Source organism: Sphaerodactylus townsendi, linkage group LG02, assembly GCF_021028975.2.
Source record: "Sphaerodactylus townsendi isolate TG3544 linkage group LG02, MPM_Stown_v2.3, whole genome shotgun sequence".
In the NCBI taxonomy this organism is placed as follows: Eukaryota; Metazoa; Chordata; class Lepidosauria; order Squamata; family Sphaerodactylidae; genus Sphaerodactylus; species Sphaerodactylus townsendi.
The window spans coordinates 176,405,932-176,647,318 of record NC_059426.1 but is presented as its reverse complement, the minus strand read 5'-3'; the positions used below and the strand labels follow the sequence as shown (position 1 = coordinate 176,647,318).

Below are 241,387 nucleotides of genomic sequence, written 5' to 3'. Positions count from 1 at the left end.
GGGGTGGGGGGGGGGGGGGGTGGGGGGGGGGGGGGGTGGGGGGGGGGGGGGGTGGGGGGGGGGGGGGGTGGGGGGGGGGGGGGGTGGGGGGGGGGGGGGGTGGGGGGGGGGGGGGGTGGGGGGGGGGGGGGGTGGGGGGGGGGGGGGGTGGGGGGGGGGGGGGGTGGGGGGGGGGGGGGGTGGGGGGGGGGGGGGGTGGGGGGGGGGGGGGGTGGGGGGGGGGGGGGGTGGGGGGGGGGGGGGGTGGGGGGGGGGGGGGGTGGGGGGGGGGGGGGGTGGGGGGGGGGGGGGGTGGGGGGGGGGGGGGGTGGGGGGGGGGGGGGGTGGGGGGGGGGGGGGGTGGGGGGGGGGGGGGGTGGGGGGGGGGGGGGGTGGGGGGGGGGGGGGGTGGGGGGGGGGGGGGGTGGGGGGGGGGGGGGGTGGGGGGGGGGGGGGGTGGGGGGGGGGGGGGGTGGGGGGGGGGGGGGGTGGGGGGGGGGGGGGGTGGGGGGGGGGGGGGGTGGGGGGGGGGGGGGGTGGGGGGGGGGGGGGGTGGGGGGGGGGGGGGGTGGGGGGGGGGGGGGGTGGGGGGGGGGGGGGGTGGGGGGGGGGGGGGGTGGGGGGGGGGGGGGGTGGGGGGGGGGGGGGGTGGGGGGGGGGGGGGGTGGGGGGGGGGGGGGGTGGGGGGGGGGGGGGGTGGGGGGGGGGGGGGGTGGGGGGGGGGGGGGGTGGGGGGGGGGGGGGGTGGGGGGGGGGGGGGGTGGGGGGGGGGGGGGGTGGGGGGGGGGGGGGGTGGGGGGGGGGGGGGGTGGGGGGGGGGGGGGGTGGGGGGGGGGGGGGGTGGGGGGGGGGGGGGGTGGGGGGGGGGGGGGGTGGGGGGGGGGGGGGGTGGGGGGGGGGGGGGGTGGGGGGGGGGGGGGGTGGGGGGGGGGGGGGGTGGGGGGGGGGGGGGGTGGGGGGGGGGGGGGGTGGGGGGGGGGGGGGGTGGGGGGGGGGGGGGGTGGGGGGGGGGGGGGGTGGGGGGGGGGGGGGGTGGGGGGGGGGGGGGGTGGGGGGGGGGGGGGGTGGGGGGGGGGGGTGGTGGGGGGGGGGGGGGCTGGGGGGGGGGGGGCCAGGCCCTGGGGGGGGGGGGGGGTGTGGGGGAAGGGGGGAGGTGGGGGGGGGGGGGGTGGGGAAGGGGGGGAGGGTGGGGGGGGGGGGGGGTGGAGGGGGGGGGGGGTGCGGGGGGGGGGGGGGGGTGCGTCGGGGGGGGGGGGGGGGGGGGGGGCGGGGGCGGGGGGGGGAGGGGGGGGGGGGGCCGTGGGGGGGGGGGGGGGCCCCTGCCAGCATTATGCTGGCAGGGGATGATGGGAGCTGTAGTCCATAACATCTGGAGGGCCGCGAGTTTGACACCTGTGTATATGATGGATCAGTTTCAGTTTTTTCAGTCTGAGGATGTGGACAGATTGCTTGTAGGGATGCGGCCTACCATTTGCCTCCTGGACCCGTGCCCATCTTGGCTGATTAGATCAAGCTGAGGGGGACTGGCTGAGTGGATCCAGGGTGTTGTCAATGCCTCATTGAGGGTGGGGGTGGTGCCGCTGGCTCTTAAGGAGGCAGTTTTTCGTGCCCTCCTGAAGAGGCGCTCCCTGGATCCTACAGTTCTGGACAATTGCCGTCCAGTTGCTAGTGTCCCCTTTTGAATCCAAACTCTTCTTCTTTTTCTGAGACAGCGCCTTCTCCTTGAGGATGCCTTTCCTTTTGTAGCCAGCTCATCTCTTTTGGAGTTCGGGGAGGCGGGGGGTGGGGGCGCTTGGCCCTTCTCTGTCCTTGCTGGTAATGGTGCATCTGGGTGCTCTCTCTCAAACAGGCAAGTGTGCCTCTTCCTGAAACGAGGCGCCAATCAGCACGCCACCGACGAGGAAGGAAAAGACCCCCTGAGCGTCGCAGTCGAAGCGGCCAATGCAGACATCGTGACGCTGTAAGTGCCACGCTTGATCTTGTGCGGTTTGCTCTGGCCATTCAAAACCCACCTCCTCTTGGAATTCCCGTCCAGTGACCTCTGCCCCTTGAACCGGATCCTTTTCGTAATGTGAATGGGAGGGTCAGATGAGGTTTCCCTGCTCACCAAGGCGGCCTGCTGAGAGCTGGGAAGCTGAACAAAATGGTCTGCTCCAGTACTTCTGGTTTCTTGGTTCTGATGCATCCAGCAGGTAAAAGGACCCACAACAACCAGGTGGTTTCAGGCCAGAATCACCTGGCTGTTGGGGTTTTTCCAGGCTGTGTGGCTATGGTCTGGAGGCTGGCATCTTCCGAGGCACGTAACAGCAAGATGTGGTTCTCTCCGTGGCACAGCGTGGAGTGGTTTACGTGGGTATCTGTTTTGTCCTCCTCTGAGTTGCATTTGTCTATGTCCTGGTGGGCGAGGTCCATTTTCAAGTTCCTGGCAACTGCAAATGAACTCCAACTGGGATAACATTGATACCCAACGATACAAAACTCTCCACACTGTGCTGCAGAGAGAAACGCATCTTACCGTGGTACATCTCTCTGAAGATGCCAACTGCCAATGTGGGCAAAGCCTTAGGAGCGAAAACCGCCAGATCACAACCGCACAGCCTGGAAAATGCACAACAGCCAAAATGATCTGTGGTGCACTTTGCTTCATGCTTGGGATGTAAACTCACTTTAGGCTTAACACAAGGATATTCTCCTCAGGCGGAATAAGTCAGAGGGCAGTCCGTGCCCGTTTCTTTTCATGGAGGTCAGAGGAACAGCTGGGGAATATTTTTTTCTTCCATCAAAGGATTCTTCACTCCCCAATTTGATAGGATGCCTCTGTGGGACTCCTGTGTCCCTTCTGCGCTGCCCTTTGCAGCTTAGCGTGACTCAATTTGTGTGGCTGGAACAAACGCCGAAAAGAATTTCTTAGACGCATAGAGTTGGAAGAGACCTCAAGGGATATCAAGTCCAGTGTCTGCAATGCAGAAACACACAATCAAAGCATTCCTGACAGACAGCCATCCAGCCTCTCTTTAAAAACCTCCAAAAGAGACTCCACCACACTCTGAGGCTGGGAATTCCGATGTCGAACAGCCCTGACGGTCAGGAAGTTTTTCCTGATGTTTAGGTAGAATCTCTTTTCCTTCACCCTGAACCCATTACTCCTGGTCCTAGTCTCTGGAGATGCAGAAAACAAGCTTGCTCCCTCACCAACATGACATCCCTTCAAATATTTAAATATGGCTATCATGTCACCCCTTAACCTTCTTTTCACCAATCCCCAGCTCCCTCAGTCTCTCCTCGTGGGACTCTTTAGTTTGGAGAGGAGACGTCTGAGGGGGGATATGATTGAAGTCTATAAAATTATGCATGGGGTAGAAAATGTTGACAGAGAGACATTTTTTTCTCTCTTTCTCACAATACTAGAACCAGGGGGCATCCATTGAAAATGCTGGGGGGAAGAATTAGGACTGATAAAAGGAAACACTTCTTCACACAACGTGTGATTGGTGTTTGGAATATACTGCCATAGGAGGTGGTGATGGCCACTAACCTGGATAGCTTTAAAAGGGGCTTGGACAGATTTATGGAGGAGAAGTCGATTTATGGCTACCAATCTTGATCCTCTTTGATCTGAGATTGCAAATGCCTTAACAGTCCAGGTGCTCGGGAGCAACAGCCGCAGAAGGCCATTGCATTCACCTCCTGCAGGTGAGCTCCCAAAGGCACCTGGTGGGCCACTGCAAGTAGCAGAGAGCTGGACTAGATGGACTCTGGTCTGATCCAGCTGGCTTGTTCTTATGTTCTTATGGATTCCAGACCTTTTAACATTTTGGTTGCCCTCCTCTGGACCTGTTCCAGCTTGTCAACATCCTTCTTATTGGATACAATAAAATATTTCCAAGCGTGGGTTTTGTTTTTAGGTGTACTTCAGTATATTTATAGCGCTGGTTTTTCCACAGTTTTAACTTGCTTGTATTTATGTTGTGAATTGCTCTGAGCCCTGCTATGCAGGGAGAGGGCAGGGTATAAGTGTAAATAATAAATTAAAATAAATAGAAGGCAATAGGCCAGGCTGCAGAGACCGTGGCTTTTGTTGAACAGCTTTCCTTCTGGGAATATGCTGCCACAGGAGGTGGTGATGGCCACTAACCTAGAGAGCTTTAAAAAGGGCTTGGACAGATTTATGGAGGAGAAGTCGATCTCTGGCTACCAATCTTGATCCTCCTTGATCTCAGATTGCAATGCCTTAGCAGACCAGGTGCTCAGGAGCAGCAGCAGCAGCAGAAGGCCCTTGCTTTCACCTCCTGCAGGTGAGCTCCCAAAGGCACCTGGTGGGCCACTGCGAGTAGCAGAGTGCTGGACTAGATGGACTCTGGTCTGATCCAGCAGGCTAGTTCTTATGTTCTTATGAAGCTCATGAAATAGAGGGTGTGTTGGGTTTGCAGGTGCTTGAGAGAGCCAAATAATTGGATCCTGCTTTTGATTCTCCTGTTCTCTCCAACCTTCTGCTCTTAGGTTGCGCTTAGCAAGGATGAACGAAGAGATGCGGGAATCGGAAGGACTCTACGGCCAGCCAGGTCAACCTCCTAGTGACAACCACACTGAGATGCAGTATAGGAAATGTATTCAGGAATTCATCAGCTTGCAGCTAGATGAGGCATAGTCCTTTGAGCCATGGAGGACTTCTCCTTACTGCTGGCAGGTCACGGGGGCCGTCTGGAACTGACCGAGGGCAGATCCAGCAGGGCTGCGGGCAGGAGTTCTTGGCAGCCAGCCGGGAAGGGCTGGATCCCCTTGCCCACCCCAGTCCCCAAGGAGCGACCTCTGCAGAAGCAGACGGGCGCGCCCCATTCCGTGTTTCCTCTGCTGGGGCTCTGCCAGTTTCCTCTGCTGGGGCTCTGCCAGTTTGCAGTTCTGTGCAGGGCCCTGAAGCACAAACTAGGGGCACCAGGTGCTGGTTCAGTATGTCGAAACGGTACTTGCGCCCTGAGGTGTACGTGGGGATACCCCTCTTCTTCCGGGGAGGGAGGCGGCGTCCACGAGGGTGTTCCAGATATAAGAAATAGGTTAGCAGTAGAACGAGCATTCTGCTCTTCGAAAGGAGCTCAGGAATGCCTCTAACCCCCTTTGCATAATCCTTCTGCATTGGCACTGAAGTCCCATCCCCTTGGAAATGGCACTGTTCTTCCGCACCATGCCCGTAGGCTGTTTCTAAGAAGTGCCAGCGAGGGGCTTCTTTTCTGGGCACTCCTGGCACGCTGTCTAAGAGGACTGTTGGTAGAGATGGTGGCACCCTCCGTGGACCTCAGCAGAGTGTTGGAGATCTGGGTTGGTGCTTCCAGTCCAAGGCAGAGAGACAATCAGTCTTCCAGGCAAAAGGGAATGGAACCGTCCACTCCTCCTACCTCAAACTGCTCCCCACGCAGATGGTGTAAGCCAGTGATGGCGAACCTATGGCACGGGTGCCAGAGGTGGCACTCAGAGCCCTCTCTGTGGGCATGCGCAAACAGAGTCACCCCCCCCCACACACACACACATCTAGACTGGCCTGGGCCATTGGGCTCCATTATTAGCATTAAACCTAAGACCTAGTTTTGGGGAAGCAGTGTAGGTAACCCTGTTAAGTGCTGTTAAACCTCACTGATTTTCACGCCAAGAACTAAAACGCAGTCCTTTACCTGGGAGTAAGCTCGGTTGCTGGCAATGGGGCTTGCTTCTGAGTAAACCCTCCTAGGGTCGCGATCCACCCATTGGAAAAGTTGCATGGTTGCTTCAAAGCAAAGCCACCGACTACCACCAAGCTTACTCCTGAGTAACGCACGCCTCGGAGCCAACCGTTTTTCTAAACTGAAACCTCATTATTCAGGTTAAATTGCTGCGTTGGCCCTTTGCAGTACATAAATGGGTTTTGGGTTGCAATTTAGGCACTCGGTCTCGAAAAGGTTCGCCATCACTGGTGTAAGCAGATTGGGACACGTCTGTTGAGGGCTCCTACTAAAAGTCCCAGGGCTTAGGCGGGCAGGGTGGGATGTGTGTCCCTGGGAACGACTCTGTTGTGTTGCTGGGCAGACAGACAAAGCTGATCCTGGATCCTCGGAGGAGGGGTTGGTTCACAACAGGGTTAGAAAATAGGCAGGGCCAGGTGGGCATTTGCCATCCCGGGCTTCCAACTGGCCCCTGAAAATTTGATTCGCTGTGCAGATTTTTTTAACGCATCACTTCGGCGGCAGCTGCCACCACAGCCCAAGGATCTCCATTGTGGCCACCATTTTGTGGCTGAACCACCCTCCTTGAGCTGGCATCCATTTTGTGAGATCTAAGGTGTACCGCTTTACTCACCTGCCGGGCACAAGCCATGCTGGCGAGGGTGTGGGGAGTGTGCCGCCTTTCCTTGGAACTTCTTGAAAAGGCGTCTTCCCTAACGGGTCTGTATTCGAAAGATGGCTGCCAGCGCGTCTTTCCTCTCTTACTTTCCGCTGGGTTCCAAATTAGTTCAGGCTGTTCTGGGAGCTTCATGCAGTCTGTCTCCATTTCTTTTTTTTCTGCTGTGTTATTTCGCTGGTGAGCTTTTTCAATTTTGGGAAGGGAAGGCATTTGGAAGGAAATCTGACCCAAGCAAGTACGTGAAGCGCTGCAGGCCTCTAAATGTGGGAGTTGCAATATCCGGTCGAAGGCTGCTTTCTTTGACTCCCTTCTCTTTCTAAGGATTCTGCTTAATACCTTCAACAGCATAAAGAAATGCTTCTCTGGTTGTGCATTCTCCTCTTGCTTACAAGGTGAATAGCAGCTCACAGCTGGCACAAGGGCTTAACGCTGGTTGGCTTGCCTGTGTTACTAATTCACCAAGAAGAGACTGACTTTCCGCGTGTCTGAGAGAAAATGCAGCCCCCAGGGGAGATTTCGGAGAGGCAGCTTGGGCCCTCGGTCGCCACATTAACTGATTTGCTGCTTCTGGGGTTTCTCTTCCTCCGAATTTAACGTAGCACCAATGCCAAGATGAGACGATGTTGTCTGGTCTCGGGGGTTGGACCAGATGGCCTATATGGGGCCTTCCGACCCTGATTCTATTCTATTCTTTCCTCTCCCAGTTTGTAGCAATTGCAGAAGAGATAACAGCAGAGGCGCACCATGGGTAAATGGCGCCCGGAGACAAATTGTCTCCAGGATGCCCCCCCAGGCTCTGCCCCACTGCCACCCCGGCTCCGCCCCCTGATGCCCCCAGGCTCCACCCCCCACTGACCTTGACTCCGCCCATGTCACCATGGACATGGGCAAGGTCTAGGGTGCCCACCTCCCCTCCCCCTGCCAGCTGGGCTCCCAGCCGGCAGCCTGCAGTCTCTTCTGACTGGGGAGGGGAGGAAGGAAGGGATGGGGAGTCCAGGGGGTGGGGGTTTGAGGGTGCTCATCGTTTTTCCTAACGTTACCTCGACTGATAGGTTGAGACGCGCCACTTGCTGGTGCAACTGAGGGCTTCACTGTCCACGTGGGGGGCCAATTTTGCACTCCCCACGTGACCAGAAGAGTGGCACCCGGGGACAAGGGGTACCCCTTGTCCCTAGGTAGATACGCCACTGGATAACAGCCATGTGCCTGATCTTTGGAGGGCTCCAGCAGCCCCTTGGAAACCTGGGCGGGGGGGCTCCCGGAATCGGCAGTGGTACCTGGGAGGGGCTCCACCTGTTAGCTGGGAGGGCAGGCCGGTCTTTCCTGTCCCACGTTCCACCTCCCCCTAAAGCCTTCTCTCGCCCTCTCCTGCCCCTCGCCACCCTCTGGCTGCTGTGTTTTGATAACCACGTCTTCGTTCTTGCTTTGACGTTCTGCCACCTGTTTCTAACTTTGAACTTTCCCCTCCGTGGCTGCGCTCGAGGCCATCTCTTCAGGTAGAGTCGGGCTCTGTTTTCGCAATGCATGCGTGCCACTCAGGGCGCCTCTGGGTTGCAAAGGAAGCGCATGCATGCAGATAGGTGTGTCCCTTGCACCCTCCCCTTTATGGGAGCCACACACCTTCCTTTATCGCAAGGGTTTTATATTTGGGCATGGTTCAGGGGGGATTGCAGAGGGAGAAACTCGCAGGATTCAAGGGCTGATATAAGAAACATTTGGGGCCGGGGGGGTCAGAGCGGGGAGGAGGCTGCCCAACGGGTACATTGAGGGAATTGCTGAGTACCGCATAGAATCGACCCCCACAGCAGTTACATTGTAGTTTCTATTAACTTTCTATGAAATAGTTTTACCTTGTTAACCACTCTGAGCCAACCCTGGTCAAGAAAGGGTGGGATAAAAGTCTAATAATATTTTTTTAACAAATAAAAAGTTCACCGGGGGGGGGGGGGGGGGGGAGGATAGCATGCATCTTGTCATGTTGGTGCGTGCCAGTCCTTAGAGGATGCTGCTGCTCGTGCCTGATTCAAAGAGAAAGTGCTGTTGCTAATGGAGGCTCTACCTGGGCTGTGTGGTGTTAATTTGCCAGCAACAAAGTGCTCCCTTTTTAAAGGCTGTGAGGGAATACAGCCGCCTCTTCGGTGTGTGAATGCTCCATTCCACGGGGGAAAGAAAGTGTGGGAAAGAGTTTTTGCCAGTAACTAGCGTAGATCCATTTTGCTAGCCTGCGTGGGTACGGGGCTCGGTCTCGGCCGCTGGAATCGCCTTTCCTCAACGTATTCTCTTCTCCCGCAGGAGATGAAACCTACCAGGACATATTCCGTGACTTTTCACAAATGGCGTCCAATAATCCTGAGAAGCTGAACCGCTTCCAGCCGCCAGATGTGCAGAAGCCCTGAAGGGTCAAAGGGCAGGCTAGAACGAGCAGTGACCCTACAGCCACCCTTCGCCCCCCGAATTGCCGATCTGTACTTCTCCCCCCTGCCCTTTTCTCTTTTTTTATACATAAAAAGGCTTTGGATACACATTTGTCTTGCTACCGGTTTCGTTGTCCGAGAAGCGCAATTGGTGTAGCCGAAGGCAACTTTTTTTTGGGGGGGGGGGGGTATCCTCTGAGCTGGGAGGGGTCCCCTGTGGGTTTATGACCAGAGGTGGGATCCAGCAGGTTCTCACCAGTTCCCGAGAGTGGGTTACTTATTATTTGTGTGTGTGCGAGGGGGTTACCTAAGGTGGGTCTGCCTTTTCCATTTAGAAATTCCATTGGGTCCAAAAATCATCAGAATCCTATTGTTTCCTATGTGGCTGGTTAAGCGAAGGTAGAAGCCGGGATAAAATTCTCCCTGTTGGGCTGTTTTAAAAACATGCTTTAGAAATATGGTAAAGTTCCTTGTTTAAGGAAAGTCTCCTTCTTTTGATTTCTAGAAACAAAATTAAGTATTTGAAAGTATTAAGTATTTGACAGGCAGTCAATTGGAGTTAGAACATATTTCTGTCGGCTGATAAGAGGCGATAGGACTTGCTATAATGAGTTTAAATTATGGACAGAAAGATACCAGCTGGAAATTAGGAACTGTTTTTTTTACAGTAAGAGTTTTTTACAGTAACAGAGAAATTATTAATGCCCTGCCCCCAGAATGCCCGGCCACGCCCCTGTTGTGCCCCGCCCAGCCCCATTGGCGCTACGCCACTGTTTGAATCCCATCACCATGGGAACCTGTTACTAAAATTTCTGGATCCCACCACTGTTTATGACTCTTTTCCTGCCCAAATCTTCCCACATGCCTGTTCTTCACATACCTCCTTCTCGACTGGTTGCGTCGCTCGCAGGAAGCAGCCGTGGCCCTGTGTTTCCCCTGCTGAGAATTGGGGCTGTTCAGAGACCCCCAACTGCTGTGACTTGTGGCCAAGCCACCATGGGCAGCGGAAGGTCCCGGGAGCGTGGCTGTTGCTGTAGAGCGGCCTCTTTCCTGGAGCACTTTGAGGGCCCTGCGGGTGCCTCCCTCGGTTGTTGGGGCACATAGTCTGAGGAGGCTCAGCCGACAGCTGGAGACTTTACCATGACTACCCTGGATTTGACTGCTAGGCCGTTCCCCTGGCCTTGGGCTGCGTTCCTCTCATCTGGTTTTGACCACATCACTGGCAGCAGGTGAAATGAGTCTATAAGCCATTGCTTTCACATCCTGCATGTGAGCTCCCAAAGGCACCTGGTGGGCCACTGCGAGGAGCAGAGAGCTGGACTAGATGGCTAGATGGTCTGATCCAGCTGGCTTGTTCTTATGTTCATGGTGCAAAACAGTTCCTCCCTGGCCCGTCCCTTCCATGGAGCTGATGTTCTCTGTTAGACTTCTGGTCTGACCTCATGCCTTTCAGAGCCTCGTTTTGGCCACCTTGTGGACTGGACACATTACCTGGTGCATTTCATAGAAACCAGAGGGCACATGTGCTGGAACAATAGCACAGGTATGGGTGGAGGTAATTACATAGGGGTAGCCATGGTAGCCTATTGTAGCCAGTGGGCCCGTAAAGACTTCTATCCAGTTCAGTATGAACTGTTGCAAGTCACAGCTCACTTTTTCGAATAGAAGGAACAATGAAATAAACTGTTTTAGTCTTTAAGCTGCCCCAGGATTCCTGTTTTATTTTGCAGGGGGACGGGTAACAGGCACGCGATCTCCACGTGCACGAATTCCATAGTAGATTTTGCCCTGCCTTCTCCAGACGAAGCGGAGGATGAATTCTTTTCCTCCCCCAGCCCCTGCATTTTCATTCTTCCTGATTATAGTGATGGAGCGGCAGCCATGTGCCTTATGATCCTTATGAAGGAGAGTTTGGATTTATACAGCCTTTCTCTCCTGTATGGAGTCTCAAAGGGGCTGACAAACTCCCTTTCCCTTCTCCCCACTTTGTGAGATAGGTGGGCTGAGAGAGTTCGGAGAGACCTGTGACTAGCCCAGGGTCACCCAGAATGGTTTCATGCAGGGGAGCTGGGACTCAAACCCAGTTGTCCAGATTAGAGCCTGCCACTCTCAACCACTACACTGCCTCTCATCTGTTGCAGGTCGGTGGTGGTGGTGGCTCCCCTTCATTACTACATGAGATTTTGGCTGGGTGCTAGCTACACAGACAAAAGTCACATTCATTTCAGGTTTGCTTCTCTGCCCAATTGTTCCAGGCTTCCGGCAGCTGGGGGTGAATGGTTTTTGTGAGCCAAACAGCACCTTTGTTTATATTTTATTTATTTATTATTTATTTATTTATTGTTCCACTTATATACCGCCCTCCCCCGGAGGGCTCAGGGCGGTTTACAACAATAGCGAGACAAGTGGAAAACAAAATACATAAAAAGTTAAAATGCAGCGCTCAATTATCATAAACCAATTAAAAACATAGATGGCACCCGGCTATTAAAACTCCTCTTAAGAGGGGAACAGTGGGCCTTAGATTGTGCTCGGGCACACATATCAGCAGCTGGTCTCCCCAAAAGGCCCGGTGGAATAACTCAGTCTTGCAGGCCCTGTGGAACTCATTGAGGTCCCGCAGGGCCCGGACAGCTGGAGGGAGAGCATTCCACCAGGCAGGGGCCAGGGCCGTAAAAGCCCTGGCCCTAGTGGAAAACCAACCGCATCACATAGAAGTGAGGGATCACCAGCAAATTATGGGGCGATAGGACGCCATATGGGGGGCCAGATGAAGTTACCGTAGGTACGAGGGTCCTAGACCGCGTAAGGCCTTAAAGGTTAACACCAATACCTTGAAGACGATCCGGAAGTCATTTAAAAACCAGAAGAAAAGCCTCACTCTAGCTTTTATGAGTACCAACTGGTTTGCCACACAGAACAGCACGTCTGCTCCCAAGTTCTGTGGGCGTCTTCATCGCACTCAACATTCTCAACATAAACAGTGCACAGGGGGAAGGATGGTTCTGGGAGAAGCGCATCCAAAAGACTGCATAAGAGTGCAGATTTGAAATGGTGATGCTACTGGGGTTGGGGGGTGGGGGGGGAGGTGGGAACCTAGACATTCCAGGAGGGAGACATAAGAAAAGGACTCTTTGCATTGCAAAGACACTCATAAGCTTGTGATGGGACATGTTTGTCATGTAATGTGGCTTTGATCTTGGACGCCATTAACGCATCATAGCTGTAAAAAAGCAAACGAATCCACTTTTCCAGCACAAGTTATTTGGCCGAGAGAAAAACAGGATCAAATTAGAAAATCATGAAACCCACATGGCTGTAATTCATGACCTACTAAAAGTAATCTGCAAAGTGCAATTTAATAAAATGCTCAGTAAATTTCGTTGTGCGTGCACAATGACAATAAAATGCTTATGCTTATGAAAAGTACACGGCATTTTAATAACACAGACTACAAGCATACTAGATCCATATAGGTATGGTGCTTTTCTAATTTGATTTTGCTATACTGTATCCTATCAGTTGAGTTCAAGAGAAAAACAGGGCCCAGCTTGGGTTTGATGTAAAAGACACGAAACTGGCGTCCTGACTGCAGCTCTTCCACATTATTCAAATGGTGGCAGGGCAGCTGCCCCCAATCAAGACCACACAAATCAACACAGGTCTCTTGCCCACAGAAGTGTTGTTACTCACAAAACGTCCTCTTCTATTTTTGAATGCCTCTTGAACATGCAGTGAAAGTAGAGCAGAAAGTCCAGGTTCAAATGCCCGCTGTGGCGGAGTAGCTCGCTGTATCGCCCTGTGCCAGTCATGGGGGTTGCCAGGCTCCCCAGTGGCAGGGGATGGAGGGGGAGCGGTTCAGGCTGCCAAGTCCAGGTTGGGAAACCCCTGGAGCTTTGGGGGTGCAGCCTGGAGAGGACTGGGACCCCAGTGGGGTGCCAGGCGATGCATTCCCCATTTTCTCTAATGGAGCTGATTCCCGCAGTCTGGGGGTGAGCTCTAATTCCAGGGGCTGCCCAAATCTCACCTGGAAACTGGCAACCCTTAGATGAGGCCTTTCTCCTTTTTAATTCTTTTGGGACACCACCTTGTGGGGTTGCCAGGCCCCTAGCTATACCGTGTGCGTAGAGGGCAGTGGGGCTGCCAGGCCCCCTTAGCTATACTGTGTGCGTGGAGGGCAGTGGGGCTGCGTGTGGGGAGGGCAATGGGGCTGCCAGGCCCCCCTAGCTATACCGTGTGCGTGGAGGGCAATGGGGCTGCCAGGCCCCCCTAGCTATACTGTGTGCGTGGAGGGCAGTGGGGAGCTGCATTGTGCAGGGGAGGGCAGTGGGCTGCCAGGCCCCTAGCTATACATTGATGCGTGAGGGCAATGGGGGCTGCCAGGCCCCGTGGCATTGATGAGAGGGCAGTGGGGGCTGCCAGGCCTGTACTCTGAGTGTGGGTAAGGAGGGCAGTGGGGCTGCCAGGCCCCCTAGCTACCGTGTCGTGGAGAATTAGAGACATGAGCCCCTAACTATACTGTGGCGTGGAGGCAGTGGGGGCTGGAGTGTGGGGAGGGCAATGGGGCTGCCCGGCCCCCCTAGCTGCTGGCCAATGCGTGGAGGGCAATGGGGCTGCAGGCCCCCTATGCTACTGTGTGTGGTAAGGAGGGCGAGGGAGTGGGGCTGGGTGTGGGGAGGGCAGTGGGGCTGCCAGAGCCCTATATAGCACTACTGCATTATTAGCGTGGAGGGCAATGGGGCTGCCCAATTCATATACTGTGTGCGTGGAGGGCAGTGGGGCTGCCAGGCCCCCCTAGCTATACCGTGTGCGTGGAGGGCAGTGGGGCTGCCAGGCCCCCCTAGCTATACCGTGTGCGTGGAGGGCAGTGGGGCTGCATGTGGGAGCAATGGGCTGCCAAGGCCCCCCAGCGCTATACTGTGTGTGTGGAGGCAGTGGGGCTGCGTGTGGGAGGCAGTAGGAGCTGCCAAGGCCCCTAGCTATACACGTGTGGTGGAGGCAGTGGGGGGCTGCACGTGTGGGGAGAGCAGTGGGCTGCCAGGCTAAGCTACAGGTATTAGTGGAGGGCAATGGGGCTGCCAGGCCCCCCCTAGCTATACCGTGTGCGTGGAGGGCAGTGGGGCTGCCAGGCCCCCCTAGCTGCTGCATTGTGCGTGGAGGCAGTGGGAGGCTACCAGAGCCCCACCTAGCTACTGTGTGCGTGATGGGAGGGCAGTGAGAGACTCTGGAGTATTAGGAGGGAGGAGCAATGGGGCTGTAGGCCCCTAGCTACCGATGAAGTGGAGGGCAGTGGGGCTGCCAGGCCCCACTAACTATACCTGCAGGTGTGGAAGTGGAGGCAGTGGGCTGCCAGGCCCCCCTAGCTATACTGGAAGTGGAGGGCAGTGGGGCTGCGTGTGGGGAGGGCAATGGGGCCGCAGGCCCTGCTTCTCTGTGTGCGTGGAGGGCAGTGGGGCTAGGTGGCCAGAGGGAGGGCAGTGGGGACTGCCAGGCCCTATAGCACTATACAGTGTGCGTGGAGGGCAGTGAGAGGGCTGCGTGTGGGGAGGGCAGTGGGGCTGCCAGGCCCCTGCTTGCTATACATTGATAGGTAAAGGAGGCAATGGGGCTGCCAGGCCCCCTGTAGCTATACACACATTAAGTGTGGAGGCAGTGGGGGCTGCCAGGCTATATACATTGATAGTGGAGGGCAGTGGGGCTGCAGGGCCCCCCTAGCTATACCGTGTGCGTGGAGGGCAGTGGGGCTGCCAGACCCCCCTAGCTATACTGTGTGCGTGGAGGCAGTGGGGGCTGCGTGTGAGAGGGAGAGCAATGGGAGCTGCCAAGAGGCCCCTAGCTATACTGTGTGCGTGGAGGGCAATGGGGCTGCCAGGCCCCTAAGCTGCCTGTGTGTGCGTGGAGGGCAGTGGGGCTGCGTGTGGGGAGGGCAGTGGGGCTGCCAGGCCCCCCTAGCTATACCGTGTGCGTGGAGGGCAATGGGGCTGCCAGGCCCCCCCTAGCTATACCGTGTGCGTGGAGGGCAGTGGGGCTGCCAGGCCCCCCTAGCTATACCGTGTGCGTGGAGGGCAGTGGGGCTGCCAGGCCCCCCCTAGCTATACTGTGTGCGTGGAGGGCAGTGGGGCTGCGTGTGGGGAGGGCAATGGGGCTGCCAGGCCCAATGCCTACTGTGCGTGGAGGGCAGTGGGGGGCTGCGTGTGGGAGGCAGTGGGGCTGCCAGAGCCCCAACTATACAGGTATTAGTGGAGGCAGTGGGGCTGGAGTGTGGGGAGGGCAGTGGGGGCTGCCAGGCCCCTGCTATACGTGTGTGTGGAGGCAATGGGGCTGCCAGGCCCCCTATGCCATTGTGTGGAGGGCAGTGGGGCCAGGCCCCCTGCCACTCAGTGTGCGTGGAGGGCAGTGGGGCTGCCAGGCCCCCCTAGCTATACTGTGTGCGTGGAGGGCAGTGGGGCTGCGTGTGGGGAGGGCAGTGGGGCTGCCAGGCCCCCCTAGCTATACCGTGTGCGTGGAGGGCAGTGGGGCTGCGTGTGGGGAGGGCAGTGGGGCTGCCAGGCTAAAGCGCTAATACCGATGATAAGTGGAGGGCAGTAGGATGCCAGGCCCCTGGCTTGCAGGTGATAGTGGAGGGCAGTGGGGCTGCCAGGCCCCCCTAGCTATACCGTGTGCGTGGAGGGCAGTGGGGCTGCCAGGCCCCCCCTAGCTATACTGTGTGCGTGGAGGGCAGTGGGGCTGCGTGTGGGGAGGGCAATGGGGCTGCCAGGCCCCCCTAGCTATACTGTGTGCGTGGAGGGCAATGGGGCTGCCAGGCCCCCCCTAGCTATACTGTGTGCGTGGAGGGCAGTGGGGCTGCGTGTGGGGAGGGCAATGGGGCTGCCAGGCCCCCCTAGCTATACTGTGTGCGTGGAGGGCAGTGGGGCTGCGTGTGGGGAGGGCAGTGGGGCTGCCAGGCCCCCCTAGTTATATTGTGTGCATGGAGGGCAGTGAGGCTGCCAGACCCCCCCCTAGTTATATTGCGTGTGGGGAGGGCAGCAGGACTTCCAGCTCTAGGTTGGAGATTTGGGGCTGGGACCTCAAGTGGGGTGCAACGCCCTGGAGCCCCCCCTCCAAAGCAGCCATTTTTCTCCAGGGGAGCTGATCTTTTATGTTTACACCACCTTGTTATGAACTGGTTTTTAACGTTTGTACTCAGCACTGCTTTTATCACTTTTTATATATATACATACATACATACATACATACATACATACACACGCACACACTATACACACACACTCTCTCTCTATATATATGGTTTTTAACCAGTTCATATATATATACAGACACACACACACATATATATACACACACACTCTCTCTCTCTCTCTCTATATATATATATAATTTTATTAAACTTATAGGCCGCCTTATCCCCGAAGGGCTCAAGGCGGCTCACAACATGGCACACATACACACGCACACACTATATATATACACACACACACTATATATATACTCTCTCTCTCTCTCTCTCTCTCTCTCTCTCTCTCTCTCTATATATATATATATATATATATATAATTTTATTAAACTTATCGGCCCTTACTTATCCCGAAAGACCTCAAAGGCTGACTCTATATAACACAGATACACACGCACACACTATATATATACACACACACACACACTATATATATATATATACACATACACACACACGCACACACCCCTACTTCATAATATGATAAAAAGTGTGTGATATAGTGACAAAAAGTGTGTGTGAGAGAGAGAGAGAGAGCGAGCCGCCTCGAGTCCCCCTCACTCTGCGCCGCTCTCCCCTGAGGCGAAAAGGGAGGCCGGGAGAGCGCGACGTCGCCCGGGCAGAAGCGCCTCGGCCTCTCCCGCGAGGGAGGCCCCACCGGGCCGCAAAGCGAGGCGGCGTCGTTCCTTCCCTCGGGCCCGCGCACCGCCCGGCCGGGAGAGGCTCCCCCGCGCGCGCCGCTGCGAGGCCGGCCTGCGCCTGAGGGAGGCGGCCGACGTTCCCTCAGCCGGCGCGCGCGGGGCGAGGCGGCTGGACGCGAGGCCGCCGGAGATGGGCCGCCGGGCTCCGGGCCGCGCTCAGCCGTGGGCCCTGGTGGCGGCGGCGGCGGCGCTGGCCGTGTGCGCCTTCTACTACGCCGGCTCGGGCGGCGAGGCCTTCTCCAGCGCCACGCGGCGCCTCAAGGGGACCCGCCTCGGCCCAGCCACCACCCCGCCGCCGCCGCCGCCGCCGGTGCCGGAGGAGGAGGAGGAGGCCGCGGGGCTGGCCGAGGCCAAGGGCAAGGAGGCCGAGCGGCGCCTGGGGGAGGCGGCGGCGGCGGCCGAGGAGGAGCTGCACCTGCTGCTGGTGCTGGCCAAGGCCGAGCGCAACGCCGCGCTGCGCGACAAGGCCGAGGCGGCGCTGCGCTCCCTGGTGCGCCTCGGGAAGCTCGGCCCCCGCCAGGCCCTGGCCCTCCACCTGCTCTGCGACGCGCCCAGCAAGGCCGTGGGCAAGGCCCTGCTCCGGGACGCCCTGCGGGACGCCCCCTTCAAGTACAAGGTAGGCCCCGGCGCGCGCGCGCGGGGGGGGGGGGGATGGCTGGGCTCGTTCGCGGACTACAATTCCCATCAGCCCCCGCCTGCGCGTACAGGCAAGGGCTGATGGGAATTGTAGTCTGTGAACAGCCGGCGCCTCCCAGCTCCTCCAGTTGGCCTCTGCTTGGCCGGGCCAAGGCAGTGCAGGAGGGGGTTGGGTCCCGATCCTTACATCAATAAACAGGCTCTGGATTTTTGATCCGTAGCGTTGCAAGGAGCCAGTTCTGACGCATCTGGCTTTTGCCCCCTCCTTTATTCAGAAGCAATCCCCTCCCCCCTCCCCCCCACTCGTTTTCCCACCCAGGGTCTGCAACCTGCGGCTCTCCAGATGTTCATGGACTACAAATCCCATCAGCCCCTGCCAGCATGGCCAATAGTCACTGTGGGCCGCATCAGGCATGTCTGACTGTCCTGTGCGGGTGCGAAGAAAGGTTGATGGTGCCCCACAGGCTTGCAGGAGTTCTTGAACGCGGTCGATGCCATGGGCTTGCTTGAGAAATCTACGCACGAGGCGCTCGGAGCAGCCGGTTCCCAGGGAAATTTAGCAGTTCAGGTTTCAATATTGTCCGCAAGATGTCCATGATGTTAGCGCAAGAAGTCAGGTGCGCCATTTAGGGGAGGTTATCGTGCTGCACATCGACTGTGGATGAACACCCTGCATTTTTGCATTGTCGAAGGGTTTCACGGCAGGAATCAACTGGCTATTGTGGGTTTTCTGGGCTGTGTGGCTGCGATCCGGTAGTTTTTGCTCCTAATGTTTAACCTGCATCTATGGCTGGCATCTTTAGAAGCATGTTGAGGTGAGATGTGTCTGTGGCATGGTGAGAGAAACTGTGGCATGGCATGGCATGGTAAATGAAACTGTGCTGTGGAGAGAAACACTCACTGTGCCATGGAGAGACATTTTACATGACATGCCTCTCACAATACCAACCATAGATGCAGGTGAAACGTTCGGAGCTAAAGATACCAGATCATGACTACACATCCTGGAAACCCCACAGCAACCAGCTTGTATTTACATTACTGTAAATACATTACATTACTGATTACGAGGAAAACCTGGCCTTATAGACTTCCAGACCTTTTACCATTTTGGTCGCCCTCCTCTGGACCCATTCCAACTTTTCAATATCCTTCCTGAACTGGGGTGCCCAGAACTGGACATAGTGTTCCAGATTGAGGTTTGACTGATACAAAACAGAAAGGTACTATTACATCCCTTGATTTGGGCACTATACTTGCTGTCTGTTTCAGACAGGGCTGGCCAAGAGCGTGTCCCTCCCCACCACTGACGCTCCTTCTTCCTCCGTCTCCCCCAGGTGATCTTCCATGATGTGAACGTTCTGACGGAAAAGCTGCTGCCCATCGTGGAGGCCATGCAGAAGCTGTTCAGCGCGGGTACCGGCACCTACTACAGTGACTCTATCTTCTTCCTCTCGGTTGCTATGCACCAGGTCATGCCCAGAGGTGAGTGGATCTCTGCAGCCACAGCGGAGCTGGCTGGCTGGCGAGCATGCCAAGATGCACCTGGTGTCTTCAATGCCCTCCGTATCTGACTGGCTGAGTGTGAGTTGAGGCCTGATGCTTAGAGGAGCTGGGAGATCATAGCAGTGGCGTAGGAGGTTAAGAGCTCGTGTATCTAATCTGGAGGAACCGGGTTTGATTCTCCACTCTGCCGCCTGAGCTGTGGAGGCTTATCTGGGGAATTCAGATTAGCTTGTGCACTCCCACACACGGCCAGCTGGGTGACCTTGGGCTAGTCACAGCTTCTTGGAGCTCTCTCAGCCCCACCCACCTCACAGGGTGTTTGTTGTGAGGGGAAGGCGTTATGAAGCCTGGAAGGAGTCTCCTGCAGGAGGGGGGATATAGAGTAAGCTCTTCTCTTCTTTTTCTTCTTCTTCTTCTTCTTCTTCTTCTTCTTCTTTTTCTTCTTCTTTTTCTTCTTCTTCTTCTTTTTCTTTTTCTTTTTCTTTTTCTTCTTTTTCTTCTTCTTTTTCTTCTTCTTCTTCTTTTTCTTCTTTTTCTTCTTTTTCTTTTTCTTCTTCTTTTTCTTCTTTTTCTTCTTTTTCTTCTTTTTCTTCTTTTTCTTTTCTTTTTCTTCTTTTTCTTCTTCTTTTTCTTCTTCTTCTTCTTCTTCTTCTTCTTCTTCTTCTTCTTCTTCTTCTTCTTCTTCTTCTTCTTCTTCTTCTTCTTCTTCTTCTTCTTCTTCTTCTTCTTCTTCGTGTTCCAGAGATCTCACGGATTATTCAGGTGGATCTGGATGTGGAGTACCGGACAAATATCCGGGAACTGTTTGAAGAATTTGACAACTTCCCTGAAGGAGCTGTGGTCGGCATAGCTCGAGAGATGCAGCCTGTCTACCGGTATGTTTTCTCCCAGGGAAGTGGGGAGGGGAGTGAGATAGGACGGGCATCATGGTCTTCGGCAGGGCATCTGAAGATGAGGGCAAAAGCCCCCAAAGAAGAAAAAATTGCAATTTTATAGAGAAGTTTGCCTTTCTGCAGATTCTGGAAATTGCCCAGATAGTAAAATCTCATTCATCGTTGCTAGCAGTGGTTCCATTACTACAACTGCAAAAGCTTTATAGTAGATAGCTGGCAAATCCATCTGGTCCTGGACGTTTGTTTAATTTCACTTGTTTTATGGCTTCTACGAACTCCATTGTTGAAATTGGGTTATTCAATATTTCTTTTTGTTCTTCTGCCGTTCTTGGCAACTTTTGCTTTACTAAATATTCTTCTATCTCTTCTTCCTTCTTCACCTTCTCTTAACCACTACTACACCATGCTGGCTCACAAGAAGAACGTGAGCAGGGAAATTTTCCCCTCTTCCAGCTTCTTAGTTCACTGTAGTCTTACAGCAACGGAGACAGCATGTCGTTTCGGCCAGTGAGAGAAGCAGGGAGCAACTCTGCCGTCCTGTTCCCCCCCAAGCCCTTTTATTGACAGTTTACAAGAGGAAAAACAAACAAGGCAGGCAGGCAGGCAGGGGAAACACAATACAATGGACGGGGCAAAGAGCACGGGTTAGAGCAGAGGATTTGGTATTTGCACGTACACACATTGGAGCCAGAGAGTCTGCAATGTCAGCAGTTTTCTCCGAAACCACATTTGGGAAGGAAAGGTCAGTTGTACATGGGAGGCCCTTTTCCAAGTAGTGTATTGCCGTACTCAGCCCCCCCCCCCCCCCCCCGGGCGTTGGAAGACCCTTTTCCAATCAGTGTGCTGCTATACTCGGGAGCCTCCCGGGCGCTGTGCCCCCCAACAGTTCACCATCTCTCTCTTTCTCTCTGTTCCCCCTTTGCCAGGCATATCTTTTGGCAGTACCGCCAAGAGCACCCTGGGACCAAAGTGGGGGAACCTCCCCCAGATGGACTGCCAGGCTTCAACAGTGGTGTCTTGCTGCTCAACTTGGACGCCATGCGCCAGTCTGCGCTCTACAACCGCCTGCTGGAGCCAGAGGCCGTGCGGCGCTTGGCAGAGAAATTCCATTTCAAGGGCCACCTCGGAGACCAGGACTTCTTCACGCTGGCTGGCATGGAGCACCCCGAATTGTTCCATGTGCTAGACTGCACCTGGAACCGGCAGCTCTGCTCCTGGTGGCGGGACCACGGCTACAGCGATGTCTTCGACCGCTACTTCCAGTGCGACGGCCATGTCAGGATCTATCACGGCAATTGCAACACGCCAATCCCGGCAGAGTAGCTGCCTGGACTGCTGCTGCTGCAGGGCGCTTCGGGGTGCAGGGACCAAGCTGTGGGGGAGTGGCAACGAGAGTCGGGCAGGCAGAGTAGGCCACGTTGTGCAAACATGGGAACACGGCAGCTTTTCTAAACACATTCCAGTGCCCCCAGCTTGACTCAGCAGGCAGGTGTCTGGCATCTGTGAGGGGCTTTTATCCAGGATTGTGAAGACAGAGGCAGGATGGGCACAGCTGTGTGGAACAGCTGGCCTAACTTGGACCCACAATGCTTTGCGGTGGCAGAACACAGACTGTGAAGTCATGGTGCTAACGGGACAGGTGTATTTTGCAGTAGAAGAAGAAGAAGAGTTTGGATTTATATCTCCCCTTTCTCTCTTGCAGGAGACTCAAAGGGGTTTACAATCTCCTTGCCCTTCCCCCCTCACAACAAACACCCTGTGAGGTAGGTGGGGCTGAGAGAGCTCCGAGAAGCTGTGACTAGCCCAAGGTCACCCAGATGGCGTGTGTGGGAGTGCCCAGGCTGATCTGAATCCCCCACATAAGCCTCCACAGCTCAGGTGGCAGAGCGGAGAATCAAACCCGGTTCCTCCAGATTAGATACACGAGCTCTTAACCTCCTATGCCACTGCTGCTCCTGTAGGAGCAGCCAACCAGTTCCCCCCACCTACTGTTGCGTGCGTGGCTGCTCCTAATACACTAGTCAAGGAAAACGACACCCTTATTTCAACAATGCAGGAATGGTTGGTGGTGGCCCAAGCGTGCAGCCAAAAAAAAATCTTGTAAACTTTTGTGACTCCTGGGATGCAGGTGCCTTTTTAGGTGGACTGAATGAAAGCCTTGTGGGTTTCTTGCCTCAAAGATTGGGGAGGCCAGCAGTCTTCCATCTGACAGGTGCGGGCTATGTGCAGGAGGAGAGCCCTCTGGACGCCGCATGGAAGCCACGAAAAGTGGAATAAAAACTCTTCGAGGCTAAATGTGAGCCGGCAGTGCTTGGGTGCCAGTGGGTGGGGGTGCTGGGTGCTTAGTATTCTGTCCCTTGGGCAATGTTCAAAAGAACATCCTGAAAGGAGGGAGGTGCGCTAAGGGGGTGAGCTCCTTTGCAAGGGGGAAAGCCTTGGATTGGTCCCTGCTATGTCTAGGTCAGTGATGGTGAACCTTTTTGAGACCGAGTGCCCAAATTGCAACCCAAATCCCACTTATTTATCACAAAGTGCCAACACGGCAATTTAACCTGAATACTGAGCTTTTAGTTCAGAAGAAACTGGTTGGCTCCCTCTTCCTCTGCCCCACCCACTCGAGCCTCCAGCAAGTCCCACACGGACTGCTCTGTTCCTCTCTAGCATATCTGCCTCCTCTGCACCCCCCCTCCCCGGGCAGCAGCCACCCAGAGCACAGGCACCGGGCCTGCCAGATGTGTGTGTGTGTGGGGGGGGTGATTTTCCACCCAACACATGATGAACTCTGTGTGCGCGTGCCCACAGAGAGGGCTCCGAGTGCTACCTCTGGCACCCGTGCCATAGGTTCGCCATCACTGGTCTAGGTCCATTCCTGCACAACACATTTTCAATTCCTCCCCCCCGCCCTTTGCCACAGTTTATGTCCACACATACCTCCTCCAAACTATTCCTGCCTGCCATTTTGTGGTTTTCACCTAAATTTTCAATACGTTGCCAATTGCAACCATTCCTGGCTTCTACGCTTCACAGCTTTGTGGTGGGATTCTCTGTGCCTTCTGTAACCCATCAGTCGAGGATTACCCCCACACCCCCACCCCATGGAAAACAAGCAGCTAAATGCTGCAAATAAACAGGCCAGGGGGAACTGAGTGAGCTCAGAAAATGGCGTCGAGGAGGAAGTTGAGGGAAGCAGAGAAGCCTGGGAATCGTCGTCGACAGAACTGATGTTTTCAAAACAATGTCTTCTGAAGACGTTTTCAAAACGTTTCGGTTAGAAAATCGCTTTAAAATGGGATTCATTTAAAACGTTTTGAGGCTGCAAATAAAACATTAGGGGTTAACAACAATAAAAAAACTCCATGGAGGAAATGTTTTATTTTCTGCCTCAAAACGTTTTAAAGTTCCTCTGTGGAAAATACCTGGGCCAGCTTCCGGATGCAGGCGTTTGCGCCCGGCCCCTGCTGGACATCTTGCCGGTTCCGTGGGAGGCGTCTTGGGTTGGATGAGCTGAGGGAGGGACCACACGAAAAGGGCTCTCATTTAAGAACAACAAGGTGGAAGAACTGGTCCCTTGAGGGTGGGCTGGTTGACTCTTCAGCATAACTGTGCTCTGTGCTCATCCGCTGGCACCAGGCACCCAAACCATCCAAGTTGCTAGGTTGGGCTAGAAAGCAGAAGTTACGTAAACCATTTTTTAAAAATGCAGCCACCATAATCCAGGCGAGCTCACTGGAAACTTCTGGCCCGGTGTGCTGAAATCCACCTCTCAAGGACCCCAACGTGGCCAGCCTTGCATGAGGGCCATCATCTGTGGCCTCTCAGAAGCTTCTTGATGGACTGAAAAACCAATGCAATTCTCAGATTGCGAATGCCTTAGCAGACCCGGTGCTCGGGAGCAGCAGCAGCAGCAGAAGGCCATTGCTTTCACCTCCTGCACGTGAGCTCCCAAAGGCACCCGGTGGGCCACTGTGAGTAGCAGAGTGCTGGACTAGATGGACTCTGGTCTGATCCAGCAGGCTAGTTCTTATGTTCTTAGTAGGAGTGAAATGTCTAGATCGAGGGATGTAACTGTTAGATTCTGCGTTGGTTAGAACTCACCTGGAATATTGTGTACAGTTCTGGCCACCGCAATTCAGGAAGGATAGTGACAAGCTGGAACGGGTCCAGAGGAGGGCAACCAAAATGGTAAAAGGTCTGAATCCATGCCCTACGAGGAGAGACTTAGGGAGCTGGGGATGTTTAGTTTGGAGAAGAGAAGATGAAGAGGTGACTTGATAGCCATGTTTAGATATTTGAGGGGATGTCATGTTGGGGAGGGAGCAAGCTTGTTTTCTGCTGCTCCAGAGACTAGGACCAGGAGTAATAGACTCAAGGTGAAGGAAAAGAGATTCCACCTAAACATTAGGAAGAACTTTCTGACTGTCAGGGCTGTTCGACAGTGGAATTCACTGCCTCGGAGAGTTGTAGAATCTCCTGCTTTGGAGGTTTTTAAACAGGCTGGATGAACATATGTCGGGAGTGCTTTGATTGTGTGTTCCTGCATTGCAGGGGGTTGGACTGGATGGCCCTTGGGGTCTCTTCCAACTCTAGGAATCTATGAGGCGTTTTTAATACCCCATTATCTGTCCTGCAAAGAGACTCAAAGGTGCTTACAAACTCCCTTCCCTTTCTCCAGAACAGACACCTTGTGAGGCAGGTAGGGCTGAGAGAGTTGGAGAGAACATCTAGCCCAAACATTGAAGTTGGTTTATTTGATGTAGTTATTTTTAAATTATTTCTATTAAAGGTATAGTGTTAATGGTGTTCTTTGAGCGAGACAGGGCTTTTTTTCTGCAGTATCCATACTGTTTCCGGTTCATCTTGTATACTGGTCCAAAGTCACCCAGCAGGCTTCATGTGTGGGGATGGGGAAACAAATCCAGTTCACCAGATAAAAGTCTGCCACTCATGTGGAGGAGCAGGGCATCAAACCTGGTTCTCCAGATTAAAGTCCGCCTGCTCTTAACCACCACATCACTCTGGCTCTCAAATACACAAAACAACAAGACTAGGCTTGAGTTGGTATTTCTATTACTCCTAATGGTGAAAAATGTAATACACACAGGTAAACATTCCCAACACATAAAGTTGGAATGTTTGTATTTATTATATTTTTGCTCGCATGTATGGCTGGCATCTTCGGAGGCATGTCACGGCAAGATGTGTTTGTCTAACTCTAAAGCCTTCAACAGAATCTGAATAACCAGTTTTATGTACCATTAGATGGCAGCAGAGCCCTTCTTCGTTTCCTGTAGTCCTGAGCCTAAGAAGAATTTATAATAATATGCATGTGCAAATCCAGCCCTGCATAGGATACAGGCTTGAAATCTACCCTCAGTTGGCTCATTAAGAACTAGGCTCATCCGGTGCAACCCTGGGTAAGTTTTAAGGCAGTGATGGCAAACCTTTTTGAGACCGAATGCCCAAATTGCAACCCAAAACCCACTTATTTATTGCAAAGTGCCAACATTGCAATTTAACCTGAATACTGAGGTTTTAGTTTAGAAAAACCGGTTGGCTCTGAGGCATGCGTTACTTGGGAGTAAGCTTGGTGGTAGTTGTTGACTTTGCTTTGAAGCAACCATGCAACTCTTCCAACGGGTGAATCATGACCCTAGGAGGGTTTACTCAGAAGCAAGCCCCATTGCCAGCAACCGAGCTTACTCCCAGGTACAGGATCACGCTTTAGTTCTTCACATGAAAATCAGTGGGGTTTAACAGCGCTTAACAGGGTTACCTACACTGCTTCCCCAAAACTAGGTCTTAGGTTTAATCCTAATAATCAAGCCCAGCGACTCAGGCCAGCCTAGATTGGGGGGGGGGGGGGGCTCTGTTTGCTTGTGCCCACAGAGAGGGCTCTGAGTGCCACCTCTGGCACCTGTGACATAGGTTCGCCACCACTGTTTTACGGAAAGTCAGTCATTGTCCCCTGACTGAAAATGGCTGCGGAACCTAAGACCCCTTCCGCACCTGCAGAATAACGCACTTTCAATCCACTTTCACCATTGTTTGCAAGTGGATTTTGCTATTCTGCACAGTCAAATCCAGCTGCAAAGTGCTTTGAAAGTGGACAGAGAGTGCATTATAGTACATGTGCGGAAGGCGCATCAGAGAAGCATCAGTACCCTGTGTTTTCCTGAAAGGCTTGGAAATTCATGTCCAGTTTATTGAAATATAACTCAGGAATTAGTAGGGATGACTGGGAAATCCCTGGGCTCATTCCGCACATGCAGAATAATGCACTTTCAAACTGCTTTCAGTGCTCTTTGAAGCTGTGCGGAATAGCAAAATCCACTTGCAAACAGTTGTGAAAGTGGTTTGAAAACGCATTATTTTGCGTGTGCGGAAGGGGCCCTGGAGATTTGAGGGTGGCACCTGGGAATGAACTTCAGCTGGGTATAATGTCATAGAGCCCAGCCTGCAACAGGCACTCCGTGTAATTCTGTAATTGTAATTCTGAGAACTCTCCAGACCCCACCTGGAGGTTGGCAACTCTAGATGAGCCATTGGAGACCCAGAACTGCTTCCAAGGGATGCCCCTTGTGATGGAAATCCTAAAACTTGCCGAGGCTCAGGAGTGCCCCCTAGAACATCTGGATTGCATTACAGTAAAAGTATTCAGTTTCGTTCCACATTGAACCATCCTGGCAAACTTAATTCCTTTTGAACTGAGGATAATCTGGACCAGCTATTGGTTGTGGAGGTTTAGAACCATTGGCAGGTGCTTCATGGAGGTGGGACATGGGCTCTGATTGGTAAAAATAGCCTTTGACATCAGAGATGGGGATTAGTGTGGGATTGGAGAAATCAGTTTGTCAGTCTTATAAAGGAGACTGGTTTAGGTCCAGCTCCCTTTTAGCTAAATATATATCTTATATATACCTTTATCTTAAGTTGGGTAGGGGTTGACTCCTTCAGCGGGAACTGGTAACATGTTTACCTTCATTTGTGCAACTGTATTGCTTTTCATTTGAATATTTCTGCGTTGCTGTTGCTGCGTGTTTACCCTGCATTTCTGTTGTGCTTTTCCCCCACCACTTTTTGCATTCAACCACCATCTCCCCTCTTTTTCCCAATAAACCTTTTTATAAATAATTTTTTTTTTGGCTTCACTTTGTAAATTTCTTTGGCAGGTTTCTCTTAATTTCTTCCCCTTATGCTAGATGGCCCAGGTGCTACCAAGTTGGTTCTAAGTTAATTTGTTCTTACTCTGGAATTGCCCTGGACAACAACTTCTCAGCAGGTCAGTCAGCAGTTTTCAGGAGGTCTTGAATGGTGGTGGTGGGTGGCCAAGATGCTTTCCAGGGAACCCTTAGTCTAAGAGAGTTTTCCAGCAAGGAAAAAAGAAGAGTTTGGATTTATATCCTGCTTTTCCCAAATGTAAGGGGTCTCAAAGCAGCTTCAAAACTCCTTTCCCCTTCTTCTCCTTACATTCAGAGGTGGGATCCAGCAGGTTCTCACAGGTTCCCAAGAGTAGGTTACTAATTATTTGTGTGTGCCGAGAGGGGGTTACTAATGGGTGATTTTTGCCCCGTGATTTTGGCCTTAGTTACGCCCCTCCTCTCAGCAGTAGCGCGCAGAACTTGAAGCAGTCTAGCAGCAGGTGCACCGGCGTGCGTGGCAGCCTGCGCCTGCATGCATTCGTTTCCCGCCCAAGGACTGGCGCAGCGGCTGCGTCCTTGCTACAGCCCCACCCAGGAATGCCCCGCCCCCAGAATGCCCAGCCGCGCCCCAGTCGTGCCCCATTGGTACTGTGCCACAGTTTGAATCCCACCACCATGGGAACCTGTTACTAAAATTTTTGGATCCCACCACTGCTTACATCAGACACCTTGTGAGGTTGGTGGGGCTGACAGAGTTCTGAGAGAACTGGGACTAACCCAAGGACACCCAGCAGGCTTCATGTGGAGGAGGAAAGAAATAAACCCTGGTTCACCCAGGGTTAGCCACGGGCACCTTTTCATAAAGCTATTCCCTTGCCCCAGGAGGTCAGGGACCTCAGTGGATTATAATGGCATCCAGTCCACCCTCCAAACCAGCCATTTTCTCCTAGGGAGCTGATCTCTGTAGGCTGGATAATTCCAGGGGATCCCCAGGTCCCTCCTGGAGGTTGGCATCCCTGAAACATGTGGAATCGCCACCCACATGCTGAGTTTAGGTCTTCAGTCAGATGGGAGTGCAGAGAAAGGAGGAAAATCTTTCTCAAAACTGCATCCTAGATAAAAGCTTATTTGGCTGGAAGAGGAATACTCACAATACTAGAACCAGGGGGCATCCATTGAAAATGCTGGGGGGAAGAATTAGGACTACCGTGTTTCCCCGAAAATAAGACAGTGTCTTATATTAATTTTTGCTCCCAAAGATGTGCTATGTTTTATTTTCAGGGGATGTCTTATTTTTCTGTGTTCTGTTCGTCGGGCATGCTTCCAAACAAAAACTTGGCTACGTCTTACTTTTGGGGGATGCCTTATATTTCGCACTTCAGCAAAACCTCTACTATGTCTTATTTTCAGGGGATGTCTTATATTCGGGGATACAGGGTAATAAAAGGAAACACTTCTTCACGCAACGTGTGATTGGTGTTTGGAATATGCTGCCGCAGGAGGTGGTGATGGCCACTAACCTGGATAGCTTTAAAAGGGGCTTGGACAGATTGATGGAGGAGAAGTCGATCTATGGCTACCAATCTTGATCCTCCTTGATCTCAGATTGCAAATGCCTGAGCAGACCAGGTGCTCGGGAGCAACAGCCGCAGAAGGCCATTGCTTTCACCTCCTGCATGTGAGCTCCCAAAGGCACCTGGTGGGCCACTCCGAGTAGCAGAGAGCTGGACTAGATGGACTCTGGTCTGATCCAGCTGGCTTGTTCTTATGTTCTTAAGGGGGATACACATGGTTTAAAATCATCCTCTCAAACTAGGCTGTGCACATAATGTTGTGGGGAGTCTACAGTGTACCCAGCATCTGCTTTCTGTGGCTGTGGGGACAGACCTGGAGAAAGGACACTGAGATGGGCGTGGCCCGTTCCCGCCTCCCAGACACCAAACACCACCACAGATGGGATGCGAGGAATCAATTTTGCTCTGCGTGAAATCGGTGCCAGGGGAAAACCAAGTGGAGGGAAGCAGCCCCTGTAACCCTGGGCAGACAAGAAAGGGCAGCCAGACCGAAAGTGGGATGGGCGTAGGCTAAGTGCCAGCCAGCAGGACTCTTGACAAGGGGGGCGGGGGAGAAACTGCAGTTTGGGGGCCAGATGGCTTCCTGGATTCTGTCCCCAGTTGCACCTGGACACCTGCTTGGGTTACAGGTCTCACCTGCTTCTTTGTTCCAAGACTTTCCTTTGGCACAGATGTCGCCCTCCCCAGTACCCACACAGGGCCAGGGCTATAAGGCTGTAAGGCAAGAACCCTCAGTTCCAGCATATATGGGGCATTTGGGTGGGCGGTTCTTCATTACAGCAGGAACTAGAGCAGTGATGGCGAACCTTTTCGAGACCGAGTGCCCAAACTGCAACTTAAAACCCACTTATTTCTCGCAAAGTGCCAACCCGGCAATTTAACCTGAATGCTGACGTTTTATAGAAAAAAACAGTGGTTATAGTACCAAGGGGCCAGCCGCAACTTACTCCCACCCCCCCAAAAAAGATAACACCCCCTGTCTGAACCACCCTGAATAAAAGGTCCAATGTGAAAGGTCCAACGACCTCACGAGAAGTTGTCAAAATAACAACAATGGAAGGAAGAATTGTGTAAACCACCACGGGCTCTGGAGGAGACAGGGCACTAAGGTCCCTTGGGTTTCTGCTTCCAAGGAGAGAAGAGGGCCCCTACCTACCCCACAAATCCCATGTGCCTGGGGAACTAGCCAGAGTCCCTTGAGACCTATAAGAAGAGTTTGGATTTATGCCCCACCTTCCTCTCCTTTAAGGAGTCTCAAGTAGGTGACGTTAAAAGGTCCCAGAGAGAGAGACTGCCAAGCTAGGAAGACAATATTTACTTCAGTGGACTGAGGGTGTGATTCTGTATAAGGCAGCTTCATATTTCACTGTCTGTCTGTGGATGGGTCATGGCCCAGCGTGCTTGGGGTGCAAAAGGCCCCAGGTTTGATCCTCAGCATCTAATTAAGAACATAAGAACTAGCCTGCTGGATCAGACCAGAGTCCGTCTAGTCCAGCTCTCTGCTACTCGCAGTGGCCCACCAGGTGCCTTTGGGAGCTCACCTGCAGGAGGTGAAAGCAATGGCCTTCTGCTGCTGCTGCTGCTCATAAGAACTAGCCTGCTGGATCAGACCAGAGTCCATCTAGTCCAGCTCTCTGCTACTCACAGTGGCCCACCAGGTGCCTTTGGGAGCTCACGTGCAGGAGGTGAAAGCAATGGCCTTCTGCTGCTGCTGCTCCTGAGCACCTGGTCTGCTAAGGCATTTGCAATCTGAGATCAAGGAGGATCAAGATTGGTAGCCATAAATCGACTTCTCCTCCATCAATCTGCCCAAGCCCTTTTTAAAGCTATCCAGGTTAGTGGCCATCACCACCTCCTGTGGCAGCATATTCCAAACATTAAAGGGACCAGGCAGGAGGGGGTGTGACAGACCTTTCTCTGCCTGGTGAGCAGACGTGGAAAGCGGCTGCCAGTCTGAGCAGACAATGCTGACTTTGACGAACCTGGAATTCAATTCAGTAGTTGGCAGCTTCACGTGTCCCTGCATGATATTTGGGCTGCAGAATTACAAAAATACAGCTCAAATGTTTGAGCAAATCAGAATCTGTGGCCTGCTTAAGATTCCTGAAAAAAATTCCTTGAAAGGGCATGATGGTTCACATCCATTTGTTATTGGTCAAACAGCCCTGACTGTCAGGAAGTTTTTCCTAATATTTAGGTGGAATCTCTTTTCCTTCACCTTGAACCCATCACTCCTGGTCCCAGTCTCTGGAGCAGCAGAAAACAAGCTTGCTCCCTCACCAACATGACATCCCTTCAAATATCTAAACATGGTTATCAAGTCACCTCTTAACCTTCTCTTCTCCAAACTAAACTATTGCTTTTATTTGGTTAAATTTCCTGGCAGAACAAACCACTTTTCGGTTTCTCTTCTTGATGATAGTCCTATCGAAACGACCTAGCAAACATTTTTGCCACGGCATGAGAAATTAGGCAAGAGAAAGTGGTTCATTTTAAACTAATTTGTTATTTTATTTTAATACATATGTTATGTGGATTAATGGTTTATGGATCATACGTCCTATAAGATTGTAGTGTGATGCCATCTTTGGTGTGTTTGCTGATCTTGGGTTGTCGTAAATTGAACTGAATTGAGCCAGGTCAAGTCTGACGGAGTTTGGTGACGTAGGAGATGGGGAAAACTTCTCTAATTGGAAAGGGGTAATGTTCTGCCCCCCCAAGCGAATCTATTTGAGGTGCCCTGTACTTGGCTAGGACAGAGTGGGGGAGACACAAGCCAGGTTCAACAGTTCTTACAATAGGTTTATTGCTTGACAGAAACAAGACCCTAACTCCTCCCTTGGGTCTATCTAAGTCAGAGTACTTGCTTGTCTTGAGCAGGTTTGAAGTTGTAGACTGTGTCTTCTCTTGGTTGCTTTCAAGAAAGTCCACTGTGTCTTGCTTCCTTTCGGGTCTTTCAGTCTTTGTCTAGATCTAATTACTGTTAAACTTAACTTGTGCTGTAAGGACCACCATATAATAATATGGACGTCACGAATATTCCAGTCTCCAACTACCCTTAGCACCTCACTCTGGCTAGAACTAAAACAGGGGATTGCTGGGTAAAGAAAGGAAACTGCCTATTGGGAAATGTCTTATAGGGACAGGGGCTAACTAAAATATCCTCCCATAGAAGACTTAACAATGACAGGGGTCTGCAACCTGCGGCTCTCCAGATGTTCATGAACTACAATTCCCATCAGCCCCTGCCAGCACGGCCAATTGGCCATGCTGGCAGGGCTGATGGGAATTGTAGTTCATGAACATCTGGAGAGCCGCAGGTTGCAGACCCCTGACTTAAACCATGCTAACTACGGGGAAACTAAAGCTTAATGGGAAAATAACAAAAGCCTGTGGGGGGCATGACAGGTAACAAAATATTTGGAAGCATCTTTAGGCTTGGAGCGCGATTCTGCACTAGAGGAAGCAAAGCATGGGATAAATGCTCTCCCCCTGTGCACATCTGGCCTGCTGGATCTTAAAAACACTACTGCTAGCACTGAATTCCCCAGCCGAGGGGCCTCAGGCCAAAAACATTTAAAGAACAGGGACGGAGCAGGAAATGGTGAGTCAGAATTTGTGCATTCTCCAAAACTGCCCAAGAGAAGAAAACAGGGATACTTTAGTGTCAGCATTAATCCTTGAATGCCAGGGGCTTCCCAGACCTGCTCCTTTTCCCCTTCCTCCTGAGTATTCCCAGGGAAAAGAAGAAGGGCTTGCATACATAAAAATGGCTGTGGGAACCTAAATTCCACCTCGAGAAACACGACTTGCTCAGAACATCTGTGGGTTTGGAACCCGCCCCACACCAAGGCTTGGCAGGGTCAAATAGCTGGCTGACATAGGTGTCATTCCCCCCCCCCCCCCCAGTGTGGAGTGAGGGAGTAGTTGGCCCAGAAAACAGATCTCAAGACTCAGCCCAAGAACAAGACTAGGATCTCCCTGCAGGTCCCTTTTCTCTTCCCCCAGCATTTCAACTAGCGTCAGTCCAGGACTGGAAAGGTGTACACTGCGGCTGGTTACATCCTTTCTCAGCCTGCACATTTCCTATGATAACTCTGCAACGAAAAGAGCTAGAGACATTTATAAAAATAAACAAACCAGGCAATGAGTCAAGGGCAACATCAGACCGCTGCATGTTATCGTGTTATGGAGAACTGTCAATTACTGATTAAAAATAAAAATACCTCAAAAATGAGAATGGTGGAACAAGTCAAGGGCAGAGAAAACTGCCATGTAAAGTATTCCCAAGCCAATGGGAATCTCTCTGCATTTGCAGTGTCAACAAAAGCTACAGGCAGAATTCTCACTGTGGGAAAACAGCCCAGATGAGAGTTACTAGGGTGTTGCGGGTTTTCCAGGTTGTATGGCTATGTTCCAGTAGCATTTTCTCCTGACATTTCGCCTGCATCTGTGGCTGGTATCTTCAGAGGATTTGATGGTAGTAAAGCAAGCATGCTTAGTTTACTACCATCAGATCCTCTGAAGATGCCAGCCCCAGATTCAGGCGAAATGTCAGTACAAAATGCTACTGGAACATGGCCATACAACCTGGAAAACCCACCACACCTTTGTGATTCCAGCAGTGAAAGCCTTTGACAATACAAAGAAGAGAGTTCTTTTTGCCCTTTGGAAAACCAGCTTTTTCTTCTACGCACGTGAGGAGGGGTTGTGGCTTAAGTGTTAGAGCTTGTGATGGCATGCAGAAGTTTGTAGATTCAATCTGTGACACCTCCAGTTAAAGGGATCCAGTGAGAAGTGACGTGAAAGACCTTCCCTAAAAATGTAGGGAGATGCTGCCAGCCTGGGCTGGAAATACTGAGCTTGATGAACCAAAGGTCTGATTCATGAAGCTGTATGTATACACTGCCTCACAGGATTCCAATTGAGCAGGTAAGCATAATAGCCCATGTCCTACATAGGGTGGGCTGAGAGATTGTACTTAAGAACAAAAGAACAAGCCAGCTGGATCAGACCAGAGTCCATCTAGTCCAGCTCTCTGCTACTCGCAGTGGCCCACCAGGTGCCTTTGGGAGCTCACGTGCAGGAGGTGAAAGCAATGGCCTGCTGCTGCTGCTGCTGCTCATAAGAACATAAGAACTAGCCTGCTGGATCAGACCAGAGTCCATCTAGTCCAGCTCTCTGCTACTCGCAGAGGCACCAGGTGCCTTTGGGAGCTCACATGCAGGAGGTGAAAGCAATGGCCTTCTGCTGCTGCTGCTCCTGAGCACCTGGTCTGCTAAGGCATTTGCAACCTCAGATCAAGATTGGTAGCCATAGATCGACTTCTCCTCCATCAATCTGTCCAAGCCCCTTTTAAAGCTATCCAGGTTAGTGGCCATCACCACCTCCTGCGGCAGCATATTCCAAACACCAATCACACGTTGCGTGAAGAAGTGTTTCCTTTTATTAGTCCTAATTCTTCCCCCCCAGCATTTTCAATGGATGCCCCCTGGTTATAGTATTGCTTGTTAGCTCATGGGAAATTTGGAATCAGGGATTTCCTCAAGCTCCTAACTGCGGTGTGTGAGCATCAGAAAGTGATTATTCTGAAAGACTAGCACTCCATTTGCCTGTAGTTGGGCCCAGTTCACTGCTAGCCCCATAGGCCTATCTGGACCACGGTTCTGCCTCCACGGCTGCCCTCTCGCCTCCCGTGGCCTGCCGCACTGCGATCATTTGTCCCTGCTTTTGAGTTTGCTGACTCCCAGGATCAAGCTGTTGAAAGGGAGGCAGGGGAGAAAAAGAAACCCGCAGAGGCGGTCATGATGTAAACTGTGACTTTTATTGTAAATTTCTTTGAACTGTACCACGAAAGGCACGCCACAAACTTTCAGAGTAACAACACAAAACCGGACTTTACGGCACCCGCTCGATCTCTCTGGCGCAACCAACACCGCCTTGACGGGAAGAGCCTTTCACAGAAAGGATTTAAAAGTTGGGAGTGTGCCGCGGCAATGCTCGGTGGCGGAAGGTGGGCCGGTGCCGCAAGAGAAAGTCTGAGGTGCCCCGGACCTGCTTGACGAGTTCCAAGAAATTAAAAAAAGGAGAATACTTCAAGGAAAGCAAAAGGCTTAATTTACACACCGCCCGCCTGCGTAAGATCTGTAAGACAAAGAGCATGCTTCTTTGACATCCTTATAACACACACCTAGCATTGATTACCTGCGGGTGATCAATACAGGGTTGCTTTTGGCACCCTCGGGACCCACAGGGTGCACCAAATGCACCAAATGCCCCTTACAAACAGAAAGCAGCTCTTCAACCCGTAAACACACCCCTGGGTGACAAAGAATTTCAGAAATGCACTCCGTCCATAAAAGGATGCCGAATGGCAACGGCCTGCCAGGGTGGTTCGTGGAGGTGCCACGCGCTGCGGAAACACAACATATTCTTCTATCCGAATCAAGCTGCAGGTTTAAAAACGACAACTCTCCTTCGCGAGACAGCGATTCTCGGCCACGCGGCCCCACGGATCGGCCCCTTTCACCACCACGAGAAAATAAAGGAAGCATGAAAAAGCTCAGGCCTCTGTATAAAAATACCCTTTCTGCTTTCGGCTTTATAAAATAATAATATATATATATATTTTAAGAAAGTCTCCAGTTAGAAAAGCAGGCGTTATCAAAATATGGCAACGTTATGGCTGTAAGTACAAAACACCTCAAAAATAGTTTTCCTGTTTTTTGTTTTTTTTAAAGGCATTGTGCTGTGAATCTTGGGGTTTTTTTTTCATAAATGCTTTCCAGTCCACAAATTGGCTGTCATGCTACTGTAGAGATTTCTTCGAGGAGGTGATCCCGACCCTTTTAAACCAAACGCGGCTGCTATCCTCCGAGTGGGAAACTCGAGAGTAGCCTCCCTCAAGTCCCGGTGAGGGGAGGGATGCCTCCACGACAGAATCCCCCCTGCGTAATCTTGCATTCGGCCCAGGAAGTCGGACATCGAGGAGGCCGGCTGGATGCGTAAGGCGGTAGGTTGCTCTAAGCAATACTACAGCAGCCAGATGCTTGTGCTCTTACATCCGCAAAGCAGCGTTCTGCAGGACGTACCTGGATCAGGCCCAGTTGAGAGGGAGAAGCTAGCAAAGCAAAAGAGCCCCGCCCGTTGGAGACTCGCGCTCGTGGAAACCGTGCTGGACAGCAGCCCAATTTTCAACGAAATGCCCCGCAAATGGGAACGCTCCAATAGGGACGTGCGTTTTTTCGCCTTGCCGGCCCACACCCTATAAATAAATACCTTTGTGATACAAATAGGCATACCATTGGCGCATGCACGCAGTACGATAAGGCTATGTAAAATATTTTACGTGCGTTATGTTTTTTAAAACATATATACCATGAGCAAGGGTGCCCTAAAGCCCAGCTTGCGGGGAGGGGAGGGTCGGCGTCCGCAGCCCTTTGGGCACGCCCGGTACCCTGAGACTGAAAACCCCAAACTGGCATGCTGTTTGTCCTGGAAAGGAAGAGGGCAATTGGGAGGAAAGAATCTGGCCATACAGTGCCCCACAGTTGCTAGGAGATGGCAAATCCGACAAGCTACTTTTCCCCACTAAGTGCGACCATAAACGCCCCTTGGAGCTCTGACGTGCCGTCTGTCTCCCACTGCATAGGAACAATGATGAAAACTGTGAGGCAACTGCTCCCCCATAGGACAGACTGCTCAGGGTGGGTGATTGTACCCATTCCTATTCCACCCACCCACCCACCCCCAGCAACTCTGAGCTCTTGAATTAGAGGGGGTGGCATGAACTGAAAACTGTAGCTCAGCCTGCCCAAGCAAAGATTCCCATGGGAAGACCCTCTTAAAACTGTCCCAGAACAGTAGCTAAAGAGAACTTCGCCAGATTGCAACTGAGAAAGAGGATCGCGGCCGTGGCCTGGAAAAACCAAACGACTCCCCGTTTCCGTCGGCTCGCAAGAGAACTTCTCAAGAGAAACAGATCCAGATCTGCGGAAGCCCCCGTTGAGAAAGAAAGAAACCAAGACGTCAGATTGCAAGACTGGTGGGAAACTTACACCTTACGAGCGCTTCCCCTACTCAACGGCAAAAGAGAGACTTTCTTGCATCTTGCATAAGGTTAGTGCTTATACGATTGTCTATATACACATCACGAAGGAAAGGCAGAATTAACTCTTCTTAAAAAGTATTAAAAACAGAAAAGGCAAAATTAAGCATAAAGGGGGGCAGGTCTATACGTTCCAACCATACATAAAACATATACTTCTCTCTATAAACTTCTATATGTATTTTTTTTAATATAATCTCTGTCTCTCGTTCTCTGTAACTTAAGGTACTTTGGTCAGCAAATCTTATTGCTACATCTTTAAAGATCATTTGTTCTTTTGTTTCTTTTTACAAGAAGCTTCCTGAAGCTTTGCAAATCCCTCTCTCTCTCTCTCTCTCTCTCTCTCTCTTTTTCTTTGCAACACAAATTTTCCTGTAAACTTTACACAAAACAATCTGACAAAAGGGTTTTACTTGGAGCAAAGCCCAAGTATCGCATGTTTTTTGGCAGAACAGAAAAGGCGAGGTGAACTGATCATAGCATAATCTTCGGTTGTCCCCAACCGCCGTAACGCACCCTTTCATTCAGTTATCCCTCGCTCTTTCGTGACTTTGTCCATTTGGGACGTCGGCAGTTTCTTTGGCTTGACACAATACAGAAGAGGGAGCCCTTCAAAAATAATCGGGACATTGTTATTTGTACCCTCTGCACCCCGCCGGCAGAAATCAAAGCACAAAAACAAAAAAAACTTGCGCGGCGAGGCCAGGCGCGAGAACATCCGAAGCGCGGGAAGCATCGAGGGCTTCGATGAGGCGTAAAGCGAAAACGTAAAGCGTTGGTCGCGCTGCGCACCTTTTTTTTTTGTTGAAAACAAGGGAACGGCAAACGTTCTGTGCGAGCCACGTTCAAAGGAAGAGACCCTCCCTTCCGAATCCAACCTGTTTAAACTTGGGTAAAATTCTGCCACGTGGCACAAAGAGTGGCACAGGGTGTCCATGAGAGCGCCACAACAGACAAGAACTTGACATTTAAGTATCCAAGAGAAAAAGACGTGGGAGGGGGGAGAAACCCCTCCATGGCACCAAAGATAAAGGGCCTGAGGAAACCACCACCGGCTCCGAAGCGGCTCTTTGGAAGGGATGGCGTCAGACGACAAACTCGGGCACTTCTTCGTGGGCAAGGTCCAGAGAGAAGTACTTGCTGGTTCTTTTGACTGGGAAGGCATCTTGGATGTTGACGCACTGCCGAGCCAGGCAGCCGTTGCAGTAGAGGCCTTCTTCCGCCAGTCCGTGGCCGCAGCCGAACGTGTAGCTCTGGGCCGTCTCCTGGCAGAGAGTCGCCAGACGCAGGAAGTCCTTTTGGTACAGCCGGATGTCGTCCAGGCTCAAGCTGTGCCGGTCGGTGGAAGTCTTTGGCTTTCGGCAGACCGTCTGCGGGAAGGGAAGAGAGTTCGGCAAATACTTCATAGACACAGTTAAAGTTACCGTAGCTGGAACGTCATTGTTACCGTAGCTGGAACGCATCACCCCATACATCCCTGCACGGCCTCTCCGTTCGGTGGGGGCCAATCTACTAGTGGTCCCTGGCCCCTCAATGATGCGGCTGGCCTCCACGCGGGCCAGGGCCTTTACGGCTCTGGCCCCGGCCTGGTGGAACGCTCTCCCTCCGGCTGTCCGGGCCCTGCGGGACCTTCGCGAGTTCCGCAGGGCCTGTAAGATGGAGTTGTTCCGCCTTTGGAGGGACCAGCTGCTGAAGGTGCTCCCCCCCCGCCCCCGGTTGGCTCTTTACATCTGGGCCTTTTCTATCTAATGGGACTCGCCGTCCCTCCCTCTTGGGGAGGATTTTTAAAAATGGGGTTTGTTGGACGCCTCTTATTATTCTTATTGCTGTTTTAAAGGTTTTAGCAACTTTATTTATAACTGTATTTTATGTTGTACACTGCCCAGAGCCCCTTGGGGATGGGGCGGTATAAAAGTCCAATTAATTAATTAATTAATTAATTGTGCCGTTAGACAGCACTGCCTTTGATGATGTGAGCATCATATCCAAAACTTTGAGATGCTTTAACCCATTCCATTCTCACCTAGAAGATGCTACTGTGTCGGAAATGACAAGAATTGCCTGTCTGCTGCGTACTGAAGGGGAGGCATAGCATTCGCAGAGTCTCTAAGCCTTGGTTAGGGCTGGATTGCCACAGACTACCAGTTTTCAGATCTGTGTGACTCATCCTAGCATCTAAACCCAACAATATGCATTTCAGGGGAAGGAGGAGGAGAAGCATTTGGATTTATATCCCCCCCTTTCTCTCCTGTAAGGAGACTCAAAGGGGCTCACAATCTCCTTTCCCTTCCCCACTCACAACAGACACCCTGTGAAGCAGGTGGGGCTGAGAGAGTTCAGATCCTTGATTCTTTATTATGAGCCCTGTATTAGGACTAATTAATTATGATGCGGCTGGCCTCCACTCGGGCCAGGACCTTTACGGCTCTGGCCCCTGCCTGGTGGAACACTCTCCCTCCAGCTGTCCGGGCCCTGCGGGACCTTGGCGATTTCCGCAGGGCCTGTAAGACTGAGTTGTTCCACCGGGCCTTTGGAGAAACTAGCCGCTGAGTGCCCCCCCCCCCCAATTCATGGGTCCCCAATATCATCGGGACCCATCACTGGGACTTATGGGTCCTTAATACCATCAGGACCCATTACCTCTCCTTCCTTCTTCTAGGAGGATTAGGTTTAGGTGGGATGCCATCTTAGGTCACAACTGCTGTTTTTATTATAATTATGGAAGTCTGATTATGATGATTTTATATACGGTTTATGTTGTACACCGCCCAGAGCCCTTCAGGGATGGGGCGGTATATTAAATTTAATAATAATAATAATAATAATAATAATAATAATAATAATAATAATAATAATAATAATAATAATAATAATAATAATAATAATAATTTTTTCATGATGTTTTGTGAGTATCATGTTCGGGCAATTTTTGCTTGCTAATAGTTGAATAACTTAGACTCACATTTAAAAGCTTCAGTGAATCTATTTAAAGATACAGATACTGGTGTACCGGGAATCATCAAAGTGCCTGTGGATGCATATATATTTGACTGATAAGTTGGAAACGAAGAAGGGCTGGTAGTTAGAAGGGAGATCACCATGGAAGGCTATGCAGAGGTAGGCAACAGCAAACCTCCTCTGCTTCTTACTTGCCTTGAAAGCTCCTTGTTTGGATCACCGTAAGTTGGAAGCTAAGCAAGGCGAGTACTTGAAAGGGAGCCCACCAAGGAAGGCTCCGCAGAGGAAGGTAATAGCAAACTATCTCTGCCATTCACTTGCCTTGAAAGCCCTTGCTGGGACATTGTAAGCTGGAAGCTAAGCAGGCTCAGTACTTCGAAGGGAGACCACCAAGGAAGGCTCTGCAGAGGAAGGCAATGGCAAACTGCTTCTCTCTTGCCTAAAATCGCCACAAGCCGTAAGCTAGGCAGGGTTGGTACTTGGAAGGGAGACCATCAAGGACAGCTAAGCAGGGCCAGTACTCGGACGGGAGGCCACCAAGGAGGACTCTGTGTCTCACTTGCCCTAGAAGCCCCTTTTGGGGTTGCCATAACTTTGTCGCTTGTGTACGTAACGTGACTAAATTAGCACACCCCAGCGCACACACCTGTGGCAACGAATCGATGCTTTGGCCACGAAGCTTCACAACTGTCTCCGATGAGCTGGAAGTCGAAGAGCTGACTTCTTTCACGATCAGTCCTGAATTAGATGACATGGAAGAAAAGCAGAGAGGTGAGGTCCCTCGTTACATGCCGGCGCGGCATTTATTACCGGCACTATTACTGCACGCATCCAGTTACGCATACAATTTTATGCCTCCCCAGGGTGTTTACCTGAGTGCCCGTTAAACTTTCTGGCCAGCAGCATATCCTCCGTAATGTAAATGCAGACGTCGGGGCTAACGTCGTCCAGAGAGGTTTCACTTGCTGGTTCGAGGTCCCGGGGGTCATCAACCAACATTTCGATTTCTGAAAGAGAGTCAAGGAGGGCTTTGACTTATAAGCAAGAGTGTTTGGGGTAAAATAAGGCAAAATCCCATTTACATGAACATAAGAACATAAGAACAAGCCAGCTGGATCAGACCAGAGTCCATCTAGTCCAGCTCTCTGCTACTCACAGTGGCCCACCAGGTGCCTTTGGGAGCTCACGTGCAGGAGGTGAAAGCAAGGGCCTTCTGCTGCTGCTGCTCCCGAGCACCTGGACTGTTAAGGCATTTGCTATCTCAGATCAAGGAGGATCAAGATTGGGAGCCATAGATCGACTTCTCCTCCATAAATCTGTCCAAGCCCCTCTTAAAGCTATCCAGGTGAGTGGCCATCACCACCTCCTGTGGCAGCAGATTCCAAACACCAATCGCACGTTGCGTGAAGAAGTGTTTCCTTTTATTAGTCCTAATTCTTCCCCCCCAGCATTTTCAATGGATGCCCCCTGGTTCTAGTATGGTGAGAAAGAGAGAAAAATTGATTCTATAAAAGCCATAACAGCCGTGGGAAACGAAGGCCGCTTGATTGGAAAAATATGCTCTTTCTGCACAAACCTTTTAAAACATTCCGAGGCAGGAAATAAAAATATTTCCTCCATGGAGTTCCGCATTGTTGCCCCCCCCCCCCCCCCCCCCACTTGTGTTCCGAAAACGTTTTATTTTCAGCCTGGAAACGTTTTATCTGAAAACCCTTTTACAATGATTTTGTGTGCGTGAAACATTTTCAAAACATCTTTCCTCACTGTGGGCATATTTAAAATGTTTTATCTTTCTCGTTGCGATTTCCACGCCTCTGTGCTACCCTGAACTTTGCCCTTGGTGGCATTTTATCGCATCCTTGAGCTCACTCCATTCTCCCTCGCCTCTTTGTTTTCAGGGGATGCCTTATATTTAGCACTTCAGCAAAACCTCTACTAAGTCTTATTTTCAGGGGATGTCTTATTTTCGGGGAAACAGGGTAATAGCGCCGTCGGGGGATTACCGTCATCTTGCAAGTCTTCCTCTAGTCGCTCCTTCTCCCCGCTCTCCACGCCGGACGTGTGGGAGCTGCCGTGGCTGGCCATGGAGCTGCAGGTCCTCAGCCTGCGGTGGATGGCGGCTGGCAGGAAGTCGTCCTCTGCCCCGCGGTCCCGGAGCTTGGGGTCGGCCTCGATCCCCGATGTGTGGGAGCTGGAGTGGCTGGCGCTGGAGTGGCGGGAGAGGCGCTTGTGTTTCACGCTGCCGGAGCTGCTCCCGCTGGCTCGGGACCGCTTCTCCAGCTGGTCCATATCGAGGTCCAGGGCATCACTGATGTAGGACTCCCGATACTGCTTCTTCTCTAAAAGGGAGGAACATGAAGCGGGAAGAGATTGGATCTGACAGCCTTGCATGCAGCAGCCACGGAGTTGGGGGAGAGCTCAGTGAGCGTTCCAAAAGTGACTGTTGAAGACACACAGTTTTATGTATTGTCTGGCTGGGCTTCCACTGCCAGATTCATTGAGGTGCTAGAGGTTTCCGGGTTGGAGGAGTGTGTTCTAGCAGCATTCTCTCCTGACGTTTCACCTGCATCTGTGGCTGGCATCTTCAGAGGATCTTGCTTTCCCAACATCCTCTGAAGATGCCAGCCACAGATGCAGGCGAAACGTCAGGAGAGAATGCTGCTAGAACACGGCCATACAGCCCGGAAACCACACAGCACCCCACTCAGTTTTATGTTAACTAAAGCTATGTAAAAGCCCCTAAAAGTTTAATACTGTAAACTATGCTTGTTATTGGTAACCAAATGATGAACTGCAAATGTATCGACATATAAGTGTTTCTTTGTTTACACATATATTTTTCTCTCAATATAACAAAAGTTCTTTTGTTTATGATTTCAAAGTGGCACACAAGCTACATTCTGCTCGTTGTTCCGCTTACAGGATTATATATATATACACACCTGTTGACCCCTACATGACGCAGAAAATTCACAAGTACCTCCCTACTCTGCAGGACCCCCTGTTCTATGCCAACTGGGAGGTCAAAAACATCCCAGATCCCTGGTCAATCTGGCCTGGAGGAAAATTCCTTCCTGACCCCAAAATGGTGACTGGTATCAAGCTGGGTATTTAAGAAAGGGCCACAAGAGCCGAGCGCTGACTCGTTCTTTCCTGCCCACCCTCTCACTCCAATGGCTCCTCCAAGCAGTCTCTGGCGCTGTGCGCAAGTCTGAAAATGCGCATGGGACTGAGACGCCTGGCAGAGCTGCTCATGCTCTGCAGCCGCTTATCTACGTGGTGGCACCAGTATGGCAGCCGCCCACTTGCGCCGCTTACAGGGAACATTGATTGTGATTCTTCTGCAAAGCAGACGGGTATCCCAACACCTGGATCCAAATTCTAGTGTGGGGTTTTTTGATCAACGCAGGGGCTATACACCAGTGATGGCGAACCTTTTCGAGACCGAGTGCCCAAATTGCAACCCAAACCCCGCTTATTTATCGCAAAGTGCCAACGCGCCAATTTAACCAGAATACTGGAGGTTTTAGTTTAGAAAAACGGTTGGCACCCTCTTTCCTCTGCCCCACCACAACAGGCCAGCCTGCTCTAGCCTTCCAGCAAGTCCCGCGCGCAAGACCGCTCTCCAGCCTCTCTAGCATCTCTGCCTCCTCTGCACCCCCCCCCCCCCCCCGGCAACAGCCACCCAGAGCACAGGCACCAGGCCCGCCAGCCAAGTCCTCCCTGCTCACCGCAGTGTGCGCACATCATGCTCAGTGGCCCAGGCCAGCTTAGATGTGTGTGCATGTGTGGGGTGATTTTCCGCCCCCCACATGACGAACTCTGTGCACATGCCCACAGAGAGGGCTCCAAGTGCCACCTCTGGCACCCATGCCACAGGTTCGCCATCACTGCTATACACAGTAATAAATTATTTTCTCTGCATTTCTCTCTCTATTGCATCCAGGTTCAGTCAAGACTGGCCAAAATTTCTGGTAGGGGTGGGGGATCCCCTGCCCCCAGTCCCATTGTGGCAGAAAAACAAATAGATGCACCCTTAACTGGAAGTGACAATAGGTAAGTCTAGGAATCTCCAGAAATTCTATGGTTTTACCTCAGAGTTTCTGGTGAGTCCTAGAGCTGCCTTTTGCCACTTCTGGTAAGGACACAAGGCTGCTTTACAAAAATATTTTTTCCTTCTGCCATATGGCCTGCATCTTCTTGCTGGGACTGTCCGGCAATGCCAAGGTCAAGGTGACCAGACGTCTCGCTTTTGGCGGGACAGTGCCGCTTTTGAGCAATTTGTCCCATTAGTTAATTCTCCCAATTTTTGGAAGGCTGCCGCACTGCCTTCTGGGGCACTCCTGTTTCCCACCCTGTGATAGGGCGGGAAACCGAGGAGCGCCCCAAAAAGCAGTGCGTTCCTGTGGTCGTGCGCGCATGCGCGCGTCCCATGTTTAAAAGGTGAAAATCTGGTCACCTTAGCCAAGCTGAACACGCATTTTTGTGAGCTGGCAATTTATTTGTGAAGACTCATTTGCAGAGTAATCAGAAGATGCTGGAAGCAGGGAAAAGAAAGAGTTGGGAGAAAGGGTGTATGGCTGCTACCTTCGTTCTCCTCCAGCTTCCGGATCTGCCGCAGGATGGGCTGCAGGTTCATGTAGAGGCGGTGGCTGTTGCTGAGAAGCTGCAGGAGGTGACGAGAACGCGTCGGGCAGCCTGTGTAATAGGTGAGCTTGCGGGCTGAGGGCAAGCCGTCGGGAAGGATCTCAAACCTCTTGCCCTGTGAAGGCAAGCAAGACGCAATTAACTTGCGGAACTCATTACCACTAACTCCTACATATGTACAGTATGGTGTAATGGTTAACGCAGTGTCCACAGCCATTTTTGAGCCTGCGGGAACCTTTGGAATTTGGACACAGTATGGCAGGAAAAGGGTTGCCACAAAATGGCTCCCAGAAGAGGCGGAGCCTGCCACGGAATGGATCCCGCAGCTTACTTTCAATTGCACAAGAAAGTACCTCATCTGTGGTGGCAGAAGTCCATAAAAGCAGCATTAAGGAAAATTGTGCTGCGGGAGGAATATTTTTCAATTGCTGGAGTATGAGACACTGGTCAATGGTAGATTGGGCTTCTCCAAAGCCAGCTTGCTCTTCATCAAGTATGCTTTCTTGCTCTAGCCAGACCTGGAGTTTCCATGGTAAATGCTTTGCGTACACTTCACGAATTGTTTTAAGAAGGCTAAAATTATGTTTGACCTCACCTTTTGTGGTTACCTCTACCTCTCGAAGCAGCCATTTTGTAGCTGGCTCCGCCTCTTGAAGCAGCCATTTTGTGGTTGCCACAGCTCACTTTCAGTCACCCAGTGAAAATCCTTGGGCTGTGATGGCAGCTGCTGTTGAAGCAACGTTTTAAAAACACTGCACAGCCAATCAAATCAGAAGCCTGGCTGGACAATAGCTTCATCTGGCCCTGGCCATTTTCTATAAAAACTTGACGGGTGTCAGAAAAGGTGAAGGCAGGTACCCATAATGCCCACAGGCAGCGTGATGGGAAACCCTAGGATATAGGACTGCACTAGGAGAAGGAAAAGCTAGTTTTAAATCTTTTCTTAAGAACATAAGAACAAGCCAGCTGGATCAGACCAGAGTCCATCTAGTCCAGCACTCTGCTACTCGCAGTGGCCCACCAGGTGCCATTGGGAGCTCACATGCAGGAGGTGAAAGCAATGGCCTTCTGTGGCTGTTGCTCCCGAGCACCTGGTCTGTTAAGGCATTTGCAATCTCAGATCAAAGAGGATCAAGATTGGGAGCCATAGATCGACTTCTCCTCCATCAATCTGTCCAAGCCCTTTTTAAAGCTATCCAGGTGAGTGGCCATCACCACCTCCTGTGGCAGCATATTCCAAACACCAATCACACGTTGTGTGAAGAAGTGTTTCCTTTTATTAGTCCTAATTCTTCCCCCCAGCATTTTCAATGGATGCCCCCTGGTTCTAGTATGGTGAGAAAGAGAGAAACATTTCTCTCTGTCCACATTTTCTACCCCCTGCATAATTTTATAGACTTCAATCATATCCCCCTTCAGACATCTCCTCTCCAAACTAAAGAGTCCCAAACGCTGTAGCCTCTCCTCATAAGGAAGGTGTTCCAATCCTTCAATCATCCTCGTTGCCCTTCTTGCTCCTGAAGTGGTCAGTTGCATACCTTAAGAGGGTTTTGCAAAAATAAAGCTAGAAAAGGGGTAACGAGATATGCTTAGAAGAAAAAGCATGAGTCTTTAATGAGTCTCAAAGTGGCTTACGAACTTCCTCCCTTCCACTCCCCACAACAGGCCCCTTGTGAGGCAAGTGGGGCTGAGAGAGTTCTGAGAGAACTGGGACTAACTAAGGTAATCGGCAGGCTTCATGTGGAGGAGCAGGGAAACAAACCCAGTCCACCAGATTAGAGTCCGCTGCTCATATGGAGGAGTGGGAAATCGAACCCAAATTAGAGTCTGCCATCCTTAACCATCACACCGTACTGGGGAATCAAACCTGGCTCTCCAATGTCCAGTAAAGAAGTGGTAGGTAATAGGCAAGACGTTTAACGCTTTCCCTACTCATTCTTCTCTCGCCAGCTGTCTCCCTGCCCAAATTCCAGGCCTGCATTTACAAACATAGCTAATATGTTTTCATCCCTCTTTTCCTCTGAGGAGCTCAAAGAAGTGCACGCTGCTCTCTGGTCCCGTTGCGTGCTCACACAAACTCTCTGCGCAACCTCAGGATGAGTCCACGCAACTGGCTGACAGTCACTCAGCAAGCCTTCCATGGCACTTGGGAGCATCTGAACCCGGGTCTCCCAGATCGTAGCTCGTCCCCCTAGCCACGATGCCATACTGGCTGATTGAAGAAGAAGAGTTTGGATTTACACCCCCCTTTCTCTCCTTTAAGGAGATTCAAAGGGGCTGACAATCTCTCCCCCCCGCCCCGCCCAACAAACACCCTATGAGTGGGGCTGAGAGAGCTCCGGAGAACTATGACTAGCCCAAGGTCACCCAGCTGGCATGTGTTGGAGTGCACAAACTAATCTGGTTCACCAGATAAGCCTCCACAGCTCAAGTGGCAGAGCGGGGTATCAAACCCAGTTCTCCAGATTAGAGTGCACCCGCTCTTAATCACTACACCACTGCTGGCTCTAGGGACCCGGAGCTATATTAAAATTAAGCAGTCTTTGCCATTTGTTATGAGGTGAAGGACCACGTTGTGGAATTCAGAGGCAGGATGCACAGTTCCTCGGAAAGAGAGGCTGGATCGGGTTGGCTCCATACTCACCACAAAGACGAGCTTGCCGACGTTCGTCCAAGGGAAGTCGAAAAGCAGTTGCTTTTCACTGTTTGCGTTCTGAGAGAGAGGGAGAAAGAAAAGTCTGAACCAAGGGGAATGGTAGTAGCGGTTGTCTGAAAGCCTCACAAGATCCACCAAACAGAGCACATTCTCACCACAGAACTAGCTGAAGGATTTTGAGATGAAGGCTGATAGACCTGTCACCTCCAGGGGGCACTGGCATAGCCCGTATACAGTGAAATTTGGTTGTGCACAGCCCTGACTGGCTAGTTCCCATACAGTCATAGGCAGTGGTAGGAATTCAAATCATTTAACAACTGGTTCTGAATGGACTCAGTGGCGGATTACAACCAGTTCTCTGAACTAGACAAAAAATTTAGCTACCGGTTTCTGCCGAATAGGTGCGAATAGGCTGACTCCCACCACTGGTCATAGGGTTGAATAGTGTGCAAAATCTCCACTGAGAGAAGGGATTTCTGGCATCAGAGTGGAACTATTCCTGCCTCCTCCTGCCACTGCTTGCAACTGTGCCAGTATGCATGCTGGTTTTGATCAATGCCAAGAAAGGAAAATGGGTTTGTTTTTTTCAACACAAAATTACATATTTACCTTGCAGGGCAAAACAACAGGGGGTTGTTTTTGGAGGGGCAGGCTGGCCAAAATGGAGAAATGGCAACATCTTTCCTTAAAAAATTCCCATTTACCCATTCCCCAGTGGCGGCGAACCTTTGGCACTCCAGATGTTATGGACTACAATTCCCATCAGCCCCTGCCAGGATGGCAAATTAGCCATGCTGGTAGGGGCTGATGGGAATTGCAGTCCATAACATCTGGAGTGCCAAAGGTTCGCCACCACAGCTTTACCATCTCTATGGTTTGGTCCCAAGTCACATACCTGAAATATCTGTATTCCTCGTGTGGTTAGCCCAAGGGTCAAAGAGGCCTCAATTTCTTTCTTGTCCTACAAAAAAGGAATGATAGATTGAACTCACTTTCCTTAGAAATATAGCCGTTTGCACAAGCAGCTTTCACGGCAACACTGGATGACTGAGGATAAGAACATAAGAACAAACCAGCTGGATCAGACCAGAGTCCATCTAGTCCAGCTCTCTGCTATTCGCAGTGGCCCACCAGGTGCCTTTGGGAGCTCACATGCAGGAGGTGAAAGCAACGGCCTTCTGCGGTTGTTGCTCCCGAGCACCTGGACTGTTCAGGCCTTTGCAATCTCAGATCAAAGAGGATCAAGGATGGGAGAATTCACACATGAAAAACACAGACAGCGGTATTTGCTTCTTCCTTACATGAGAACAAGACTGCACAGATAAAAATTGAGCTTTGCAGCTACCCTGTTTCCCTGAATATAAGACATCCCCTGAAAATAAGACGTAGTAGAGGTTTTTGCTGACGTGCAAAATATAAGGCATCCCCCAAAAGTAAGACGTAGCAAAGTTTTTGTTTGGAGGCACACCTGATGAACAGAACACAGAAATATAAGACATCCCCTGAAAATAAGACAGCGCATCTTTGGAAGCAAAAATTAATATAAGACACTGTCTTACTTTCGGGGAAACACGGTATGTCGAATTTCAGTACACAGAGTGGAGTTCTTGTGACAGGCGGTCAGAAGTATACCATTACCAGAGGAGGGGGTAATTTAGAGTATAGAAAACCTCCTCCCCAGAAAACTGAAGGTGATTTGAAACAAAAATGGCTAGTTGAGGTGATTTCTCAGCCCATTGGCACTACTGGAATTCTGACTCAGCATGGTGGGTAAAGGCACAAAATGGCTGCCACAGGAAGCAGAACCAGGTACAAAATGGCTGCCTAAGCTGACCACTCACACAGTGAAGACCTTTCCGTTGTGGCAGCTGCTTCCAAAGCAACATTTAAAAAAAATTTGCACAGCCAATCAAACCTCTAATGGGGTGTTTGGGTTTTCTGGGTTGTATGGTCGGTTGTATGTATTTCCTCCTGACGTTTTGCCTGCATCTGTGGCTGGCATCTTCTGAAGTTGCCAGCCACAGAAGCAGGCGAAACGTTAGGAGAAAATGCTACTGGAACGCGGCCATACAACCTGGAAAACCCACAACGCCCTAGTGATTTCAGCTGTGAAAGCCTTCGACAATACATTATTATTATTATTATTATACACATTACAGCACAGCACAAGTGTCTGGAATTCATCTCTGAATATCGAGTCCTTCCCAAGGACCTAGGATATTAGAGGTATTTGCGTAGAATATGTGCAGTTCCTAGAAGTGCTGCTTTCTGCAGCATGTGGACTGATGTTCTGTCTAAGTTTAGGCTTTCCAGATGTTTTTCAAGATTTCTTGGGATTCCTCCTAGAGCACCGACTACTAGTGGGATTACTGTTGTTCTTTTTTGCCACAGTCGTTCGACTTCAATTTGTAGGTCCTTGTATTTTGTGATCTTTTCCAGCTCTTTGTCCTCTACCCTGCTGTCAACTGGCACAGCAACATCTATGATCCAAACATGTTTTTTCTCTATCACTGTTATGTCTGGGGTGTTGTGTGCCAGGAGTCTGTCTGTCTGTATTCTAAAGTCCCAGAGTATTTTTGCTTCTTCATTTTCTGTGGTCTTCTCTGGCTTGTGCTCGTACCAGGTCTTGCTACAGGGCAGGCCGTACTTTTTGCAAAGGTTCCAGTGCACCATTGCTGCTAGCCTATTGTGACGTTCGAGATAGTCAGTTTGGGCTATTTTCTTACAACAGCAGATGATGTGCTCCACGGTTTCATCACCCTCTTTGCAGAGACGGCACTTTGGGTCATTGTAGGACTTTTCAATTCGTGTCTTTATTGCATTTGTCCTTAATGCTTGCTCCTGGGCAGCAAAAATCAGGCCTTCAGTTTCCTTCTTTAGAGTTCCCCTTCTGAGCCACTCCCATGTTTTCTTGCTGTCAACCTTCCCTTCAATGTTCTTAAAGTACTGCCCATGGAGTGGCTTGTTTAGCCACTGCTCCTTTCGTGTTTTAAACTGTTGGACTCTATACTCTTTTGATTCTTTGGCTTTCAGCATCTCAGCCTTGTGGACTTCTTTCAATGCTGGCTCTTGACTTTCTTGGATGTATTCTGTCAGGCCTCTTTTCTCTTCCTCTACTGATTGCTTGATGTGGAGCAGTCCTCTTCCTCCTTCTGACCTTGCTAGGTAGAGTCTGTCTACATCACTTCTTGGATGCAGTGCTCGATTGATGGTCATAATTTTCCTTGTTTTTCTGTCCAGGATGTCCAATTCGGCTTGTGTCCAGTTAATTATGCCAGCAGTGTAGCGTACTACAGGCACCGCCCAAGTATTAATTGCCTTTATTGTATTTCCTCCATTTAACTTTGATTTCAAAATTTTTCTTACCCTTCTAAGATATTCCTTCCTAATTGCGCCTTTGACTTCTGCATGCTTGATGTTCTCTGCTTGCAGTATCCCCAAGTATTTGTAGCTTTCATTCACTGGTAAGCTCTTTATTTCTATGGCATTTGGCATATTCACACCCTCGCATGTTGCAAGTTTACCTTTACTTTATTATTATTATTATTATTATTATTATTATTATTATTATTATTATTAGATTTATAGGCCACCTCACCCCCAAAGGGCTTGAGGCAGTTCACAATACAGCTGTTCCAATAACAGCACATAAAATACATAACTAAAACTAACCACGTTAAAACTAATTTCCACAGCAGCAATATCTTAAAATTTAAATAACAAAGTTAAGAGCAAGCAAAATTAAAGACAGGTGCCCAATCAAAAAACCTCTAATGGCCAGTCAGAAGACGCCTTGCTGGGCAAAAGCTCCATTTGGCCACACATGCTTTCTCAAACCACTTGGCGGGTTTTCAAAGATGGCTTGGCGTCCGTGGGCACCGTGTTGGGGACTCCTGTTTTAAATAGTTAATGCTGATTGATCTAGTCAGAATCAGTTGCCTGTGCCACTCAGAATTAACTATTAAAAATGCTGGCAGCTCCCAGCAAAGGATTCCCAACATTCATTCAGTTAGAGTCAGACCCTGATCCTTTCTGCATTTTCTGGGGCCCTGAGAATAAGAACATAAGAACATAAGAACAAGCCAGCTGGATCAGACCAGAGTCCATCTAGTCCAGCTCTCTGCTACTCGCAGTGGCCCACCAGGTGCCTTTGGGAGCTCACGGGCAGGATGTGAAAGCAATGGCCTTCTGCGGCTGTTGCTCCCGAGCACCTGGACTGTTAAGGCATTTGCAACCTCAGATCAAAGAGGATCAAGATTGGTAGCCATAAAGCGACTTCTCCTCCATAAATCTGTCCAAGCCCTTTTTAAAGCTATCCAGGTTAGTGGCCATCACCACCTCCTGTGGCAGCATATTCCAAACCCCAATCACCCGTTGCGTGAAGAAGTGTGTCCTTTTATTAGTCCTAATTCTTCCCCCCAGCATTTTCAACAAATGCCCCCTGGTTCTAGTATTGTGAGAAAGAGAGAAAGATTTCTCTCTGTCCACATTTTCTACCCCATGCATAATTTTATAGACTTCAATCCTATCCCCCCTCAGCCATCTCCTCTCCAAACTAAAGAGTCCCAAACGCTGCAGCCTCTCCTCATAAGGAAGGTGCTCCAGTCCCTCAACCATCCTCGTTGCCCTTCTCCGCACTTTTTGAGATGCGGCGACCAGAACTGAACACAGTACTCCAAGTGCGGTCGCACCACTGCTTTATATAAGGGCATGACAATCTTTGCAGTTTTCGTATCAATTCCTTTTCTAATGAATGGCCAGCTATAGTCCCAATCCTACAAAAAAACTTTCCCAGGAGGAAATCATGTTGAATAAAATGGACCCTGCTCCCGAGCAGAAGTCCACATATGCCTTTGCTACTCAACTGCACAACCCAACCCTACCCAAACGCCGTTGCGGCTGATCTGCCGTGTGCCAGCTCCCGAAAGAAGCCATCTCTTCGCCTCTGTTTGGGAGAGCAATTTCAAGAAACCGCCCATAAAGAAAGCATTTAAGCCTGCGACAGAAGCGGCACGAGGCTGCATAATGTTTCCCCAAATCTAAGCTGACAGGCAGCATTTATCTCCCAGGTTTAGAGCTTGCTTACGTCTCATTTTTATGTTTGTTTCTGCAGAGGTGGGGAGAAACCCAATTTGCCTGACAAGGCACTACACCTGCCTCTAAAGCGGCTTGGGATAACAGTTCAGTTGCTTCTTCGATTTATGTCTTCCCTAAAAGAGGCTAAAAAACATCCTTGAGAATGTTACGAAACTAGAATAGCTAGTAAAGGAATAAAGAAGTACCTTCATTTTGTATAATTATATATCAGATAAGGGAAGAATCAGGGGGAAGCCCAAACCAAGCACAAAAGGGGTAGGTGAAATATTTAGGGAAAACCAAGCACAAAAGGGGTAGGTGGAATATTAAGAGAAAATCAATAATAGTACAAGTATAAACAAAGGATAAGTTAGAATAAGAACATAAGAGTGAAATAAAGGGAATTATACTAGGGGTAAAGGACTAGGGCAGTGATGGCGAACCTTTTCGAGACCGAGTGCCCAAACTGCAACCCAAAACCCGCTTATTTATCGCAAAGTGCCAACACGGCAATTTAACCCGAATACTGAGGTTTTCGTTTAGAAAAAAAGGGTTGGCTCCGAGGCGCGCGTTACTCAGGAGTAAGCTTGGTGGTAGTCAGTGGCTTTGCTTTGAAGCAACCGCGCAACTCTTCCAACGGGTGAATCACGACCCTAGGAGGGTTTTCTCAGAAGCAAGCCCCATTGCCAGCAACTGAGCTTACTCCCAGGTAAAGGATCGTGCTTTAGTTCTTTGCATGAAAATCAGCGTTTAACAGCGTTTAACAGGGTTACCTACACTGCTTCCTCAAAACTAGGTCTTAGGTTTAATGCTAATAATCAAGCCCAGCAACCCAGGCCAGCCTAAATGTGTGTGTGTGTGTGGGGGGGGCACTCTGTTTGCGCGTGCCCACAGAGAGGGCTCTGAGTGCCACCTCTGGCACCCGTGCCATAGGTTCGCCACCACTGGACTAGGGAAATAAGGAAGGGGATTAGTGATAAGAGATTAAATGTTATAGAAAATAGGCTATAGAATTGGTAAGGGTGGAGAGAAGGTATAGATGATAAGGGGGATAGGGTATATTTTAAGAGGGGGTAATTTCGAATGTCCACGGTGATTTATTGTCGAATTAGTAGGGTGTAATGTATAATGTGCAATGTGATATGTGATTTGTTTGTGTTTGAATGTTTATTATTAGAATGTCTAATATGTAATGTTTAATGCAATAATGTAATAATAAAACTTTTTGTTAAAAAAAAACATCCTTGAAGAGGGGTCCACCTTGCTCAACTTGGAGAATAGAAATAGGTTGCAAATAAAATGAGGTTTAATTGTGACAAGGGGAAAGGATTACACTTGGGTAATCAAAATCAGTTGTGTATATATTGGATGGGTCAAACCTGGAAGGCTAGTACCACCTGTGAAAAGGATGGTGGTGGTGGGGGGGGGGGGGGGGGCTTCTAGTGAACCATACGAGCCAGCAGTGTGATGCAGCATTAAAAAAGGCGAATACAATTGTAGACTTTTAATAGAAGTACAGTGGAAGGTTTTGGTGCCACTGCACACTGGTTTGTTTAGACCGCCCCTGGAGTACTCTGTTCTGTTAGGGGCACCGCAGATTAGGAAGGATGTCAATAAGGTGGAAAGAGTCCAGCATCTGGCAATGTAGCTGGTGAGAGATGTCCTACAAGGAGAGGCTGAAGGATCTTTACACTGGAGAAAAGATGCTTGTGAAGGATGCCTTGTGGAGCACCGGGCAGGCAAGTTTGCGATCATGTTGGAAGACAAGACCCAGACAGTGGTGGGATCCAAAAATTTTAGTCACAGGTTCCCACGGTGGTGGGATTCAAACTGTGGCGTAGCGCCAATGGGGCACAAATGGGCGAGAACTCTGGCCGAGTGTGGCAGGGCATTCCGAGGCCCGGGGCATTCCTGGGAGGGGCTGCGCCGGTCCTTGGGCGGGAAACGAAGGCACGCAGGCGCAGGCTGCCACGCACGCCGGTGCACCTCCTGCCAGACTGCTTCCAGTTCTGCGCGCTACTGCTGAGAGGAGGGGCGTCACTAAGGCCAAAATCACGTGGCAAAATCACCAATTAGTAACCCCCTCTCAGCACACGCAAATAATTAGTAACCTACTCTCGGGAACCTGTGAGAACCTGCTGGATCCCACCTCTGGACCTAGACTAAGGGATATGAATTATGGCAAAGAGGGTTTGAGAAAGAACTTCTTGACGGCGCAGCATGTTTGATGCTGTAACAGTCTCTCTTGTGAGGGGGAGAATTCTTTGCCTTAAAAGGCTTTAAATACCACGCATTTACGGTTTTATAGAAACACAGAGCTGGATGGACCCCAAACGCCCTCTTTTCCAAGCCTCTCGACAATGCAAATTTGCAGTAACCTCTCCTGCCACTCCACAGTGACCTCTGCACCATGGCTCATTCCGCACATGCAAAATAATGCACTTTCAAACTGCTTTCAGTGCTCTTTGAAGCTGTGTGGAATGGCAAAATCCACTTGCAAACAATTGTGAAAGTGGTTTGAAAACGCATTATTTTGCGTGTGCGGAAGGGGCCCATGTTAACTGGGAGGCACAAAACCTCCAGGATTCCTGGTCAGTCTGGCTTGGCAGAAAATCCCTTCTAGATCCCAAAGTGACAATTGGGATTACTCTGGGCATGCACGAAAGGACCCCAAGAGGCAAGTATTGGCTCATCCCTTCCTGTCCCTTTTCTCACGGCGAGTTAGAATCATCCTTGCTGACAGATGAAGAAGAGTTTGGATTTATATCCCCCCTTTCTCTCCTGCAGGAGACTCAAAGGGGCTGACAATCTCCTCGCCCTTCCCCCCTCACAACAAACACTCTGTGAGATAGGTGGGGCTGAGAGAGCTCCGAGAAGCTGTGGCTAGCCCAAGGTCACCCAGCTGGCGTGTGTGGGAGTGCCCAGGCTAATCTGAATCCCCCAGATAAGCCTCCACAGCTCAGGCGGCAGAGCTGGGAATCAAACCCGGTTCCTCCAGATCAGAGTGCACCTGCTCTTAGCCACTGCGCCACTGCTGCAGGTCATCTACCTTCTGGTTGGGGAGATTATAGTTGAAGTTACTGCACTGACTAGAGGATCTCAGGAAGTCCCTTCCCACTCTGAAACTAAATACCTTGTACAGTCTATAGTAATGCACGGCCACGTCGTCCAGCCGCACGGCCTCTTTGATGTACTTCAGGTGGGCTTCGGAGGCGCTCAGCGCGCACTGGTCCTTGTGCATAATGGGAATGTGCTTCAGGATATACTCCTTGCCTCGCTTCGCAACCACCTGCCCAGAGACAAAAGACACACAACAGGTTAGGGGTGTGGGGCTGATGTACCCATTACTTAGACTGTCAACGAGTCCCTTATTTATTTGTGAGTAGGAAGAAAAAGTGACAGTAATTGGGCCAGTGTTTAATTCCAAAATAAATGATGCTGACAGTCGGAAGCAATTTCTCTTAGCTTCACTCTGCACTTTCCAAACGAGACCTTGGGAATGTCATCCCCACACTAGTGACCTTCGTGTTAGACTACTGCAACAGGTTTTACTCAGGACCAACCCTTGGAAGCAGTCTGAAAAATGCAGCTGGTGACCTGCCTTTTGGCACGAAGAAGGTCACAACAGAGCGCACCATTTGTGTGGCAGACTACTTCTTCACCTCTGGGCCCAGTTCAAAGAGCTGGGTCTAAAAAGTCTCTACCCAGTGTGGGTAGAGGGCTTCCCTCCTGCCCCCGAATCCAGCTCCTAAGGACTTGGATGGTCAGGTCTTTACTGAGGAAGAAGAAGAGAAGAAAAGTTTGGATTTATATCCCCCCTTCTCTCCTGCAGGAGACTCAAAGGGGCTGACAATCTCCTTGCCCTTCCCCCCTCACAACAAACACCCTGTGAGGTAGGTGGGACTGAGAGAGCTCCGAGAAGCTGTGACTAGCCCAAGGTCACCCAGCTGGCGTGTGTGGGAGTGCACAGGCTAATCTGAATTCCCCAGAGAAGCCTCCACAGCTCAGGCGGCAGAGCTGGGAATCAAACCCGGTTCCTCCAGATTAGATAGACGAGCTCTTAACCTCCTACGCCACTGCTGCTCTTTGGCTACTGAAGCCAAAACTCAAGAAGAAACAGAGCAAACTTTTTATCAGAGCTCGGAGGGCTGAGAAGTACACCCGTCTCGATCGTTTCTGCTGCTTAATCATAGACTTTTTATTTAGGAAAACTCCCCCCCCCCTTTTTTTTAGAAAGAAGACCGCTAGGAGAGTTAAGCTAGGTTTTATACATCCATTATATTGCTTCTAGCCTTCTCCGCACTGCAGGCTTTAAATGCCAGTGTTATTTTTTAAAACAAATATGCCATTTCAGCTCGGTTTTATTGGGCATTGCTTTGGGTGTTTTTTTTTTTAAAACAGAGAACGATTGTGTAATCTTTATAAGGAAATAAATGCTGGCAGTTCTCTGCATCTCTAACAAGCTGCGCAAAGCAATGTGCCCGCGTTCCCAAGCCCACACCCCACACACAGGACTCAGATCCTTACCTCACTGTAGGGGTGATCAATCTATGGTGCTCCAGATGTTCATGGACTACAATTCCCATCAGCCCCTGCCAGCATGGTCATGCCGGCAGGGGCTGATGAAGAGAAGTAATATTATAATGAACATCTGGGCTTTGCTCATGAACTAACCACCCCTGCCTTACTGTTTATTTAATTCTTTACTTTATTTATACCCCGCCTTTCTCGCCAATGGGAATCCAAAGCAGCCTTCACCATTCTGCTCTTCTCCATTTTATCCTCACAACAACATTGTGAGGTAGGTAAGGCTGAGAGTGTGCGACTGCCCCTTGTCACCCAGCAAACTTCCATGGCATAAAGGGGGATTCGAACCGGGGACTCCAATACTTTAACCACTACACTACACTGGCTCCACCGTTAGGAAAGAACATCATACGCAACCTTTTCCAGTTCCTTCTGGTGCATACCATACAGGCCACTGTTGGGGTTGCTCATAGAATCATAGAGTTAGAAGAGACCCTAAAGGCCATCCAGTCCAACCCTGTGCCAAGCAGGAACACACAACCAAAGCACTCCTGCCAGATGGCCATCGAGCCTCTCTTTAAAAACCTCCAAAGAAGGAGACTCCACCACACTCCGAGGTAGTGAATTCCACTGTCAAACAGCCCTGACAGTCAGAAATTCTTCCTGATGTTTTAGGTGGAATCTCTTTTCCTTCACCTTGAACCCATCACTCCTGGTCCTAGTCTCTGGAGCAGCAGAAAACAAGCTTGCTCCCTCGCCAACATGACATCTCTTCAAATATCTAAAAATGGCTATCATGTCACCTCTTAACCTTCTCTTCACCAAACTAAACATCCCCAGCTCCCTAAGTCTCTCCTCGTAGGTCATGGATTCCAGACCTTTGACAATTTTGGTTGCCCTCCTCTGGACCTGTTCCAGCTGGTCAATATCCTTCTTGAGTTGCGGTGCCCAGAACTGACACAACATTCCAGGTGAGGTCTAACCCATGCAGAATAGAGAGGTACAATCACATCCCTCAATCTAGACACTAGACTCTGATTGACACAGCCCAGAATCGCATTGGTTTGACTGTATTCAAAGTCAACCATCCAGAACTGGCTGCGTCTGGGCTTAGCATTTGCTAGCTTCGCTTTCCTGCTACTTTGAGACAAAAATGATGGGGCAGATATGATGGGGCAGATACCCCATATGTCCCTGCACGGCCTCTCCGTTCGGCAGAGGCCAATTTACTGGTGGTTCCCAGCCCCTCAATGACACAGCTGGCCTCCACCTGGGCCAGGGCTTTTACGGCCCTGGCCCCTGCCTGGTGGAACACTCTTCCTCCAACTGTCTGGGCCCTGCGGGATCTTGAAGAGTTCCGCAGGGCCTGTAAGACCGAGTTGTTCCACCGGGCTTTTGGGGAGGCCAGCCGCTGATGGTGAGCCCCCTCTTTGTCTCTCCCTTTTAACATCCTGGGAGCTGTGACACCTAGATCTACCGTCCCCCTCTCTGGGAGGGTTTTGTTGAGAGTTTTAATACTGGACGCCAAGTGGAACGCTGTAATTTTATGTTTTAATGATGCTATATATTTATATTAATTATTTGTTGTTACTACTGTTTATATTAATTATTTGTTGTTACTACTGTTTATGTAACATTATTTTGTTGTTCACCGCCCAGAGCCCTCAGGGGATGGGGCGGTATATAAATATGATAATAAATAAATAAATAAATAAATAAGATATCTGCCACCACGCGCCTCGCACTCTGCAATGCTGCCGGTTTTTCGGAGGTCCGTGTCACCCTGTTATTGCGTTCACTGCCTGAAGCATAAAACATTTCTCCAACTTTTTTTTTAAAGGTTTACAATACTCCCGGGACAAGGGGCTTAAAATGGAAACGGTGACTCACCCTGCTAAGGAGACACCTATTTTATCGAGTTTGCAGCGAAGGTGAAGGTGATCGGGGGAGTCAGCTGAACTGAAAGCAGAAACTGGAAAGAGGTCGCTCAGATCTGCAAGCAGACTCAAGACAGACTCTCCTTCCTTTCCAGTGACTGCTGAAAGCGGGCCTTGAACACGCACCCCCGCGAGGAGCCCCATCAAGACTAACCGTGCGACTCGTGACGGTAAAAGCATCTGGTTGCGAGTTTGGCTTTGTGAGGTCTTGAGGGCAAGGAAGGACCCTTCAAACGTGAACGATGCCCTGCACAGAATTAAGCATTTCAGGAGGGAAACCATGTTCGTCTGCAGAAGTAGAGGTAGATTAGAGTCCGGGAGAACCAGAGAGACCAATAAAAGCATCAAAGCTCCCTTGGTCAGACTTGTTGGGCAGGCAAAAGGGAATAGCTCTTCACTCAAAGAGAGATTTGGCTTGTGTGGTTCCATGGCCCCTTCCGCACATGCAGAGGGCTTGGACAGATTTATGGAGGAGAAGTCGATCTATGGCTACCAGTCTTGATCCTCCTTGATCTGAGATTGCAAATGCCTTAGCAGACCAGGTGCTCAGGAGCAGCAGCAGCAGCAGGCCCTTGCTTTCACATCCTGCACGTGAGCTCCCAAAGGCACCTGGTGGGCCACTGCGAGCAGCAGAGGGCTGGACTAGATTGGACTCTGGTCTGATCCAGCAGGCTAGTTCTTATGTTCTTAGAGTAATGTACTTTCAATCCACTTCCACAAATGTTTGCAAGTGGATTTCGCTATTCCGCACTGTCAAATCCAGTTGCAAAGTGCATTGAAAGTAGCAGAAGAAGAAGAGTTTGGATTTATATCCCTCCTTTCTCTCCTGTTAGGAGACTCAAAGGCACTTACAATCTCCATTCACTTCCCCCACCCCACCCCACACACACAACAAACACCCTGTGAGGAAATTGTAAGCCCCTTTGAGTCTCCTATAGGAGGCTGATTCCGCATGGGCCAAAAACAGCGGTGTGAAAATGGTGTAAACCCTTTTACACCATTTTAAGCCCTTTTACACTGTTTTCACACCACTGCTTTTGGCCCATGCGGAATCAGCCGGAGAGAAAGGGGGGATATGAATCCAAACTCTCCTTCTGCGGAGGAGCATCTGCTTGGCGTATTCACATCTCCTGCTCTGTGACGGCAAGGAGGCTACAGTAAAGAACATCTGTGCAGGAACCAGAGGGCCAAAGCGTTGCTCATCGTGACCGCTCAGGGGATGTGCCGTTGAAAGACACCAAACGGGTGCGGTCCGGCAGCCAACTTTATAAAAAAACCCTGTTTCTGCATTCCTGCCTTGGGTGGCAGAAGGGTTAACAGCCCTCTTCTCTCCGCCCCGGACAATGTTTCCGAGATTCAAGGCCCCAGGAATGAATGCCTCAGTTATGTGCTCCCTCTGACATCACCCTCTGTTTATAACAGTTCTATTCTGGGGGATGCCCACAGCTGCTACCGCGCATTAGTAATCGGTGAGTGAAGCCCCGGCAGGCACAAAGGCAATAGCACAACATGCGCACACACACCCTAAAGTGCGGAAGAGGCCAGCCCTAAAGTCTCCAGCCAGCAAGGATTCTTGGGGGGCAAGCACCACTTATTATTTATTTATTTATTTATTATTTAGATTTTTTTTATACCGCCCCATCCCCAAGGGGCTCTGGGTGGTGTGCAACATAAAATCTCAGTGAAGTTTTAAATATAATTGTTAAAACCTTTAAAAACAGCAATAAGAACAGTAAAGAGGCGTCCCACAAAACCCCATGTTTAAAAACCTCCCCAAGAGGGAGGGACGGCGAGTCCCATTAGATGAGGAAGGGCCCAGATGTAAAGAGCCAAAAGAGGGGGGGGGGCCTTCAGCGGCTGGTCCCTCCAAAGGCCCAGCAGAACAACTCCGTCTTACAGGCCCTGCGGAACTCACCAAGATCCCGCAGGGCCCAGACAGCTGGAGGGAGAGCGTTCCACCAGGCCGGGGCCAGAGCCGTAAAGGCCCTGGCCCGTGTGGAGGCCAGCCGCATCATTAAGAATATAAGAATATAAGAACAAGCCAGCTGGATCAGACCAAAGTCCATCTAGTCCAGCTCTCTGCTACTCGCAGTGGCCCACCAGGTGCCTTTGGGAGGTCACATGTAGGATGTCAACGCAATGGCCTTCTGCGGCTGTTGCTCCCGATCACCTGGTCTGTTAAGGCATTTGCAATCTCAGATCAAAGAGGATCAAGATTGGTAGCCATAAATCAACTTCTCCTCCATAAATCTGTCCAAGCCCCTTTTAAAGCTATCCAGGTTAGTGGCCATCACCACCTCCTGTGGCAGCATATTCCAAACACCAATCACACGTTGCGTGAAGAAGTGTTTCCTTTTATTAGTCCTAATTCTTCCCCCCAGCATTTTCAATGAATGTCCCCTGGTTCTAGTATTGTGAGAAAGAGAGAAAAATGTCTCTCTGTCAACATTTTCTACCCCATGCATAATTTTGTAGACTTCAATCATATCCCCCCTCAGCCGCCTCCTCTCCAAACTAAAGAGTCCCAAACGCTGCAGCCTCTCCTCATAGGGAAGGTGCTCCAGTCCCTCAATCATCCTTGTTGCCCTTCTCACCACTTTTTTCTATCCTCCTCAATATCCTGTTTGAGATGCAGCTGACCAGAACTGGACACAGTGCTCCCAGTCTTGATGCATACCACTGCGCTATATGAGGGCATGACAATCTTTGCAGTTTTATTCTCAGATTCCTTTTCCTAATGATCCCACAGCATAGAGTTTGCCTTTTCTTTAGCTGCCATGCATTGAGTTGGCAGCATTCCCATGGAACTATCAACTAAGGCGCCTAAATCCCTTTCCTGGTCTGCTTGACTGATAGCACTTTTGGCCCATAAGCGTCTTAATATGTGAAGTTTGGATTTTTTGCCCCTATGTGCATCACTTTACATTTTGCTACGTTGGGCAGAGCCCACTCATCTAGATTTATCAGAGTCAGCAGATCGCCAGCAATCCTTTGTGGTTCTCACCCACCTACATAATTTTGGTATCATCTGCTGCGACTTAGCCACCACGCTTCCCACCACCTGCTTCCAGGTCATTTATGAATGGGTTAAAAGAGCACTGGAAGCGGATCCTTAGGGGACACCACTCCCATCTGTCCATGGTGAGAACTTCCCATTTACATAACGTTTCCTGTTTCTCAACCAGTTTTTAATCCATAGGAGGACTCCTCTTATTCCTTCATTGCTGAGTTTTCTCAACAGTCTCTGGTGAGGAACTTTGTCAAAAGCCTTTTGGAAATCCAAGTAGACAATGTCCACCGGTTCACCCCTGTCCACATGCCTGTTTACACCCTCAAAGAACTCTAGTAAGTTTGTAAGACAGGATTTGCCTCTGCAAAAGCCATGCTGAGGGGCCGGGGACCACCAGTAGATTGGCCTCAACCGAACGGAGAGGCCGTGCAGGGACATACGGGGGTGACACGGTCTCGAAGATACGAGGGTCCCAGCCCGCGTAAGGCCTTAAAGGTCAGCACCATGTGGCGTCCCAGAGGACAATATTTAATTCCCATGCTCACATCTCTTCGGCTTGACATTCCAAGTCTGATTTCTTTTCTTTTCTTTGAACTTTTAAAAAGAAATTGTGTATATTTATGGTATTAAAAGATAAAGCATGAGGGAGCGAGCTTGTTTTCTGCAGCTCCAGAGACTAGGACCAGGAGTAATAGGTTCAAGGTGAAGGAAAAGAGATTCCACCTAAACATTAGGAAAAACTTCCTGACCGTCCAGGCTGTTCGACAGTGGAATTCACTACCTCGGAGAGTGATGGAGTCTCCTTCTTTGGAGGTTTTTAAACAGAGGCTGGATGGCCATCTGTCGGGAGTGCTTTGATTGTGTGTTCCTGCATGGCAGGGGGTTGGACTTGATGGCCCTTGAGGTCTCTTTCAACTCTATGATTCTACGTTGGCATTATACACATATATTTTATGCATTTCTGAGTTTCCAAACGTTTTCTGTGTTGTCTGCCGGCCTTTGTGTGTTGCCTGCGGCTTCCGCAATACGCCCCCGAAATCCTCATAAAATTTCTTAGGGCAACCCGCAATGTATTGAAATCGTGATGGAGGAAGTTGCAGTGTAGAAGGGATACATGTAAATGAAGTAAAATAAATAAAACTATTTTAAATGAAAATAACGACTTGTGCACAAGCGTGTTGCCTAGAACAGTAGCCCCGGGGTCTGCAGACTGACGCTTGAGGGATTCTTGAGGTCTCTCCAAGTCAAACTAGGCCTGCTCGTCTCCACGGGTCAGACCTGTGGGGGTTATCACACCCTGTGTGGCGTAGAAGAAGAAGAAGAAGAGTTTGGATTTATATCCCTCCCTTTCTCTCCTGCAGGAGACTCAAAGGGGCTGACAATCTCCTTGCCCTTCCCCCCTCACAACAAACACCCTGTGAGGTGGGTGGGGCTGAGAGAGCTCCGAAAAGCTGTGAGCTGCTTAAAGGTCACCCAGCTGGCGTGTGTGGGAGTGCACAGGCTAATCTGAATTCCCCAGATAAGCCTCCACAGCTCAGGCGGCAGAGCTGGGAATCAAACCCGGTTCCTCCAGATTAGATACACGAGCTCTTAGCCTCCTACGCCACTGCTGCTCGTAGTGGTTAAGAGCAATGGACTCTAACCTGGAGAACTGGGTTTGATTCCCCACTTCTCCCCAGGATCAGTGGCCTCTAATCTAATCTGGAGAGCCAGGCTCAATTTCCCACTTCTCCACACTGCTGGGTGACTGTGAGCCAGTCACGGTTCTCTCTCTCTCAGCCCCACCTACCACGCTAGGGGCCTGTTGTGGGGAGACGAAGGGAAGGAGTTTGTAAGTTGAGAAAAGCAGAGTACAAAAATCAACTCTTTCTCTTCAGATGAATCTCCTGGAAAGGGAGCTGCCCCACCTGCCACCGACTCTCACTCGCTTCCCTCCAGGATGCAGGTTAAGAAGGGAGTGACCTGTGCTCTGAGCAAGCACCCTTAAAGAATTTCCCACAAGACACTGCAATGAGGGGAGGGAAGGGAGGGGAGCAGTGGTGACATCCAAAAATTTTAGTAACAGGTTCCCATGGTGGTGGGATTCAAACAGTGGCATAGCGCCAATGGGGCTGGGCGTGGCACGACGGGGGCATGGCCGGGCATTCCGGGGGCGGGGCATTAATAATTTCTCTGTTACTGTAAAAAACTCTTAATGTAAAAAAAAAGTTCCTAATTTCCAGCTGGTCTCTTTCTGTCCATAATTTAAACTCATTGTAGCAAGTCCTGTCGTCTACTGCCAACAGAAACAACTACTTCTCCTCTAATTGACGGCCTGTCAAATACTTAATACTTTCAAATACTTAATTTTGTTTCTAGAAATCAAAAGGAGGATACTTTCCTTAAACAAGGAACTTTACCATATTGCTAAAGCATGTTTTTAAAACAGCCCAACAGGGAGAATTATCCCGTTTTCTACCTTCACTAACCAGCCACATAGGAAACAACAGGACTGTATGATTTTTGGACCTCATGGAATTTCTAACGGAAAAGCAGACCCAATTAGGAACCCCCTCTCGGCACACACAAATAATTAGTAACCCACTCTCGGGAACTGGTGAGAACCTGCTGGATCCCACCTCTGGAGGGGAGGACCAAAGCCTTGCAAAATGGCCCCCTGATGCTAGAAAAACAGCAAAACCACCTCCCAAGCAGGGGCTTTGGCTATCCCGCCGGCCACTGCAATGTTTGACTTCATCTCTGCACCAGCCAGCCAGCCGGACGCCTTTCTCGTCTGATGCACTGCAGTCTCCCAGCAACATTATGGAAGGGTTCCCCACTTCACGGAATCCCACGTGGACACAAAAGGAACCCACAAACTGATCAACGGACACAATCCCTATCATGTAAGAGTGGGTGGGAAACCCTGTGCAGTCAACACTCAAATTAACCCACTTTCAGCCAAGTTGGAACTCCCCTTCATTTTTCAATGAAGTATGGGCTGAACTCATTGACTCAACTTACCTTGAGCAAACGCCACCATTCAAAATGGGGCACAATGGTTACAGCCAAGATTGGGCAACTGGGTTATGACAGTGACTCCTTCAATATGCTAACCTTTACTGAAACTTTTGCCCTCATTAAAGAGAGGCTGTTAGCAATGGACTATCAACAACTGCAGAGCTTGGCAAATAAATCTTGTTCGCCATCAAATATGTCAATTCCTTTCATGCAGGGATACCCAGCCTATTATATTACAGCGCTCACAAACCCCATACACAGGAGAGCCTATATGCTGGCTAGATTTAACATCATGCCATCTCCGCTACACAGAGGAAGACTTAAAGGTCTTCCAAGTGATACAAGGTTCTGTCCCTGTAGCATAGGACAGCTGGATTCCATCCCATACATTCTCCTGAACTGCTTATTATACCAAGAACTCCGATCCAGTTTGTTATCCCAAGTTATAGACTCCATGATTGATTATACTGAATTAGATAAAGTAGTCATGCTTTTAAATTGTCAGGATTTTCATTGTTGCCTTATAGTGGCAAAGTTTTTGTCAGAAGTTTGTAAACTGAATGTATGACAAACGCGAAGTCTTTTACTTTTCACTTTTTGACTGGAATTGTATTTTATACTATCGTGTTATATGCCAATAAAGGCTTATTGAAATTGACATGGGCTGAACCATTCAACAAAACGTATTTAATTTAAAATGTTAGGTAAACAACTATTTTCTCTTCTGTCTACTATACTTTGTAGTTTATATAAGAAACAATAACTTTGTTTTCTCTCTGAAAATGTTAACTATTACTGGAAAGAAAAAAATGTTAATAACTCTTTTTTACTTTCCGGGCTGCGTGGCCGTGATCTGGTGGATCTTGTTCCTGGAACAGGATCCACCAGACCACGGCCACACAGCCCGGAAAACCCACCACAACCAGCTGAATCCGGCTGTGAAAGCCTTCGACAATACTTTCTTACTTTGATTATTTTCTCCTCTCTGAATATCTCTGATTCCCTTAATTTATTTTTCCTTATTGAAAATAGATTGCTATCATAAGAAAATTAGAAAATAAGTAAAATATAGCTTATTTATTATAAATAAGTAAAATATACGTAAAATATAAGATTCGAAAAATTAGAAATAAGTAAAATATAGCTTATTTATTATAAATAAGTAAAATTTAAGTAAAATATAAGATTAGAAAATTAGAAATAAGTAAAATATAGCTTATTTGTTATAAAACTAACGTTTAGAATTATAATTATTTTCTTCAAAAATATGTTTTTTCTATTATGTACAAATATTACATATTGAATTCAAATGTTATGATATTGATAAAAATATTTAAAACAACCCGCCCCAAAAAGCAGGACCCCAAACAAGCCGATAACCCCTACCCAAGCAGGGAAGTACGATTCCGGCTCGAAATATTTCCCGAAATGCTTGTTCCTTTTGAAGTTGCCCAGGTCGGCCTGCAGTGCGAAAGCCGCCAACAGGAAGTAGGCCTCCTCGCGCAGCACGCACTGGGAACGCAGGACCTGCTTCCTTAGGTGCCAGTAATAATAGTAGCGGGCCGTTCTGTCGCTGGAAAGAGGAGAGGGAAGAAAAGAAACCATGAAGGCCAAAAGCAAAGCAGCCAAGAAATCAGAGGCCCCAGGAAGAACTCTTGCCTACAGTGGAGGTTAACTGCCTCTGACTGGGCAGTCCACATGGCTGGTAGCTGCAAATCAACCTCCCTTCCGTGAATCAGGGTGGGATTCCTGCTGGTATAGGGCACTATTTGGAAACTGCTGTCAAGTACAGGGGCGTAATGCCCATTGGGCAAGGTGGGCAGCTGCCCAGGGCACCACCTTGCGGGGGGCATCAAAATGCAGGGTTCGTTTTTGGGTATTTTTAGTGGTTTTCCATTTTTGGCCTGCAGGGGGCGCAGGTTATAGGCTAGCGGCACCAAAATTTCCGCGTATCCTCAGGAGACTGTCCTTATGCTACCCCCTCCCCCCCCCCCCCCCAGGTTTGGTAAGGTTTGGTTCAGGGAGTCCAAAGTTATGGACTCCCAAAGGGGGTGTTCCCATCCCCCATTGTTTCCCATGGGAGTTAATAGGAGATGGGGGCTACAGTTTTGAGGGTCCATCACTTTGGCCCCCCCAAACCAAACTGCACCAAACCTGGGGAGTAGCATAAGGACAGTCTCCTGATGATATGCTGAAATTGTGGTGCCGGTATGTCTAAAAATGCACCCCCTGCAGGCACCAATGTCCTGGTGCAAAAAAATGTTTGGTCGTGATGGAGTGCCGCCCATTTGGGGGGGGGGGGGCATCCAGCTCAGGTTTTGCCCAGGGCTACAGTTTGCCTCGTTACACCCCTGGTCAAGTAGAGCAGTTTTAAGCATGGCCGAACCAGGCATCCTCTGACCCATTCCAGCCTAAACACTGATCTCGGATAGGTTCCTGCTCCCCTTGTCTACAGATCTGGGATTTTCCAGCTCTCATGCCTTCATGCTGTGGCATACCGTCCACAGGGACATGGGAATCACACGTCCCCAGGTGCACGCCATTTGGTCATGTGGGGGGGCGTGCCGGGTGGGGAGGGCAGGAGCTTGCGGCCGGGGTGCCCACCTGAGCAGCCTACTGCTGAGCCCAGCCAGGAGCAGGCTGCGGGCCTGCCAGGCACCCCTTGGCCCAGCCCCACCAGCTGCCAGGGACCGCCACTGCCCTCCTCAGCCAGTGGCTGCTGTTAAGTGGGTCATGGGCGGGGGCTCTTGAGCAGGTGTTGTCCCAGCCGCCATTTTCTCCCAGTACGCCTCTGCCTTCCTGTGTCATCTCCCGCTTCCTGACTAAGTCAGGGTAGGGTAGGCTGACCAGACGTCCCGCTTTTGGTGGGACAGTCCCGCCTTGAAACAACTTGTCCCGCGTCCCGCGGGTTTTTTCAAATGTCCCGGGTTTTCGAAGGCTGCCCACTGCCTTCTGGGGCGCAAGGCAGTGCAGCAGCCTTGTGCATGGCCTTCTGGGGCGCTGCCGTAAACAGGAGCACCCCAGAAGGCAGTGCGCTCCTGCGGCTGCACGTGCATGCGCGGCCACCCCCACCCCCACCCCCCCGCCCATCCCGGTTTGCGAAGGTGACCATCTGGCCACCTTAGGGTAGGGCAGTGGTGGGATTCAGCAGGTTCACACCACTTCGGCAGAACCGGATGTTAAAATGGTGATTGTATACAACCAGTTGTTAAATTATTTGAATCCCACCACCAGAACCGGTTGTTAAATTATTTAAATCCCACCACTGGGGTAGGGCATGGCAAAGTTCACACCATAGCCCACTTTTGTGGGTGATCTGGCTTCAATTTAAGCAACTGGATTGAAAATCAGATTCATGGGGAACCGTCGGACCTGCCGCTGGCTACAGAATCTTTTGGGGGGAAAACCCCCAAACAAACTGAGCCGCCTCCCTGTTATTTGGGTTAAACCTTCCTCTTCCCGCTCTGCTTACCTGATCAGCCTGCCGTTTTCCACATAATATTGCACGCAGAAGTGGATGATCATCGGGGGCCCAAACTGGTCAATGCCCTGTGAACCACAGACACAAGAAAAGGTGGGTAAGGTAGGCACGGCCCATTCTGGAGGTGGCATCAGGAGAGCCTTCCTTCCTGCTCTTAATATGTTGTTTTCCTGCTTTTGGCATTCCACACAAGAGAAGCAGTAAAAAGCAGAGACCCAGAAAGCATTTTGGCTGGGAAGCAAAAGCCACTCCAGGCAGCAAAAGGCAGCCATTTTGGGCATAAGAAAAGCTACTGGAGACCCACGTTAGAGGCCCCTTCCGCACATGCAGAATAACACACTTTCAATCCAGCTGGCCTCCACTCGGGCCAGGGCTTTTACAGTTATTGGATTAAGAAGAGTAGAAGAAGAAGAGTTTGGATTTATATCCCCCCCTTTCTCTCCTGCAGGAGACTCAAAGGGGCTTGCAATCTCCTTTCCATTCCTCCCCCACAACAAACACCCTGTGAGGTAGGTGGGGCTGAGAGAGCTCCGAAAAGCTGTGACTAGCCCAAGGTCACCCAGCTGGCGTGTGTGGGAGTGCACAGGCTAATCTGAATTCCCCAGATAAGCCTCCACAACTCAAGCGGCAGAGCTGGGAATCAAACCCGGTTCTTCCAGATTAGATACATGAGCTCTTAACCTCCTATGCCACTAAAAGTGGGAGTTAACGTTTGGATAGTAAGGTAGCTGGAAGTCACCATATATGTGTGCAGCTGTTTGCGTATGTTTTTTTTTCTTTTCTTTTCATTATTATTATAGGGGAAAGAGGGCTAGGGATCTTTTCTATGTATGTGTTATCCAGATGTGTAAAATAAATAAAAGTTCTCACATAAGACTGCTTACCGCCAGAAGGAAGAAAATCATTTTGGAATCTACCTTGCTTGCCTTAATAATAATATTGTAATAGTAATAGTAATAATATCAGGAGAGCCCTGCTGGATCAGACTCAGCCTCCCATCCTTCCGAGATCGGTAAAATGAGTAGGCAACCGGGGAAGGCAATGGCAAACCACCCCATAAACATAATCTTCCTAATAAAAGTCATGATGTGACCTCACCCCATGAGTCAGGAATGTTTGCACAGGGGAATGATTGCACACCTTTACCTATTTTTTTTCCAAAAACAGGTAAAGGTGTTCAAGCATTGGGGACCCCCTGCTCTAGACTCATGGGACAACCATCAGTAGTGCCACTACTGTCAGACTCTCGAACGTGGAAATTACAGAGACCGTAGGAAAGTCCTAAAGCAGTTTATTTCTTGCAACGCGTAGAGTAACTATACAAAGCAGGATCTGAGCTAGAGAGCTCAGATCCAGGACCTATATCCTTCAACCCCCCACCCCCCCACCCCCCGTTTCGCCCCACACCAAATGTCCCTTACAGTTTCTACAACATTTGCACTACAGAGCTTCAAAGAACCTGGGAACCGTTCACACCTTCTTGCAGATGAGCTGGCGCTAGGAGGTTGCCAGGAAGGGGAGAGGGAAACAGGAAAGCATTTACAGGAAAACATTTGCAATTCCCACACAGCAAGACATCCAGGCACTGACAGGCATGGTCCTGACAACTACAAAAGCCTGAATCCCACCAGCACATCCATTGAGTGCAGTCTCTACACATCAGGTCTTCAGTTTACGGGTCAGGACTATCAGGTAGGCCACAGGGTAGGCCTGCTGGGTCCTTATGCCCTGTTCTTCCCAGAATGCCCTCCTGCTTTCATGCTTGTGCAGAGAGCGTGGGTGCTGCACTTCCTGCCTCTCTTTCTATCCTCTATGACCCAGATAGAAGAAGCTCAAGTCCCAACCCAGTGGGCCCCTCCTACCTTGCTCGCTTCCTTCTTCCATTCTTTCGGACAGTATTTGTAGAGCTTCTGCGACAGCTCCATGTACACGTGCTCGTTGTCTGCAACCAAAAGAAACAGGAGGAATCGATTAGGATGAAGTTGGGGCTCCCGGCGATACCAGGAAAAGGAGACCCACGCCGGGCCCGATTCCAATTTGAAACCGCACTTGCGAACCTCAGAGTCCCACTTGAGACAGCTTCCGATTAAAACGGCGGTGCAAGACGTGGGTCGGGGGGCACCTTAAGGACTGGCAAGGTTTCCAGGGTCTAGGTTTCCGAGAGTCAAAGCTCCTATATCTCAGAAAGGGAGCGCTGCCTCTTGACATCTGATACTTGGAAAATGTGACTGGTCTTTAAGGTGCGAGTGGACTCGAATCTTGCTCATCTATCCTAGTCCAAAATGAATGCATACCTAAAATTAAGTTAACTCAAAAGCAACTAGCTATTAAAGGCTTCAGAGGTAAGAACCAGCGCTTTGAATCGTACCTGGAAATAGATAAATAGCTGCCCCTCTCCAGGAACAAAAAAGGCTGAGAAGTCTAATTAATTAAGAAACTACATTCATATCCAAAAACATGTGGAATATCACAATAGCACAAAATATATCACAAACAATGGAGGGGGGTGGAGTCTCCTTCTTTGGAGGTTTTTAAAGAGAGGCTGGATGGCAGGGGGTTGGACTGGATGGCCCTTGGGGTCTCTTCCAACTCTGTGATTCTGTGAACCAAAAAGCCTCAACTGAAGATCAAGTACATAATATCTCAGAATGTGACCCAAAAAAAGAACTTAAAAGACTTGAAGCATTTTGATCCCACCGGATCTTGTTCAAAGGCTGATAAACAATCCACACACACATAGTACTATCAATCCATGCAATCTTGTTTACAGCCCAATATGTTCTTTATGTCCTACAAAAACCCCCAACAAATATTGTGATATTGTATCTGTTTTCGGATACGATAGTATATTTTGTATTGAGATTTTTTATGTATGGTGTTTAATTGTTAAGAAGATAGCACAGTGCGATAAAATAAATAATTTAAATATATATTAATGTACAGTTTATAGATTCTCAACCTTTTTGGCGCCTAACTTGTTTTTCAGGTTGGGTTTGGATCTTTTTTCCCTTCCTTTAGCTGCTTTTAGCTGTCGGTCTCCCTCAGACTCATCAGCCTCACAGAATTGTTGTGTGGATAAAATGGAAGGGGGGAGGGAATTATGCGCAGCGCCTTGAATTGCTTGGGGAAGTGTGAGATTTAACAAAAAGAATGCACCAATAAAACAATAAATTCTCTGATGGGGGATTTCAATGCCAAGCTATTGCAGAATAAATGAAATACATCCAGCAATGGTTCCCACAGAAAGGCAGAAGTAATTAGAAGAAGAAGAATTAGAATTAGAAGAAGAAGAAGAGGAGGAGGAGGAGGAGGAGTAGGAGGAGGAGTTTGGATTTATATCCCCCCTTTCTCTCCTGCAGGAGACTCAAAGGGGCTGACAATCTCCTTGCCCTTCCCCCCTCACAACAAACACCCTGTGAGGTGGAACAGGGCCAGAGAGCTCAAGAAGCTGTGACTAGTATTGAGTCCCACCCAGCTACAGGCGTGTGTGGGAGTGCACAGGCGAATCTGAATTCCCCAGATAAGCCTCCACAGCTCAGGCGGCAGAGCGGAGAATCAAACCCGGTTCCTCCAGATTAGATACACGAGCTCTTAACCTCCTACACCACTGCTGCTCCTTTTCTCCTTTTAGGAGAAAAGAGTTGGCTTTTATATCCTTCTTTTCTCTACCTTTAAAAAATCTCACAGCAGCTCACAATCACCTTCCCTTCCTCTCCCTACAACAGTCCCCAGAGAGTTCTGAGAGAACTGGAACTGGCCCAAGGTCATCCAGCAGGCTTCATGTGGAGGAGGGGGCGATTGAATCTGGTTCTGGAGTCCACCATTCATGTAGCATAGCAGGGAATCAACCCCGGTTCTCTAGATTAGAGTCCACTGCTCTTAACGACTACACCGCTACTTAACCACTCTTAATCACCACTCTTGCCGGTGTGAACAGATGCAAGTAGAGACATGGGTGGGGAGCAAACCCAAACGGGAATGGCCCTGCTCAAAAACGAAAGAAACCGTCTTACTCTGTATGACGCTGAGTCCAAAAAGGTGGCAGTCTTTCAGTCGGAGCAGGTCGCACACCTGAACGAGCAATTCGTGGCACAGAATTTTAACCTGCAGAGGGGTGAAAAAAAAGGTGAAAGAAACTAGCAGTGTTTTCCCAGGACTGCTTCAGGGTGCCCTGACCTGAACGGCTCAGGTTAGTTCAATCTCATCGGAGCTCAGAAAGTCTGAAAAGAACAGAAGAACATAAGAAAGAGCCAGCTGGATCAGACCAGAGTCCATCTAGTCCAGCTCTCTGCTACTCGCAGTGGCCCACCAGGTGCCTTTGGGAGCTCACCTGCAGGATGTGGAAGCAATGGCCTTCTGCTGCTGCTGCTGCTCATAAGAACATAAGGAGCCAGCTGGATCAGACCAGAGTCCATCTAGTCCAGCTCTCTGCTGCACTTAGAGCCCACTTGGGTGCCTTGGGAGCTCACCTGCAGATATGGAAGCAGTAGCCTTCTGCTGCTGCTTGCTGCTCATGGGAACATAAGGAGCCAGCTGGGATGGATGGAGTCCATTAGTCAGCTCTCTGCTACTGCAGTAGCCACAGGGTGCAACAGGAATCCATTGGGAGATGCTTAGAGCTTAGTAGCCTTCTGCTGCTGCTCTAGGCACCTGGTCTGCTAAGGCACTTGCAGCCTCAGATCAAGGGAGAGGATTCAAGATTGGGAGCCAGAGATGCGGCTTCTCCTCCATAAATCTGTCCAAGCCCTTTTTTAAACTATCCAGTGTATGAGTGGCATTGCCTCCTGTGGCAGCATATTCCAAACACCAATCACACGTTGCGTGAAGAAGTGTTTCCTTTGATTAGTCCTAATTCTTCCCACCAGCATTTTCAATGAATGCCAGCCCTGCTTGGCATCTTCTCCCCACTCCAAGGCTCCGTGCCTATTCTGGACAAGCTATGCTAATGACATGCAAAGAAGACATGCAAATCCACCACGACTGTCTTAACGCTCAGAGGTGGCTCTTGGTGTCGAGAAGTGTCATGCTTTGTCACAAAGATGCCGAGCCAGACTCAAAAGAAAGGAAACAGCTGCATCAGCGACTCTTAAGCAAATCCAGCTGCTCAGAGGAGGAGGAGATAAATGGGCTCGGCCAAAGAGACAATGGGAAGGAGATGCTCTAAAATATTGTCACCAGGGGCTGCTTAATGGGCTACTGACCCGCAAGAGAGAAGGGAGGGAAGCGCTCGATGTGGCATTCGACAGCCGATCTGTTACCTTTAATGTCCGTGGTTTCAAATAGCAAATTCCCTCCCAACACCTGAGAGAAAATGCTTTGCAAGAGGCAGGAGGGTAACTGCTAATGGCTAAGCAATTTTCACAGAACAGGTCCAAGAGTTGACCTGTGGCCACATTCTGACTATTTTGACACAGTGTGCCAGACATTGGTTTGTTGCTGAAGAGGCTGTTTTTGACCTTAAAGCTCATAACGGGTTCCCATCTTCTCAGGAAGTCTAAAGATGTCATTATCAGCCATGGAAAGCATTCGGTCATGTAATATCTTTCACAGATACTAGACCAGAGGTCCCCAATAAATCTAAATAATGAATAAATAAACATATCCAGGCTTCCAAAAGAAAAGAAGAAGAGTTTGGATTTATATTCCCCCTTTCTCTCCTGCAGGAGACTCAAAGGGGCTGACAATCTCCCTGCCCTTCCCCCCTCACAACAAACACCCTGTCAGGTAGGTGGGGCTAAGAGAGCTCCGAGAAGCTGTGACTAGCCCAAGGTCACCCACCTGGCGTGTGTGGGAGTGCACAGGCTAATCTGAATTCCCCAGATAAGCCTCCACAGCTCAGGCGGCAGAGCTGGGAATCAAACCCGGTTCCTCCAGATTAGATTCACGAGCTATTAACCTCCTACGCTACTGCTGCTCTGCTTTCCACAGGGCTTCCGCAGGAGAAAGTACGTAGAAGAAGATGAATCCGTGTCCTAATCCAGCTCTTAAGCGGCTCTTTATATCGGTCCCTTCCTCACTGAGAAGAGTTTAGATTTATACCCCATCTTTCTCTCTTGCAAGGAGACTCAAGGTGGCTTACAAGCTCCTTTCCCTTCCTCCCCCAGCACCCTTGTGAGGTAGGTGGGGCTGAGAGAGTTCAGAGAGAACTGTGACTAGCCCAAGGTGACCCAGCAGGAATGTAGAAGTGCGGAAACGCATCTGGTTCACCAGATAAGCCTCTGCCACTCAGGTGGAGGAGTGGGGAATCAAACCCGGTTCTCCAGATCAGAATCCACCTGCTCTTAACCACTATACCATGCAGGCTCTTGGGAAAAAATCAGAGGTGGGGAGCCCCAAAGGAAAATCCGCACCAGTCCACTTACATTGATGATGATATTGAGGGAGTCGTCGTTGGGGAGGAAAATACAGATGCTACGGCGGTCTTGCATGATTCTGTTATTGTGGAAGTTCAGTTTGTTCATCGTGTTCCGGGCCTTCCCCCGTGCGTCGTTCAGTGAGCCGTTCCGCAGCTGGGTGGAAACCTCAGGATCGAAGCGCTACGTGGTCGGCAGGCTCTCTTCATCACTCGCATCCCAGGAAGCTGGGCATCTTGGCATCTCCCCCCACGGGCACCATCACTGGGAAAAGACGAGAAGGACAGAGGAACGTTAGTCAACGTGTATCGAGAACGCTGCCCAGTAGCGCCAAATCCGTGCAAAAAGAGATGGTGACTCGGCCGCAGGAGGGAATCTGTGACCCCCATGGACACCCCAGGTCGAGGGCTGTATTCTCCACCCCCCCCCCCACACACACACACATTGTGCCAGCTCTGCAACCAGAATAAATGACGTGCATATCCATTTGCCGACTTATTCTTGCTTCTGTACAGAGTTCTCGTACCCCCCACATTTCGAGTCTTGTATCACGCAGAAACTCGGGGGATGGATGTTTAAATTTGTAAATATCTGTCCGGGGAATTTAGTCCCCCCTTTATCCGCTCCCTACTTTTTCACCCCGAGGTTTTGGGACCGGGACAGCTCTCTCTCTCTGCAGCTCTGGCCCCTTCCGCACAGGCAGAATAATGCACTTCCAATCCACTTTCGCAATTGTTCGCAAGAGGATTCTGCTATTCCGCACAGTAAAATCCAGCTGCAAGGTGCACTGAAAGTGGATTGGAAGCGCATTATTCTGCATGCGCGGAAAAGGCCTCTGCTTTCCACAGGGCTCCCGCAGGAGAAAGAACGTTGAAGAAGATGAATCCGTGTCCTAATCCAGCTCTTTATATCGGTCCCTTCCTCACTGAGCTCTCTTCCCCCCATGACCTCACTCAGACCAAGCTGGGATGGAATTAAGGGCTAATCCAAGCCTATCTATTTATCATCACCTTGAGATCTCAGTTAATCTTTTATTTGTACTGGGCTAACAGAAAGCAACAGAAGGTCTTAGAAAGTTAACTTTCCATTCTTTGTTCACTTTAATCAAACAATACTTGGTTGTGGGGGGGGGGGTGGAAGGGAAAGGAATAAATATTAAATATTAGACCTCAAAGACGTTGATGGGCAGGAGATACAGGACAGACCAAAGAAAATACTGATTTATACAATACCTATTCAAATAATGTGACTAAAATGTGCCAGAAACATAGATGGCTTTAAAAAGAAGTTAGACACTTCCACGGAGATCTACTGACTGCTATGGGCCATGGTGACTGAGGGAACCTCCGTATTCAGTGGCAGTCAAACTCTGAATGCCAGTATGAGGCAACGTCTGGAGCATGTCCTGTTGATGGCCCTCCAGAGGAGCTGGTTGGCCACTGCGTGAGGAAGGATGCTGGACTAGATAGACCACCGGTCTGATCCAGTAGGGCTCTTCTGATGTTCTAATGAAGACCTTGGCCTCCATGCCCTGTTGTTGGACCTCCAGAGGTTGGCCACTGTATAAAACAGGATGCCGGACTAGATGGACCATCGGTCTGATCCAGTAGGGCTCTTCTGATGTTCTTATGAAGGCCTCAGCCACTATGCCCTGTTGTTGGACCTCCAGAGGTTGGCCACTGTATAAAACAGGATGCCGGACTAAATGGACTACTGGTCCAATCCAGCAGGGCTCTTCTGATGTTCTTATGAAGGCCTCGGCCACTATGCCCTGTTGTTGGACCTCCAGAGGTTGGCCACTGTATAAGACAGGATGCCAGACTAAATGGACTACTGGTCCAATCCAGCAGGGCTCTTCTGATGTTCTTATGAAGGCCTCAGCCACTATGCCCTGTTGCTGGACCTCTGGAGGAGTGATTGTCAACTGGGTGAGACAAGATGGCAGACTAGGTGGACCTTTACTGGTCAGATCCAGCAGGGCTCTTCTGATATTCTTATTTCCGAAAACTGCCTGCCTCCAGACCCCCCCCCCCCCCCCAGCCAGCCCAACAAGGGTGCTGCTGAACAATACCAGGCCTATTCTTCATGGACCAGCTGCCAAGACGCCTCACGGCTAAAAGGAGATGCTGGTGAAGGCCTCCAACATGACCTCATCCCTGGTTTATTTTGGGGCTGCCTCAGACCAGTCGATGCCCCTTTCTTCCAAAACAAGACAAAGTGGCCCATCCGGCGTACATTCCTGAGGCGTTAAGGGAGCCACCGTCACACTGAGGGCTCTTTGTGTTCAGGGTGCTTGTAAATAGACAGAATGAACTAATGGTCGAGGTGAAGCCTACGCAGAGATAGAGGATGGCAAAAAACAGACCCGACTGCTTCAGTCTGTGAGAAGGTGGCGCCGGCTTTCAGTGCTCACCCACGCAAACACTCCCCGCAAGCAGAAATCTAGCATATTTTTTTATCCTACTCTTCTCCCAAAGAGCTCAGAGAAATACACAAGACACTTCCGTTCCTTGTTTTGTCCTCACAACTGGCCTGTGCCGTTGCTTAGGTTGAGAGAGTGGCCGGCCCAAAGGTTACAGCCTTGAGCTGTTTTATCTGTTTTAATAAAACAGGAGCAGCAGTGGCATAGGAGGTTAAGAGCTCATGTATCTAATCTGGAGGAACCGGGTTTGATTCTCCACTCTGCCGCCTGAGCTGTGGAGGCTTCTCTGGGGAATTCAGATTCGCCTGTACACTCCCACACACGCCAGCTGGGTGACCTTGGGCTAGTCACAGCTTCTCGGAGCTCTCTCAGCCCCACCTACCTCACAGGGTGCTTGTTGTGAGGGGGGAAGGGCAAGGAGATTGTAAGCCCCTTTGAGTCTCCTGCAGGAGAGAAAGGGGGGTTATAACTCCAAACTCTTACTATTATTATTATTATTAGTTCATACCCCAATGGGAACTCAAGTTGGCTTACGTAATTCTCCTCTCCTCCCTTTTACGCTCACAACAACCCTGTGAGGTTGGCTAGTGTGAGAACATGTGACTGGCTCAAGGTCACCCAGCCAGGTTCCATGGCAGAGTGAGGATTCGAACTGGCTTTTGCCACATTCAGACCTGGTTGTGGCCCATCTGTGGAGGGGCAGCATAACCATCTTCTCAATAAATAAAAAAGATCCAGTGAGAATCGGGCCACAGCTGGGATTTGAACCCGGCTCTCCAGATACTCAACCTGGTACCCCACAATGGCTCTCCTGTTACGAAAAGGTTCCCTCCCACTCTTCCCAGGTTTCTACCTGCAGGATTTTCAAAAAGGAGTGATTTGCAACCTGCCGTTTGAAATGGTATAGTCCACACTGTCAGGTCAGGGCTCTACCACTTCATTCCACGGCATGCGAGAAGCACGGCGGAACTGCCCGTTCAGCGCCTGACCTCGTTTTCCAAACAGCTGTGAAATAATGTGTATGCGTTAGTCCAGTGGTGGCGAACCTTTGGCACTCCAGATGTTATGGACTACAATTCCCATCAGCCCCTGCCAGCATGGCCAATTGGCCGTGCTGGCAGGGGCTGATGGGAATTGCAGTCCATAACATCTGGAGTGCCAAAGGTTCGCCACCACTGGGTTAGTCTGACGGAGGTGTTGCGGGGCGGAAATTTGCAGAGGTAAAGCCACAAACAGGAGGAGGATTTAACCCTTCCCTCACCACGCCAGCTCTGCCTAGCGGCTTTCACCCCACGTCTGGCCTGGGTTATAGGGGCATATAAAAACTGCATCAAAATTATGGGGAAGATTTAAAGACCAAAGGCCCTTCTCCTCCCTCTTTTCCTTTTCCCCTTCCCTTTCAGTGTGCGGCATGAACGTTTCCGATTTTACGGGGGATTACTGTTTATAGCTTTAATTTTCGACGGTATTTGATTCCCCGTGGGCTGAGGTTAACGGCCCTGGGACGTGGATGAGCGCGTTCTCTTTATCGATTGTACTGTTTTGTCTAATTGGCTGTTGAAAGCCAACCTGAGCTAGTATGAGGAACAGGTGGGGATGGGGGGGGGCATACATTAAATAAAATCCTACAACCCGCTCTGCTACTTCAAGCGATGCCTCCTCCAATCCTCCGAAGCTGTTCCAAAAAGTCCTGAATGTTGTGCTCAACACTTTTGCTCCAGATGTTCCCATCTTTACACATATCAGGGGCGATTCCAGGTTCGGGGGGGGGGGGCGCTCTCCTCCTCTACCCGTCCACCACATCCCATGCTTATACCCTTCATCTCCCTCGCCCACCAGCATGCCACCCACCTGCCGATGTGCCCACCCACCGTATGCCCTCGAGACTTTCTATTGCCCACAGTTTCCCAGAATTACCGCTCACTTCCAGACTGCAGAGAACAGAGTCCCTGTACAAAATGGATGCCTGGGGGTGGGGGACGACTCTGTGGCATTTGTAACCCTGCCCCCCACCCCGACACTCCATAAACTTAAGAAGAAGAAGAAGAGTTTGGATTTATATCCCCCCTTTCTCTCCTGCAGGAGACTCAAAGGGGCTGACAATCTCCTTGCCCTTCCCCCCTCACAACAAACACCCTGTCAGGTAGGTGGGGCTGAGAGAGCTCCGAGAAGCTGTGACTAGCCCAAGGTCACCCAGCTGGCGTGTGTGGGAGTGCACAGGCTAATCTGAATTCCCCAGACAAGCCTCCACAGCTCAGGCGGCAGAGCTGGGACCCTTTACAACCCGCCACCTTGACCCCACACGGGACCACTTTTTAAACAGAATAATTTCACAATTTCAAAAACATTTTGTCGACCTCCATTTTGTCAGCCGCTTGTGGGACAATTCTTCGCAGGTCTACTCAGAAAAAAGTCCCACGGGGCTTACTGCTGGATAAGCCAGTACAGAACTTAACCATTCTTGCGTGCTCGCCTATGTGCCTCTAATGCAATCAGGAGTCTTGAGCAACTTCAAGACTAGTGACGCTTCCGCTTTCCTTGGCTGGAGCCTGTGAGATGTTGATTCATTTGCCTGCATGTTTCGCAACAAAAAAGAAAAGAAAGGAAATATTTTGCTACTGTTCCCAGAACACAAAAATACGATTCAGACTGGCGGCTGAAAGCGCTGGCCAAGGAGTTAATAGCATTGCTAACATAACAAGAAAGAACACGGCATTAAAAATAATAATAAAGACAACATTGTGAATGATATCCGGCCCCCAATCCCATTTTTTAGGATGATGCACCCAGGAATTCCTTGATCTCCTGCAGAAAATCGAGGCTGTATGTCTGTAAAAGAACCCTGCGGCCTGTCTACCTTGGAGTTCCCTCTCTGCCCCCACCGCTGGAAATCAAAACAGGGCAAAAGAAGAAGAAAACGGCTTTGCTTCTGAATTTGGGCCAGTCTTGATTTTCCCACACCCTCCATTCTGGGCCTCCCCTCTGTAGAACAGTAATATAGCCTTTCTACACACTTCAGCAGTGGCCTAGCGGTTAAGAGCAGGTGCACTCTAATCTGGAGAACCGGGTTTGATTCCCCACTCTGCCACTTGAGCTGTGGAGGCTTATCTGGGGAGCCACATTAGCTTGTGCACTCCTGCAAATGTCAGCTGAGTGACCTTGGGCTAGTCACAGTTCTTTGGAGCTCTCTCAGCCCCACCCACCTCACAGAATTTGTTGTTGGGGAGGGGGGAGGGAAAGGAGATTGTAAGCTGCTTTGAATCTCCTTACAGGAGAGAAAGGGGGGATATAAATCCAAACTCCTCCTCCTCCTCGTAAGTTGAGCAGGTCGGGGCCTTTCCAGTCCTGGCACCCCATTTACGGAACTCCCCCTTCAAACAAATTCCTCAAGGCAGCCGTGTTAATCTCAGGCCCTTTCCGCATGGGCCATTTACAGCATCCTAGGGACGGCAAAAACGCCGCTCCTAGGGAGCTGTTCGCAGGGGGGCCGCAGCTGCATCTCAGTCTTGCCGCCCTCGCTCCTCCCCCAGTGGCGCGAAGCCGCCATTTTCCCGTTTTGGAAAACAGCGGCTGGAAGGCGCCATCCCCCCCCTTTCCCGATCGACATATCTTCCCTGCGATCTTCCGGTGCGTCGCCCGGGCCTGGGGACACCCCCCCCCCCGCGACACCAGAGCGGTTGCACAGGGCAGGGGGGCTTGTCCCCTGACCTGGGCGACGTGCCGGAAGGTCGCAGGGAAGATACGTAGATCGGGCGACGGCGCAGCGCTGCGCCGTCTTCCCTGCCTTTACCGGGACTGTTCGTGCGAACGGTCCCAGGGGTGTGTGTGTGTGTGTGTGTGTGTGGGCGTCGTATACGTCAACGCACCCCCCAGTGTGGCCGTGCGGAAGCGGCCTCAGATAGCTAAGACTTTAAACAGTTTCTATTCTAGCATAAGTTTTCCGTGGACTAGTAGTGACTTCATCAGATGCCTGCAGTGGATGATTTCTAGGTAGATGTTGTGTCTCTCTCTGCATTTACATGTTTGTCCCTCTCTGAATTTATATTTTTCTGTCTATTTAGAGAGTGGGAAGAGACAAAAAAGAAAAGTAAAAATCCGGGTCCAAGGACCATGCGATGCAGGAAACACAGGATCAAATGGAAGTATGCGTTGTGTAAAGGGTGGGAAGGAGACCGCCAGATCTCAGAAGCTAAGCAGAGTCAATACTTGGAAGAGAGACCACCAAGGAAGGCTCTGCAGAGGAAGGTGATGGCAAACCACCTCTGCTTCTCACTTGCCTTCAAAGCCCCTTGTCGGGGTCACCATATTAGGCGGCACTTTACACACGGGGAGGGCACATATCAGCAGAGTCAAGTTAAGCGTTTTCCACATTTTTGGCCCACAGAGCGCAAAAGGTTTGTCATCGCTAGGCTATGTTGCTTTTCAAGAAATGAAAAGAGGAAACTACCGAATACTAAAAAAACATGCAAGTGTACTATCGAAAGCTTGTACAGCTGGAATCCATGGGCAGTTGTGGGTTTTCAGGGCTCTGTGACCGTGGCCTGGTAGTTTTCGCTCCTAACATTCTGCCCTCATCTACAACAGGCATCTCCACCCATACGTGCGCAAATGTGCCTCGCCGCCCTGTGAAGTGGACAAAACATACACCCTGCCACACAATCATTCCACGCTGTGTCATGGAAACAGACACATTTTTCCATGACCGGCCTTTGAAGATACCAGCATAGATGCAGGTGGAACATTAGGAACAAAAACTACCAGACCATGGCCACGCAGCCTGAAAAACCCACAATAGCCGACACGCATGTGCCAAATTGCAGGATACACAGCCAGCCAGAATGCCAACCTCCAGGTGAGTCCTGGAAATCTCCTAATATCACAGCTGAGCTCCAGACTACAGAGAACAATTTCCCTGCAGAAAACGGCTGCTTTGGAGCGTGGGTGCTACGGCGGGATATAGGTTTTTGGTTGAAATCCCATCCCAAATTCCGCTTCCAAAGCCCCCCTCCTCTCAAATCTCCAAGAATTCTTTTTCTGTATACTGTTAGGGTAGGTAGGTTGGTCAGGTGTAGCCAGTTCCCTTGTTGGAGAAATTAGGAATATTTTTTAGGTTATCCTTGCAGTAGCCATAATTACAGTAGTTTTAGTTTAATGTTGTGCACTGATCTATTGTTATGCATTGATATATTAAGAACATAAGAACTAGCCTGCTGGATCAGACCAGAGTCCATCTAGTCCAGCTCTCTGCTACTCGCAGTGGCCCACCAGGTGCCTTTGGGAGCTCACCTGCAGGAGGTGAAAGCAATGGCCTTCTGCTGCTGCTGCTCCCGAGCACCTGGTCCGCTAAGGCATTTGCAATCTCAGATCAAGGAGGATCAAGATTGGTAGCCATAGATCGACTTCTCCTCCATAAATCTGTCCAAGCCCTTTTTAAAGCTATCCAGGTTAGTGGCCATCACCACCTCCTGTGGCAGCAGATTCCAAACACCAATCACACGTTGCGTGAAGAAGTGTTTCCTTTTATTAGTCCTAATTCTTCCCCCCAGCATTTTCAATGAATGCCCCCTGGTTCTAGTATTGTGAGATATTGACATATTGTTGTAAATGTATTGATACTGATTTATTGTTAATGTTTTGATATGGCCCATTTTGATTTGTCCGTGCTCTGTTAACGTATTGTTGATTTATTGCTATCGTACGGATTTAGTATGGATAGGTGTGGAATTGTTCTTAGTTGCTGCTGCTACTGGTTTAGCAAATTGTCAGGCTTGAGATGTTTACTATGCTGCTTCTTGTTGTTGAGATGTTATTGCTCTTTTGCTGTTATGTCTTGAAATATTGTTTACGTTTGATATGTTACGATCGATGCTGTTTGCTGTCTGATTCGTCTGTTGTTAAGCCGCCCGGAGCCCTTCGGGGGAGGGTGGGGTATAAACCAAATAAATGAAATGAAATTTTCCACGCCAGCGTTGCTACTCCTAGCTGAAGCCACATCCACTGAGCAGGGACTCGGCTCCCTCCTCTGCGAGGAAAGCAAGTATGTGAAAAATCCTGCGTCGGTTTTAGGCTCCGTGCCCAGAGAATCGGTAATGGAGAGGGCTCCCTTTACCCCCTTGCAAAGTTCCCCATGGCAGCGTGTTCCCGATAAAAGCGTTACAGCTGTCCTCGGAGACTGGAGCAGAGAACACACGATTGCATTTCACAGGCAAACGCAGTTTGACAAGAATGCCTTCGTCCAGCGCACTTCGCACACCAAAGCAAAGGAGTTTTTGATAAATTCCACTTGAAGGAGATGCCGGGAGAAGAGGAGGTGATTCATCCCCGGCAAACGGCCCTGAAGCCAAAGGAGTCTTTCCGCTTGGCAGTGCCCCAGCGAGCAACCCACAAGAAGCCTGATTGTTTGACATTAGGATAATGCAGTTCTCAAAAGTGACAGTTGCGCTTACACAGTGTTTGTTTTGCGCGTTTGCGAGCGTTTAGGGGGCACTGGTCGCATGTGCCATCAATCCTTTCCACACAACGCAAAGAATACGTGATCAGGCAAGGAATAAAACATTTTCTCCGTGTCGTTTCACCTGGGTTTTTAGCCCAGGATGTTTTATTTCTAGCCTGATTTTTTTTTATTTGCATGCCGTTTCCGAGCAATTCTGTTTGCAAAAATGTCCTGAAAACGTTTTCATTTGCTGTGCGATCGCTTTAAAACGTTTTCCGTGCCTCGTTGCGTTTGTTGGCGTCATTTCTTGAACATGCACCAGCTGCCATGCTCCATTTCTGTCAGTTTTTTTTTAAATTTCAGGGGGTCGTGTCTACGTAATTACATAGACATGACCCCTAAAGAATCACAGCACGATTCTCTGAACTTTTGTAGCTATGAATTGAAGAAGAAGTTTAAGAAAACGGAACCACCACAAAATGGCAGCCGGGAAGCGTTTTCAAAGGGGTGAGTGTGGACAGACGGAGTTTTTTTTGAAAAAGTTTGCAAAACATTTTCAGGGATTTGCACAGATAGGGTCCTTGTTAGATTCACGTTCAACAGTAAGGGATCGACAAGATTTTGCGGGTATAAGCTGTCTCATGCCAAAGCTCCCTTCTCCGGATATCATGCCCTTTAGCCGTTCTCGAGAAAGACTGCCTTCAGTTCCTCTGGATAACTCCTTCCCTTCCTCTCCCCACAACAGACACCTTGTGAGGTAGGTGGGACTCAGAGAGTTCAGAGAGAACTGTGACTGGCCCAAGGTCCCCCAACAGGCTTCACGCGGAGGAGCCGGGAATCAAACCTGAACCCTCAACCTATCAATGTCAGTCAGTGTAGTAGAGGAAGAAGAAGAGTTGGATTCATATCCCCCTTTCTCTCCTGTAAGCCCCTTTGCTTACAAACTCCTCTCCCTTCCCCTCTCACAACAAACACCCTGTGAGGTAGGTGCGGCTGAGAAAGCTCCAAAGAACTGTGACTAGCCCAAGCTCACCCAGCTGGCACGTGCCCAAGCTAATCTGGTTCACCAGATAAGCCTCCACAGCTCAAGTGGCAGAGCGGGGAATCAAACCCGGTTCTCCAGATTAGAGTGCACCTGCTCTTAACTATTCCAAGCTGGCTCTTAAAGGTTATTACCAAAACTTTGAAAACGATCCAGAACTCAACCGGTAACCAGTGAAGCTGGTTGAATACCATCTTATGTGTTCTCTCACTAGAGTCCCAGCGAGTACTCTCGCAGCCACATTCTGGGCCAGCGGAAATTTCCAGAGCAATCTCAAGGGTGGGTCCACAGTGTAGAGAAAGTTGCCTGTTACAACTTGAGGAATCCCCCCAGTGACAAGAAGGGCTTCCCTCACTGGGTCAGTCATGGCAGTCTCTAGCCACGACGCCACATGCTCCCACAGTCTCCGAATGGCTTTAGTTTCAAACTGGCAGTTCCATTGTGCATCAACACCGTGCAATGTCAACTCTGCACCAGGCATGAGGGCTTTGAAAGGCATGGGCTGCCAAGGGTTGGATCCACACCTCAGATCTGACCGAAGTTGCGGTGTGGAGTGAAGGAAGCATGGCAAAGCAGCTGCGTTCTGCTTCGAGACTTGGTCGAGGGGAGGGGGTGGAGGGAAAGAGCCATCAACCGGGTCCACCGAATACCTGCAGCTGTAGCACCTCAGGGCGGCGTTCCTGTCGTGTCTGATCAGCTTAAGCCGGCCTTCAATTTGAGCAAGTTAAAAATAGAGGCAGCCGCAGGAGAAGCAGGTGAGAGACAGCAGGCAGGTTTGCGGAGCTGAGAGGAAAAACTGGAGCCGAACCAAATTAGCAGAAGGAATTAAGGCTCCGGATTAATAGGAACGGAGTGTCACAAGCAATGGAAGACTGAGCCCCGGGGCCGCTGGAATTGCAGCAGGGGTCACTAGCACAGCCGTGGCAAACACAGGCATTGTGACACCTCTCTCCTGCCCAGTGGCCTGCTCTGATACAGTGGTCTACTCTGATTCAAGCCAATTTAGACCGTGAGAGGACGATTAGAGGAAACCTGATTGTTGCTGCCATCACTAGAACCTGGATCCAAGACATGCAGCCATTTGGGGGTTGCTCTCTCCAAAGAGGGCTACTTTGCTCTGCTCTACTTTGCTTTGCTCAGCAGTGGCGTAGGAGGTTAAGAGCTCGTGTATCTAATCTGGAGGAACCGGGTTTGATTCCCAGCTCTGCCGCCTGAGCTGTGGAGGCTTATCTGGGGAATTCAGATTAGCCTGTGCACTCCCACACACGCCAGCTGGGTGACCTTGGGCTAGTCACAGCTTCTCGGAGCTCTCTCAGCCCCACCCACCTCACAGGGTGTTTGTTGTGAGGGGGGAAGGGCAAGGAGATTGTAAGCCCCTTTGAGTCTCCTGCAGGAGAGAAAGGGGGGATATAAATCCAAACTCTTCTTCTTCTTCTTATCCTGGGGCCATTTGAGTATCTCAATAAGCCATTGATTTCTTCACGCCTTTGGGAACTCGCCGTACTATTCTGGAATGGCAGAACATCCACTACAACACAAAATACACAATCCCTTTCTATCTAATACACAGTCACCCCACCCTTCCTCTATCAGGCTTCAGGCTGGAATACGTGCCCCCCCCCCCCCCCAATATGCATTTCATCATCACAACAAGCTTACAAAGTAGGCCAGGCTGATAGACGCAACCGGACCAAAGTCACCCTGCAAGTTTCACAGCGGCATGAGGACCTGGAACCAGATCTCCCTAATTCTACATCATGCTGTCCTTTTTGCTATCCCAATCAAAATCTCCTCCAGAAAGGGAGCTGCAAACTCACTACCCTGTTTCCCCGAATATAAGACATCCCCTGAAAATAAGACGTAGCAGAGGTTTTGCTGAAGTGCGAAATATAAGGCATCCCCCGAAAGTAAGACGTAGCAAAGTTTTTGTTTGGAAGCATGCCTGACGAACAGAACACAGAAAAATAAGACATCCCCTGAAAATAAGACATAGCGCATCTTTGGGAGCAAAAATTAATATAAGACACTGTCTTATTTTCGGGGAAACACGGTAGGAAACAGACATGCATTGAAGCACTTTACATGTTATAGTCTCACTGCTATTTGCTGCGATCTGTTGGCCAGGAGCAGACAAATAGCACCACATACTTCTAGAGAGGTGCCTCTGAGTTCAGGGGGCTGCGTGATTGCTAATGCTGCATCTATACAGCCAAAGGCCTTGTAGAATAATAGAATCATAGAGTTGGAAGAGACCAGAAGGGCCATCCAGTCCAACCCCCTGCCATGCAGGAACACACAATCAAAGCACTCCTGACAGATGTTCATCCAGTCTCTGTTTAAAAACTTCCAAAGAAGGAGACTCCACCACTCTCAGAGGCAGTGAATTCCACTGCCCTGAAGTCAGAAAGTTCTTCCTAATGTATAGGTGGAATCTCTTTTCTTGCACCTTGGATCCATTACTCTGTGTCCTAGTCTCTGAGGTAGCAGAAAACAAGCTTGCTCCCGCTTCGACATGACAATCTCTTCACATATCTGGTACATACCTAACTCATCCTAAACTACAGACCCCAAAACAGTCCTGGATTAAATGTAAAGAACAATAAGCGTGGCGGCGCTTCAGTACAGAATATCACTGCTAACTCTGAGTTTTCTTTGGAGTGGCGTAGGACGTTAAGAGCTCGTGTATCTAATCTGGAGGAACCGGGTTTGATTCCCAGCTCTGCCGCCTGAGCTGTGGAGGCTTATCTGGGGAATTCAGATTAGCCTGGGCACTCCCACACACGCCAGCTGGGTGACCTTGGGCTAGTCACAGCTTCTCGGAGCTCTCTCAGCCCCACCCACCTCACAGGGTGTTTGTTGTGAGGGGGGAAGGGCAAGGAGATTGTAAGCCCCTTTGAGTCTCCTGCAGGAGAGAAAGGGGGGATATAAATCCAAACTACTCCTCCTCCTCCTCCTCCTCCTCTTCTTCTTATGACACGGGGCTTTAAAATAAGTACAGGATTACGGAACCAAGGGAGAAGGGGGCACCCCAGAATGTGAGAAAGGGGCACCACCCCCACAAAAAAGTTAGGTCGATTTCAGGTGAACTTTGGTCCTACAAAAAAGGCCTCTGTCATATACGTGTATTTTACAGGTAGAAACACAGCCAATCCCCTGAACTAAAATGAATATAGATCGACATGACTCCATCCCATCTTGGACCCCTTCTGCACATGCAGAATAATGCACTTTCAATGCACTGGATTTTACTGTGTGGAACAGCAAAATTCACTTGCAAACAATTGTGAAAGTGGATTGAAAGTGCATTATTCTGCATGTGCGGAAGGGGCCTTAGTGTCGCCACTTGGGGAATGTGAATGCTGACCACTAAAGTTACTGACTATAAGCACACACGCTGATATCGTAGCAGCAACTGGGAGTAGCCAGTTTAACTTGTATATACATATTATCACAGTATCAGTATGGCTATATAGGCTGGCATGCACCTATGGAAGCTAGATCTAGTAGACTATCAGTAGACTGTAGGCCTATATACCCAGTAAAAATTTACATACATACACTAAGGTGACCAGATGGTCACCTTTGTGAACTGAGACGGGGGGTAGGCGGCCGCCTGCGCGCGTGCATGCCTTGTGCCCCAGAAGGCAGTGCTGCAGCCTCCCAAAAATTGGGACAATTGAATTAACCTGCGGGACGCGGGACAAATTGTTCGAAGGCAGGACTGTCCCACCAAAAGCGGGACGTCTGGTCAGCCTGACATACACATATATATATACATACACTCATTCATTGTACCTTTACTGGCATATTAGAGGATTATCACAAGAGCATAAACGTATGAAGGTCATTTAAAAGAAAGGTTTTTTAAAAAGTCCAAATACTGAACTTAAAAGTTTAAAATATTTTCTAAATACTTGGCTACTGCTAAAGTAATCTGTGAATTGCAGTCACTTAGCAAAAAGCGAGTAGCCTGAAAACTGGATTGAGTGGTCCTTGTGGTTAGCAGAGGATGAATCAGGGATACGCGTAGACTGTTGAGAAGGTTGCATTCCAAGAGTATGTGGGATATAGTATCTGGGGATTTGCATCCGCAATGACATAGTCTTTGTTGTTTAGGTATTTGGAGATATCTTCCAGAGGAGACAGCTGATGGAAAGCTATTAAACGTGCTAGCATAGGAGCTCGATGTCGTTATATGCATACATACACATGTACTCCCATTTCCTACTGATCAACAATTTCAGCAAGCTTTTATCTATATATATATAAAAAGGGAACCGTGAGTTTGTTACTCACGACCTAATGCCGAAACGCCTGGACCGAATCCTTCAAATAATTTCCCATGATGTCCCTTCCCGTGTTGGGCATGTTTTCAGACCTTCGCCGGGCTCCTGGGACACACTGGAGGCCGGGAAATTGCACGTTTCCCCCAACCTGCGGCGGCCCAATGAGGGGCCGCCGTACTGGGGCGGCATGGCTTGCCTGCCTTTGCTGCAGCTTGTGCGTTCACACCGCGCACAACCGCCTGCAGCCGGAAACAGGAAGAGGACAGAGGAGCGCTGCAACCGAGGCTGCAGGGAAAAGACGGTATGCCTCTCCCCTTCCTCCTCCCTTCCGTTTCTAACCCCCTCTCCACGGTAAGCCACAGCGAAGCGTGGCCGGGCCCGCTAGTGTTTATATGTATCTGTATTTTGCATTTTTACCCCGCCAATCTCCCAAGGGACTTGAGGCTTACATATATAAACATAAAATACAATAGTATAAAAACAATACAAAAATACAAACATTAAGCATAAACATTAAAATCAGCTAATAACAGGATGGCACAACAGCCTATCTGACAGGGTAAAGGAGTTTCAGTAATGTCATTTTTTCGTTGTTGTTTTGAAACTTCAGAACGAACACCCCAAAATGAAGCGTGCTCAATTAAGGGGTGCATGAAAAAGAAAACAGGCAAAAGAGAATGAAGGAAACGGAAGGGCCCGATGGCATCAGTCAGATCCAATCCGGCACTGCTCTAGAAGACCTGCGGTTGTGTAGTCCCAAAGGCACCTTTGCTGGGCGAATGGCACAGCTGCACAAAACAGGGCACCTCGGCCTCGGGCGCCTTTCTGCATGTTACACAGAACTGAAAAGTCAGCTCGGCCGCCGAAACTGCGTGCAACGGACTGGGTTTGTTTAAATGAAGTGCTTCTCTGTGCTACCACGGGAAGCGAGGAGAGAAGGATAGAATTAGTAGGTCTTGGAAACGGCTACACCCTCGAGGCAACGGGAAGTTTTGCGGCGGTTCCGTAGCATATCTGAGATTCAGAACGTGCGGGATTCCCTCCGGTCCTGAAATGACTCTATAAGTGGCCGCAGGTCAGTTTAAGTGCCCGGACAGGGCCAAAAAGGTTTTTCCTCCAAGTCGTCTGATGTATTTCTATAGTTGTGCCTACTGAATTTGGGAAGGGGGGGTGGGAAGGAGGGGAAAAGTGCTGGAGTCAGGGGAAATTCTTTTCAACCATCTGTTTCTCATTTCCACAATGAGATCTTTGATTCCTTCCACACAACGCACACACAGAATGACGCTGCCAAGTTCCTTCCCTCCAGCCTCTGCTAAATGCTAGAAAGTGACTTTGCTGCAAAAACTCCTTTGTGGACTGAGCACCGAGAAAAGGAACCTGCAAGTTGAACTCCTAAATTGGCGAGTCACATCAGAGAAGGGAGCCCAGCTTTTTTGTCAATTGCTCTCGAGATAAGCTAAATTAAAGGATAGCCAACCAGCAATCCACAAGGGGGGAGAAAGCCCACCAGTGATCCACAAGGGTGGGTCAAGTCAACCAGCGATCCACAAGGGGGGCACAAGCCAACCAGCAATCCACTAGAGGGGGTCAAGCCAACCAGCAATCCACAAGGGTGGGTCAAGCCAACCAGCAATCCACAAGGGTGAGTCAAGCCAACCAGCGATCCACTAGAGGGGGTCAAGCCAACCAGCGATCCACAAGGGTGGGTCAAGCCAACCAGAGATCCACTAGAGTGGGGAACAAGTCAAGTTGGTTATGCCACAGGCTTAGTTTGGCTCAGCTCACTCCTGCGCATCCCAGCCCGCTAAGGAGTCTAACAGCAAGCGAAGGGGCTCCCGCCTCCTGTTCTAGTTACAGCTGATACCAGACAAAAGCTTCCTTCCCGCTTCCCCTTCCAACAACAGAACATTGAGCCGTGCGGTGTAGCGGTTAGAGTGCTGAACTAGGAGACTCAGGTTCGAATGGAAGCTCGCTGGGTGACCTCAGGCCTGACCCTGTTTCTCTTCAGCCTTGATCACAGTGAGGATAAAAGGAAGAAAGGAGGACGACGTCAGTTCCTTTGAGTGCCACTGGGAAGGAAAACGGTGTATAACAGAACCAAATAAAGAACCATTCCAGGAATTATCTATATTGACAGCCAGGCGAAGGGCTCTTTTGCCCTTTTTTCCCCTGGTGCGAAGAGCAACAGGGGCAGAATTGTGCAGTGGTCAGAGTGCTGGGCTGGGATCTGAGTGAGGCAGGCTCAAATCTCCACTTGGCCGTGCGGCTTGCATGGGCGATACCGGGCTCTTTCATGGGCGAGCCCACCTTGCAGGGTTGTTGTAAGGTTAAAAACTTCAGGGTCCTGTTGGAGAACATAAGAACAAGCCAGCTGGATCAGACCAGAGTCCATCTAGTCCAGCACTCTGCTACTCGCAGTGGCCCACCAGGGGCCTTTGGGAGCTCACCTGCAGGATGTGAAAGCAAGGGCCTTCTGCGGCTGCTGCTCCCGAGCACCTGGTCTGCTAAGGCATTTGCAATCTCAGATCAAAGAGGATCAAGATTGGTAGCCATAAATCGACTTCTCCTCCATCAATCTGTCCAGGCCCCTTTTAAAGCTATCCAGGTGAGTGGCCATCACCACCTCCTGTGGCAGCATATTCCAAACACCAATCACACGTTGCGTGAAGAAGTGTTTCCTTTTATTAGTCCTAATTCTTCCCCCCAGCATTTTCAATGGATGCCCCCTGGTTCTAGAAAGGTGGGGGTATAAATGAAATACATAAATAGGAGCAGTCCCAGTATCCTGAGATGAGAGAACGACTGGAAAACGGGCAGAGCTGCTGCGGAGCCTTTCTGTCTTACTGCCTTTTTTTGGTTCGTCTCAGGATGGGAGAATCATGCACACCCCCCCCCCCTTGAGCTTCTTAGAGAAAGTCGGGGGGGGGGGGAATAAAAATGCAACAGAATTTAAGGCAGTGAGACCGAAAGGCTCCACGGCGGCTCTGCCCGTTTTCCAATCCCCAAGTGGAGATTTGAACCTCTCAGATCCCTGCCCAGCACTCTAACCACGGCACGACACTGTCCCTGTTGCTCTTCGCATGAGGGAAAACAGGGCAAAAGAGCCCTTTGCCTGGCTCTCAAGGCAAGGGATGCTTATGGCGCCCGACCGCCAACCCGTCACCGCATTCAAAGGCCTGCGAACTCACTCCCAGCTGAGCTCTGCAGCTAGCAAGCATCGTATCTCATGCAAGAACCTCGGCAGGGGGCCGGCGGCTCGCTGCAAACAGAACACAAATCGAAACTAATGGGAACTGGCACCGTGAGCCGCTGCTCGGAGAGGCTGAATTTCCCGGCCTTGACTAGGACATCGAAAGCTACAGATAAGGCAGTGGACAACTGGGGGGGTGGTGAGCGCTCCTGGGAAATACACGCTCGGCGCACCAGAAACCCGACGAGGCTCCCGTGGGGCAAAACATGTCACCTTGGCCCTTATCGCCGAACAAACAGACGGGAGGTTGAACAACTAGCCTCGTGGTGCCACTGGAACAATCTAGAACTGAACACACTTAAAACCGTAGAAATGGTGGTAGATTTCAGGAGAAACCCTCCCATCCTACCTCCTCTCACAATACTAGACAACACAGTATCAACAGTAGAGACCTTTAGATTTCTAGGCTCCATCATATCTCATGACCTAAAATGGTCACCTAACATCAAAAATGTCATCAAAAAAGCACAACAAAGAATGTTCTTTCTGCGCCAACTCAGGAAGCTCAAACTGCCCAAGGAGCTGCTGATACAGTTCTACAGAGGAATCATTGAGTCTGTCATCTGCACCTCTATAACTGTGTGGTTTGGTTCTGCAACCCAACAAGATCGACACAGACTTCAGAGAATAATCAGAACTGCAGAAAAAACAATTGCTGCTAACCTGCCTTCCATTGAGGACCTGTATACTGCACGGGTCAAAAAAAGGGCTGTGAAAATATTTACTGACCCCTCGCATCCTGGACATAAACTGTTTCAACTCTTACCCTCTAAACGTCGCTACAGAGCACTGCACACCAAGACAACTAGACATAAGAACAGTTTTTTCCCGAATGCCATCACTCTGCTAAACAAATAATTCCCTCAATAATGTCAAACTATTTATTATATATTTATTATATAATTACTGCACTACTTTTTCATCATTCCTATTACCCATCTCCTCCCAATTATGACTGTATGACTATAGCCTGTGCTGACATTTCATTTTATTTTATGATTTTACATTTTATGTTTTTATTACTATTGATTGTTTCCTGATTGCTTACTAGACCTATATGACAATCATTAAGTGCTGTACCTTATGATTCTTGACAAATGTATTTTCTTTTATGTACACTGAGAGCATATGCACCGGAGACAAATTCCTTGTGTGTCCAATCACACTTGGCCAATAAAGATTCTATTCTATTCTATTCTATTCTATTCAAACGGCAGGTTCAGAAGCCGCACGGGAACAAACATTTAAAACGGAGCACGTTATTTTTAACTCTGGCGGCTCGACAGCCGTTCGAGATCCAACGGCTCGCGTTTCAAGGCAGGTAGGCAGAAACAAAGGAGCTGGCCGCCCCAGAGCAGATTTCCAGGAGAGGGTGGCGGGGGTGGAGAGGCGGAATGGGGGGCCCCCACACTCTTAGCAGACCAGGTGCTCGGGAGCAGCAGCAGCAGCAGAAGGCCATTGCTTTCACCTCCTGCCTGTGAGCTCCCAAAGGCACCTGGTGGGCCACTGCGAGGAGCAGAGTGATGGACTAGATGGACTCTGGTCTGATCCAGCAGGCTCGTTCTTATGTTCTTATGTTCAGAGCTGACATACCCAAAACAGGCAGTGAGACACAAAGGCCCCTTGATGATGTCTTCTAGGCAGGAGAATTGTACTGCTCCTGTTCATTTCATTTATACTCCAACTTTCTCCTGAATGGAAACCCAACGCTGCATACAGAATTCTCCTTCCTTCCATTTTATCCACACACCCACCCTGTGAGGGCGGTCAGGCTTGGACAGTGTGACTCGCCCAATGAGCTCCCATGGCACGAACAGGTATTGGAACCTAAGTCTCCCAGATTGTAGCCCGACACTATTAACTAAACAACAAACAAAGAACCTTTATTGGCATAACAACATTATATACACAGATCCACTTAACCAAGTAGAGGGAAGCTAAAATAAATGGACAGAAAGAGAAGGCTGATGTTCAGGATTTGCTCCTAAAGCGTTGTTTTATATACAGGTCCAAAAATTTGGTGACTGCATCGTTTACATCACTACTGGAGCTGTCCAACAGAAAGGTGATCTTTTGCAAGTCAGATGCATACTCTTTTTTGAGTAGCAGAGGTGACAGGTGTTTGACTCTAGGTCCTGTGTAAAGTGGACAATAAAGTAGAATATGATCTATAGAGTCTACACAGTTCCCATTGCATATGCATAGCCTTAGGTGGTAAGGGGTTTTAATGTATCTCCCTGTCGATACGGCTGATGGAAGGGCACTGCAACGGGCCAGCATCATTGCTCTACGGAGCCTGGGCACGGTTATCTGGTGCAGGTATTGAGCCCCCTTATTACCAGTGTAGGTCATGCCTAGAGCTAAAGGAGAGCAAGTCCTGGAAGCCTTTTCGAGTAGGGTCTGACGTTCCTGGTCAAACAACCTTCTCCTCAGAAGCTGGAAAGTCTCTTTAGAAGGTAGCATGGCCAGATAATCCAAAGAATAGCCTAATTTGTTAATTTTTGTTTCTATAATGCCCCACCATTCCGAGTGGCAAGAAGTCTTGAGGGCTTTATATGACAAGGAGGCTGCATCACGGTTGAAACAGATGCGCAGCCAATATTTGAGCGTGGCGAGCCACGCTCTTGTCTCTAAGAGATGTTGCCCGGTTTCGAGGCACAGGGTGGCGTAAGGCACGCAGTGAGGCATGCCCAAAAGTTTAAATAAGAAGCGAGATTGTACTCGCTCAGCTGTGTTGGACCAGGAGCCTATCCAAAGTGGGACTCCATATAATAGTTGCTGGACCACCTTGGTGTTAAAGACTTTTAATGCTGCAGGCACAAATTGATGGCCCTTGTTATAGAAAAAACGTAGGATTGCTGATACACTGACCATGGAGTTTGTGACACTATTAACTACTATGCTACACTACCAAGAGCCAGCATGCTGTAGAGGTTAGGACTGTAATGGGTGGCCTCCACCCCAGAATGGGGAGCAGGCACAAGTTCCACACACCCGGTTAAAACCACGGGCCTTCTTAGCAGCCTCGAACTTTTACTGGGGACAAAGAGGACAGACAGTGTCAAGAGCACTAAATTCGGCAAAGCCAGTTCTGACAAACCTAGCTTTTGCCACCCGCTTTATTCCCTGCAGATCCCCCCCTCCCGAATTCCCAAGAAATGGTGAAAAACAGTCTGCAGAGCTGAGGCACCCCAAGGTCGGCAGCAGATGGTAAGAAGAAGCCACCTGGCTTCCTGCCCCACGAGATAACGGATGTGGCTCCGATTCCCATGGGACCAGGGTGTCGGGGAAAGCCTAGTTATCTACAAAGCATGTGAAGCCATAAAGTGAAGATCAAGGAAAGAATGCCCCAAATGGCATTGGTGGCGTATAGCAGGCTGGTTATTTTAGCTGCATTGATTTGTAGTATGAAGTGGTTACAGTGAGGCAGGAATGCATCTCAATCACCTAGACCAGGGGTCTGCAGCCCGCGGCTCTTTCAGCCTTATACTGCGGCTCCACATGGCCTGGGTAGCGTGGGCGTGTCCCCCCAGAGCAGCCACCATCCCTCTTCTGCCATCCCTGCAGCCACCATCCCCTCCGCTGCCCCATGGAACAGGTGGCTGCCTGCTCTGTCGGGCAGAGGGGGTTTCCCTGCCCGGCACCTCCACCTCCCAGCGCTGGAAGGAAAGGTGAGTGGAGGGGCCGAACCGGAGGCGGCTCTGTACGGAGCCACCTCTCTGGCTCAGTAGACCTTCGGGGTCGTGGAAAACCGGTCCAAATGTCTCTTTGGGTGGTAAAGGTTGCCGACCCCTGACCTAGACGCCATCCCTCCTGACAACAGGCAGGCAACGGCAAACCACCTCTGATGTGACCTGGACGGCCCAGGATGGCTTCCTGTAAGCTTAGCAAGGTCAGTCCTGGTTAGTACTTGGATGGGAGACCGCAAAGGACGTCCAGTGTCGCTGAAGCAGGCAGTGACAAACCACCTCTGCGTCTTTGGTCTTGGAAGCCCTATGAGGTCATCATAAGTTGCAAAGGAGGTCTCTGTGCTCAAGGCACGTGCTCGCCTTCTAGCTTGACACCGTGGGGTTCTGAGCACTAAGAAGTGGTTTAGGGTCCGGTATTGCCGTGACCAGAGGCGTATCTAGGGAAAATGGAGCCTGGTGCAAAATCTGAGCGCCCCCCCCCCCCAATTGGACAGCTGCCTGCCCCCACCACGACTAAATAATATTTTTTGCACCAGGTCTTGAAATCAGTATATGGGGGAGGAGGGGGGGGCAATTTTCCGTGCCCCCCCCATGTGACTAAATGGCCTCAGCCCAGGGACATTTGACCCCGTATGTCCCCCTGAGCAGTATGCCCCTGTCATGACAGCACTTTATATACCCAAGGCACAGCTTTCTTGTTCTAGTTCAGGGGTAGGGAACCTGCGGCTCTCCAGATGTTCAGGAACTACAATTCCCGTCAGCCTCTGTCAGCATGGCCAATTGGCCATGCTGGTAGGGGCTGACGGGAATTGTAGTTCCTGAACATCTGGAGAGCCGCAGGTTCCCTAACCCTGTTCTAGTTGCAGATTTGGAGAGAAGGTGTAACGGGGGCTGCGTGCCGTATTTAATCAAAACACCTTGGGAAGCTGCTGCCAGCCAGAGCGAGCAGGCAGGCAGGCAGGCAGGCATAAGAACATAAGAAGTAGCCTGCTGGATCAGACCAGAGTTCATCTAGTCCAGCACTCTGCTACTCGCAGTGGCCCACCAGGTGCCTTTGGGAGCTCACCTGCAGGATGTGAAAGCAATGGCCTTCTGCTGCTGCTGCTCCTGAGCACCTGGTCTGCTAAGGCATTTGCAATCTGAGATCAAGGAGATCAAGGGGCTTACAATCTCCTCACAGGGTGTTTGGTGTGTGTGCGGGAGTGAATGGAGATTGTGAGTCTCCTAACAGGAGAGAAAGAGGGGACATAAATCCACACTCTTCTTCTTCTGCTACTTTCAATGCACTTTGCAGCTGGATTTGACTGTGCGGAATAGCAAAATCCACTTGCAAACAGTTGTGAAAGTGGATTGAAAGTATATTACTCTAAGAACATAAGAACTAGCCTGCTGGATCAGACCAGAGTCCATCTAGTCCAGCTCTCTGCTACTCGCAGTGGCCCACCAGGTGCCTTTGGGAGCTCACGTGCAGGATGTGAAAGCAAGGGCCTTCTGCTGCTGCTGCTGCTGCTCCCGAGCACCTGGTCTGCTAAGGCATTTGCAATCTCAGATCAAGGAGGATCAAGATTGGTAGCCATAGATCGACTTCTCCTCCATAAATCTGTCCAAGCCCTTTTTAAAGCTATCCAGGTTAGTGGCCATCACTCTGCTGAGTCTTACTTTGCAACAGAAAGGAAGGGATTTCCTTTCCCCACGGGTCCGTAGAGGTCCTTCTCTTATGACGCCCCTCACCCCTCCAGCAGACAGCGAGACACCTTTCGGGAGTTTTTAACTGCTCTTCACCACTTGCTCCAGTCTGGTTCCAGCAACAAATGCCGCAAGACGCTGTCGCAAACTCTTCCCCCCGCACAGCAAAGCACCGAACCCTGCATCTAGCAGTCTTGCGGCGCAGGCGAGTGACTCCCAATTTATTCAGCTGGGGGGAAAGCTGGGCATCTCTGCCACACGCGGCCACAAACCCGCCACGCCCTCCCTGGAAAAAAACCTCCGTCCGATCCCTTGGGATTGCAGGAATCGAGAGTTCAGAATTTCCAGTCGCGGAGGCAACGGACTGCTGAGGCAGGCATTCCTGGGCCAAGGGCTGTTCTCCGCTTCCTGTTAGAGGCTAAATTTAGGACCCCGAGGATTTAAAATAGGTGTCGCTGCAAGGCCGCGAGCACGCACCGCCCCAGATGTATTCGAAACTGGCACGTTCCGGCGGGCCAGGGCCCTGCAGCCCACCAGCCTCGGCAGACCCTTTGCAACACCGAACCCTAAACCCAGCAGTGGGATCCAAAAATTTTAGTAACAGGTTCCCATGGTGGTGGGATTCAAACTGTGGCGGGGCACCAATGGGGCTGGGCGTTAGGAGCACTGATCGGGGGGCGTGGCTGGGCATTCGAGGCGGGGGCATTTCCCTGGAGTGGAGCTGTGGCAAAGGCACTTGGCCGCTGTCATGCCAGATCCTTAGGCAAGGGAAAGCTTGAATGCACACAGGCTGCCACGCACGCCGGTGACCTCCTGCTAGACTGCTTCAAGTTCTGCGCGCTACTGCTGAGAGGAGGGGCGTAACTCAGGCAAAAATCACGGGGCAAAATCACCCATTAGTGACCCCCTCTCGGCACACGGAAATAATGAGTAACCTACTCTCAGGGACCTGTGAGAACCTGCTGGATCCCACCTCTGCCTAAACCATTTCTTAGTGCCCAGAACCCCACGGCGTCAAGCTAGAAGGCGAGCGCAGAGACCTCCTTTGCAAATTCAGCTACTCAAAGGTCAGGTGGGTTTAGCGGGCTGGATGGGGACCCAAGCCCAAATGAATCGTAGAGTTGGAAGAGACCCCCAAGGGCCATCCAGTCCAGCCCCCTGCCATTGCAGAAAGACACAATCCAAGCACTCTTGACAGATGGCCACCCAGCTTCTGTTGAAAAACCTCCAAAGAAGGAGACTCCACCACTGCCAGAGGCAGCGGATTCCGCTGTCGAACAGCCCTGACTGTCGGGAAGTTCTTCCTAATGTTTAGGTGGAATCTCATTTCCTTCACCTTGAATCCATTACTCCTGGTCCCGGTCTCTGGAGCAGCAGAAAACAAGCTTGCTCCCTCTTCGACATGACATCCCTTCAAATATTTCAACATGGCTATCATGTCCCCTCTTAACCTTCTCTTCCCCAGACTAAACATGCCCAGCTCCCTAAGTCTCTCCTCGTAGGGCATGGATCCCAGACCTTTGGCCATTTTGGTCGCCCTCCTCTTATGCTCACTTAGCTCCGAAACTAACCAGGTGACCTTTGGCCAATCGTTCTCCATGCTTCGCCTACCTCACAGGTCAGAACCACTGAGAACAAGTCAGAACCACTGAGGTCGATTCTGCACTTGCGTTATCGACCTAAGTTTGAGCTGCATTCGAGCTAAGTGCTCCTCACAACCACTGGGATCGACGTGGTTTTGTACCAGCATCGCCCCGTGTAATGGTCAAATTTCCAACTCCAGTTGGGAACTACTACTTTTTCAGGGAACCACGCTTGAACTCAGCTCGATTCCAGTAAAGTGCGGAATCTCTGGTGCCAGGAGTCCCCCATTCAGCCAATCACAGCTGAGTGTTTCGGGCATGCGTATAGCTGGCCAATAAAAAAAGCATGCTGCTCGTCCCTCCATTCCTGTGGCAGTTTTCTTATAGCGGTGTGAGGATAAAGCCGGAACATGGCCATTAGAACAGTAGCCAATCAGGCGAACATGGCGAGAGCACAGGATGATTCCGCCCTCCGAGCTGGGATCAAGCTGGTTGCAGTGGGGAACAACAATGGCTTCGACCTAGGTCAGTACCGTTCTCAGGGAACTGGATCGAACCTATTTTACCCATGTGCGGAATCGCCCCGAGAGTCAGGTCAGAACCACTGAGAGTCGGCGCGGCGTAGTGGATAGAGCAGTGGACTAGGAGCTGGGTTTGAATCCCCACTTCTAACCACGAAGACAATGAAGCTGCTTTATTCTGAATCAGCTCATTGGCCCGGCAGTGGCTCGCCAGGTTTTCAGGCAGAGATCTTTGACAGCGTCTCCTGCTTAGTCCTTTTTAATTGGAAATGCCGGGGTTTGAACCCAGGATCTACTCCACGCAAAACAGATACTTTGTCACTGAGCCACAGCCTCTACCCTGGAAGCTTGCTGGGCGACCTTGGGTCTGTCACGAGCTCTCGACCAGCCCACATCGCAGGGTTGTCGTTATTATGAGAAAATAAAGGAGGAGAGAATGGTGTTCCAAGACGTTTTGACTGCAGGTTGAAAAGCGACACGTAAATAAATAAATGCACGTAAATGCAAATCAATACTGAAGTCACCCTGAGATTCCAGGTGGGATAAAAATGCTGTAGGTGGACCGGGCTGGGTGGGTTTCCGGCCGGGGTCTCGGAGAGCCTCTGACAAGCAGAGCAGAGAGCAGTGGGGCAAGAGGGACCAATGGTCAGATTCTGCGGATTCTGAGGGGGTCAAACTCAAATCTTTCACTTTCTCAGCAACCAAGAGAAGGAGCAGATTGCCGGCCAGCCTCTCAGGAAGGATTCCTGCAAGATCACGCAGATAAGATCACGGGCCCCAGAAGATTCTGCCTGCTACCTTTTCAAATTGTGACATCGAGCCGGAAAAGCACTCTGACGAACTTGAAAGCTTGCAGAGTTTTGGGCTCATTTGGTCGGCCTAATCAAAGCTGTTGTCCAGAAAGTTGTCCTTCTTTTAAAGACGGGTCTCCCAGATTCCAGTCTGACATTCTAGCCAATATACCACGCTGCCTCTCTCTTTTTATATTGGCATTTTTGATTGTAAAATTCCCAACAAGGCAAGCCGTTTTCAAATAAAGTGGCTACAAATTGTATTTTGCCAACCAGCCACAATGCTAGCTCTCTCTCGTGTTCCTTTAACACTGTGCAGTTAAACGTGCAGTAAGCGATTTGGTGTCACATAGTGGTTAGAGCAGGGGGGGTTTCCTCAACCTTTTAAAGCCTGTGGGCAGAGGTGGGATCCAACCAGTTCTCACCACTTCTCTAGAAGTCGTTACTGATTTTTTTCTGAGTGCCGAGAAGGGGTTACTAAAGCAACCTCCCTGCCCAATAGGGACTGGAGGCGCGTGTGTGCGGCGGCCCCACTGTTTGAATCCCATCACCATCGTAACCTGTTACTAAAATTTTTGGATCCCACCACTGCCTGTGGGGCACCTTTGGAATTCTGACACTGCATGGTGGGCGCCACCACAAAATGGCTGCCGTGAGAGGCGGAGCCAATCGCAAAATTGCAGGGACTACAACATTTCAGACAAAAACGAACACACACTAACTGAATCTCCAATGGCCAGTCAGAAGCGTTCTGGACAAAAAAAAAATCAGCTGCCCCTCCCACTTTCTATAAATGTATTTATTTATTTCTATTTCATTGGATTTATTAGGTCAGTCCTCCCTTTTCGGGCTTGGGGGGTGGGCTCACAGCTTACATTTAAAAACAGCCAACCAACATTAAAACATCTTGGGGGGCCTTGGATTAGAGAAGGGCTACAAAAACCAAACTTTAAATATACAGAGACCTAGCTTTAAACATACACAGGGCTATGAAACTCTCGGGGTGTCTTCAGGCCAGGCACTCACTCTCAGTCTAGCCTACCTCGCAGGACTGTTGTTAGGGAGAAGCGGACATCTTTATAATCAGGGATGGATAAAAATGCAAATAAATATTTTTCATTTTTGCAAAAACTAGCACGCGGGCTCCGGCCAAGGCAGCATTGGGGACCTTCAGAACTGGTCCTGGCATTGGGGGCGAGGGGGGGAACGCCTATTTCCTTAAGTAAAAGAGCCCCACGTTGCCTTCAGAGTACACGGCCTTCCTGAGAAAAAAGCTACACGTTACACTTCGAAGGACGTGACCGGAGCAGAACTACAGATGCGTCCCAATACAGTATTTATAAAAACCGAGTTGGGGGAGGAGGGGGGGAGAAAAAAAATCCAACCCGAGGAGGAGACATCTGGGTTGTAAATGTCAGTGGAAAAAAAAACCACACACAGCTATGCTGCGAAGGAATTTGGCTCCACGTCCCTGGGAACGTTGTTTAGAAAAGAATCTTTCTGAAGGCGATTGTTTGAAGCCAGAAAGATTGTTGACTGCGCTTTGAAACCCAAATGCTCCCCATTTGATGGTTTTCTTTCATATTTTTAAAAGAACTTCAAATCCAGAGAGGGGTATTTCAGCCTGATCGTTTTCACATGCAAAGGACAAACGCTCCCCCTTCATCTCCTAGCCCTGCGGGTTTCTCTAAGCCCCAAAGCCAGACCAGGGAAGGGAAGGGAGTGAAGATGCACAGGAATCTTCTCTGGCATTTGGGGTTCTACAGTTACCTCCAGACGGTTCTGGAAAGCTGCCGGGATTACGACTAATCTTCAGGCCAGAGAGATTGGTTCCTTTGGGAAAATAGCTCCTTTGGAAGATGGACTTTATGCAGTGGTGGGATCCAAAAATTTTAGTAACAGGTTCCCATGGTGGTGGGATTCAAACTGTGGCGTAGCGCCAATGGGACTGGGCGGGGCACGACGGGGGCATGGCCAGGCATTCCGGGGCGGGGCATTCCTGGGCGGGGCTGTGGCAAGGACGCAGCCGCTGCGCCGGTCCTTGGGCAGCAAACGAATGCACGCAGGCGCAGGCTGCCACGCACGCCGGTGTACTTCCTGCTAGACTGCTTCAAGTTCTGCGCGCTACTGCTGAGAGGAGGGGCGTCACTAAGGCCAAAATCACGTGGCAAAATCACCAATTAGTAACCCCCTCTCGGCACACACAAATAATTAGTAACCTACTCTCGGGAACCTGTGAGAACCTGCTGGATCCCACCTCTGACTTTATGGCTTCATGATGCACTCTCTACCTTCCGTCTCCCAACCCCCTGGTTTCTCCCAACCCTGCCTCTCTCCAGCCTATCCTCCTCTCTCTAGCATCTGGAGCTCCTCTGGGCTCTCTGCCACAAACCAAAGAAAAGGGGACTTGACTTCCCCCTCCAGAGGAATCTTGTTGCTAGAGGAATCCACCAAGGGGGTCACAGACACAGCCCCGCCCCACCAAAAGTTACACAAATCAGAGAAGTGGAGGAGCATCACCCCCTCTAAGAAGTAAAGAAATTGCATAAACCATCAAATCATCCGAGTTGGAAGAGACCCCCAAGGGCCATCTGGTCCAACCCCCTGCCATGCAGGAACACACAATCAAAGCGCTCCTGACAGATGGCCATCCAGCCTCTCTTTTAAAACCTCCAAAGAAGGAGACTCCACCACATTCCCAGGCAGGGAATCCCACTGTCAAACAGCCCTGACTGTCAGGAAGTTCTTCCTAATGTTTAGGTGGAATCTCTTTTCCTGCACCTTGAACCCATTGCTTCTGGTCCCAGTCTCTGAGGCAGCAGAAAACAAGCTTGCTCCCTCACCAACATGACATCCCTTCAAATACTTAAACATGGCTATCATGTTCTGCCCGGGACATTTTTACCTTGCCCTTCTGTCAAAGAGCACAGAGATTTGCGTATGGGTCTCTCTTCTCCTCCTAGCTTCATAACCCTGTAAGGTAGGTTAGAGAACGAGATTACCCCAAGGTTGCCTTACAACAGTGGTTCTCAACCTGGGGGTCGGGACCCCTTTGGGGGTCGAACGACCCTTTCACAGGGGTCGCCTAAGACTCTCTGCATCAGTGTTCTCCTATCTGTAAAATGGATAAATGTAAGGGTTGGGGGTCACCACAACATGAGGTACTGTATTAAAGGGTCGCGTCATTAGGAAGGTTGAGAACCACTGCCTTACAAGCTCGTTGGCAGACCTGAACTTGGCTCTCAGCTTGTGTAATGCTCTAACCACTATGCAGGAGGGAAATGCAGGAGGAAGAGTCTTCCTTTCTTTGTTTGCTTCGTTATCTGGCTAAGTGAGAATTTAAATATGGGTCTCTCAGATCCTAGAAGAAGAAGAAGAAGAGTTTGGATTTCTATCCCCCCTTTCTCTCCTGCAGGAGACTCAAAGGGGCTTACAATCTCCTTGCCCTTCCCCCCTCACAACAAACACCCTGTGAGGTAGGTGGGGCTGAGAGAGCTCCGAGAAGCTGTGACTAGCCCAAGGTCACCCAGCCGGCATGTGTGGGAGTGTACAGGCTAAATCTGAATTCCCCAGATAAGCCTCCACAGCTCAGGCGGCAGAGCTGGGAATCAAACCCGGTTCCTCCAGATTAGATACACGAGCTCTTAACCTCCTACGCCACTGCTGCTCCTAGTCTGACATTTGAACCAGGGGCCTACTATGGGGCTGGAAAGGGGGTCACAGCCTGTTCTCTGTGTCAGGCTCAGAAAGAAGGCAGGGAAAACCCTGGCATTCCCCTTGGCCAAGTGGTTTCAAAACCCCACTCCTACTAGGGAAACACGCCGGCGATCTTAGGTTCATTACAAACTTTCAGCTTGGCCTACCTCAAAGGGCGGTTGGAAGGAAATGGAGAAGGGGAGAGTGCTGTTAGCTGTTGTGGGTTTTCTGGGCTGGATAGCTGTGGTCTGGTCGTTTTTGCTCCTAACATTTCGCCTGCATCTACGGATGGCATCTTCAAAGGCACGTCACAGTAAGATGTCTTTCTTTCTGTGACTCAGTATGGGATGATTGTGTGGTGGGGTATTTCCCTCGGAAGTGACATCACGCTGCATGATATCTTGAAGAAGAAGAAGGAGGAGGAGGAGGAGGAGGATTTATAGCCCCCTTTTCTCTCCTGTAAGAAGACTCAAAGGGGCTTACAATCTCCTTTCCCTTCCTTCCCACAATGAACACCCTGTGAGGTGGGTGAGGTTGAGAGAGCTCCGAAGAACTATGACTAGCCCAAGGTAACCCAGCTGGCCTCATGTGTTGGAGTGCACAAGCTAATCTGGTTCACCAGATAAGCCTCCACAGCTCAAGTGGGAGGAAGAAAGGGTTGCCAGCAGGACATTGCCCACCATAGTGAGAGACATGGCAACCCTACACACCTAACAGAACCCACACACACACACACGATGCTGCTTTGTACTACACAGACTGACAGTGGCTCTCCAGGGTCACGCGTAGCTCTTCACATTACCTATGCCCTGATCTTTTATTTTAACTACAGATGCCAGCAACTGAACTTGGAATATTTTCCATGCCAAGGGGGGACTTCATCACTGCATTTGCATGTGTCTGGGTGGAGTTCATTTGCAGCTGCACTTGAATGTCTCTGGTTTGTGGTTTTGGTGCTTTTTAGTGCTGGTAGCCAGGTTTTGATTTTCAGACTCTCTTTTTGTTGAAACTGTCTCAGTGTTTGTGGAGTTCAAAGGCTTCCCTGTGTAGTCTGACACAGTAGCTGTCCGAGACGTCGCAAATGATACTCTAAGCCACTTTGAATCCCAACCGCGGAGAAAAGCGGGATGTAAACAAATGCATGCAAAAATGCGCACATTGCAGAATGCATTGCACAAATACAGCCCAAGTCACTTATTTGCACTATGAATCTATAGCAGAGTCACAACCATAAAGCTGTCCTGAATCCCCTCTGGGAATCCTGGAAATTGTCGTTTAGAAAGAACATTAAGAATTCTCTGTCAGAGATCCCATGCCCCTTCATGGAAGGAGAACTTTGGGTCAGTGGCAGAGCACAGCTTGACTCTGAGAAAGGCCCGGGATCAACCCTTGGGTGACACCTGGCTTGAAAACACTACGTGCGAAAGGGATCTGGGAGTCTTAGCAGACCACAAACAGAACGTGAGCCAGCAGTGCGATGCGGCGGCTGAGAAAGCCAATGCGATTCTGGGCTGTATCAATAGGAGTATAGTGTCCAGATCGAGGGATGTAATTGTACCTCTCTATTCTGCATTGGTTAGACCTCACCTGGAATATTGTGTACAGTTCTGGGGGCCGCAATTGAGGAAGGATATTGACAAGCGGGAACGGGTCTAGAGGAGAGCAACCAAAAATGGTAAAAGGTCTGGCATCCCTGCCATACGACGAGAGAATCAGAGAGCTGGGTACGCTTAGTTTGGTAAACAGAAAGTTACGAGGTGACATGCTAGCCATGTTTAGATGTTTGAAGGGATGTCATGTTGGTGAGGGAGCAAGCTTGTTTTCTGCTGCTCCAGAGATGAGAACCAGGAGTCATGGGTTCAAAGTGAAGGAAAAGAGATTCCACCTAAACATCAGGAAGAACTTCCTGACTGTCAGGGCTGTTCGACAGTGGAATGCACTGCCTCGGAGTGTGGTGGAGTCTCCTTCTCTGGAGGTTTTCAAAGAGAGGCTGGGTGGCCATCTGTCAGGAGTACTTTGATCGTGTGTTCCTGCACGGCAGGGGGTTGGACTTGATGGCCCCTGGGGGTCTCTTCCAGCTCTATGATTGTAACCTCCAGTTTCAAAAAAGGACCAGATTGTAGGTGACATGAAAGATCTCCACTTGAGACCCCAGAAACCTGATGCCAGTCTAAGTAGACAATATTGACTTTGATGGCCCAAGTATAAGGCAGTTTTGTGTGTTTTATGAGAAACCGGGATCCCTGGGGGAAGGGAGTGACCCACAGAAGAATCTGAGCTTGTGGTATAGCATCCCACCCAGCAAAGGGCTGTGGTTTCTGCCCCAGCTGCACACGCCAGCTCAGTACGGCAAAACCCGCTGGTGGCTGAAATCACAACATGACGAAGGCGCACGTGTTCAGCTGTGAGGTCATGGGGCAGAAATACGACTAACGCAATTAATTAGAAACCCTTTGCCTGCTAGCAAGTGGCGTTGAGGGGGGGAGAAGGATTAAATGGGATGACTCACATTTCCCTGGAGTGAAATTTTCACCCGAAACGTTCCTTTTGGTGTCCAGCTGGCCCAGAGGACCACACTGTCAAGCCAACCCCACACGGTTGCCCAGACAACTACGCAAAACCTCCACATTAGGCAAAACCTCCACATTAGTGGTTCGTGTTTCTTTTAAGGAGGTCGAAACGGCAAGGTTGACTTCCAGCCATACCGGGCCCCGTTTCTTTCTCACAAGAGTGCATGAAGTCGCAATGCAGAAGAGAACATATCTGTGGGGAAGGAATGGCTCCCTATCCTTACCCCCAAAGGAATGAAACCGGAGAGGTCTGGTTTCTTCCAGACAGACATGCGGCAAAAACAGGAAGAGCGATGTAAGATATCTACCCTAAACTGGGTACATGGAAACAAAAAAAATAAATAAATCAGGAATATAGCTGAACTTCAGAAGGCAAAAGAAAAATGGCAAATGAGGAATTGCACAGTGTATTGTCGAAGGCTTTCACGGCCGGAATCACTGGGGTGCTGTGTGGTTTCCGGGCTGTATGGCCATGTTCTAGCAGCATTCTCTCCTGACGTTTCGCCTGCATCTGTGGTTGGCATCTTCAGAGGATCTGATGCCTCTGAAGATCCTCTGAAGATGCCAGCCACAGATCCTCTGAAGATGCCAGCCACAGATGCAGGCGAAACGTCAGGAGAGAATGCTGCTAGAACACAGCCATACAGCCCGGAAACCACACAGCACGTGAGGAATCGCACAGCTTTTAAGGTTGACAATGAAGACACTGAGGTTCCTTCCGCACGTGCAGAATAACGCACTTTCAATCCACTTTTCACAATTGTTTACAAGTGGATTTTGCTATTCTGCACAGTAAAATCCAGCTGCAAAGTGGATTGAAAGTGCATTATTCCACGTGTGTGGAAGGGGCCTTAAATGGTTCGGGATTTTCTATTCCTTGGCTCCACTGTCAACCAAGGCGGCAACCAAAAAAATCAGAAGGAGATTGAGACTGGGAAGGACAGCTGTGAAGAATGAAGAAAGCCGACGGAGAAAGAAAACAATTCCATCGAAATGTGGTGTCGGAGGAGAAGGTTACGGATACTGCCCAAAAACCAAACCAGGTGGTTCTAGATCAGGGGTCGGCAACCTTTACCACCCAAAGAGCCATTTGGACCCGGTTTCCACGGCCCTGAAGATCTATTGAGCCGAAGAGGCAGCTCCACACGGAGCCGCCTCTGGTTCAGCCCCTCCACTCGCCTTTCCTTCCAGCGCTGCTCTGGAGGGCTGGAAGGACACGCCCACACTAACCTCCGACCTCCAGGACACGCGGAGCCGCAGTATAAGACTGAAAGAGCCGCATGCGGCTCCCGAGCAGCAGGTTGCAGACCCCTGTTCTAGATCAAACCATGCCTGAACTCTCCCTAGAAGTTAAAAGGACTAAATTGAGGATAACGTGCTTTGGTCAAATGACAAGAAGAATCACTGGAAAGGATAATACTGCTGGGAAACGTGGAAAACAATAGAAAAGAGGAAGAATCAGCATGAGATAGATTGACTTCAGCTGCTCTCCAGTTAGAGGTCTTTCCCATCACCGGCTTTCTGGTCCTTTTAACTGGAGATGCCTGGGATTGAACCTGTGGCCTTCTGCATGCCGACCAGATGCTCTCCCACTGAGCCACAGCCCCTTCCAGTCTCTGTAACCTTGAGCCCAACACTCTCTGCCCATCTAACCTACCTCACAGGGCGTTGTAAGGATCAAATGGAGGACAGACCTAATCGACCATCAAAGAGCCTATGTTCCACCCTTGGCTTCTGGCCATGATCAACAACCTTGCCCCTCACTTAGAGATACACTGCTCTTAAACATGGATGCTCCCATGGCAAAATCCCAATGATATTTTCGAACGAGACCCAGGCTCTGTGGTACTTAACTCAGTTCTGCAGGGCTTGTAAAACGGAGCCGTTGGGCCGATGGCTGAAGACGGCAACGGCATTTTCCAACATAAATGTCCTCCCTATTGCTGTCATTTTTCCTTTCCTTCCTTTCCCCTTTAATCCCCTTCCCTTCTTATTTTCTGTCATTCCTTAAGAACATAAGAACATAAGAACTAGCCTGCTGGATCAGACCAGAGTCCATCTAGTCCAGCACTCTGCTACTCGCAGTGGCCCACCAGGTGCCTTTGGGAGCTCACATGCAGGAGGTGAAAGCCAACGGCCTTCTGCGGCTGCTGCTGCTCCTGACCACCTGGTCTGCTGAGGCATTTGCAATCCGAGATCAAGGAGGATCAAGATTGGTAGCCATAGTTAAAATCTTAGTTAAAATCGATTTTAGGGTGATTATTGAGAAACTGACCAGCTGTACTTGGGATTTTAAATCGGATTTTTTTTCTGTAAGCCACCTTGAGTCCACCACGCGGAAGTCAAATAATAAAACTATAGGGAATCCAATAATAAATATAAATAAATAAATTCGCCAGCTGCCCTCTTTACAAAAAGGGCCCGCTCAGAGGTGGGATCCAACCAGTTCTCACCACTTCTCCAGAAGTGGTTACTAATTTTTTTCTGAGTGCCGAGAAGGAGTTACTAAAGCAACCTCCCTGCCCAATAGGGACTGGAGGTGTGTGTGTGTTTGAATCCCACCACCATCGGAACCTGTTATTAAAATTTTTGGATCCCACCACTGGGCCCGCTCCTACCTACAGGGGTCATTTATGACCTAAAAGGGGGAAAAAAGATGCAAATTTAATAAGAATCTTGCCCTATTGGTTACAGGTCTTCGCTGTCCTTTCTCTAAACTAAAAAGAGGCTCAATTCTCAAAGTCTCCTCTTGTGGGGCGGAGGGCCATGCTCTGACCCCTTGGCTGCTCTGTGTGCCCTTCCCTGAGGGCCCCCCCCCCCCCGTTCCTCTTGTCCCGTTTCGCAGCTCCAGACTGGGGCCGCCTCCCATTCATTCCCCCCCTCGAAACCCTGAAAGCGAATGTGATGCTTTCCTGCTGGGGAACTAGGGTGGTCCATGAATTTGTAATGCGGTCTCTTCCCCTTCCCAAATAACGGCCACGGTGCTCTGGGGGTTTTCCCCCCACCCATTTAAGATGCTTTCTCCAGTCCACTTCAGTTTCTCTTGACATCTTTAAGCCTCTGCGGCCTTTTCCCTTTCTTCTAAATTTCAGTGCCCCGAGAGTTGGGCAACCCCGGACTTTCTTTTACTGCTCACTCTCCTCCCATTTCTCTCTCTCTCTCTCTGCCGGACTTCACCCAACTGGAGCCAAGCATGCCCCACGCTCTGCAGTGCACACAAATGTCGTCACGTCCAGCGGGATTTGGTGTTTACAGAGTTCATTTGACCCAAACAAAGAGAGATTTAAAGCCTTCCGGTGTTCACGAGGGGTAGCCAAAAACAGCCGCCTTCCCTGCCCGTCTCTTTGCACCGCTGGATTCACTACTCACTAAGGGATAAATGTCTCCATTTTGACCTGCTCAAATTTTAAGTAAGAGCTGTGGGGCGCAGACCTGCCCTTTTCGAGAACGAAACGCAAAGCACCCCGTGCGATGACAATATCTTTCGTTGCCATCAAGGGACAGGTGACTTAGAATCATAGAATCGTAGAGTTGGAAGGGACCCCCAAGGGCCATCAAGTCCAACCCCCTGCAATGCAGGAACACGCAACCAAAGCACTCCTGATGAACGGCCATCCAGCCTCTCTTTAGAAATCTCCCCAAGAAGGAGAGAAGAATTCCGCACAGGGTAGAATTTATGGCATACCACGGATTCTATGGGAAATCTCTCCCCAAGTTCCGCCTCTAAAGACGCCACCCTGAATTTCCATGAAATTCCCGAGCTGGAGTCGGCAACTCAAAAGCGGCACAACAGGCAGTCCTCTTTTACGAGATACTTCCTGTTTCCCCGTGACGGCTGCCCGTAATGGGAACAGCCCGGAAGCACTCCCAAGTAGGTCCCTGTTGAATTGAATTGTCAGGGGGGGAAAGAAACCTATTAACTGGCACCAGCTGGAAGAAACATAACCCGACAAGTTTGCCAATTTGCAGATCTGAGACTCATACAATTGCACTGGGAGGGTATGAGCGACAGCATAGGGTCGGTAGTCTGGTAAGGTGCCTATAGCCCAAGAACTATCAACTCTGCAGGAACTATTAACTCCCTAGAGGCTCTCCTACATGTCAAGACAGAAGCCAAAGTTTCTAATCTCTGCTAAGGGCTCACATGATAACCCTGGGTCACTGCAACAATACTATGTTGGGTTTCCTCTTCTTTGAAATTTATTAGTTTAGGTAGTGTGTTATTGTAAATACTACCGTGTTAGCATTGGGTGTTGTTAGTTTTGTTTGGGCTTAGTTTAGTGATAAGATATTGTATTTTTAGATTATTCATTGGCCTAGGCTTTTGCCGTTAACACAGCTGAAGTCTGTTAGGGGTAAGTTCCTAGGTCAGTGGTGGCGAACCTATGGCACTCCAGATGTTCATGGACTACAATTCCCATCAGCCCCGGCCAGCATGGCCATAAGTTGATGGCAATTGTAGTCCATGAACATCTGGAGTGCCATAGGTTCGCCACCACCGTCCTAGGTCATTATAGGGGAAAGTCAGTGGCGTAGGAGGTTAAGAGCTTGTGTATCTAATCTGGAGGAACCGGGTTTGATTCCCTGCTCTGCCGCCTGAGCTGTGGAGGCTTATCTGGGGAATTCAGATTAGCCTGGGCACTCCCACGCACGCCAGTTGGGTGACCTTGGGCTAGTCACAGCTTCTTGGAGCTCTCTCAGCCCCACCTACCTCATAGGTTGTTTGTTGTGAGGGGGGAAGGGCAAGGAGATTGTAAGCCCCTTTGAGTCTCCTGCAGGAGAGAAAGGGGGGATATAAATCCAAACTCTTCTTCTTCTATGCTCATTACTACCTAGTTATGTTGATTATGTATGTTGCTGTGACTATTGTTGATTCATAGTTTATGATATTATAGCTACTGATGCTTGTTTATCATGCTAGGTTTATTGTGTTCATAATGTTATGTTTTATGACTCTATGCATATTGTTATTTATAATGTTATACTTATGATGTTATGTTTTGATGTTATGATGTTATGCCTATGATGTTGTGATGTTGTTTCCTGACCCTTGTTTATTAATATGATGTTCCTGATGTTTGTAGTATGATGTTTTGATTGCTGATATTGTTATTATCCTGTTGTGCACCGCCCTGAACCTTTTGGGGGAGGGCAGTATATAAATTAAACATACCCTACCAATACAAAGTGTTTAGATAACCACGCACCAGCCAAAATCAGAGCTGGCCCACTAAACCTTAGGCCAGAACCAAATAGCTCTCATTTTTGCCACTTATACAACGCCAAAAGCACCTTTTTGCACATTGTTCCAATAACTCTTACAACGGCCCTGTGAGGTAGGCCAGCAACGACACCCTTTTTGCGGGAGATGTGCAGACGGGAAGCAGCCTAGCGAAGCTCACAGCCAAAGTACAGATCTTCCCAACCGTGAGACTCTAGAACCCTTCTGGCAAATCAGTCGCGGTTGAATCTTAGGATGTTTCTAAACCCTAATATCTCTCCTCCGCCAGTCGTGGCCACAGCAGAGAATGTCTCCAGAATGGTTTTTCAGGTTAGAATTTACATGTTCTCCAGGATAAAGCAGGATTGTTGCCTTATCATCCCCTGCCAGCATCATGCTGGCAGGGGATGATGGGAACTGTAGTCCATAACATCTGGAGGGCCGCGAGTTTGACACCTGTGCTCTAAGGGCTTTCAGATCCACTGTTGCGCATTTCGCAACGGCCTGTCTGAGACGAGGCGCACAAAGGCCCATTATGCTTGAAGAGCTCGCATTCCTAACCCTGCAGTGCCTTCCCAGTGGGGGTCTCCAAAAGATTTCCACTGCTCAAGCCCCCTCGGTTGGCACACTTCTGCCTCGCCCCTCACTTCCAGGTTTCGCTCGTTGCCCCGTCACAAAGCCAAGAGCAAAGCCTTTTAAGGTTTTAAATGTGATACCAATATTCCTTATATTGATATTTCGTAAGCTGCTTTGGTACGTTTAAGGAAATGCCGTACATCAATCCCTGCGAGGGGCGGCCTCCCGTTCCTCACAGTGAATTAAATGGTTTCGCAGTGATCCCTGGCCGACATTTCCCTACACACATAAAAGTAATAGAAGCAACCTGCACAATATTGACAGTAGGAATATCGATATCACATTTAAAGGGCGTTAAAACCAAAAAAAAAGGCAGCTTTTGCTCTTGGCTTTAGACGGAGAAGCAACTTGGAAGGAGCGGAGCCCCCCCAAAACATCGGGGTTTCCCCGCTTTTGCTAACTGCGGGGCTTCCAAGGTCTTCGGCCCCACAACTTGGATGCCGTCAGTACAGAAATCTCTGCCCCGCAGGTACCATGCCGTCGCTCCAGGGTACAATTGTCCAAAGGGTGAGAGGCAGCAAGTTAGCATCCTCACAAACAGGTTTACCTGAAAGTAGGGTAGCCAGACCTGACCTAGGTCACCCAGGCTAGCCAATCTCATCAGATCTTGGAAGCTAAGTAGGGTCAGCCCTGGTTAGCCCTGGGATGGGAGCAGAGGTGGGATCCAGCAGGTTCTCACCAGTTCCCGAGAGTGGGTTACTAATTATTTGTGTGTGCCGAGAGGGGGTTACTAATTGGGTCTGCTTTTCCCTTAGAAATCTTATTAGGTCCAAAAAATCATAAAGTCCTGTTGTTTCCTATGTATTGGCCATTAGCTTAAGGTAGAAAACGGGATAATTCTCCCTACAAGTGCATTGCTTTTCAAAAAACATGTTTTTAGGAAATATGGTAAAAATTCTTCGTTTAAGGAAAGTATCCTTCTTTTGATTTCTAGAAACAAAATTAAGTGCTCTGAAAGTATTGGCATTTGACAGGCAGTCAATTTGGAGGGAGCAGAAGTTGTTTCTGTTAAGGCAGACGAGGATATATAGGGTGGCGAATTTGAGACTTCCAGATGTTATGGACTACAATTACCAATTGGCCATGCTGGAAGGGGCTGATGGGAATTGTAGTCCATAACATCTGGAGTGGCCAAAAGGTTCGGCCACCAACGCTGCGATAGGGACTTGCATATAATGAGTTTTAAATTCACGGACAGAAAAGATACCAGCTGGAAATTAGGAAACTTTTTTTTTTACAGTAAGAGTTTTACAGTAACAGAGAAATTATTAAATGCCTCGCCTCAGGAATTCCCTCGCCACGCCTCATCGTGTTCTCAAGGCTTCCAGCCTGTTCCCCATTGGCGCTACACCACTGTTTGAATCCTACCACCATGGGAGCCTAAAATTTTTGGATCCCACCACTGGATGGGAGATCGCCAAGGAATAACAAGGTTGCTATGCAGGCAAGAGGAACCCTGTAGTGGTCAGCTGCAGTTCCGCAGTCAAAGCTCTGCTCGCAACTTGAGTTCGGTCCCAACAGAAGTCAGTTTCGGGTAGATAGCTCATGGTTGGCTCAGCTTTCCGCCCTTCCGAGGTTGGTAAAAGAAGTACCCAACGTGCTGGGGGTAAAGTGTAGACGGCTGGGGAAGGGAATGGCAAACCATCTTGTAAACACAACCTGCCTAGTAAATGTCGTGCTGTGGTGCCACCCCATGGCTCAATAGTGACCTAGTGCTTGCACATCTTTAATGCAGAGAAAGGCAATGGCAAACCACCTCTCTTAAGCACTCGCCTTGGAAAACCTGCAGGGCTTGACACATTCTCCATCATCACTGCCAGCAGAGTGGAACACCTATAGACAAGGAACGTATCCACTGGGGTACCTGCAGGCCATCCCCTAGGATGCTGCCAGGTGAGCTAACCCACTTCTGACCAGATGCCTACTTGCCCATAACAACACTGGGAAGTGAGTAGAGACCTATCAGTGGCTACTAGCCATGGCGACTAAAAGGAACCTCCGGAGGAACTGGTTGGCCACTGTGTGAGATGGGATGCTAGACTCAGTGGGTCACTGGTCTAATCCAGCAGTGGTCTTCTGATGTTCTTATTAAGACCTTGGCATCTATGTCCTGTGGTTGAACCTCCAGAGGAACTGGTTGGCCACTATGTGAGAGAGGATGCTGGAGTAGATGGACCACTGGTCTGATCCAGCAGGGCTCTTCTGATGTTCTAATGAAGGCCTCACCCTCTGTGTCCTACTGTTGGCCCTCCAGAGGAGCTGCTCAACCACCGTATGAGATGGGACGCTAGACTAGATCCAGCAGGGTTCTTCTTAAGTTAGTGGCTTATCTTAGGGATACCATCTACAAAAGAGAAGTCCTTTTTCTGATAACCTCGCCCACATCTTGAGAAAACAACTCACACTTTATATGGATAGTACTGTACAACAACACACATACACAAACACATTACAACAAGGAGACAGAGGAGGAGGGTTCAGGAAGCACGCAGCTCTGAGCCCCAACATACCGGCACCGAAATAGCTTTCCAGTAAATTCGGGTCAGGGTTCTGGTCGAACACACAGTACGGCTCCGTAGTGTTTCGCTCCAAGAGACACACACTGTGCTGCAGTTCTGAAATATCCCTCGCTGAATTATTTAAGGCCCGTTTCTACATCCACAAAAGCGCACACCCTCCCAGAGTAAGCGACAGACGGATTCGCTTTTCGGCAGCTGCAAATCTTACCTCCAGACAAGAGCAGAAAACGACAAGCTCGATGCTTCAAACAATATCGAAAGGCTGAAGTTCCCCCAGGAGGAAGGAAAGGAATTAGAGAGGAAAAGAAATCGCTTGCTGTCGCAAACCCTTCGCCTCTTTCCAAAAAGGATACAGGACCCCCGTTTAGCATCCAAAGAGGAATTCGACCCTTCTCAGAATTCGTGGAGCCCCGTCCGGTTTCCAGCCCATTTGGAAAATGGAGGAGGAGGAGAAAGAGTTGAGATCATCTGAAATTTGGAATTCACATTCATTTCTGCATCTGGTCTGAATTATGCTTTTCGTAGCTGCGCTTTCCATGTAATAGGATAATTGCTTACAGATTCTGCGTTTTCTCCCCCCTTGTTCTTCAATGCTTTCTCTCAAAAACAGGAGTTTCAAGGGGGGAAAATGCACCACTGAGTTCTCTTCCTATAGGAGGGGGGGAGACCGAATCACAAAACCGACATTTTCCTGCCAAACAAAATCCGACCGAGTTCGCATGAGTTTTAAAGATGTTCTCCTAAAGGTCAAACGAGGGGAAGAAAAGACAAAGGGGCAGATTTCGACAGAGCAAAGTCAACTTGTGGGTTACAACCACCAAAGCAAGATCGTAAAGGGATGGGATATTTGGCTAGTAGACCATGCATTTTGGGAGGGGGGAACGAAATAGAAACCTGGCCCGCAGCAAGATCTGTGGGGTTGGACTCGAGAAGTTCCAGCAAGAAACATGTTAAAATGTTTCTCTGCTGGAACGGAACGGCAGGGCTGTTTTTAAACAGAAATCTGAAACAACTCCTCTCCAACCTACCCCCTTTTCCGCAAGAAGGGGGTCCCAATCCGGAGCGCATTAAGTGTGGAAGGTGCTCGCCAGTCCAATTAAGCGCCCCCCTAATGAATTCATTTCCACCTCCTGAACATTTGGCTGGCCGGCTGCCGATGAGGCTCCCTGCCGGTAAAATAACCAGACGTTAATTCTTCTCCGCGGGAACCCTTTTATTTCGATTAATTTTCATCAAAGGCTGTTTCCCCAGGATCTATTAATCCTATTAAACGACAACCTGGAAGCGGCTTGCTCTGGAGTAGACCCGGTGACATTTACAGCAGCTGCAAGAACGGCCAATCAATTGGCCCTGCTTTTGCTAGACTCTTCCATTTGAGTTAGATATTGCCAGGAATGATCTGTTTGGAAGCCGCAGCAACCTTCTTTACTAATTTAACGTAATTGCTTCTTCTACACGCCAACTTTAATCCCAAATGGGAACCCAAAGAAGCTCCCATTATTCTCCTTTCTTCTACTTTATCTCCACAACAACCCTAGCAGGTCGGTTAGGTTGAGAATGTGTTGCTATTTTTTTATTATTTACTTCATTCATATCCCACCTTCCTCCTCAATAGGGGCGCAAAGCGGCTCATATCACTCACCAACTCTCTGCTTTTATCCGCACAACAACTTAAGAACATAAGAACTAGCCTGCTGGATCAGACCAGAGTCCATCTAGTCCAGCTCTCTGCTACTCGCAGTGGCCCACCAGGTGCCTTTGGGAGCTCACGTGCAGGAGGTGAAAGCAATGGCCTTCTGCTGCTGCTGCTGCTGAGCACCTGGTCTGCTAAGGCATTTGCAATCTGAGATCAAGGAGGATCAAGATTGGTAGCCATAAATCGACTTCTCCTCCATAAATCTGTCCAAGCCCTTTTTAAAGCTATCCAGGTTAGTGGCCATACATGGCGCAGAGTAGCCGTTTCAGAGACTCTGGTTCAAAATCTCTGTGCCCGCTTTATGCCACACTGGCCCTGGCATACTCACATCTTGCAACACAATTTCCCTCAAACCTGTTTTTTCAGATTCACACCTTCGACTCATATGCTTGAATCCGCCGCGAACGTCATCCCTCTCTTCCACCGCCTGAGATGCCAAGAGTCTTTGTCCTTTGGGCAAAAGGGAAACTTGGAAAACGAAAACACAACCGCCCACCCAGCTGCAAGTTAGAATAATAGAATCATAGAGTTGGAAGAGACCCCAACGGTCATCCAGTCCAACCCCCTGCCATGCAGGAACACACAATCAAAGCAATCCTGACAAATGGCCATTCAGCCTCTGTTTAAAAGCCTCCCAAGAAGGAGATTCCCCAACTCTCAAGTATCCTCCGGCCACTTCTGGCCAACGCACGATGTGCGGGCAATGAGGCGGTGAATCCACCCCCGCTTGACAATTTCACTTCTAGAGTCCCCGGAGGCGGCCGAAGATAGAAAGGGATTCTCCTCTCCTATGTATCGACTTCTGGAATGCACCTTGGCATAACTTCCCTCCCTCCCTGCATGTGGAAAAGCAGCAAAAGAATCTTTTCCCTTACTGACTAGTTTTTTACTTGCAAGGAGTTTTCATTTTAAAGCCCAACCAAAGACGTAGGCGTGCACATGATCACCCCGGTTGTCTGTGTATAGGTCTTATAGGCTATGGGTCTAAGCAAGATGGGTGAATGTATGGGGTGGAACAAGACAGCAAAGGAAACATCTCGGTGAGCCACCAGTGATTTGTGGTGAGGATCCCAGAACTACCCATCAATCTTTCTTGGTTACCAGCCTTAACAGTCCATGGGGATGCAGACACAGAGAGAGGTTTTTCTAAATCAACCACATACAAGCGAGGAGCATAGCAATGTGATAAGTGATAGTGTCTACAAAAGGCTAGAGGGCAAAACACATTACAAATCCCAGGTTAGGGGATTACAGAGACAGAGGTATACAAGTGCGTCTCTATGCTAATAGTAGAAGCATTCACCCTAAAATGGGGAGCTGGAGTACAGAGTTTCGAAGGAGGACATTGATATAGTGGGCACTCACAGAGACATGGTGGAATGAGGAGAACCAGTGGGATGCTGTTATCCCAGGTTACAGGCTCTACAGGAAGGATAGGACAGGGCTTATTGGGGGTGGGGTGGCCCTCTACATCAAAGAAGAGAGCATAGTGTCACACATAAAATAGACAATGTAGGGGAAGCTGGATTCCTCTACAGAAGCACTAATTCGTGGATACTCAATACCAGGGTGAAGCAAAGTTTAACATTAGGGAATATATTATCGCCCCCCCCCGACCAAAGTGCACAAGAGGATTCTGGAGATGGAAAAAGAAATTAGAGAGGCCAACAAAAGCAAAAAATGTCGCGGTAATGGGCCATCTTTTAACTATCCCCACATAAACTGGAAAAAATGCATGTCTCAGGTCATAGTAGTAAGGAGAGAACATTCCTGGATATAGCTAAATCGACTGTGGCTTTAGGAGCAGATGGTTGTAGTGAACGCAACCAGGGAGTATGTGATCCTAGATCTAATTCTATGTGGGACCCAGGACCTGAAAAGCGGGAAGTCAGTGTTGTTGGGAGTCGATAGGGGAACAGCTTACCACAATGCTGTCAGATTCAGTATCTCTGCATGCTTAACAAGTGGACAACTACTAATGTAGTTAAGCATTTGCCTTCAGAAAGGGAAATTTCTCAAAGATGAGGGGGGATAGTGCGAGGAAGCTTGAAAAGGGAAAATCAAGAGAGTCAAAAATGTCCAAGGTGCTTGGGAGGGTTATTTAAAAACACAGCACAGTCTTAAAAGCTCAGCTGGAATGTGTTCCTGCGAGGTTAGGAAAGGCAGCTTCCAGTCCAAAAGAAAGTTTCACCATGGTTAGCACAAGGAGGTTGAGGTAATTATTATAGGAAAAAAAGATGTCTTTAGAAAAATGGAAGTCCAACTTAACTGGATGAAGAATACCAGAGAGAATCACCAAATGGTGGCAAAAAGAGAAGCAAGTTAGCTGTAAGCGTGAGGCAAAAAGGATTGATGAGGAACGCATGGCTGCGTAACATCAAGCATTGAAGCAACAAACAGTTCTTCTCAAGTACATCAAAAAAGCAGGGAAGCCAGCTAGGAAGCCGGACCGCTACCGTTACCGCGGATGATGAAGGAACAAAAGGTGCGCTAAAAGATGACAGGGAGACTGCAGAGAAGCTGGAATGAATTCTGTGCATCTGTCTTCACCCAAAGGCAGGTGAGGAAAGTGCCTGCACCTGATCCAAGCTTCTTAGGAGGTGGAATCCGAGGAACTAGCGGGTTAGTGTGTGGTAGACAAGGAAGAAGTTCCTGGCAGCCATTGATAAACTAAATGCTACCAAATCCCCTGGCCCAGATTGCATTCATCCAAGAGTTCTTAAAGAGCTCAAGCATGAAATTGCGGATGTTCTCACATTAATATGCAACTTATCCCTGAAATCAGGCTCCATCCCTGAAGACTGGAAGATGGCCAATGGCACACGAATCTTTAAGAAAGGGTCTAGGGGGACCCGAAATTACAGGCCAGTCAGTTTGACATCTGTTCCTGGTAAATTAGTAGAATCTATCATTAAAGATAAAATTATTAAACATGTAGAAAGCAAGACCTGCTGAGGAAGAGTCAGCATGGCTTTTGTAGAGGCAAGTCCTGTCTTACAAACTTACTAGAGTTCTTTGAGGGTGTAAACAGACATGTGGATAAGGGGGAACCAGTGGACATTGTCTGCTTGGATTTCCAAAAGGCTTTTGACAAAGTTCCTCACCAGAGACTGTTGAGAAAACTCAGCAATGAAGGAATAAGAGGGGAAGTCCTCCTATGGATTAAAAACTGGTTGAGGAACAGGAAACAAAGGGTGGGTATAAATGGGAAGTTCTCACAATGGAGAGATGTAGGGAGTAGGTGTCCCCGAACTGGATCCGTTTTGGGACCAGTGCTCTTTAACTTCTATTTATAAAATCGACCTGGAAGTAGGGAGTAAAGGGTAGTGTGGTGGCCAAGTTTGCAGGATGATACCAAATTAATGTAGGGTGGTGAGAACCACAAAGGATATGCTAAGAGCTCCAAGCGGACCTTGATAAATTAGGGTGATGTGGGCTAAGAAATGGCAAAATGCAGTTCAATGTAGCTTAAATGTAAAGTGATGCACGTAGGGGCAAAAAATCCAAACTTCACATACACGCTACAGAAGGGTCCAGTGCTTATCAGTCACAGACCAGGAAAGGGATTTGGAAACGCCTTTAGTTGATAGTTCCATGGGAATGTCAACTCAATGCATGGCAGCTGTGAAAAAGGCAAACTCTATGCTGGGGATAATTTTAGGAAAGGAATTGGAGGAAAAATAAAACTGCAAAGATTGTCAGTGCCCTCTTATATAAAGCAGTGGATGCGACCGCGACTTTGAGTACTTGTGTTTCAGTTCTTGGTCGCCACATCTCAAAAAAGGATAATATCAAGAGAGATAGAAAAAGTGCAGAGAAGGGCAACGAGGATGATTGAAGGATTGGAGCACCTTCCTTATGAGGAGAGGCTGCAGCCGTTTGGGACTCTTTAGTTTGGAGTAGTGAGACGCTCGAGGGGGGGGGATATGATTGAAGTCTATAAAATTATGCATGGGGTAGAAAATGTTGACAGAGAGAAATTTTTCTCTCTCTTCTCACAATACTAGAACCAGGGGCATTCATTAGAAAATGCTGGGGAAGAATTAGGACTAATAAAAAGAAAGGAAAACACACTTCTTCTCACGCAACGTGGTGATTGGTGTTTGGAATATGCTGCCACAGGAGGTGGTGATGGCCACTAACCTGGATAGCTTTAAAAAGGGCTTGGACAGATTTATGGAGGAGAAGTCAATCTATGGCTACCAATCTTGATCCTCCTTGATCTCAGATTGCTAATGCCTTAGCAGACCAGGTGCTCAGGAGCAGCAGCAGCAGAAGGCCATTGCTTTCACATCCTGCATGTGAGCTCCCAAAGGTACCTGGTGGGCCACTGCGAGTAGCAGAATGCTGGACTAGATGGACTCTGGTCTGATCCAGCAGGCTAGTTCTTATGTTCTTATGTTCTTATGTTCTTAACAGTTAAGAGACCACGATGCTTTTCTGAGTGAAAAACCTCCAATACAGATTTACAGACCCAACTCCTTCCCTTGATTCCAAAGCAAGCCTGGCGTCAGAAGCAAGTTTCGCACACATTCCCCACCCACACATTTTCCAAAAGCCTATGAGGGTGTCCAGACTCGGAATCTCTCTTTCTTCGGGATTTGTGGTAGGCTGCATTATTGTAAGGCCCTCACTTACGCAACTGCTTCGGTTCAGAAAAGATGTAGATTTATTAGATTTACTATGCCGTCGCCCCCCCTCCTCTTGTGGGCTCAGGATGGTGTCCAACCCCCATAATACAGACGAATTGACAAAAAAAAATAAACATCTAGTAAAAACATACCAATTACTACCCTGTTTCTCCGAAAATAAGACATCCCCTGAGAATAAGACACAGTAGACGATACAGGTCTATCAAAACTAGGACAAAGAGGCTTAGAGACAGCTTCTACTCTAGAGCTGTGGCTATGCTGAACTCCGCGGCTTCGTGTTGATGTGTTTGGGGCTGTGTAGGGATGGGTGGAGGAAGGGGAAAGTGAGGATGGGGTGTGAGTCTGAAATTGTGTGCATCGAGGAATGCAGCTGTAAATTTCGTTGTGCGTGCACAATGACAATAAAATGCTTATGCTTATGCTTAGAGGTTTTGCTGAAGTGCTAAATATAAAACATCCCCCAAAAGTAAGACGTAGCAAAGTTTTTGTTTGGAAGCATGCCCGTCGAACAAAACACCAGAGCATGTAGCTGTGGAGCAGAAAAATAAGACATCCTCTGAAAATAAGACATAGCGCATCTTTGGGAGCAAAAATTAATATAAGACGCTGTCTTATTTTCGGAGAAACACGGTAAGATGATGTTTGTATTTTGGGCCCTTTACGACAACAAGACACACCATGCCAAGGGGATCTTCACGAATGTTAATGCGGGACGAATGACTAGATTATGGGGGATGAATGACTACGCAGTGGCGTAGGAGGTTAAGAGCTCGTGTATCTAATCTGGAGGAACCGGGTTTGATTCCCAGCTCTGCCGACTGAGCTGTGGAGGCTTATCTGGGGAATTCAGATTAGCCTGGGCACTCCCACACACGCCAGCTGGGTGTCCTTGGGCTAGTCACAGCTTCTCGGAGCTCTCTCAGCCCCACCTACCTCACAGGGTGCTTGTTGTGAGGGGGGGAAGGGCAAGGAGATTGTAAGCCCCTTTGAGTCTCCTGCAGGAGAGAAAGGGGGGATATAAATCCAAACTCTTCTTCTTCTAGGATCAGGGGGAGTAGGAACCTGCGGCTCTCAGATGTTCCAGGAACTGAAAATTCACTATCAGCCCCTACCAGCATGGCCAATTGGCCATGCTGACAGAGGCTGATGGGAATTGTAGTTCCTGAACATCTGGAGAGCCGCAGGTTCCCTACCCCTGTTCTAGATGAATGAATGCGAAAGAAGGCCCCAGACCTGAAGAGAGGGCCACCGAAATTCAGAAGAGTCTAGATTTATATCCCACTTTTCTCAGCCATAAGAGGTGTCAGAGTGGCTTACAAACTCCTTTCCCTTCCCCTGGCAGACACCTTGTGAGGCTGGTGAGGCTTGGAGAGTTCTGAGAGAACTGTGACCGGCCCAAGATCGCCCAGCAGGCTTCATGTGTAGTAGCGAGGAAAGAAATCTGGTGCACCACATTTGAGTCCGCTGCTCATGTCGAGGAGTGGGGAATCAAATGTGACTCTCCACACGACAGCCCACTGCTTTTAACCACTACAGCACACTGGCTCTTTAGCCAAGTTACATATACATGCACAAACAGCTGACTTCTACTGAATCAGACTCCGGTCCAGCAAGGTCTGTATTGTCTACACTGACTGGCAGCCGCTCCCCAGGAACTCAGAAAGCGGTCTTTCAGTTCACTTATTGCCTAGTCTTTCAGCTGGAGACGTCGGGGATTGAACCCGGGGCCTTCCGCATGCCAAACAGATGCTCTACCACTCAACCACGGCCCTTCCTCAAGAAGTTGCCTTATACTGAAGCAGATCCTGGTCTACCAGGGGGAAGGGCTTTGGCTCAGAGGGGAAGCACCCACTTCGGACCCAGAGGACTCCAGGCTCGATCCCCGGCCTCTCCAGGTAGTAAGTGGCAGGAGAAAGCTCTGCCTGAAACCCTGGAGAGCAGCTGCCGGCCTGAGTAGACAGCAAATGCTCTCTCCCACTGAGCGACAGATTCTACCCCAAGAAAGAAGGGCACACAGAGCTAGTTTGAGTGTGTTTAAGTTGGAGGCAAGGATCAGAGGTGGGATCCAGCAGGTTCTCACAGGTTCCTGAGAGTAGGTTACTCATTATTTGTGTGTGCCGAGAGGGGGTTACTGTGATTTTGCCACGTGATTTTGGTGATCACTAATTGGTGATTTTGCCACGTGGCGTAGGAGGTTAAGAGCTCGTGTATCTAGTCTGAAGGAACCGGGTTTGATTCCCAGCTCTGCCGCCTGAGCTGTGGAGGCTTATCTGGGGAATTCAGATTAGCCTGTACACTCCCACACACGCCAGCTGGGTGACCTTGGGCTAGTCACAGCTTCTCGGAGCTCTCCCAGCCCCACCTACCTCACAGGGTGTTTGTTGTGAGGGGGGAAGGGCAAGGAGATTGTAAGTCCCTTTGAGTCTCCTGCAGGAGAGAAAGGGGGGATATAAATCCAAACTCTTCTTCTTCAAACTCTTCTTAGTCATGTCCCTCCTCTCAGCAGTAGCGTGCAGAACTTGAAGCAGTCTAGCAGGAGGTGCACCAGCATGCACGGCAGCCTGCGCCTGCGTGCATTCGTTTCCCGCCCAAGGAGCAGCGCAGCGGCTGTGTCCTTGCCACAACCCCGCCCTGGAATGCCCGGCCATGCCCCCGTCATGCCCCACCCAGCCCCATTGGCGCTACGCCACTGTTTGAATCCCACCACCATGGGAACCTGTTACTAAAATTTTTGGATCCCACCACTGGCAAGGATAGAGGAACAGGATCAGAGGTGCCAGGAGCGGCAAAGCAGAATGGACTGAGTCAGGAATGGGAAATTTTTGCGGAGCCGACGGGGCATCCAGGTGGAGACATAAACAGTAGGGCTTGTGGCTCAGTGGCAGAGCGTCCGCTTTGAACGCACAAGCCCCCGAGTTCGATCTCTGGCGTCTCCAGCTAAAAGGGTCTGGCATCAGGTGGTTTGGAAGACCCCGGAGAACGGCTGCCGGCCTGAGAAGGCAATGCCCGCCTTGATAGACTCAGCGGAAGGCAACTTCAGAAAAAAGATGGGCTTGATGGAGTCTTCTTTAAGGTATCGGGCAGTGCTGAAGCTCTCTTTCAAGCGTCTGATGCCATTTGTGAACCAGGGCAGCGGCGCCCAGTAAGACCACTTCTAGACCAGTGGTTCTCAACCTGTGGGTCGCGACCCCTTTGGGGGTCGAACGACCTTTTCACAGGGGTCGCCTAAGACCATCGGGAAACACATATTTCCGATGGTCTTAGGAACCGAGACACAAATAATTTTATGGTTGGGGGTCACCACAACACGAGGAACTGTATTAAAGGGCCGCGGCATTAGGAAGGTTGAGAACCACTGTTCTAGACCAATACCAACGTATGTCACCGGATACCTCCGGTGACGAACTGCCAGTTCTCCAGGCAAGACCCCCAAAACATTGTTTTGTTTCAGGAAATCTGATCTTATGAGTGACTCTTCTTTTGCCCTGTTGCGTGCGGCGATGGATCAACTCTAGCGGGCCCCGCGGGAACGGAAGACTGGCAGACCTCTCCCCGCGAAAGCCTAGATCTCCACTGTTCAACCCAGATTTAGGAATGGGTGCAAAACAGGGTTTGTGCCGGTGGAAAAGGACTGTGAATGCGGACTGCAGGTCTACCTTGTCTGGGCGTCGTTGATGGTAAAATGGAGGAAGTGGGCAAGGTCCCCAGAGGAAGGACAGGCTAAAAAGGGGACAAGCAAACAAGCAACCAGAATTGGGGAGAAGGGAAAATGGCCTGAAATTAAACTCCCACGCCACTAATCACCACTTCAAAACAAACAGCAGCATGGCTCCTATAAAAACCGGGGCCTCAGATCTGCACAGCATATTTATTGCCAACATTATTTTACATTTAAACAAAAAAAAGAAATTCTTGAAAATGTTGTGTATGCCACCAGTATGCATAGCATTCATCTGATGCTGCAGACTGTCTCGAGCATGTGCAAAGAGCTGTTAAGTTGCACACGACCTAGGACTACCCTGTAGTAGCAGCAGTGGCGTAGGAGGTTAAGAGCTCGTGTATCTAATCTGGAGGAACTGGGTTTGATTCCCAGCTCTGCCACCTGAGCTGTGGAGGCTTATCTGGGGAATTCAGATTAGCCTGTACACTCCGACAACACGCCAGCTGGGTGACCTTGGGCTAGTCACAGCTTCTTGGAGCTCTCTCAGCCCCACCTACCTCACAGGGTGTTTGTTGTGAGGGGGGGAGGGCAAGGAGATTGTAAGGAGATTCTTCTTCTTCTTCTTGGGCAGTGATGGCGAACCTTTTCGAGACCGAGTGCCCAAATTGCAACCCAAAACCCACTTATTTATTGCAAAGTGCCAACATGGCCATTTAACCTGAATAATGAGGTTTTAGCTTAGAAAAAACGGTTGGCTCCAAAGTGCACGTTACTCAGGAGTAAGCTTGGCAGTAGTCGGTGGCTTTGCTTTGAAGCAACCGTGCAACTCTTCCGACGGGTGACTCACGACCCTAGGAGGGTTTACTCAGAAGCAAGTCCCATTGCCAGCAACCGAGCTTACTCCCAGGTAAAGGATCGCGCTTTTGTTCTTCGCATGAAAATCAGTGGGTTTAATAGCGCTTAACAGGGTTACCCTACACTGCTTCCCCAAAACTAGGTCTTAGGTTTAATGCTAATAATCAAGCCCAGCGGCCCAGGCCAGCCTAGATGTGTGGGGGTGGCACTCTGTGTGTGCCCACAGAGAGGCCTCTGAGTGCCACTTCTGGCACCCGTGCCATAGGTTCGCCACCACTGCTGCAGGGTTTGCAAGGCAGGAGACGAGCAGAGGTGGTTTGCCTTAACTTGCGACCCTGGACTTCTTGGGTGGTTTCCCATCCAAGGACCAACCAGGGCCAGCCCTGCATAGCTTCTGATATCTGATGAGACAAGGATTGCCTGCCCCATCTTTCCATTCAATCAGGATCCCCACGGCAGCGACATACGCAACATAAACCCTAAATTCAACAACTTCTTCCCTCGAGCATAATCATCCACAGCCACCATTTCATTCATTTCTTTATTTCATTTCACACCCCACCTTTCTCCTCCAAGGGGACCGATATTTCTCTGGTCCACCATATTTATCCTCACACCAACCCTTTGAGGTAGGCTAGGCCGAGTGCATATGCGACCAGACTCAACTCCTGAAGCCAACTTCTACGGCAGAGTGGGGATGGTGAACCCAAGCCCTCGCCATGTCGGCTTGCATTTCTGTTCAGCGGGACAACCAAGAGTAAAAAACATTTATTCATCTTGGGTGTTAATCAGCAAAAGATGCTCCAAACTCAGTCAAGACCACTGGGCCAGGTGTTCGAATCTGGCCCCGTCTGCCTAGCTCTGCTGCCAAAGAACTACTCCCCTGAGTAATTTTTGCATCATTTCATGTGTCACGTTCTGACTGATGCTTCGCTTCTGTTTTCCAGATTTCTGGTTGTTGCTGCGACCTTAATTCCTATGGCCTTATCTACTGAATGTCCCATTCTGTGTCTTGTGCCTCCAGCCCCCCCTACGAACGGCTGCTGATTATTAAAATACATCCAGCCGCTTCACGGCGCAATCCCAAAAAGAGTTAGGCCAGTTGAAATACATCACAGAGTATTCTAGTTCTGCTGGTCGAAATACACCAAAGTGCTCCACAGGGCAATCCTAAAGGGAGTTAAGCCAGCCTAAATACCACCAGCGTGTTCAGAGCAATCCTAAAGAGGGTTACACCAGTCTAAATGCAGCACAGGGTAATCCTAAAGAGAGTTAAGACAGCCTAAATACACCACAGGGCAACCCTAAAGAGTTAAGCCAGTCTAAATACAACACAGGGCCATCCTCAAGAGAGTTCAGCCGGTTTAAACACACCAAAGGGCTTCACAGTGCAATCCCAAACAGAGTTATGGCGGTCTCAGTAGCCCAACGTGGTGCACAGCGCAATCCTAAAGAGAATTAGGGTGGGCGAACCCTTTCATCCCAATGGGCTCGGACCGGAGAAACTCAAGAGCAGGATCGCAGCCATAACAGCCGCAGGATCCGAGGCTCCGCCTAAGCCCCGTTCCCAGCAAAGGGTCTCGCGCGGGACCAAGGCCCGGGGGTAACGTGGGAATCCTCCTCCGTGTACTGCAGGCTGCAGCCCGAACTTCTCGCCCCCGACCCCGCGGGGACCATGCGGCAAGCGCATCCCGCACCACCACCACCACCACCACCCCGTACCAGGGGGCAACGACCCATTCACACCGTCCGCAGGGAACCCGTGTTCAGCCTCTAAGCGGGGCTGCAACGCTGAGGTCTGGGGAAAGGGCTCCCCCAGCCTCTGAGCGTGCACAGAGCGTCCCGCCGCGGAGTCAACCATGGCTGCGGGGGGGAGGTTTTTAATCGAGAAGCTGCCGGGACAAGGAGACCCCCCTTCTCCGGCCCCCGCAGGGCTCTCCCCGCCTCGGGGGCTGCATTCCGGCTCCGCACCCCCCGGGAACGGCTCTTACCCGCCGCCTCTGCTGCCTCCGCGCCGCCCGGAGCCGACTGGAGCCCCGCGCGCCACGCATGGCCAGAGCCCAGCCGGGGGCCGGACCAAGTGCCGCCTGCGGGGGGGGGGGACGCCAGCCCTCCGCCCGAGCCCCGCCCCTGGCCGAGCCCCCCCACCCCCGCGGCCCCCTTCCAATCCGGCCCTGAAGCGGCTGGAGAGGGCCGTACCAATGAGGCAAGGGGGGGAGGAGGAGAAAGGCAGCTCCCGCCTTTCTCTCTCCCCCCCCCTTGCTGCATTGGTACGGTCCCCTCCCGCCGCTTGGAATGAGCAGCGCGTCGCCCGCGCTTGAGGCTGTTTGTAAACCTGGGAGTCGGGGTGCCAAGCTCCAGGCGGCCCCTGGAGGTGTCCCCCCTCCCCCCGCGGAATTACAGCTGCGGAGGTCAGCTCCCCTGGAGAAAATGGGTGCCTCGGAGTGGGGCCTTGCACCCCAGCGAGGTCTCTGCCCTCCCCAGGCGCCATCCCCAAATTTCTGAAGAGTTTCTCAACCTGGTTCTAGAAACACACACACACACACACACACACACACACACACACACACACACACACACACACACCCCCACCCTGCCGGTGGGACCAGGGAAACCTACTGCACCCTCAAACCTCCAGTATTTCCCGACCTGGGATTGGCAAGGAGGGATGCCAGCCTGCAGGATCCCCTGGAATTACAGCTCATCTTCCAACTGCAGAGAAAAGGGATGCTTTGGAGAATGGACTCTCTAGGGCCTTGTGCCCCACTGAGACCCCCTGTCCTCTCCAGGTTCCACCCATAAATCGCCAGGAGTTTCCCAATCTGCATCTGGCAACCCAATCACCCACCCCCCGCCGCCCCATCTACCACCGGTGGTGACAAACAGATGGATTAGATAGATGCAGACAGACAGACTGATTTGATAGACAGCTAGATGGATGGACTAGATCAGGGACAGAGACAGATGGATTATTAGATAAATGGATAAATAGATAGATGAATTTGATAGACAGATAGATGGATGGATTAGATCAGCCATTCTCAACCAGGGTTCCGTGGTACCCTTGGGGTGCCGTGAGCATGTCCCAGGGGTACCGTGGCAACACTACTGCCCCCCCCCCTCATTTTTGTGGTGTCTCCCACCGGCGCCAGCAAGGAGATGGAGCTGGCCCATGGGGCAGGGTCTGCCACAAGGTCAGCACCCACCACCACCCACAGTGCTTACCCTTCACCCTGGGAGGGGAAGGTGGGGGTGTGGCAAGCAGGGGCAATGGGAGGGGAAGGTGGAGGGTGGCGGCAGGGGTACCGTGAGATATGAAGAGTGAGGTCAAGGGTACCCTGACCTCGAAAAGGTTGGAAAACACTGGATTAGACAGACAGACGGATTAGACGGATGGATGGACGGATTAGATAGATTGATAGATTTGAGATATAGATATAGATATATATCTCCAGTGATTGTATCTAGTTGATTGAGATGCATTCCTACCTCAATGTAATCACTACAAGATATATGTAACCAGCCTGCTATATGTTACCACTGCTGTAATGGGAGATTCTTTCCTTGATCTTTACTTTATGGCTTCACATGCTGAGTAGGTAACTAGGCTCACCCCTGACATTTCTTGTCTCATGGGAAATAGGATGTTTCTGTTGTCCTGGGGGAGTAGGAGGCCAGGTGGCTTCATCTCTATCTGTCGCCGACCTTAGGGTGCCTCAGCTGCGAAATAACTCTTTTTCACATTCTTTGGGGAAATGGGAGGGGAGACTAATTCTGAATAAAGCAAAAGCCAGGTTCGCCAGAACTGGCGCTAACAGGCTGGGTGTCCCGTTGCCTGCCAATAAATGCCGCTGACCCTTCTGGGCTTCCTTCCTTCCTTATTTTGTCTGCAGCTGCATTTCAGCCAGAGTAGAAAATCACAGCTGTCAACCTCCAGGTGGAGCCCAAAGATTCCCTGGAATTACGACTGATCTCCGGACTACAGAGATCAGTTTGCCAGGAAACTAAACGGCTGCTTTGAAGGGGAGACCATACACCACCATACTTCACTGAGGTCCCCAAAAAACCACATCTAACCCATCCTCGGCCTGACAGCCAAATATGTTTGCAGCACAGCATCTCTAAAGCAAACCAGTGGGAATAGGTGACGCGTCAAAGACCCGGAACACCCCTCTCCCCAAATTAATCACTGCTCCGTTGCAAATCACTTCCATCCAAACCATTACTCCCCTCTGGGGTGTCACAAACACGCACTTTGGAAATTCCGCAACATTTTATTCCGAAGCCATTTTGAACCGGGGAATAGTAAAATAAAAAAATCACTCGTAAGCCCATGAAACTGTCTTCTCCTGCATTAAACTCTTGGTCCATTAAACATTGTCCACTCAGACTGGCAGCCGCTCTCCAGAGTCTCAGCCAGAGGTCTTCCACATAAGAAGAAGAAGAAGAAGAAGAAGAAGAAGAAGAAGAAGAAGAAGAAGAAGAAGAAGAAGAAGAAGAAGAAGAAGAAGAAGAAGGAGGAGGAGTTTGGATTTATATCCCCATTTATATCCCCCCTTTCTCTCCTGCAGGGGAGACTCAAAGGGCTGGACAATCATCCTTTGCCCTTCCCCTCTCACAACAAACACCCTGTGAGGTGGGTGCAGGGCTGGAGAGGAGCTCCAAGAAACTGTGACTAGCCCCAGGTCACCCAGCTGGCGTGTGTGGGAGTGCCCAGGCTAATCTGAATTCCCCAGATAAGCCTCCACAGCTCAGGCGGCAGAGCTGGGAATCAAACCCAGTTCCTCCAGATTAGATACACCAGCTCTTAACCTCCTACGCCACTGCTGCTCCTACTTTCTACCTGGTCTGTTTTATTTATTTATTTATTTATTTTATTAGACTTTTATACCGCCCCATCCCCGAAGGGCTCTGGAAATGCCAGGGATTGAACCCCGGGACCTCCTGCATGCCAAACAGGCGCTCTTTTGCTGAGCCACGAGTCCTCTGGAAGCAGCTTCTCATTTCATTTCTAGGCAGATGGTAGTTTGGACCTGCAGTGTGGTCTGTTGGTTGCTAGATATACAAATAGGCCTGAGCTGAATGCAGGCGAATCATGGCCCAAAGGCGCAGAGGGGTCTGCACAGGAGGAGAAAGCAGTAATATTTCCCCATGCAGCTCCCTGGGGGTGGGGTGGGGGCTGCATTCAGGAGAGTATCTGGGTAAAGGTTTACAGGTTTGCCAAACACACGATTGCCTTTCCCCTCCATTTCTGCATACAAACGGGCCTTCTCTTGCTCAAGATGACAGGCGGGCGGGATGTCGTGGCTTGTCGTAGACAGGGCCCCTCAGGAATCGAAGATAGTCTAGAGACAGTTCTAAGAAGGTTCAATCATTTCATGCATAGAGCCTGGAACCTTCAAGACAAGACTCAAAACAGTGACCTGCAAACTGAACCACAACAGTGGTGCCACAAGCTAGAACAGCTGCAACCTCTCTTGTATAGCCAGCCTCCCATTCACTAGTGCAATATATATCTATCTATCTATCTATCTATCTATCTATCTATCTATCTCACTCCTCTATCCTATCCACGATCTATCCTCATCTGACGATCTATCTATCTATCCATCTATTAATACCCATCTATCCATCTATCTATCTATCTATTCTATCTCTATCTATCTATCTATTTATGTTTATTTGTTCGATTTGATAAACCGCCCCTACCCCGAGAAGGGGCTCAGGGGCAGTGTACAACAGCAAATAACAAGACAATAAAACAAATCGAATAGCCCCAATTAAAACAATACAAAACCTTAAAACTATGAAAACTGTAGCAGAAGTAACCTACAAAAAAATGAATGATAATAATAAAAGTGGCGTGCCTGTGGATCAAACCCCAGTGGGACAATAGCCTCCTGGGCGGGAGGAGGGTAGGCAGATGGTCAGATATAGTAGCCAGTGCGCTGAGCAACAAAGAGGGGCGGGCTAACCAGCGTACTTCCCCTTCAAGTACCCGGTGGGACAATAACATTAGCCAGTTTTGCAGGCCCCTGGCAGGGAACTCTCCGAGGTTCCCGCGAGGAGCCCCAACTGCTGGAGGAAGAGCGTTCCACCAGGCGGGGGCCAGGGCAGTAAATGGCCTGGCCCGCGTGGAGGCCAGCCGCATCATGGAGGGGCCGGGGACCACCAACAGATTCGCCTCCGCTGATCAGAGGACGTGACTCGGGACATATGGGGTGAGACGGTCCCGTAGATAACCTCTTGCAGCTGGTTTACTTTAGTTTGGCTCCTACCTCTTGCAGCTGGGTTGCTTTAGTTTGGCTCCTACAAAGACTTTGCATCTAATCCAGCTCGCCCCATAGCTGGTAACCTGCTTCTGAGTCTCCCTTGCTGTAAACTAGCACATAGTCTTCTCCTGCATTGCTCCTGGAGCTCTGGAGATGGGTGGGTGGGTGACGGAGCTGGCAGGGTCCCGTCTGGCTTAGTATCCAAAGACTGAAGAGTCTCAGAGCGAGACCCTGGCTGGGAAATCTCAGAGCTTGGACCTGGCTGTGGATCCCAGCTCGAATGCTCTGTCTGAGCCTCTGGATTTGGTCCTGCAAGAACTACGGACTGTTCAGGCTCTGCGTTTATGTAACCCCCATGCCCAGAATGGGTTGGCCCAGAATGGGTTGACCCAGTAAGGGGTGGAGACTCGGAGCAGCAGAGAGGCTGAAAGAGCTCTTTTGGTAAAGAACAGCTACCAGACTCGACCTGATTTATAAGCCCTTAACACCTTGTTGGGTTGCACTCAATATTGCTGGGAACTACTGGGAAGGAAGCTGTTGTTTTGCTGTGTTGCAAATGTTGGAGCTTATTTGTTCTTGTGGGTTTCTTTTGTGGTTGTAATGGGTGAGAGTTCTCCTGGAGACCTTCATCGTTGTGTGTCCCGTTCATCGCCTTGAGTCTCTTTGTGAGCCAGCCAACTTGCAAAGAAGATTTGGACTTGGCAATATCAGTAGACTGTAAATAGAAGGACTTGAAATGCAACCTGAACAGGACCTTGAATTGTAACGTTAAATGTTGATGTTTTAAAAGTGTTAATTGTAAAGAAAAGTAAACCATTTTGTTGTTTAAATTTGGTTCTTTGCAACTCCTTCCAAGTACTGCCCCACAGAACCCACAAGCTGAGGTTACATTTACAGGCAGTGCCCGGGAATTTGGAACCAAAACTGTCTCCTCCTCTCCGTCTAAGGCTTCCTTCCAGGGGTGCCCACCCAGACCAGGCTGAGCCATAACATGAAGGCAAAGTTACTAATAGCTATGTTTAAATATTTGAAGGGATGCCATGTCGAAGAGGGAGCAAGCTTGTTTTCTGCTGCTCCAGAGACTGGGATCAGGAGTAATGGGTTCAAGGTGCAGGAAAAGAGATTCCACCGTCTTACCCCATATGTCCCGAATCGGTCTCTGCACTCAGCAGAGGCCAATTTACTGGTGATCCCTGGCCCCTCAGCAGCATGATGCTGCTAGCATTCTCATACCCGGCCAGACAGCCTTTAACCAGCTCTGCACTCCTGCGATTCGCCGCTGGTGGAAACCGCACAGCCGTCCGACCCTGAAAGCATTAGGAAGAACTTCCTGACCATCCAGGCTGTTTGACAGTAGAATTCATGGTCTTGGAGAGTGGTGGAGTCTCCTTCTTTGGGGTTTTTAAAACAGAGGCTGGATTAACATATGTCAGGAAATGCTTGGATTGTGTGTTCCTGCATAGCAGGGGGTTGGACTTGATGGCCCTTGGGGTCTCTTCCAACTCTATGGTTCTATGATTCTAAGAGCACACATGTAGGTGGTTGGGAAAAGCCACGCTTCCCAGCATTTAGGCCGGGGCAGCTGCAAAGGACGGAGTGGATCAAAGCGGATAGCAGGGGAGAGATTCTCTTGGGAAAGGTGGGGGCGACTGTTCAACCAACAAAGCAGAATTTTGCTGGATAGATGCCCAGGAGGGGCCTCCGAACAGCCTTCCTGTCTTCCAGCGCGGGGAAAGGCAAACAACAACCAAGGGAGTGTTATATTTTATTTTTTGATCTCACAGTGCCGCTGGGGGGCTTGGTCGCACCATGATTTAGGGGGGCACTTTGCTGAGCTCAGCTGACTCCATTAGGTAAACCCCCGGGAGTGTTAAAAATAGCCAGAAGTCTGGCGCTAATTCCTTGAGAATGCTTTTAGGCGAAACGCGCTGTCAAACTGCAACCGAATTATGGCGAATATTCCAGCCCGAAAGGAACATCTCTTTGGGATGTGTGTTCGGCAAAAATGTTACACACGTCTTCAGCTCGGGTTTATTAATTTTTAAAAAATTAACAGGGTCTCCACGCGCATTTCGATAATTTACATTTCTGCTAGGACGCGGCAACAGTTAATACTCCGAGCTGAGAAATGTATAAAATGCCGGGAAAAATAGAATGAATCAGCACGCCCCTCTGTTCCGAGAATTACAAAAGGGAAATAAACTTTTTCGCTAGCTTTTATACAACCCAACTTGGAGAGGCAATTACGGGCCATAAAGAAAATTAATACAGAGGAGGAGGAGGAGGAGGAGTTTGGATTTATATCCCCCTTTCTCTCTTGTAAGGAGATCCAAAGGGGTTTACAATCTCCTTTCCCTTCCCTCCCCCAACAACAAACACCCTGTGAGATGGGTGGGGCTGAGAGAGCGCTGAAGAACTGTGACTATTCTAAGGTCACCCATGTGTTGGAGTGCACAAGCTAATCTGGTTCACCAGATAAGCCTCCACAGCTCAAGTGGCAGAGCGGGGAATCAAACCCGGTTCTCCAGATTAGAGGGCACCTGCTCTTTACCACTACACCATGCTGCTCTTGACCACTACATCAACTACAGATGACAACTCCCATCGTGCTTTGTCTTAAAGGGAGAATACGACTTTTCCTTGCCTTAACATCCTATCACGGATATGTGTATTCGCTATGCCTAGAAATAACTGCAGCCCCTGAGGGGTCAGCACAGTGACCCTTTACGGATTACTCAAGGCAAGGGACAAGCAGAGGTTGTTGCCATTGATCCTTAGGATCCCTAACACTCATATCTCTGAATCTGGTCTCGAATCACATATGAAACGCCCTCGTCCTGAGCCACAGGTCTGCCAGATGGAGTCTGGCAAACTGGAAGAACTGGAGGGTAGAGACATGGCCGAGTGCTAATGACGTTTGCAACTTTGCCACTCCTGAGTGGATCCAGAAGTAACAATGGGTAGCTCTAGGAATCACTGCAAACTCTACAGTAAAACTACTGAGGTTTCCAGAGATTCCTAGAGCGACACATGGCCACTTCTGGTTGTGTTTGTATACTTATTTTTCTATCACCATGACTCCTACCACAGTGGAAGAGAAGAGGAGTACAGATTTATACTGCACTTTCCAAAACCATAAGCAGTCTCAAAGTGGTCCACAACCCTCTGTCTTCCTGACCCCATAACAGGCACCTGTGAGGCAGGTGGGGCTGAGAGAGTTCACAGAGAACTGTGACTGACCCAAGGTCACCCGGTGGACTTTATGTGGAGGAGCAGCAGAACAAATCCAGTTCAACCGATCAGAGTCCGCTGCTCATGTGGAGGAGCGGGGAATCGAACCCAGTTCTCCAGATAAGAGTCCATCTGCTCTTAACCACTACGTAGTCACATCCCTGATGCATAAAGGCCACTCTTGTTTACTCAGACTGGCAAGGTGCCAATTCTGTTGGAAGTGAAGGACTTTGTGCTGTCCCCTGCCTCAGTGACTGATCAGTGAATCAGATAGCTAGAGGGGTCAAGACACTGGGCGTCTTTTCTCTACTGCTCTGATACTCTCCCTTTGATATGTAGATTGATACTGAAACTCTCTTCCTTCCTGCTTCGCCTCCACACACCACCATTCTAGCGCACACCTCTCCACATCTTGCCTCATGCATGCAGAGAGATGCAGACAGCATCCTTCGCCATCCAGCTAGTTAGGCTCTGTTCCCTTCCGTTCCTAGAATGGAGTTCCTTAATGAAGCCTCCTTATACTAGTCTGAAACTTTGAACTGGCTCTGAATTTCTTTTCTTTCAGCACACACGTAAGCTCTGGGTAAGCTCTGTGGTATATTCTGCCTCTGCACACTCCCCTGTAATGAAAAGTTATCTCTTACCAGAGAGAAATAGCAACAGATTAAAGGTCTTTCACGCCACCTCCCATCTGGTCCTTTTTAATGGGAGATGCTGGGGTCTGAAATGTGGGACCTTCCGCATTCCAAGAAGATGCAGCGTACTTATGGAACCGACTCTTCCACCTAACGTAAGGTGACCAGATTTTCACCTTTTTTAACTGTCACCGAGAGCTCACCAGAAGGCAGTGCGGCAGCGTGGGAGGCTGCCGCACTGCCTTCTGGGGTGCTCCCCTGTTTCCCGCTCTGTGACAGGGTGGAAAAGGGGAGCGCCCCAGAAGGCAGTGCAGCCTTCCAAAAATCGGGAGATTTAAAAAAACCCACAGGACGTGGGACAAATTGCTTAAAAGGGGGACTGTCCTGCCAAAAGCGGGACGTCTGGTCACTATGACCTAACAGCAGGGCCCTGCGGGATTTGATGCAATTCCGCAGGGCCGGTAAGGCACAGTTGTTCTGCCAGGCTTTTGGCTGAGGCCCGAAACTGAAATAATTATTCTTAATTGCACGGCTGCCGGCCCTAAATCCTTAATCCCCTATTTGCTTTATATGGAATCTGTTGCCAGTCTATTTTAACTCCGATTTGAAGTTTTTAAGTTCTTTAGTTGATTTTTAAATGTTAAATGTGTTTTGCATAGATTAGATTGGATTTTAATAATTAAAATTGTTTTAATTGTTTATTTAATTGAATTCTATATGTTACCTACTGTTGTAAGCCGCTTAGCATGCTCTTGGGGTTTGCTTTTGGTGTTTTTAAGTACTGGTAGCCAAGCTTTGTTAATTCTCGGAGTCTCTTCTTTCCTGTTGAAGTTGTCTTGGTGTTTGTGAATTTCAATGGCCTCCCTGTGCAGTCTGACAAAGTAACCTTCTGAATTGTCCAGAATTTAAGTGTTTTAAAATAAAACGTTGTGCCTAGTTTTGTTTAAGACATGGTGCTATCTTTTTAGGTAAACTTGTAGATCATGACGCCGTCTTGATCCAAATGTCTGTAAATTAGAGTAACTTGTTGGAATTGTTTTAGATATTGTAATCTAAGGGAGGGTTGGTATAGAAATTGAATGAATGAATGAATGAATGAATGAATGAATGAATGAATGAATGAATGAATGAATGCTCTACCAACTGAGATGCAGCCATGCCCCCATCATATGGGCTCATTCTTTTCATCAGCTGTATGGACCGGGGAAAGCTACATTTTCAGGGGCTGCTCTGTCGGTGATTTAGTGTAACCCCCATGCTCAGAATGGGTTGACCCAGAAAGGGGTGGAGACCCAAAGCAGGAGTGGGCTGCAGAGCTCGTGTAGTTTGGAGGAGACAAGGCTACCAGACTCGGACCTTGGTTGTATAAGCCCTTAACACCTTGTTAAGGTAACTGCAATGTTGTTGGGAACTAGTGGGAAGGTTGTTTTTGCTGTTGTAAATGTTGGAGTTTATTGTTTCAGGGTTTCTTTTTGTGTTTGTAATGGGTGAGAGTTCTCCTGGAAACCTTCATCATATTGAATCCTGTTCATCAAGCCCTTGGAGTCTTCAGGTGAGACCAACCCATACCTGGCAAAGTTAAATGACTTGGCAGCATCAGGGAACACTGTAAATACTAAAGGACTTAGAAATGCAAACTCTGGAACATGGGACCTTGAAGTTGTGATGTTACAATGTTGGATGTTTGATGTTATATGTTAAGAAAGTAAACCATGTTGTTGCTTTTTAAAACTTGTTGTTGCGGTAAAACTCGATCGTGCCAAGTTCTGCCCCACAGAACCCACAGATAGAGGTTACATTAGTGACACATAACACATTTCTTGCCTTCCAAGCATCAGTGAGAAGCTGTTGTTTTCTAGAGGCACATAGACCTGGGCAAGAAACGATGTCGCCTACCGTCAGACGCATCCTAAACTCTGACACATCTCTGCAAACGCCAGCCGCAAATGTGGCTGAAACGTCAGAACCTAAAACCACCAGACTGTGGCCGAACAGCCCAGAAAATCTACAACGGCCAGGAAGTGCCAACTTCCCAATCAGGGCAAAGGGTTCCGGTTTCACCCCTAGGTCCGATTCTGATACAGCAGAAAAATCACCGAAGAGGAATCTTTACCTGAGTTTGTAGAAGCCTAATCGTGCCCATGGAAAATCTCCTCAAAATATGGAATCGTGGTCCTGGGCATCATTGGCTGGCCGGGCTGAATCTGGGATCTTCCGCATGCAAAGCCGGTTATGCTTCGAGAACTCTCCCAAGCTGTTTTTGAGCTGGCGTCGTGATGCTGCCCGAGAAGGCCACGGAGCCAGGAGCTTCAAATCACCCTTGGGAAGTATGGTAGGTTGCTGACAAGAGCCCGTCTTGTCTGGTTGGAGGGGCAGGAGCGTGCAGCGCCCCCCAACACTGTTCCCTCTCTCGCTTCGAGGTCCCCGAGGAGCTGCAGGAAGAAAACAGAATGTCTGCTTAGTTTATTGCAAGGAAGTTCCAGGTGTCGCATTACTAAAACCTCCTAAGCAAAAAAAGCAATGACTCTGAATTTGAGAGCCAGTTTGTATGGCGTGGTTAAGAGCAGATGGCGGGCAGAGACCTCTAATCTCTGGTGAACTGGGATTGATTCTCCGCTCCTGAAGCCTACAGGCAAGCCTGCTGGAGCTAGTCGTGCAGTTCTCTCTAGAACTCAAGCTTGGGCTAGTGCCCAATCTGGATGATGTCTCTCAGAACTCACTTGGGCTAGCTTCACAGTTCTCTCCAGAACTCTTTGGGCTTAGTCACAAGATTAGCTCCTCTAGGGAACTTTTTTCTGAGTCTCCCCACCTACCTCAGAAGATATCTGTGGTGGGGAGGGGAATGGGGAAGGGAAGGCACCTGTCAGCCACTTTGAGGTATCCGAATTGCCAGATGTCACAGTCCTGCGGTACACCACATTGGTCGGGCCTCTCTTGGAGTACTGAGAGTAATTCTGGAGACCTCACCTCACAAGCAAAAAAGATGTAGGGAAAATGGAGGGAGGGGCCCCCTGGAGACCAGGCCTTACAAGGAAAGGCTGAGGGACTTGGAAATGTTTAGTCTGGGGAAGAGATTTAGGGGGGGGGACATGATTGCTCTCTGGAAGTATGTGAAGGGCTGTCACTTGGAGGAGGGCAGGGAGCTGTTCTTGTTGGCAGCAGAGGAGATGACTCACAAGAACGGGTATACATTACGGGGAGAAAGGTACTGGCTGGATATTAATATTGGGGGGGTTACAGTAAGAGCAGTTCAGCCATGGAATCAACTGCCTAGGGAGGCGGTGAGTCCCCCAACACTGGCAGCCTTCAAGCAGAGGCTGGGCAAACACTTGCCAGGGATGTTCTAGGCTGATCCTGCAGTGAGCAGCGGGTTGGACTAGATGGCCTCTATGGCCTTTCCAGTTCTATGATTCTATGATCCTTTAAGGTAGAGAAAATACACTCTGTTTTTCTTTATTGGGTAGATCTAAATTTTATTTATTTATTTATTTGTTTGTTTGTTTGTTTATTGTTTGGATTTGTAGACCACCCCATCCCCAAGGGGCTCTGGCCCTGCCTAGATGCCTGAGACATCCTGAAGGACCTTCCGAAGGAAGAAGAAACTGATTATGCAAAGCAGCAGTGGCGTAGTGGTTAAGAGCAGGTGCACTCTAATCTGGAGAACCAGGTTTGATTCCCCACTCTGCCACTTGAGCTGTGGAGGAAGCTTATCTGTGGGGGAACTAAGATTTAGCTTGTTGCACTCCAAACTTGTGCACTCCAACACATTATGCCAGGATTTTAGGTGGACCTCCTGGGCTGGGGTCCACAGTTCTTTTTGGAGCTCTCTCTAGGGGAGAAAGGGGGGTATAAACAGAGGTGGGATCCAACCAGTTCTCACCACTTCTCTAGAAGTGGTTACTAATTTTTTCTGAGTGCTGAGAAGGGGTTACTAAAGCAACCTCCCTGCCCAATAGGGACTGGAGGCGCGTGTGTGCGGCGGCACCACTGTTTGAATCGCCACCACCGTCGGAACCTGTTATTAAAATTTTTGGATCCCACCACTGAGTATAAATCCAACCTCCTCCTCCTCCTCCTCCTCCTCCTCCTCCTCCTCCTCCTCCTCCTCCTCCTCCTCCTCCTTCTAAAGGAGTCCATCCTCAACTTCTCCTCCTCCTCCTCCTCAAGGAGTCCATCCTCAACTTCTCCTCCTCCTCCTCCTCCTCCTCCTCCTCCTCCTCCTCCTCCTCCTCCTCCTTCTAAAGGAGTCCATCCTCAACTTCTCCTTCTCCTCCTCCTCCTCCTCCTCCTCCTCCTCCTCCTTCTAAAGGAGTCCATCCTCAACTTCTTCTTCTTCTCCTTCTCCTTCTCCTCCTCCTCCTCCTCCTCCTCCTCCTCCTCCTCCTTCTAAAGGAGTCCATCCTCAACTTCTCCTTCTCCTTCGCCTTCTCCTTCAGGAGTCCATCCTCAACATCACTCCTGAGATGTGTGGGACACCACTAACCAGCTGAGAGGAATCTGGGGGGAGCGGGGAATTGGGAAGTTGAGGGTAGAGATAAAAGGAGGAAATGCCAAATGGCCAGGTAGAAAGTGAGCCGAAGGATCAGCCAGGGGCTGCTGCACCTGGTACCCAAGGGAGCCAGGACCTCTTGTGGGTGGGGCCAGCTGCCATTTTGAGGCCAGGTGAAGATTCCAGGTGCCACAAAAGAAGGTCAAGGGCTCAGGGAGTGCAAGGGGGGAGCCTCACAAAATTGCAGCTCTCGCAGCTGCATTTAGTTTTGTAAAAAATTCACAGGACTGGCTGCAACCTGTAATTCCAGCCTCTCCTCGCTCGCCTCCCCAGCCTAGAGGCCAGCCACAAAAACAGATTTAATGGGCAGATGCTGTGGCTGCCGCGCAAATGTTTGTTGTCTGTTAAAAGCTGCAATTTATGCTGACTGGAAATGCGGGCATCAACTACAGGTTCTTAACCATGGCGGGTTTATCTAACCGCCAGCGGTCTTTCCTTTAGGCCAGATCATTTCTCCAAAACACACAGAACGGTGGGTGACTTCAGGATGGGAGAGCCTGAAAATAAAATTGCTCATGTAATGCCACAATTCTCTGGGGTTGCTATGTTTGCAGGACCATCTTAAAGTGCCTTGAAGTGAAGTCAAGCTGTGACTCTGCTGAGAATTCGAATTCAGTAGCATCTTAAAGAGGTTTTCCAACCTGGGCGGGGGGGCGGGGGAGAGAGGCACAGCTGAAAGTGTAAACGCTGTACTAATGAGGTTGTGCAAAAACTGGCATGTCTTTCAACAGTCAATTATTATGCATCAGAGCAAAGTTGATTCATACAGTAAAGATACCAAAGTAAACAACAAATGTTTACATTATTCTCAGAGTAAACACAAGTCTTAACAAAAATTTGAGTATGCTGTGTGATGTCCCTTTGAATTCTATTACTCTAGAGACAACACACAGCATACTTAAATCAAATTTCGCCTATTATGCACGGAACACTTACCTCGGGGCTCTTCACTGTGCAGTGGGTCTGTAGTGGGATCTCCTTGCATTTCTCTGTTTACACGCAAGGAGGCACTCACCCCTAGCCATGCAGCTTTTCTGCAGAGAACTCTCCTGGGCATGGTTCCCTTGACTCCACTCATCAACTGATTCTTAAAGGCACAGATCTCATTGTACCCGGTAGTCAAGACTGCCGATTCAGCCCTTTAAACTAAGGTGACCAGATGGTCACCTTTGTAAACTGGGACGGGCGGGTAGGCGGGTGGCCGTGTGCGCACGCGGCCGCAGGAGCGCACGGTGGAAGGCTGCCGCACTGCCTTGCACCCCAGATGGCAGCGCAGCAGCCTTCCAAAAATCGGGACACTTGAAAAAACCCGCGGGACGCGGGACAAATTGTTTTAAGGCGGGACTGTCCCGCCAAAAGCGGGACTTCTGGTCAGCCTACTTTAAACTGCACTTAAATCGATATTGCTGTTATTGCAGTTATATCGATATTTTAGCCACTCCCCAAAAAAACCTCCCCTCCAAATGAAAGAGGCAAAGCAATTCCCTGGACTACACACTGCTGAAGGAAGGGACCATGTCCTGGAACTGACATTCTATTGCCCTTAAAGACCTCTCCAGTCTTTGGGCCCCAGGCATGTTCGGCTGGCAACGACAAGGCTTTTATGGCCCTGGCCTTGGACTGGTGAAATGTCCTCCCTGTCGATATCTGGGCCCTGCGGAGTCTGTCTCAGTTCCACAGGGCGTGTAAAACAGAGTTGTTCCACCAATAGGGCGGGGGCGCGCACGACACCCTAGGCGTGCCATGTTGCGGGGCATGGCCAAGGCGTGGGGGGCAGGGGGGCAGCAACACAGCAACGGCACAGGGTGCAAACATGCCCCGGGCGCAGTTCCCCCTTGCTCCGCCCCTGCAGCCGGGCATCCCTTTTTCTAATATCATTCATGGTCCTTGTCTAGATATGGTGTGTACATCTCTTTTTAAGTTCCCATGTACTCCCATGCTATCTGTTGTAATCTGTTTTTTTTAAAGCTTATAATGTTTATATTTTTGTACTATTTATTGTATTGTATTGTTTTTATATGCTTTTATTTGTAAGCCGCCCTGAGTCCTTTGGGAGATTGGTGGGGTAAAAATGCAATAAATAAATAAATAATCTCCCCACCCTACCCACACACTTTCTGCCGCTGCTGCTGCTGGCACAGGAAGAGAGAGAGGCTTGTTATATTCAAGCACTTTGTGTCAGTGTTATATTGATATCTCCATATATCAATATGAGAATTAGAGGTCAGTGTGTTCTGGCTATGCCTGTGTGAGCTTCTTTTCTGTGACTTGAAGGAGTTGGCAACACGGAAGGGGGGGTGGGGAGGAAGGCATGGATGGCACCACGAAGGAGAGGGGAGGCTGGTCGAGGGAGCCACTGGCTGATCTGCCCAATCTGGCAGCGAAGCAAAGTAAAAGTCACGCTAGAAGTAGTCTCACTTGCCGTGGAGAGAATGGAAAGTGAAAATGGGACTTGAGGAAATACATCCGTACAAGAAATCTTGCCGTGATGGACATTCACCCCCATAGTGCAGCAAACACCTTGTGCACAATTGGCCTTTATGTTCAGACTTACATTTACTCTGACGATAATGTAAAAATGTGTTATTAACTTTGGTAAGTTTATTCTATATTAGATAAATAAACACAATATGCAAGAGCTCCAGAAGAAGAAGAGGAAGAGGAGGAGAAGGAGGAGTAGTAGTTTGGATTTATATCCCCCTTTCTCTCCTGTAAGAGACTCAAAGGGGCTTACAATCTCCTTTCCCTTCCCCCCTCACAGCAAACATCCTGTGAGGTAGGTGGGGCTGAGAGAGCTCCAAAAAGCTGTGACTAGCCCAAGGTCATCCAGCTGGCATGTGTTGGAGTGCACAGGCTAATCTAGTTCCCCAGATAAGCCTCCACAGCTCAAGCAGCAGAGTGAGGAATCAAACCCGGTTCCTCCAGATTAGAATGTACCTGCTCTTAACCCCTACACCATTGATGCTCCTAGAAGGACTTTGAGAGCACAACTGTAACATATACCAGGAACAATCAGACAACTGCTAATGGCACCAACATTTCCCACACAGTGTTCAATCCTTATGTAAACACTACAAGGCAGGCCAATACTTCCTGTACATCGGATGTTCTATGGGCTTGAGTCTGGCACATGTTTTAGTCTTGTGATGTTATATGCAATAATTCTGTTTGCATTTGGGATGTGGATTCTTGCACATGCCTGTGGTTCTATGTCACACAAAGCTTATTAAGCAAGCACGTCATAGATTTAGGGGTATTTTTGTTTGGGGCTGAGGTGTAGTAAGTTCTTTTCGATCCATTCCAGATTGGGAGATTCCTGGAGGTTTGGAGCTGCCCCTGGGTAAGAGTGGAGTTTGGGGAAGGGAGGGGCCTCAAGCAGGATGTGATGTCATGTGAGTCCAACCTCCAAAGCAGCCATTTCCTTCAGGAGAATATTCTCTGCTTTTGAGGATGGACTCTATGGTATTATTCGTCTCTGAGGTCCCCTTTAGGTTCCACCCCCCAAATCTCCAAGAATTTCCCAATCTGGGATTGGCAACCCTAAACGAGACATAAACATTTCATCCGAAGATATTCAACTTTTCGTGCAAAGCAGTGCCCTATTTACCAAAGGCCTCACTCTGAGATAATAATGTTTTCCTCTTGCATTGATAGAATTTGAACAATGGAGCCCTCCCCAATACAGCAAAGGTTAGGCAGTGGTGTATCTGCCTGGGGACAAGGGGTACCCCTTGTCCCCGGGCGCCACTCTTCTGGTCACATGGGGGGGCGCAAAATCAGCCCCCCATGTGACCAGGAAGTCCTGCTGTCTCCTCGTTTTCGCATGCCCCGACCCGTCCGAGGCATGCAAAAACGATGAGGCAGCAGGAAGCCCCAAGCGCCCTCAATCCCACCCTGAACTCCCACCCTTCGCTGCCCTGCCAGCTGGAAACACAGCCCGGCAGCTGGCAATCTCTTCAGAGTGACCTCCCCTCAGGCAGGCCAGAAGAGACTGCAGTCCAGCTACTCGGAGACCTTCTTGCTATAAGCACTGAGGCCTGGGGTGGGGGGGCTTGCAGGGGAGCAGGAAGCCAGCAGAACGGCACCCCAGTGATCTGGGTACGGGAGGTGGGCGCCTTTGACCTGCACCCATGTCCGTAGTGGCGTGGGTGGGAATTGTGGCCTTTGCAGTGGGGATGGAGCCTGGGAACATCAAGGGCGGGGGGCAAAGGCGGGGGGGGGGGGCATCCTGGAGACAATTTGTCTCCGGGCACCATTTACCCCTGGAACGCCTCTGAGGTTAGGGACCGTAATTTACTGGAGAATCAGAAAATAAGAGCTATCCGGGATAAAAAGGGACCTCGGGAAGCACATTTGTTTTACACCAACCCCCCAGGGTTCAAGCTTGCAGCCAGCATGCCGAGAGCAAACAGAGGTGACCCTCGATTGCTGTGGCAGGAATTCTCAACGGTGGCCAAAAGACAACTGGAAATTCAATAAATAGCAGTTTCTTTTCCCCCCTTAGCCTAGCAGTCAAGTGAGTCTGGAGCGTGAGGGGAAACCCACAACAAATCAGCCTCGTGTTTGGCAAAGCCGGCTGTGTGGATCGCTCTAATCCCTCATAAATAGATAATGCTTTTAACAAGAAGCGAAATGCTGTTCCCTTTCAGCAGAAACACGATGCATGGCAGTGACGCATCTGGCCGATTCCATGCGCCAGCAGCTAGTTGTCAGGTGACCCAGGCATCTCCTTGGGAAGCAGGGCTGGCCAATTGCCTGCTGGTGGCAGGAGATCTTCTGCCCCAAACTTCTGTTGCCTCCCCGGGGGCAGGGGAGGAGGGAAGGAATTATTGTTGGGTGATAGCACTATGTCACTTCCAGGGAAAACCCAGAAGTGACATCACACCTCTCTAGGAATCTCTGGAAACACTACGGCACCCCTATCTCCGCACCCTTCTGCCAGTTTTCAGCGGCTGGCCTGCAACCCTATTAAGGAAGGACTGTACCACGTAGAGTTGTCAACCTCTGAGTGGTGGCTAGAGATCTGGAATTGCAACTGAACTGATGACAGGGATCAGTTCGTCCTGGAATAACCAGATGCTTTGGAGGGTGGACTCTGTGACATTTTACACCGTTAAAGTCCCTCCCCTCCCAAAAGCCCATCCTCTTCAGGCTCCACCCCCCCGCCGCCCAATCTTCCAGTTTTTCGACCTGGATCTGTGTGTTGGATATACACAGGAATTCTGGGAGAGCTCAGCGAACATCCTAAAAATGTACAATTGGAGACTGTAGCTCTCTGATTCTGACTGAGGAAAGATGTTGTTCACTGTTCTGTTAACTAAACCGATGTAAAAGCCTCTGACTGAAAGTTTAATACTGTAAACTATGCTTGTTATTGCTAACCAAATTGTAACCAAATGATGAACTGCAAATGTATCGAAATATAAGTGTTACTTTGTTTATACATATTTTCTCTCAGTATAAGTAAAATTCTTTTGTTTATGATTTCTGAGGTAAAAAGCCTGGTCCTTACCAAGATAACTGTCTTACTTAAAATGGCACACAAACTACATTCTGCTGGTTATTCTGCTTACAGGATTATATATTTCTCGCTCTATATAAATATACCTGTTAATCTTCAGAGACAGATTCTCAGTTGCTTTTTATATATGAGTTTACTAACTATAAAGGGTTACATCCAAAAATTTTAGTAACAGGTTCCCATGGTGGTGGGATTCAAACTGTGGCGTATTAGCAATGGGAGCTGTAGCGCGTAGTGGGCAGGCCGGTGAGACATTCTGAAGTGGAGGCATTGCTAGGCGGGGCTATTAGCAAGGACGCTTAGCCACTGCTCCGATCATTGAATTGGGAAGCTTGAATGCCGCGTAGGGGGTGCGAGGGCTGCCACGCATGCCCGGTGCACCTCCTGCTAGGCACTTCCAGGATCCTGCGTGCTACTGCTGCAGAGGAAGGGAGGCGTAACTAAAGAACATTAAAATCACGTGGCAAAATCACCAATTAGTAACCCCCTCTCGGCACACACAAATAATTAGGAACCTGTGAGAACCTGCTGGATCCCACCTCTGATATAAAGGGAATAAAATAGGGAAGGCTTGCTCATATGCAATTAATATTCACAATAGTATTATTACTAAGTAAGGTTGCCAATTCTGGGTTGGGAAGGTCCTGGAGAATTGGGGAGGGGAGGGACCTCAGCATTTCTCACCCACACCCAACACAACCTACCTCAAAGGGCCATTGTGAGGACAAAACTGGTAAAGGTGACTGGGGCTTGCCACTCAATGTTCCTTGGAAGAAGGGCAGCATAAATGTATACTAGTCAGACACAAATGGATGGAAAGCTGCAGAATTATAAGCAGCAGCAGCAGAATTTCTTGTAGCCGGCTTTTGTTTTATTTATGCATTAAAAGTCATTCCTCACGGGAGTATTTGTGTGTTTGTTTGTTAAAACATTTATATCTTGCCTCCCCTGCAGGTTCAAGTTAATCATTAAAAAAGTTCCCAACAAAAACCAAAAAATAAAATAGAATTGATGTGTTGTGCGTGTGTGTGTTTGTACATCCTGTCAAGTTGCAGCTGATTCATGGCATCTCCATAGGATTATTCAAGGCAAGAGATGTTCAGAGGGGATCTGCCGTTGCTCCATGTAGCGACCCTGGACTTCCTTGGCGATCTCCCATCCAAGGACCAATCAGGGCCATCCCTGCTTAGCTTCTGACATCTGATGAGATCAGGCTAGCCTGGGCCATCCAGGTCAAAGCAAGAGACCATCAGAGGTGGTTTGCCATAGCCTGTCTCTGCATGGTGTCCCTGGACTCCTTTGGTGGTCTCTCATTCAAGGACCAACCTTGCCTGTGCTCTAAGAATGGATAAGGTTAGGCTAGCCTGGGCTATCCACTTCAAGGCAAGAGCCATTCAGGGATGAGTTGCCATTGCCTGCCTCCTCACAGAGACTCTGGACTTCCTTGGAGATCTCCCACACAAGTCCTAACTAGGGCTAGCTCTGCTCAGCTTCTGGCTCTCCTGGGTCGTCCAGGAACAGAACCTCATAACAGACTCATAGAATAGAACCATAGAACCATAGAGTTGGAAGAGACCCCAACAGCCATCAAGTCCAACCCCCTGCCGTGCAGGAACACACAGTCAAAGCACTCCCGACAAATGGTCATCCAGCCTCTCTTTCAAAATATCCAAAGAAGGAGACTCCACCACACCCCAAGGTAGTGCATTCCCCTGTCGAATAGCCCTGACGGTCAGGAAGTTTTTCCTGATGTTTAGGTGGAATCTGTTTTCCTTCACCTTGAACCCATGACTCCTGGTCCACACAGTCTCACCAAGACGGCAAGAAACAACATGAGCACTTGCTCCAGATACCTAAGGCTGGCTATCCATGTCACCTCTTAGCCTGCTCTTCACTGCCGTCTTAGAAAGCATGCCCAGCTCACTAACTAAAAGGAGCAGCGGTAAGTAGGAGGGTTAAAGAGCTCGTGTATCTAATCTGGGAGGAACCGGGTTTGATTCCTACGAGCTCTGCCGCCCTGGGCTGTGGAGGCTTATCACAGAATTCGGGTTAGCCTGGAGCACCTCCCACATCACGCCAGCTGGGTGACCAGCCAGGGCCTGAATCACAGCTTCTCAGAGCTCTCTCAGCCTCACCCACCTCACAGGGTGTTTGTTGTGAGGGGGGAAGGGCAGGGAGATTGTAAGCCCCTTTGAAGGTCTCCTGCGGGGGGGGGGGGGGGATAGAAATCCAAACTCCTCCTCCTCCTCCTCCTCCTCCTCCTCCTCCTCCTCCTCTTCTTCTTCTTCTTCTTCTTCTTCTTCTTCTTCTTCTTCTTCTTCTTCTTCTTCTTCTTCTTCTTCTTCTTCTTCTTCTTCTTAACTAAAGATTATAACTTATAACTAAAAGTTTCCAGAAACAATATTTATTGATTACGCCATTTCAATTGATATTTCATTCGGAAACTTTTTGTTCCGCGACAGAGAGCACCCTTTTCTGACACAAATCAGGACGGTTTCTTTGTTAAAAAACAAGCAAAAAGAAAGCCAAGAATGTTGGAAAATAGCAATTTCTTTTGAATTCCCGTTGCCTTCCATTCCCGCCCACACACTGTTTGTACTGGGCAACTTTTTTTTTTTTAAGTCTATTTGTGAACTACTCTTTCCCTTCTGGAGTCTTTTAGTAACAAGGTCAGGAACAATGCCACATTCCAAAGGCAGGTAAAATAAGCATGTCTGGGGAGCTTCAGTTTTGCCAGAAAAATGACTCAGTGTACACACAGATGAAATGTTTTTGCCCGACAGCCAGGAAGCTGCGGCGAAGGGCAGCTTTGAACTCACGAAACTGCCTTCTACTGAATCAAACCCTTGGTTTGTCAAGGTCAGAATTGTCTGCTCAGACTGGCAGCTGCTCTCCAGGGCCTCAGATGGAGGTCTCACACGTCACCTGTGACTTAACCCTTTTAACCTGCCCCCGGCTCGCAGTGAAGAAAATATCCCCTTATGATCAACTTGCCAACTTTTCCACGAGGCACAAAACAAATAAAACTTTTTTCCACCGTCAAATCTCGGGACCTGTTCAGACAACATGAAGATACGTAACTTTTGGATACATGCTTTGCAACCCTTGAATATAATTTTTTAGAATGAATCATAGAATCATGAAGTTGGAAGAGACCCCAAGGGGCCATCCAGTCCAATCCCCTGCAATGCAAGAACACACAGTCAAAGCACTCCTGACAGATGGCCATCCAGCATCTGTTTTTAAAACTGGAGACCTTGGCGATTGGATCTGGAACCTTCTTCCGACAAAGCCCCCCCTCCCACATTCCACAGTGTTTGTTTTGCTGAATTTTGGGAAATGTTTCTGTGGTTAATAAATACCTTATGGTTACACACAGAAGCGATGCTGTTTCCAGGACACAACGCAGATGACAGTTGTGGCCAGGAATTTCTTTTTCTTTTCTTTTTTAAATATGTTCTTTATTAAATTCTTCAAAAAGAATACACACAAAGAGGGAAGAGAAAAAGAAGAAGAAATATGGACAAATGCAATACTTCATGCGCGGAGACAAAGCATTCTGAACAATTAAAACTTTGGGCAGGAAAGAGGGGTTGCTGAGGGAACCCCAAATGAAACAGAGTAGTCCTTAACCCCTGATGGAATCTCCATGGGCCTTTCCCCACTTACCTTAAGCCCCGCACTACTTGAGGAGAGTAGCGCGGGGTCCTGGGGCTACTACTTACGACAGGAGGCGTGACTTAGCCTTAGCCATCGATGCTGCAGCTATTGCACCCCCTCAGCCAGCGTACCATCCCTGGAGCTCTTATGCTTGACCTTTTGATAACCCCGCGCAGAAGCGCGAGGTCGTGAAAGACGCTTAGGCGAAGTGGCGCCAGGGATGCCGCGTGCCAAGAGCAGTGCACGGCATAGGGGGGATCGGGGTGAGTATGGAAATGCCCCATGTTAACAGCTAAAACACACCAAATGTAAACTAAACTCAAAAAGGATGCCATTTAACTTCTTTTAAAAGAAATGAGCAATTCCATTCGGACTATTATCTGGGATGATAGAAGAATGCAGGATACCTTGATTAGCACTCAGGGGAGTGCAATATGTGCTATATTTGGTTACAGTAGGTAATTTTTCGTTTTTATGTTGATGTTATTTTACTATATTTTATGTTGATGTTATTTTACTATATTTTAAGGTTCAATGTTTCTATTTCACAATATGGATTTGACTTTACTAAAGTAAATTTAAGACACTTATTTTAGTTGTTAAGAATAATTGCACTGAAACTATCTAGAAAGAGAAGAAAATTTATTCTCTTGATAATCATCAAGGAAGTCATTAAGAAATCCAAGTGTTAAATCTTATCTTGTGAGTATGTTGATTTCATTATAACTAATGACTATTTTATGAAACTATAATACAATAATTGAATAAAACTTTTTGAAACAAAAAAAGGGGAAAAAAGAAATACACTTAATATTGTATGGCTATTTCGAACTCCATCTTTATATCCATCCGAGAAATAGCTGTCTATCTAAATGTATATCATATGCTTATCTAATTCGCATCATAGAGTAAATTAAGAATAAAAAAACCAAAAAGAAGATAAACTAATACAATATAAGCTAAAATCAATTTCCACACTTCATTCTAAAACTTGAGCCCAGCTGAGAGTCAGTCGGAGTTATATTGTTCTTTCATGAATTCATAAATAGGGAGACACACATTTTTCTAATGGGCTTTCTTTCAGCATTTATTCACTCTAGCTGTCATCGTTTAAACAACTGCCCTATTACTCATAGTGGGTTGGGTATCTTTTCCATTTTCAGCAGGCTGTGTGAATGCCTGATTCAGGTAGGCAATTCCCACCAAACAGTCTTTCCCCCCTCCCTTACTTCTTGGGCTGGTGCTAGGAGCAACAGATGTGGCAACGATATTGGTATGCAGCCCAGCATCACATCCAGGCAAAAATCCAGATGTGACACAGGGACGTACCGGCCAAGGGGACATGGGGTATTCCATGTCCCTGGGCACAGCCCGTTCAGTCACGTGGGGGCCCCCACACAGGGAGGGCCCACCGCAGGAACAGCAGTCTGATGGCGTAGGAGGGTTAGGAAACAAATTATTATCTAATCTGGAAGGAACCCGGGTTTGATTCCCAGCTCTGCAGCTACTGCTGAGCTGTGGAGGCTTATCCTGGGAATTCACAGATTAGCCTGCTGTTGGCTCTCCACACCTACTCACGCCACCTGGGTGACCTTGGGCTAGTCACAGCTTCTCGGAGCTCTCTCAGCCCCACCTACCTCACAGGGTGTTTGTTGTGAGGAGGGAAGGGCAAGGAGATTGTCAGCCCCTTTGAGTCTCCTGCAGGAGAGAAAGGGGGGATATAAATCCAAACTCTTCTTCTTCTTCCTCCTCCCCCCCTGCACTCACCCCTGACCCCAGCTGCCCACCCATGTGCCGCCCGCTTCCAAGCCCCCCACAGCCAAGTCAGTGTGATGATGGGCATGGCTGTGGGCCTCATATGGCCCCATTCATCGGTTGTCTTCCTGGCCTCCATCAGGCTGCACCAAGGTTCCCCTCAGGTTGCTGCGAGGCACTGCGGGCAGGAAGGGACCTTGGTGGGCAGGGGGCAGCAGCCTGCGGGGTGGAGCAAGGTGGCATTGGGGGCCCTCCTGGAGGTCACCCACCCCCTCCCCACTCGTTCCTCAGTGCCAGGGTGAGTGGAGCCGGCCAAGCCGCCTGCTGCCGAGCCCTGTCTCCCTGCTGGCTGCCGTAAGTGGGGCATGGGGAGCTGGTCATGCCCTGGGCGCCATTTTCACCCGGTATGCAGAGGTGGGATCCAGCAGGTTCTCACAGGTTCCCGAGAGTAGGTTGCTCATTATTTGTGTGTGCCGAGAGGGGGGTTACCCTGGAGTGAAACCAGTTTTGCCACGTGATTTTTGCGCTTAGATCCATGCACCTATCAGCAGTAGCGCTGGAGCTTCGGTCAGCAGGAGGTGCACACCAGGCGTCGTAGCGGCCTGCGCCTCGTGCGACCGTTCCGCCCAAGGACGGTAGCAGCTGACTGCGTCATGCCCTACAGCCCAGCCAGGAATGCCCCACCCCCAGAATGCCCAGCCATGCCCCCGTTGTGCCCCGCCCAGCCCCATTGGCGCTATGCCACAGTTTGAATCCCACCCCCATGGGAACCCGTTACTAAAATTTTTTGATCCCACCACTGCCGGTATGCCTCTGATGTGACATCAGATGTACATATATCCATACTGTCTACTCAGACTGTCAGCAGCTCTCCAGGGTCTCAGGAGGAGGTCTTTCATATTATCTACTGCCCTGGCCCTTTTTAACAGAAGATGTGGGGCGCAATAGTCCCTAAGGTTTCTGTAGCACTGCACAGAACTGACCTGCTAGCAAGTGCTCCCTCTGCTGGGCAGCTGCTCAACCTGCGCAGCACCAATATGGTGTCTGCGCGGCCATGCGGCTTACAGGGCCCGTTGGCTAAGGTGACCAGATTTTCACGTTTTAAATGCAGGACACGCGTGCGCACGGCCGCAGGAGCGTACTGCCTTTTGGGGCGCTCCCCGGTTTCCCGCCCTGTCACAGGGTGGGAAACGGGAGTGCCCAGAAGCGCGAATGCGGCGGCGTGGGAGAAGCGCCCAAAGGACAGATGCGCTCCTGCAGCAGCGTCGCGGAGGCTGCCGCACTGCCTTCTGGGGCGCTCCCCTGTTTCCCGCCCTGTGACAGGGTGGGAAAAGGGGAGCGCCCCAAAAGGCAGTGCGGCAGCCTTCCAAAAAGCAGGAGAATTAAGCAACCCCGCGTGACGCGGGACAAATTGCTCAAAAGCGGGACTGTCCCGCCAAAAGCGGGACGTCTGGTCACCTTGCCGTTGGCAGGTACTGAACTTGGGACCTTCTGCATGGCAAGCAAATGCTCTCTACCAATGAGTCATGGCCCCCTCCCCAAATGTCATCCTGGCAAAAAAACCACATGCCAGCCGATGGTCTAGAAACGCTATGGCAATTCCATAGTTTCCAGAGCACCGGACGATGCGCTGACAGCGCATCCTGGATTTTGCCTAGATGCGATGTCAGCATTTAGCCTTACATCATTTCCAGTCCTTGCCACACCGCCAAAGCTCCTGGGAATGCTAGGCTGCCAAGCGGCATCAATATTTTTCACCATGATGTAATAGAACTAATCGGGTCAAACGAAAAACAAAATGACAGAGGGATAGCTCTCTGCCAAGAACAGTAAATAGTAAACAGAGGCAGAACTGATGGCTGGATCAAAACCAAACAAAACCCCGCGTAAGGAACCAACTTGGTTGTTCAGTAGCCCCCCAATTAGATGGAACTGCATTTCCTGTGTCTCTGTGTATATTGTCCCTTTCAGATGACAAGCAAATAAAGATAAAAGTTCATTCTTATGTTCTGATCTTTCTCTAGATTCAATATGTTATGAGGGGCACCAAGTATAGCTCATGTAGGACACTGAAAACTGAGAACTGCTGTGAAGATGGGAAATGGGTGGACTGGCCATTTTTGTGTGGGTAAAGAGCCATGAAGTCAGAGCCAACTTATAGTGACCCCTGGTGGGGTTTCAAGGCAAGTGAGGTGGTTTGCCATTGCCTTTCTCTGCAGAACTTTCCTTGGTGATCTCCTTTTCAGGGACCTATCCAGAGGTGGGATCCAGCAGGTTCTCACCAGTTCCCAAGAGTGGGTTACTAATTATCTGTGTGTGCCGAGAAGGGGTTACTAATTGGGTCCGCTTTTCCGTTAGAAATTCCATCAGGTCCAAAAATCATAAAGTCCTGTTGTTTCCTATGTGGCTGGTTAGCGAAGGTAGAAAACGGGATAATTCTCCCTGTTGGGCTGTTTTAAAACATGCGCTTTAGAAATGTAGGTAAAGTTTCCTTGTTTAAAGGAAAGTATCCCTTCTTTTGATTTCTAGAAACTTAGAATTAGAGTATTCCAGAAAGTGATTAAGTATTTGACAAGCAGTCAATTAGAGGAGTAGTAGTTGTTTCTGTTGGCAGTAGACGATAGGACTTGCTAGAATGAGTTTAAATGATGGACAGAAAGATACCAGCTGGAAATTAGGAACTTTTTTTTTACAGTAAGAGTTTTTTATAGTAACAGAGAAATTATTAATGCCCCGCCCCCGGAATGCCCGGCCACGCCCCTGTCATGCCCCGCCCAGCCCCATTGGCACTACGCCACAGTTTGAATCCCACCACCATGGGAACCTGTTACTAAATTTTTGGATCCCACCACTGCACAAAACATGCCACCTTGATAAGGTGGCAGAATAGCTGCCCAAAGATTTTTTACCCCACTCAGCTCACACAAAATATTTGCACAAAAAGCAAACAAACAACAAACAAACAAGTGACAAATTAATTGGCTGTTATGGTCTCTTTCGGCAGGTAATTTTTGCTCCTGACGTTTCGCTGGCAGACATGGCGGGCATGGTGGGCATCTTCATATGCAGGCGAATCATTAGGAGCAAAAATGACCAGACCACAGCCACGACAGCCAGTTGATTCCAGCCACGGAAGCCTTCGATAATACAAGAAGTTAATTCCCAGAAGAGCTAGAGCAGAATAGGGGAAAGGATGGAAGAGCACCAAGTTAGCACTGAAGTCATCAAGATACTTTTTTCACCCTGGCCACAGTCTGGTGGAATGCTGACTAGCGAGGCCGGGGCCCTGCGGGATCTTATGTCGTTCCGCAGGGCGTGTAAGACAGAGTTGTTCTGCCAGGCATAGGGCTGAGACAGCTGCAATACCATCTGGCCTCCCCACACCTTTCTCTGTTACATCGAGTTCATCATCAACCCCCAAAGGATCTCGATTTTATTCTATCGCCATCCTGAGATCATTACAATGGTAATTCGTTGGTATGTTTTAATGTGTTTTTAAATTGCCATGTAAAATGTCGTAAGTCGCCCTGAGTCTAAAAGGATAAGGGCGGCATGTTAATTCTAATAAAATAATAAAATAATATGCAATGAAGGATCATTAGAAACTATTGCGCACCTTATTTTTGATTGCGAGTTGTTAGAAACTGAAAGGAATAATTTCATTAACCCAACATTGACTAAATATCCTGGAAGAGAAAGGAAAACCCTCATCTCAATTTTGGTTAATGGAACAGACAAAGAAATAACGGCAAATGTAGCCAAATTTGCTTGGGGGTACTGTAAAAATAAAGAAAAAAGAGGAAAAAAATTATGACTAGACCTGAATTTTCAGGATATTATGGATTTTGTGGATTTTTAAAAAATTGTATTTTAGCGCTACTGATTTTACTTGTAATTTTAGCATAGAAATAGTAATGTAATCGTGAATTTTAGGTTAATAGGGAACTATTTTACCTTGTATTGGTTTTAATAACACATGTACCAACTATTTGGCTTTGTTTATCTGGTCTTTAAATCAATCAATCAATCAATCAATCAATCAATCAATCAATCAATCAATCAATCATGATGATGATGATGATGATGATGATGATGATGATGATGATGATGATGATGATGATCTGGCAGCTGTGAAATCTACCATAATAATACCACCCAGTGGTGGGATCCAAAAATTTTAGTAACAGGTTCCCATGGTGGTGGGATTCAAACTGTGGCGTAGCGCCAATGGGGCTGGGAGGGAACAACGGACAGGGGCGTGGCCAGGCATTCCGGGGGCGGGGCATTCCTGGGCGGGGCTGTGGCAAGGATGCAGCCGCTGCGCCAGTCCTTGGGTGGGAAACGAATGCACGCAGGCGCAGGCTGCCACACACGCCGGTGCACCTCCTGCTAGACTGCTTCAAGTTCTGCACGCTACTGCTGAGAGGAGGGGCGTAACTAAGGCAAAAATCACGTGGCAAAATCACCAATTAGTAACCCCCTCTCGGCACACACAAATAATTAGTAACCTACTCTCGGGAACCTGTGAGAACCTGCTGGATCCCACCTCTGATAGGGAACTATTTTACCTTGTATTGGTTTTAATAACACTTGTAATACCAATTATTTGGCTTCGTTTATCTGGTCTTTGACTGTAAATCAATCAATCAAGATGATGATGATGGTCATGGTCATGGTGATGATGATCTAAAGATCTGGCAGCTGTGAAATCTACCATAATAATACCACCCCGTGTGTGGTGTCTATGCTACGTTTAGCAGTATTTAGTTATTTTATTTATTTATTATTAAACTTATATACCGCCCTCCCCCGAAGGGCTCAGGGTTGCCAACTTTGAGCTGGGAAGTTTCTGGAAATCGGGGGGGGGGATGCCGAGGAGGTGGGATTTAGGGAGAGGAAGTGACCTCACTGGGGATCAATGTCATAGGATTTGCAGCCATTTTCTCCAAGGGAACTGATCTCTAGAGACTTGAGATCAGTTGTAATTTCAGGCACCACCTGGAGGTTGGCAACCCTGTGGCCCCACCACCTTCTGGCTCATTCTTTTCCATGAGTAGAGATTCTCCAGGTTAGAGTCCATGGCTCCTAAAACCCACTACACCGGGTGGCTGGACTCAAGCGTGTCCTGCAAAAGAAAGCCTGTGGGAGCATGCCATGGATCCACCACCTAACTACTCTTTCGAAAGCAAACAGAATCCAGGGTGAGTTATTGCCCGGGGGATCTAGACCGCGGCTTGAATTTCCTGCTTAAATCCACCCGGGATGTGTGTCACTGTTGATCGGACCGGCATAAAAGCGGAGGCTACTGAGTTCAGGAAACAGGTCAGCTCACTGCCAAAGGCTGGTGGTATTGGCATACCCTGAGGTGGGGCAGCTGCCAGGGCTTCTAGCAGTGGCCCATGTGCTGTTGGCTCCCCAGTCACTTTTTTCCTAGCACACCATCATACTCCCAGAGACACTCCATTGCCCAGGGTGTCACTGGGAAAGAGATAAGTGTGTTTTTTTTCTGGGAGCAGCTCTCGTGGCTGGCTTGGCCTACTGCAAGAGAAGCAAGGGTCCGCTTGTTTCTCAATCCACTTTTTAGTTTAGAACATATAAATAAGGCTACGACCAGGCGGCAGTGCGGCATTACTCCAGCGCTTACTGCGAACCATGCCCAGGGCTCACGACCTTCTAGAGGTGCTCCCGTTTCCCGCCCCCTGTCACAGGGCGGAAACGGAGTGCCCCAGAAGGTCAGATGGGCTCCTGTGGCTGCGATGTGCGCACACCACTCCGCCTACACGCTCTGTCCCATCGGTTCACAAAGGTGACCATCCTGGTCACCTTACGCAGGCAAAGCTACTGGCTACTGAATTGGACCTTTGGTTCATCTAAGAGTTAGGTATCGCCTAATATTCAAACTGGAAGAGCTGCTCTCTTCAGGGGTAACTTCAGTCCGGAGAAAGGCTTTCCCACATCTCCTCCCTAACTGAAAGTCCTTTTAACAAGATGCTAGGGACTGAGCCACGGCCCCCACAAAACCCTTAATCCTACCACCACATACTGAATCAGATCCCTCAGTCCAACAAGGGACAGTATTGCCTACTCAGCTGCACTCCAGGGTCTCCAGGGGTTAGAAGTCTCTTCCCACATCACCTCCCACTTAGGTCCTTTTTTAACTGGAGATGGCCAGTGATTGAACCTAGGACCCTCTCCGCATGCCAACAGGATGCTCTCCCAGTCCCACTGGGCCATAATTCCCCCCCCCACACACACACACACAAGAGTTGGGAATGGTCGTCTGGCCCGTCAGAGGGTTCTTTATGCTTATATTGCCCCTCCCTTCCTAGTCCATTGGTGAGCCGGCGAGTTTCTTCTTTGGCACTTCCAGATGTTGTGAGGACTACAGATTCCACACCTTCCCAGCCCTGGCAGGGGCTGATGGGAATTGTAGTCCACAACATCTGGAGTGCCAAAGGCTCGCCACCCACTGCTCTAGATATTTCCTCCCTGCCTGTCCAGAAAGAAAGAAAGTCCCTCGCCTCTACTTGGCTCTGCGCTTTAAGTGGAACGGTGGTGGTGGTTGTTTTAATTTCGTTTTTGCAAGTTAATGAAATGCAAAGCGATTATTTTTTTTAGCAGCGGTGGAGCAACAGCTTGCTGGCACTTCCAACAAACAGCCGGATGGCGGGTTTGCTGATGGGTTTTCATAAGCCATCAGGGTCTAATTACCCCGCCAGCCGTGCAATTAGAGGCGACTCCGTTCTGGCTCAGTGCACACGGGGAGCCATTTGCCAACTGCCTCCCTGTTCGAGGCTGGGGCTGCTTTGAGCGCTGCATGGGAGGGGGCTTCGCTGAGTCATTTGTGGATGCCAACCTCCAGGTAGAATCATAGAGTTGGAAGGGACCCCTACGGCCAACCCCCTGCCACGCAGCAACACTCAATCAAAGCACTCCCAACAGTTGCCCATCTGGCCTCTCTTTAAAAACCGTCAAAGAAGGAGACTCCACCACACTCCGAGGTAGTGCATTCCACTGTCGAACAGCCCTTATTGTCAGAATGTTTTTCCTGAGGTTTAGGTGGAACCTCTTTTCCTGCACTTTAAATCAATTACTCCTGGTCCTGGTCTCTGGAGCTGCAGAAAACAAGCTTGCTTCCTCACCAACATGACATCCCTTCAAATATCTAAACATGACTATCGTGTCATCCCTTAACCTTCTCCTCTCCAGGCTAAACATAGCTCCCCAAGCTGCTTCTCATAGGGCATGGAATTGAGACTGTTGACCATTTTAGTTGCCCTCCTCTGGACCCCGTTCCAGCTTGTCAATATCCTTCTTGAATTGTGGTGCCCAGAACTGGACACAGCATTTCAGGTGAGGACTGACCAATGCAGAATAGAGTGAGACTATTATGTCCCTCAATCTAGACTCCTGTTTTTGCAGCCCAGAACGGCATTAGCTTTCTTGGCTGCCGCATCACACTGCTAACTCATGTTTAGTTTGTGGTCTACTATAAGGTGACTAGATTGTCACCTTTGTAAACTGGGACCCGGGCGGGCGGCCATGCACGCGCGGGGCCGCAGGAGCGCACTGCCTTCTGGGGCGCTCCCCGGGAGCACCCCAGAATGCAGTGCAGCAGTGTGAGGAGGCTGCCCTTGCACACTGCTGGGCGCTCCCCTGTTTCCCTGCCCCTGTGACGAAGGGTGTGGAAAAGGGGAGGCGCCCAAAGGCGAGTCTTGGCAGCCTTCCAAAAATCAGGACAGTTCAAAAAACCCGCGGGACACGGGACAAATTAGTTTAAGGCAGGCCGGTCCCGCCAAAAGCAGGACGTCTGGTCACCTTGGTCTACTAGGACTCCCAGATCCCTTTCACATGTACTGTTGTCAAGCCAGGTGTCACCCATACTACATCTGTGCGTTTCATTTTTTCTGCCTAAGGGTAGTATTTTACATTTACCTCTCCTGAAATTCATTTTGTTAGTTTTGGCCCAGCTCTCTAATCTGTCCAGGCCATTTTGAATTCTGACCCAGTCCTCTGGACTATAAGCTACCCCTCCTAATTTGGTGCCATCTGCAAATTGGATTAAGCATTCACCCTCATTTCCCACTTTCCAGCCATGAGGCATTGATAAAAAAAAAAATATTGAAGATGGCCCTGGGTCCAAAGGCCCCTTCCACACACAAAATAATGTGCATTTTTCAAACCCTTTCACAACTGTTTGCAAAGTGGATTTTGCCATTCCGCACAGCTTCAAAGAGCACTGAAAGCAGTTTGAAAGTCCATTATTTGGCATGTGCGGAATGAGCCCAAGACAGAATATCAAAAAGGATATTGAAGAGATAGAAAAAGTGCAGAGAAGGGCAACGAGGATGATTGAGGGACTGGAGCACCTTCCCTATGAGGAGAGGCTGCAGCGCTTGGGACTCTTTAGCTTGGAGAGGAGACGTCTGAGGGGGGATATGATTGAAGTCTATAAAATTATGCATCGGGTAGAAAATACTAGAACCAGGGGGCATACATTGAAAATGCTGGGGGAGGGGGGGGAATTAGGACTAATAAAAGGAAACACTTCTTCACGCAACGTGTGATTGGTGTTTGGAATATGCTACCACAGGAGGTGGTGATGGCCACTAACCAGATTTATGGAGGAGAAGTCGATTTATGGCTACCAATCTTGATCTTCTTTGATCTGAGATTGCAAATGCCTTAACAGTCCAGGTGCTCGGGAGCAGCAGCAGCAGCAGAAGGCCATTGCTTTCACATCCTGCATGTGAGCTCCCAAAGGCACCTGGTGGGCCACTGCGAGTAGCAGAGAGCTGGACTAGATGGACTCTGGTCTGATCCAGCTGGCATGTTCTTATGTTCTTAACCCTGTGGCACCCGACTGGTCACTTCTTTCCAGGAAGAAGATGAGCCATTTGTGATCACTCTTTGGGTTCGGTCAGTCAACAAATTACAAATGAAAACGAAGGGCTGTCAGAGAGCAACTCAACTCCTCTCTGTGCTTTCCTGCAACTGGAGTTTTCCCGGGTGCAAGACAGAAAATGTGCGGACTTCAAGAGCCTCCCGGGTTGTTAGGAAAGAGGAGACAGGAAGACGCAAATATTTGTCTTAAATAGTGGGTGTGGAAGATCTGCGCTGCGGCAGAAAGTGGCAGATGAAAGGCTATAGATCCCAAAGTTGTGATTATCTCCCTGTGATACTGTGCGCATCCTGCAGAGATGATGTCCTGTTTTAACATGAACACATGAAGCTGCCTGATACTAAATCTGTACCCCAGTCCACCAAAGTCACTATTGTCTGTTCAGACTAGCCACAGCTCTTCGGAGACTTGACACGAGGTCTTTCGCATCCCTTTTAACTGGAGATGCCCGGTATTGAACCTGTGACCTCCCGCAGATGCTCTGCCCCTGAACCACAGCCCCAAGATGGGTAAACTACTTCTCTGAGGGCAGATCGGATTGTTTGGACAAGGGAGGTCTGCAGTGGATGAGCTTTGCAAATCAAATCTCCAATCTCCAATGGTTATGTTTAGTTTGGTGAAGAGATAAATATAAGCTACTATACTTAGGTAGAAAAAATGGCTTGACAACACTACATGCAAAAGGGATCTGGGAGTCGTAGTAGACCATAAACTGAACATGAGTCAGCAATGTGATGCGGCGACCAAGAAAGCCAATGTGATTCTGGGCTGCATCAATAGGAGTACAGTGTCTAGATCAAGGGATGTAATTGTACCTCTCTATTCTGCATGGGTTAGACCTCACATGGAATGTTGTGTACAGTTCTGGGCACCGCAATTCAGGAAGGGTATTGACAAGCTGGAACGGGTCCAGAGGAGGGCAACCAAAATGGGGAAAGGTCTGGAATCCATGCCCTACAAGGAGAGATTTAGGGAGCTGGGGATGTTTTGTTTGGAGAAGAGAAGGTTAAGAGGTGACATGCTAGCCATGTTTAGATATTTGAAGGGATGTCATGTTGGTGAGGGAGCAAGCTTGTTTTCTGCTGCTCCAGAGACTAGGACCAGGAGTCACGGGTTCAAAGGGAAGGAGAAGAGATTCCACCTAAACATCGGAAAAAACTTTCTGACAGTGAGGGCTGTTAGTGGAATGCACTACCTTGGAGTGTGGTGGAGTCTCCTTCTTTGGAGGTTTTTTAACAGAGGCTGGATGAACATATGTTGGGAGTGCTTTGATTGTGTGTTCCTGCATTGCAGGGGATTGGACTTGATGGCCCTTGGGGTCTCTTCCAACTCTATGATTTTATGATTCTATGGCCCATCAGCAGCAATCCTGGGGAAAAGTCCTATATCATCCCACCCGCTTTCTAAAACCATCAAGCAAGGTGCTGGCTCGGAGTCCCATGATCTAAAATGTCAGGTTATCTATCTTTCCAGTAAAAATGTACCACCCAGAATGGAGGAAGGCTTCTGCAGACAGCAAGCTGGAACTGTTCTTGAATGCTGGATTACATTATGCTGCAATTCAACAATCTTGGACAGGGCTAACCACTCCAGTCTTGGCAAGGAAGCAGAGTAGAAGGTGCCGTATCCAGAAGCTTGGCTAAGAGCAAGTGCTCTATTAATCAAAGAAATTAAAATACAGGTCTACCGCTCCTGAGTCATCTTTCCTGAAACTTTATTCCACTCCATCTTTCCTGAAACTTATTCCATCAACTCTGATTGTGGTGGTGGCTTACACAGAGAGGTTGAGCTATCCTAAAATCGGAGGGGAGCCGTAGCTTTGGGACCCCTTTTCTGGTTCTACAAAGGACTCTGCACGGCAAGAAGGATGCTTGAATAGGGTACCCAGCTCTGGAATGAGACATTTGTAGGTGGAACCTGAGAAAGGTGAGGTCATAAGAACATAAGAACAAGCCAGCTGGATCAGACCAGAGTCCATCTAGTCCAGCTCTCTGCTACTCGCAGTGGCCCACCAGGTGCCTTTGGGAGCTCACGTGCAGGATGTGAAAGCAATGGCCTTCTGCGGCTGTTGCTCCCGAGCACCTGGACTGTTAAGGCATTTGCAATCTCAGATCAAAGAGGATCAAGATTGGTAGCCATAAATCGACTTCTCTCTTAGATTGGTGCCTGCAAGTCATGTCCCAGTCATTTGTCCTTAAATCCAGCTCTAGCTTGAACAGTGATTCATTCAGAGGAGCATCAGGTAACCTCCAAGTAGGCGCTTCGGAGTTGCCGGAGTTGAATATCCCTGTTAGCGCGTATACACGCCTCACGCCACACACTGGGACACCCCAGTTCACTAGAGAAATTGTTAGCCCTTTTCCTGGACAAGTAAAAATAAAACACTTCTGCAAAGTATTATGGGAAAATGCAGGCTGGCTTGCCCAACCAAGACTGTGGTTGGCGATATAAATGGAACAAGCAGTTATTAATTGTTCAAGACAAACCCCGTGAGCGAGTCACTGTGGTAATTTTACTGATTTTCAGCTCGTTCCTGGCATGCAAGCGGGCATTCATGTTTCTTCTTTGCTACTGCTCCTGTCGAGCATCATGGTCCCGACGCCTGTTGATTAAAGAGCATGGGTGGCGTATGCGTTCCCATAAATCCCTGGGAGCGGTTTGCCTATATAGCCGAAGTTAATTTTGTGCACCGTGAACGGAGAGAAGGTTTGGCGGAGACAATGGCAACTTGAAGAGGCCGGGGCAGAAGGCCACGGCACTGTGCCACGTTCCTTCGCCACACAATCCATCTTCCTAAGATGCTTTCAAATAGCTGCATCATGTACCTGCTGATGGCTTCCAAGGCTCATATTAGAGCTCTGTGTTGCCAAAAGAGGCTGAAGTCATCAGAAAAATCTCATTGCACCCTTGGCAACTCCCCAGAAAGCCCTTCACCCTGCACACACACACTTTATAATAATACAAGTCCCATCTCACACAATGGCCGGCCAGTTCCTCTCTGGAGGGCCAATAACAGTGGTAAAGGTGGTAAAGGTCAAAGCCCTGCTGGATCAGACCAGTGGTCCATCTAGTTCAGCATCCCGTCTCACATAGTGGCCAACCAGTTCCTCTGAAGGGCCAGCAACAGGGCATAGAGGCCAAGGCCTTCACAAGAACATCAGAAGAGCCCTGCTGGATCAGACCAGTGGTCCATCTAGTTCAGCATCCCATCTCACACAGTGGCCAACCAGTCCCTCTGAAGGGCCGTCAACAGGGCATAGAGGCCAAGGCCTTCACAAGAACATCAGAAGAGCCCTGCTGGATCAGACCAATGGTCCATCTAGTTCAGCATCCCATCTCACACAGTGGCCAACCAGTCCCTCTGAAGGGCCAGCAACATATCTTAGAGGCCGAGGCTTTCCCCTAGTGTTGCTTCCTGTCGCCGGGGTTCAAAGGTTGACTTCTCCTTTTTCTCAGAATGTGGAGGTTCCCTTTGGTCACCATGGCTAGTAATTGCTGATAGACCTCTCCTCCATGAGTTTGTCCACTCCCGTCTAAAAGCTGTCTGTGCTCCTGGCCATCACTATATCCTCTGGGAGCATCTAGGCCAACCCTGACCTTGATGCAGGATCCAAAGCATCCTGACCAGTGTTTGTCCAACTGCTGCTCGTAGACTTCCAGTAAAGGAGAGTTCCATAGTGCCCTGGGCACCTGATTCCACTGCTGTCAAAATTCCTCTGAGGCCTCCGCACAGCAAATTTATAACAGATTGCAGATGGGATAAAGGAACCCATTTTCCTGATTTCACGTTCACATGCATCCGTGCAGGTAACAATTGGAGCCCACGGAAGAATCTGGGCTGCAGGCGCGCCTTTGCATGGAGACGCATCTATTTTTTTATTACTTCCCACCCATGCAGGCATACATAAATGAACCCCCCTCCCCAGTCATGCTGATGTCCCACAATACAACCATCTGCACCTGCATAGCTACGCAGGCGCAAGCCGCAATTTTTTTTAAAAAAAGGAAAAGGGAGGAAAATAAAGCGTCACCTGCCTGGCTCTTTGCTCACGAGCGGCTGCAACCTGGGATTTTTAAAAAAGGGTTTGGGGAAAAAACCCAGGACAGGCTCATTTCGGGGGTGGGATCTCTGCAAAATCCCCCCCACCCCGGTATTTTAAAAATCCTACACTGGTATTTATTGGCCCGTGCTGAAGAGGCCTTACTGAAAACTTCTGAAGAGCCCCTGAAACTCTGTAATCTGAGGGAAGTAACGTAGATGAGATTACCTTAATATTACAACTAACAGCAGGATTTTTGTCCTGCTAAAACCATGGGCGGATGTTAAACCACCACCCCCTAAATGGAGTCTGGATATCCTGTGTGGCCAGTTTGCCTTGGCAATGAAACGCAGGTGTATCCAGTTGGCGGGGTGGGGTCAGCAGGCTCGGAGGAGGTGGACGGGAGGGGAAGGGTTGCCAATTCCCGGTTGTGAAATTCTGGAGATTTAAGGGTGGATCGTGGGAAGGGCGGGGTTTCAGGAAGGGAGGATCGAATCCCACAGACCCCACCCCGCCTCCGAAGCAGCCTTTTCTCCAGAAAAAAATGATCTCTGCCATCCGGAGACCGGTTGCAATTCTGGGAGAATGCCAGGAAAGCGGGAACAGCGCTGGGAAACATTCCAGAATTTATAGGGTGACTTTTACATTCCGCCCCATAACAGAAGCATGTAAGTCTTTTATCACACATGAACCATCACTGAGGCTTTTTCTGCACGGGCCAATAAACCCAGGCTGGAAATGGGGGAAAAAAAAACCCATTTCGTGGGGGAACTTCGCACGGCTCCTGCACTTAAAGCGAGGCTGCCCTGTGTTAGTTTCCCCAAAACAGGTTATTCGAGAATCGCACTATCCGTGATTCTTTCGCTTTAACCTGGGCTGCAGCCGCTCGCAAGCGAACAGGTGGCCGCGAAACGCTTTCATTTGCTGCGCTTTCCTTTGTTTGCAGAGGTCCTGCCTCTCAGCTGCGTAGCCATGCAGGGTCACAGGGATTTCAGTGTGGCTATAGGGGTCCATGCCTGCCTGCCCACGTAGCTACACAGCAGAGGGAATTGAGTAATAAAAAACAACAACCCGTGGCTCCGTGCGAAGGTGTGACGGCAACCCGCAATGCTTCCGTAGGCTCTGTTCGCTGCCTGCACGGAGGCATGCGAATGTGCCGACAGGACTGCGGGTTTCTTTTTGCCAACTGCAACTCGCTGTACTTTTGCTGTGCAGAAGAGGCCTGAGTATCCTTTGGGAACGATAAAAGACTAATATTTATTTACTATTGTTTAATATACACTGGGCTAAGAAAAAAGTGTCTACAGCATCATACCTGACAGGGGTCAGTGCTATCAGTCACAGACCAGGAAAGGGATTTGGGCGTCTTAGTTGATAGTTCCATGGGAATGTCCACTCAATGCATGGCAGCTGTGAAAAAGGCAAACTCTATGCTGGGGATCATTAGGAAAGGAATTGATAATAAAACTGCAAAGATTGTCATGCCCTTATATAAAGCCGTGGTGCGACCAAGCGACTTGGGAGTACTGTGCCCAGTTCTGAGGTAAGCCACATCCTGCAAAAAAGGGAATACATCAAGAGATGAAGAAAAAGTGCAGAGAAAGGGCAACGAGGGATGATTGAGGGACTGGAGCACCTTCCTTATGAGGGAGAGGCTGCATGCAGTTTGGGGCTCCTTTTTTTTAGTTTGGAGAGGAGCACGTCTGAGGGGGGGATAAGTGGGATTGAAGTCTATAAAATTATGCATGGGGTAGGAAAATGCTGGACAGAGACACATTTTTCTCTTCTTTCTCACAAATACTTAGAACCAGGGGGGCATCCATTGAAAATGCTGGGGGGAAGAATTAGGACTAATCAAAGGAAACACTTCTTCACGCAACGTGTGATTGGTGTTTGGAATATGCTGCCACAGGAGGTGGTGATGGCCACTAACCTGGATAGCTTTAAAAGGGGCTTGGACAGATTTATGGAGGAGAAGTCGATCTATGGTTACCAATCTGTGATCCCTCCTTGATCTCAGATTACTGCAAATGCAACCTTAGCAGACCAGGTGATCCGTGGGAGCAACAGCCGCAGAAGGCCATTGCGTTCACATCCTACATGTGAGCTCCCAAAGGCACCTGGTGGGCCACTGCGAGTAGCAGAGAGCTGGACTAGATGGACTCTGGTCTGATCCAGCTGGCTTGTTCTTATGTTCTTATGTTCTTATGAGGTAGATTTAATTGTAATAGTGGGAGATCTCCAGCCACCGCCTGGGGGTTGGCAAAGTGACCACCCAGTCCCCTGACCTCAAAAGCACCCCTGCTTTGAAAAGATCACTCAGTCTTTGCACAGCAGTGCCAAAGAAGAGATGCAAACAGGGAAAGAGAAGGAAGCCGGCACGCTGGCTGTTTGCCGTCTTCTGCTGCCTGCTCAGCCCCTTTCCTGACAAATCCACAGCGGGCTCTGAAGACTTCGTAAGGTGTCCCTGTACTCACTCCTCCAGGGAGACGAGAACCTGTAGAACACTCGACCCCCATTCCCCACCATTCCCTGCCTTTCAAGGTGCTCCTACAGGGAGATGTTGCTCACACAAGCCCAGACAAGCTCCCACCTCCGGCACCTCATGGTTTATTCATGAGACATAAATCCGAAAAGAAAATTGAGGGTTTTGCAAGAGGCTCTTGGCTCACGGAGAGCCGTTTGCGCAACAGGCCGTCTTCGGCAATGTGCCTCCTCTTTGTTGGCAACTTTCAGGCACCTCTGGGCTTTGAACCTGTGGCCCGAGGTGCCTTCCAGAGGTGCCAATCCCCAGCTGGAGCCTGGAGATTTTGCAGCTTTAGAGCTGGTCTGTAGGTTACAGAAGAAGAAGAACAGTTTGGATTTGTACCCCGCTTTTTCTCCTGTTTGGATTTATACCCCGCTTTTTCTCCTGTAAGGAGACTCAGGGTGCAGCTGAGAGAGTCCTGAGTGAACTGTGCCTGGCCCAAGATCACACAGCAGGCTTCATGTGCAGGAGTAGGGAACCAAACTTGGTCCTCCAGATTGGAGTCCACCACTCTTAACCGCGACACCATGCCTGCTTCCCCTGGAGAAAATAGCTGCTCCACAGGGTGAACTCTATGGCATTATAATCTGCTAGGCCAGCAGCACGTTATAGTGGTTAAGAGTGGTTGACTCTAATCTGGACAACCAGGTTTGATTCCCCTCTCCTCCACATGAAGCCTGCTGGGTGACCTTGGGCCCGTTGCAGTTCTGTCGGAACTCTCCCAGCCCCACCGACTAAGGAAGGGAACGCGATTTTCAGCTGAGTTGGAAATTTCTGGAGATTTTGGGGTGGAATTTGTGAATAGTGGGGTTTGGGGAGGGGGGGCTCCTAGGGTATAATCAGGTTGCCAACTCCAGGTTGGGAGAGCTTTCGGGGGTGCAGGTGTAACCCCTGTGTAAGAATGGGATGACCCAGAAAGGTGTGGAGTCTGAAAAGAAGCAGAATGCTGCAGAACTCATGAGGTTGGAAGAAGCAAGGCCACCAGGCTGGGACCTTGGTTGATTTTATTAAGCCCTTAACACCTTGTTTAAGGTCACTGCAATGTTGTGAGGAACTAGTGGGAAGGGAGTTTATTTTATTTCATTCATTCATTCATTCATTCATTCATTCATTCATTCATTCATTCATTCATTCATTCATTTATTTATTTATTTATTTATTTATTTATTTATTTATTTATTTATTTATGGGATTTCTATACCGCCCAATCCCCAAAGGGCTCTGGGCGGTATACAACATGGATTCCACATACAGTATATAAACAAAACCCCATTAAATTAAAATGTAAGTTTAAAAGTTTAAATATTTAAAACGCAGCAGTAATTCAGTAAAATAGCGTCACCAATACCCCAGATTAAACCCTCCCAAAAAGGGGGAACAAGACAGTAACAAAAGTGGGTCCCCTAGATGACAGGGGGACTCCGAAAACCGGAGGAATAGAGTAGAAGGGTGCTATATTGTATATATTTTTGCTATATTGTAAACGTTAGAATTTATTGTTTCAGGGGTTTTGTGTATGTAAATGCTGAGAGTTTTCTGGGAACCTTCAACACCTTGAATCCCGTTCACCCAGCCTCTGGAGTCTTCAAAACCAACCACCAGCAAAGAAGAATCGGACTTGGCAATATCAGTAGACGGTAATTATAAGGACTCGAAAATGCAAACTTAACAGGACTGTAAAGTGTAAATGTTAAATGTTTTAAAAGTGTTATTTGTTAAGAGAAGTAAACTGTTTTGTTTAAACTTAGTTCTTTGCAACTCCTTCCAAGTACTGCCCCACAGAACCCACAGAAAGAGGTTACACAGGCAGGGACGGCAGAATTTGGGGAGGGGCCTCAGCCGAGTATAATACCATCGAGTCCACCCTCTGAAGCAGCCACTTTCTTTACGGGAACTGACCCCCGTCATCTGGAGATGTGTTTTAATTCTGGGAGATCTCCACCTGTCCTCTGGCAACCACAGGAAACCCCAGTCCTGCGCTGTGGGAAGCATTCCTTAGCCTGCACAAAGCATCCAACCTATCTATTAAAACATTCTTCGCCGGCCGAGGCAAGTGCTTTGAAGACAACCACAAAAGTGAGGTCAGCATCTTTTCGGCAGCCCCTCCGGTTTCCTGAAGGAAGGGTGGGGGGGTGAAAGGGGGCTGCGGGTGGTCACCACATTCTTGGCAGCCGGACCCCCAGCTGTGCCAAACAGCTGGGACCAAAACAACAGGCCTTAGGGAAGCATTTCTTCTACTTAAAAAAAACCCCCAAACACTGAATAACAAGGAACCAGCTGGGAGAAAAAGCGCTGACTTTCCCTAACGAAGGTTTTCTGGCCCAGCGGGGCAGTACGGTTTCTTCCTTTGGAGCTTTGGAGGATGAATCAGTTTCCAAGAGCCGTGTGCCTGCCAGTTTCAATTTCTGATTGCTGCACTGGAGCTATATGGTTGCCAACTCCAGGTTGAGAAATTCCTGGAGATTTGGGGGCGGAACCCAGGGGCGTAATGAGGCAAACTGTAGCCCTGGGCAAAACCTGAGTTGGATGCCCCCCCCCCCCCTCAATGGGCGGCCACTCCACCACGACCAAAACATTTTTTGTACCACAACATTGGTGCCTGCAGGGGGTGCATTTTTAGACATATCAGCACCATAATTTCAGCATATCATTAGGATACTGCCCTTATGCTACCTCCCACGTTTGGTGAGGTTTGGTTCAGGGAGTCCAAGGTTATGGACCCTCAAATGGGGTGCCCCATCCCCCATTCTTTGCTAAGGAGATGGGGGCTACCCTTTTGAAGGTCCATAACTTTGGACCCCCTGAACCAAACTGCACCAAACCTGGGGGGTGCCATCATGGCAGTCTCCAGATGATACCCTGAAATTTTGGTGCTGATACATCAAAAATGCACCCCCTGCAGGAACATCCCAGAAATTTGCCCAAGAATCTTTGTTCTGCATTGAGTTTTCTGCATTGTTGTCAATGGGGGTTTCAGGCTGGGGGGGCACATTTCTGAAGGCACAGTCTCAAAACTTTCATGGTCTCATCAGGAGACTGCCCTAATGATACCCCCCAGGTTTGGTGCAATTTGGTTCAGGGGGGGCCAAAGTTATGGACCCTCAAAACTGTAGCCCCCATCTCCTATTAGCTCCCATTGGAAACAATGGGGATGGGGGCACCCCCTTTGGGAGTCCATAACTTTGGACTCCCTGAACCAAACCTCACCAAACTTGGGAGGTAGCATAAGGGCAGTATCCTAATGATATGCCGAAATTATGGTGCTGATATGTCTACTGCGCCTCCTGCAGGCCTAAAATGGAAAACCACTAAAAATACCCCAAAACGACCCCTGCATTTTGATGCCCCCCACAAGGTGGTGCCCTGGGCAGCTGGCCACCTTGCCCAATGGGCATTACGCCCCTGGCGGAACCTGAAGAGGGTGGGATTCAAACAGGGGAGGGACCTTAGTGGTGTATAATACCCTACATTCCAGTCTCTAAAACAGCCACTTTCTCTGGGCTAACTAGTCTTTTGAGTCTGCAGCTCAGTTGGAATTACCAGTTCCAGGTTGGAAATTCTGGAAGATTCTGCAGTGAAGTCTGGGGAGAGCAGGATTTGGGGAAGGGAGAAGCCTCAGATCACTATAATGCCACAGAGTATCTCTCAAAGAACCCCCTTTCTCTATGGGGACGGATCTCTATTGCCTAGAGTTGAGTTGTCCCATTTTTTTTAAAAAAAAATACGTTTTTGAAAATCAAACTCCAAAACATACACAAAGACAAAAATTCACCAAATTATGAAGTACTTATTTCACACAGACTTCCAGAAGACTGGAGCGCATTTTCCTTGGGGAAAATGGCGGCTTCGGAAGGCGGAGTCTGTGCTATTGCTGCATTCCCTCCCCTCCGGCAACCCTGGCTGTCCGGGCCACCCACAAAATCCCCAGGAATTTCCCAGCTCGCAGTTGGCAACCTTGATCCACACATCTTCTCCTGGCTATAAGTTGAACATTTTAACTTCAGAATAAAGAATACTGTCAGAGCAGCAGAGCCCAGGAGCAGAGCAGCAGTGACGCAGGAGGTTAAGAGCTCGTGTCTCTAATCTGGAGGAACCGGGTTTGATTCCCAGCTCCGCCGCCTGAGCTGTGGAGGCTTATCTGGGGAATTCAGATTAGCCTGTGCACTCCCACAAACGCCAGCTGGGTGACCTTGGGCGAGTCACAGCTTCTCGGAACTCTCTCAGCCCCACCCACCTCACAGGGTGTTTGTTGTGAGGGGGGGAAGGGCAAGGAGATTGTCAGCCCCTTTGAGTCTCCTACAGGAGAGAAAGGGGGGATATAAATCCAAACTCTTCTTCTTCTTCAAAATTCCAGTATATGCAACTGCTTCCTAACCTGGCGCAGTAAAAGCAATTATGATAGTGACACTAGAACATTCCAGATGCTGAGATGCACAGAGTTAGGGTGCATCCGTTTGGGCGAAGCCACGGGGCTTCTCGGCGTTGGCCGGCTGCCAGAAATCGGAATTAATTTCCCGCTGACACAATGGCGGCATTTCAGTTTGTATTTTCTAAGCAGGCCGGCGCCGCTGAAGTGAATTTCAGAGGCAGAGCACGCATTTCGGCTCTGTTGCAAGGAAGCTTCCTGCTCGCCTTTCGTTCGAGATTGGGCACGCACGTGTCGGTGTTTGAACAGGGCAAGATGAAAACATGGCCACATATTTCAGCGCAGGGAAACTTGCACTGTGAGTTAGCAAATGGTCCTTCATCCCCATCTGAAGTGGCATACAGGACTTCTTCTGATCCTAGGCCCTTTCTGCACAAACCTTTTAAAAAGTTCTGATGCAGGAAATACAACAATAAGCCATGACATGCTAGCCATGTTTATTTTGGAGGGGGTGCCATGTTGGTGAGGGAGCAAGCTTATTTCTAGGACAGTGATGGCGAACCTTTTTGAGACCGAGTGCCCAAATTGCACTTATTTATCGCAAAGTGCCAACACGGCAATTTAACCTGGATGCTGAGGTTTTAGTTTAGAAAAAAACGGTTGGCTCCTTCTTCCTCCACCCCACCCACTCGAGCAGGGGCCAGCCTGCTCTAGCCTCCAGCAAGTCCCATGCACACTGCTCTGTGCCTCTCTAGCATCTCTGCCTCCTCTGCGCCCCCCCCCCCTCGGGCAGCAGCCACCCGGAACCCAGGCACCAGGCCTGCCAGCCGAGTCCTCCCTGCTCACCGCAGTGCGCGCACAGAGGCCCAGGCCAGCCTAGATGTGTGTGGGGTGATTTTCCGCCCCCCACATGACGAACTCTGTGTGCGCGTGCCCACAGAGAGGGCTCTGAATGCCACCTCTGGCACCTGTGACATAGGTTCGCCATCACTGTTCTAGGACATGGAGTAATGGATTCAAGGGACAATTCACCGAAACATTAGGAAGAACTTCCTGACTGCCAGGGCTGTTTGACAGTGGAATATGCTGCCCAGGAGGGTGGTGGAGTCTCCTTCTTCGGAGGTTTTTAAAGAGAGGCTGGATGGCCATCTGTCAGGAGTGCTTTGATGGTGTCTTCCTGCAAGGCAGCGGGTTGGACTGGATGGCCCTTGGAGTCTCTTCCAACTCTGTAATTCTATTATCCTGTTCTATTATTATTCTATTATTGTTTTCTCCACGAAGTTCCGCATTTTTCCCCTTTACGTCCTGAAAATGTTTTATTTCCAGCCTCAAAGCATTTCAAATGAATCCTCTTTCAAGGCACTTTGTCGGTTCGAATGTTTTCAAAATGGTTTCACTTTCCATGCGATCTATTTACTACATTTCCCACTCCTCCGTGCCATCCCTGAACGTCCTTCTTGGCACCATTTTATCATCTCACTGAGCTCCTTCCATCCCCCCTCACCTGTTTGTTGTCATAATTTCTGCTTGTTTTTTATTGGGTGTGGGGGACAGTCCTCAAAGCATCACTTATACTAGGCATAGAGAATCACGGCACGAAGCTGGGAACCATTGAAATGCTGATTCAACAAATAAGTAAGAAAAAAGAAAGGGGAAAAACTCATAACAGCCATGAATTGTTTTGAGGAGGTGAGTGTGGATTAACATCGTGGTCAAGGCAAGGGTGGGGGCAGTGGTGGGATCCAAAAATTTTAGTAACAGGTTCCCATGGTGGTGGGATTCAAACAGTGGTGTAGTGCCAATGGGGCTGGGCGGGGCACAACGGGGGCGTGGCCGGGCATTCCGGGGGCGGGGCATTAATAATTTCTCTGTTACTGTAAAAAACTCTTACTGTAAAAAAAAAGTTCCTAATTTCCAGCTGGTATCTTTCTGTCCGTAATTTAAACTCATTATAGCAAGTCCTATCGTCTACTGCCAACAAAACAACTACTTCTCCTCTAATTGACTGCCTGTCAAATACTTAATACTTTCAAATACTTAATTTTGTTTCTAGAAATCAAAGGAAGGATACTTTCCTTAAACAAGGAACTTTACCATATTTCTAAAACACGTTTTTAAAACAGCCCAACAGGGAGAATTATCCTGTTTTCTACCTTCGCTAACCAGCCACATAGGAAACAACAGGACTTTATGATTTTTGGACCTACTGGAATTTCTAATGGAAAAGCGGACCCAATTAGTGACCCCCACTCAGCACACACAAATAATTAGTAGTCCACTCTCGGGAACTGGTGAGAACCTGCTGGATCCCACCTCTGGGTGGGGGGGGGGGGGGGCAAGGCGAAAGAAAGTGCAGAAAGGGCCTAGATCCAGCTTTAGGGGGTGCAGGAATTGGCAACTCCAGGTTGCAAAAGTGCTGAAGATTTCTGGGTGGAGGCTGGGGAAAGGTGGGCTTGGGGAGGGGCATGCGCTCAGCGGGGTATAATGCCACACTCCAAAGCAACCTGATCTCGCTCACCTGGAGGTCTGGGGGGGAAGTTGGGTTTAGAAACATTTTGGGCAAATAAACGCTGTGTCCCTTATTTCATGATACGCAGGCAGCTGTTGAAAGCCTGCGTCATTGTCTCAGTGCTGAGCAATTTTATTAATAAGCTCATAAAAACCTAGAGCGCCGCAGCTTAGTCACTGCGTCTCTCTAATAAATCAGCAACAGGATACAGGGGTAGGAGGGGGTCTTGCCCGCTGAGACGCCAGCGCGTGGATTAGAGTTGCATGGAAATACCTAGAGATTTTGGGGGTGGAGCTAGAGGAAGGTGGAGTTTGCGGAGGGCAGGAACTTGAGTGGGGCACGATGCCATGGACTCCGCCTTCCGAAGCGGCCATTTTCTCCAGGGAATCTGATTTCTGTTGCCTGGAAATCAGTTGTAATAGAGGGAGATCTTCAGTTACCACCCGGAGTTTGGTAACCCTACTACACATGGAAGAAAGGGTCTGTGGACCGACTGCTGTGGCAGAGATATGTCCTAAGCTATTGCAACATGTGCAGAGGATAATTTAGAAGAGCTTGGCCAGTGCTCCTAGAGTTGCCAATGTCCGGGAGGGGTTTAGAGGTCTCCTGGAATTATAACTGACCTCCAGTCTACAGAGATCGGTTTCCTTGGAATAAAAAAAATGGATACATTGAAGGGTGGGCTCTGTGGTATTTTATCCTGCTGAGGCCCCTCTCCAACCCCCCAGAATGTATGCACCCCAAATCCTTTTGGATTCTGAGGTGCTACTGGACTCAGATCTTGCTGTTCTCTGCTTCCCTCTCTCTTCTCCTGGCTAAACGCTTCCAGGTCCCTTCACTTTTCCTTGTGAACCTCCAACGAGGGACCATATCAGAGTCAGCATGGTTAAGAGTGGTGGACCCTAATCTGGATTACCGGGTTTGATTCCCCACTCCTCCACCTTAGCAGCAGACTCTTATCTAGTGAACCAGATTTGTTTCTGGTTCACCAGATACAGCAGCAGTGGCGTAGGAGGTTAAGAGCTCGTGTATCTAATCTGGAGGAACCGGGTTTGATTCCCAGCTCTGCCACCTGAGCTGTGGAGACTTATCTGGGGAATTCAGAGTAGCCTGGGCACTCCCACACACGCCAGCTGGGTGACCTTGGGCTAGTCACATCTTCTCGGAGCTCTCTCAGCCCCACCCACCTCACAGGGTGTTTGTTGTGAGGGGGGAAGGGCAAGGAGATTGTAAGCCCCTTTGAGTCTCCTGCAGGAGAGAAAGGGGGGATAAAAATCCACATGCAGCCTGCTGGGTGATCTTGGGCCAGTCGCAGTTCTCTCCGAACTCTCTCTGCCCCACCCATCCTACAAGGTATCTGTTGTGGGTGGAAGGGAAAGGAGTTTGTAAGCCACTTTGAGTCTCCTTAAAGGTAGAGAAATGTAGAGTATAAATCCTCCTCCTCCTCCTCCTCCTCCTCCTCTTCTTCTCTGAATAGGTTCCAAACTTTATACTTCTCTCTTGAAATGCAGTGCTCGGAATCCAGCCAAGTAATCTGGCCGTGGAAGAGCTAGTAGAAAACATTATCCTTAAGTATAAGAATGTGTCACTGGCAAATGAGGTCAATTCAGTTCATGCCACACTATTCCCTCTTATTATGTACGGGTGTGAAAGTTGGATAAAAGAAGAAAGCTGAAAGGGGAAAAAAATAGATTCCCTTGAAATGCAGCATTGGAGGAGAGTTTTATGGAGACCGTGGACTGCCCCAAAGACAAGTCAGTGGGTTCTACACCAAATCAAGCCTGAACTCTTCCTATAAACATTATGAGAAGTCGAGACTCGCTGGAAAAGACAATGGCAGGAAAATTGAAGGAGGCAGTGGGAAAACAGGACGACCCAATATTAGGTGGATGGACTCCGTAAAGGAAGCCACGGCCCTCAGATTGCAATGCTGTTCATGATAGAACCGTGGTGGCGAACCTTTGGCACTCCAGATGTTATGGACTACAATTCCCATCAGCCCCTGCCAGCATGGTCAATTGGCCATGCTGGCAGGAGCTGATAAGAATTGTAGTCTATAACATCTGGAGTGCCAAAGGTTCACCAGCACTGTGATAGAACATTTTGCAGATCATTCATTTATAGTTTGCTGTATGTCACAAGCAACTTAATGGCACTTCATACACAAGCACTACAGATGTAGAGTACCTCCCCACCCCAAAAGAGGACAGAAGAAGACGAGTTTGGATTTATATCCCCCCTTTCTGTCCTGTAAGGAGACTCAAAGGGGCTTACAAACTCCTTTCCCTTCCCCCTCTCACAACAAACACCCTGTGAGGCGGGTGGGGCTGAGAGAGCTCCAAAGAACTGTGACTAGCCTGAGGTCACCCAGCTGGCATGTGTTGGAGTGCACAAGCTAATATAGTTCACCAGATAAACTTCCACAGCTCAAGTTGTAGAGCGGGGAATCAAACCCAGTTCTCCAGATTAGAGTGCACCTGCTCTTAACTACTATACCACACTGACTCTTCTAGATGTGACAGAGATAAAGCATATTTGTTTTTCAACATCCAGGGGTCTGAAAGCCTCCCTTCAAAGTTCTTGGTCACTGATGAATAAATGTGTCCAGTGGTGGGATCCAAAAATTTTAGTAACAGGTTCCCATGGTGGTGGGATTCAAACTGTGGCGTAGCACCAGTGGGACTGGGCGGGGCACGGCGGGGGCGTGGCCAGGCATTCCTGGGGCGGGGCATTCCTGGGCGGGGCTTTGGCAAGGACGCAGCCACTTCGCCCGTCCTTGGGTGGGAAACGAATGCACGCAGGCACAGGCTGCCACGCACGCCGGTGCACCTCCTGCTAGACTGCTTCAAGTTCTGCGCGCTACTGCTGAGAGGAGGGGCATAACTAAGGCAAAAATCACGTGGCAAAATCACCCATTAGTAACCCCCTCTCGGCACACACAAATAATTAGTAACCTACTCTCGGGAACCTGTGAGAACCTGCTGGATCCCACCTCTGCAAATACCCTGTGAGGCGGGTGGGGCTGAGAGAGCTCCAAAGAACTGTGACTAGCCTGAGGTCACCCAGCTGGCATGTGTTGGAGTGCACAAGCTAGTATAGATCACCAGATAAACCTCCACAGCTCAAGTGGTAGAGCGGGGAATAAATCCCAGTTCTCCAGATTAGAGTGCACCTGCTCTTAACTACTATACCACACTGACTCTTCTAGATTTGACAGAGATAAAGCATATTTGTTTTTCAACATCCAGGGGTCTGAAAGCCTCCCTTCAAAGTTCTTGGTCACTGATGAATAAACGTTGTGTCCCTTATTTCACGATATGCAGCTGTTGAAGGCTGGCATCATTGCCCTCTCTACACAAAACCTTTAAAACGTTTTGAGGCAGGAAATAAAACATCTCCTCCAGGGAGTTCCACATTGTTTTCACCCCCAAAAAGTTTTATTTTCAGCCTTTAAATGTTTTAAATGAATCCCCTCTAAAAATTATTCCCTAGCTGGAAAAGTTTTCAAAATGGTTTCACAAGCCATGCAATCTTTTTGAAGCGTTTCCCACACCTCTCTGCTGTCTCTGCTGTCCCAGAAGTTGAAGAAACACCAGCTTCCTGCCCCTCAATCCATTGCTGAGCTGAAATCACTTGTTGTTACCCGAGAAACAGCGGTAACAGCATTGATTGAACAAAGAACGCAAAGGAAAAAACACAAAATGCGGCATTGAAGCATCCATTATAGGAGTGACAGAAATCACAGGAAGAAGCATCAAAGCTTCAATTCAACAAAGAACGCAAAGGAAAAAACACAAAATGGCAGCCATGAAACATCGATTATAAGAGTGACAGGAATCCCAGAAAGAAGCATTGAAGCTTTGATTCAACAAAGAACACAAGGGAAAAAAACACAAAATGGTGACCATGAAGCATCGGTTTTACGAGTGACAGAAATCACAGAAAGAAGAACTGAAGCATCGATTTTACAAATAATGTGAGGGAAAACTACAAAATGGCGGCCATGAAGCATCAATTATACGAGTGACAGGAATCACAGAAAGAAGCACCGAAATATCAATTCAACAAAGAACGCAAGGGGGAAAAAACCCAAAATGGCAACCATGAACCATTCTAGGGTTGGTTTCCCCTTGGAATCACTCCTTATGCTCACAAAGGTGGAAGCCTTCAGACTAGTTAAGAATAGGCTCTTGGATCTTGATTTTCATAATTTGACTCTTGCAGCCAAGACAACCTGTTCTCCGACTACATTATTAATCGCATGCGAGCGTGGAATTGTGGCAGCATATCTTCGTATGCTGATTAATCCCACCCAGAGGAGAGCCTCGGCTACTGCAAGATGTAATGTGCTGCCATCAGCTCTGCTGGAGGGAAGATTTAAGAATATGGAACGTGCTAAAAGAGTTTGTTCATGTGATATGACTACGGTTGAAACACCATTGACCATTCTCTGTTTCTATGCCCTAAATACAATAAGATACGCATGAAATATATGAATTCATGTCACATGTATGACTATCTGCCACTAGGCCAGAAGTCGTGGGTGTGCCCTCGCTGCAATGAGCTCCTGGCACTCAAGGAACGTGTCCGTTCTCTTGAAGCCAAGGTGGCAGACCTGGAGAAGCTGAGAGAGGCAGAGAGGGCAACAAACAAGGCTTTCAGGGACCTAGCAGCCGGGTCCCACTCCCAAGGTGACATCTCTTCAGATGTCATGGGAGAATGAGAGTCTGGGTGACAGAGGGTGCCAGGTCTGAGGTGGGGGAAGATGCTCCCTTAGATGGGATCCCCTTCCCCATGGCTGGTGATCAGCTATCCTCTCTCAAGCGACTGGGAGGGATACACCCTCGGGGAGGTGGGGCTCCTTGTAGTGGGTGATTCGACCATCAGGAAATATAGAGAGTTGGGTTTGTGACAGGCGTATATGGATAACGACCGCGATGGTGACTCTGGCCTGCCTGGAGTGCAGTAAAGGTTGGCGGATGTCACGCCACGCCTAGATAGGCTGTTAGAGCAGTTAGCTGGGGTTGGAGAGTCAAAGCAGTTGTGGTCCACATTGGTACAACAATGACATTGGGAAATGTAGCCGGGAGGTCTCTGAGCTAAAATTTAGGCTGCTAGGGAAAAAAGGTTAAAATCCCAGGGACCCCCCAAGGTGGCATTCCTCCTGAAATCGCTACCCGCTCCATCGCCAAGCAGGGCGAGCTTGAAGCAAGCGCTTTGAGATACAGGGGTCTCAATGCGTGGATGAGAAGGGTGGTGGTGACAAGGCAGAGCTGCTTCCAGATTTGTTCAGGAACTGGGGAACCTTTTGGGACTAAGGCAGGCCTGTACAAAAGGGACGCGGAGCTTCATCTGTACACCAAAGAGGAACCTAGGCTGCTGGCAAGCTCAACATTAAAAAAAAAAAAGGTGGCTTAGAGACAGCTTTTAAACTCGATTCCTGGGGAGAAGCCGACGAGGAGCTGAGGTGGACTTCTCGGGTTCGGAATACAGAGTCCATGGGGATGGCAGACAGAGAAGGAGGTTTTTTTAAATCAACCACATACAAGTGAGGAAACATAGCATATGTGCATGTGACAAGGGGATAGTGTCTACAAAAAAAGACTCTTGAGGGTAAAGCACATAAATCCCAGGTTAGGATGACAGAGAACCCAGGGCGTATACAAGGTGTCTCTATGCTAATAGTAGAAGCTTATCTCGACCTAAAATGGGGAGAGCTAGGAGTACAGAGAGTTTTGAAGGAGGGACATTGTGCCATATAGTGGGCATCCACAGAGAACATGGTGGAATGAGGAGAACCAGTGGGATGCTGTTATCCCAGGTTACAGGCTCCTACAGGAAAGGATAGGACAGGGCATTATTGGGGGTGGGGTGGCCCTCTCACATCAAAGAGAGCATAAGGTGTCACATAAAATAGACAATGCAGGGGGGAGCTGATTCCTCTACACAGAAGCACTGTGGATATCAATACCAGGGGTGAAACATAGTTTAACATTAGGAATATATTATCGTGATCCCCCTGACCAAAAGCGCACAAGAGGATTCTGAGATGGAAAAAAAGAAATTAGAGAGGCCAACAAAAGCAAAAAATGTCGTGGTAATGGGGAAGTGATTTTAACTATCCCCATATAAACTGGAAAAGGAAATGCATGTTTCAAGGTCACTTAGTAAAAAAAAAAAAGGAGAGAACATTCCTGGATATGCTAAAATGACTGTGGCTTAGAGCAGATGGTTTGTAGAACCAACCAGGGAGAGGTGATCCTAGATCTAATTCTATGTGGGACCCAGGACCTGGTGCTGGGGAAGTCAGTGTTGTTGAGCCGATAGGGAACAGCGAACCACAATGCTGTCAGCAATTCAGTATCTCTGCATGCTTAACAAGTGGACAACTACTAATGCGTAGTTACATTCGCCTTCAGAAAGGAGAAATTTCTCAAGGAGATGAGAGGGGATAGTGCTTGCAGGAAGGTGAAAGGGAAAAATCAAGAGAGTCAAAAAATGTCCAAAGATGCTTGGAGGTTATTTAAAAAAACACAGTCTTAAAAGTTCTAGCTGGAATGTGTTCCACAGGTTAGAAAGGCAGCTACCAGTCCCAAAGAAAGCCACCATGGCTACCAAGGGATGTTGAGGGAAATTATTAAAGAAACCACATGGTTAACAAAGGGATGTTGAGAAGTGTGGGAAAAAAAGATGTCTTTTAGAAAATGGAAGTCCAACTTAACTTTGATAAAGAAGACCAGAGAGAACATAAATGGTGGCAAAAGAGGAGCAAGTTAGCTGTAAGGGAGGCAAAAAAGGATTATGAGGAACGCACGGCTGTGAACATCAAAACCAGCAACAAACAGTTCTTCAAGTACATCAAAAGCAGGAAGCCAGCAAGGGAAGCGGTAGGCCCGTTAGATGACAAAGAGAACAAAGGTAAGTGTGCTAAAGAGAATGACAGGGAGATTGCAGAGAAAAGCTGAAATGAATTCTTTGCATCTGTCTTCACCCAAGAGGAGGTGGGAGGTGAAGAATTCCTGGCACCTAGGAACCAAGCTTTTAGGGAGGCGAATCTGAGGAACTAACTTGTAAGATAGTGGTAAAGACAAGGAAGAAGTTCTGGCAGCCATTGATAAACTAAATGCTACCAAATCCCCTGGCCCAGATTGCATTCACCCAAGAGTTCTTAAAGAGCTCAAGCATGAAATTGCTGATGTTACTCACCTTTTAATATGCAACTTATCCCTTGAAATCAGGCTCCATCCCTGAGAGACTGGGCAAGATGGCCAATGTCACACCAATCTTCCAAAAAAAGAAAGGGATCTAGGGGGACCCGGAGGAATTACAGGCCAGTCAGTTTGACATCTGTTTCCTGGTAAATTAGTAGAATCTGTCATTAAAGATAAAAATTATAAAACATGTACAAAAGCAAAACCTGCTGAGAAGGAGTGCAGCATGGCTTTTGCAGAGGCAAATCCTGTCTTACAAACTTACTAGAGTTCTTTGAGGGATGTAAATAGGCATGTGGATAAGGGGAACCAGTGGACATTGTCTACTTGGATTTCCAAAAGGAGCTTTTGACAGAAGTTCCTCACCAGAGACTATTGAGAAAAACTCTTGGCAATGAAGGGAATTAAAGAGGGGAAGTCCTCCCATGGGATTAAAAAACTGGTTTGAGAAACAGGAAGCAAAGAAGGTGGGTGTAGAAATGGGAAATTCTCTACAATGGAGAGATGTGGGGAGTGGTGTCAACCCCAAGGATCTGTATTGGGACCCGCAGTGCTCTTTAACCCATTCCATAAAATGACCTGGAAGTAGGGGTGGGTAGCGTGGTGGCCTAAAGTTTGCAGGATGATACCAAATTATGCTTAGGGTGGTGAGAACCACAAAGGATTGCGAGGAGCTCCAAGCCGGACCTATGATAAATTAGGGTGAGTGGGCTAAGAAACAAGGCAAATGCAGTTCAATGTGGCAAAATGCAAAGTGATGCACATAGGGCAAAAAAAATCCAAACTTCAATGCATTACACGCTTACAGGGGTCCAGTGCGCTATCAGTCACAGAACCAGGAAGAAGAGCGGGATTTTAAGGCGTCTTTAATTGATAGTTCCATGGGAATGCTCAACTCAATGTATGGCAGCTGTGAAAAAGGCTAGAAACTCTATGCTGGGGATAATCAGAAGAAAGGAATCTGATATAGTAAAATCTGCACAAAGATTGGTCATGCCCTCTTGATATATAAAGCTTGACGTGGTGCGACTCACACTTAAGAGTAATTGTGTTCAGTCTCTGGTCACCACGTATCTCCAAAAAGGATATTGAAGAGTTGAAAAAGTGCAGAGAAGGGCAACGAGGATGATTGAGGGACTGGAGCACCTTCCTTTATGAGGGGAAAGGCTGCAGCGTTTGGGACTCTTTAGAGAGGAGACGTCTGAGGGGGGATATGATTGAAGTCTATAAAATTATGCATGGGGTAGAAAATGTTGACAGAGAGAAATTTTTCTCTCTTTCTCACAATCCACCTAGAACCAGTGGGGCATTCATTGAAAATGCTGGGGAAGGGGTAATTAGGACTAATAAAAGGAAACACTTCTTCACTTAACGTGGTGATTGGTGTTTGGGAATATGCTGCCACAGGAGGTGGTGATGGCCACTAACCTGGATATAGCTTTAAAAGGGGCTTGGACAGATTTATGGAGGAGAAGTCCAATTTATGGCTACCAATCTTTGATCCTCTTTGGAGATTGCACAAATGTTTCCTACTAACTGGAGTCCAGGGTGCTTTCATGAGGAGCAACAGCCGCAGAAGGCCATTGCTTTCACATCCTACATGTGAACTCCCAAAGGCACCTGGTGGGCCACTGCGAGTAGCAGAGAGCTGGACTAGATGGACTCTGGTCTGATCCAGCTGGCTTGTTCTTATGTTCTTATGTTCTTATGAATTCCATTTCCTTGCAATGTTCTCAGTGGCATGAGTGTTATAAGATACCCAATCTCCTGAACAGCTCTGATGTGCTCTTTTGTGAAACTGTTGCAAATTTTATACTGGAAATTAGTAGTTTTAACTGCATTTCTTAACCTTGTTTTGTTTTAAATTTTTGTCCTGTTTTGTATGCCAATAAAGGCTTGTGTTGTTTAACCATTCTAGGGTTGAGTGCAAACAGCAGGATAAAGGGTAGGGTGGGGGGTGGGGTTGAAAATGTTTTCCAAAGGGTTAATTTTAATTCCCAGCGTTGAGCAACCGCGTGCTCCTATGTCTCCCTTGAGCCCTCCAAAGCAACCACAAGGCTGTCCTCTCAGGTTGCTTGGGTGGAACTGAACACACCAGCGCTGAAAGTAGGCGTGCGACTGGGTGCCGTTCCTTCCTCGGCCTTCAGACTGGGATTTTGTGGCTTCCTGTCCTACTTCGCCGAGCCCAGATAAGGCAGCACCGGCTTCTCTGCTTTCCAGCTGCAGACTTGGCCTCGGGAGGCAGCACCCGGCTGCTTTTGCCAGCACATTCTTTTTCCCTAGGTGGAGCAGAGCAATTTTAATACGGAAGGAGTCCAACTCGTTCCCTCGGTCAAAAGGAGCAGGTTGCGGAAGAAAAAGCTAAGGAGAGCTTTACCTGCGTGACAGCATCTCCCTTACCACGACCTAAGCCCTTCGGGGAAGGGCGTCTCATAAACTGAATTAACAAGTAAATAAAATAAAAATGTAAAAAACTATGGCTTCATTTAGTTCCCCCAACTGCAAAGGTCAGTTTCCCTGGAGGGGGACTCTATATAGGCCCCTTCCGCACATGCAGAATAATGCACTTTCAATCCATTTTCACAATTATTTGCAAGTGGATTTTGCTATTCCGCACGGCTGCAAAGTGCATTGAAAGTGGATTGAAAGTGCATTATTCTGCATGTGCGGAAGGGGCCTACGGCATCATGTCCTGCTGAGCTCTCTCCTCTTCCCAAATCCAGCCCTAGCCAGTCTCTGCTAGCCGGTCTAGAAGAAGAAGAAGAGAAGAGTTTGGATTTATATCCCCCCTTTCTCTCCTGTAGGAGACTCAAAGGGGCTTACAATCTCCTTGCCCTTCCCCCCTCACAACAAACACCCTGTGAGGTAGGTGGGGCTGAGAGAGCTCCGAGAAGCTGTGACTAGCCCCAGGTCACCCAGCTGGCGTGTGTGGGAGTGCACAGGCTAATCTGAATTCCCCAGATAAGCCTCCACAACTCAAGCGGCAGAGCTGGGAATCAAACCCGGTTCCTCCAGATCAGAATGCACCTGCTCTTAGCCACTACACCACTGCTGCTCTACAGGAATATCCTAACTTCAAATTGTTTTTTTTCTTCCTTTTTGGGGGGTTAAATCTTCAAACATGTAGCTAAAGAGAATCACAGCTAGGAAGCAATGAAGTATCACTCCTACAAACAATCCCTCCTTTCACAGAAGAAAAAAAACCCCTTCACGGTGGCCATGTACTGTTTCAAGGGGGTGAGTGCGGACAAACATTGAAAACGTTTTGCAAATGTTTTAGGTGACTTGTGCCGAAGCCAGGAAGCAGAATCCAACCAGGGGAACAGGATAAAGGTGGGGGCTAGCCTGTGGCACATTCCCGGTCTCTATTTCCCATCCTGGAACTGGCCATTCTTTGCTGAGTCAATGATTGAGTGGCGACGCCAGGAAATCTGCATCCTTTGGGTGGAGGGATGGGGCCTGCCGAAACCCAGAACCGAACAGCCCTGCGAACCCAAAGCCGAAAAGTGCAACCGATGGTGGATTCTCCCATCTTCCTCCGAGGGAGGGAAAGTCTTCATTAGAAAGAACTCCAGAGGGTTGTCATACCTGCTCCCAGGGAAGGCGCCCTGCCTCGCCAGTGGGTTGTAAATTACCCGGCCGGCCCATTTCTGCTGAGATAAGGGTGAATGTTCTTGAGTAAGCTCTTCTCCACCTGGAGACTCTTCCCTCCACGCTCTCTTCCACCTGGAAGGCTCCCCGTCTTCAGGCTCACCTGCTTATTACTCAAGGGTGGCGACAGACAGGCTCTGCGCTCGGCCCACTAGCAGACGGGGGTGGAAGGGATGGTGAAGGCCCAACACCTGCCTCAGTTTGGCCTCCAAACGCAGCTCGGGAAGCATCTCGCTTCACCGAGGGCGAACCTCAACAATGTGCCCCGATTGTCCTTGCAGATCTGGGTTTGCTGACTCCACGCTGGGAAATCCCTGGAGAATTTGGAGTGGCATCTGGGGAAGGGCCTACATTTGCATTTGTTTATATCCTGCTTTTCTCCCACACTAGCTCCATTGCTTGGGACTCAAAGGGGTTTGGAACATCAGTTCCTTTCCTCTCGAGAGCCAGTGTGGTGTCGTGGTTAAGAACAATGGACTCTGGTTTGGTGAACCCCTCTCTCCGCCACATGAAGCCTGCTGGGTGACCTTGGGACAGTCCCAGTTCTCTCAGAACTCTCTCAGCCCCACCTGCCTCACAAGGTTCTGTTGTGGGGCGAAGAAGGGAAAGGAGTTTGTAAGCCCCTTTGAGACTACTTACAAGAGAGAGAGGCAGGGTATAAATCTAAATGGTTGCTTTGTAGAGTGGGGGGGTCTATAGCATGTGGTAGTGTATCCTGCTGAGCCCCCTCCCCTCCCCAAACCACGTCCTCCTCGGGCTTCACTCCTGAAATCTCCAGGAATTCTCCAACCCGAAGGTGGCAACCCTAACCCCGGGCCTTTCACGTTTGAACACTGCTGATCTCAGCCTCCTTTCTTCCATTCTAGAATTTAGTCTTCATGTGAAAAGAGAGAACTCTGCTGTTTCCTTCTCTTCTGTGCCCAACACCCCTAGCATGACCACTAATTTCCAGATTACAGAGCTCTGTTCCCTGAAGAGAATGGCTGCTTTGGAGGGCAGACGGGGCACCGTTTGACCGCACCCAGGTCCCTCCTTGCCCCAAACTCTGCCCTACCCAGGCTCAACGGCCAGATCTCCAGGAATGTCTCAAGCCAGAGTTGGCAATGATAACTGCGAAGCCAATTTCCAGCTTCAGTTTACGGTGGGGGGGGGAGCAATAAATGGTAACAGTGGGGATTTGCAAGGAAGAGAAGCGTAAGAGGCAGCAAGGGGGCAGATTAAACCCTCTTGGCTGACCTCGGCTTGCAAGTGCTCCTGTTCATATTATGGGATGGAGCTGAGACCCCTTCCCCCACCTTGTCTCCTGCAAAGTAGCTCTGTCCTCAGGCAGCGGTCAGAGAGGTTACAATAAGCTGACCAGCCGTCCCGCTTTTGGCGGGACAGTCCTGCCTCCGCACAATTTGTCCCGCGTCCTGCGGGTTCCTTCCATTGTCCCGATTTTTGGGAGGCTGCCGCACTGCCTTCTGGGGCGCAAGGCAGTGCGGCAGACTCCCACGCGCGCGGCCGCAGGAGCACGGAACAGGGCGGGAAACGGCAGCGCACCAGAAGGCAGTGTGCTCCTGCGGCTGCGCGCACAGCTGCCTACCCCCGTCCCGGGTTCACAAGGTGACCATCTGGTCACCTTAGGTTACAAGCAGCCGTCAGGGTCCCAAGCCCAGGTTGGAAATTCCTGGAGTATGGGGGGTGGAGCCTGAAGAGGGTGGAATTTGGGGAGGGGCCTTGGCCAGATATAAAGGCATAGCAGTCTATTTTCCAAAGAAGTCATTTTTCCCCCCAGGGGAACTGATCTCTGTATTCTGGTGGTCCATTGTAATTCCGGGAGATTTGCCGGATGACCACCTTAGTTGCATGGGAGGCTAGAAGAAGAGTTGGGTTTATATCCCCCCTTTCTCTCCTGTAAGGAGATTCAAAGGGGCTGACAATCTCCTTTCCCTCCCCCACTCCCCCCCACAACAAACACTCTGTGAAGTGTGTGGGGCTGAGAGAGCTCCAAAGAACTGTAACAAACCCAAGGTCACCCAGCTGGCATGTGTGGGCGTGCACACGCTAATCTGGTTCCCCAGATAAGCCTCTACGGCTCAAGTGGCAGGGCGGGGAATCAAACCCGGTTCTCCAGATTAGAGTGCACCTGCTCTTAACCACTACACCACGCTGCTCTTAACCACTACACCACTAGAAGGCCAGAGGCAGAGAAGAGAACAGAGGAGAGAGGGAAAGATGAACAGCCAGAGTCCTTTCGGGTTACCAAATTTAGCTCTGTCCTATTAGCACATTTTCCTGTACTATTTTTAGCTGGGATGGTCTGGATTTTTACTGACTTTTTCCCCCGACTCGGGAGGACCTGAAAAGTGAGGTCAGAACGTGCCAGCAGACTTTTTCATGGAACACCACCGTTTCTCCCACCAAGATGAAAACAATCCTCTTACTGGCTTTCCTTCTAACTTTTGAACAGTGCTTTCCAGCATCTGGCTGATGGGCTGGGCTCAAGGCACCCACTCTTGTGACCGAACTGACCGACCTCCGCTGCTGTGTTTTGAAAATCCTCATCAGAACGTCAACAGAAGCCGAGCCACACACATGCACAGAGCTTTGCAAGCATCAACGTGGTCTTTTTAAAAAAAAGACAGCATTTTTTTCAGTTTGAGATGGATTTCGATTTTCTTTTCCAAGTGGTGACCATGTTGAAAAGCAAAACAAAATGGCCCATGCGCTGGGTAGATAAGGCATTTGCTTGTAGCTGACGGCATGGACACTAGCCAATCCATATCCGTGCCTGGTTTATTTCTGACTCAGACACATTCCACATAACAATGCAAATACATGAGGGCTGATTCACAAGTTGCAAGATCCTTGTCTCCTGTATGCAGATGTTTAATGGCATATTCTGGAGCCCCTAGTGGCTATTACCTTTATTTGTATGCCACACAGCAATAACATTCAACCTACTGAAGCCAGTATGGTGCAGTGGATGGAATACCAGGTGAAGGTCTGAGAGACTAGATTCAGAGTGCGTGGGTGATGGGCCAGTCTTGCTCTCTCAGCCAGACTACCTCGCAGGGTTGTTGTTCCGAGGATAAACAGAGAAGGTAGAACTGACTACGCTCCACTGAGCTCCTTGGATGAAGGGCGAAGGAAAAGCATGCTAGAGATAGTGTGTGTTTGTGTCATGTTTTCAGCATTATAAGTGAGCTACTGGTTGTTGTTGTTGTTGTTGTTTGAGGGAAAGTGGCATGGTATTGCCTGATCTCAACAGATCTTGGAAGGTATGTGGGGTCAGTATTTGTATGAGAGACCACCAAGGAAGGTTAAGAACATAAGAACATAAGAACTAGCCTGCTGGATCAGACTGGAGTCCATCTAGTCCAGCACTCTGCTACTCGCAGTGGCCCACCAGGTGCCTTTGGGAGCTCACCTGCAGGAGGTGAAAGCAATGGCCTTCTGCTGCTGCTGCTGCTGCTGAGCACCTGGTCTGCTAAGGCATTTGCAACCTCAGATCAAAGAGGATCAAGATTGGTAGCCATAAATCGACTTCTCCTCCATAAATCTGTCCAAGCCCCTTTTAAAGCTATCCAGGTTAGTGGCCATCACCACCTCCTGTGGCAGCAGATTCCAAACACCAATCACACGTTGCGTGAAGAAGTGTTTCCTTTTATTAGTTCTAATTCTTCCCCCCAGCATTTTCAATGGATGCCCCCTGGTTCTAGTATTGTGAGAAAGAGAGAAAAATGTCTCTCTGTCAACATTTTCTACCCCATGGTTCTGCTAAGGACGGCATTGCCACACCACCTCTGCCCCACACTTGCCTTGAAAGCCCCTTGCTGGGGTTGCCATACGTCAGCTGTGATTTGACAGCCCTTTAGATGCACACACACTCAAGTTGTTTAAAGGACAGTTCCCCCCAACTGTTTCCATCAAGAAATAGTTATTTTAAAAAAACTGTCCTCCTGCACAACAGCCCTGCAGAGAAGGTCCACCGATGGCTCGTCTAAGGCCACCGGACGAGTAGCTGTGGGTCAGCCCCCCTTCTAGACCCACCACGATCTCTCCGCTGTTCCAACGCAACCGCGGCCCAGGGCAATCTCAGAACATCTGGCAGACATCAAAAAAAAATCAAAGGAGGGACCGCTATTATTCCCAACAATGGAAGGGAAGCCGTCGCTCCAGGTGTTGCTGGCAAGAGAGGTGGAGAATCTCTCTGCTGCTTCCCGTGGGGAATGAGGCGCTCGGTGGGAGCCGAGCCAGGTCTCCGGGAAGGAAGGTGAAGAGCATGTGTGCAGGGCCAGAATTGTGGGATGAGTAATGTAAACCGTGTCGTGTCTGATAGCGGAGCCAGAAGTAAACTCGTTCCACTTCTGGATTTTTGTTTGACTAAGGATTAAACTATGTTTCATTTCTGTGTTAGTTAGGTAGAAGCCAACTGTATTAGATAGGAAATAGGATTTATAATTTTCTCTGTATCTGTGACTGCGTGGAACCTCCTTGGCTCAAGGCAGGAATCCACCTCGGCCCCACCTGAGCCTGTCCTTTCACGTGTAAAGGTCCCTGATGGGCGCACACAAAAGAGGATCTCGGAGAAAGCGCCTCGCCCTGCCAAATCCCGTCAGCAGGCAGATAAGGGGCCATCGTCATCAAGCTCTATTTCCTGACCCCGAACACCTGAAGGACCCTTTGTGATTCTCCCGCCAGGGCATACGTCATCGCCTCGCCCTACTCTGGCGCGAAACCCAAGAAGGAGATGCCTATCGAACTCTGATTGGTTCCTGCATGTTGCAAATGCATGATTGGTTGTTTTGGATTTTGTTAATGAATGGTGGTGGGCTGTCTTGAGTTCTCCCGGGCTCCCGACGGGAGGAAATGTATTTAAGATGTTGTAAGGCTGCTAGGCAGCGCAGTGGCCTTGTGGAACGGAGGTGCTGACACTTAGGTCAGCATCTCAATAAACCTTCTCTTTTATTATACTCGTCGTGTCGGGTCTTGCTTGGGTTCCTGGGCGCTGCCGAGAGCTGGGTACCTTGGAGTTTGTAAAAGTTACCAAGAGCAGCGCGGTAACATGTCTGTTCCATTCTGGTCTTGGGATGCTCTTGTGCTCCGCTCCCTGGAGCTATTGACCCGAGGGGAGGTAGGAGAGAGTTCGCCCGTGCTTTCTTTTGCCAGCAGAGTCAGCTGCCGGCCTCTTTGGTTGGGAAAGTCCCTTGCCGAGAAGCCAGCTTTCTGAATCATTCCAGAACAGGAAACCCATACCATGGAAACATTCCCATGGAGTAGAGCAGCAGTCAGGAAATACACTCGACGAGCACAGAAAACCTCAGGTGCGGCTACAGCGGCCACCCAAGGCAAATACCTTTGCCGCCTGCTAGCCTTCGCTTAATGTGAATCGCGAGCCGCTCCCCTAATAGCTGGGGTGGTGCGAATTCCATGTGGCTACGGTTACGCCGAGCAAGCAAACAATTTGGCAGGGAGGCAAAGAATGCTGAGCGTCTTGGGGTGTTTTTAATTGAAGAGGAACCAGTCGAGTTGTAATTCTGGGAGATCTCCGGGCCCCGCCAGGATATTGGCACCCAAAAGCGATGGTCATGTCCCACGGGAGAGTGCTTTTCCTCGTCAGAATCATGCGCCACGCCTTTCCAAACTGTACCACTTGATGCGGAAACTGCATCTCTTGCACGTCCTGCAGGTTCATCAGACAACGAGGCCCGGTCGTGTGGTTTGACAGACGCCCATGTCAGACGCCGGGCCCTGCTAGAGAATGAGCCTGGAACCTTTGGCTTTCGAGCTGGCATGCCAACCCTCCGTCTTTTTCTTTGCCAATCTGGCACCAGGCCTAGAGATACACCTCTGGCTTAAACCAGTCTTGTGGTGCATGGAGGGGAAATGGTTTTCAAAGGAGCGTTCGACACTTGGATGAGAGCCTCCACAATTCCTGGTGCGTTGGTTTTGTTTGAGCCAGTGTGGTGTAGAGGTCAGATGCAGTGGATTCTAATCTGGAGAACTGGGTTTGACTCCGCACGCCTCCACATGAGTAGTGGACTCCAATCTGGAGAACTGGGTTTGATTCCCTGCTCCTCCACATGAGCAGTTGATTCTAATCTGGGGAATCTAATCTGCATTAGATTCCCCACTCTTCCACATGGGCAGCAAACTCGAAACTGGAGAACCAGGTTCAATTCCCCACTGTCAGGGGGATGTCATCTATGTCATTAAAGATGTGCTCCCTATTCCATGTAACTGCCTAAATGTAACGAATCAATGTTGTCCGAAAAATATAGGTAACCAGCCTGCTATTTTCACTGCCATCTGTGCATTCTTTCCTTGATCTCTATTTATTGCTTCACATGCTTTGTAGGCAACTAGACTTCCCCTGACACCTCTGCCCCATGAGAAAAGAATTACATCCATTATCTTGCAGGGCAAGAAGCCGGATGGCTGTCAAGACCCCCTTGACCAAACAATGAAGACACTTGTAGGCATACAAAGGTTTCTTTATTACAGGCAGAAGACAGGTCAAGAACAGGCTTTTTTAATTTTCCAGCTCTCCTGCTCGTCTCCTCCAATTTAGCTGGTGCTGACTCAAATGTCTGAGACCTGAGCATGTGTCTCTCTTGGTTGCATCCTGTATTTCATGGTAAGCTACATCTGCTCCTGTGGTGTTTGGTTAGATTACATCTTGCAATGTAGCAAGGACAGAAGATTTCATCATGCCTGTGGAGCAATGAAAGAAAGCATCCTGGTCTAGGTCCAAGGTAGATCTGGGCATGCTTCCAGAGCAGGAATGACTAGAACCGCAGCCTGGAGACCAAAATCCAGGTGAGGTGAACTTTGGTCAGGTGTTTACCCAGGAGGGGTTCCTATCTTCCTGCTCCATTCCAGGATGTGCTGCCATCTAATTGATGTCTGGATCAGGCAATCAACACAATGGGCCACAAACCTGCTTTAAAACTAGTTTTTCAAATCCTGTCTTGAATCAGGGCAAGATTGGGCTTATGGGAAACATTCCAGTGGACAGCTGACCTGGAGACCTGCTGCTGGTGAAACAGAGCAAATTGAACTGAGCCCAGCAACATTGCCAGCTTGACAAGGCCCTTGGGGAATGATTTAGGGTTGCCAATATCCAAGTATGGTCTGGATATCTTCCAGAACTAATCTCTGTGTTGCATTTGACAGTCTTGCATGCAGCAGGCACGGAATTCTGAGAGAGCTCAGTGAACATTCAGACTGAGGAAAGATGTTGTTCACTGTTCTGTTAACTAAACCTATGTAAAAGCCTCTGAGTGAAAGTTTAATACTGTAAACTATGCTCGTTACTGGTAACCAAATTGTAACCAAATGATGAACTGTAAATGCATTGACATATAAGTATTACTTTATTTATATATATACTTCTCTCTCAGTATAAGTAAAGTTTCTTTGTTTATGATTTCTGAGGTAAAAAGGCTGGTCTTTACCAGGATAACTGTTCTTATTTGACGTGGCACACAAGCTACATTCTGCTCATTATTCTGCAAAGATCGATCGATCGATCGACAGACAGACAGACAGACAGACAGACAGACAGACAGACAGACAGACCTGTTGACCTTCACTCTGGACTATAGGTGGACTCTATGACATTATACCCTCCCTCCCCTCCCTAAATTCCACTTTCCCCAGGTTCCACCCTAAAATCTCCACGAATTACCCAAACCAGAGTTGCCAAGTCTATACTTTGCTCCACAGAAAGATGTTAGTACAGTCAGCTGAGGTGCAACAGTTGCAAAAACTGTATGCTTCCACATTAGAATATAGTCCCAAACAAATATGAGAATTTTCATTCATTTTTATGCACTGCCCTTGTCAAAACCATTTTGTGCAATATTTTGTGCAATATTTTGTGCAATATTGAATATGATATTTTGACACAAGAACATTTCTGCCAAAATGTATTTTTACTTTTAAACTTTCAAACAGATGGGGGGGGGGGGAGAAGATTAGGTAGGCATTAGGAGCCAGGTGGCGCATTCTACAACAAAGAAGGTCCGGCATGTTTCGAACCGACTACATCTTGCTGTGGAACAGAGAACAGAAAGTTTTAACATCTTGAGATGGAGAATAAGGCTATCTGCACTTTATATGAATAGAAGGCATCACACCAAGCTAATCTTAGAGACAACAGAGAAAGGAATTGGCAGGCACCTACAGGAATAGGATAAAGAAGGTGGCACAGTCCCAGCTCCCATTCGAAAACGATGGAACATCCTTCCTCGAGGATTTCTGGGTTTTTGTAAGGCTTATTTTTTATCCTGCGGTTTTTAAAACTGTGAGCCACCTTGAGCAGGTATCTGAAGAGGCAGCATAGAAATATCCTAAACAAAAACCCCAAACAATTGTCACCTTCTATTACTGATGTTGGTTCCCCGCTTTCAGTTGGGAGCTGCAGTTCTCCTGGCATTGCAACTGATCTTCGGGCTACAGAGATCAGTTTCCCACAGAGAAAATGATGGCTTTGAAGAGTGGATTTTATGACATTATATCCTTCGGAGATCCTTTCACTTCCCGGACTCTGCCTTCATCCCCAAACCTGTAGGAATTTCACAACCTGGGTACTTGAGAGAGCCAGCTAGTGTAGTGGTTAAGAGAAGGGGATTCTAATCTGGAGAACTGGGTTTGATTCCCCACTCCTCCACCAGAGTGGCAGAGGTTTATCTGGTAAGCTAGATGTGTTTCCGCATTCTGACATTCCAGCTGGGTGACCTTGGGCTAGTTACAGTTTTCCAGTGGCGTAGCGCCCAGGGGGTGGGTGCGATACCCTGGGTGTGCCCCAGTGCAGAGGCGTGGCTGGGGCATTGAGGGGCGTTCTGGGACGGGGCGGGCAGTGCCGCGGCAGGAGCGAAGGGCAGGCGTGCTCCCCGGGCGCAGTTCCCCCGCGCTCTGCTGCTGAAGTTCTCTCAGAACTCTCTCAGCCCCACCTACCTCACAAAGTGTCTGTTGTGGGGAGAGGAAGGGAAAGGAGCTTGTAAGCCACCTTGAGTCTCCTTACAGGAGAGAAAGGTGGGATGTAAGTCCAAAACTACTTCTTTTTCTTCTTCACATCCACACATATATTTCTTCCTGGATGCTGAGATCGTACAGGGAGACCTGCCCTTTGGAGGTGAAGTGGGGGGAGCGGCCTGGAGGGTCTTCTTTACAGTGGCTCCTCTACTGTGGAATTCCCTCCCTCCAGAGATTTGCCAGGTGTCTACTCTCTTGGAGTTTCAGTTCCTGGCAAAGACTTCAGTTCCTATCCCAGAATGCCCCTCCACGCCCCGGCCACGCCTCTTTACCTGGTTGTTTGGCTAACTCCCCCTATTGGGAGGGGGGACCCCGAGGTGTCCTTATACCCCACTGTTTTTTTGTGGGCCAAAGGGTGTGGTGGGTGCTTGAGTTTTTAGATTGTTTTAGGGTTTTTAGGATGGGGGTTTATTGTGAGATTTTGTACAGTTTTTATTGCAACCTGCCCTGAGACTGTGGCAAAGGAATAAATGTGTACACACACACACACACATACACACACACCTAGAGTTGGCAGTTCTGCATTGACTTGTGCCCATCAGTGAAAATGTTTAGATCATCATTCCTTCAATGTAGTCTCCTTCGAGTGACTGCTGCTGCCAACTCTAGCATGCAAAATTTCAGGATATTTGGGGGTTGGAATTTGGGGAGGATGGAGTTTGGAAAGGGGCGGGGCTTCTGCAGGATTTAACGCCAGATAGTCCACCCTCCAAAGGGAAACTTGTCTCTCTGGTATGGAGATCATTGTAATTCAGGGGAAATTCCAGACCCCACCTGGACTATAAAACAGATAAACAAAGAGTACACAGTTCCAGGGAAAAAAATCAGTAACCAGATAACCAATTGTGTATGTAAACTATAATACAAAATCATTCCCAATATACATACTCCTCACTAGGTAGTTCAGTCACAGTAAACATGACCAAAATTCCATTGCATATACTCAGCAACTGCATTAGTACTGAGCCTTCTGGGGATAGGGCAGGATATAAATTTGATAAACAAGCAAACAAACAAATATTTCTTCCCTTCCTTTCCTCAGTTTAATTATGATTTGCTCCCAGATTGCATGCCTATTTGGGATATATTTTAATTTTGTATCTTGTAAGCCTCCCAGAGCCCAGATAGGGAAGGGCAGTCTAAAAATTCCAAAAATAAAGTAAAATAAATATATCCAACTTGTAAGTTTAGGGCCAAATTAGCAGCATATATTCAACTTGTCATATTCATTCATTCATTCATTCATTCATTCATTCATTCATTCATTGGTTATATTTCTATACCGCCCTCCCCCGAAAGGCTCATGTGTTGCATAAGCTCCCATTTTCTATGTGGAAGAATTCCAAACACTCTGACTTCTAGGGTTACCACTATGATGTAGCAGTTAAGAGCAGGTGGACTCGAATCTAGAGAACCGGGTTCGATTGCACTCTCCTCCACATGAGCAGCGGACTCTTATCTGGTGAACTGGGTTTGCTTTCCCACTCCTGCTGTGACCTACTCACAGTTCTCTCAGAACTCTTTCAGTCCCACCTATCTTACAAAGGTGTCTGTTGTGGGGAAAGGAAGGGAAAGGAGTTTGGTTCTGGTGGGTTTTCCGGGCTGTGGTCTGGTGGACCTTGTAAACCGCCTTGAGTCTCCTTACAGGAGAGAAATCCAAACTTGTTCCCTCTTTGTCTTCTTTTTGCCAGGGGCCTTCTGGGCCACTTTTGTGGGATTGTGTGGTAGGGTTGATAGATTCAGGTTCGGAAATTTCTAAAGACTTGGAGATGGAGCTTGGGGATGGATCTTGGGGATCCCTGTAAGGTAAAATATCACAGAGCTTACCCTTCGATGCATCCATTTTCTCCAGAGAACTGATCTCTGTAGTCTAGAGAGGAGCTGTAATTCTGGGGGACCTCCAGGTGGGACTGGCATTCCTACTGTGTTCCACCATCACAGTCTCCATGTTTTCTGAAAGGAGTGGGCTATTTGGATCAGCTGGGAGTATTTCGCTCCCACGGGCAGCGGCTTCCTCCGAGGGCGAGAGATCTTGCATCAGACACGGGATGCCCAATCCAACTGGATTTGCAGGCCTTCTTGCAGACATTTGAGATGAAGGCAACATAAATTGATGGGAGGGGTGCTTGGCTCGCCAGCTGTTGACTTTAACAATTGTCATTAGCTTCCTGCTCCATACTTAACCTAGATTTCTTCTGAAGGAAGGAAGGAAAGGGGTCATTAAGATCTTGGTGGAAGCTCAGCGGTTTGGCGACTGGAGAGATCCCAGGGCTGTAATCTAACTAAGAAAAGTTTGGCCGGATGCTCCACAACTCTATGAGGATGGAAATCAGCAGCTCTGAGGAAACCCGTGTGGAGTTACACAAGTTTGTGGGCACCACAGAGCTAAGCCACCCACAAAGACAGCTGGCACTGGTTCTTGTGAAATCATAATGCCAATCCTGCTGCATTGACTATGCGGGCTCTTCCTGTAGTTGACACCTGTCCATGAAAGGGTTAATCCGGTCCCTGGCTGTACCACTTCAGGCTGTTGCGGAGTGGGACTCAAAACACCTGGTAAAAACATTTCATCTCCACATAGAGCCAGCACGGTGTGAGCCAGTGTGATGTAGTGGTTAAGAGCAGGTGGATTCTAGTCTGGAGAACTGGGTTTGATTCCCCACTCCTCCCCCTGAGTGGCAGAGGCTTATCTGGTAATCCAAATGTGTTTCGGCACTCCTACATTCCTGCTGGGTGACCTTGGGCCAATCACAGTTCTCTCAGAACTCTCTCAGCCCCACCTACCTCACAAGGTGGCTGACTGTTGTAGGGAGAGGAAGGGAAAGGAGCTTGTAAGCCACCTTGAGTCTCCTTACGGGAGAGAAAGGTGGGGTATAAATCCAAACTCTTCTTCTCCTACAGAGGACAAGGTGGTCTGGAAGACCCCTAGGCTACATGTTCTCTACTACAGCATCCCGTTTTTGATGAGACACAGGTGCACCTGGACTATACTTTACTTGCTTACCCCCCTAAATTATCATAAAGGGGATGTTGAAACAAGCAGGGTATAAGAACCAACTCTTCTCTTTCTTCTTTGCGTGCACGGAAATTATTGCTTTTCAAGCAGGCCTCCTCGCTATCTGCAGCACCGGAGCTACAATCAACTTATTGCAACTCTGGCAAACTTTCCAAAGTAGGACAAAAATGGACGAAACCGGCTTGTTAGCTTGCCTGAGCCCTGACACGTTCAGGGAACAATGGAGAGAAGATTCCCGTCCCTCTTCAGCCACCACGTAATTAGAGGGGGGAAAGAAAATATTTGCCCCGGGGTGTATTACTTCCCATGCATCAGACTTTCATTACATGCCACCAAAGGCTTCCCCTGCCAACTCAGGTGTGTGTCATGACCATCGCAGAAGCCCCCTTGGTACTTAGAATCATAGAGTTGGAAGAGACCCCAAGGGCCATCAGGTCCAACCCCCTGCCATGCAGGAACACACAATCCAAGCACTCCTTGCATATGTTCCTCCAGCCTCTGTTTATAATCCTCCAAAGAAGGAGACTCAGCACTCTCCGAGACAGTGAATTCCACTGCCCTGACAGAAAGCTCTTCCTGATGTTTAGGTGGAATCTCTTTTCCTGCACCTTGAATCCATCACTCCTTGTCTGTGGAGCAGCAGAACACAAGCTTGCTCCCTCACCACCATGATATCCCTTCAAATATTTAAACATAGTTATCATGTCCCCCCTGTAACACAACTGTAACACTTTCTCATATTCTGCTCCATTGTTCAAAGTACAACAACATCAGAACCAATTTGAGAACTGTGTTACCAACAGGATTTATGCTCCTCTCTGATAAAACAAAAATGGCTAAGCTTCTAAATAGCTCTAGTGTGGAAGTATCTGAAGCTGTTGCTATGTTTTTGCTCGGTGTACTGCAAGTTGAGCAATAATGATCTTTTTATTGTATTTGAAATTCTTGGCACTGGTTTTATGCCTAATAAAGGTTTTTGGATTTGGATTTGGATGTCCCCCCTTAACCTTCGCCTCTCCAGACTAAACATCCTCAACTCCCTAAGTCTCTTCATAGGGCATGGATTCCAGGTTTCCATGTGCAGCAATTTGGGTCCCCCTTTCCAAGACTGGGCCTGTTCAGAACCTCTGAGACCTTCTGGAACTCCAAACAGAAGGTCCTTCAAAGTTGGAAAGCCAGACAGATTCCTTTGTCCCACGGTGTATGCGCATAGCTCTCTCCTCCTGCACAAGCTGATCGCTGTTCTTCCGACGCATGCAGAGACTTGAAAAGCAACAGCTAAAAACTAGTTTGCCTTCATAACAGGAGGAGGAGGCGAACAATGGGAAGGGATGGGGCTGTTTCTCCTTCTCGCAGAAAAGCAAAGCTTTGACTCACTCTTGAGTTTTTTCACTGAAATCCGTTTTTGTGTTGCCAGACTGCAGAGGAGAATCAACTGTAATGAAAAAGGGGTAGGCTGCTCAAAGGTGTGGGTTTTGACCTTCAAGGCTTTGCGCGGCCTGGGACCCTCGTACCTTCGGGACCGCATCACCCCATATGTCCCAATTCGGCCCCTGCGTTCTGCAGAGGCCAACCTACTGGTGATCCCCGGCCCCTCTATGATGCGGCTGGCCTCCACGCGGGCCAGGACGTTTACGGCACTGGCCCCGGCCTGGTGGAACACCCTTCCTCCAGCTGTCCGGGCCCTGCGGGACCTGGGTGAGTTCCGCAGGGCCTGCAAGACTGTGTTGTTCCACCGGGCCTTTGGAGTGTCCAGCTGCTGAATGGTGCCCCCTCACTGCTCTGTGCCTGGGACAGTTACATCAGGGTCCCCTCATATTGAGGGGCCTGCCTTATCATGGGGGAAGGTTTTAAATTGGGGTTGGACGCCTCTTGTTGTTATTATGTATTATGGTTATTCGCTGTTTTTATGAGTTTTAAGCTATTTTATGGGATGGAGCTTATGTATTTATATTTGTATGACCGCTCCTGTTGATGTTTAAATAATGTTGTTCACCGCCCGGAGCCCTTCGGGGATCGGGCGGTATATAAATTTAAGAAATAAATAAAAATAAATAAATAAATAAAGAATAGCAATCCAAGCAAGCACCTGCGTGGCTGCCATGCCAGTATCTCTAACATTCGATAAACAGTTAAACAATTAGAATATAAGCTTTTATACTGTGTTAGACTCTACAGAGTAAACAATATGCATACAGGCCAGTGGTGGGATCCAAAAATTTTAATAACAGGTTCCGATGGTGGTGGGATTCAAACAGTGGCGCCGCAGCACACACGCACCTCCAGTCCCTATTGGGCAGGGAGGTTGCTTTAGTAACCCCTTCTCGGCACTCAGAAGAAATTAGTAGCCACTTCTAGAGAAGTGGTGAGAACTGGATCCCACCTCTGACACAGGCTTGTTATTGTGTGACAATTGACACAAAGATTCCTAAACCAAATAGTCCCTTTGAACAAAACGATATGCACACGGCCAGTGGTGGGATCCAAAATGTTTAGTAACAGGCTCCCATGGTGGTGGGATTCAAACTGTGGAGTAGCGCCAATGGGGCTGGGCGGGGCACAATGGGGGCGTGGCCGGGGATTCCAGGGGCGGGGCATTCCTGGGTGGGGCTGTGGCCAGGACGCAGCTGCTGTGCCGGTCCTTGGGCGGGAAACAAATGCACGCAGGCGCAGGCTGCCACTCACGCCGGTGCACCTCCTGCTAGACTGCTTCAAGTTCTGCGCGCTACTGCTGAGAGGAGGGGCGTAACTAAGGCAAAAATCACGGGGCAAAATCTCCAGGAATTTCCCAAGCTGGAGTTGGCCACCTGACTGCCTGTGCATTTTTATCCTGGCCTTCCTTCAGGGAGGTCAGGGTGATGCACAATGTTCCCCTTCCCAGTTTGGTTGTCACAACTACCCTGCAAGGTAGAATGTTAGGAGAGGGCAAGAGAAGGTCTCCACAGCTGAGGGGGGATGGGCACCTGCTTCTCCCAGGCCCTAGAGACTGACACTTGGACAGCTGCTCCACAAGCTGGGTCATAGAACTTGGACAAAGGGAGTTGCTCTATCTAGGCCACAGGTGCCAAACTCACGGCCCTCCAGATGTTATGGACTACAGTTCCCATCATCCCCTGCCAGCATCATGCTGGCAGGGGGTGATGGGAACTGTAGTCCATAACATCTGGAGGGCCGCGAGTTTGGCACCTGTGATCTAGGCCTTTCAGCAGCTGTGCAAGGTAGGCAGAGTTTCAGCTTGCCAACTTCCAGGTGGGGCCTGGAGATCTCCTGGAGTTGCAACCGATCTCCAGACGACGAAGATCAACTCCCCTAAAGAAAATGGCAGTTTTGAAGGATGGGTTCCTGCTGAGGCCACTCCTAACCGCCACTCTCCACAGGCTCCGCCCCCTTATCAGACCATTGGTCCACCCAAGGTCAGTATTGTCTTCTCAGGCCAGCAGCTGTTCTCCAGAGTCTCAGGGAGATGTTTTTCACACACTTCCTACTTGGTCTTGTCAACTGGAGATGCCGGGAATTGAACCTGGGAACTCCTGCATGCCAAGTGGATAATCTACCACTGAGCTGTGATCCCTTCCATGACAGACTTGACCACATGAACCTGCCTTCTACTGGATCAGAACCTAGGCCCATTAAGTTCAGCATTGTCTACTCTGACTGGCAGCTGCTCTCCAGCGTCTCAGGCAGAGATCTTCCCCACCACGGAGGGGTCTGCAACCTGCAGCTCTCCAGATGTTCATGGACTACAAATCACACCAGCCCCTGCCAGCATGGCCAATTGGCACTCCAGATCTTCCCCACCACGCAGGGGTCTGCAGCCTGCAGCTCTCCCGATGTTCATGGACTACAAATCACATCAGCCCCTGCCAGCATGGCCAATTGGCACTCCAGATCTTCCCCACCATGCAGGTGTCTGCAACCTGCAACTCTCCAGATGTTCATGGACTACAAATCACACCAGCCCCTGCCAGCATGGCCAATGTTGGCAGGGGCTGATGGGAATTGTCATCCATGAACATCTGGAGAGCCGCAGGTTGCAGACCCCTGCGTGGTCCTTTGAGCAGGAGATGCTGGGACAAATCTTGGGATCTTCTGCCAGCCAAGCAGAAGCTCTTGAATTCGGCCCCTAGCCAATCAGGTCATGTTCACTCAAATGAGTGACAGCAGGGACTGAGCCCCAAGGCAGAGCAAGTGTTCTTCAGTACTTCTGGAACCCTGCCAGTGCCCAGAGGATTCCCACAGGGGCAGTCGCCCCAGAGGGAGGAAGTGCTGCGTTCCCAGCCGGGCTGTGGTTTCTAGCCCGTGGCCTCCCTTTCGGCAGAATCTGCCGGCGTGTTCTTCAATTACAGCCAACAACATCTGCACCCTTTGCTCTGGAGGAACTTTAATACCTTCTTGGTGACACGGAGGCGGCTGCCCCAAGGTGCAAACCCCTCCTTTCCGAGGCAGGTATGGCAATACCTGCTTGGTCGGTTTCCCTTGCCAAAAATGCATGCCAAGAAGGACACGATGTTGAGCTCTGTGCCGTGCTTTTCATTAGTGAGCTGTCGCCGGCTTTGATGGATTCTGGCAGGAGCTACTTTTGAGATGGAGAAGAAGAAGAAGAAGAAGAAGAAGAAGAAGAAGAAGAAGAAGAAGAAGAAGAAGAAGAAGAAGAAGAAGAAGAAGAAGAAGAAGAAGAAGAAGAAGAAGAAGAAGAAGAAGATGATGATGATTGTATCACAGAGGGAAGTTTGTTACACCTCTGAAGATGGCAGCCACAGATGCAGGCGAAATGTTAGGAACGAGATCCACCAGACCACGGCCACACAGCCCGGAAAACCCACCAGAACCAGTTGAATCCGGCCGTGAAAGCCTTTGACAATACAAAATCAGTATTGTCCGCTTAGACTGGCTGTAGTCTCTGGGGTCTTCAAGAGTCATCTCCAGCCTGGTCCTTCCAATGGGAGATGCCGGGGCTTGAACCTGGGACCTTCTCCATGCCAAACGGATGCTTTACCACTGGGCCAAAACCCCTTTCCTGACCATCTTGAACACATGGAGCTGCCTTATGTGGAATCAGACCCTTGGTCCTTCAAGGTCGTCAACCTTGTCCAACTAAGATCGATTCCCCACTGGCAGGTTTGACCTAGGTTCAACCTAGGTTTGACTTAGGTATTCCCCACAGCCGCTGAGTTCGACACGGTTCCGTCCCAGCTTCACCCCCTCAAACTGTCAAATTCCGACTCCATCAGGGAGGTACAACTTTTTCAGCAAACCTAGGTCGAACTCAGGTCGAAGCTGGTAAAATGGGGAATCATCGAGGAACTGTTCCCTCCGGTCAGCCAATCACAGTTCAGTGTTTTGGGCATGCTCAGAACGAAAGACTCGCGGCGGGAAAAAGCGCGCCCTTTAAAAAAAAAACCCTTCTTGTATATAAAGCGATGGCCATACATATAAACAGCACACGTTTACACGCTGCTTTTAGCTACATAGAGCACTGATTTGTGGCTATGTTGCAGTTATGTAAAAAAAAACGGACGCATGTTCACGTTCCCATGGTAACACGACAGCCAATCGGGAACAAAGAGCAGAAAAGGTGCTGAGGTGATCCCGCCCTCTGAGCTCAGCTCTGGTGGGACGAACTCAGCTGCTGTGGGGAGTAACAATGGAGTCGACCTAGGTCAGTTCCTTTTCAGGGAACCGGGTCGAATCTAGTCGACTCTGCAGTGGGGAATCAACCTAAGAAGTTCTTGTGGGGACTTGGCTCAGCCTGCTTGTGACAGCTAACAGCCCTCCAAGTCAGAGGCCCACTAGGAACTTGCCCAGTCAAGATCCGCTCTGTCCTGATGCCGCACAGAGGGCAGACTACCTCCCAAGCGCTAAATCAGGAAATCCAGAGTTGTGTGCACAACATAAATGCATTGAAATGTTGGGCTGCGGCCACCCAAATTCTGCAACGTGGGTTTTTTAAAAAATGCAAATATAGGGATACATCCTGCAAATGATTTGCATGCTTAGACAGTCTCTGTGAAGGAATGCACTTCCTTTTCTGCTAAAGCCTCTGCTTGCGTAAGGATCCATGGAAAACCATTGCTGTTATGTGAATGGCATTTCCTATGGAAGAGGAAGTGTGCACCAGAAGGCAGAGTCTATTGAGCATGGTGAAGTGGTTAAGAGTGGGGGACTCTAATCTGGAGAACTGGGTTTGTTTCCCCACTCCTACACATGAAATCTCCTGGTGACCTTGGGCCAGTCACAGTTCTCTCTGAACTCCCTGAGCCTCACCTCCCTCACAAGGTGTTTGTTGCAGGGAGAGGAAGGGAAAGGAGCTTGTAAGCCACTTTGAGACTCCTTATGTTTGAGAAAAGCAGGTTATAACTCCACCTCCTCCTCCATGAACAATGTGATCATGCAGATTTTAAAAACATCACTTTGGCCGTACCAGAGCACAGCATTGCACGACTAAAGGTAAACTGTCCGTAGGCAAGAATATATCTTTAAACTGTCTCAAAAGGTGTCCTAAAAAGCAGAGCTTCTACCTGGAACATTGAAGAGTTAATATTAGAGTTATGGACAACCTCAGTATGTGAAATTCTGTGGGTAGCCCCGCCTCCTGCAGCGGCCATTTTATGTTTGCTTTCCCCATCCCCGGCCAGAATTCCAAAGGTGGCTGCTGGGTTCCAAAATTTGGGGACCCCTCTATGTAGCAGTAGAGCAGTGGTGGGATCCAAAAATTTTAGCAACAGGTTCCCATGGTGGTGGGATTCAAACTGTGGCGTAGCGCCAATGGGGCTGGCCGGGGCACGACGGGGGTGGGGATGGCCGGGCATTCCAAGGGCGGGGCATTGCTGGGCGGGGCTGTGGCAAGGACGCAGCTGCTGCGCCGGTCCTTGGGCGGGAAACGAATGCACGCAGGCGCAGGCTGCCACGCACGCCGGCGCACCTCCTGCTAGACTGCTTCAAGTTCTGCGCGCTACTGCCGAGAGGAGGGGCGTAACGAAGGCAAAAATCACATGGCAAAATCACCAATTAGTAACCCCCTCTCGGCACACACAAATAATTAGTAGCCTACTCTCGGGAACCTGTGAGAACCGGCTGGATCCCACCTCTGCAGTAGAGCCTCCCATTACTGGAAACTTTATTTATCCCCTTTCCGCTTTTGATTGCTGTTATAATGCTATATCTGTGATGCTATATTTATAATGTCGTGCCTATGATGTTTATGATGCTATGTTTATTGGTTTTATGTTTATTGATGCCATGTTAGCTGATGGTTGTTGTATGATGTTGTTATTATATTGTTGTGCACCGCCCTGACCCTTTCGGAGGAGGGTGGTATATAAATTAAACATACAATACAATACAACAATACAATACAATAACTATGCAGGCGCAGGTATATCATAGCCAGGCTAAAGTATTGATTGACGAGAATAAAAGATAATAAAATAGAAGATACTAACAAAAAAAGAAAGGAATTTTAAAACAATAAGAGAAAATGAGAGCCGAACTGGAGCAGAAGTGACATTCTTTTCCAAATAGCCCGTCCTATCTCCTTTCTGAAAGGTCGCCCGAATGAATCCCTTGTCTGAAACCATCCTTGACAGACACCTGTCAAACCTTTCTCCGAAAACCCTGAAAGGCCGCCACCTCTCCAGAAACAGATTCCTTTGCTGAATGCCCCTTATAATTAGAGAGCCTTCTTAATGGTGCTGTGTCAATTATCTCGCTGTCATTTAAACTCAAGGCAGGCAGGCATTTAATTAAAAAGGCTTTGGAGATTCCAACCGTGCAACTAAGAATCCCAGTGAAACCCCAGAGCCGCGTTTGGCAGCCAAGAATGGCTTGCCGTGGTTTCCCTAATCTACGCATCCCCACATCATACAAAACAAGATTTGATCCAAGAGCACTTGTGTCGTGGTTGTAAACAGGGTAACAACAGTGGCTCATTCCGCACATGCAGACTAATGCACTTTCAAACTGCTTTCAGTTGTGCGGAATGGCAAAATCCACTTGCAAACAGTTGTGAAAGTGGTTTGAAAACGCATTATTTTGCCTGTGCGGAAGGGGCCAGTGTTATTTTTAGCTGGCCTCTGTGCTAGGTTTGAGGGAAACGCTCTGACCGCCCTGAGCCAGTAACAAAGGCCATGGCTGGCTGGCAGGAGGACTGACCCCCCCAGGCTGGGTACCCAAGGGGCATGCCGCATGCTAATGCCATATCAGGAGTACACATGATAGCCATATGTGGATTGAATGCAAAGAAGTAAAAAGATTCTGGGAAAAGGCATTGCTATGGATAGAGAAATTGGTGAAAAATAAAGTGGAATTAAGAAATGATCTATTATTTATGGGAATAATTGATGCTGAAAAAATAGATATACAATATAGAAATATGTATAAAACGTTGATTAGAGCAATACATGCAGTGATAGCGTTTGGGTGGAAAGATAAGAAAAAATGGACGATTCAGAAATGGTTGGAATATATATGGGAACAAGTGACATTAGGCATTTTTGAAGTATTATCAAAGAATAAAACATGGCAAGAAAAACAGAATGAAATAAGGAAGATATGAACAAGTTATGAGAGTTGGATGAAGGAGACGGGAGTCAGAGAAGACATGTGGATAAGAAGACAACAACGAATGAACTTACTGCTGTTTGGTTAAAGAAAAGTAAAACATAATATTAGGGGAGGGTGGGAGGGGAAAAAAGGGAAAATGTATTGTTTGGAAATTATATCAGAAAGATGTAAATAGAATGATTATTTCAAACTATACAATTAAAAATATTTTTTTTTAAATTAAAAAAACCATATCAGGAGTAGATATTCTGGAAAGGGGCACAATGTTAGTGCTGGCCATAAGCTCTGTTTTTTGTAGATATGCCCCTGGAAAAAATGGCTACTTTGCAGGGTGGGCAATATGGCATCACACCCTCCTGAGCTCCCTGCCCTTCCCAGACTCCACCCTCCCGAGGCTCCGCCCCCAAAGCTCCAGGAATTTCCCAACCTGGAGTTGGCAACACTAGTTTGAAGGTTCTTAGGATTCGTTGAACTCAGTTCTCAGGCACACAGGAACCTTGTGTACCTAAGAACTGAATTTAAGTAATCACTGGGTACTCCAGATACAAAACCTCTAGTGGACATCCATGATAGACAGTTTGGTGTAGTGGTTACGAGTAGTGGACTCTAGACTAGAGAACCGGGTTTGATCCCCCACTCCTCCACGACTCTTGCCTGGAGAACTAGATTTGTTTCCCCGCTCCTCCACAGGCATGCTAATTAGTTACTGAGGTCAGAGTTTTATGACCAGTTCATTGATTAAGCTATTGGTCAGCTAACCCCGGCATTGCCCATGTGAGTCAAGTCCCATAAGTCAGAGGTTATAAAGTTAAGTATGTTTCTTTGTCTCACACAGAGGAGGAGAACAAACAAGATGCTACAACAAGATTCACCTTAAGAGGTGAATCTCTGCCTTGCTAGAGAGGCACCATGAGGCATCACATGGTCCTAATGTAACCAAGGTCGATTCCCCACTTACCATCTGCTGCGCGCTACTCTTGCAAAGTAGCGCAGGGTCCAGCGGCACTCCACACTACAGGGGCGGCAACAACGCATCTGCCCCGACTCTGCCACTCTCGCACCCCCCTCATTTCTGGCGCTCCTCAAAACGGCACCTTTTGATGACTGGGGAAGCCCGGGGAACACAACCCCCGCGCCAGAAATGAGCGTGCTGAGAGTAGCGCGCAGCGAATGGTAAGTGGGGAATCGACCCAAGTTAGCGCTAGGATAGAAAGTTATTCTTTATTTTCTTCCATGTAAACCCTCCCTTATTAGTAAGCAAACTCTTTTATATAAAAACAGCAACTGTCTCATGGTCTCTTATTCCGCACTCTGCTAAATATCAAGTTTAATAATCCAACACCTTTCCACACAGACCAATAAACCTGGGTGAGAGGCGGGTTACATGAACCTGTCCTCGTTCCAGGCCGTTCCGTAGTTAGCCATCCATCGAAATGGGACGTGTGCCTTTGCACAGAGGTGTGTTTTGTTTTGGGTCCCGCAGCTCTGCAGGGAGGCAGGACAGTCCCCAGGGCGATCTTATGGCCCTTTCCTCCACGTGGCTCAAAAGGTGGGAGCCGGGGGCTGAGATTTTCTAGTTTAAGCTCAGTCCCCGAACATGCCTGCTGTAGCTGTGAGGCATGTTAAAAAGAAAGAATTGCACACAACGTGATTCTAGTTTAACCTGCCCTGCAGCCAATAGGTTGGGTGAGGGGTGGATTAGACCAGTGTTAGGGGTGGGAACCGTGCAAAGCTCCCATCCAACATAGGTTTTTTTCCTGCCCTTAATCTGTGTTTATTGGCCCATGGGGAAAGGGGCAAGGTGAGGCAGGCACTATATGGCCAGTGGGTGAGTAGTTCCCATGGGCCAAATGGCAGGAGGAATGAAGTGAGGCACATAGGTCGATTCTGCACTTGCGTTATCGACCTAAGTTCGAGCTGCGTTCGACCTAAGTGCTCCGCACAACCACTGGGATCGACGTGGTTTTGTACCAGCTTTGCCCCGTGTAATGGTCAAATTTCCGACTCCAGTTGGGAACTACTACTTTTTCAGAAAGAGGAACCCTTGCAGCTTTCGAGGAACTCAGCTTCGATTTTTAGTAGTAAAGTGCGGAATCTCTGGTGCCAGGAGTCCCCCATTCAGCCAATCACAGTTGAATGTTTTGGGCATGCGTACAGCTGGCCAATCAAAAAACACCACCTTCGTCCCTCCATTCCTGTGGCAGTTTTTTTATAACGTGTGTGGGGATAGACAGAACATGGCCGTAGAACAGTAGCCAATCGGAACGGAGCGGCAAAGAGGCACAGGATGATTCCGCCCTCCGAGCTGGGATCAAGCTGGTTGCAGTGGGGAACAACAATGGCTTCGACCTAGGTTAGTACCCTTCTCAGGGAACTGGGTCAGACCTATTTTACTCATGTGCGGAATCGCCCATAGACATCACTGCTGTGGTGGGCAGGCAGGCAGGGATGGCATCCCCTTCAAGTGATGTTCAAAGCATGTGCCACACCAGCTGCACCTTAGATACGCCACTAGTTTTCTCCAAAGGAGTTGATCTCTGAAACCTGGATATCAGCTGTAATTCTGGAGGGAGACCAGCTCCCCCCTGAAGGTTAGCTTCCTTAAAAACACCAAATCCCTCAGTAAAAGGCCCAGATAACAAATAAATATTTTGGCCAGGTGCTTGGAGAAGAGCCACGTAAAACCCAGGCAAGCCCAAGGAAGGCATTCAATTTGTGTCAGAAGAACAACAAATAATAACAACTGTGACAGTGCGGCTAAACCCGATTGGGTTTTTCCTGCTTCGATAGAAACTGTAACGTCAAATCATTTTGTAGACCCCACAGCTCTGATTTATTTCTTTTAAAATGTCCTTTCTGTTTCCAGGATAAGGTTGCTATCCTCCAGGTCGCTCCTGAAGACCTCCTGCTACTATAGGTGATTTCCAGGTGACCAACATCAGTTCTCCTGGAGAAAATGGCTGCTTTGGGGGGGGCGGATTCTACGGCATTACACCCTTCTGAGCACCCTCACCTACGCAAAGCCTGCCCCCCCACAGGCTCCAGCCTCCCAAATTTCCAGGTATTTCCCAAGTTACCCAGCGCTGACAACTCTGTTCCAGGATGAGGCCTGTACAGTGGTGGGATCCAAAAATTTTAGTAACAGGTTCCCAGGGTGGTGGGATTCAAACTGTGGCATAGCGCCAATGGGGCTGGCCGGGGCACAACAGGGCGTGGTCGGGCATTCCGGGGCGGGGCATTCCTGGGCGGGGCTGTGGCAAGGACTTAGCAGCATGCGCTGGTCGCTTAGGCGGGAAGCGCAGATGCCTGCGCCGAACCGCATGAGCTGCCGCCGCGCCCGGTGCACCTCCTGCTAGACTGCTTCAAGTTCTGCGCACTACTGCTGAGAGGAGGGGCGTCACGAAGGCAAAAATCACGTGGCAAAATCACCAGTTAGTAACCCCCTCTCGGCACACACAAATAATTAGTAACCTACTCTCGGGAACCATCTTCAGAGGTGTATCACTGAGGGAAGTCAGACTGTGATACACCTCTGAAGATGCCAGCCACAGATGCAGGCGAAACGTTAGGAACAAGATCCACCAGACCACGGCCACGCAGCCCAGAAAACCCACCACAGCCAAGCTGAAAATAGTTTGTATGCATTTGCAACCCATACAAAATGCAAGCTCAACATTTCGAAATGCCCAAAATCTAGATGTCAAATCACGGTTTTCATGGGAGACTTAAACAGATTACCCATTGGAAGGCAAAAATAATAAGCTACTGGACACTTCGGTCCCACTTACCTGGACACTTCGGTCCCACTGAACTTAGGATTTTTCCTGCCAAATTTAGCTTTCAGCTATAAAGCTGTTGCTCTCCTAAAAGCCACTTGAGTCTGCTTAATTTGTTTCCCAGCACTTTAGAATACAGAGGTTTGTTTTTCTAATCTCGAGCCAGCCTTAATTGAGGATGCAGTCAAAATTCAAAGCTGTCAATCACACGAGGTGCGTCCATAATCGCCGCATTCCTGCCATGCCTGTAAAGAGCTCAGAGAGACATTGGCCAGGGCAGCAGGCCCGCAGGCAGGTAGGCGACTTTGCGAGCAGGTAGCAAACGCCAAGCGTGCAGAAAATCCTAGGCTTCGAATCTCAGGAGGTGAGAAAGGCCTCCCTTTGTCTGAAATGTTTGTCAGAGCTGCTGCTGATCAGAAGTTGCCAAGCTGAGCTGGACGGGCTGTCTATGTAGCGTAGCTTTATTTATTTAAAATATTCACGCCCCACCTTTCCCTTGTCCGTATTCAAGGCGGCTTGCAGAATACAATAAAATACAACAACAACCAATAACCATAAAACCCAATCCAATAAAATACAATAAAGTCACACAATACCATTTAAAACATTTGAACCACAATGAAATTTGCCAAAAAAAAACCCACCCTAAATCTCGGCTTGCTAAGTTCTGAGTTGTTAAATCTAGATGTTAAAGGTTGTCTGAAATAAAAACATCTTTACCTGACAACTGGATGATAGCAAGGAATCTAGGCCCTACCACCGAGAAGGCTCTGTCCTGAGCAATGTTCCCTGTATGCCACACAGCCACCGTATTGATGCCGCGCAGGCAAGGGGCTGTCTGGCAGTGGGAGCTCTCCCCAGTGACTCAGTTCCGTGTATCGCTGGGGAACTTCAGCGCAGCAACCGGAAACGCGTAGAGGGACTTTTCATTCCATTTCATATTAAATTTATATCCCGCCCTCCCCCGAAGGGCTCAGGGCGGCGAACAAAAAGAGCCAACAGCAAAAAGCAATAACAATATAGAATAGCAAAAAGCAATCAAAAATCATAAATCAAAATATAGCCATTACAGTACCAAGCAATACAACATACAAAATAGCAAGGTATATTAAACAGTTAAATATCAGTAAAATACACAATAATTTTAAACATCATTAAATACGATAGAATACAAACAACTCCATCAATTTGAAACCGAAAACACAAAAATCAAACACCAAAAGCACTTACAGATGCCAAACATTTCCCCACAGTCACAAGAACAGGTGGGTAAGGTTTTTGTTAAACCAAATTTTGGTCCCGAGCCCTACTAATTGTACTGATGGGATGGAGAGATAGCCCTCATATGTGTTGGAATTTCCAGCCTTGCTTGCAAGCAGCAGCAGCAGCAAGAGCAGCATGGAATTCTGGGAAGCTGCACGAACATTCCAAAGGTGACAGTTAGAATCCGTTGGTAGTGCTCTGTTCCCTCCCCATACACTTGGAGGGGCTTTCCCCACTACAGAAGGGAGCTAAGTGGGTGGGATCATCTTGGTGCCTGTTTCGCTCCTCGATCGTAATTGGAGCTTGTGTTACGGCGGGAAACAGAAGCGTTCTTTTTTTTTTTTTTTACAGTTTTTACAGTTTACAGTTACATGGGCTTTCTGCCCGCCACGACTCTCCTGTTCTGCGCATGCCACAAAAGCGGCTCGTGATTGGTTGAACGGATGAGGTGTCGTTTCGATGCTTCCCCACTTCGAAGCTTCGAAGCGGTATCGACCTTGTTCCGGCAGAAAAGTGTAGTTCATAACTGCGACAAGGATGTCGCAGTTCTGAGGGGGGGGGGGAACTGAGACAAAACAATGTTGAGCTCGGTGGCAGTGGGGATTCACTGAGGCGAACCTAGGTAGAAACCAGTTCAACTCTATCAGTGGGGAAAGCCCCGGAGACTGCCTCACTAACTAAAAGAAAGATGCTCTGCATACTGCTCTGTAAACCAAATGATAGAAAGTGCTCTGACTATCTGACTAAAAGATATTGTAACACAACCATACTGTAACTAACCACGAGCCGTGCATGTAGCTATTATTTGTGATACTTTGCTAATGTATATACTGTATGTTTTCTCTCAGTTTAAGTAAAGTTCTGTTTATGTTTTTATGAACTTCTGAGGTAAAACGGCTGGTCTTTTGACAGATAACTATTCTAATTTAATGTGCCGCACAATCCACATTTCCGCCCGTTACTTTGCTTGACAGGATTATATATCCCAAATATACCTGTTGCCCTTCAATATGTTCACGCGAGCACCTCTACTATGTTTCCACACTTGTGGCATAATGCACTCTCAACTACTTTCAATGCACTTTAATGCTTGTTTGCGAGCAGAGCTTGCTATTTCGCACCGTAAATCCAGTTACAAAATGGGTTGAAAGCAGATAGAAAGTCTGTTCTTTAGAAAGTGTGAAAGGAAGAATATCCGAACAATCCATTTTCAGTCTGCAACTCCATACAGTTTATTGATGGTTTGCAAGTGGATTTTGTCGTTTCACCCAGCAAAATCCAATTTCGTAGTGGATTGAAAGCGCATTATTCAGTGAGTGAGTGTGGATTTCTGTGCTTGATTCTACAAGAAGCTACAAGGCAGTAAGCAACCTTATTGGGGAAGATGGGATCCTCTCTGCTCTCTGTTTCCCCTGCCATGCTAATGACTGCAGTAATGCCTTCTGACCATGCAAGGTGGTGGCAGTAAAGAGCAACAAAGATAAGAACATAAGAACTAGCCTGCTGGATCAGACCAGAGTCCATCTAGTCCAGCTCTCTGCTACTCGCAGTGGCCCACCAGGTGCCTTTGGGAGCTCACGTGCAGGAGGTGAAAGCAAGGGCCTTCTGCTGCTGCTGCTCCTGAGCACCTGGTCTGCTAAGGCATTTGCAATCTGAGATCAAGGAGGATCAAGATTGGTAGCCATAAATCGACTTCTCCTCCATAAATCTGTCCAAGCCCCTTTTAAAGCTATCCAGGTGAGTGGCCATCACCACCTCCTGTGGCAGCATATTCCAAACACCAATCACACGTTGCGTGAAGAAGTGTTTCCTTTTATTAGTCCTAATTCTTCCCCCCAGCATTTTCAATGGATGCCCCCTAGAGATCACTCCAAGCTAGAGCCGGGGGGGGGGGTGTGTGCAGAGGTTAAGAGCGACTGATTCTAATCTGGACAATCGGATTTGATTCCCCGCTTCTCCACATGAAGCCTGCTGGGTGACCTTGGGCTAGTGAAGACACAGTTCTCTCAGAACTTTCTCAGCCCCATGTACCTTACAGAGGGCACCTGGAGATTTTAGGGGTGAAACCTGGGGAAGGTGGAGTTTGGGAAAGAAAGGGAGAGAAACACATCTTACCGTGACATGCTTTTGAAGATGTCACAGCCATAGATGTGAATGAAATGTTAGGAGCAAAAACTACCAGACCACGGCCACGCAGTCTGGAAAACCCACAACAGCCAGGAGGGGAGGGACTTCAATGGGTATAAAGTGCCCTAGAGTCCACCTTCCAAAACAGCAGTTTTCTCCAGGGGAACTCATCTTTGTCATTCAGAGATCAGATGTAATCCCAGGAGATCTCCAGCCCCCACCTGGAGGTTGGCAACTTGAGAGCTCATTCTATAAAGCTCGGTGAATGAGTGAGGCCTAGATCACCTCAAGTTACCAACTTACAGCTGGTACCTTGAGTTCTCCTTGAAGGACAATTGATCAGCCCCCCTGGAGAAAATTGCTGTATTGAAGGGGGGGTTCTATGGCGTGATATCTCATTGAAGCCCTTCCCCTCCCCAAAACCTGCTCTCCTCTGACTCCACTCCTAAAATCTCCAGGTATTCCCCAACGTGGAGCTGGAAACCCTACCTCAAGTACCGCTCCCATATCTCCAGGAATTTCTCCAGCCGGAGTTGGCAACCGTATGCAAAAGACATCTTATGACTAATGGGCAGAGCGTGTTCCTTTCTACACAATCAAACAAAATAGCACTGAACACGGCCCGCAGCAAGAGCTGAGCATCTTGAACACTTTAGGGGAACCAAAGTCCCAAATGCATCGATTATCTGGTATTATCTTTTTGGCTTTTTGGCAGTAGTGGCGTAGGAGGTTAAGAGCTCGTGTATCTAATTTGGAGGAACCGGGATTGATTCCCAGCTCTGCCGCCTGAGCTGTGGAGGCTTATCTGGGGAATTCAGATTAGCCTGTGCACTCCCACACACGCCAGCTGGGTGACCTTGGGCTAGTCACAGCTTCTCGGAGCTCTCTCAGCCCCACCCACCTCACAGGGTGTTTGTTGTGACGGGGAAGGGCAAGGAGATTGTAAGCCCCTTTGAGTCTCCTACAGGAGAGAAAGGGGGGATATAAATCCAAACTCTTCTTCTTCTTCTTGATCTAAGTATGCAATATATACAGACTTCGGCCCCTTCCACACGTGCAGAATAATGCATTTTCAATCTACTTTCAATGCACTTTGCAGCTGGATTCTACTGTGTGGAATAACAAAACCCACTTGCAAGCAATTGTGAAAGCGGATTGAAAGTGCATTATTCTGCATGTGCGGAAGGGGCCTTAGAGACACACCCTGGGTGCTCCACAATCTAACATCACTGTATCAATATGAATCCATCATCAAGCATCACATTTGTACATTTCAGCAATCACTCACTAAGCTGTCTGGTCCTGGCAGGAGGGTGGTACGGAAGCTGCAGACGGCTCTGTTTTGTACCCGACTTGTTGATAAATTGCACAAAGTTCAGACAAGTCAGGATCTGGGAACCTCGGATGATGAAGGGTTCGGAATGTCTGCCTGCCACAGAGGACCTCTCAGGCTGCCAATTAGGGGTTGCTCTGGCACGCGGCTCTTTGAGGCAGACAGGAATTGGCTCCAGACATCCTGCAAATTCACATCCCAGCAATGAGCTTTCAGATCGGCCAGGATGCTTCCCAGGAGCCATCTGAGCGGGACACGGCATGTTTGCTTGCACAGACACCGTGCTGGGGACTCGTTTTCAAGTGGGGCATCTATCTATCTATCTATCTATCTATCTATCTATCTATCTATCTATCTATCTATCTATCTATCTATCTATCTATCTATCTATCTATCTATCTATCGATCGATCGATCGATCGATCGATCGATCGTCTGTCTGTCTCTGTCTGTATGTCTATCTATTATCCATCTATCATCCATCTCCTTCCTTCCTTCCTTCCTTCCTTCCTTCCTTCCTTCCTTCCTTCCTTCCTTCCTTCCTTCCTTCCTTCCTTCCTTCCTTCCTTCCTTCCTTCCTTCCTTCCTTCCTTCCTTCCTTCCATCCATCCATCCATCCATCCATCCATCCATCCATCCATCCTTCCTTCCTTCCTTCCTTCCATCCATCCATCCATCCATCCATCCATCCATCCATCCATCCATCCATCCATCCATCCATCCATCCATCCACCATCCATCCATCCACCATCCATCCATCCATCCATCCATCCATCCATCCATCCATCCATCCATCCATCCATCCATCCATCCATCCATCCATCCATCCATCCATCAAAACAAGCTGGAAGGCCCGAAAGGAATTCACAGAAGGGGAAACAGTTTGGAACTCTCCGTCATCCACCTCTTGGAGCAAGCTGGCATCCATGATCTCCCTCTTCAGGTTGCCATCTTCCAGTTGGCACCTGAAGATCTCCAGCTATCATCACGACTGATCTCCAGGCAACCCAGATCGGTTCCCCCAGAGAAAAGAGCTATTTTGGAGGGTGGACTCTGTGGCAATCGGCTGAGACCCCTCCCATCCCCCAAACCAGCTCTTCCCAAGCTCTACTCCCAGACATCTCCAGGTATTTCCCAACCAGAGTTAGCAACCCTAATCCTTCCCTTTCCAGCAATACCCCACTCCCAATACCCCACTCCCAATACCCCACAGGAACATCGAAAAGTTGTCATAAGAACATAAGAACCAGCCAGCTGGATCAGACCAGAGTCCATCTAGTCCAGCTCTCTGCTACTCGCAGTGGCCCACCAGGTGCCTTTGGGAGCTCACGTGCAGGAGGTGAAAGCAAAGGCCTTCTGCTGCTGCTGCTCCCGAGCACCTGGACTGTTAAGGCATTTGCAATCTCAGATCAAGGAGGATCAAGATTGGTAGCCATAGTCAATTAACTAAAAGGAGAGAAAGAACCCTTCAAAAAACTTGATGAGCGTTGGACAATGCTCATCAAGTTTTTTGAAGGGTTCTTTCTCTCCTTTTAGTTAATTGACAACTTTTCGATGTTCCTGCATCCCCGGGGAGTTCTTTGAGCATAGGTAGACTTCTGCCTTGGCTGTGGGCGGTCCTATTTTGGCAGCTTTCAGCATCCACCCAGCCAATTTACTCTTGGATATCCGGACGCTTCCTTGTTAGCTGTCAAGGTGCCTGGCACCAATGCGCCTCCTGACCCACCTGCCCAACCTTGGAATGAAGGATCAGCCACTGGAGGCCACAGGGCTGACTCCAGCTTCTCTCAGAGGGTCAGTTGCCATGTTGAATGTATGTATGAAGCTGCCAACTGAATCAGACCCTTGGACTATCAAGGGCTGCACTGCCTACTCAGACTGGCAGCGTAATATAGTGGTTAAGAGCAGGTGCACTCTAATCTGGAGGAATTGGGTTTGATTCCCCACTCTGCCGCTTGAGCTGTGGAGGCTTATCTGGCGAACTAGATTAGCTTGTGCGCTCCAACACATGCCAGCTGGGTGAACTAGTCACAGTTCTTTGGAGCTCTCTCTGTCCCAGAGGCGTAGCAAGGGGGGAAAGCGCCTGGTGCGTCCTCTGCCCCGCCCATGTCCACCTCTGCCCCGCCCCAAAAACACCACTGTCCCGCCCCAGAACGCCCCTGTCATGCCCTCTCCATGCCCCCGGGACGCCCTCGCCACGCCCCGCAGGAGCACACACCCTATGTGTTGCGTGCCCCCAGCCCCTTGAAGCTACGCCTCTGCTCAGTCACACCTACCTCAAAGAGGCTTACAAGCTTCTTTCCCTTCCCTCCTCACAACAAACACTCTGTGAGGTAGGTGTGATTGAGGAGAGGCGTAGCTTCAAGGGGCAGGGGCAGAGGTGGGATCCAGCAGGTTCTCACCAGTTCCCAAGAGGGGGTTCCTAATTATTTGTGTGTGCCGAGAGGGGGTTACTAATTGGGTCCACTTTTCCGTCTCCACACCCTCGCCTCTCCGAGAGGCATCCTGCCTTTGAACGTGAAGGTTCCATATAGCAATTGCGACTAATAATGTCACTCCCTGAACTGGGTGAATTCCTTCCAGGTACTGCAATTCATGGATTCTCAGCCTTTCGTACCTTTTATCTCACCAGTCTCTATGAAAAAACCTGCGTGTTTCACCATTGCTGTGTTCAGATTTGTGAGTTGGGGCATTTTCTATAATGTGATGATGATTTAGAAATGACCTGGTGCAAAAAATGTTTTGGGGTCATGGTGGGGTGGCTGCCCATGGGGGGGCGTATTCAACTCAGGTTTTGCCCAGGGCTCAGGTTTGCCTAGGTACGCCTCTGCCCCCTTTGCTGAAGGGGGGCTGGAGAGGGAACCTGTTACAAACATTTTTGGATCCCACCACTGGGCAGGGGGGATATAAATCCAACTCTTCTTCTTCTCTCAGGGTGAGATCTGATCTCACCTCCCACTTGGTCATTTTTAAGTGGACTTGCTGGGGCTTGAACTTGGGACCTCGTGCATGCCAAACAGATGCTGAGCGACTGAGCCACAGCCCCTTTCCCCTTCCAGCCTGGAATAAAAAGAGCTGAGGCTGCTGATCCAGAGGGTGATGAGATCGTGGCAGCAGTGTTTACTGGGTGTCTACATTGGGGGTTACATCCTGCCATGAAGCTAATTGTCGACTGGGACTTTAAGCACATTCCTGCTCAGGGCTGTTGATCTAGTGCATATTTTTAATTAAAAATTTATTACATTTAAATCTCCCAGCATAGGATTAGGCTTCCCAACAAAAACAGCCTTTGAAAGATTCTGGAGAGATACAATTTCACTGAAAATAACTAGATTTGAGACAAGGCGCGCTTTAAAGACCTATGAGATTTTCAGGACGTAAGCTTTTGAGAGTCAAGTCTCCTTTAGTCAGTAATGCGTAAATCCAACTAAATGTGCTACTGGACGTGAATCTAGTGTTCTCCTGCAAAACAACACAGGTGCCTTTGAAATTTGTTTCACTGAAAAGACAAAAAGTGGCATTTTAACAGATTTTGAACAGGAAACTGAGAATCCAACCCAAAGGGAATGTCACACTAAGACAGATTCCGCATGGACCAAAAGCAGCAGTGTGAAAACAGTGTGAAATGGTTTAAAACAGTGTAAAAGGGTTTACACCGTTTTCACTCTGTTTTCACCACCATCTGAGAGCCAGTGTGGTGTAGTGGTTAAGAGCAGGTGCACTCTAATCTGGAGAACCAAGTTTGATTCCCTGCTCTGCCACTTAAGCTGTGGAGGCTTAAGTGGGGTGACCTTGGGTTAGTCACAGTTCTTTGGAGCTCTCTCAGCCCCACCTATTTCACAGAGTGTTTTTGTGAGGGGGGAGGGAAGGGAAAGGAGTTTGTCAGCCCCTTTGAGTCTCCTTACAGGAGAGAAAGGGGGATACAAATCCGACTCTTCTTCTCTTCTTCGAATGCGAAGGAGACCACTTGTGTGTAAATGGCCTCGAGAAATTCGCGCAAAGTGCCGATCCCCTGATATGACGGGAGCCCCTTTCACACTGCTGCTGTCTTTCTTGGGCCCAGTTAAACTTGGCAACCGTGGACATGCATCAACTGGCAAACTCAAGTCCAGCCAGTTTTACGAAAGATTCCTGATACATGCCTTCACATTGTAAAACTTGACTTGAAAGGGTTTGCCTGATTCTTGGGAGAATGGCCTAGAAGTGTTACATTGACCGGCAAGTGATCATCTGGCTTCCATACAGAAATGTAAGACATAAGAACATAAGAACAAGCCTGCTGGATCACACCAGAGTCCATCTAGTCCAGCTCTCTGCTACTCGCAGTGGCCCACCAGGTGCCTTGGGGAGCTCACCTGCAGGATGTGAAAGCAAGGACCTTCTGCTGCTGCTGCTGCTCCTGAGCACCTGGTCTGCTAAGGCATTTGCAATCTCAGATCAAGGAGGATCAAGATTGGTAGCCAGAGATCGACTTCTCCTCCTCCTGTCCAAGCCCCTTTTAAAGCTATCCAGGTGAGTGGCCATCACCACCTCCTGTGGCAGCATATTCCAAACACCAATCACACGTTGCATGAAGAAGTGTTTCCTTTTATTAGACCTTATTCTTCCCCCCAGCATTTTCAATGTATGCCCCCTGGTTCTAGTATTGTGAGAAAGAGAGGAAAATTTCTCTCTGTCAACATTTTCTATCCAATGCTTAATTTTATAGACTTCAATCATATCCCCCCTCAGACGTCTCCTCTCCAAACTAAAGAGTCCCAAACACTGCAGCCTCTCCTCATAAGGAAGGTGCTCCAGTCCCTCAATCATCCTCGTTGCCCTTCGCTGCACTTTTTCTATCTCTTCAATATCATTTTTGAGACACAGAAATCCAGACCTTTTGTGTCTGGGGGGGGGATCAAATTTGGCTGAGGGGGGAGAGCAACGGCACCCTCTCTCTCCCTCAAGTCCAAAAACTGGAGTCAGTATAAAATAGATCCAGACTCAGTCATGCTTACAAGAAGTATTTACATATGACAAATTGCACGAGGCAGAGGACGGGAAACTCATTTGAATGCACTTTCAGACAATATCACGTTCAAGAGCGATACCAGGAGGAGAGGTGGAACTGATGCTTGAATACACACTCTAAGGCAGTTTGGATTTCCCGGCCAAGCACGCAATACATGCACTTGGTCTTTTTAACTGGACCGGACATTCATAAACTCATTTCACAGGCTATCGGGGACAAAGATTTCCCAATGCAATAATTTCCCAATGCAATCGTTTGTTTCCCTCCCACAAAGTGCTGGTAGCTTCCAATTGGCGTTAGCTCGGGGTATTGGACGGGCTTGTCGAACCCTTTCCCATTGTTTTAAAAAGACATTTTCCTACCTGGTGCTGCGACAGTTCACGTCTTGGGTCCCCGAAGCAGCTTCATGTTTAATTCCAGACGGGGGTTTGACGAGACCAGGAAAAGGAAAGTGTCCAAAGAACTTCCCAAGGGTATCCTGTGGGCCCAATCTGGGTCCGTGAAGACAGTCAGAACAGGAGTTGCATGGGGTGCAGAGGGCAGGGAAGGGTTTGCCTCAATCCACCTCTGCCGCTTGTGAAGCGTCAGGTGATGTATTACTCACTGGGAGGATAGCAGTACTATTAAGTGAAGGCCTACCCCCTATTTTTTTTCTTGAGTAGTTTCCAGATTCTCACCGGGCAAGTTCTTACCTGCTGCTCTGCAGGCAACACGAACGAGTCTTGAAGAAGAAAGGCAAAGAAAAACCTACAGGGAGAGGGGATGTCCGTGGAGCTGATTTGGGGGGTTTAGCTTCACCTTGGCTGACCTGGAAAGTGTCCACACATTTACAGACTCCGGGAAGGACAACAAGAAGAAGAGGAACACATGGGCTTGAATGACATTGTTGGCCAAAGAATCCCTGGTACTTTGGTGAAAGATATTGTTTCCCGCGATGCACGTCGGCTGGTAGGCAGCTTCCAATCAAGCTACAACTCGCCCCCCCCCCCCCCCCCACCAATAGGGAAGGTGCAGCCAGGATTATGGAGCCAAGGAGGAATGTGGTTTGCTTAGTTACGAGCTCTGTTCGAAGAGAAGCTGAGTGATGACAGACGCATCACCGCGGTTCCTTCATGTCTAATACCCTAGGATCGCGTGTTCAATGCAAGCCCCTTTTCCGAGATCAAGAATTGCAGGCATTATCCTAAGCAGTCATTTGCTTGCTAATTTCTTGAGCATTAAGCAATTAGAACGCTGCGGCTCTTAACACGCGCTCTGGCTCCTTGGGAGGTATTAAAGGTTGCAGGGGGGGAGAGTTGGAGAATCAGGAACCGGCTCGGTGAAGAGTATCGTGAGATGTCGCCCCTCTCTGTTGTGTCACTGGCCATTTACAAACTTGCGGTCTCTTTTGTATGGAGTATACATTCCCTTTGGGTTTGATTCTCAGTTATGCACGTGTTTCCCCAGAGGTGGGATCCAGCAGGTTCTCACAGGTTCCCGAGAGTAGGTTACTAATTATTTGTGTGTGCCGAGAGGGGGTTACTAATTGGTGATTTTGCCATGTGATTTTTGCCTTAGTTAGGCCCCTCCTCTCAGCAGTAGCGTGCAGCACTTGAAGCAGTCTAGCGGAAGGTGCACCGGCGTGCGTGGCAGCCTGCGCGTCCATGCATTTGTTTCCCGCCCAAGGACCGGCACAGCAGCTGCATCCTTGCCACAGCCGCCCCCAGGAATGCCCCGCCCCCATCATGCCCCGCCCAGCCCCATTGGCGCTACGCCACAGTTTGAATCCCACCACCATGGGAACCTGTTACTAAAATTTTTGGATCCCACCACTGTGTTTCCCCCTCTTCAGAACTCACTGCGCCGGAGGTCAGAGAAAACCTGTGGTTTGTGAAAGCAGCCTAAGTGTAACTTTTTCCTTGCCTGTGCAGGGTAAGTGGAGCAGGCCGATGTCCGTTTTGCTTCCTTCCGGTTTTCCATTCCTCCCTGCCTTCCGTCATCCATGGAGAAGCAGCTCAGCCCACTCTCCTGTTGATATTTCAAGGGAATCAATTTTTTTAAATGATACTTTCTATGAATTGCAGGAGTGATACATCATTAGAATAATAGAATCATAGAGTTGGAAGAGACCCCATGGGCCATCAGGTCCAACCCCCTGCCATGCAGGAACACACAATCAAAGCACTCCTGACATATGATCATCCAGCCTCTGTTTAAAGACCTCCAAAGAGGGAGACTCCACCACCCTCCGAGGCCGAGGTGGAATTCCCACTGTTAGACAGCTCTGGCTGGTCAGGAAGTTCTTTCCCTGATGTGTTTAGGAGTGGAATCTCACTTTTCTGCACCCTTAGAGACCCAGAGGTGGGATCCAGCAGGTTCTCACGAGGTTCCCGAGAGTAGGATTTACTAATTATTTGTGTAGCTTGTATTGCGAGAGGGGGGGGGGGTTACTAATGGGATGAATTTTGTCACGTTGATTTTTTGCCTTGAGATTCGCCCCTCCTCTCGAGCTTCAGTAAGCGTGCAGAACTTGAAAACAGTCCTAGCAGGAGGAGTGCACCGGCAGATGCGTGGCAGCCCTGCTTGCCTCGTGCATTCATTTCCCGCCCAAGGACTGGCACAGCGGCTGCATCCTTGCCACAGCCCCGCCCAGGAATGCCCCGCCCCAGGAATGCCCGTCCACACCCCCTTCGTGCCCCGCCCAGCCCCATTGGTGCTATGCCACAGTTTGAATCCCACCACCATGGGAACCTGTTACTAAAATGTTTGGATCCCACCACTGCTTGAACCCATGACTCCTGGTCCCAGTCTCTAGAGCAGCAGAAAATCAAGCTTGCTCCCTCTTCGACATGTCATCCCTTCAAATATTTAAACATAGCTGTCATGTCCCCCCCTCCTTAACCTTCTCTTCACCAAACTAAATATCTGCAGCACCCTAAGTCTCTCCTCGTAGGACATGGATTCCAGACCTTTGACCATTTGGGTTGCCCTCCTCTGGAACCAGCTTGTCAATATCCTTCTTGAATTGCGGTGCCCAGAACTGAACACTATTCCTGGTAAAACGGCTTTGAACAGAAAAGGTGGCAAACAACTCCCCACCCTGGAAGCAGGGGGCAGACAGAACGGGGCCCAGGCTTGCGGGAAGCAGTGGGGCACCTCCTTACATGTAAATTAAGAAATTTGGGGAGATCTCACTGCGAAGTACACAACTGTACCACAATGAGGAAGAGCACAAAGAGCCATTGGGGTTTTTTCATGTCCCTTTAGTAATTTATTGGCAACATTTGCATGCTGGTGACATGGACAATATATACCCCACTAAACATTCCCTTCTCACTGGACACAGTGTGTAACAGACTTTTCTCTGTGATGCACCTCTGAAGATGCCAGCCACAGATGCAGGCGAAACGTTAGGAACAAGATCCACCAGACCACGGCCACACAGCCCAGAAAACCTACCGCAACCAGTTGAATCTGGCCATGGACGCCTTTGACAATCCTTTATTTGTTTGGGGTGCTGTGTGGTTTCCAGGCTGTATGGCCGTGTTCTAGCAGCATTCTCTCCTGACGTTTCGCCTGCATCTGTGGCTGGCATCTTCAGAGGATCTGATGGTAGGAATCCTACCATCCTACCATCAGAACACGGCCATACAGCCCGGAAACCACACAGCACCCCACTGATTCCGGCCGTGAAAGCCTTCGACAATACTTTATTTGTTTGTTTGTTTGTTTATTGAATATTGTGGGGTTTCCAGACTGCGTGGCCATGTTCTAGTAGCATTTTCTCCTGACGTTTCACCTGCATCTGTGACTGGCATCTTCAAGATGAATGCCTTCAACTATTTGTTTGTTTGTTGGTTTGTTCCACTTTTATCCCACTAACTCTCCCGTAGGACTCAGGGTGGCTCACAGCGAAAGCATATAAAACAATCCGTACAATAAATGCAACAAATAGAATAAAATAGACATTTAAACTATTATAAATAACACAATTTTTAAAACAAATTACAAAAAACAGGAAGAGATGGTGTAGAGAAACCTAACATGGAGCCCAAGAATGGATTCAGTTATTTTCCTTGTTCTCCACTTGAGAATGATACTGTCTTAAGCTGATAACTTGACACTAGCATTGATTTCTGCGTGGATTTTGTCCTTCCAGGACTTTCCTGAAGTGGACTCCATTTGGGCCCCATTTTGTGGCCCCTGTATTCCTCTGGCTGCAAGACATAAGCATAAGCATAAGCATAAGCATTTTGTTGTCATTGTGCACGCACAACGAAATTTACGGCAGCATTCCTCGATGCACACAATTTCAGACTCATACCCCATCCTCACTTTCCCCTTCCTCCACCCAGCCCTACACAGCCCCAAACACATCAACACGAAGCCGCGGAGTTTAGCATAGCCACAGCTCTAGAGTAGAAGCTGTCTCTAAGCCTCTTTGTCCAAGGGTGGGGTATTCGGAGGGGTTTCATCAGTGGCCCCTGCCACACCCCTGTTCACCCCAACCCTGCCCTGGAATGCCCCCAGAATGCCCTGAAACATCCCCACCATGGCCCTGGAACGCCCTCGCCTCGCCCCCACAGGGATGCGTGCCTAGTGTGTCGTGCACCCTTTGCCCCCTAGGCGCTAGCCACTGCCAACTGCTTAAACCTAGGGGCAACAGCGAGCGGCGATGCTCCTGAGAAGAGAGGCTCCTGGAGTGTTACCCCCCCTCTGGCTGGCATGCGTGCCATAGGTTCGCCACCACTGGCCCGGGGCTCTTTTTCATCTAAATCCGGCACTGGATCTCAGTCTGCGGGAAATGGATTGTAACAGCAGAAGATTTCCAGGTGCCACCTAGAGGCCAGAATCCACACATGCTGGCAAACCAAAACAGTTTACAGAACTGTGGAGATTCTAAATGGACAATCATGGATTATTTCCTGAAGTCCTGTCTTCTCGGAGCTCTCTCAGCCCCACCTACCTCACAGGGTGTTTGTTGTGAGGGGGGAAGGGCAAGGAGATTGTCAGCCCCTTTGAGTCTCCTGCAGGAGAGAAAGGGGGGATATAAATCCAAACTACTCCTCCTCCTCCTCCTCCTCCTCCTCCTCCTCCTCCTCCTCCTCTTCTTCTTCTTCTTCTTCTTCTTCTTCTTCTTCTTCTTCTTCTTCTTCTTCTTCTTCTTCTTCTTCTACTTGCACACACACTCCTGGGCCACGAAAAGTTGGGCGCCTACGAAAGGCTTTGTGCGCTTGCTGGACAAAAACAGCTTTATTGCAAGTAAAGGTACAAGCGAGAGAAAATAAGACAACAACAGGAAATGTAGGGGGCTGTGTAGTTTCCGGGCTGTGATTCCGGCCGTGTAAGCCTTCGACAGTACAGGAAATATAGGTTTTGCAGATACAGCACTTTTGGAACTTTCCGCCAGATAGCAGCCGTTGGGGTTGAATTCAGCACTAGCTACCTTAACAAAGTAGGTCGATAATTAGGTAAAGCTCAAAAATTTAATGTACTGTAGATGGCTTTCGTGGCTGGAATCACTAGGGTGGTGTTGTGTGTTTTCTGGGCTGTATGGCCGTGTTCCAGTCTGCTGTTTTAATGGGATTTTAATGAATTTGTTTGTTTTATTGCGTTGTTCACTGCCCAGAGCCCTTCGGGGGAGGGGCGGCATATAAAATTGATGATAAATAAATAGATTTTCTCCTGATGTTGTGCCTGCATCTGTGGCTGGCATCTTCAGAGGACCTGATGGCAGTAAAATAGGTGGGAGTACATACACCTGTGGAATGTGGAATAAACTTTGTGGGATAAACTGTGGCTTTGCACCCTTGGGGGTCTGGTGAATGGGCTGGAGGGGGCCAACTTGCCCTGAACCCTGATTTCTGCCCCCCCCTTCTCTGCCCCTCATGATCTGGCTCTTCCTCCCCCAAGCAACGCAAAGCCCCTTTTGCAAAGGGGGAGGGGGCCTGTGCTTTGACCCACAACGGAGGGGGGGATGCTTGGGGGGATGCTCCCCCGCCCCACTGCCAGCCCCCACCCCACGGAAAGGAAAGCTACAGAGCCCGCAATCCTGGAGAGGCCTCCAAGAAAGGGGGCTGGACGGACTCCCATTTCCTTTCTCTCCTTCCTGGTCTCCGGATATGCGGAAGCGCCCTTTCCAGCCCCTTTGGAGTGAGTCAAGGGGGAGGGGATTTGGGGGCAGGAGGGGGAGGGGGAGGGGGGAGAAGCTGGGAAACGGGGGTGGGGGTTGGTGGTGGTGGAAGGGGGGGTCAGTTGGGGCTGAAGTTCTCACAGGGGGGAAGGGTGAAATGTAGGGGCAGGATGCAAAGCATAGAGAAAGGAATGGGGGAAGCAATGAATGGGAAGAAGAGGAGGGGCAGGAGGTTTGGGGGAGCCCACCCCATTCCTTTGACCCCTCTACTTCTTGGCAGCCTGGTCCCAGCAGGCCTTTCCTTCCTTCCAGCTCAGGGTGCCAAGCAATGCAGCCGCCTCCTTTGCTCTTTGGGAAAATGAGGGAGACACACACACACACACACACCCCGCCAATCCCCTTTCTTCTTCTCCCTGGTGAACTCTTGGTCCTCTGAGTTGCAGGTTGCTCTTCTACTCCCCTGGGTGGGTGTGAACATAAGAACAAGCCAGCTGGATCAGACCAGAGTCCATCTAGTCCAGCTCTCTGCTACTCGCAGTGGCCCACCAGGTGCCTTTGGGAGCTCACCTGCAGGAGGTGAAAGCAATGGCCTGCTGCTGCTGCTGCTGCTCCTGAGCACCTGGTCTGCTAAGACATTTGCAATCTCAGATCAAGGAGGATCAAGATTGGTAGCCAGAGATCGACTTCTCCTCCATAAATCTGTCCAAGCCCCTTTTAAAGCTATCCAGGTTAGTGGCCATCACCACCTCCTGTGGCAGCATATTCCAAACACCAATCCCACCGCGTTCGCGTGAAAAAATTTTTCCTTTCATTAGTCCTAATTCCTCCCCCCAGCATTCTCAATGGATGTCCCCTGGTTCCAGTTGTGTGAGAAAGAGATAAACATCTCTCTCTGTCAGCATTTTCTACCCCAGGCATGGTTTTATAGACTTCAATCCTATCCCCCCTCAGGCGTCACTCCTCTCCAAACTAAGGGGAGTCCCAAACGCTGCAGCCGCGCCTCGGAGGGAAGGTGCGCCAGTGCCTCCATCAGCCTCGTTGCCCTTCTCTGCCTTTTTTCTATGTCTTCAATCTCCTTTTTGAGATGCTTGGCGATAGAACTGAACCTGGGACTCCCAAAGATGCGGTGCAGCACCACTGCTTTATATAAGGGCATGACAATCCTTGCAGTTTTATTCTCAATTCCTTTCCTAATGATCCCCAGCATAGAGTTTGCCTTTTTCACAGCTGCCGTGCATTGAGTGGACATTCCCATGGAACTATCAACTAAGATGCCCAAATCCTTTCCTGGTCTGTGACTGATAGCACTGACCCCTATAGTGTGTATGTGAAGTTTGGATTTTTTGCTCCTATGTGCATCACTTTGCATTTTGCTACACTGAACTGCATTTGCCATTTCTGGGCCCACTCACCTAATTTATCAAGGTCCGCTTGGAGCTCTTCGCAATCTTTTGTGGTTCTCACCACCCTACATAATTTGATAATGTGAAGTGGGGGTTGCTCCCGGTTCCCTGAGATTATGAACCAGAGTGGAAAGATCTCTTCAGGTTCAGCAGTACTAGGTGCTGAATGGAAAAAAAGAACCTGATTCATGCAAGCAGAGACAGCTCCTCCTTGCAGTGCTAGCTTTCCACGTGCAGGGGATTTTCTGCAATGCAAAGGAATATTTGCACTTGCCAGTTCCAGGGCTGGAATCTTCCACCTGTCCCCTTGAGCCAGGCAGGCAGTCCAGATTTTTTGCTTTTCGTGTGTAGCAATGGACATGATATATAATTGGATAGTAAATCTGGAGTGATCCAGTGAAAAAATATCGAGGATCCATTATTTGGAAACCAATTTTTGCATCATGATGGGATCACAAAGCAGTGGATTCACGGTTTTATAGGTGTGCTTTCTAGGCATGGGTGTAATATTTGAATTGATGGCAAGTTTGGGGGTCACTCAATGCAAAACCGGCAAGGATCCATTCTTTGGAAGTGTCATAGATCCATGTACTGTGGAAGTACCACGAAGTGGTAGATTCCTGATTTTTGCAGGACGTTCTTGGGTTGTAAATATGACCTGTGATTTTCATGGTGAATTTAGTGTGATCTAACGCAGAAATCACAAGAATCTGTGAGGATCCATGCTTTGGAATTATGTTTTTGTACCATTGCAGCACCATTAAGCAGTAAATGCATGGTTTTTGCGGGGCTGCCTGCAGACTCAGACGTGATCTACAGTATAATACATTTTTGTTTATTATAGGAGGGGCCTAAGTCGGCATTACGAGGTTAACGAGTACCGGAGGTTGACTAGCCCCACCTTTTGTGTTTATTTTGAAACAGCAATGTATGATGTATGAAATGCTATCTTGTACATTCGTGTCCTTGTTTCGAAATTGATTATAAATGTATGAAATTCTGTATATCATACTATGTAAACTATTCTTTATGAAATTGTTTATTTCACACTGTGGTTAAAAATTACACACGTTGTTGTGGTGTAAGCCATTGGATACAGACTGTATTGTTGTCATGATCTACACAGTACAAGAATGGCTTTCTCTTGTGATGTTCTTTTGTTAAAAATCATATGATCTCATAAGGATCCCTTTAAATTCCTCTTCATCCAACTGTTCCCCAGTCCCCTTTTGCACCCAACTTCAACCGGGGTACTGCATTTTTATAATCTTTTTGGTCCAATTCCTCTATGTAAGGCTCCTAAATAGGCTGTCTGTTGGGGGTGGGGGAGGGCACAGAGGTACGCAGAAGAGTTTGGGAACTGGAAGAAAAGGATTTCCCTGCCCCCCACCCCCCACCCCAAACCACCCCAGCAGTGGGGCCTGAGGATGCTTCTCACCTTGCAGGAGCCATGGAAGAAACAAATATATGGATCATTATTTAAGGGGAAGGGAGAAAAGACAAAAATTGAAGGGGCATGGAGACACTGGGCACCCCCTGACCCTAACAGCCCTCCCCCCATCCAGGGCTTCATGAGCTTTTCCAAGCTCTTCCCTGTGGTGTCCAAATCAGCTCTGCCAAATTATTGTTTTTCAGGATCTCCTCCTAAAAAGACTGGCTCCCCCCCCCCCCCACATACACACACCTCAAGAATGCTTTGTGGCAAAGTGGGCAGAGACCCTTGTTGTCCTTCTATCACCCTTCCAGTGGGGCGGGGGGCAGGTGGGACGAGGCTAAAGGTTTGGGGTACTCCATAGAAGGGAAAAAAGGAACAGTCTCCCAGAGTGATTGAAGGGCCTGAAACTGCCAGTCGCTTACCTGAGAAGGACTCCAACTTTTGTCTTACTTATTTATATTTGTTGATTTGATTTGATTTCTGTTATAAGACTATATCTTAATAGTATACGTATGAGAATTTGTTATGCAGGCTGTTGAAAAAAAGGATTGTATCTAGATTATTAATTGGCTGTTGATCTGTATAGTGACGGTTGTGATTGTTTGTTATATGACTCTTCTCAGAGTGATTGGAGGGCCCTGAAGTTACCGGTTGCTGACCGCAGAAGGGCTCCAGCCTTTTAATAAAGCTGCACATTGATATTCGAGAGCTACTCCTGAAAAGAAAGAACAGACGACATTCGAAGGAACAACAGAACTTCTGGTCTGTTCATGTTGATAGGACTGGCTTGACAGAAGAAAGAAAACAGGCCCAAACTGGTATGTGTCAATTCTTGTTGTTCCTACTTCATACTAGAAGTACTTTGCTTTATGAACAGCAACAACAAAAGGTTTGGTTGTTGTGGGTTTTCCGGGCTGTGTGGCCGTGGTTTGATTGTTCATGTTCCTAACATTTTGCCTGCATCTGTGGCTGGAATCTTCAGAGGTGTCTCACAGAGGGAAGTCTGTTACACACTGTGTCCACACTGTAATACACTGCTCTCTGTGATACTGGACACAGTGTGCAAAAAACTTCTCTCTGTGATACACCTCTGAAGATGCCACCCACAGATGCAGGCAAAACATTAGGAAAAAGATCTACCAGACGACAGCCACACAGCCCAGAAAGTTCACAACGAGTTGAGTCCAGTTGTGAAAGCCTTCGACAACAAAAAGTTTGCTTCTCATTTTTATAAACGCACATATCGCAATGTAAAATTACACAAAGACGTGAACTTCCTCAGTTTTTTTTAATTAAAAATATTCATTTGATACCCTCTTTGAATGAAACAGAAGTTACACTTTGTTTGGAGTGATCTTAGAGTTGTCAAGCTGAAAATGGTGAGACACAATTTCTTGCACACACACCCATTCTGCATGGGAGTTGCCACCTTCTGACCTTCAGGTATAATTAAAGATATAAAAGGTGCCCTTTCTTAGATCCCATCCTGAAAATGGTCATCTTATTCATCCGCAAAAGCCTCTGAGGGCAGAGAAGTCAGCCAATCTTAGATGTGTGCCACTCTGGGGGTAAAAGTGACCCCAAGAAAGTCCAGTTAGAGGGTTGTCGAGTTCCACGTGGGGCCTGGAGTTCTTCTGGAATTACAGCTGATTTCCAGACTCCAGAGGTCAGTTCCCCTGGAGAAAAGGGTAGCTTCAGAGATGGGGCATTATGACATCTGTGTATGAAATTTGTGTCCCATTGCTGGTCATCTGAACTCTGCAAAAAGCAGCAGGCCTCTTTTGGCTTTGATGAGTCAAAATGGGCATGGGGGAAGGGAACTTCTTCCTGCACTAGAGTCATCCACAGCCCCACCCTGAGACCCTGATGCTTGAGGGGCCGAGCTATGAACCGGTGTCCAAGGCCTGCCCAGCACAGGAGAAGAAAAGTTTCTGGAACATGTTTGCAGGGTTCACACAGCCCAGCAGCACCACCAGGATCCATGGAAACACCCCTGATGCCCTCCAATCACAAGAGGGCTCCCCTGTGACAGGAAGAGAGGGGCGGAGCCTGCTGGTGAGGCCACGCCTCCTGGTATCAGCCTCCTGCCCACCAGGCCCAGTTCTCCCTCCGGCACTCGGGTTTGAGTGGGAGGAGCATCTTTTTGCCAGGCAAGTGAGTGACAGACCCCCAATCAACACAACAGAGAGAAACACGAGGGTGCAGTCACAGCAAGTCTGGATTCAAGTCCTAGTAAGGCCCTAGTAAGTATTTTGGCTTATGCAGTCAGCTGCATGGACTTTGCAACCGTAGAGGGCTTCCTCCTGAGTCAAGCCGAGGAGAAGAGGCAGGCAGAACAGGTGAGGGCTTTTCTTTCCACTTCTCCTAGGGAATTTCTCATCCCTCCAGGTAATTCCCCAGGGCTGAAGGAAAACCCTGCTAGGTCTGGGAGTGGGGCAGGATGCATTGCTCAGTGTCTTCCATTCCATCTCTTACCTGTCTCCCTCTCTGTTGCTTCAGAGGTGTGATCCATCCGTGAAGATGAAAAGGAAGTTCTCCGAGAGGGAAAGAGCTCCGCTGGAGGAAGGGCAGCCTGTCCATGACCAGGAGCGTTTAAAATGCCACTCTCCACTTGTGTAAGGACTCCTTGTTCCAGGATGGGATTGGAACTCCCAGTGAATTTGATGGGAAGAGTTCTGGTCAGGAAAAAAGTGAAATGCTTCTTCACACAACTTGTGACGCTCATTGTTTAAGCAGTTGTGGCCGCCCATAAAAGTCGATTAGACAAATTCACGGTAGAACAGTTCCACACATGGGTTGCAATATTCACGTCCCTCCTTTTCAAATTAGAGAGACTCAAGGTGGGTCTGAAGAAAAAAATGCAGAGAAACCTCAGCCAAGCTCTTCAGTCTTGTGAATAAGCAAATTATCTCTCACAACTTACCAGAAAGAGTTTACATATTATGCTTGCTTGTTCATTGGTAGAGTTTTCACAGTCCTGGGAATAGGTGTGCGTGAAGAGATGAGATTCATGCAACAAACTGAATAGGAAGTGGAAGCTAATGCTTTTTCTCCCCTTTTTTCCCTCCCTCACAGGCAGTGAAGAGAAAGTGTTGATCCCTTCTCTTTGTGGAGGTGTGAAAACAGCTGCTGCACCTCCGGCCCAGGTAGGAGAGATGAGCAGGGGGCAGCCTGGTTCCCCCTCCCTTTCTCAGGCAAAGTTTTCTCCTGCTTTTTGGTGCTGAGGGGAAAGAGGCTGTAAATTTATTTGTTTGTTTGTTTGTTTTGTTAAGCTTTATAGGCCGCCTCACCCCCAAGGGGCTCGAGGCGTCGGACAATATGGCTATTCACAATGACAGCAAATAAAGAGAAAAGTGTAACTGGACCCCATGAAAAATCTGATAGCATCAATTACATAAATGAATAGAAATTAAAACTAACCAAAGAAGTTGTTAAAAGCAAGGTGCTTAATCCAAAGGCCAGAGAGGGAGGGGAAAAGGCAGGGCCCGAGATGGAATCAAGCCCAGCCAAGAGATGGAAGACAGGCAGCCTCAGTGGGGGCCCGGTGCAGAGCCTTGACCAGCCCCCCCCCAAAGCCCGGTGGAATAGCTCCGTCTTACAGGCCCTGCTGAACTCACCAAGATCCCGCAGTGCCCGGACAGCCACTCCTGATACATAATCTGAGCTCTCCATAATGCAGCCTCCCAGAGTCCCCCTTTCAGCATCCTGTCTCTGCCTGATATGACCTCTGACGAGGGAATCTGCTTTTTCTTCCAGTCTCTGGTTTCCTTTGGGGAGGTGGCCGTGTATTTTGGAGATGCAGAATGGGCATTACTGAATCCAGACCAAAGAGCTCTCTACGAGGACGTCATGCTGGACAACTACGAGAGTGTGGCCTCTCTGGGTAAGGAACTTTCATAGGTGCACATTTCTACTTTTGGGATGAGGCATGAATCAAAATGTTGAACAGCAATATGTAGTGTTGAGGCCTGTTCCATTACTTGCTTCCTTTTGGAGGCCTCGAGTTGGCGAGATGGCAGCGAAAGCAATATTCAGCATGGCCAAGTAGAGCGACCCAAATCACCTGCTTTTCCCGGGACAACAGAGGGCAGTGTTGTGTCCATCACCCAAGCCAGAAAGTGTGTCCTGGCTAGAGGCTGATGGGGGACTCCAAGGTGTTTAGGAAGGCTCTAAAACAAGCCACGTCTTAGTTCAGTGATGACGAACCTTTTCGAGACCGAGTGCCCAAATTGCAACCCAAAACCCACTTATTTATCACAAAGTGCCAACCCGGCAACTTAACCTGAATACTGAGGTTTTAGTTTAGAAAAAACGGTTGACTCCAAGGTGTGCGTTACTCAGGAGTAAGCTTGGTGGTAGTTGGTGGCTTTGCTTTGAAGCAACCATGCAACTCTTCCAACAGGTGAATCATGACCCTAAGAGGGTTTACTTAGAAGCAAGCCCCATTGCCAGCAACCGAGCTTACTCCCAGATAAAGGTTTGCGCTTTAGTTCTTCACATGAAAATCAGTGTTACCTACACTGCTTCCCCAAAACTAGGTCTTAGGTTTAATGCTAATAATCGAGCCCAGCAGCCCAGGCCAGACTAGATGGGGGGGGGGGGGGGGCTCTCTGTTTGCGCGAGCCCACAGAGAGGGCTCTGAGTGCCACCTCTGGCACCCATGCCATAGGTTCGCCACCACTGTCTTAGTTTCTTAGTGGACAGCCATAAGAAAACACTTATCCTCTCGATGGGATTAGGGTGATGCCCTCTGACTGTGCTGTGAGAGTGGAGAAAAGGATCTAATTCCCAATTTCTTAACATGAGCTGGGTGAGCTTGGCCCAGTCCCAGATCTTTCAGAACTCTCTTGGCCTCATCTTCCTCACAAGCTGTCTATTGTGGGAAGGGAGAGGAATAACATTTGTAAGCTACTTTGAGGCTCATTAGGGTTGAGGAAAATAGGGTATAAAATGATTCTCTTCTACTTTTCCTTTTTAATCCTCCATAACAGAGATTCAAAAGAGCTGTGTGGCAAGTCTCATGTGACTGGTGGAGGAAGGATTCCTTTCCACTTTGCCCTCTGGGATAAGGTGTGACCAGCAGCTCAGTTGTGAGGAAAGAAGTCCTGATAATGGAAACATTCGCCCAAAAAATGAGCAGTCCCTGGTGGGTGAATTGGCTTTTGCCTAGTGCTGATTGGACCTTTTTCTTTCTTCCAGCAGAACAAGTAGAGGAGATAGTTGAGGGATTCCAGGAATTCTCTGAGGAAAAAGTCAAGGCTCAAGATTCCAGAAGAAAATTTGAGGATGAAGACAGGCCACAAGGTCAGGAGGGAAGCCATGGAGACCAGAGAAGGCATAATCCTATTCTGTCCCAAAGAGGAGGCTTTTGTGAAGTCCCAGTCCAAGAAGGAACATCAACCACAAGAGACAAGAATGAAGGCATCCATGCTAACCAGAGAATCCTCTTCAGGCAAACTGAACATGAAAATGTGGCCTTTGGAAAGACCTCCAGTAAGAACACCAGTCTTATTTCCGAGAGGCAAATTCCATCTGGAGAGAAACTGTACGATTGCATGAAGTGCGAAAACACCTTCAGTGAGAAATCAGCCGTTTCTTCACATCCAAGAATTCACGCAGGTGAGGAAGCATATGAATCGTTAGTTTGCAAACCAAGCTGTTCTGATGCAGCAGGTTTTCAAGTCCTTTTAAATTGTATATTAATGTAAACTTTAATGTACGGCAGCACAAAAGCTACTGAAGTGTTTTGTCTGTGGATGGAACTTTAAGGAAGAATTGATTTCCTTATGTGGGTGCTAACAGGATCCCTTTTTTAATTCCAGCAAGAGATGAGCAGTGGACTGAGGGTGATGAGCAAATGCATGAGTTATTGCCAGAGAAAGAGAAGAATGGAGATTTGAAAGGAAACTTCAGGAATCAAGGCAAACCAGAAAAGCAGACAGGAAGTTACATGGCTGAGAAGAGGGATGAATCTATTTCTGGCCAAGGACGGGATTGCCATGAAGTAATCCACACAGTAGAGGCTTATATAAGTGCCTGGAGTGTAGAATGAACTTCTCAACTCACAGCCAGTATGAAATCCATTTGCAAATGCACAGTGGAAAGAAGACACATCAATGTTTGGAGTGTGGCATGACTTTCCTTAGCAGAGCAAAGCTCCTAAGGCATCAAAGGAAACATCAGGGAGAGACACTTTATAGTTCCTCAGAGCATGGCAAGAACTTGTCACAAAAATCAGATTTTTTTCAACACCAAAAAACTCATTCAGGAAAGAAGGCATTAATCTGCTTAGAGAGGAAACAGACCTTTTCTGGTAGAAGAAATGGTAATGTGTGTATTCTAAAACATAGCATAATGAGAGCAGAAAAATGCTTTCAATGTGGAAAGTTCTTCAGCTGCAGGTCAAAGCTCCTTGTGCATCAAAGAACCCACACAGGAGACAAACCTTTTGAATGCAGAGAGTGTGGAAAGAGATTCAGTCGGCGTTGCAATCTTCAACTGCATCAAAGAACTCACACAAATGAGAGACCTTTTGAATGCGTAGAGTGTGGAAAGAGATTCAGTCATAGTAGTAGTCTTCAACGGCATCAAAGAACTCACACAAATGAAAGACCTTTTGAATGCTCCGAGTGTGGAAAGAGATTCAGCAAGAGTAGGAGTTTTCAAAATCATCGAAGAACTCACACAAATGAGAGACATTTTGAATGCTTAGAGTGTGGAAAGAGATTCAGTCAGAGTAGCAGTCTTCAACAGCATCAAAGAACTCACACAAATGAGAAACCTTTTGAATGCCCAGAGTGTGGAAAGAGATTCAGTCAGAGTAGCAGTCTTCAACGGCATCAAAGAACTCACACAAAGGAGAGACCTTTTGAATGCCCAGAGTGTGGAAAGAGATTCACTGACAGGAACACTCTTCAAAGTCATCAAAGAACTCACACAAATGAGAGACCTTTTGAATGCCTAGAGTGTGGAAGGAGATTCAATCACAGTAACTCTCTTCGAAATCATCAAAGAACTCACACAAATGAGAGACCTTTTGAATGCTCAGAGTGTGGAAAGAGATTCAATCTGAGTAGCCATCTTCAACAGCATCAAAGAACTCACACAAATGAGAGACCTTTTAAATGCCCAGAGTGTGGAAAGAGATTCAGTCAGAGTAGCAGTCTTCACCGGCATCAAAGAACTCACACAAAGGAGAGATCTTTTGAATGCCCAGAGTGTGGAAAGAGATTCATTGACAGAAACACTCTTCAAAGTCATCAAAGAACTCACACAAATGAGAGACCTTTTGAATGCCCAGAGTGCGGAAAGAGATTCAGTCAGAGTAGCACTCTTCAACGGCATCACAGAACTCACACAAATGAGAGACCTTTTGAATGCCCAGAGTGTGGAAAGAGATTCGCTGATAGAAACACTCTTCAAAGTCATGAAAGAACTCACACAAACGAGAGACCTTTTGAATGCTCAGAGTGTGGAAGGAGATTCAATCACAGTAACACTCTTCGAAATCATCAAAGAACTCACACAAATGAGAGACCTTTTGAATGCTCAGCGTGTGGAAAGAGATTCAGTCAGAGGGGCCATCTTCAGCAGCATCAAAGAACTCACACAAATGAGAAACCTTTTGAATGCCCAGAGTGTGGAAAGAGATTCAGTCAGAGTAGCCATCTTCAAAAGCATCAAAGAACTCACACAAAGGAGAGACCTTTTGAATGCTCAGAGTGTGGAAGGAGATTCAATCACAGTAACACTCTTCAAAATCATCAAAGAACTCACACAAATGAGAGACCTTTTGAATGCCCACAGTGTGGAAAGAGATTCAGTCAGAGTGGTAATCTTCAAAGTCATCAAAGAACTCACACAAATGAGAAACCTTTTGAATGCTCAGAGTGTGGAAAGAGATTCCGTCGTAGTTGCCATCTTCAACAGCATCAAAGAACTCACACGAATGAGAGACCTTTTGAATGCCCAGAGTGTGGAAAGCGATTCAGTTATAGTAGCAATCTTCAAAATCATCAAAGAACTCACACAAATGACAGACCTTTTGAATGCTCAGAGTGTGGAAAGAGATTCAGTCAGAGCAGCCATCTTCAAAGTCATCAAAGAATTCATACAAATGAGAGACCTTTTGAATGCTCAAAGTGTGGAAAGAGATTCAGTCAGAGTAGCCATCTTCAAAGTCATCAAATAACTCATACAAATGAGAGACCTTTTGAATGCTCAGAGTGTGGAAAGAGATTTAGCCATAGTTGCAGTCGTCAACGGCATAAAACAACTCACACAAAGGAGAGACTTTTTGAATGATCTGAGAGTGAAAAGAAATTTAGTCAGAGTGGTGCTCTTCAACAACATCAACATCAAAGAATTAAAAGTTTAATTTTTGAATATCTAAACAGAATTAGATATGAAGGCAGAAAGCCAGCAGGGGATTAGGGCAGTGGTGGGATTCAAATAATTTAACAACCGGTTCCGATGGTGGGATTCAAATAATTTAGCAATTGTTTGTTTACAAGCATCACTTTAACAACCGGTTCTGCCGAAGTGGTGCGAACCTGCTGAATCCCACCACTGGATTAGGGGCTTTCCAGTGTTTTGCACTGGGTGTCACATGTACAGCTGTCTATCACCTGGACAGAATTCGTGGGTGTACCCTCGCTGCAGTAAGGTCCTGGCACTCGGAACATGTGCGTTCTCTTGAAGCAAAGGTGGGAGACCTGGAGAAGCTGAAAGAGGCAGAGAGAATGACAGACAAGAGTTTCAAGGACCTAACAGCCGGGTCCCTGTCCCAAGATGACATCTCTTCAGATGTCATGGAGAATGAGGGTGCCAATCTGAGTGTCAGAGTGGCCTGGAGTTGGGGGAAGGGAGCCTGTTCTTTCACTGTGTGAATTTGTTCTTTTGCTGATCCGCAGCTTCTTATCTTTTCTGCTAGCTAGTGAAGGCCACATACCTCGGTCTGTAGTGCAGCTGTGGGAATGTATGGTGGGCGGGGGAAGGGCTTTGCTGATTGCTTTATATTATCAAAGGCTCTGCTGGCCTAGCAGAGGCTTCTTGGAACTGTATGGGACTTATAACTGCCTGCAATAAAGAAATCTTTGTTCATCACAAGTGTTTCAGTTGTCTGGTCAAAGGAGGTTCTGACACTGAGGTGGTGGAAGATGCTCCCTTAGATGGGACTCCTTCCTTAGCTGGTGATCAGCTATCCTCTCGCACCAAGGATATCCCTTGGGGAGATGGGGGGCTCTTCGTAGTAGGCGATTCGATTATTCGGAATGTGGGTTTGTGAGAGGCGTGATGACCGCATGATGACTTGTCTGCCTGGTGCGAAGGTTGCGGATGTCACACTTTGTCTAGATAGGCTATTAGACAGTGCTGGGGTCCAGTCAGTGGGTGCCCCCATCCTCCATTCTTTGCTAAGGAGATGGGGGCTACCCTTTTGAGGGTCCATAATATCGGCACCCAGATAAGGAGGAGTCATGGCTCAGTGGGAGGGCATCTGCTTGGCATGTGGAAGGTCCCAGGTTCAATCCTCGGCATCTCCAGTAAAGAGGACCAGGCAGGAGGTCATATGCTCGAGACCCTGGAGAGCGGCTGTCCTTGATGGATTCCGTTGAAGGCAGTTTTGTGTGTGTGTGTGTGTCAATTGGCTCTGTAGGAGCCAATTGCCTTGCAATCAGGCTGTCGAGCAGGAAGAGGTGAGGAAGGAGCCGACGCCTGTTGTTTTTGCCACTACAAGCTGAGTGGCCCCTACAGGGCTACCAGTGCCCCAGAGGATCCACACGGTTTGCTCCTGGGGGCCAGAAGCACTGAACTGACAAAACGAACTTCAACAGTTGTGATAATTATATCACACTTCTCATAAATGCAGAGTTTGCGCAATAAAGAGACGGAGGCCACTCTAGTTGGCTACTCTATTTCTTTGTCCCGGTTTTGGTTTCTCCCTCCTCCTCAGATAGTGAGATTTATCTGGGGCAGAGACTGGTTGGGCTCCTGTTATGAAGTTTGTATTTTTAAGGTGGCGAGTTGTGATCTTGTCTATAGTTTTTTGCAGAGCTAGTGCTGGTGTGGATTGATGGAGTATTAGGCTTAGTTTAGGATTTGTTTTTTGTATTTAAAGTTAATCATTAGGCTAGGTTTACTGCACTAATGCTGCTATGCTTGGTTAGAGGGTTAGCCTGGGCCTTTATATACATAGTTTGAGGTGTAGGGGCCAAGCCCTGAATTTTGATTTCTGGCCTCCCCTTCTCTGCCCCCCCGTGATCCGGCTCTCCCTCCCCCAAGCAACGGAAGGCCCCTTTTGCAAAGGGGGGGGCAGGCTGTGCTTTGGCCCACAACGGAAGGGGGGCGATGCTTGGGGGGATGCTCTCCCGGCCCCACTGTCAGCCTCCGCCCCACGGAAAGGAAAGCCGGAGAACCCATAATCCTAGAGAGGCCGCTTCCTCAGGGAAGGGGGCAGGATGGCATTTCCTTCCTTCTCGGCCTCGGGATATGGAGAAGTGTCCTTTGCAGCCCCTTCGGAATGAGTCAAGGAGGATTTGGGGGGCAGGTTGTGGGGGGGAGGGAGAAGCTGGGAAAAGGGGTGGGAGGGGGGTCAGGCGGCCTCGATCCAGGAAACAGTGACCTACTGCAAAGCCTGGGGGGAGGGGGTGCTCCCTCTGGCGCCCCTCTTCCCCTCCTCTCTGCACAAGGCGGGGCGGGGGATGAGATGCAGCCCCTTCCCTGCATTGCGGGGGTCTCACGAGTGAGTGACACTTGCAGGGGGGAGTTAATGGGGCTCGGGGGGGGGGAGTGGAAGAAAGGCAGGTATAGTTGTTGAGTCAGTCACAGAGAGCAAATAAACATTGCAGTATATTTGAGCGGAGATGTTTGTTGGAGTGAGGGGAAAAAGCTGGAAAATTGTGGTCCACGAGTATATATTGTATATCTTCCATTTCTCTTTTGATAAGGAAATATGATTGGAGGCCTTCAAACCCACAAGACCCACCTTGTGACTGTTTTAATTTTCTTCTTCTCCTACTGATCTTCATTCACGTAAGGTGTTGTACAAAGTAGTCATGTTATTCCAGGGTTGTGATGAGCTCAGATTCTGGGAGTATCCATACAACAGTCAGGAGGGGTTGAGACTCTTAGCCCATCTTCAGTTCAGACTGCAAACCATACCAAGGCTCCTCTGAAGATGCCAGCCACAGGTGAAAACGTCAGGAGAAAATGCTACCAGAACACGGCCATACAGCCAGAAGTGGGATCCAGCAGGTTCTCACAGGTTCCTGAGAGTAGGTTACTAATTATTTGTGTGTGCCGAGAGGGGGTTACTAATTGATGATTTTGCCACGTGATTTTTGCCTTAGTTACGCCCCTCCTCTCAGCAGTAGCGCGCAGAACTTGAAGCAGTCTAGCAGGAAGTACACCGGCGTGCGTGGCAGCCTGCGCCTGCGTGCATTCGTTTCCCGCCCAAGGACCCGCGCAGCTGCTGAGTCCTTGCCACAGCCCCGCCCAGGAATGCCCCGCCCCCGGAATGCCCGACCACGCCCCCATCATGCCCCGCCCAGCCCCATTGGCGCTACGCCACTGTTTGAATCCCACCACCATGGGAACCTGTTACTAAAATTTTTGGATCCCACCACTGCAGTAGAGCCCAGAAACCACACAACACCCCAGTTCCAGGGCCGACCGGTTCCTACTCCTTCTTAACTATGCTGAAGGGAATCTTCTAATGAGTTTTTTCCCCTTAACCCCCCCCCCCCGCCCAAGCAACAACCTTTTTCTGATTTTTTATTTTGAGAGTTGAGGTCTGGAAGGAGAAAAAACCCTCTTGGGCTATCCAACAGAGACATCCACAGGAAAGGGCTATCAAGTGAGATAGACGGTAGATGTGTTGTGTGGATCTAGGAAAAATAGAGCCCAGGGAAAAATCTAGGGAAAATGGAGCGGGGTGGTGGTGGGGTGGCGGCAGAAAAGTCAGATTTTGCTCTGGGCTCCATTTTCTCTAGATACGCCTCTGCACCGGGGGCACCTCTGAGGAGGATGGCAGCTCTCAAACAGAAGAGGTGGGCAATTGGAGAAATGAAACCCATAGAAGCAAAAGGACCACTTTGACCAGCCAACCTCTTTGATGGTGGTAAAACTCAGTGCCTGGTAGCAAGATTGCTGTGTGAATGCACGGCCAAGGGTTAGGGTTAAGGTACACCTCTGAAGATGCCAGCCACAGATGCGTTAGGAACAAGATCTACCAGGCCACGGCCACACAGCCCAGAAAACCCACCACAACCAACCTTGTAAGGTTGCTCACTCTCAAAGGAAACGGCTTTGGTCGCTGTAGCCAATTTGGACCAAAACACTGGATTCAGATTGAAGTCTCCAGGACACACCTAATTGTAATTCCAGTGGTTTCTTTCAAGGATGTTCAGGAATATACGCAAAGAGGGCTCTGCTGCCAGCTACTTACCCCCTCTGGGGTCCCCCAGGAAGCCCAGTGAACCTGTGCCGAACCGGGGGGGGGGGCAGGAGGGCTGGATCCTGCTTGGGGAGAGGCTTCCGGGGTGGGGGTCGAAAGGCAGGCCAGACAGCATTTCCCAGGGCCAGAGATTAGGCAAGGCGGGGGGGGGGGGGGTTCTCTGTTGAAGCAGCAGATTTACTCGGAGTAGACCACCTTGTAGGACGCAATGTAGACAAGAACTGACAGACACACAGTCACCAGTGCAGTTCTATTTATTGCTATCTACTGACAAAGTGCTTCGCCAGACCACAGGTGTTTTCAGGCACACATCACACTGCTGTCTGTGCTAACTATATACAAAAGTGGTACCAATCAGGTGCCCTCACCTTATCAGGTTTGCACACGGTACAAGCTGTGCACTCGGTCCTAATCTGCACACGGCACCTGTCAGAAGGAGGGTCCAGCTGTCATTTAGATTTTGCTCATCTAAACATTCACACATGTTGTGACAGTCTCTTCCTATCCCCAGATGTTTCCCCAAATGTAGCCAGTTTGCAGCAGTTAAAAGTGCCTAATATAGCTGCTTGCAGAAGCACTCCTGGGCCAGGAACAGCTGGGCGTGTTACGAAAGGCTTTGTGCGTTTGCTGGACAAAACCAGCTTTATTGCAAGCAGAAGCCAGAAGCGAGAGAAAATAAGACCACAACAGGAAATGTAGGCTTTGCAAAGACAGCACTTTGGAAGCTTTCCGCTAGATAGCAGTCGTTGCGGTTGAACTAAGCAGTGGCTTCGTGAAGAAGTAGGTCGACCATTCGTTGAAGCTCAAAAGTTTAATGTCGAAGGCTTATCGAGGCCGGCATCACTGGGCTGTTCTCGTGGTTTTCCCGGGTCGGCCCCCAAGCAACGCAAAGCCGCTTTTGCAGGGGGGGCGGGGGGTGAGGCTGTGCTGCGACCCACAACTGGGGGGGGGGGGCGAGTGGTGGCGAACCTTTGGCACTCCAGATGTTATGGACTACAATTCCCATCAGCCCCTGCCAGCATGGCCAATGGGCTGGCAGGGGCTGGCAGCATGGCCAATGGGCTGGCAGGGGCTGATGGGAATTGTAGTCCATAACATCTGGAGTGCCAAAGGTTGGGGGATGCTCCCCCCGCCCCACGGAAAGGAAAGCCACAGAGCCCGCAATCCTAGAGTGGCCGCCAGGGAAGGAGGCCGGAAGCCGCTTCCTTCCTTCCTTTCCGGCCTCGGGATATGGAAGCGTGTCCTTCGCAGCCCCTTCGGAGTGAGTCAAGGGGGATTTGGGGGGAACGTGGAGGGGGGGGAGAAGCAGGGGAAAATGGAGTGGGGGGGGTCAGGCGGCCCCGATCCAAGAAACGGTGACCCACTGCAAAGCCTGGGGAGAGGGGGTGCTCCCTCTGGCGCCCCTCTTCCCCCTCCTCTCTGCACAAGGTCTTGGGGGGGGGGGGATGAGTTGCAGCCCCTTCCCTGCACTGCGAGGGTCTCGCCAGCGACTGACATTTGCAGGGGGGTGTTATTGGGGCTCTGGTTAGTGGGGCTGGATTGGGGAGAGGGGTTGCTTAGGGTCAGACCCCCTGGGGGCTACTCTTAGGGGCAAGCAACGGGAAGCATCTCCCCCCCCCCTCAGGAAGTCCTGGCTT

The 241,387-nt window shown here is 49.2% G+C and overlaps 3 protein-coding genes across 7 annotated transcripts; 2 read left to right on the top strand and 1 right to left on the bottom strand.

The window, feature by feature from the left end:
- The first annotated feature begins 16,571 nt into the window (after positions 1-16,571).
- XXYLT1 (xyloside xylosyltransferase 1) lies at positions 16,572-21,504 on the top strand. Its single transcript, XM_048486077.1, has 4 exons — positions 16,572-17,313; positions 18,671-18,818; positions 19,582-19,714; positions 20,659-21,504. The coding sequence occupies exons 1-4, from the start codon at positions 16,828-16,830 to the stop codon at positions 21,053-21,055; spliced, it is 1,164 nt and encodes a 387-aa protein (XP_048342034.1). The 5' UTR covers positions 16,572-16,827; the 3' UTR covers positions 21,056-21,504.
- Positions 21,505-34,250: 12,746 nt separating this feature from the next.
- Positions 34,251-218,912, bottom strand: FRMD6 (FERM domain containing 6). 3 transcript variants are annotated; one of them, XM_048486073.1, is made up of 15 exons: positions 218,709-218,912; positions 137,658-137,976; positions 74,207-74,461; positions 71,858-71,948; positions 69,707-69,786; positions 67,836-67,912; positions 65,750-65,936; positions 55,023-55,178; positions 47,709-47,774; positions 46,802-46,870; positions 44,098-44,272; positions 41,514-41,849; positions 40,383-40,517; positions 40,157-40,248; positions 34,251-37,922 (listed from the first exon to the last, which is right to left on the bottom strand). In XM_048486073.1, exons 3-15 carry the CDS (start codon positions 74,303-74,305, stop codon positions 37,638-37,640), a joined length of 1,848 nt encoding a protein of 615 aa, XP_048342030.1. In that variant the 5' UTR covers positions 74,306-74,461; positions 137,658-137,976; positions 218,709-218,912; the 3' UTR covers positions 34,251-37,637. The 3 variants fall into 3 exon arrangements, with proteins under 3 accessions (XP_048342030.1, XP_048342032.1, XP_048342031.1); XM_048486075.1 differs by lacking the exons at positions 137,658-137,976; positions 218,709-218,912 and adding an exon at positions 127,398-127,494; XM_048486074.1 differs by lacking the exons at positions 137,658-137,976; positions 218,709-218,912 and adding an exon at positions 114,751-114,988.
- A 12,135-nt stretch (positions 218,913-231,047) lies between these two features.
- LOC125427064 (oocyte zinc finger protein XlCOF6-like) lies at positions 231,048-235,725 on the top strand. 3 transcript variants are annotated; one of them, XM_048486056.1, is made up of 4 exons: positions 231,048-231,179; positions 232,496-232,915; positions 233,119-234,132; positions 234,217-235,725. In XM_048486056.1, exons 3-4 carry the CDS (start codon positions 233,345-233,347, stop codon positions 235,598-235,600), a joined length of 2,172 nt encoding a protein of 723 aa, XP_048342013.1. In that variant the 5' UTR covers positions 231,048-231,179; positions 232,496-232,915; positions 233,119-233,344; the 3' UTR covers positions 235,601-235,725. The 3 variants fall into 3 exon arrangements, with proteins under 3 accessions (XP_048342013.1, XP_048342015.1, XP_048342014.1); XM_048486057.1 differs by having other exon boundaries at positions 231,110-231,179; positions 232,499-232,915; XM_048486058.1 differs by lacking the exon at positions 232,496-232,915.
- Positions 235,726-241,387: the final 5,662 nt, after the last annotated feature.

Bases quoted from the DNA above. Each gene is read 5' to 3' on its own strand.
- XXYLT1 (XM_048486077.1), top strand. From the start codon at position 16,828: ATGGGCCGCCGGGCTCCGGGCCGCGCTCAGCCGTGGGCCCTGGTGGCG. The intron at 17,314-18,670 runs GTAGGCCCCGGC...CGTCTCCCCCAG, and splicing joins ACGCCCCCTTCAAGTACAAG to GTGATCTTCCATGATGTGAA. The intron at 19,715-20,658 runs GTATGTTTTCTC...CCCCTTTGCCAG, and splicing joins GAGATGCAGCCTGTCTACCG to GCATATCTTTTGGCAGTACC.
- FRMD6 (XM_048486073.1), bottom strand. From the start codon at position 74,305: ATGAACAAACTGAACTTCCACAATAACAGAATCATGCAAGACCGCCGT. The intron at 67,913-69,706 runs GTAGGAGGGGCC...TGTGGTTCACAG, and splicing joins GGAAGAAGGAAGCGAGCAAG to GGCATTGACCAGTTTGGGCC. The intron at 40,518-41,513 runs GTAATCCCCCGA...ACTCTCTTTCAG, and splicing joins GGAAGACTTGCAAGATGACG to AAATCGAAATGTTGGTTGAT.
- LOC125427064 (XM_048486058.1), top strand. From the start codon at position 233,345: ATGAACTTCTCAACTCACAGCCAGTATGAAATCCATTTGCAAATGCAC. The intron at 234,133-234,216 runs GCATCAAAGAAC...CACTCTTCAAAG, and splicing joins CAGAGTAGCAGTCTTCAACG to TCATCAAAGAACTCACACAA.